Source organism: Lissotriton vulgaris, chromosome 1_1 (genome assembly GCF_964263255.1).
Source record: "Lissotriton vulgaris chromosome 1_1, aLisVul1.2, whole genome shotgun sequence".
Classification (NCBI taxonomy): Eukaryota; Metazoa; Chordata; class Amphibia; order Caudata; family Salamandridae; genus Lissotriton; species Lissotriton vulgaris.
The window spans coordinates 1,860,671,525-1,860,959,882 of record NC_141685.1 but is presented as its reverse complement, the minus strand read 5'-3'; positions in this window follow the sequence as shown (position 1 = coordinate 1,860,959,882).

Sequence of the window (288,358 nt, the reverse complement as noted above, 5' to 3'; positions counted from 1 at the left end):
GTTATCAGGCACGTATAATGGATTTTTATGAAACGTATGAGGGGGATGAATGGAAGGGTTACGACATGAAATTCCGTAAAGCAAAAGAATATGATTCCTCTCTGACATGGGATTGCCTCGACTCAATTTCTTGGCATAAGCAGCTCCTGCCTGGGACGGCAAAGACTTCCTCGCCAGGTGGGAATGGGTCGGGGGTTTCCCGCCAGAAGCCCGCGGTGCCCTTTCGAGCAGGCACCGGTGGCGATCACCAGCCGAAAACCGGCAGGAATGGTGGAAAGCGGGGGGTCTGTTGGGGCTTCAATAGTGGCAACTGTAACAGACCACAAGGTGCATGTAGGTTCAAGCATGTGTGTGCGGGTTGTGGGAATTCCTCTCACACGGAGAGTGCATGCAGATCGAAAAATAGCGGGTCGGGAGGTAAAGGGGGGTCCAAGCAAGACTGAGGTGGATTGTTGTGTACAATTGCCTACTCCCGTTGATCTCATGGCTATGACTCCTTGGTTAAACAAATACCCTGATTATGTCTCTGCTGGGGTGTTGAGGAAGGGATTCTTATATGGCTTCCACATCCCGGTGGGGGATTTTCGTGGGAAACCTTTTTGTAAAAACCAGCTTTCGGCACAGCATAATCCAGGTGTGGTGGAGAGAAAAATCGCTAAAGAGGTGAGCCTAGGCCGAGTGGCTGGGCCTTTTCAGTGCCCGCCAGAGGTGAATTTCATCTGTTCCCCATTAGGGGTGGTCCCTAAAAAGGACCCGGGGGAGTTTAGGCTGATCCATAATCTGTCTGCTCCAAGGGGTTTCTCAGTAAACGATGCTATTGACCCAGAAGTCTGTTCGGTGCGGTATGCATCGTTCGATGATGCCGTCACCATGTTAAATCGCCTGGGCGCTGATGGCGAAATCAGATATCGAATCGGCGTTCCGGTTGCTCCCGGTACACCCACAGGATCAGCGTCTGCTAGGTTTTGCGTTCCAAGGACGTTATTACATGGATAAATGCATGCCGATGGGTTGCTCCATTTCTTGTGCCTATTTTGAAAAATTCCGCTGTTTTTTAGAGTGGGCATTCACCGAAGCCACGGGGCATAGGCATGTTATGCATTACCTAGATGACTTTCTGTTCTTGGGAGCAGCCGGCGACACGAAATGTGCGCAGGCGCTACAGGACTTTTGCATCCTCATGAGGGAGTTTGGAGTGCCATTGGCACCAGGTAAGTCGGTTGGACCATCTACTTCACTGGAGTTTCTGGGAATTGAGCTCGATTCTGTGGAAGGATGTTTCCGTTTGCCAGTGGGAAAGGTATCTAAATTTAGGGCTTCCCTGGAACTTTGCCTTGGTGAGGCGAAAGTGACCCTGCACCAGTTACAGCAAGCAGTGGGTCAGCTTAACTTTGCCTTGAGAGTGATACCAATGGCTCGCCCCTTTTCACGCTCTATTGCACAAGCTATGGTTGGTCTCAAAGAAGGACACCACCGCATGAGACTGTCTGCAGAGGTTCGCCAGGACATGCACATTTGGTTGGCATTCCTGGCGGACTTCAACGGTCGAGTAGTGTGGAACAAGCGGCCAGCGTCTTTGGACGAGCTGGGTTTGTGGACCGACTCGGCGGGGAGCGTGGGTTTTGGCGCCATCTTTGGTAATCGTTGGTCGGCGCAAACATGGCCGACGTGGTGGCACACCAGCGGTCTCACAGGTAACATAGGATTCCTTGAGCTATTCCCTATTTTTGTTGCTCTGATGGCATGGCCGAACGAGTTCAGAGACCGCTCAGTGGTATTTTGGTCTGATAATATGACTGTTGTAGAATGCATTCACAATCAGGCGGCACGCTGCAAATGGATCTTGAGATTGTTGAAGGAAATTGTGCTGCTTTGCATGAGACTGAATGTACAGTTCAGGGCGAAACATGTGCCAGGTGTACTGAATCATGCGGCTGATGCACTCTCTCGTTCACATATGCAGGCGTTCAGGGGTTATCTACCTACAGCGGAGCTAGTGGCGGCACCATTCCCCGAAGCACTCTGGCTAATCGGTGCACCGGATTACAAGACCTCGTGGCAGCAAGCTTAGCCCCCAGGACGAGGAAGGCATACGAAGGAGCGTTTAGTTCCTATTGTGCATTTTTGGGTCCGACAGGGAGTCAGAACTGGGGTCAGGAGGATTCCTTCCTTGGGTTCCTGGTAGCACTGCACAGAGAAGGCCGATCAGCGGCAACGGCCAATAGACACAGGGCGGCCATCTCGTTCATGGCGCAGGTGCATGGCATCAAAGACCCAACAGGTTCCTTTTTGGCGAAAAAAGCCCTTCGCGGCTGGCAGCGCCTCGAGGGTCGCAAGCAAGACGAGAGGCGCCCGATTGGCTTAGAAAGGTTGTCCCTACTCATGGCAAAACTAGTCACGACATGCTCCTCCCAATTCGAAGCAGTTCTGTTCCGGGCAGCTTTCGCATTAGCGTTCCATGGGGCTATGCGGGTGAGCGAACTGGTCGCAAGGAATAAGAAAGATGTGGAGGGAGGCTTGTGCAGGGATCACATCCTGATTAGGGGTGATTTAATGGTAGTCACGATAGCTAGGTCCAAGACTGACCAGGGAGCTATGGGAAACAGTGTTGTTGTCCAGCGCATGCGAGGGTCCCCACGTGCCCGATAATGTGTATAGAGGAATACTTGGCACTGAGGGCGGATACATGGGGGGGGAGTTTGCTGAGGCACATCGATGCCACCCCACTGACGAGGTTTCAGTTCCAGAGGGTGCTAGCACTGACAATCGCTGCGGCGGGCATGGACCCGTGCGATTTCGGGACCCACTCCTTTAGGATAGGGGCTGCTACTGAGGCTACAGCCAGGGGTCAGAGTGCAGAAGAAGTGAAACAGTTAGGACGATGGTCCTCGAATTGTTTTAAAAGGTATGTGCGATTGCACATGTTGTGAAGTCAAGTTACATGCACTCATGCTTCTTGTCTTCTGTTTGATTTACAGTTTCGCGAGCATGTCATGCGGGGCGGAATTTGCAGTTGACCCAGTACCAGGGGACCAGCGGTCATGGATCGCCGTCTGAGGAGAGAGTGGTTTGGGTCGTGGGCCACTCATACGTGAGGCGGGCCGGGGATGTATTCAAGGCAGGTGACGCGACTCGCGCAGCTGGGGAATACGGGTACAGAGTGGCCTTCCATGGAAGGGGAGGTCTCTGTATTGACCAATTCGAATCTTTTGAGGGTCTCTTAGGGCGGCAGAGGTCACCGCCATCTGTAGTCATAGTACACCTGGGGGGCAATGACTTGGTGACACTGGGTAGACGAGTATTACTCGAGCGAGTTTTGTCGGCCGTTAGCTGGTTGGCAAGAAGAATCCCGGGGTGCACAATTGCCTGGTCCCACATGATTCCCAGGAAGGTGTGGCGGGGGGGCCTTTCAGTGTCAGCACTGAACCATTTGGTGAAGAAGGTTAACAACAAAATTGGTAGATTGTTTCGCTCGGCGCAGTTGCATAGCATTCCTCATGGGTGTATTCGGGGTGATCACATGTATCTGAATGATGGGGTTCACCTGTCCCGGGAGGGGAATGTTTTACTCATAGGAGACTTCATAGCATGGCTAAGGGGTTTGAGGAAGCATGACCTTTAGGAGGAGTTTGGGGGGGCCGGATAGCCGGTCAACTATCCGGCCTGTGGCGGTAAGGTCATGATCGGTGAGCAGTAATTTCAAGGTCCCTAGAGGGGGGGCACCACCCACTATGGATGGGAGCGCCCGGGGGGAGGCGGCCACTGGCCCCTCCCACTGGGAGGGAGCACCCACTAAGGATGGGTCGCCTAAGGGGAGACGGCCATAGGCCCCCCCTTCCAGGGGAGGAGGCGGCTATATGCCCCTCCTACGAATTTCCCGGGGCCCGGATATCCGCGACGGCGGATGTGATAGAGAGTGTGGGGGTGGGGGGGAGTCCACGCTGTCCTTCCTACAGATACCTCACACGGGTGCTCGGACGACCTTTAAGATGGCGTCGAGCGGAAAGTTGGACCCCCGACAAGACAATGGAAATTACAGTTGGCAATGAGGGTACAGTCCTTTGCGCGGCCGCCACTCACACCGTGAGGGCGAGAGTTTTTGGTAGTAGGGATCTGACACCGGTTAAGACCTTGCCGTTGGCCCTTAATGCTAGGATGTACAATTTTAATTTAGAAAGTATGCATTTTCAGGATGTTAGACTCGGCTAGGAAACCTTTGTATTAGAGATTTGTTAAGGTTAGCCAAAGAACATGTCTTCATCGAAATGTAATAAATGAAAATTGTACATGATTATGAAACTTTTTATTTAATGTTTTAATTTTGTTTCATATTTTAATAAATACGGCCGGGAGGGTGACTACCTCCCGCCTTCCAAAAGTTCAGAACTGCGTCCATCTTCCCATCCATGGATTGTGTTGGGAGGGGGTGACGGGCATCCCGGCCATATGGAAAGGGGCGACCACTCGGTCCCCCCGAACGTATGGTCGGGTGCCCCGATCATCCTGGGAAACCATTTTGGGCGGGAGGCGTGTCCCGGCTGGTATGCCCGAAGCGGCGTAGCCGGGGCGCGCCTTTTCCCGCCCAAGAGGGGTTGTCCTAGACACCTACACCGATGGCCACGCCCAGTAGGCGTACCGGGGGAGGGTACACGCCCTCCCGAAGAAGAATAAAGAGAGCGGGAATCCGAAGAAGCGTCCTCTTGTTCCTGTGCTTGGAAGGCTGCACCCACTCGTTGCTCGTGAGCCCTCGATGGAACAAGGAGCAATTTTGACCCACCCACCAGCCCCTCATGGCAATGTTGATTTTGCAATAAAGTTTTGCTCTGATAACATCTTTTTTCCCTCCGTATAGAAGGAGAATGAATGCTAGATTGATGATGTGACTTCTGTCAGTAAGATACTGTTTTTTCTTCTAGGAGTAAACAGTTTGATACAATTAGGTAGGCTGATATTTTCTTCTTTAGTAGGCGAACAAATGTCATATTTATTTTTTGGTCGGGCGGTAAGGTCATGATCGGTGAGCAGTAATTTCAAGGTCCCTAAAGGGGGGGCGCCACCCACTATGGATGGGAGCGCCCGGGGGGAGGCGGCCATTGGCCCCTCCCACTGGGAGGCGGCACCCACTAAGGATGGGTCGCCTAAGGGGAGACAGCCATAGGCCCCTCCCAGGGGAGGAGGCGGCTATATGCCCCTCCTACAAATTTCCCGGGGCCCGGATATCCGCGACGGCGGATGTGATGGAGAGTGTGGGGGTGGGGGGGAGTCCACGCTGTCCTTCCTACAGATACCTCACACGGGTGCTCGGACGACCTTTAAGATGGCGTCGAGCGGAAAGGGGGGCCCCCGACAAGACAAGGGAAATTACAGTTGGCAATGAGGGTACAGTCCTCTGCGCGGCCGCCACTCACACCGTGGGGCGAGAGTTTTTGGTATTAGGGATCTGACACCGGTTAAGACTTTGCCGTTGGCCCTTAATGCTAGGATGTTCAATTTTAATTTAGAAAGTATGCATTTGCAGGATGTTAGACTCGGCTAGGAAACCTTTGTATTAGAGATTTGTTAAGGTTAGCCAAAGAACATGTCTTCATCGAAATGTAAATAAATGAAAATTGTACATGATTATGAAACTTTTTATTTAATGTTTTAATTTTGTTTCATATTTTAATAAATACGGCCGGGAGGGTGACTCCCTCCCGCCTTCCAAAAGTTCAGAACTGCGTCCGTCTTCCCATCCTTGGGGATTGTGTTGGGAGGGGGTGACGGGCATCCCGGCCATATGGACAACTGATGCTGAAAAGGATAAATTCAAAAACAAACAAGGTTCATACATGGAAAAAGGTAAAAGAAAACATACTAGAGATGAATTTGAGGCAAAAATAAGTGAAGGAGGAAGAGTGGAAAAGAGAGTGTATAATAATATAGGTAAATGCAGTATTTTGAAGTTGAAGCAAAACCAAAAGTAAAGGAGAAAAATCAGGGTGACATTGACAGGAAAGGGGAAGATGGTCCTAGTCTGGATGAACGAATGGGCAACAAGAAAGAAGATCACTATGACTGGTTACATAGTAAGGAGCAAGAAAGTGAGGGTGAGGAGACACACAAACACCTACATTGTCCACACCATGAAGTGAACTCTGGAGATGACTGTTTGCATATTGAGTTTGTCGGAGAACACAAGTTCAGCGGATCAGAGGACTCTGCCCAATCCTCCTGTGAAGTGCATTCGTCCACGTTGGAGGATGGGCAGGACTTAGAGTGGGCTAGTACGGTATACAGACCTTGTTGACTGCAATTCTACCGGTTATTCTGGAATTAAGAGCAACTAAAGATCCGTGGTTGGACCATGCACAGATGAGGTCAACGGGGAAGAAACCTGTTACCATTGTCGACATTCCGCCGTGTGTACGGACCCATAGAGTGCTAAGAAGTCTTGTTTGACTTACAGTTTTATCTTCCTTTCTTTTCTCTTCTCTCCCTTTCTTCCCTTCGGAAGGAGATGTGTTACGTTGGCACTTTTCTGTTTGCGTCTGTTCCCTGCAAGCCCCCGTCCCTGCCGCGCGAATCCTCGTATTTGCATGCGCTACGTCAGAAGGCATGCGCTACGTCAGTTATGTTTACAGTTGAACTGCCATTGAGTGTGAGCTGGTGACCGGAGCGCTACCTTTCCGGTGTGTCGTGATATGAGAATAAAGATCTCACTTCAATTTAACCAAGTGTCATTCTTTACAGTTTATTACAAAATTCTTGATGTGGAAGAAACTGTTCAAAATTAGAGAAAGAGGTGACAATTTTGAAAACTTCTCCAATGGAAGTTTTAGCCAGACCAATTTTCTCAGTAAAATGTTTGTTTTTTGCTAAAATAATTACAGCTTTGTACTCCTCAATAGCTAGTTTATATTTATTGTGCTCTTTTATTCTACAGTTTTTCCTCCATCTCTGTTATTGCATCCTGCATTTTAAAAAACAATTCTTAGTTCAGAAGAATACCAAGGGAATGATGGATTTTTACTATAGCTTATTCTTGTTTTCGGGGCTAGCTGTGTAAACGCAGTTAATTCAATTTGAAAAATTGGAGGAAGCAGTATCAGTATCTGTGTGTATTCTGGACTGGGGATCTGCAGAGCAAGATCAAGCTATAGTTTATTAATTTTCCACCAGTGATGTGTTTTAGTGGAATTTCTCGAATTTCCTGAACAGGAGTTTTCCACTGGGACAGCTATCTTAAAAAATACTGCCCTATGATCAGTCCTCATTAAAGGTTGGACTTTATTGAAGCAAATTTCTTAACTGAAATGAAATTTCAACACCTCAAACTTTGAATTGATTGGACATCGGAATGTCGTAAATACCCATGAATGTGAAATGAGAGAAAATGCATGTGAATCACTTAATGTCAGAACACACAAAACTAGAGTGAATGGGCAAAGAAGAGGAAATTGGCCAGACCCTGCCCACAGGTCCAGCTCCCACAATCAGCAAAAAATATACCCCTTGGTTAAATGCCCAGGTGCACAAACTCTGAACTTTGAACTCATTCCATCTGCCAATGAGACTGTTTCTAGATAAAGTAATATGGCTCATTTTTTTTGTGGTCCATGTGTAAGAGGACACATCAGCGAGCAGGGGATTCAAGCGAGAGCATATGTGCTTTAGCATGCGTTCAGCGGGAAGCCTCAATTGTCCCTACATCAATGTTGTGTATTCGTGTTCCAGATTAGTTCAGGAGCATAATTAGGATTGCAACTTTTTTCTAAACCTGCGGCCTTTCTAGGAGAACATATTCATCCTGATTCCTTTTTTATATTTTCCAGTGACTCGGGTTTAATAATCAGTAAATTGTGCATGGCAATGTAATTGTCCTGCATTACACGAATTCCCCTTTATCTGTCCGGTTTATTAAGTACATATCGTAAATTATTGAGTGACTTCATGCAGAGGAATTGTTCCTCATATGTAAACACTATTTAGTAGGCAGTGGTATTGAAAAGGATCAAAACGATGTCTCTACATAATTAGTTTGCATTAAATTCCTTCTTGTATAGAAATCAACTGCAACAATACTGGCCAAGTTTCCCCATTAGTTGAATATATTTGAGATTATTTGCATACATAAATGCAGCTGTGCAGCCACTGACAAATTCGCTGCCATTTTACACAAAAATATAATTTCATTCCTATTCTTAGTAAACAAAGAGGGGACACTCTTTGGCATGTACGATATTTACATTAATGAACTCTCTGCTGGGATTAATGTGTGAACCATTATAGGGTATATTTCAGGATGCACTGAAATCTGATCATCTGGCTATGAAGGCAAGTGGACAATCAAAAAGGATGGCACGTTACAATCTTAGTGCTAGTCTTTATTTCTAGCATACAAATGACTTGATGCTACTACGTGTCAGTAATCACATATTGCATTTTTGATGGCACAGATCAGGCATATGATGAAGCAAGAATACCACAAGGTGATAATTGTTGAGGGAAGCAGAGATTGGGGCATGGACTTAAAAGATAAACGACTCACGTTGTTTTTGCGTGTTCGCACTTACTATCCAGAGCTGACATCATAAGGTCACAATAACTCTAGTCAGAATGCAAATTTAGCACCTCAAACAATGATCTGCAGCAAGCAAGCAATTTTTCTTCGTGAGTCTGCATTCACTGAACCAGTGTTACGCTTTTAAAGAAATATATTGCACTACACATGTTAAACATATATAAGGAGGGTAATGCATTGAATAGAGATTTCAATTGAACAAACATTCAGGATCTAAATTGTAGGGCGCGGTTGGTGTCTCATCCCACCAAATCAGTGAGCTCCACTCATGAAAAATTACCTGTCAGATTTAGAGATTCTTGCTTGTCGTGCAGGGATATCTAAGGTTTTAGAGCAACTGCGCAGCAGCAGTTCTTCTGAAGGCCGAAATGTTTGCCGAGCAGTACCATATTTCTTGCACCCGGTTCGAAAACTTTTTTTTTTAAGGAATAAACTCCCAAAGCTGTAGTTTGTTCTTGAAAGACAATGTATCGGAGGCCCTAACTGTGCCCACAATCCTCTTCTTGAGGATCCCATGCAGCAATATGTGATGGTCACCCCTCTAAAAAGAACAGGACGAGTGCCACGGTGACCTGGCAGCCCAGTGTTGACAATTTGCCAGGTCATGGGTTCATGCCAAGAAGAGATGGCTGAGAGTCCCTCAATGGAAACTCACTGGTTGTCCACCTCTAAAAGGGTTTTGGGAAGCCCAAGTTTGGCAGGATGATGAATCAGCAGTTTAATGCAGTTCATCCACTCTTTCCACATTCTAAATAGCCCCTAGATGTGTCCGACCAATAATATTTTGTAAAAGTCAATTATCCAACTCTAACATGTCGAGAAAGGTTTTTGAGGGAGACAAAGGGCTAGGCGAAACAATTAAACCTGAAACTATGATCATAGGTGTGAAAACCATGAAAGGGGCTTGTCAGGTCTGATAATGGTATTTGCAGGGATTGGATCTAGAAAGACTGACTGTCGCAAGAAAACAGATACTTGGAAGCTTCTTGAAATGTCTCCCAAAGACTATTTCCAAACAAAAGGAGCCATGGGTGTAGCTGACTTTCAAACTTATTCCTGGATAACAGAAGCTTGTATTGTTTTTGTGATAAATTTTGTAAATCTGATTCTACTACACTGGCAACATATTTTTCCTTTTTTTTTTTACTTTACAGCACATATGAATGGTGTTCTCTACTTCTGTACCCAGTAAGTAGTTTAATGGGTTCAGTGTCTGCTGCAGGAAGTTGTGTAACATGCAGTTGATATGTTTAAATCCCTCATAGATATGCACAGCTTTTCCAGGTTTACTAATAATAGGAACTCTAGATAAAACCCCGCACCATATCATCCCCAGTCAAAGTGATTGTCTCCACACAACGGATTCCTCATCCATTCAGAGTTTATTTGTTTCTGTTGTACACTCAGAATGCTTGAACGTTTATACTGTACCATCTCAAGATTCAGATTCTTTCCACGCATATCAATCCTTCCGAAGCAACCTTTTTGTGTAGCATGAACTTGTTCTGCTTGGTTCCTGGTGCTAATGATTATATTACTGCCATGTTAGAAAGGAGTTACATTATAGAAAAGGTAGACAACCTAACTTGGATTGGAGAAAATGGAATTGGTTTAAGTGGACTTCATCGGGTGGAACCAGTTTAGATCTTCCTTCTGTAATCAATGAGCCCAACTCTACATTATTGATGCCGAAAAACCGAAGCTCACTCTGGACGTTTTCAATCATAAATTCAACAATATACGGATGCACATTTCATCCAACAAGAAAATGAATCTTAAGAACATTGGGCCTGATTCACAAAAATAAACTTGGACCAAAAGTCTAAGTTTAGATCTGAAGTCTAAGTTTAGACCTAAAGTCTAACTTTACTACAACTAAAGTTAGACTTTTAGTCTTAGGTTAGACCAAACGTCTAACTTAGAACAAAAGTCTAACTTTAGTAGTACTAAAGTTAGACTTCAGCTCTAAAATTAGCCTTTTGGTCTAAGTTTACTTTTATAAATCTGGCTGTACATATCTAACCACCAAAATTAAATAGTTTGAGGTGCGTCTATTTACAATACGTAAAGTTACCAACCATTAATTTACTACGTGCTTTTTGAAGGGATCACACATTGTGACAAACTTGAGGGTGTGACTTTCTATAACAAAGAAGAACAAATGACTCTCGACTTAAGAATGTATTTAACAAAGGGGGGCAGACCACTACGAAGACTAGGAGATTATCAACAGGATTGGGAATCAGTGCAGGGAACAATGAGCTAGAGGAGTATTCAGTGGAAAAAGTAGCCATCAGTAATGGTTGGACAGTTCAGTGATTCACCTGAGAGTAGAGGAAAACTTACAGAGAGCTAGACAGTCCCAGGATGGATGATAATGGCTGCCGTGCTGGCAAATGGGCATAGAACCTTTACTTAAAAGAAAGACGGGGCAATGAATATCCTAAAACAAGGTGGCGGGGATAAGGAAGTAGGACGTTTTGAAATTACTCATTCCGCAGCAAATGACACAGTTGTGTCAAACAGTGCGATAAATCTAAGTAAGGAATAAGTAGTAACTGGTAGATCGTTGACAAAAACACATGGGAAGAAAAAGAAAAATCCCACTGGTGATCAAAGCAATCCATGATCATAATTCGATGACTAGAGCAGACATTTTTAAGTAAGGATAGGTTGAGCAAAAAGATTAGTATTTAAATCTGCAACAAGAGGACATTTGTTGAAAGTCAGAGATTCTTCCTTACCACTGTGAAGTGGACAAGGTGGGGTTAGGTTATACTTAAAGTTCCATGAGTCAAAGTTTTGACAGTGTTCATTTGAATGGGCCCAAGTGTCTTTGCAAAAATAAGGTACATTATTGCCTCTAAACCCCACTCACATTGACATCTGTGTGTGGGCATGGGGGAGGCAATTGACTTATATTATCAGACAGCATACCATTTTCCTTTAATCCATATACTTAAATCAATCTAGCAAATACAGCTCATCACATTGTTACACATAAACCATGAATACACAGCTGGATATACACGCATTGTCAAAATGTAAAGATACTAAATGCAACCAAATTCAGAAGTACCAAAGCTACCATTATTCATTTCATTGTATTAGCTGTATATTATATCTACATGTCTTTGTTGAGATGTGTATGTATTTCTATACACTGTAAGATAGTTGTATGTTATCTATTCATTATGGTTAATGCAGTTTTTTAGAAAACATAGTATTTAATTTCATAATTCTTTTCTGCCTCGTATATATTAACAGATACAACTTATTTTCTCCACTCTTTCTCTTTCCTTTCTTCCTCTTTCCTTCTTCTATCTTTAAGATTTTGAACTTCTCAAATGTCCGCATGTGTTTATACATTGTTAATAATATTTCTCTCTAATGTGTTATGATTTATCATTATGATATATTTTTATATATTTTAAAAAACACTTTTCTTTTAATGTAGTTATGTACAGTCGTCTTCTTTTAACATGAGAATGCAATTTTTCTTAAAGTTAAAATATATATATATAAGTATGCTAAATTAATATTATCATACCTTCAACTATATATTATACCACCATATATGACTGCAAAGTGTATACCATAAAACATATTCAAAATATTTTTAAGTACATAGCTAGAAGGAAATTCATTATTGGTGACTGACCAAAATATTGCTTCACAAATACTTCAGAGCTGAGCTATGTTAAAAATATTGATGGTAAGAATTTTTTTTTGAAAATAGGTTTCTATATAGTATTGTTTATTTTAATGTTGTTGTAATAAATATAATTGTTAATTACTTTAATATATTAATTATACTATTTTTAAGAATTAGTAATATTATTGTTTTGCATTTGGTATAGTTTTCAAAATGTGATGTGTAAATAAATGTGTAGTAGGCTCCTAGGTCTGTAGGGAACACATTTGGAAAAGGTTTATAAATCACAGTTTTTTATTTTAAACTAATATTTACTAAATGAATATTTAAATGGTAATTCACTGTTGGAATTACTCAACTGGTTCATTTTATTTTAATTATTGTAGTGTATTTTTTGATTTCCAATGTGCTATTTAAGTTATTTACAGTGTAGGACCTTATTATGACTTTGGGTTTCTTCCTGTTGTACCGCCGTCATGAAGGTCTGAGGAAGACTACCAAGCCAGCGACATCTCTCCTGCCCAATTACAATGTTGTAGCTGGGCTGGTGGGGCCACGTCTGTGGTCCCACAGCAGCGCATGCTTAGGCTGGGGATTACAGCCAGCAGTGATGCCACTGTGTGGTGTGCACCATGTTGTGTAGCATGACAGTGCAATTCTAGGGTGGCCCCCTGCATGCACCCCTATAGGCAGCTTCACACAGGAACCCTGTTTAGACACCCTGCCCTTGCCATTCTGCCATCCTTCTCATTGCAGGGTCCTTGCCATGAAATGGGCGCTGAAAGGCAGATCATAATCATTTATGCAGTGCCGGCATCGGCACCACCACCATTTACAGTCACTCTCACCACCACTGCCACTGCAAGATCCTGGATCCTGGTGGAGACGGCGGTCTTGTGGAGGTTCCACCACCATCACTGTAATTGGTGGAAACCCTGAAGCAATGGCAGCAGTCAGACTGCCGTCCACAAGTACAGTGGCCCCAGGACAACATACATGCAAGGCATAGCTTTAATTATTCTAGCAGGTGCACTGGCATCTAGATGTATAAGGTGCACTCTGAATCATAATTTATAGCTGTTTTTTTTACGGAACGGAGGCCTTTTCCTTTTTGCCATTAGGGTCCATGTCACCTTTGCTGTCCAACTGCAAGCATAGTTTGGCAATGAAAAAAGTTAAAGGAAGTTGGGAAACCTGAACGAAAAAAGAGACCACCAAATAAGGCAAATGAGAGCGTCATGTTTGAAAGAAGGCACATAATTGCACAAGACATAATATCTACCTCCTCGTTTTAGCAAAAGTTACATTTTCTCTTTGGTGTGGGTTTTTTCAATTCTATAATGAGAAACAAGGAGCGTATCACATTGCACATTGAAGGCCTTGCAAAACACAAGGAAAGGAGAGTTCTTGATGGACTTGAAATATAAGCTCTTTACTGTGGAGACATAGGCTCAGTCAGCCATCTATTTGTAGCTATTACTAGGGCTTTAGTGGCCAGTGCATCCCAAGTTAAGTGTGATGCAATTTTTGATCAGTCAGTTTCAGCATATGCCATGACCCAGCAAAGAAAATGAATGAGAGTAAGGGCCAACTCAATTGAATGAGGTTCTCTGAAAAAGATAAGGGGTCAACATTTTGAGAAGGAATGAAATATCCTTGAAGCAATCACCTTTGATAGTTAAGAAAGTAGGGTACAAGACAGAGAAGCATTTTGTCTTGGTTCTCTACATAATAAGGTTGAGAAGAATTGGTTCTAACATATTGTAGTGTAGTTCCTATATTCCCAATAGGCTCTGCGCATTGGAATAATATATCCTATAGATTTGACGTAGGACTTATGTCTGCTAGGTCTCTATTGAATATACTAAACTTAATTGTGAGTGCCAGCTAGCTCAGAGAACACTAGAAACGTTCTCGAATTCACAAGAAGGGATTCGTTTCTGACAACCGCATAAACATGACAACTTTGGTTCCCAAGAATAAGAAATATATCTCTAGTGTCATGGAAACAATAGATAAGTATTTCACTCAGTCAATCGTGTATGCTTCGTTTCAACAGAGGTGCAGAGAAATAGAGAGACAGATGTTTTCAATAAAAAGGGTTTATTGAACAGTCTTCTTTCTCATGCAAGTAAAATGAACTGCTACAATCGTAATGCAGGCTGCAAAGTATAATGTGTACCACGAGAATAGAATTATAAAATAATACTGTAAAAGCATTGTAGGGGTTTTAAACGATATAAAAGTACATACATAAATAACAGTGGCTAAAAGTACTCAACTGGTGCTTCTAAAATACGCCTGCCCCAATGTACCTAACCTAAGTCTAGTACGCTGGAGGGAGTAAGTATTTGCGTAGCATAGGTTTTGGTTTTCTTTGACAAGAATCTATCCAAGATTTCTCTTTGGGTCAAATCAGCTCCATACCTTAGTTTAGAATGAAAGAGGTCTGGTATCTCTGTATCGGGACTCGATTTCCCAACACTCCGCGAGGGGAGCTTGGAAACACTTGAGCTGGATTCTCAGCAAGAGAAAGGACAGCTTCTCGATCAGTGTGTCAGTTGGAGGGTCGGCTTCCTTCGGCACTTGCTGTAGCGAGCTGCGTCGGGCAAGTAGATAGTCGAACTGCTGCGAACCACTGTGTCTTGCTAGAGCAAGTGAAGGCATATTTATACCTTGAAGGTGCCTAGTTTGACGTAAAGTCGGGCATAATAATGTCAGATAAGAAACCCAAGAGAATAGTAGTTCTTTGTAAATTCCATGAGTTCTTGGACAAATCAATATTCAAGCAAGAGGAGGTCCCTGACTGCTTAAGCCGATTTTCCAAGAAATCGTTGTGATGTTTTGGTACGGGTGGAAGTAGCCATGACTGTATTTGGACTTCATGGGCTATGTCTAAATAAGGGTATGATTTCTATGCCAATATTAGGGCAATGTGAATTGGACCTATATAAGGGCATGAATCAGGAAAGTTCGTTCGGATCCTAAAATGCCATACAACAATATTAATTTGCATGATATTTTGGATATGGGGATTAGCAATATAGCCAGCAAGGTAAAGAGTAACACCCCATTTCCTGTACCTTCTCAGCCAGTCTGACCATGCTGCTTTATGTGCAATTGTTGTAGTAAGTGCTCAGGACTGAAGGGCATGTCCAGAATATTCTCATAAAATGGTTGGGAGTTTATCTTGATCATTGAAACAAGCCAGGCTAGTAACAGAAGAGGACCTTGCAAAAATAAGATGTTGGGATTCCATTGAGGATCTTGCAGTATGGTTGTCTAAGTGGGCAATGGGTAGTAACTGTTCATTTCAGAAGGTGAATGTCCACTTCTGGAGGGCTGGGTATAAAGTTGAAGGGCACAAGGGAGTCACCAGGTCCATGTGAGTCACACAAACAATATATAACATGAGAGGTTCAATAAAGGAGGGAAGACATAGTGCCTGAATTAGATCTTGGTGAACGGGTTACTCTGTCACAATGGTAATAGATATCCCATTCACCAAAATATAAATCCCATTATATCCTATGGGATGTATATTTCCGCAGACTTAATATTCGTCTCTGTTGTGATGAAGTAACCCATCCGTCAACAACTAAATCAGGCCTATAATCTCTGAACATGGTCAAGTCTGGGCTAAACCGCTTTGATTTTGCTTGTTACCCACTCAGAGAGGATCTGGTATGGTCATTTGGGTAGGACTGCCCCTACTGGAGCAGAACCAGGACTGATTTGCATATGGCTGCTTGCTGGTGGAATGGTTGACACACATGATGGACTAGATTGTACCCCAGAATAATTATCAGTGACTGAAATGAATTCAAACAGTACTCCCATTTTTTTTTTGTTTTACACTGTGCCATGCACTATGTGTAACAGGTATAGCCTGGTATAGTACACAGTTTCACTATACCATAAGACACAAGATGCTCTATACTGAAGATGCCACTATATATATTAGATGAAACCAGTCTGATGTTGCTTGTGTTGCTACTTGAAAGGGTACTTGGCCTTACTGTTTCAAATGGAGCAAGACTAAGGGTGCATATGTGTGTTTTTTTGTGTAAGGTAGTATGATAGAAAAACAAATGATGGACCTGAATGCAAACCAGACCAGAGATGCATTCAAGATATTTACCAATCACTTTTTTGTTTTTCTCCATTGTAGGAGAAAGGCACTGGTAACCCTGTATTACAGGTCCAGACCTAACATCAAAAAATGATACAGCTGAGAAGGGAAGCAAGAAGATCTATTTCTAAATAGCCCTATAGGTGGATAACCACCTGTAAGTTTTGGATATACTCTTCCAGTCACTGGAGGTTTGTTCCTCACTTTTTTTAAGTACCCATAAGCAACAGAATTTGAGAGACCTGATATAATATTAATAATAATAATGCAACATTTATAGAGCGCCTGGCTACACATAGAACAGTGTGTCCCCGCGCTAATCACTGATAAATTCAACAGAGGACCTGAGAGAACGGGATTATGAAATGGGGAAGAGGAATGTTTTTAATTTCCTGCGGAATCCTATTTCGGATGGCTCCATCCTCAAATTCAGTGGTAGAGCATTCCAGTATTTGGGGGCTAAGTTCCTAAATGAGCGACCGCCCATTCTGGCCCTACGAATACGAGGTGTTTTAAACAACATCGCACCAGAAGATCTTAAATTGCGAGTAGGGCGATGTATGGTCAGGAGATTCTTGAGGTAATCCGGACCTTTGTTCTGGGCTATGCGATGTGCGTAGCAGAGGGCTTTAAATTTAATACGCTCCCTGACGGGGAGCCAGTGGAGTTTAGCCAATGCAGACTTTCCTGATGCTCTGCGCGGGAGGCCAAGCACTAGACGTGCAGCAGCATTTTGCACGCATTGAAGTTGATGAAGTGCTTTTTGGCTTAGCCCTAACAGCATGGCGTTGCCGTAATCAAGGTGTGGAGTCACTAAGGTGTGAACAATGGTTTTTCTGGCTACTGCAGGTAGGAGGTCTAAGACCTTACGGAGAACCTTGAGTAGGCCAAAACATCTCCCTGTGACTTTATTTACATGGATCTTGTACGAGAGGTCGGTGTCTAACATAACACCAAGGTTACGTACCGACTCCCTCGGAATGGGGGGGTCCCCAAGTTCACTGGGCCACCATAGCCTTGACCATGAAGATGTTGCTCTCCCGACCACCAACAACTCTGTCTTTTCGCCATTAAGGCGTAGGCAGTTGTCATTCATCCATACTGCCACTGCTGACATACAGTTCGAGAAGTTGATGGCATCTTGACTACGGTCGGGTGTGAGTTTAAACACCAACTGGGTGTCGTCAGCGTAGCTAACAATGTCCACCCCAAACGCCTCCACCACGCGAGCCAGGGGTTCTATGATATCAATGTTAACTGAACACTGAGGCATCTCGCTGGACAGTAGTACTAAATATCATTGGCTTGAGAATGAGATCTATATTTTGCTGTTTAGCATAAGTTCAAGCTGGGTCAAATTCTGTATCATATGTGTAGGGATGGCTTGAGATGTGTTTAGAAATAAATGAGCATAGAAGCAATTCAGTTAAAACAAGTGAGTTGTGAACAAAAAGTACCTTTAGCTAAGACATGGTAAAATGATGGAAGAAAAATTGAATAAAATATTAAAATAGTTCTTATGATTTTTCATAAATGTTAGAGGCAGTCCCAGGTAATATGGAAGTCTGTAATAGTCAATTATTGTATATGACGTACAATACAATTGTAAATAATGACTCAAACCTTAGGAGAGCCTTCAGTGAAGCTGAAGAAACATGTTTTCTCCACTGTAGTGAATTGGATGGATAATCTCACCAGAGGGAGTAGGCTACAGGCACTGGATGAATGTAATTCCACATACTCAGACAATGTTAAGGGAATCCCTAGTAAGGCAAACTTAAGAGTAATAAATACTTCCACATGAAAATAAAAATCTATCTTCCCTCTTTTACCAGAGAGATAGAAGTGGCTCCGTTTTTTGCGTACCGCAACTAGGGGCATAGGCAGATCTGCAGGCAGTTATTTAAATACAAGCAAAGTTCTACAATGCTCCATTGCCTTCATGGAAACCTGTGGGCAATGGGCAGTGGGGTAGAAAAACTAAGATAGAAGCGAGGAGTTTCATGCCGTTCTTGGGCTTATAGTAAAATGTATTCATGTTCCTTTGCAGGGTGTAAGACCTAATTTGCAGGCCACAAGACAGACACGGGTATGCACTGAGCTGTGGTGGTTGAAGCCATTTGCAACTGGTATCCTAGAGTCCAACTATGGGTCTGCAAGCTTTCTGCATTTTAATTTCAAGGTTGCGAGGGCAAGCAGTCAAAGTCTTCTCAGGGAGGTTAAATTGGGGAGGGGGGCAAAAGATCAGAAATTAACGATTAACAACAGGCAAAAAAATATAATTTCCAGTCAGTGCATATATCTTCTGAGTAAAAGAAAGTACTTTCAAGTACATGTGGCAAAGCAAAATATTTCACACTCCGAAAGCAGTTTCACTTACAGGTTTGTAATAGCCCTACTAATCCTAGTGAAATGTTGATACCCTCTATGGTGCCTGTTTCCCCCTTTTCTCTTTACGGAAAGTTTCCCACTCCAGTAAAAACTTTGGTAAAGATACTGGAATAGGTGTAAACTAGGCACAGCCTCAAATCTATAGCAAGTATTCCAAATGTTAACTCTCAGGTCAATTCAATAGTTTGTAGGCCAACAATTTCCTTCTGGGAAAGGCTTTCATTCTAGCTGCCAAAGTTCCTTCATTTGATTTGATTTGTACTCTTGCCCGAGGGTGTCTTGGCACTACAGAATCAATTATAATAGCAGAGCTGACAGGAGTTCTTGCCGATGCACCAATGACTCCGAGTCCTGGGAGAAGAGCCAGGTCTTCATGGCCTTTCTGAAAGCAAGTAAAGAGGGGGCAGCTTTTAGTATCAGTGGTAGGCAGTTCCAGAGGATAGCTGTAGTCCTGAAAAAGGTCTTCGCTCCCAAGGTGGTCCTCTTTAAAGGGGGCATTCATTGTCAGGTTCATAGCAGAGCCTGAGCAATGCGCCCTCCCTGGGATGTTCCATGTGAGCTTCTCCTTGAAACTGACTGGCCCCAGTCCATGCAATGCTTTTTATGCCAGGCAAAGAGCTTTAAACCTGACACGTTGTCTTACTGGTAGTCAGTGGAGTTTCCGGATGGCTCTCTTGGCTGAATCATATTGAGGGATTTTAAAAAAAAGGCATGCAGCTGCATTCTGCAGCCTCTGAAGCCTTTTAAGGGGACCTATGGCAACATTGAGATGAAAGATATGACAGTAGTCGATCCTAGAATATACTAGTGCAATGGCTACTGTTTTCAGAAGCTCAAGTGTCAGGAATTTTCAATCTTTTTTTACAAGCCTCAGGAGCAGAATGAGGTGATGGGATTTTTTTCACTTGGTATTTCAGCATTTTCTCTTTGTCTAACAGGAAAGCAAGAATTTTTACTTTGTTAGTTGGTTAAGGAAGTAGGCATAGCTCTGGTGGCCACCACTTCGGTGTCCAGAAGGGAGGATCATTCACATAAATAATGATCTCCGTTTTAATGGCATTTATTTTAAGACAGTTGTTGTTCATCCAATTGCTTGCATTGCTCATGCAGGTTCTGAAAACAGAGTTATTGTCAGAATTTGATAATGACACCACAATTAGAGTGTCATCTGCATAAGAAGTTAAGGAGAAGCCAAATTGCTTGATAAGAGTTGCCAACAGTATAACATAAAGGTTGAACAGTGTTGGGCTTATGGCTGAGCCCTGAGGGACTCCACAGGGCACAAAGAAAGGCCTAGAAGTAAAATTGCTCTCCGCCACACTTTGTTGCCAATTGGCTAAAAAGGATTGAAGTAGAACTAGTGAGGTATCATCTATCACCAGGCTCCGCAGATGGTCATATAGAATCTCATGGTTGACTGCGTCAAACGCCACGGAACGATTAGGCAAAATTAAAGCTGCCGTCCCTCCCTTGTCTAGTGTTTCACAGATATCTTCAGTGGCTAACACCAGGACAGGTTCAGTACTCTGTTTTTTTCTGAACCCGTGTTGTATCTCATCCAGCAGATAGTTTTCTTCAATATATTCTGCTAGTTGTCATTCATTACCTTCTCCACTAGCTTTGCGGTGAAAGGAAGTCTAGAAATGGGGCGAAAGTTGTTTTTGTCCATTGCATTTAGATTGTCCTTTTTCAACAAAGGCAGAACGGAAGCAGACTTTCATAGCATAGAGAAAACTCCCCACGTAAACCTAATATTGAAGATTTTCCCCAATTGTTGTGCCATTTGTGCTGGGATCATGTGCATTATTTTTGGGGGGAAAGGGTCTTCTGGAGCACTAGATTTAATGACAGGAATTAGTTTCATGAGTTGTTCTTCCAAGGGAACCCTGAAGGTAGAGAATTTGGCTGATGTGGGATTTATAGATTGTCCATCCAATTGAATGGCTGTCCTGCCCTCAGTGAATTTATTGATGTTGGCTACTTTTTCTTGAAAGAAGTCTGCCAGAGCATCACTAAATTTCTGATTTGTTATGGCAGGGTTGGGGCTGGTTGGTGTCACCAGCTTTGGTATGACTTGGAATAGAGTTTTGTTAGCGTTGGAAGCTAACTTTATTTGCTCTGAATAGTAGTAACTTTTAGCAGCTAAGCTTTTTGTGTTCTGATAACTCATTTTTACAGATAGTTTTTCCTTTGACCTTTCTCCATTTCTGTTCTTGCCTGTGGCACTCCTGCCTAGATGTCCTAGGGGTTTCGTTGTACCATGGCTCGGAAACTTTCTTAGCTGGAGTTTTAAGTCTGACCGGGGCTAGAATGTCTACATTCTGTGCATCAATTTTTCTTTTTGCATTTGTCACCCCGAGTAGGATGGGTATGCCCAGACGTGGATCCCCTGCTCTCAATGCCACGGGAGTCAAGCTATGCTAGCTGATGAGGGCTGTAGGCCCGAAACCGGTCTTAGGATGCTTGTTTTCAGTCCAGGGAGGACCTTATTTACTTATCTTAACTTATCTTAACATGTATTTATAAAGCGCACGGTCACCCCAGAGTTTCATGGCGCTACTCCTGCTTAAATTATTACATCAGACCCTACTAGTAGGCTAGTCCAAACAGCCACGTCTTGAGTGCCTTACGAAAGCCCAAAAGGTTGTCGGAGCTTCTCATTGTTATGGGAAGAGAGTTCCTAAAGGTGGGTGCCAGGTAAGAAAATCGGCAACCTCCGGCCCGTTTGAGCGTTATAGTTGGGACGGAAGGAAGATGCAAATAAGATGAGTGCAGATTTCGAGGAGAGACATGTTTATTTATCATGGCCTTGATAAATTTTGGGCTGTTGCCATGCAGTGTCTTAAAAGCAAGGCACCCGGTCTTAAATGCCGCCCGTTGCTCCACGGGAAGCCAGTGCAGCTTGAGCAACAGTGACCTAGCAAAATGCCATTTTGGCTGTTTATATATTAATCTGGCTGCCTGGTTCTGCACCATTTGCAACCATTTCATTAAATACTGAGGCACGCCAATATAGAGGGAATTTGCAAAGTCAAGGCAAGAAAGAACCAGTGCAATCGTCACCTGGATCAACTCCGAGTGAGTCAACAGATGAGCAATCTTCCTGATTTTACGGAGCTGATAAAGTCTGGAAGAGACCACTGCACCCACCTGTCCTTTTAGCGAGAGGTCTGCATTGATTATTACCCCACTGGAGTCAAGCTATCCTGGCTGATGAGGGCTGAAAGCCTGAATCCGGTCTTAGGATGCTTGTTTTCAGTCCAGGGAGGTCCTGGCCTGGCAGTTCAGGCTGACTGTTTCCATTGGGTGAAGGGGCAAGACTGATTTGGATCTGGCTGGGTCCAAACGGGAATGGCATAGTGTGCAAAAAAACTATGGATTTAGGCCCAGACCCCTGTATCGGGGTGAATGTATGACATTGTTCTACATTCTGTCCATCAATTTATCTTTTTGCATTTGTTACCCCAAGTGGGACGGGTATGCCCAGACATGGGTACCGTGCTCTACATGCCACTGGAGTCAACCTATCCTGGCTAATGAGGGCTGAATGCCTGAAACCAGTCTTAGGACGCTTGTTTCTAGTCCAGGGTGGACCTGGCTTGGCAGTTCGGGCTGGACGGTTCCCAATGGGCGCAGGGTCAAGACTGATTTTCATAATGCTAGGCCCAAACTGGAATGACATGGTGAGAAAAAAACCAATGCATTTAGGCCCAAATCTCTGTACTGGGGTGAATGTATGACATTGTTCTACATTCTGTCCATCAATTGTTCTTTTTGCATTTGTCACCCCGAGTGGGACAGGTATGCCCAGATGTGGGTCCTGTGCTCTCAATGCCACTGAGTCAAGCTATCCTGGCTGATGAGGACTGAAAGCCCAAAACCAGTCTTAGGATTCTTGTTTCCAGTCCAGGGAGGACCTGGCCTGGCAGTTCGGGCTGCACTGTTCCCATTGGGCGCAGGGTCAAAACTGATTTGCTTATGGCTGGGTCCAAACTGGAATGACATGGCATGGTGAGCAAAAAAACAATGCATTTAGGCCCAGATCTCTGTACTGGGGTGAATGTATGACATTGTTCTACATTCCGTCCATCAATTGTTCTTTTTGCATTTGTCACCCCGAGTGGGACAGGTATGCCCAGATGTGGGTCCTGTGCTCTCAATGCCACTGAGTCAAGCTATCCTGGCTGATGAGGACTGAAAGCCCAAAACCAGTCTTAGGATTCTTGTTTCCAGTCCAGGGAGGACCTGGCCTGGCAGTTCGGGCTGCACTGTTCCCATTGGGCGCAGGGTCAAAACTGATTTGCTTATGGCTGGGTCCAAACTGGAATGACATGGTGAGGAAAAAAACAATAAATTTAGGTCCAGATCTCTGTACTTGGGTGAATGTATGACATTGTTCTTCATTCTGTCCATCAATTGTTCTTTTTTGCATTGAGCAGAGTTTAGGCAGAGTGAGAAGTTTTCAACGCTGCTCCAGATTGTCAAGTGGTTGCCAGGGTAAAGTCATGTCTCTCAGTTTAGTCGGCCATACTTTATGCCAGGCTCAATTAATGCAATCATTTTCCATTTAGTAGGCACAGTCTCACAGTTTAAGTGAGCACCACCCTGCATCACCTGCTCAAAAGCTGTAGGAGTCTATAATGCAGCTGGGTGTAGTCAGCAACTCACAACCTTGTGTCTCAGCACCGGTGTTAGCAAGTGAATGGCAGATGATCACCTCCTTGGGACCACGGATATACAAAGTGGTTGTAGCTAGCTCATCAGATGTCACAGCCTCTGGGCTGATGCAGGTGGGGTTAGTCTTTTTCAGATGAAGCCTTTTGGGGGCATGATGCAGACAAACACTCATCTTTGACAGTTGCAGCTCTGGGTGCTAATGTAGGGGGCTGCCCATGTCAATACTGCAGCTACTCATAGGTTGGCACCTGTGATGGCAGCAACAAAAATTGGCCTTTGGGGCTGTCGGGGCAATCCCAGCAGCCCCACGCGAAATGCCTTGGATAATGCATAGCAGTAGCTGCAGTGGGAAACAGGGGGACCCTTCACACGTTGCATAAGCACAGCCTTTACTTCCTTTCAGTAATCAGTTGCCTCTCAGTGTTCCACATGCAGGAATATGCTGGGTATTTCCTTCCGGGTAGATTCTCCTCATGGAGGGCTAGGTGCTTTCCTTCCCTCAATGAGAAGGCAGGCAGAGTTCAACACACTTAAGACTATTTTCAGCTTATCCAGCAAGTTGATTAACTCAGGTGAATTCAAGTGATGGTCACTCACCTGTGGGAAGCTGTTTATCATACAGACACCTGCCCTGATCACAAAGCAGTCTTTTAAGGACTATATAGGGTGATACTTTCCTTGATCAAGAATAAATACAATTTGGAAAAAAGAGGGACAGTCTAGATCACACAATTATGCACATTTTCCTGACTGAGGATATGGACCACTACCTACTTCTCATAACCAGCTTGGGTTACTTCTCTTTCTATTAAAATGTTTTGGTTGATCCTCAGACACAGCTTTAATGCAAGGTAACGGCTCTCACTGTAGGTGGAAATGATGCTGGCTTCAATCGGTGTATTCAAAATAAGAGCACAATAGATTGTAAGATCTTTGCATCTGGCTCCCATCAGCATTTCTGAATCAGTAATAGAGAAAAAATAAAGATTGGGTTCTGCCTAGAGGTTTCCTCGCCTTGAAAAACAGAATCGGTGTTCCTTTTGCTAACTTCATTCTCATGAACTGTTTGAAGACAGACCCATCTCCACCCTCTTTCACTTTGGCGCTTGTGTTTACATCCTCTGGCCCCAGAAGTGTAGGTAATTCACTTCTACTGTCTGGAGAAGCTACATTCATCATCCATCTGGGCTAAAACTGTCTTAGATAGGCTAAACCTAGGGCTATCAAAAATGGATCCTGCTATTCCTGGTACACAGACTCTCACCACACTCAGAGCCTTACTATGAAACACATGTCATACACTCACTGCAAATATACACACTTAACTTGCCCATAGAATGTCAGTGCAAGGATCTGGGATTCACAAACTTACACAAACTTAAAAAAGAGGGGTAACTAGACTGTACTCTCGCTTACCACAAAGAAAAAGGGCAAGTCATCTTAAAAATTAACATAACTCGGAACTCTGCTTTCACCGCTCTGTGATTCACCCAGAGCATGGACAGTAGACAGTGGACAGTGGTCTTATGACCACTATGAGGGCATACTTTGTGCTTTCCTCCATGTCACAGAAAAGGTTCTGGACCCTCCATTTCCAGTGAGATTTGTAGAGTTATGCACACATGCTAGTTTAGGGCGATGCCAGAGCCAAACAAAAAGTTAGGATGCCAGGTTCCAATGCAGGCTGGCACTGAGGGCAAGGGCACATGCCACATTAGATTCTTCTTTAGGCTTTAACATTTTTTTTATGTATAGGTGTAGGTTTCTGCAATACAGAAATGCATGAGGAGTACTGGCCTTTATCACAAATCTGACAATATAAATATATGTATTCATTAGGATACTTTTTATTTTGAGAGGTTCCTTCAACATTTTTATTTATGCATATGACTACAATATTCATGATTCACTTTGTAGTGTTTTATTTAAGGTGAGTCCCTGGGATTTTTAATGAAAGTATGCTGCTCAGAAGGTCCAAAATGTACTGATGGCAAATATAGAATGTCATGACCTGGGAAACCAGATTTTTCAGCTGACATGATTCAACTACTTTTGAAATAAGGTTTTAGATATGACTAAAACATGGTCTTACAAGACGATTCTGTAAAAAGCACACAAAATAAAAACATTGTATTCTTTTTGATAAGGGTAGTACCTAGAATGATACAGTGGGAGTAACATGGAGGAATGAAGAGGAACCAAAGAACCAGATCTCACTCTAATGACGGAATACGTGGAGGGAAGAGAGCAAGAGCATTGACAGTAGTTTAAAGTGAGACCTGCTAAAGAGAGAACAGCAGTGGTGTAACAAACACCCCAGCAGCCCCCGCGCTGCAGGGGGGGGGGGGGCAGTGTCCAGTACATAAAGGGGGTCCCTTCAGCTCATCTGCAGAGAGCTGTGAGAGAGACAGGCTCTAAAGCAGCAGCTGCAGTGCCAGCCTGCTCCGACCTCCTTGCACTGACCCATGCCTGAAGAGAAACAATGTTTTTCCTCAGTCAGAGAGTGCCAGGCCTGGAAAAAGGATGGGGGTGGGGTTCCCAAAGTGAGCATACTCCATAAGTAAAGGTCATATGAGAAGGGACGAGGCAGCAAAATGGTGCCCTCAGGTAAGCACTCTTGTTAGAAGGCACATTACTTTTTTGTCTGTCCTCTGGCATGTTTAATAATTGATCTCAGTGTGCCAAGTTGTGTTTGTGTTGCTCTGCTTGCAGATGAGAGGCAGAGACATTGTAGTGTGAATTGCGAAGGTTGCTGACTTTTCTGGATGCCTGGGGTCTGGGCTCTTCAATCCGGTTCAGTACGGTTCCTATTTTATTTCGACGTGTAATTATAGTGCTGAGACACTGCCTTTCCACCCCTTCAGGGCACAGGTCGGGGGGAACACTGCAATCCTGCAAGTGGGTATTGGGGTTGTATTTTTCAGTGTACTCCCATTTAAATCTCACGCTCTATAACTGACCCGAGTAAAAACATTAGTAAGTAGCCAGATGGATTTCCCATCAGGGATTTTCCATCTGAGAATACATAGATATTTGTGACGTATTGTATTGTGCTTACGAATTTAAAATGTTTCCAGACGACAGAGTGCTTTCAAAAAGTTATTTATATAAGAACAATGCTGCCTTCTGAGTCACTGTTACTCAACATTGGTTTTGATAGTTATATTTATAAAGGGTTTTATAAAAAGTGAGTGTTCAAAAATGAATTACATGCCTGAATGACATATATATATTCAAATATCTATTATCTCATTTAGCAAGCAATGATTTATGTCAAGGTGAGTGAGGTCCTAAAATTATCATATTTACGCAACTACTGTTGTTCCTCTAAACATTATAATTAACCAGAACAAGGGTGCAACATAATGGCCTGTGTACCTTGCTGGTAATGTACCCATGGCCCCCCAGATTAGCGAGAAAGAGATTGGAGAGAGAGAGCTGTGTGGAGAAACAGAAAGTGGAGAGAGACAGTGGAGAGAGAGAGAGTGGAGAGAGAGAGTGGACAGAGAGAGAGTGGAGGGAGACAGTGGAGAGAGTGGAGAGAGAGAGTAGAGAGAGAATGGAGAAATTGGAATGAGAGAGTGGAGACAGTGGAGAGAGAGAGTGGAGGGAGATAGTGGAGAGAGAGAGAGAGGAGAGAGTGTGGAGAGAGAGTGACAAGAGAGTGGAGATAGAGTGGGGATAGAGAGTGGAGAGAGAGTGAAGAGAGAAAGTGGAGAGAGAGAGAGATCAGAGGCAGAGCGGAGAGAGAGTAGAGAGCGAGAGTGGAGGGAGACAGTAGAGAGAGAGAGTGGAGAGATAGTGGAGAGACAGTGGAGAGAGAGAGAGTGAAGAGAGAGAAGAGAGAGAGTTGAGAGAGAGTAGAGAGAGAGTGGATGGAGAAAGTGGAGAGAGTGAGGCGAGAAAATGGATAGAGAGTGGAGACATTGGAGAGAGAGTGGAGACAGTGGAGAGACAGTAGTGAGAGAGAGTGAAGGGACACAGTGGAGAGAGAGAGTGGAGAGACAGTGGAGAGACAGCGGAGCGGGAGTGGAGAGAGTGGAGAGAGAGTGGAGATAGAGTAGAGAGAGAGATATTGGAGAGAGAGTAGAGAAAGACAGTGGCGTGAGAGTGGAGAGACAGTGGAACGAGAGAGAATGGAGAGAGACAGTGGAGAGTGGGGAGAGAGTAGAGAAAGAGAGAGGGAGGGAGACAGTGGAGAGAGAGAGTGGAGAGAGAGTGGAGAGAGAGAGTGGACAGAGTGGAGAGATAAAGAGAGAGAGAGAGAGAGAGAGTAAAGAGCGGAAAGAGAGTGAGAGAGTGGAGAGAGAGAGAGTGGAGAGGGAGTGGAGAGAGAGTGGAGGGAGAGATAGAATAGAGAAAGACCGGAGAGAGAGAGTGTGGAGAGAGAGAGAGAGAGTGGAGAGACAGTAGAGAGACAGTGGAAAGAGAGACAGTTGAGAGAGAGTGGAGAGAGAGTAGAGAGAGAGAGTGGAGAGAGAGAGAGTGGAGTGAGAGTGGAGAGACAGAAAGTGGAGAGAGACACTAAAGAGAGAGACAGTGGAGAGAGAGCGGAGAGAAAGTGGAGAGAGTGGAGAGAGATTGGAGAGAGAGAGCGTGGAGAGTGACAGTGGAGAGAGAAATGAAATGAAATTAAATTAAATTAAAAGAAAATTTGTAAAGCGCGATGGCTACCCAGGGGCGTCCCAGCGCTACAGAGGTTTAGGCTAAGCGGAGCTAGACTTAGGAGGTTTTCCAGAAGATTTATTAAACGGATGATTTATTAAAAAGCCAAGTTTTAAGGAGCTTTCGGAAGGTAAGTAGTTTGGGCTCTGATCTGATTGAGAGGGGGAGAGTGTTCCAGATTTTGACTAGGTTGTAGGAGAGCGACCGGCCTCCACACCTGGCTCTTCTGATTCGTGGCACTGTGGTGAGACAGGAGGTCCCAGATCTGAGGAGACGATTGGGATGATAGGCATTTACCAGGGGGTGGTTGATAGCAGGACCTGTTCCCCAGTAAGAGCGGTGAGCAATTAAGCATGGGCGAATTTTGCGAATCTCGCGTTCGCGAATTTTGCGGATTTGCGAACTCGCAATCCGCAAAATCCGTGCATTCTCGCGAATTTGCGGATTTTTTTTTTTTGTGTTCGCGCGGGTTTCTGCCAGTTCGCGAGGGTTTTGTACAATTTCGCAAAAGCGAAGTTACCTGTCGGGTCGCAAGTTTCGCGAACTTGTTGTTTCTACGTGTCCAGCCTGTTTGGGACACTCTTCTTCATCACTGCCACTCTCTGTCACCACTGCCACTCTCTGACTACTCATGCCACCCTCTGGCCCACCCATGCCACCCTCTGTTTCATCACAGCACCCTCTGGTTGTCCAGTCAGTGTACATTATTGTGGCAAAGCAAAGCACACCTTCCCTGCCTCAAGTGACCTGAATTAATTTGGGGCTGATTAATGTGTCACAGAATATTTTTTTAGCTGGCACCTGCTTCCTTAGTGCTTCCTGATTAGTGATCTTTTGCACTTGCTAAGTGCTTTCATTGTTGCAAAATTAGTTACAACACCTGCCCTGCCCCAACTGACAATAATGAATTAGGGGCTGATTAATGGATTTGAACTTCCAGCCTGGCTCCTGCTTGTCTCCCTTAGCTGTAATTCAGGACCTTTGTGGCATATGTGTAACTATTCTGAGGTTCAGAGCAGGGTCACATAATAGTTGCAACTGGCAACTGAACTCTGGAGGGGCCCCTCAGGAAGCAGTACAGGAAATGGCTACTAATGATGAGCCTGAACTTTTGAACCTGGTAAGTAGTTTCAGTTTTGCTAAGATCGTATTTCTGCAATTTAGCGCTTATTCGCGGGGCGCGAAGTTGTACTGGGAAGCCGCGAACTCACGCGAACAGTGCGAGCAAGCCATAAAATCCGCTGCTCGGGGATTTGCGGATTTTGCGGGAGATTCGCGAATCTCGCGGATTGCGAATTTACCGAAAATCCGCAAAATCCGCGAGCGAAACGGATTTTCCGCCCATGTTTATGAGCAATACACATGGCCTTGAATTTGATCCTCAATTTCACAGGGAGCCAATGGAGATCCTTCAGTCTGGCTTTGACTGAGACTCGACGTGCGATATCGAGGAGGGTCCTGGCGGCACAGTTTTGGATGATTTGGAGTCTATTGAGCGTGGACTGTGGGGCCTCAAGGTATAGGGCGTTTCCACAGTCAAGGCGGGATAGAATCAGTCCTTGGACCATGATCCGTCTTGAGTGAAACGGGAGAAGATGGAGGATTTTGCGAAGTAGCCTTAGGAGCCCAAAGCATGTGGCAGCAAGCTTGGTTGCTTGGTAGTTAATAGTGAGAGTTCGGTCCAGCCAGATGCCGAGACTCTTGATTTGTTCCTTGGGTTGCGGGGGACTGACTAGGCAGAGGGGCCAGATGGAGTCAATGGATTTGGTGATGTTGTTTCCCAAGAGCATGTTCTCTGTTTTATCCCCGTTTAGTTTTAAGCAGGAGCCCGACATCCAAGCGGCGATTGCTTCCAAACATTTATATAAGCTGTGGTTGGAATTGAGAGGTGGATCTAACGCTACCACCAGCTGTGTGTCGTCCACATAGGTAACAATTTTCACTCCAAAAGGGGCGGACGACATCAGCCAGAGGGCTGGGGTAAACGTTAAAAAGAGTGGGGCTCAGGGAGGAGCCCCGAGGCACTCCGCAGTTCAGGGGTTTGCTGGAGGAGGTGAAGTCTTTCTCAAATACCTGAAAAGATCTATCTGTAAGAAAGGATCTCAGCCAGGTGAGTGCCGTTCCTGAGATCCCTATCCTGCTGAGGCGGTGGAGTAGAATATTGTGGTTTACAGTGTCGAAGGCGGCCCCAAGGTCGAGTAGGACGATGGCTGCTGACCCACCGCTGTCTAGGATCCTTCCTGCTTCCTCCGTCACTGCGACCAAGGCTGTTTCGGTTCCATGAAGGGGCCGAAAACCCGTCTGTGTGGAATCAAGTATGTTGTTTGATTCCAAGAAGTGTGTCAGGACAGAGTTGACATACTTCTCAAGAAGTTTACTGAGCCAGGGTAGTAGGGAGATAGGTCTGTAGTTGGAGGGATTGTTTTGATCGAGGCTGGGTTTCTTTAATAACGCCTTGACCATTGCTCTCTTTCATAGAGGCGGGACGATGCTGGCATGGAGAGAGGAGTTAAGCAGGTCGCGAATGGTGGGTGAGATCTGACTGGTGATCGGGGTGAGAACCCGTGGAGGAGCCGGATCAGTAGGTGATCCAGATTTGACCTGTTGCATGATACTTTCTAGATTGGTGAGATCTAGGGGCGGATACTTTTGAGAGAATTTGGTAGTGCTGCCACAGATCCTGTGTCTGCAATGCCGCTGGGCGAAGTGATGTTTTGAGAAAAGGAGGAGTTGATGACTTCTTTTTTGCGGTAAAAGAAGTCCGCTAGCTCATCACAGTAGACCTGGGTGTTGCTGTGCTCCTTTGGAGCCAGGGGTAGTTGTGAGAGGGATTTAGCTAACCGATAGATGTCCTTGTGTTTAGATGCTGCCTTGTCAATCCTTTCTTCGAAGTATTTTTCCTGAGCTAGTTTAATGCTAGATTAATAGCTTTTGATAGCAGCTTTGTAGGCTGTTTTGTCCGCTGGTAGGTAATCGAGACTCCATTTTCTCTCGATTCGTTTGCAAGCGCGTTTGGCCTCTCGGAGATCAGTAGTGTACCATGGGGCTGTCGGGTTTCCCCGCTTAGGGTGGGTACGTTTAAGTGGAAGTACCAGATCTAAGGAGCTGGTGATCCATCTGTTGTAGTTCTTGTTGCCCTGGGTAGGATTGGGAGTTTTGGCAGGTATGGTAAGCTCAAGGTTGTCCCGCCATTCCAGCTGGGGGATTTTGGACCAGTTGCGTGACTGTTGAACAGTTGAGGGTTTAGGAGGGGGGTGGTTGGGGAGGGTCCATGTGAAAGGGATGAGGAAGTGATCAGTCCAGGGAAAGGGGGAAGGGTTTCCAACGTGTAGGTTAGGGCAGTTGCTGAATATGGGGTCCAGAAGATGGCCCTTCTGGTGAGTGGGCCCGAGGACTAGTTGCTGTAATGACGAGAGAAATGGCAGCGAAGATCACTGTGCCATGGCAGCAAAAAAATCGGCTGCGCGGCGATTTCAGCGATAGATGAGGGTGAGAGAATGCACTAGGTAAGTGCAGTGCAAGTTAAAAACAAAGTATTTTGTGACAGTTTTCAATTTTTAAAATCAAGCGTGTTCCCGGCTTCCGCCTCAGGAGGGTTGTGCCTCTGAATGCAAGCTTTTTAGTTAGCGTGCTTTAAGTAGGATCACTGAAATATTATCGACGGTCACATTATCGACTTACCAAGATATCGTTGACAAATTATCGATGACAAAAATATCGACTTTCTATACTTATTACACAAATTACAAAAATATCGAGTAAAAATTATCGAGTACTTACTATATCGAGTACATGAATATCGCTTCTATAAATATCGACTACAAATATATCGTTGGAAATGAAATTAGCCCTAACACTACAAAAATATCGACTACAAAAATATAGACTACCAAAATATCGATAAAAAAAAAATATCGAGTTCATGTTTGTACACTTTCATTTCTAAAATACCATCTTAATCATCAATAAAAGTCATTGCTCTATACAAAATACATTTCACATATAATACCTGTTACTTACATAAAATTACTATTAATCAACATTTGCTATACATTCTATTACATGCATTTTATCATTTTCTAAATATTCTTTGCATTAAACAAACTTTTTCATTACTTATTTTCACAAAAAAATCTATTTCATTTAAAAACGAACCTGCTTTAATGCGGGAATCACCACATACCACCATTCTCACATCAACAAACACTCCAATTAACTAAAAAAAAATCAAACTAGCCTATACAATGCTTCCTTACTTCCTACAACCAATCAAATCAAAGCACACATAATACATATACTATAAAAGGGATACATGCATTCTACCATTTGTTGCTGCTACCTCTCTAGAAAGTAGATGCCAACACTAATTAATCAAGTAAGTAACACTGCATTTTTTACAAATCTAAATTAGAAGTGCACAATTTCCGTACATCTCCTAACTCTTACACTTATTTTATTTTCATCTCTTCCTACATTTTTGATAGAAACTACTCCAACACAATTCCTATTACATGGTCATATTTCTTCACGTGCAAAATCAGATAGTAAGTATATAATAATGCTCTGTTATACACCAACTGCTGTTTTTAAACACTAATTTACAAGAGTATTTAATTTTTAAAAACATTATATTTACAGATATACTGAGATTGTCCTATTTCTACACCAAAAAGGATAAAACTACACTAATTACACATGTAAGTATAGATGTGTTTGTTATGAAACAGCCAATTTCATTATTGCACATTTCTAAGCAACATATCTTGCTTTTTACATCTTCCCTATAGATCATTTGAAAGATCCAACATCAACTATACCAAAAGACAAGAGTACCCTTCAGAAAAATGTAAGTATAATTGTAATTTGTCTAAAACTGGCCAAAAAAACGCAAACTATATTCTTAACACCATGTTATATATTTTGAATTGCCTCTACAGATATTCTGAAAACATCATACATCTATTCTACATATCCTATGAAAACATCCAACACAAACTATACCAATATACAAGAATACCCTTGTAAAAAATGTAAGTATACTTGTCATTTCTCTAAAACTGCCAAAAATAACACACACTATGTTCCTAACAACATGTTATCTATTTTATATTTGCTCTACAGATATTCAGAATACATCATACAGCTATTCTGCCTACAACAAAGAAAACAACTTTTTTAGAAGTTAGTATACTTTTAAATATTTCCCATTTCCAAATGGTTCAATATAAAAATTATAATAATTTTCATTTATTTCTTCTATCTACTCTACAGATCAGACCTGTACTAACTTGATGTACTCCACCAATTACTACAACTCTACTATTTAAACAAGTAAGTATATGTAATGTTTACATCAAATGTACAAGTAAGCAAAAATGACAACTGCTTTTTAGTAGGAAATACGTTTGTTATGTGTAAACATTAACGTGGCTTTTCTATCTTTTCATACCAACAGTAAATAAAGACATACATACAAGAAAATCCTTCAAAAGACATTTCTGCTTTTGTGACTACTACTTTGATTAACTGTAAGTATAAATACATCATTAATGATGTTAGCACCACAAAATGAAAAATATGTGTTTTGATTTTGTTTCTTTCTACTCTTTCCTAGAACAAGTAAATCAAAATGACTGAAGGTGCAGAATTTGTCATGTCTCAGAAAAATAAATTACTATTATGCTACATGGGTTATGTGTATAATCAGGAAAGACAAAGTGGTAGAAAAGTTTTTTGGAAGTGTACCAAATATTACTCCAACAAATGTTATGGGAGGGCTACTACTGAGGAAACTAATGTGCTATTTACTAGGGAACACAATCATCCCCCAAATGTCACAGAAATTGAAATTAGAGATGCTTTAGAAAGTATTAAAAGTGCTAGCACACAAAGTGATAAACCAACAACACAAATCCTTAAAGAAGAACTGGTAAAAGTCCCAGCCCATGCTTCAGGTCAACTACCCTTTATTGACTCCCTGAAACGCACAATTGCACGCACTAAAGGACTCACTAGCACAACCCAACCCAACCCAACAACTTTTGAGGAAATTATTATTTCACCTGAAATGGCCATCACACACAATAAAGACAAATGTATCCTTTTTGATAATGAAAGCAGTACAAACAGAATAATTATGTTTGCAACTGCAAGTAATTTACGAAAAATCCAACAGTGTCCCCAATGGATGATGGATGGAACATTTAAACCATGCCCAAAACCTTTTTATCAACTGTATTCCATCCACGGTTTATACCATAATTCTAACATACCTTTCATTTACTGTTTTCTACCCAACAAACAGCAAAACACTTACACAGAAATATTAAATGTTCTCAAAACGGAAATCAATAATTATTTTCCTGAAAAAATAAATATTGATTTCGAATTAGCTATGATTAATAGCATTTTGAGAACATTTCCCCACACAGCAATCCAGGGTTGCTATTATCATTTTAATCAGAGCATATGGAGGCATCTCCAAAAATCTACTTTCAGTATACTATACTCTACAGATAGCACCTTTGCCTATCAAGTTAAAAAATTAATAGCCCTGGCCTACGTCCCTGTTACAGATGTAGCGGAACATTACAATTTATTAATTGACAGCACATATTACAAGAGGAATGAGGATAAACTAACCCCATTACTGGACTATTTCGAAGACACTTGGGTGGGAAGATTGCACAGATCTGGACATCGACGCCAGCCCAAATTCCAAATCCCTTGGTGGAATGTCTATCTTAGTACTTTAAACCAAGAGGCTAAAACAAACAACAGTGTAGAAGGGTGGCATAATGCTTTCCAAGCAACTACAAACAGAGGCAAACCCACATTCCATAACCTTCTAGAAGCTTTGAAAAAAGAACAAAGCTATCAGGAACTAAGAATGGAACAATCAGTGTCACAAATAGGTCCAAAACTCACTAAACAAACTAAACAAATGTTCCGACTACTTCAAAGTCAAGTCACACTATACCCTACAACTAGAGGATTAGAATACCTGTCAATAATAGCTAAAAGTCTACTATAAAAATGTCAACTAAATATACTAATGTCTTCTTACAATAATAGTAAAATTTACATTTCATAAAAATATATAATCAATTATAAATAATACATATTTGTTTGACAAACTTATTAAAAATATGAAAAATATTTTGTAACAAATATGCAATGTTTATAATTTCATCAAACATACACATAACATTAAAATTCGACATTTCCCACCCAATGAAAATTGTAAATTAAATACTTACAATTTTTGGAGATGAGAAAGACGCAATCAAGCAAAAAGCAATCCATACAATCCAATCCAATATCTTACAATTCCAATATGGGAAACCCTCAAAAACCCGAAAATAAAGTGTAAAACTTTAAAAAACGCTCCAGGAAATCCCGAAAACAGTAGTGTGGACACTTTAGTATTTAAAGTGATATACACACAACTTTTAAAAAACGGTCACGCATATCAATGTATTCATCCGATTCGAAACCCTCCAAAAAACCTGAAAAAGGCTGAAAAAGTGTTAAAACCGCTCCTGGCAAACACGAAAAAAAGGAGATAAAAATCAAAATATAAGCATAATAAGTCAAACATTTGTTTCTCCGTAAAAAAACACGCTTCCTTCCATGTAGTTTTCATGCCAGGAACCGGAACCTGTAAAATAACATACAAAACGAAACCCACCCACAAATACCCCCTTCACATTTGTAAATATACTAACAATTAACATTACCCATGTAAGAAGACATTTCCGAACACTTAAAATAACACTTGAAGTAAAAAAATCACGACACATCTATAACGGAGACTTTTCACCAAAACGCTACTTAAACAATTAATACATACACCAAAAAACACTACAAAGTTCGATTATACCCTCAAACATGACCACTTACTTATAATTTGTAGGTAAAAATAACCTTAATTCTCTCCACGCGAAGCAACTCCCAACCGCGAGCTTCTCCAGTCCAGAATGGAGCGCAATAACCTTACGCAGTAAAAAAGTAGTCCCCTTAACCCATTTGTGTAAAAGTATAATAGACAATACAATGTTATCGTAAAAAAATATAATACATACACATGTATAATTTTACAAAATAATACACTATACTCATTACAATTTTCCTTATTTAAGAAAAATAAATATATTTAATATAAATTAATATATAATAATTATTATATATTAATAATATTAAATAAATATGTAAGACTTTGAATAAAAGATGTAAATATTTTGTTATTGTGTACATTTATATGAATAAGTTTGTGTTTAATTTTAAGTAAACATTATAAAAGTTGATGGTAATAATTAATAATAATAAATAATATAACTTATTTATTGTTATTAATATAACAATTTGAACCATTTACTATATAAACAATGGCCAGAAAAAAAGTATTTATTTTATCTGTGAATGTATGTTTTTTTCAAATTAATAAAGGAATATTTATGTTTATTAATTAATAATAATAATAATGAATAAAATAGTTATTATTTTTATTAATTATTACAAAATGTTTTATAATAATTTCTAACTCTAACAAAAGTATATAATAGCTTAAATAATATTTTGGCAATACCAGATATTATAATTAAACATATTGTTTCCCTATACAATTATAAAGTTTACAACCGAATACATTTCTATGTTTAATTTTAAAACAACATTTTCTGAAATATATACCAACAAATATTTTATTTTGTATTTCAATTTCTTCTAACAAATGTAATAATAGTCATGTTACTTGATAAAATAAAAAATGTTTTATATATATTTAATGATATTAATATTTAATTTTAACATTATTAAATATTAATGTAAACAATGTATTAAAAAACATTTTTTTATGTATTTCAATATAAATACTTGTAACTGTAAGTGAATGATGGGAATATGTTAAATGTACAGAAATAATGTTGTAAACAATTTTATTTTTATTATTGACAACATGTATATAAATGTAAATGTGTTATTCTGTGAATACTAAAACTCAAAATAATGTGATGTTATTTTTGTTTGTGATTGTATTGTAGTACACAATAAAAATTTAAAAAATTGGTTAATAAAGTTTTTGTAAAACATCCATGTTGCATTATTTTTTAATATTAAAAGACAGTAATGAACAAATGTATGCAAATGTGCTGCACACTGACCAATTTAATATGTCCTATTGCTACTCCAGTCAAGCTAATATCATAGAAGCTGCAGGACACTAGCTAAAAGATTATTTACTATTCCTACTCCAGTCAAACTAATATCATAAAATGTGGTGGACACTGACCAATGTTTATTTAGTAATTCAACTCCAGTGTAGGTAATATCAGTGATGGTGCTGGACACTAACCAATTAATAATTAGAATTCCAACTCCACTCTAGCTGCTGTCTGGAAAGATGCTAATACATATATTTTTTAGATAAAATGTTTTTTACACTATACACCAGCACTCCAAAATACCCAAAACTGTCCCTGAACACTAAAAATACCCCTTCACCCCAAAGCCCAAAACTGACCCGGAACCCTACAAATACCCCTTTATCCACAAACTTAAAACTGACCCTGAACCCTACAAATACCCCTTTACCCACAAACTGAAAACTGACCCTCAACCCTAAAAATACCCCTTTACCCAAGAACTGAAAACTGACCCAGAACCCCAAAAATACCCCTTTACCCACAAACTGAAAACTGACCCTGATCCCAAAAAATACACTTTTCCCCCAGAACTGAAAACTGACCCTGAACCTTTAAAAAACTCCTTTACCCACAAACTGAAAACTGACCCTGAACCCTACAAATACCCCTTTACCCACAAACTGAAAACTGACCCTCAACCCAAAAAATACACCTTTACCCAAGAACTGAAAACTGACCCAGAACCTTTAAAAAACTCCTTTACCCACAAACTGAAAACTGACCCAGAACCCTACAAATACACCTTTACCCGAAAACTGACCCTCAACACAAAAAATACCCCTTTACCCAACACCTGAAAACTGACCCTGAACCCTATCAATACCCCTTTACCCACAAACTGAAAACTGACCCTGAACTCTATAAATACCCCTTTACCCACAAACTAAAAACTGACCCTGACCCCAAAAAATACACCTTTACCCCTGAACAGAAAACTGACCCTTATTCTTAAAAAACACCCCTTAACCCACAAACGGAAAACTGACCCTCAACCCAAACAATACCCCTTCACCCAAGAACAGAAAACTGACCCTGAATCTTTAAATAAGCCCTTGACCCACAAACTGAAAACTGACCCAGATCCTTTAAAAACCCCTTAACCCACAAACTGAAAACTGATCCTCAACCCAAAAAATACCCCTTCACCCAAGAACAGATATCTGACCCTGAACACTCTAAATACCCCTTTACCCACAAACTGAAACATGACCCTTAACCCTTTAAAAAACCATTTACCCACAACCTGAAAAATGTCCCAAATCCCACTAAATACACCTTTACTCACGAACAGAAAAATGACCCAGAACCCTAAAAAATTACCCTATACCAAAATATTATTTAACTGACCCTGAACACTATAAATAATAATGTACACAACATTAAACATTAATATTTAATTAACAAAAAAATAATAATTAACAAAAACAAAAAGTAAATATATTAGCACATTAGCTATAATAATAAATTTGATGAATTAATATTGTTTAATTCCAATTAATTAATTAACATGAACATACATTTATACATTAAATTTAAATGCATCCAATTAATGTAATTAAGTCAGTATTATTAATTAATTACCAATTAATGAAATAAAATAATATGCAAAATATTAATAAGATAATTAAATCATTATAAATAATTTTTACCAATTTATAAATGTCAACAATATGCTAATTAATAATTAAAGAAATAACTAATTATTATTAATTAATAACCAATTTATCAATTAAAATAATATACAAATCAATAATAAAAACATTCACTAATTATTATTAATTAATTACCATTTAATAAATTAAATAATATGCTAAATACTTAATAAAACAATTAACTAATTAATATTAATTAATTACCAATTAAAATATAATTAAAACAATTAACAAACATATATTAATTAATTAATTATTATTAAATTACTTCCCACCCTATTCCCCTATAAACCCACAACCCGCTTCTAAACATTAACTACTATTTTTTTATATTTTATTTATTTAATTTTTTTTTTTGCATTTACTTCAACATATTCTCGATATTTTTTACTTTCACTATTTTTCGATATTTTGTCTAGTCGATATTTTTGAGTCGATATATTTGTATTCGATATTTTTTGGTCACTTTTTCAGTCGATATTTTGTCCAACGATATTCCTATAGTCGATATTTAGTTAATGTTGATATATTTCCGTCGATATTTTGTCCATTCGATAATATGTAGTCGATATTATGTCCAGTTACCCTTTAGGTAGCTTGTATGAGGGGGCGTGGCCTCAGGGCCATGGGCGTGGCCTGTGGGCTAAGGATGAGAAATGGCGGCGAAGATCACTGTGCCATGGCAGCGTTAAAATCGGCTGCGCAGCGATTTCAGTGATAGATGAGGGTGAGAGAATGCACTAGGTAAGTGCAGTGCAAGTTAAAAACAAAGTATTTTGTGACAGTTTTCAATTTTTAAAATCGAGCGTGCTCCCGGCTTCCGCCTCAGGAGAGAGAGAGTAGAGAGACAGTGGAGAGAAAAACAGTTGAGATAGGGTTGAGAGAGTAGAGAGAGAACCACTTGTCTGGAGAGAGAGAGAGACAGTGGAGAGAGAGTGGATAGAGAGTAGATAGAGTGGAGAGAGAGAGAGAATGAGAGTGAGAGTGGAGAGACAGAAAGTGTGGAGAGGTTGGAGAGAGAGAGTGGAGAAAGAGTGGAGAGAGAGAGAAAGTGGAGAGAGTGGAGAGGTTGGAGAGAGAGAGTGGAGAGAAGGGAGAGGTTGGACAGAGAGAGTAGAGAGAGAGTGAGAGGGGGAAGACAGAAAGTGGAGAGAGACAGTGGAGAGGGAGTAGAGAAAGAGAGAGTGGAGAGCGGAGAGAGAGAGTGGAGAGAGAGAGTGGAGAGGTTGGAGAGCTTGGAGAGGTTGGTGAGAGTGAGCGGAAAGAGAGAGACAGTGGAGAGAGAGTGGAGAGAGTAGAGAGACAGTAGAGAGAGAGTAGAGAGACAGTGGAAAGAGAAACAGTGGAGAGAGTGTTGAGAGAGTAGAGAGAGAAATCCTTGTCTGGAGAGAGAGAGACAGTGGACAGAGAGTGGAGAGAGAATAGATAGAGTGGAGAAAGAGAGAGAGTGAGAGTGGAGAGACAGAAAGTGGTGAGAGATTGGAGAGAGAGAGTTGAGAGAGAGAGAGAGGGAAGAGAGAAAGTCGAGGGAGACAGTGGAGAGGTAGTAGAGAGAGAGCGGAGAGAGGTTGGTGAGAGAGAGCGGAAAGAGAGAGACAGTGGAGAGAGAGTAGAGAGACAGTAGAGAGAGAATAGAGAGACAGTGGAGAGACAGTGGAGAGAGAAACAGTGGAGAGAGTGTTGAGAGAGTAGAGAGAGAAATCCTTGTCTGGAGAGAGAGAGACAGTGGAGAGAGAGAGTGGAGAGAGAGTAGATAGATTGGAGAGAGGGCCCTCCTCTGCACGGCCTCTCCACTCTTTCCCAGGTGGATGCCATAGATAAATGGCTTTCCTCCGGCCGCGACTCTGTCCCCCCGCTCAAACGCATCACCTCCAAACGGGAGAAGGACGCCAACCGTTGGTTTACCATCGAGCTTAAGACCATCAAGCTAAAGGTACGTCGCGCTGAACGGGCTTGGAGAAAAAACTATTGCCCCATTCTCAAACTGGAGTATACCAACACTCTCGCCCAATACAAAAAAGCCATCCTGGAGGCCAAAACATCATACTTCTCCTCCAAAATTCTAGCCGCGGAAAACCAGTCCAAGGAAATATTCACAATCGTTCACAGCCTAGCGTTCTCAGACAGAACAACCCTCAAGCCCGCCCCGTCTGAAGAACTCTGCCTTTCTCTAAACAATTATTTTATTAACAAAATCACCACCATCAAGGCCAACATTCCCCCCCCTCCCTTTCCTTTGTGGATCCTCAATGTCCCCCTCCCCAGGGCGAACTCACCACCCTCCCACCCATCACTAGAGAAAGTCTGCTCGCTCTACTGCCTGTGGTCAAGTCTGGCTCTCCTCTGGACCCTTGCCCGGCCCACATCCTCCGTCATATCTTTGCTACCTGCCCCGATCCCCCCCTTCACCTCCTCAACAGTTCCCTCGCCCAAGGCGTAGTTCCCAACTCCTTGAAATCGGCGGTCATTGTGCCCATTTTAAAAAAACCTGGGGCTGATCCCTCTGTCCCTGCCAATTTCCGCCCCATCTCCCTCTTACCATTCCTGGCTAAGGTGCTCGAGCGTCACATCACCCGCGCTCTGAGCTCCTTTGTGGAGACGCATGGAGCCCTTGCCCCCCGCCAGGCCGGCTTCCGCTCCGCTCACTCTACGGAGTCCGTCGTCATCTCGGTCCTGGACAACCGCAGGGAGGGTATGGACACCAATCAGCACCAGGCCCTTGTGCTCCTCGATCTCTCAGCCGCCTTTGACACGGTAGACCATACCATCTTGCTGTCCCGTGTCGAGGCGGCGGGGATCCGGGGGACTGCCCTGGTCTGGTTGTCCTCCTTCCTGAGTGACCGCACCCAGGCTGTTCGTCTGGGTGATTTTACGGCGGACGTCCGGAGAGTTCGGTGCGGGGTTCCCCAGGGCTCTTCCCTTTCCACCCTCTTGTTCAATCTTTATCTTGCCCCTCTTATCTTTTCCCTTCAACAGATGGAGGTCGCCGTATTTAACTATGCGGATGACCTCCAGCTTGTTTTCAATCTATCCTCTTCCTCCTCTTCTATGCTAAACTTTCAATCTGTCATGCTCCATATCTGGACTGGATGAACCACAACCATCTTAAACTCAACCCTGATAAGACCGAGTTGGTGTTGACGGGTGGTTCATCCAGCCCCTGGTCCTCTCTCTTTTGGCCTCCCTCTCTTGGCTCCTCCCCTGCTCCCTCCTCCTCTGTTAAGACCCTAGGTATAAAGATCAACTCACAACTCACCCTTCACTCCCAGGTTAGCTCTGTGGTATCTTCCTCCTTTCTCTCCTTGCGCACTATTCGCAGAGTGTCTCGCTTCTTCACCTTTCCTGCCCTCAAGCTTATAATCCTGGCCATGGTGGTGTCCCGCCTGGATTACGGCAATGCTTTATATGCCGGCATTCCCGCTTACAGCTTGCGGCGTCTACAACAGATTCAGAACCAGGCGGCCCGCCTGGCCTTTAAACTTCCTAAACTCCACCATTCTACCCCCCTCTTGAAATCTTTACACTGGCTCCCGGTGGGTGCCAGGGTCCAATTCAAGCTTGCAACTATGACCTTTCTGGCCCGACTTGGCTTGGCTCCGGCCTTTATCTCGTCCGAGATTACCCCATACGTTCCCACTCGGGCACTCCGCTCGTCTTCTCAATCCCTCCTCACTGTTCCGCGTTTCCGGAGAAAGAAGCGGGGAGGATCTAAATTCGCCACCCTTGCCCCGACCCTTTGGAATTCCCTTCCCCTTGAACTCCGTTCCATTACACAGTACCCTCAATTCCGTAGGCACCTAAAGACTTACCTGTTCAAGAAGTCTTTTGATTAATTTCCCCCCCCCCCCCCTCCCCGCCTATTAGCTTTGGATCCAGTTAGAGTTAGCGCCAAGAAACCGCTGGTATACGTGCGCTCTAGAAATAATTTTAAATCAAATCAAATCAAATCGAGAGAGAGTGAGAGTGGAGAGACAGAAAGTGGAGAGAGATTGGAGAGAGAGAGAGAGAGAGAGGGAAGAGAGAAAGTCGAGGGAGACAGTGGAGAGGGAGTAGAGAGAGAGCGGAGAGAGGCTGGTGAGAGAGAGCGGAAAGAGAGAGACAGTGGAGAGAGAGTAGAGAGACAGTAGAGAGAGAATAGAGAGACAGTGGAGAGAAAAACAGTGTAGAGAGTGTTGAGAGAGTAGAGAGAGAAATCCTTGTCTGGAGAGAGAGAGACAGTGGAGAGAGAGTGGAGAGGGTAGATAGATTGGAGAGAGAGAGAGAGAGAGAGAGTGAGAGTGGAGAGACAGAAAGTGGAGAGAGATTGGAGAGAGAGAGTGGAGAGAGAGTGGAGAGAGAGAGTGGAGAGGTTGGAGAGAGAGAGTGGAGAGAATGGAGAGGTTAGACAGAGAGAGAGGAGAGACAGTAAGTGGAGAGAGACAGTGGAGAGGGAGTGGAGAGACAGAGCGGAGAGAGAGAGAGTGGAGAGGTGGAGACAGTGAAGAGGTTGGCAGGAGAGAGACAGTGGAGAGAGAGTAGAGAGAGAGAGTAGAGAGACAGTAGATAGAGAGTGGAGAGACAGTGGAGAGAGAATGGAGAGACAGGGGAGAGAGAGTGGAGAGAGAGACAGTGGAGAGAGAGTAGAGTGACTGACTGTCTGACTCAGAGACTGAATACTGACTGACTGAGCGACTGACTGGCTGAGAGACTGACTGAGATAGAGAGAGACTGGCTGACTGAGAGAGAGTGAGGCTGACTGACAGAGAGAGAGACTGACTACAGAGACTCCCTGACTGACTGAGGTAGAGAGATACTGACTGACAGAGAGAGAGAGAGAGAATGACAGAGAGAGAGACTGACAGAGAGAGAGAGCCTGACCGACAGAGAGAGAGAGACTGACTGACTGAGAGAGACTGATAGAGAGAGAGAGAGAGATTGACTGACTGAGGGAGAGAGACTGACAGACAGAGAGAGACTGACTGAGAGAGAGACTGACTGAGAGAGAGAGAGAGACTGAGAGAGATAGAGAGAGACTGACAGAGAGTGTAGAGAGAGTAGAAAGAGAGAGTGGAGAAAGAGAGAGTGGAGAGAGAGAGTGAAGAGACAGTGGAGAGACAGTGGAGAGAGAGTAGAGAGAGGGAGTGGCGAGAGAGAGTGGTGACAAGAGAGAGAGAGAAGAGAGAGACAGTGGAGAGAGAGTGGAGAGAGACAGTGGAGAGAGAGAGAGTGGAGAGAGAGACAGTTGAGAGAGAGTGGAGAGACAGTGGAGAGTAGTGAGGGAGAGTAGAGAGAGAGTGGCGAGAGAGAGTGGAGATAGAGTCGAGAGAGACAGTGGAGAGAGAGTGTGGAGAGACAGTGGATAGAGCGTGAAAAGAGAGTGGAAAGAGAGAGAGTGGAGAGAGAGACAGTGAGAGGAGAGTGGAGGGAGAGTGGAGAGAGAAGAGAGAGTAGAGAGAGAGTAGAGAGAGAGTGGAAAGAGAGAGTGGAGTGAGACAGTGGAGCTAGAGTGGACAGAGTAGAGAGAGCAAGAGAGAAAGTGGTGAGAGAGTGGTGAGAGAGAGGAGAGAGAGAGAGACCGTGGGAAAAGAGTGGAGGGAGACAGTATAGAGAGAGAGAGTGGAGAGAGAGTGTGGAGAGAGAGTGGAGAAAGCGAGTGGAGAGAGAGTGGAGAGAGGAGAGAGGGTAGAGAGAGAGTGGAAAGAGAGAGTGGAGTGGGACAGTGGAGATAGAGTGGACAGAGTAGAGAGAGAAAGAGAGAAAGTGTAGAGAGATTGGTGAGAGAGTAGAGGGAGAGAGTGGAGAGAGAGTACAGAGGGACTGACTGACTGCCTCAGAGACTGAATACTGACTGACTGAGAGACTAACTGGCTAAGAGACTGACTGTTGGAGAGAGAGACTGGCTGAATTAGAGAAAGAGACTGACTGACTGACAGAGAAAGAGAGACTGATTGAGAGAGTGTGACTGACTGAAAGAGACTGACTGACTGAGATAGAGAGATAGTGACTGACTGAGAGAGAGAGAGAGACTGACAGAGAGAGGCAGACACTGACTGACTTAGAGAGGGAGACTGATTGGCTGCGAGAGAGACTGACTGACAGAGAGACTGACTGAGAGAGAGACTGACAGAGAGAGAGAGAGACTGACTGACTGAGAGAGATTGACTGACTGACAGAGACCTACTTACAGAGAGGGAGAGCCTTTCTGAGGTAGAGAGAATGACTGACTGAGAGAGAGAGAGAGAGAGAGAGACTGACTGACTGGCTGGGAGAGAGAGACTGGCTGACTGAGAGAGAGAGAGACTAAGTGACTGACTAACTGAGAGAGAAACTGTCAGAGAGAGAAAGATTGACAGCGAGACTGACAGAGAGAGAGTGAGAGAGAGCGACGTACAGAGAAAGAGAGAGATTGAGAGACTGACAGAGAGTGAGAGATTGACTGACTGAGTGAGACTGACTGACAGAGAGACTGATTGAGAGAGAGAGAGACTAAGAGAGAGACTGGCAGAGAGAGACTACCAGAGAGAGACTGAGACACTGACAGAGAGAGAGACTGACTGACAGAGACAGAGAGACTGACTGAAAGAGAGACTAACTGAAAGAGAGAGAGACTGACAGAGAGAGTCACTAACTGAGAGAGAGAGAGACTGGCTGAGTGAAACTGACTGACAGAGAGAGAGACTGACTGAGAGAGACACTGACTTAGAGAGAGAGCCTGACTGACAGAGAGAGACTGATTGATCGAGAGAGAGTGACAGAGAGAGAGAGATTGACTGGCTGAGAGAGACTGACTGACTGAGAGAGAGAGACTCGCTGAGAGAGAGGGACTGAGACACTGACAGAGAGAAAGAAACTGACCGACAGAGATAGACTTACTCAGAGAGAGAGAGACTAAGAGAGAGACTGACAGAGAGAGAGAGACTGAGACACTGACAGAGAGAGAGAGAGACTGACCGACAGAGAGAGAGGCTGACTGGCAGAGAGAGAGAATAAGAGAAAGAGAGAGACTGACAGAAACTGGCTGACAGAGAGAGAGAGAGACTGACAGATAGAGAGAGACTGACTGACAGAGAGGGAGAGACTGACAGAGAGAGTGACTGGCTGACAGAGAGAGAGAGACTGACTGAGAGAAAGCGACTGGCTGACAGAGAGAGACTGACTGACTGAGAGAGACTGGCAGAGACTGACTGACAGAAAGAGAGAAAGACTGACTGACAGAGAGAGAGAGTCATATAGAGAGAGAGACTGACTGACAGAGAGAGAGAGACTGACTGAGAGAAAGCGACTGGCTGACAGAGAGAGACTGACTGACTGAGAGAGACTGACAGAGAGAGATACTGGCTGAGAGACTGACTGACGGAAAGGGAGAGACTGACTGACAGAAAGGGAGAGACTGACTTACTGGAAGAGAGAGGTTGACTGACTGGGAGAGAGGGAGACTAAGAGACTGACTGACTGAGAGAGAAACTGACAGAGAGAGAGACTGACAGAGAGAGAGAGAGACTGACTGACTGAGAGAGATTGACTGACTGACAGAGACTGACTTACAGAGAGGGAGAGACTGACTGAGGTAGAGAGAATGACTGACTGAGAGAGAGAGAGAGAGAGACTGACTGACTGACTGGGAGAGAGAGACTGGCTGACTGAGAGAGAGAGAGACTAAGAGACTGACTAACTGAGAGAGAAACTGACAGAGGGAGAGAGATTGACAGCGAGAGAGAGACTGACTGACAAAGAGACTGACAGAGAGAGAGTGAGAGAGAGAGATGTACAGAGAAAGAGAGAGATTGAGAGACTGACAGAGAAAGAGAGACTGACTGACAGAGAGAGACTGACTGACAGAGAGAGAGAGACTGACAGAGAGTGAGAGATTGACTGACTGAGAGAGACTGGCTGACAGAGAGACTGATTGAGAAAGAGAGAGAGACTAAGAGAGAGACTGGCAGAGAGAGACTACCAGAGAGAGACTAAGACACTGACAGAGAGAGAGACTGACTGACAGAGACAGAGAGACTGACTGAAAGAGAGACTAACTGAAAGAGAGAGAGACTGAGAGAGAGAGTCACTGACTGAGAGAGAGAAACTGACTGAGTGAAACTGACTGACAGAGAGAGAGACTGACTGAGAGAGACACTGACTGAGAGAGAAAGCCTGACTGACAGAGAGAGACTGACTGATAGCGAGAGAGTGACAGAGAGAGAGAGATTGACTGGCTGAGAGAGACTGACTGACTGAGAGAGAGAGACTGTGACACTGACAGAGAGAGAGAGAGACTGACCGACAGAGAGAGAGACTTACTCACAGAGAGAGAGACTAAGAGAGAGACTGACAGAGAGTGAGAGACTGAGACACTGACAGAGAGAGAGAGAATGACCGACAGAGAGAGAGACTGACTGGGAGAGAGAGAGAATAAGAGAAAGAGAGAGACTGACAGAAACTGGCTGACAGAGAGAGAGAGAGACTGACAGATAGAGAGAGACTGACTGACAGAGAGAGAGAGACTGACTGAGAGAGAGTGACTGGCTGACAGAGAGAGACTGACTGACAGAGAGAGAGAAAGACTGACTGGCAGAGGGACTCATAGAGAGAGAGAGAGAGACTGACTGACAGAGAGAGAGAGACTGACTGAGATAGAATGATTGGGTGACAGAGAGAGACTGACTGACTGAGAGAGACTGACAGAGAGAGATACTGTCTGAGAGACTGACTGACGGAAAGGGAGAGACTGACTGACAGAAAGAGAGAGACTGACTTACTTGGAGAGAGAGGTTGACTGACTGGGAGAGAAAGAGACTAAGAGACTGACTGACTGAGAGAGAAACCGACAGAGAGAGAGAGAGACTGACAGCGAGAGACTGACTGAGATATACTGACTGACAGAGAGACTGAAAGAGCGAGATAGAGACTGACAGAGAAAGAGAGAGTTTGAGAGACTGACAGAGAAAGACAGACTGGCCAACAGGGAGAGAGACTGACTGACAGAGAGAGACTGATTCAGAGAGAGAGACTGACAGAGAGACACTGACTGACAGAGAGAAAGAATGACAAAAAGAGAGAGATTGACTGACTGAGAGAGAGACTGACTTAGAGAGAGACTGACTGAGAGAGAGAGACTGAGATACTGACAGAGAGAGAGAGACTGACCGACAGAAAGAGAGAGACTGACAGAGAGAGTCACTGACTGTGAGCGAGAGAGACTGACTGACAGAGAGAGAGGCTGACTGAGAGAGAGACTGACTGGGAGAGAGCCTGACCGACAGAGAGAGAGATTGACTGATTGAGAGAGAGTGACAGAGAGAGAGATTGACTGACTGAGAGAGACTGACTGACTTTGAGAGAGACTCACTGAGAGAGAGACTCAGGCAATGACAGAGAGAGAGAGGGATACTAAGAGAGAGACTGACAGAGAGAGACTACTAGAGAGAGACTGAGACACTGACAGAGAGAAAGAGAGACTGACTGACAGAAAGAGAGAGACTGACAGAGAGAGTCACTGACTGAGAGCGAGAGAGACTGACTGACAGAGAGAGAGACTGACTGACTGAGAGAGAGCCTGACCAATAGAGAGAGAGAGCCTGACCGACAGAGAGAGAGTGACTGACTGACTGACTGACTAAGAGAGTCTGACTGACTTAGAGAGAGACTCACTGAGAGAGAGAGACTGAGGCACTGACAGAGAGAGAGAGACTGACCAACAGAGAGAGAGAGACTGACTGAGAGAGAGAGACTAAGAGAAAGACTGACAGAGAGAGAGAGACTTAGAGAAAGACTGACTGATAGAGAGAGAGACTTAGGGAAAGGGAGAGACTGACAGAGACTGACTGACAGAGAGAGAGAGACTGGCTGACAGAGAGAGAGACTGACAGAGAGAGAGAGCCTAACTGACAGAGAGAGAGACTGACTGAGATAGAGAGACTGGCTGACAGACTAACTGACAGAAAAGGAGAGACTTACTGACAGAAAGAGAGAGACTGACTGACTGGGAGAGAGAGAATGACTGAGAGAGAGAGAGACTAAGAGACTGACTGACTGAGAGAAAAACTGACAGAGAGAGAGAGAGATACTGACAGCGAGAGGGAGACTGACAGAGAGAGACTGACTGACAGAGAGATTGACTGACTGAGAGACTGAGAGACTGACAGAGAGAGAGAGACTGAGAGACTGACAGAGAGAGAGAGAGAGAGAAAGAGATTGAGAGACTGACAGGGAAAGAGAGAGATTGAGCGACTGACAGAGAAAGAGAGACTGGCCGACAGAGAGAGAGAGACTGACTGAGAGAGAGAGACTAAGAGAAAGACTGACAGAGAGAGAGAGACTGAGAGAAAGACTGACTGATAGAGAGAGAGAGACTTAGGGAAAGGGAGAGACCGACAGAGACTGACTGACAGAGAGAGAGAGACTGGCTGACAGAGAGAGAGACTGACAGAGAGAGAGAGCCTAACTGACAGAGAGAGAGACTGACTGAGATAGAGAGACTGGCTGACAGACTAACTGACAGAAAAGGAGAGACTTACTGACAGAAAGAGAAAGACTGACTGACTGGGAGAGAGAGAATGACTGAGAGAGAGAGAGAGAGAGAGAGAGACTAAGAGACTGACTGACTGAGAGAAAAACTGACAGAGAGAGAGAGAGATACTGACAGCGAGAGGGAGACTGACAGAGAGAGATTGACTGACAGAGAGATTGACTGACTGAGAGACTGACAGACTGACAGAGAGAGAGAGACTGAGAGACTGACAGAGAGAGAGAGAGAGAAAGAGATTGAGAGACTGACAGGGAAAGAGAGAGATTGAGCGACTGACAGAGAAAGAGAGACTGGCCGACAGAGAGATAGACTGACTTAAAGAGAGAGACTGACTTAGAGAGAGAGAGACTGACAGAGAGAGACTTACTGACAGAGAGAGACTGACTAAGAGAGAAAGAGACTGACAGAGAGAGACTGACTGACAGAGAGAGAGACTGACAAAGAGAGAGATATTGACTGACTGAGAGAGACTGACTGACAGAGAGACTGACTGAGAGAGAGATTCACTGAGAGAGAGAGACTGAGACACTGACAGAGAGAGAGAGAGAGAGAGAGACTGACAGACAGAGAGAGAGACTGACTGGGAGAGATAGAGAGAGAGAGAGAGAGAGAGAGAGAGAGAGAGAGAGAGAGAGAGACTGAGACACTGACAGAGAGAGAGAGAGAGAGAGAGAGAGTAACTGACTGAGAGAGAGAGAGAGAGAGAGAGAGAGAGAGAGAGACTGACTGAAAGAGACTGACAGAGAGAGAGACTGACTGAGAGAGAGAGCCTGACTGACAGAGAGAGAGAAAGACTGATTGAGAGAGAGTGACAGAGAGAGGGAGATTGGCTGACTGAGGGAGACTGACTGACTGAGAGAGACACTCACTGAGAGAGAGACACTGACAGAGAGAGAGAGACTGATCGACTGAGAGAGAGACTGACTGATAGAGAGAGAGACTGAGAGAGAGACTGACAGAGAGAGAGAGAGACTGAGACACTGACAGAGAGAGAGAGACTGATCGACAGGGAAAGAGACTGACTGAGAGAGAGAGAGACTGACAGAGAGTGAGAGACTGACTGACAGAGAGAGAGAGAGAGAGAGACTGACTGAGAGAGAGACTGGCTGACAGAGAGAGACTGACTGACTAAGAGAGACTGACAGAGAGAGAGACTGGCTGAGAGACTGACTGACAGAAAGGGATAGACTGACTGACAGAAAGAGAGAGACTGACTGACAGAGAGACTGACTGACCGAGAGAGAGGGAGACTGAAAAACTGAAAGACTGACTAAGAGAGCTACTGACTGACTAACAGAGATAGAATGACTGTCTGACAGAAAGAGAGAGAGAGATAGAGACTGACAGAGAGAGACTGACTGACTGACAGACTGACTGACTGAGAGAGACTACCTGACTGAGAGAGACTGAATGACAGATAGAGATAGACTACCTGACTGACTGACAGAGAGAGAGTGAGAGAGACTGACTGACTGAGGTTTCTTTAACACTGAGAATGAAACCCATGATTGTGCTTTCGTACCACCTTGGCCTAGGCTACTTTTTGCTGTTGTGTGGGAACCTGAAATTATTAGCATGTTTCCATTGCTGTTGTTATTGAAACTGGGTGTGGTGGTTCTCTGCTGCACTGACAAGCTGCTACAAAGTGTGAAGTGCTAGGGCGAGACAAGTGTCACCAACAAGTCACTGATTCTGGTTATGACATAAAGCTTGACTCCTCAAATTGTGATTATAAGGTTCTTATGGATATGATATAATTATTGTGCAATGTTATTGTTGTGTCGTGGCAATTGGATTATAAGAGGTTTCAAAATAAAAACAGCTATATACTGACTATTTGTTCTTCCAACAGGTTCATTCTGTGTTACTATTTGGTGCCATGTAAGTATATTTCAGTATCACACCTGGCCCTAACACACATTATCTTGTTGATTAATTTTCCGAATGCCTGTGAAAATTAATTGCCCCAGTTAACATTGGATGCTCAGTGCAAATCATCAAGTAATCAACCAATCAGGATCTATAAGATGCAGCTAATCACCCGATAGGATATAAAAGTGCTTGCAGGTCCTAAAGGTTTATTTGAACAACTAGGTTTTGAGGGCCATTCGGAATTCCAGAAGTGAGGTGATGGTCAGGAGGTGAATGAGGATGCTGTTCCAGGTCTTATCTGCAATTTGGGGGAGAGAGCATCCTCCACTTCTGCTTCAATAGAATTAGGGAGCACGGGCAAGTGCAAAGGAGGTGGAGTGTAGTCTTCTCAATGATGGAGAAAGTTCAGGTGGTGGTTAATGTAGCTGGGTCCTTGGTTGAGTAGCCCCTTGTGTGCGTGAGTCAGCAGCTTGAATTGTCATCTCTTCTTCTTGGTGCCACCAAGAAGTTGCAGGGGGCAAACAGAAAGATCGCCAACACCTTTTCCAAGATCAGAGTGAGGGTAAAAGTGGTTGAAGATCGGACTGAGGCATTGGAAACCAATGAGGGGGTAATTCAAACCCAGACAGGGGCACAGGGCGCTCAGGTTAAGGCAGAGGTGCAATAACTTGCGAGTTCTTGGCATTCAAGAAGTCAAGAAGGTAACAATGCCAGGACTTTTATGGGCAGCCTGTTAAAGGGTGCTTTTCCCTTAGTTGCACGCTTGGAACTGGGAGATGGAGATGGAAATTCAGAGGGTGCACCAATTACTACTGGTTTTGTGAAAGCTAAGATCCTCACAGGTCGAAAGTTCCAGCAAACTGATGGCTATTATTGTTTAATTTGTGATTATTTTGCTCTACAAGCCATTTTTGAAAAAGCCTGACCCAATGCTAAGCGCACTTTTAAAGTACACTCTTTTTTCACCAAAACTAACCTTTGTTGTGTGATAGTGGAGAGGCAGTGGAGGCTGAGACAGCTAATTCAGGCAAGCCAGGCATTTGGAGCTTAAGAATATTTAATGAATACCCCCCGCCTCAATACTGTCTTTAACCGTAAGACTCAAGTGTTTGCTTCTGAAATAAAGCTACTGACAAAAGATGCTGGTGATGGACCATTAATGGGGTTTGAAAGATTTTTCCCTTTTTGAGGGGGACAATCTTTGCGATGTTTTTTTTGGTGGGGACGATTTTCACTGGAGGGGGTACTGCATGCTTTTTTGTTCTTTAGTTTTGCTTATGGGTATGGTGTGGGCTGGTGGCTTTGAGCTAGGGAGGTGGGGTGCACAACAGTCATCATTCAGGCCAGCAGTGGTCTGTTTGTCTCGTGGTATTGGTTGGAGGTGCAGGGGTCAGGGGATAGGGAGCTGTTGGAAGCGTTGGAAGACAGAGTGATGGGGCCATGATGGAGGAGGGGAGCACACTGTGAGAGGATATACAACACATTTTGGCACGTAGAAGATAGGGTAGTGATGACAGTAGTTGGGCTGATGTTGAAGAGAGACCTGAGTAGGTGATATGGGGGCATGGACAGTGTTAGGATGGCTGATAGGATGCAACTATGCTTTGCAACTGTGAATATTTGTCGCTTAAATGTTAATACCAAAAGATTGAAAGTAGCTGTGAATTTAAATATCCTGTGGGCCAATGTGCTCTGTCTGAAAAAGGTTGTTAGAGTTTCTTGGTTTTACCTTTATAATATCCTCTAGGCAAGGTACTACAACTCGGCGTGGCTGTTTTGGGGTGCAAAAATGTCTGTAGTGTTAGGAAATGCTCGCCCGATAAATATGGCACGTTGGCAATTAATGAATGTTACTATGTTATTGCGTTATAGTCGCAGAAGAAATAGGCATTGCATTCCTCACAGAATCCTTGCTCAATGACCATTCTAGACCTTCTCACCCCTCCAGGCTACAACATCATCGGACATGACAGACGGATCAACAGTTGGAGGCCTAGCTATCATTCACAAAGAAGGAATACAGCTTACCACATTAAAATCTACAGAATACCTGACTCTTGAGTACCTAGGTGTTGAACTTACAGTCAAAGGAAACACACCCATCAAATGTCACACCATCTAACGTTCTCCTGGTGAACGTACCCTCTTCGCTGAAGAACTATCCAACCTAATAACTTGTTTCTCCCTTACAGACACAGAAGACATTTACCTGGGTGACTTCAATATGCACTGGAACAACCCAGAAGACACTACAACAAAGACCATATCCAACCTGCTTGAAATTACCAACCTCAAACAACTCTGCAATGAACCAACACACATCAAAGAAGCAAAACTGGATACGATCATCACCAAAAATGAGCTGGTCTCTCTGAGATTGATGTCTCCCTTTGATTTGGTCTGATCACCACCTCATACTGTTTAATATTAACTCACATGGCAGAAACCAAACAATATGATCTGACAAACATAAGCACTGGACCAGGAACATCAAAGGAGTCCCCATAACCAAACTGGAACCCAGAATTAATGCCCTTCTACAACATCAGCCTTCTGCTATGACGGCCGATGACCTCACAGCCCACTTTAATTCCACAATGACAAAGGTGTTAGATCAAGTAGCATCATCAAACCCAAACATTTGAGATCTATCAAATCTAAATCTTGGTTCAATGTGGATCTTAATAATGAAAGACGATAACTCAGACAATCGGAAAGGACTTGGAGACTAAACCCTTCGACCCTGCACCTAGCGCAACTTACATCAACCCGGTTGGCATATGAAAAACAATTTTTATAGAAAATGCCACTTTCTAGACCAGGCAAAGAAGAGACCCAGAGAACTCTTCAACATTGTTAAAAGTCAAACAAACAGCACACCCCCACAAATCAAAGCCACCAAGGATCGAAACAAAGAAATGGCCATCTTCTTCACAGATAAAGTCACAAAAATTGAGCATCCTTCATCCAAACCTCAAATCCCCTTTAACCACCCCTGACCAAACAGATCAAAATCATACCTCAGACAACCAGGCCAGCTTCCAACTGAAAAATTATGCTAATTGGTCGAACTTCCAACTCATGTCGGAAATCAAAGTCTTCAATATAATTGCAAGCTTAAAGCTTACTTCCCACAGTATGGACCCCCTTTCATCCACAATAGAAAAGAACTCAACCACATCATTGCCCTTTTCTGGACAAAAATCATCAACTCCTCTCTCACATCAGGTTGTGTCACAGACTCCCTTTAGCTAGGACAAATCACACCTATACTCAAGAAACCAGGGGCCGACCCCAACTAGCTGAACAACCTCAGACCTACCTCCAACCTTCCGTTCCTAGCTAAAACTTTGGAGAACTGAACAAGATGAAGAGATTATATATAATTATCTTGATGCCAATCCGATAGATAAGATTTCACCCAACGATCATGAATTTTTAATGCTTCCTTTACTAGAGAAATAATGTATGTAACCTGTTAGAGATGTGATCTCTGGTTGGCTGAGGCTTGCGCCAAAGCCAGGCAGAGACCACTGAGGAAATAGAAAATTTATGTGGCCAATGTGTCCCCTGCTTGTACCCCACGTTTAGTGTATGTACATATCATCCATGCATTTTTCCTCTCATGTCCGTAATAATGATGCTTCTGCATTTCCGTCTCACATTAGAATGTTAGTTACCAAGCCTTCCATGAGAGAGAGAGACTGACAGAGAGAGACTTACTGACAGAGAGAGACTGACTAAGAGAGAAAGAGACTGACAGAGAGAGACTGACTGACAGAGAGAGAGACTGACAAAGAGAGAGATATTGACTGACTGAGAGAGACTGACTGACAGAGAGACTGACTGAGAGAGAGATTCACTGAGAGAGAGAGACTGAGACACTGACAGAAAGAGAGAGAGAGAGAGAGAGAGAGAGACTGACAGACAGAGAGAGAGACTGACTGGGAGAGATAGAGAGAGAGAGAGAGAGAGAGACTGAGACACTGACAGAGAGAGAGAGAGAGAGAGAGAGAGAGAGAGAGAGAGAGAGAGAGAGAGAGAGAGAGAGTCTGACGGACAGAGAGAGAGAGAAACTGACTGAGTGAGGTACTAACTGACAGAGAGAGAGAGAGACTGACAGAGAGAGTAACTGACTGGGAGAGAGAGAGAGAGAGAGAGAGAGAGAGAGAGAGAGAGAGACTGACTGAAAGAGACTGACAGAGAGAGAGACTGACTGAGAGAGAGAGCCTGACTGACAGAGAGAGAGAAAGACTGATTGAGAGAGAGTGACAGAGAGAGGGAGATTGGCTGACTGAGGGAGACTGACTGACTGAGAGAGACACTCACTGAGAGAGAGACACTGAGACACTGACAGAGAGAGAGAGACTGATCGACTGAGAGAGAGACTGACTGATAGAGAGAGAGAGACTAAGAGAGAGACTGACAGAGAGAGAGAGAGAGACTGAGACACTGACAGAGAGAGAGAGACTGATCGACAGGGAAAGAGACTGACTGAGAGAGAGAGAGAGACTGACAGAGAGTGAGAGACTGACTGACAGAGAGAGAGAGAGAGAGAGACTGACTGAGAGAGAGACTGGCTGACAGAGAGAGACTGACTGACTAAGAGAGACTGACAGAGAGAGAGACTGGCTGAGAGACTGACTGACAGAAAGGGATAGACTGACTGACAGAAAGAGAGAGACTGACTGACAGAGAGACTGACTGACCGAGAGAGAGGGAGACTAAAAAACAGAAAGACTGACTAAGAGAGCTACTGACTGACTAACAGAGATAGACTGACTGTCTGACAGAAAGAGAGAGAGAGATAGAGACTGACAGAGAGAGACTGACTGACTGACAGACTGACTGACTGAGAGAGACTACCTGACTGAGAGAGACTGAATGACAGATAGAGATAGACTACCTGACTGACTGACAGAGAGAGAGTGAGAGAGACTGACTGACTGAGGTTTCTTTAACACTGAGAATGAAACCCATGATTGTGCTTTCGTACCACCTTCGCCTAGGCTACTTTTTGCTGTTGTGTGGGAACCTGAAATTATTAGCATGTTTCCATTGCTGCTGTTATTGAAACTGGGTGTGGTGGTTCTCTGCTGCACTGACAAGCTGCTACAAAGTGTGAAGTGCTAGGGCGAGAAAAGTGTCACCAACAAGTCACTGATTTTGGTTATGACATAAAGCTTGACTCCTCAAATTGTGATTATAAGGTTCTTATGGATATGATATAATTATTGTGCAATGTTATTTTTGTGTCGTGGCAATTGGATTATAAGAGGTTTCATAATAAAAACAGCTATATACTGACTATTTGTTCTTCCAACAGGTTCATTCTGTGTTACTATTTGGTGCCATGTAAGTATATTTCAGTATCACACCTGGCCCTAACACGCATTATCTTGTTGATTAATTTTCCGAATGCCTGTGAAAATTAATTGCCCCAGTTAACATTGGATGCTCAGTGCAAATCATCAAGTAATCAACCAATCAGGATCTATAAGATGCAGCTAATCACCCGATAGGATATCAAAGTGCTTGCAGGTCCTAAAGGTTTATTTGAACAACTAGGTTTTGAGGGCCATTCGGAATTCCAGAAGTGAGGTGATGGTCAGGAGGTGAATGAGGATGCTGTTCCAGGTCTTATCTGCAATTTGGGGGAGAGAGCATCCTCCACTTCTGCTTCAATAGAATTAGGGAGCATGGGCAAGTGCAAAGGAGGTGGAGTGTAGTCTTCTCAATGATGGAGAGAGTTCAGGTGGTGGTTAATGTAGCTGGGTCCTTGGGTTGAGTAGCCCCTTGTGTGCGTGAGTCAGCAGCTTGAATTGTCATCTCTTCTTCTTGGTGCCACCAAGAAGTTGCAGGGGGCAAACAGAAAGATCGCCAACACCTTTTCCAAGATCAGAGTGAGGGTAAAAGTGGTTGAAGATCGGACTGAGGCATTGGAAACCAATGAGGGGGTAATTCAAACCCAGACAGGGGCACAGGGCGCTCAGGTTAAGGCAGAGGTGCAATAACTTGCGAGTTCTTGGCATTCAAGAAGTCAAGAAGGTAACAATGCCAGGACTTTTATGGGCAGCCTGTTAAAGGGTGCTTTTCCCTTAGTTGCACGCTTGGAACTGGGAGATGGAGATGGAAATTCAGAGGGTGCACCAATTACTACTGGTTTTGTGAAAGCTAAGATCCTCACAGGTCGAAAGTTCCAGCAAACTGATGGCTAATATTGTTTAATTTGCAATTATTTTGCTCTACAAGCCATTTTTGAAAAAGCCTGACCCAATGCTAAGCGCACTTTTAAAGTACACTCTTTTTTCACCAAAACTAACCTTTGTTGTGTGATAGTGGAGAGGCAGTGGAGGCTGAGACAGCTAATTCAGGCAAGCCAGGCATTTGGAGCTGAAGAATATTTAATGAATACCCCCCGCCTCAATACTGTCTTTAACCGTAAGACTCAAGTGTTTGCTTCTGAAATAAAGCTACTGACAAAAGATGCTGGTGATGGACCATTAATGGGGTTTGAAAGATTTTTCCCTTTTTGAGGGGGACAATCTTTGCGATGTTTTTTTTGGTGGGGACGATTTTCACTGGAGGGGGTACTGCATGCTTTTTTGTTCTTTAGTTTTGCTTATGGGTATGGTGTGGGCTGGTGGCTTTGAGCTAGGGAGGTGGGGAGCACAATAGTCATCATTCAGGCCAGCAGTGGTCTGTTTGTCTCGTGGTATTGGTTGGAGGTGCAGGGGTCAGGGGATAGGGAGCTGTTGGAAGCGTTGGAAGACAGAGTGATGGGGCCATGATGGAGGAGGGGAGCACACTGTGAGAGGATATACAACACATTTTGGCACGTAGAAGATAGGGTAGTGATGACAGTAGTTGGGCTGATGTTGAAGAGAGACCTGAGTAGGTGATATGGGGGCATAGACAGTGTTAGGATGGCTGATACGATGCAACTATGCTTTGCAACTGTGAATATTTGTCGCTTCAATGTTAATACCAAAAGATTGAAAGTAGCTGTGAATTTAAATATCCTGTGGGCCAATGTGCTCTGTCTGAAAAAGGTTGTTAGAGTTTCTTGGTTTTACCTTTATAATATCCTCTAGGCAAGGTACTACAACTCGGCGTGGCTGTTTTGGGGTGCAAAAATGTCTGTAGTGTAAGGAAATGCTCGCCCGATAAATATGGCACGTTGGCAATTAATGAATGTTACTATGTTATTGCGTTATAGTCGCAGAAGAAATAGGCATTGCATTCCTCACAGAATCCTGGCTCAATGACCATTCTAGACCTTCTCACCCCTCCAGGCTACAACATCATCGGACATGACAGACGGATCAACAGTTGGAGGCCTAGCTATCATTCACAAAGAAGGAATACAGCTTACCAGATTAAAATCTACAGAATACCTGACTCTTGAGTACCTAGGTGTTGAACTTACAGTCAAAGGCAACACACCCATCAAATGTCACACCATCTAACGTTCTCCTGGTGAACGTACCCTCTTCGCTGAAGAACTATCCAACCTAATAACTTTTTTCTCCCTTACAGACACAGAAGACATTTACCTGGGTGACTTCAATATGCACTGGAACAACCCAGAAGACACTACAACAAAGACCATATCCAACCTGCTTGAAATTACCAACCTCAAACAACTCTGCAATGAACCAACACACATCAAAGAAGCAAAACTGGATACGATCATCACCAAAAATGAGCTGGTCTCTCTGAGATTGATGTCTCCCTTTGATTTGGTCTGATCACCACCTCATACTGTTTAATATTAACTCACATGGCAGAAACCAAACAATATGATCTGACAAAACATAAGCACTGGACCAGGAACATCAAAGGAGTCCCCATAACCAAACTGGAACCCGGAATTAATGCCCATCTACAACATCAGCCTTCTGCTATGACGGCCGATGACCTCACAGCCCACTTTAATTCCACAATGACAAAGGTGTTAGATCAAGTAGCATCCTCAAACCCAAACATTTGAGATCTATCAAATCTAAATCTTGGTTCAACGTGGATCTTAATAATGAAAGACGATAACTCAGACAATCGGAAAGGACTTGGAGACTAAACCCTTCGACCCTGCACCTAGCGCAACTTACATCAACCCGGTCGGCATATGAAAAACAATTTTTATAGAAAATGCCACTTTCTAGACCAGGCAAAGAAGAGACCCAGAGAACTCTTCAACATTGTTAAAAGTCAAACAAACAGCACACCCCCACAAATCAAAGCCACCAAGGATCGAAACAAAGAAATGGCCATCTTCTTCACAGATAAAGTCACAAAAATTGAGCATCCTTCATCCAAACCTCAAATCCCCTTTAACCACCCCTGACCAAACAGATCAAAATCATACCTCAGACAACCAGGCCAGCTTCCAACTGAAAAATTATGCTAATTGGTCGAACTTCCAACTCATGTCGGAAATCAAAGTCTTCAATATAATTGCAAGCTTAAAGCCTACTTCCCACACTATGGACCCCCTTTCATCCACAATAGAAAATAACTCAACCACATCATTGCCCTTTTCTGGACAAAAATCATCAACTCCTCTCTCACATCAGGTTGTGTCACAGACTCCCTTTAGCTAGGACAAATCACACCTATACTCAAGAAACCAGGGGCCGACCCCAACTAGCTGAACAACCTCAGACCTACCTCCAACCTTCCGTTCCTAGCTAAAACTTTGGAGAAGTGCATTCTTCAACATCTTAACAAGCATATTTATGACTTCAACACCCTCAACACCTTTCAATCGGGTTTCAGGAAAGGTTGCAGCACCGAAACAGGGATGCTCAATATTGCAGACGATATCCACAGTGCTTTAGATGAAGGTGAAGCCTGTCTCCTCAGCCTTATTGACTCATCAGCGGCATTCGACACAATAAACCACCTAGATTTACTTGAGACTCTGAAGAGACGCTTAAGCATTAATGGCACAGTACTAGAATGATTCACTTCCTTCCTTCAGCTCCGTTAGCAACAAATTAAAATCAAATCCTGTCTCTCTGTACCAACACAAGTCAAACTTGGAGTCCCGCAAGGATCGATCCTCTCACCATCCCTCTTCAACCTCTTCATGGAAGCCCTTGCAGTGATTCTGAAACAAGCAGATGTTCAATACCACCTACAGCCAGATGACACACAAATATACTACAAAATCAAATCACCCAGTGATGTCGGACACCTCAAGTTCTCGCTAACCAAGACCCAAACCTGGTTTAACGCAAACCACTTAAAGTTGAACCCGTACAAAAAGGAATTAATACTGTTCTCTATGAAAAGTAACCACCGACCCTTTCAAGACTGGCTCAAGGAGCTTGATGCTCAAAACTGCTCCCTCATCCTATCCGACTCGGTAGAGTCATTAGGCCTTACACTGGATAAGACCTTGTCAATGAAGGACCACATCAAGAACTCTGCAAAAGGTGCGCTTTACTCTCTAAAACACCTCAAGAAAATTAAACCTTTCATTCCCCAGGATGATCTCAAGGCAATAGTACAATCCCTAGTCCTTTCTAAACTGGACTATGGGAACGCCATCCTAACAAGGTCACCAAAAGCTCACCTAGACCCACTAAGGTAAGTCCTTAACATGGCAGCTCGACTCATAACTGGTGTAAAAAGATTTTAACACATCACACCAACCCTCAACGCACTCAACTGGCTTCTCATGGAAGGTAGATATATTTACACACTGGCCTGCATCAAACACAAAGCCCTTGACGCCCAATCCTCCAACTACCTAAACAGTAAACTGGTAAAAGCAAGAAAATCCAGAACTCTGAAAAGCACCAACTCACTTCTTCTCATTCCTCCAAAACTAAAGAAGAAAACAACCCAGTGCTGGTCCTTCTCTGGTAATGTACTCAGGATGTGGAACGCACTCCATATTGACCTCAGATGCAACCCCTCCCTCTCTTCATTCAAAAAGGACCTGAAAGTCCTTCTCCTCAACCAATACTTTACCGACCAATAACCTAATGGACTCCCCCTCACTATGACCTTCAAGGATGGTGGTTATCTGACTGTTTTAACCACCTACGTTTTTCTACCCTCACTGTATACATAAGTATTATGACTTTGGTTATATCTTTATGCATCCTCATGTTCTGCAATGTAATGCCATTTTTCTTTTCTTTTGTGTATGTAAAGTGCTCTGATACCCATGGGTTTAGCTGGCGCTAAATAAAACTTTATAAATAAAAAACATTTATAAATTATGGGTGTTTGTACATTAAGCACAGTTTACAGGTCTACATTGGATGATCCCTCGAAATTTGATTTCCTGAATGTCGAAATGGCTATTTGGCCTACCCCCATCGCGATAAGTGGGGACTTGAATATCAATGGACTTGGTGGAACACAGGCACAGATAAGTATGCCAGCTGCAAACCCAGAGTTTTCAATGCACTGTCTCATCTGAAGGAGGACTATGGGATAGGTGATGTGTGGCACAAGATAAATACACCAACCTGGTGATTACACTCCCCTCAGTCCCTCATAGGTCACACACCCAGTTGGATGATGTGTTTGCATCCCAAAGCTTGTTGTTGAAGTTCAAAATCAAAAAATGTCACCGGGCTATGTCAAACCACAACCCACTGGTCCTTGATAAATATTTCCATGGGGTGGGTAGAACAGTACAAGGATGGTCATTTGAAAGAGGTCTGTTGGTGGACCAATATTATATCTCACATGAGTAAGTGGATCCCCAAATTCCTGGAGTGCAATAGAGGCTACTCCTTTATGGGAGCAGTGTGGGATATCTTCAAAGTTGGTGTAGGGGAGAAACACTAATGTTCAGTCAGAATAGGCAGAAAAGACAACATCAGCTCTTGAGAGAGCTATATGGAGAACTTGTGGATATTGAGGAGCAACTTATGGTTGCTGTTTCAGTTGGTGCAGATACTGAAAAAATACAACATAAAGTTAGATTAGCTAGGGCCGCTATCTTACATGGAGGTGGGAATGTCACAAGTACAGGGAGAAGCTGGGGCATTTACTGGCGGTTAGTTCAAGACAGAACACGGACCAAGGAGAGATTCTGGAAATTAGAAACAGTAAATAGGATCTTGTTACTGTTTCAGCTGGGGTTTGCAAGGAGTTTTGATTATTTTATGGGAGGCTCTATCATGCTGAGGGGGAACAAGATGAAGAGATTATATATAATTATCTTCATGCCAATCCGATAGATAAGATTTCACCCAACGATCATGAATTTTTAATGCTTCCTTTACTAGAGAAATAATGTATGTAACCTGTTAGAGATGGGATCTCTGGTTGGCTGAGGCTTGCGCCAAAGCCAGGCAGTGACCACTGAGGAAATAGAAATTTTATGTGGCCAATGTGTCCCCTGCTTGTACCCCACGTTTAGTGTATGTACATATCATCCATGCATTTTTCCTCTCATGTCCGTAATAATGATGCTTCTGCATTTCCGTCTCACATTAGAATGTTAGTTACCAAGCCTTCCATGAAAGAAACGTTAATTCTGCATTGAGGCCTATGTTGCCAATGTATTTGCATGGTGCACGTTTAAAAGTCGAGATGAACCCGTTTTGTGGCTCAGCCTGAGCCAGTTCCCGAATTAAGGATTTTCATGACTCCAGACACTCTGAAAGCTGCAGCTCAGCTACGTATCCCTGACCTCTCGCATACTTCTGGCTCAGCCGAGAGGGGCCCAGCCCGGGGTGCCAAGACAGTATTTTACACAAAGTTATCTGCTTGCTCCACAGAAACACATTCCTGCTTAGTGAAGAAGGTAAACAGAACCCGTCTACAGAGATAGAGCCTAGTCTTCCTGTCTCCGTTTAAGCGATTTACCATCGCATCCATAGAAAGCCCATGGCCCCCACGCAATGCACGAAGAAATATAGGCACACACTGGCTCTTAGTGATGAGCAACCTCTGCTCAAGCGACCTTTACTTCAGATAATACATCCCCGGATCCACGATATCAGACAATACCAGACGAGCAGGTCGTCCCGACACTGAAGGCCTCTCTACTAGATCGAAAGTCAGCTCCCCCCAGCTTCCCCCCAGTTACACGTTAGTTGCACGTCATGACCAAAGATGCGCACACAAGTAGGGTAAAGGTTCCAGCTGGCCATGCAGACCCCCTCCATGTATCCACCCACCTATGACTCACCTCTGACTCCTCAAGTGAACGCCTTCTCACACGCCCTCTTGCACGCCCATATGCTCTTATCTCTCTTTCTCTTGCTCTGCCTGGAGCGCTTCTCCTTCTCTATGCAAGTTAATGTATATCCCATGTATAAATATTGTACTCTGTGAATAAAGTTTAGAAGACCCTTCCTGAACCTTAGTGGTGATGGAACCCGATTCTCCCTTAACTCGAGTTACTGAAATAAAGCCCTTTTGAATCGGACACCACGGACTCTGCCTCTCATTATATGCATGACCTTTTGTTTAAGTATAGAAATTCCGACAGGGTAATATTTTATTTACCACATAATTATGGCGCCCGAATAGGGACAAGTCCCCCTCCCCACGCGCCGGTGATGTAGGTCCAGCCCTTGCCCCCTTCTGCAGCCGTGACGGACTTCAAAGTGTACACGCCAGCGGGATTTCCTGCTTACTCCCACAGGTCCACGGAGGAGACGGACTGCGACCAGGCATCCACACGAGGCGGTGAGGATCGCGGATCATCCCAACCAGAGCCCAAGCCGTGAGAGAGCAAGGTCCGAGGTTTCCAGAGGCCCACCTGTTCCAAGACGCATGCGTAGCAGCCGCAGTATCGAGCAGCAGCAGTATCGAGTTTCCGAGGCCTTCAAGTTCTGCTTCCCGGTGAGTACCGTTATTGGGAATGCATAAAGATTAAAGACGGGTTCATTCATATGAATTCGGTAAAGACGTGTCCGTTCACACGGGCGCGGTAAAGACGTGTCTCTTTACGAGACCGGTAAAGACGGGTCCATTTCGGTGGACACGGTAAAGACGGGCCCACGGTAAACGTGGGCACGGTAAAGACGTGTCTCTTTACGAGACCAGTATGGCTGTACTGTATTCCAGTGCATAAAGTTAACTGTTTTCAAGTACATGTATCTAGTCAAACTGTATCTGTTGTAATGTTCTAGTGTTGTAGTGTGAATGATTGTTTCAGTCAGAGTATTCTTGTGTATATTGTGTTTTCGTTAAGTTAGTTTCAACATGCCACTGTTTTCGAAATTACGTCAGATAGGGACCAGGAAAGGGATACTTGAAGAGTCAGTTCCCGTCCCGCCTAGAGACACACCTGGTCATTTTATGTACAATAAACATGGGCTAGATGCCATATTGTTTTTAGACTTATGGGTAGATTACACGAAGGATTTAGAGGAGAAGTACAGATGGCCTGCCTCAGGAACATGGGATTCTGAATGCATTATGAAAGTAGAGGAAGCGCTATGGAAGAGGAAAGTAAGACCGTCTCAGAAAGATGCCATTGAGTTATGGCGTAAAGAAGCGCATAGGAGAGCCGAGAAAGAATTCCACCAAGCAGAGAGAAGTAAACAAGCAGCGGAAAAAGCCAAAGACAAAGAACTGCGGGAAGAGGGGGAACGGGTCAAGGCAGAACAGGCAGATAGAGAAAGAAATGCCCTCGTTGCTGGTATTTATCCCGTCCTCTCAGAAGAACTAGCTAGAGTGACCCCTCTGAAGTACCCCGTAGGTCGCATACGCCACCACCAGTACCCTTTAGAGTACGTAGAACAAAGCCGACAGCATCAGAAGCTTTTATTTCCTCCTATCTAGAAGAGCCTTCACTGGATTATGTAAACGCAGAATTCCCTCCGCCCCCATCAGAGGCTCAGCTCCAACAGCTCCAGCACATCGTGAAAGACGACGTAGGTCCCGGGGCAGTGGGAAGGGGCCACCGACTACGCCACGTACCCCGCCAACGACACGAACACCACTAGCGCTAGGACCACGAACGCCACAAATGACATCAACACCATTTAAGCATGTAGGTGTAACAATCCCACGTTGTATATACGATCCAGTACCAGGAGAGGGTGCAATGCTCGTGTATTCACTAAGGTTAAGACATGCCACCGACTATTTGATCACATTACCAGACATGAAGGAACACCTAGATAAAATATATCGTTTCATTAGAACGGGGGAGGGACCCGAGTGTATAGAAAAGGCCATGGAACACATAAAGGTGGAGGTTAAGAATGTCATTCTACATTTTATGATTAACTGTCTGATCAGGGAACAAGACCAACCAGACAAAGATGTAAAGAAAGGTCTGACGGATTGGAGTGACAACATAGCTGCCGGTCGGCATGATAGACTAGGACAGACAGAAAGTATGTACAAGAAAATATGAAAGGAAATATTAGAAATACACCGTGAAGAATCTGACGGGAAGTATGAGTCATCAACGGAAGAGGTAGAAGAGGAACAGGACAAAATGAATTACGTAGGCAAAGCACGACAGTTTGACAGGCCCAAGTGCCTCGACTACTGTAAACAGGGACATGCTATAAAAGAAAGATATTCCCTTGAAAATGTATTCCAAGCTACTGAAAAAGCCTTGAAACGACGGGTAGAGAGCGAGAGACCCCACACCCCACACAAACAGAAATTGGTCCGGTCAGCCATTCAATGGGTGTCCAATTCTAACATTTATAGCAATGACATAGTGGCCCAGACTTTTTTGAGCCTTCCACCGAACGAACAGCGTTTGGCTGGTATTTACATGGTTCAACATTTGATAACGTTGTATGAGAGTCAATATTCTGATCCTGGTCACTTGTATAAATTACTGGACGATATACTTCTAGAGAGATGGACAGGCCTAGGTACCGATTTAATTAATGTCATTCTGGACCAACGACATAAGTACTTAACTTCTCTGACCACATGCATGCTTCCCGCCCCACACAACGACAGAAAGAACTTATACATGGACAGACAGAATCCCCTACGAGAGGTACATCCCGTAAAAAATGAAGCGGGTCAGCTTCAACGAGTGTATGTTTACACACCCTTGACGAAATTAGAAATACTGGAAATGAAAAAGATGCTGCCCTGTCATGACAAAGACCCGGGGGGGTTTCACCGAGAATTAAAAGACATTCTCCGCATAGGAGATTACACGTACGCTGACATTATAAAATTATTGAAAGTACTGTTACCTGCTGGTATTTATGAAAAGCTTAAGGAAAAAGACTGGGAGGTGGGAGAGAAAAAGATAAGTTGGACAGAATTGGAAACAGAGGATAAAGGCCGGCACCCTGGTGTTGGTCTTGGGGACAAAGCTAAAGCACTACCTGGACTCCTGATACAAGTTTTTCCGAGATTATTGATTACTAAAAAGGAAGATTGGGATGCTATTTCAGCCTGTAAACAGAAACAAGACGAGGACACAAGTGATTTCTATTCTAGATTAAAAAAATGTTTTTCTATTAATAGTGGCCTTAAGCCTAGTAGCGAGTCATATCCACATCTTTTCGTGAGCAAATTAGTAGAGAATTCCTTACCCCAGATCAAGAATAGAGTACTGAAGGTTGAGAGTACTTGGCAAGCAAACAGCCCTTCACAAATGTTGCAAATGTTACAATATCACCAGAACAGAATTAGAGATGAGCAGGACCATGAAAAGAGACGCATGAAAGAGACGAAAATGAAAGTGCTGGTTGCCCAGTCGGTGCCAGCAAACGCGAACAAAAATGGCAAAAATACCACGACACCTGTCAAAGGGAACTGTAATTATTGCAAGCAACCAGGTCACTATGTAAATGAATGTGCTGTCCTGAAACACAATATAGCTACAGGCAAGACAAAAGAACGACCGCATCCTCCCAGACAGAATAGCACCGCACAGAACACGCAACAGACAGTAGCAAATTTTCCACCTCCACCGCCACCTGTTAATGCCCCGACACAAATGTATCAGTACACACAGTCAGACTATCCAGAATACCAACAGTACTCATGAAACAGCCTAGAGAGGGAAGTTGGCTTGCCCCTTATTGAGGTTCCTGTAGATCAAGAGGGTCCTTATGTGCATAGTCATGAATTGGGACAGAAAAGAAAATTTCTGATTGACACAGGGGCGAGCAGAACTACCATCAGCCATGACGAGGTTTCAGGGGAACCCCTTTCAGGATCACAGAATGTTTCCCTGGGATTTTCAGGAAAGCCTATTGTTAACGAAGTATCAAAACCAGTTCTCCTAGGAGTTGGTCCATTGTCACGTACCACAGACTTGCTACTTACAAAGTCATGTCCAGAAAACTTACTTGGCATAAAGACATTGAAAGAACTAGGAGCAGTTATATGTTGTTCTCCGGAAGGAGTACGACTATTCTTACGTGATTTTAAGGGACATTATGTGTTGAAGGATTTTGACCACAGACTCCAGAAAGTGCCACAGCACCTATGGGCACAAGGTCCGACTGACGTAGGTTACATGCACATTACACCACACCGTGTCACTCTGAAAACAGGAGTAGTACTACCACGTATCCGACAATACAAGTTACCACCTGATGCCGTAGTAGCCTTACTGAAAATTATTGATGAGCTCATTGCACAAGGGGTGGTAGTGGAGACTGACTCGAATGTATGTAATTCACCAGTTATCCCTATTCTTAAACGAACAGACCCTAATGCACCACCAGTTTACAGACTAGTTGTGGACCTTCGGGAATTGAACAAATGTGTAGTCCCTTAATACCCAGTGGTCCCAGACATTTCTTCATTACTGACTGCTATTGATTCTGAGGTAACGTTCTTTACTGTTATTGATTTGAAAAATGCCTTTTTCAGTGTCCCAATTCATCCAGATAGTCAGTACCTTTTCGGATTCAGTTTAAATGGACGTAGCTTTAAATTTACGAGAGCTCCCCAAGGTTTTACAGAGAGCCCTAGCATTTACAGCCAAGCATTAAAGAGACAGTTAGACAGTATTCATATGCCTGCCAACACTGCACTGCTCCAGTATGTAGACGACATCCTAATAACAGCACGATCAGAACCAGACTGCGAAAATGCATCACTGACAGTTTTACACTTTCTGGCAGACAAGGGGCACAAAGTGTCCCCTTCGAAGTTGCAATTCTGTGCACAGCAAGTGGTATACCTTGGACACTTGCTGTCCAAGAGGGGTAGACAGCTGACACAAGAGCGTATTCAGTTAATTGCTAACCTTTCACAGCCGAAGACACAAAAGGAAGTACGGGCCTTCATTGGCCTCACTTCATACTGCAGACAATGGATTCCCCAGTATGCATATCTAGCCAAACCACTCATACAGTTGACAACACAGGAGGCAGCGTCTTCGACTGTCCTCCCATGGACACAAGAACATACCTTGGCATTTGGAGAATTAAAAAGAGCCTTATGTCAAGCGCCAGTTTTAGCGACTCCTTGTTACAGCAAACCTTTTATGCTTTTTGTCACTGAACGAGATGGAACAGCATTATCTGTCCTTACACAAGATCAAGCAGGAAAACACAAGCCCTGTGCTTATTTTTCTAGTACATTGGATCCAGTGGCCCAGGCTCTGCCTGCGTGCCTGAAATCAGTTGCAGCAACAGCCCTAGCCATAAGACAGAGTGACTCCATTGTACTGGGACATCCCCTGACAGTACAAGTACCACATGCAGTGGAAGTTCTCTTGAACAGGACACAGACACAGCACTTGACTGTAGCGAGACTGACAGGATATGAACTGACGTTATTCCAGCCACACATAGAAATCAGACGATGCAATATTCTTAACCCTGCTACACTTTTGCCCTCAAGTACAGTAGACACTGCACCACATGACTGTGTGGAAATAATGAATACAGTAACGAAACCAAGACAAGACCTGACAGATATTGCACTGCCAGACCCTGACCTGACACTTTATGTAGATGGTTCATGCATGAGAACAAGTACAGGAGAGTTAGTGGCCGCATATGCCGTGACCACTGATACTGATGTCGTAGAGACACAAAGAATAGACACACTGTCAGCACAAGCAGCAGAGCTCATCGCTCTGACACAAGCCTGCGTAAGAGCTAAGCACTTGAAAGTGAACATTTATACAGACTCACAGTATGCATTCGTTGTTGTTCATGATTTCGGAGTGTTATGGAGAGAGAGAGGTTTCCTGACCTCTCATGGGGCTAAAATTCAGCACGGTCCGCTTATTCAGGCTTTGTTAGAAGCAATACTTTTGCCTACAGCCATAGCTATCATGAAATGCAAAGCACACACCAAAGTTATAGACACCATTTCCCAGGGTAATGACCTGGCAGACCGAACAGCTAAACTTACAGTCCAGACACCAACAGACACGACAAAGACAGAGGTACCTTTTCTGACAACAAGCATGACAGTCAGGGATCCTTCACAAGATGTATTCGACATACAGACATATGCCACTTCAGACGAAATAAAGAAATGGACTGAACAAGGAGGGGTCCAGACTGACCATGGTTGGATGACAAAAGGCAAAGCTACATGGTTTCTCCCAGACTCTATGGTACAAGTCATCATAAACACAGCACATAGTCCAGCACACTTAGGAGAAAAGGCAATGCTAGACAGCTTACAGAATATCTGGTTTAACGAGCACCTACGTGCAGCAGCGAAACAGAAAGTACGTACCTGCATGATCTGTTGCCAGTTCAATCCAGGCAAAAGCATTCCGGTGGAACAAGGTGGATTTCATCCTCCTGACCATCCTTTTGAAGTCCTCCAGATGGATTATATCCAAATGGACAGATGTAGAGGTTACAAGTATGTCCTGGTAGTTGTGTGTGCACTATCCAGATGGACAGAAGCGTACCCAGTCCCAGATTATACTGCTGTGACCACCGCCAGGCAATTGGTGCGTGAGTTTTTCCCACGGTATGTATTGCCCCGTGTCGTGTACTCAGACAACGGTCAGCCATTTTCTTCTGAATTAATGAAACAAGTGTCCCTTCTGTTAGGATATCAATGGAAGTTTCATTGCGTACGACACCCTGAAGCAGCAGGACTCGTAGAGCGCCATAATCAGACACTTAAGACGAAATTAGCAAAAGTATGTGCAGAAAAAGCTGTGGATTGGATGGTAGCCTTGCCGGTTGCCCTCTTTTACATGCGCATGGTAGCTCATTCCAGAACAGGCCTATCTCCGTATGAAGTGGTTTTTGGTAGACCACCGAATATGTGGGGTACGCCTATGCCTAAGAAAATAACTGATGTTGACAGTAACATGCTGACAGATTACCTGGCTTCCTTGATGTCTGCACTACTCTCTTGTCGTTCACAGGTTGCCGCCGCCTTCCCTGACAACATCCAAGTCAAGGAGCATACCATCGTCCCTGGTGACCACGTATACGTTCGTAACTTTGATCGATCAAGCCCCCTTGAGCTACGCTGGAAAACGCCGAAATTAGTTTTGCTCACCACGAGGACTGCCGTCAAGGTCGAGGGACACAAAGGCTGGCTTCACGCTCAACACTGCAAGAAATTCTTTGGAGATTCTGGAACTTTGATAAAGACTAAAGACATTACAGATTCTAAGCCCCCTTTGCTAGAAAAGACTCCGCAACAAGAATATAGGTCCAAATTACGGTCTAGTAAGTCAGACAGCGTTTAATTGTTTAAGTCCACTAGGTGGTGAATCGGTTAGACAGGTTCCTGACATGTATAAGATCGTAGACCAGAATAGCAAAAAGAGCAAGATGATAGAGAAATACTGCAAGATATTACGCAGTAGATGTATAGTAACTCTGATTTTTATGTCTCTTCTGTGCATCACTATAATATGTATCAGCTTGACACTACATGTTTTCTTTCCTCCTATTTCTTCACAAATACATTCCTTCTTTAATGACACTGTAGAGCATACATTCAGTGATCTGCCTCCCCATGAACTGTCATATCGACTAGCCCTGTGCAACAATACTTTTATTCGGATGTTGCACCGTTCTCATCAGACCAGCAATGCAACAGATTGCTGGGTATGTGGCCAACTTCTACCTTTTCAAAAGACGAAGGGAGTACTGCCCTTCTTCCCTTTTCCGTTCTCGCACAATGGTTCGTGCGGAGCATGGTTTGCCTTAATGACATCACTAGACAAAAAGTCCACAGTTTCCCAGGACGACTGGATATGGGGAGATTTGAATAAAGTAATGAATGAGGCATGTTTTCCAGACGATGACGGTCTTCCACAAAGGAAGGGGACCGATCTAGAAAATGAAGAGTACGAGGAAGGAAATGCTTCCCTTAGCTTTATGATTTTGAATGTTCAGCCCAAGCAAAATACAAGTCCACCGATTATATCAGTCCTACCAGTAAAAGGTGATCTGTGCGTTAGAAAGAAAGGATCAGTACATTTGGGACACAGCGAGTGTAATGCTGTAGTCGAGTTTAATGATAAAGGAAAGTCTTCTTTCAAAGCATCACGCCATTCATATTTCATTTGCGGTCAGACAGCCTATGCACATCTGCCCTTAGACTGGGGTGGGACATGTTATATAGCGTTCCTGTTGCCCCCTGTCTTTCTAGCCCCATCCCATTATCATCGAGACTCACGACTAGAACATGTTAGACATCGGAGAGAGACCGATTCCTCCGTGATTGATCAGACTGAGACAGCTTGGGAGCAATATACAGATTTCAATAGAGGATTCTTCTTTTTCATAGGTCCCGTCCAAAACAGTAAACTTATACGCAGGCTAACAAGAACTCTAGAAGCAGTAGTGAACGAGACTGCATCTGCTCTGGCTAACTTGACCCAGGAGCAGTCTGCCATGAGACTTATTGTTCTTCAGAATCGTCTTGTTCTTGACGTCATCCTGGCAGATAGGGGCGGGGCTTGTAGAGTGATCGGCTACAGTTGTTGCATGTTTATTCCTAATAACGCGCCATCCGTGTATGCAGCAATAACAAGACTCCACAAGATAGCTCACGAGATACATCAAGACCCAGGCACATGGACTTGGTCCGGTTGGCTCTGGAGTGTAATATCAGCATGGGGATGGAAAGTATTGTCGTTCCTAGGAATGATACTGCTAATGATATTCAGCTGCTGTCTCTGTCTGCAATGTGGCCCGGCGATTTGCGGCTTGTGTGCCACTGCCTGTATTCCCCATCCATGTATACAAAACGAAAAAAGACGAACAAATGATGCTGTATGATCAGATATACGGTCTCATGAATATAGATGTGTCCTGAAGGGCACAGTAGGGGACAAGGAGGGAATGAGGAAATAGAAATTTTATGTGGCCAATGTGTCCCCTGCTTGTACCCCACGTTTAGTGTATGTACATATCATCCATGCATTTTTCCTCTCATGTCCGTAATAATGATGCTTCTGCATTTCCGTCTCACATTAGAATGTCAGTTACCAAGCCTTCCATGAAAGAAACGTTAATTTTGCATTGAGGCCTATGTTGCCAATGTATTTGCATGGTGCACGTTTAAAAGTCGAGATGAACCCGTTTTGTGGCTCAGCCTGAGCCAGTTCCCGAATTAAGGATTTTCATGACTCCAGACACTCTGAAAGCTGCAGCTCAGCTACGTATCCCTGACCTCTCGCATACTTCTGGCTCAGCCGAGAGGGGCCCAGCCCGGGGTGCCAAGACAGTATTTTGCACACAGTTATCTGCTTGCTCCACAGAAACACATTCCTGCTTAGTGAAGAAGGTAAACAGAACCCGTCTACAGAGATAGAGCCTAGTCTTCCTGTCTCCGTTTAAGCGATTTACCATCGCATCCATAGAAAGCCCATGGCCCCCACGCAATGCACGAAGAAATATAGGCACACACTGGCTCTTAGTGATGAGCAACCTCTGCTCAAGCGACCTTTACTTCAGATAATACATCCCCGGATCCACGATATCAGATAATACCAGACGAGCAGGTCGTCCCGACACTGAAGGCCTCTCTACTAGATCGGAAGTCAGCTCCCCCCAGCTTCCCCCCTGTTACACGTTAGTTGCACGTCATGACCAAAGATGCGCACACAAGTAGGGTAAAGGTTCCAGCTGGCCATGCAGACCCCCTCCATGTATCCACCCACCTATGACTCACCTCTGACTCCTCAAGTGAACGCCTTCTTACACGCCCTCTTGCACGCCCATATGCTCGTATCTCTCTTTCTCTTGCTCTGCCTGGAGCGCTCCTCCTTCTCTATGCAAGTTAATGTATATCCCATGTATAAATATTGTACTCTGTGAATAAAGTTTAGAAGACCCTTCCTGAACCTTAGTGGTGATGGAACCCGATTCTCCCTTAACTCGAGTTACTGAAATAAAGCCCTTTTGAATCAGACACCATGGACTCTGCCTCTCATTATATGCATGACCTTTTGTTTAAGTGTAGAAATTCCGACAGGGTAATATTTTATTTACCACACCACCACTCTAGTCAGGGCAAGGGAGTTACATGCCAAGAATAACCCCTTCTCACCCCCTTAGCAATGTGACACAAGCAGTAAGGCTTATCCCAGAGGCAATGTGTAAAGCATTTGCGCACGCACCCACCAGCAACAACATCCCAGGCTCCCCACAAAAGGAACTCCACACAAGGTTATATCAAAAATAGCCTTTGTATTCTCAAAACACATCAAATAGGAAACACATTATGGCACAAGGCAATATTTACAAGGGATTATGTACACCTGACACGGCCACCTGGACCACTGTCAGAATCATCACAGAGTGAACTTGGTAAAGAAATAGTGACAGAATATAAATGAACTTAGAACACAGCCAGTGATCACTGGCAGACACTCTACTCAGTGTCAACCTGTAATATAAACCATAACAGGTACAGTATCCCACAAGTCTAAATACATTAGACCCTAACCACCTAAGTAAGAATTACACTAGGGGTGTAAAACACACAGGGAAGTATAATCTCCCTAACACAAACCTAAACAGATAAAACAACCTCCTATGCATAAGCCATATTTAGAGGTATCACAATAGGGTGTGCAAAACATACTATACACCATACATTTCATAGCACCCAAAAGCAGCACATAATCACATTAGGTCCTGGCGCCCTATAACAGTAAACATCCCCCTTGCCAACTGGCCATCTAAAAATGGGGCTCAATATCCCTATGTCCATAAAGTCAGGGCTGCTGCCTAAGCAGCAAAGTTAAAGGTTGTGCCACTGCGCAAAGCCTAAAGGTTGCAGCTGCCCCCTACTTGCTGGGCAACTGAGAGGAATGAACTGGGGCCTAAATGCTGCAGCTGGCACTAAGTGCTGCACGGCTGTGGATGCCAAGGTGGGGAGAAAGGAGTGCATCTCACTCCTGGGTTTAAAAAGACCATGTCTCCTGAAAGAAATGCCTAAAGGGTGCAGCTTCCCACGAATTGCTGGGCAGCTTTAAGAGGAAAACTGTGGAATGGGCTCTCACTGGCCCATAGGACAAAACTGCCACACGGTGGAGCCCTGTAGGCTCTGAAATCAACTATCCCCTGGGAACATACTGGCTTCTTAAATGATGGGGTCTCTCGAGGGGAAGAACTGGTCCCTGAATCATAACAAAACCTGGGCCCCTTGGGCCCGGGAACACAGGGGTGGCAACTTGGGGGAGCCATCTGACTCTAGAATGAATGAGGCCGACGTTGGAGCTCGCTGGGTCTGGGGATCACTTAGGCCATGTTCGGAGCCATCGGGCTCTTGAAATGAAATCAAAATGCCAGCACTGTGGGAGCCACTCGGGGCTCTTGAAGAAAACATGCCCCACTGTTGGAGCGGCCCACTGAGCACACGGGCCGCCTTGACTCGGTGCCCTACTGGCACCACAACCATCGCCTCCCCCGGAGCTCTACTCACGGGCTCTGTTGGGTTCTTTCTCCACAAAAAAGTAGCGGGGTAGACACCAGCAATGTACCTCGTGCCCCCTCTGCAGGCAATAGGCGGTGGCGCTCTCTCTCCTCATGAGAGCCCCGCCTTCACAAGGCGCCTGGCTTTACCCGGTCCCCCAACGCGGGACCGGGACTTGGGAGGTAGAGCCGTCAAGGCTCCGGGCTCCTCCTCTTCTGGGGCTCCCCCCAGCGGATGGGAGCCCTGCAACACTCGCGCTGCTTCCTCTTCCGCCGGCCTTGCCACAGGCCCCACCCACGTCGCAGGCAGCCTGCCTGACTTCCGGGCAGCTGTGGCTGGACAGCAGTAGCAGTAATCTCGGGCGGCAATGAGGGGTAGGCTCCCTCGGCGCTCGAGCACTAAAATAAAGGCAGGATGTGGGGTGGGCACCCGCTAGGGCTCTCCTAAGCGGGGTGGGCACCAGTAAATTTTAAATCCACAACTAAAATGCAGGGTGTGCATCTGCGCAAAATAAACACCCAATAAGCGGGGTGGGCACCCGTAAGGCATGAAAGGAGGGGGGAATCCCTACGAGGGGGATTCCCATCGGGAATAGCTGCAGAGCCATGCTGCTCAGCCCCCAGGCTCTCCCTTTCCTAGGGAAGTTAAATCTAAGCAGATTAAAGTGCTCAGTCTGCAAATAGAGCGCAAGTAGGCTGTAACAAAGCCTTGGCAACATCAAAAAAGGAGGCAAAAGGTCCTAGAAGTCCTGGGCAGCAAAGATGGGGCAACACAGCTCCCCAACAAGGAAATTCCTCCAGGATTCCAGGGGCTAGGCAAGGCCCAGGGAGACAAGCCTTCCCCGGGCCCCAGCAGCAGCACACCCCTGGTAGATTCAAGTACAGGACAAGAACATTTTCATGGGGCCACAGCCCCTTCTTTCATACACAAAACCCTTTGTCTCCAAAGGTGCAGGCAGGGGGCGAACCAGATGCAGCTGGTTCTGGAGCACTTTGTTTTGCTCAGCCCCTCTCCCTATTCACAGGACAGGCCAGGGACATCAGACACACCACAGGGGGTGGAACCAGCATTGTGGAGGGAAGACCCAGCCCTATTCAGGTCCCAGGTGCAACTTCTCCGTGTCATCAACATGCAGATCACCCCATTCACCACCGGGCAGACCCATACTGACTCCTGGAGCCAGGCACACCAGCCAGCCCCAGCCAATCACAAGCCAGACAGTCAATTCACATTCACTACACAGACATGCAACTTCTAAAAGTGGCACTTCTCCCCTAGACACAATAAATCTGCGCACACCGCCGGCAGCATTTAATCTCACGATTTCGCATATATCAAACTTGCCCCTGCACTCCCCACACATCAGAAACTACCATGGACACACACATCCCCCATGCATTCCTATGGGAGGGAAGACCAATCTCACCACACTCACTCAGAGAGCGCACGCACTTTACTCCGGGCCACAGTGCTAAAGTGCACAGAAGCCAAAATCAACTAACATCATGTCACAGTTCAAGGCAAAAAGTTCAGGGGTGAATCTGCCCAAAGGGCCAAGTCCAACATAACCCATAAGACCATCCCATCACGTGAAGCATTGCGAAATAATAGGATTCCGCTTGAATTCTGTAAAGTGTTCTTTGCTCTCCACAGTCTGGACCTCATTGATAGACTATGCAAAGTGAATAAGGGGCAACAGGCACCACAGTCACGGTCCACTGCCAAAATAATAGTTTTTCTAAAAAAAGGAAAGCCCACGACAGACCCCGGATCCTATAGACCAATTATGCTTATTTACTAGTGACACCAAACTATTTTCTAAGGTTCTAGACTTATGGTTAAGCCAGGTTATAGGGGGGATGATTTCTCCCAGGCAGCACAGCTTCATTCCAGAAAAGAGGTGCACTAATCATATTAGGAGAGTTGTTAAATTGTTTGACGATGCCAATATCTCTGGAGACCTTATGGCACTATTCCACCAGCACACAGAGAAAGTGTTTGATAAGGTCTCCTGGTGTTATCTATGGGCTGCTTTGAAATGGTTTAGAGTTAAGAAGGACTTCATGAAGGTAGTATGGGCAATCTCCAAACACTCCTATGGCTAGGCTCTAGTTGATGGGGGAGCAGTCGGATCATATACGGAATGGAAGAGGTGCAAGGCAAGGGTGTCTCTGCCCCCCTTTGTTATTCACCTGTAATATTGACCCCCTGATTTAAAAAATGGAGGCCAGTAATAAAATTAAGCCTATGCATTTTCCGGGATACAATGTGAAATTTTTGGTTATGCTGACGACCTAGCAGTTGGAACCCCTGAACCAAGCCAGGCTTTAGTTGAGATTGAAAAGGAAGCCCTGGCATTTGTGAACACCTCTGACTATTCTTTAAATCAACACAATACACAAATAGTGATCAACAGACAATTTCAGTTAGCTGACACAAACGTAGGGGGCTCAGCTGTATGTTTGGGAGTGAATATTGTAGCAGAGGTGGATGAAATTCTAGAAAACAATCTGACCCCAGTTATTCAGAAAGTGGCAACAGGATTTCGGTAAGATGAATAAAGAGCATTTAAATATTGCTGTCAGCTGTAAAATAGTGAAAGTATTTTTTTTTTGCCTAAAGTTATATACTTTTATAGGGCAATTTTGATGGAGTTTGAGAAGCGCTGGTTTAAAGCAATGGATGACATGATCTGTAGGTTTATCTGGTCATATGGTAAGACAAGAAGAGCATTGAAATTTATGATGCTTCCCAGGGATTGAGGAGGGGTGGTCTGTAATACATTTGAAACTTTATCAATGGGCTGCAGCGCTTCAATATATGTGTTTCCTCAGGGACACTCAGTTGATTGAGTGGATGGTGGTGGCATACCTGCCATTTATGAGCTCTTACTCAGGGAAGAAGCCAAAAAACTGCTTTCTAAGGCATATTGAACCAAGTTACTATAAGAAGGTTTGTTATAAGAGTCTTTGGGTGGCACACGGGATGTGCTCCTATTTGAGGTAAAAGATCAGATAGGGAGGCTTGACTACTGTACACCACTGCAGAGGAATCCAGAGCTTCCTGGAATATTTCATGATTCTTACAATCACATTGAGAGGATTTAAGATTAATAAAGCTGGGGGAACGCTATGAAGGGGAGACTATAGTTTTATTTTAGGATCTACCAGAGAATTACAGGATTAACTGGAAGGAATTTATCAAGTATTTACCGATACATGATTTACTCTATAGGAAAGTCAGGGGTGTTCAATCAGTCAGATACATGGGGACTTGAATTGGGTGTTGCAAGATGATCTTGAGAAATATAGCGATAGATGGAAGTTGAAACTTGGTATAACCAATAGTGGCATCTATGAATCTCTTGAGCTAAGGCCTACTCTCTTGTGCTTGGCTGGGCTGCAGTCACAGGATCATAACATATTTGTGATCTTTACTATGCGCTGACACAAATAGCTAAGTGAGTGGGAATGGTCAGTGTCTGATGTCATCATTTCAAAGCCTAGAGGTGGACATAATTCATTTGTTTTGTACTTTCCCAGTTTTAGATACTATCAAGAGGGATATTACAATGTTCATAGAAACATCGCTGAATATTAAAGCTATGTTGGCCCAAAAGCTATTGTTACGGGGTGTATATGGGCGGCAACTACGAGAGGTGATCAGCACTTTTTTGTTACTGGCCATGGCAGTGGCTCGAATTTGTATTTTATCAGTCTGCCTTGACCCAATTGCCACCTCATTTCAATAATGGCTTGCTCAGCTACTGTCAATATTTAATCATGAAAATACAATTCTTGTGCATAGAGGACGGAGAGCTGGGAAAATGGGAAAAAGTATCTGTGCACCAATTCAGTGGTGCTCACTCGGACTGACAGTGTCAGTTTATTAAGTGTGACACCTCAGCGGTAACTATCAATTGTGGTTAGTAGTGTGTGGTATGATCGTGCGAGGCATAATATGCTGTGGGCATCATCCCGTTTTTGACACATATCTTTATGTTTAAAAATGTATATAGTGCTTTCCAATGTACTAATGTAATGAGAATCAAAAGGAGGGTAGGGGCCACAACTACTGCATCTCTAATGGCTGCCCAAATCAACGGCAGCTGGTAAGACAGAGGAATCCTCCTCTATGGAGAAGGGGTGGGTATAGGGGGGGAGTGCTGAGGGGTGGTGGGAGGGAAGAGGGGCAAAAAAATGGGGGGAAAAATAAAGGCAGAACAATAGGGAATCACAATCTTAATTGTTGGGAGGTATACAATGAAATAATTGTTTGTGGATTAGCAATGTTAGGATTTTCTTTTTCTTTTTCTTTTTATGGAGCAATTTAAGTTTAATTGTTTGCCATGGAATGTGGTGGGATTTAACAGCAAGATTAAGCGGCAATTAGTGGCAGAGGAACTAAAGATGTACTAGCCTCAAGTTGTTATGTTAACAGAGACCCACCTCTCATATAAAGATTGTGGATTACTGAAGCAGTTGGGGTATGAGGTGGTAGTATGCACTACCCAAAGTGTCTCTATAAGAGGGGTCGCTATTTTGAAACATAAGAGGCGGAGGGGGAAATAGGTAATACGAAGGCAGATAAGAGTGGTAGGTGGGCAATGGCTCAGATGAGGATAAAAGGAAAGAACTATATATTTTGTGTACAATATGGCCCAAATATTGATGAACCTGCTATTTTTGATCAAATAAATAGTGAGATGTTAAACTGGGTAGGGGAGAGAGTTGTGATGGGGGATTTTAATTGTATTATGGATTATAATATTGATACAACGCAACGAGGGGCCTTTCTGAGAATAAGAAAAAGGAGAGCTGCAATAAAAGATTTAGGGCGGCTGCAGGGGCTCAGGGATGTTTGGAGAACATTATATCCTACCACGCCAGGGCACACATATTACTCAATCCCACATATGCTATATTCCCATATTGATATGGCCTGGGCTTCTGTTACTATTATATGGTCCAGTGATATGGAAATTTTCCCAAAAGTGACCTCTGATCATAATCTCATACTTCTTATAATTAAAATGACAGATATAAATAGGGCCATTAGGTCATTTTCATTCCCTAGATACGTGCTTACAGATCAGGAGTACATGGCCACGGTCAGGGGCCAACTGGAGAATTTTGTTTGGGAAAATGTAGGATCTGCTGGCCCAGGACAGTGTGGGATACCTGTAAGGCAGTTATTAGAGGATTTACCTAGCAATATATATTGCAACAAAATAAAAATAGGGCAAATATACTGAGTACAACAACACTAGAAGTTTGTAAACTGGAGGCTCAGCACGGTGAAGCTCTCAAAAAGGGATATGGGGAATTGAACAACTAGATTTTAAACTAATAGAACTACGATCTGTCTTGAAGAAGGCATGGAGAGAAAAAAGTGTTGCTAGGTACAACAAGGATAAGGTAACGCAATACTTGTTTGGGGAAAGTATAGGTAAAATACTTGCATACAAGGTTGCAGATGATCTGGAAAAGGGATATATTAAAGAAATAAGGGGCGTAGATGGCAAAAAAAGTATGAGCAACCCCTGCAGATTTTAGATCAATTTGCTCTCTACTATAGTACACTTTACACTCCTATGATACAGCCTAAACAAGATGTAGCTATATAAAAGATAACCCTGAGGGTGGGTGTTAGACTCGGGGGTCTCTGGTTGGCACAGGTATGCACTTGTGACAAACAGGGACCCTCTCCTCTAGTCAGGGTAAGAGAACTACTCCTTTAGAAATAACCCTTGCACACCCTCTAGGTAGTGTGGCGCGAGCAGACAAGGCTAATCTTCAGGGCGATAGTTAGCTAAGCATTTATGATCATGAAAAGGAAACCCACTGACTCACCACAAACGGACACAAGTCGTAAGATTGTATCAAAAATACGTAAACTTTATGTAAAATATATGCAGGTTTATCACAAGACCATATAACGTTTTAGCGAATGAAGGCCACCAGATTTAAATAGGCAATCATTCGTAAGTGTTCTTGATTAGTAAGGTACGATGACTGGGAAAACAAACGTTGTGGACCCTGGATCCGATGCCAATTCGGGATAGAGTTCCAATGTACCTTGTGAGGAATGTCCGAGACGTTTCAGGCGCGGTTACTGGTGAGGGCAGACCCTGGACGAGGCCAGTGGTTCTCCTAAGGATCTATCTGGCTCGGAGCCCCCTCGAGGTGCGAGTAGGGTGAGTGGGACGGTGTGGAGGGTTGTGGCAATCCGGGATCTGATGCAGCTCACAGGGTGAGGCACCGTTCAGGTCTGCGGGGCGTACTACTTTTTAGCACACCAGCTCGTACCTGTGGATCTGTGTGGGGCCTCGTGTTCTCGGGCAGGCGGGTGCAGCACCGGGCCTTCGGTACCGCAGTACGGAAGTCCTTCTTGAGGTGCGGCACGGCCTTGGTATGCAAGAGGGCAAAGCGAGACAGTCAGGTATGTTACAACGTACGGACCGTCCAAGGCTATCAGATGCGCTCCGTGCAGATTCCGGCGAGAGAAGATGAGAGGCGCACAGCGGCTCCGTAGCAGGTGAGGTGATAGGAGAGCGGGCGGCCCAGCACTGAAGCGAAGAGCGACTTAAGCTTGAGCGGGGCTCACTGCAGCGGGGTGACCAGTCTCCGAGCTGTCACGACCTTGGAGGGCGAAGGCACCCGAGTCACAACTCTGGCGAGGTATTTAGAACTAAAGGCCCAACAGCAAACGGGCACAGGCAGAATATAACCCAATGGTCCTGGGGTCCCGATTAGGGGGCAAGCTCGTGATCAAGCCCTTGGAGATAGTATGAGGCACAAGTCTTCAAAGTCCTTTCTGGTCTTTTCCTCTCCGTTCTCAGCAAGGCACCACTGCAGGATTCCTTCTCCTCAGCTTCTCTTGGTCCTTCTAGTCGGGCAGAGGTTCGTCGTGGTCAAAACTGTATCTGATTTCTTAGGAGCAGGGCTCCTACCTTTATACTCGATTTCTTTTGTCTTGGCAGGCCAGGGGGGCCTGAGACTGGTTCAGCCCTGTTTTGGAGTACTCTGTTTACAGGACGCTGCCGTCTTCTTTTCAGGGTGCAGGGTAGGGACATTAGACGCTCCACAGGAGGTGGAGCCAGCATTGTGGTGGTGGAGCACAACCCTATTCAGAGTCAAGGACTACTTCGCCCACCCATCCTGGTGTAAGCACTCTATTCACCACCTGGTCATCCCGACTGTCCCCGGGAATTCCCCAGCCCTGTCACTCACACAAACCCAGACAGCAGATACACATCCTGGCAGAGGCGGGCTGAAATAGTCAGGCGAGCAAATGCTAACTTTCTAAAAGTAGCAGTTGCAAACACAGGATATTAAAATAAACCTTGCTAAAGGAAGTATTTCATTATTCTGAGTTCAGGCATACCAAACTCGACATGCCACCATGTTCCCTGAGCGGGTTGAGACTATAGGGTGTAATAGTTCCAGCCGCTCACCTTGGCCTAGGAGAACAGGCAGCCCTTCAATAGTGAAGAATGAAAAAGGCGGTATTTCACTACTAGGACATGCCACACATATCAGGCTTGTCCTATATTATGCTTACAATGCACCCGGACCGTGGGCCTACCATAGGGGTGACTGATATGAAGGTTAGGGAAGGTTCAGGGACGGGCAAGTGTGGGCACTTGCACAGTCAGCGTGACAGTACCAGACTGTACGCAGGGTCTGCAATGGCTGACACGAGACACCTTTTAATAGGCCGCTTCTGTGGGTGGCGCAACCAGCGCTGCAGGCCCCCTCGCGGCATTTGTATCTACAAGCCCCGGCACTCCTGGTGCACGTTACTGGGGACTGACAGTAAACCAATTAAGCCAATCATGGAAATCAATTACGGATACACTTTGCATAGGGAGCACTTGCACTGCGGCACGGGTTGGCCATGGCGCAGTGCCCTGAACATCGAACACCAGCAAAAAGATCTGAGGCACAACAGCAAAAAGTGGGAGGGAGACTCACGCCAAGGTTCCAGGTCTAACACGTGTCCCCTCCAGCTGAAAGGTGAGGAGAACTACCCTACCCCAGGGAGTTCCTCATCACTGAGGCAGAAAAACCTGGACAGACCGTCAGCATTGGCGTGATCTGTGCCAGGGTGGTGTTCCACCGTAAAGTCCATACCCTGTAGGGAGATGGACCACCTCAACAGTTTCGGGTTCTCACCCCTAATTTGCATCAACCATCTGAGGGGCCTGTGGTCTCTCTGAATGCAGAAGTGAGACCCAAACAGTAGGGTCTTAGCTTCTTCAAGGCCCAGACCACAGCAAAAGCTTCTGTCTCAATCGCACTCCACCTACGCTCCCGTGGAAGTAACCTCCGACTGATGAAGGCTACAGGGTGGTCCCAGCCCTCCCCAGTCATTTGTGAAAGAACAGCCCCTACCCCATGCTCTAAAGCGTCTGTCTGTACTAGGAACTCTTTGGAGAAAATAGGGGCCAGGAGCACGGGCGCCGTGCACATTGCCGTTTTCAGGGTGTCGAACGCTTCCTAACAGGCGTCAGTCCAGATCACTTTCCGGGGCTGCTTCTTCGAAGTCAGCTCTGTCAAGGGGGCAACGATGGTGCCATACCCCTTGAGAAAACCTCCTGTAGTACCCGGTGAGTCTGAGGAAGGCCCTCACCTCCGTTTGGGTCTTGGGGGTGTTGCCAATTCAGGATGGTCTCAATCTTGGGCTAAAGAGGTGCCACCTGGCCGCACCCAACTTGGTGTCCCAAGTACACCACAGAACCCTGTCCAATCTGACATTTGCTTGCCTTGATCGTGAGGCCTGCCTGCCGCAGTGCTGACAACACTTCCCCGAGGTGTCGAAAGTGTTCTTCCCATGTGCCCCTGAACCATGCGATGTCGTCCAGGTAGGCGGCACTGAACGCGTCCAGTCCAACCAACACCCGGTTGACCAACCTCTGGAAGGTGGCAGGGGCGTTCTTCATCCCAAACGGCATAACCCAGAACTAGAAAATGCCCATCTGGGGTTGAGAACGCGGACCTCTCTTTGGCCCTGTCAGTCAAGGCGATCTGCCAGTACCCAGACGTTAAGTCAAACGTGCTGAGATACCGAGCAGCCCCCAACCAATCGATGAGCTCATCAGCTCTGGGGATGGGGTGCGCGTCGGTCTTCGTGACCGAATTGAGTCCTCGATAGTCCACACAGAACCGGAGTTCAGGTGTGGCTCCCGACGTTGCAGCCTTCGGGACCAAGACCACTGGGCTGGCCCACGGAGTGCTGGAGGACTCAATCACCCAGAGAGCAAACATCTTTGAGACTTCCTCCTTGATGCAGTCTCTTACCTTGTCAGTCACGCGGTAAGCCTTGTGTTTCACCGGCAAACTCTCTTCCGTGTCCACGTCATGGGCGCACCAATCTGTGACACCGGGAACCAAGGAGAACTGATCAGGAAACTGCCCCAGCAGCTGGTGGCAGTCACTCTGTTGTTCAGGAGTCAGGGAGGGTGAGAGGTTAACTCCGTCCACTGACCCATCCTTCTCAGAGGCTACCAAGAGGTCCGGAAGAGGTTCGGTCTCCTCCTCCATTCCGTCATCGGTTGCCAAGAGCATGCCCACTTCGGACCTCTCCAAGTGGGGCTTAAGGCGGTTAACATGTAGGACCCTCAAAGGGTTCCTAAGAGTTTGCAAGTTCCCCAGGTAGGTGACAGGACTCTTGCGCTCCACAACCTCAAATGGACCTGTCCACTTATCCTGAAGTGCACACGGCTCCACTGGGGCCTAGACCCACACCTTTTGTCCAGGTTGAAGCTCTAACATAGTGGCATTCTGGTCGTACCACCGCTTCATCTCTTCCTGGCTGGCTTCCAGATTTGCCTCAGCAAGTTGCCTGAATCGCCGGATCTCGTTTCGGAAGGCCAGCATGTAACTGTATACATTCTGGGGAGGTTTCCTGGGAGATTGCTCCCAGCCTTCCTTTACCAGACTCAGAGGTCCGCGTACCGGGTGACTGTACAAAAGTTCGAAGGGACTGAACTCGAGCGACTTTTGCGGCACCTCTCGATAAGCAAAGAGTAGGCATGGCAAAAGGACGTCCAACTTACGCCTCATTGGTCCTTCTAGGCCCATGATCATGCCTTTCAGGGTTCGGTTGAATCTCTCAACTAACCCGTTTCCTTGGGGGTGGTAAGGGGTGGTGAACTTGTAGGTTACACCACACTCTTGCCAAAGGGACTTCATCTCTTTTGATATAAAATTGGTGCCCCGGTCAAACACCACCTCTAAAGGGAATCCCACTTGTGAGAAAATTCCCATCAGCGCTCGTCCCACCACGGGCGCCGTTACTGTCCTCAGAGGGATGGCTTCCGGGTACCGGGTGGCATGGTCCACCAAGACCAGGATGAACCTTTTGCCTATGGCTGTCTTGGGGTCCAGAGGCCCCACAGTGTCAATACCCACTCGCTGGAATGGGGTACTGATGACGGGGAATGGCTGGAGGAGAGCCTTGTTCTTCCCTCCACACTTACCACTTGCCTGGCAAGTTTGGCAAGTCCTACAGTGCGCATCTGAACTTCTGTGGCCCTGGGCACCGCACCCAAACCGACGAACCACGCACGCAACCTGGGCTTCATCCTGGACTCCTCCCTCTCCATGACCAGACAAGTCAACGCCGTCTCCTCGGCATGTTTTAACATCCTGCGCATGCTACGGAAGATCTTCTGGTGGATCCCCACAGAAACCAGGAAGACCGTCACCCAGGCCCTCGTCACCAGCCGACTGGACTACGGCAACGCCCTCTACATCGGAACCACCGCCAAGCTCCAGAAGAGACTACAGCGGATCCAGAACACCTGAGCCAGACTCATCCTCGACATCCCACGAAACAGCCACATCACCGGACACCTGAGAGACCTGCACTGGCTCCCCGTCAACAAAAGAATCACCTTCCGTCTCCTCACCCACGCACACAAAGCCCTACACGACCAAGGCCCGAGCTACCTCAACAACCGAATCAACTTCTACGCTCCCAAACGCCACCTCCGTTCAGCCAGCCACGCCCTCGCCACCGTCCCACGCATCCGCAGAGCAACAACTGGAGGAAGGTCCTTCTCCTACCTGGCCGCCAAGACCTGGAACTCCCTCCCGACCGACCTGCGTCTGACCCAAGACCACCTCTCCTTCAGGAAGAAACTCAAGACCTGGCTGTTCGAGCAGTAACGGCACCCCCCCCCCCCCCCTTAGCGCCTTGAGACCCTACGGGTAAGTAGTGCGCTCTATAAATGTCTTGATTGATTGATTGATTGATTGTGCATTTGGGGCCAATAGAAGTGGGTGACAAGCCTGTCATAGGTCTTGTCCATCCCCAAAGGCCCTGCTAACGGTACATCGTGAGCCAGCCCCAGTAGGAAGGCTCTGAACTTCTGGGTTACCACCAGCACACGGACTGACCCAGGTTCAGCAGCCTTAGGCTCTGAATACAGGAGATCGTTCTCCTAGTATATCCAGTGTTTTCCGGACTGAGCACGATTGGCCTGGTCTGCAGCCTGTTGCCGCATACCCACGAGAGAAGGGCACTCCCTCTGCTCCTTGCAGAATTCCTCCCTGGAGGGACCTCCTTCTTGCTGCCAATGGGTCAGCTCAGGCAGGTCTCCCAGTTTGGAAATTTGTTCCCCGGTAGGCTCCAGGGCATTCCCCTTGAGGTCTGCTTCCTCCTGGGCCGTGGGAACAGTGGGGGCCGGCTGTCCGCGCCCCCTGCGCCTTCTCTCTAAGGCCGGTTCCTGGGCCTCTCCCTCAGGCTCCAAGACTTCTTCAACACCCCTACTGGCTGCCATGGACCTGGTCGTCACGCATGCCCAGTCGGGTAGACCCACCATCCGCAGATGAGTTGTTTTCTCCACCTTTCTCCAAGGGGGTTCTCCAAATCGTTCCCTAGCAGACAATCTACAGGCATGGAGGTCCTCACAACGACTTGCAGAGTACCAGAGACACTCCCCACTCAAAGGGAACCTGAGCTATCAGACACTGGCTCTCAGACTTTTCAGCGTTGACAACCCTACAGCCGGGCGGGATTGTAACTTCTCCTCCAAAATTAATGCTAGCTATTTGCCGGGGGGAGCACCAGTGGGTGCCTGTTTTCCATACAAGCAACACTTAGGATCAGTGGCAATGTGACCCTGGTCGCCACACCTATAACAGGCGATGGGCCCTCTTTGAACAGGTTTACCTGTCGGGGCCCCGTTCTGCTTCGGGGGTGGAGGAGGTTGAGAACCTTTCCCTTGGTTCCCTTGGGAATTACTTTGGGGGCCTTTTTGGAACCCTTTCTGTTTTCCCTTGTCCCCCCCACTCTTCTGCTGGGGACCCTGCCCACCTCTGGCTGAGTCTCCCACTGGAACCTTGTGGACCCTGGTGCTGAGCCAGCGGTCGGCTTCCTGTGCAAGCTTCCTCGGGTTGGACAGCTTGCTGTCGATCAGGTGCTGGCGTAGCTCAGGAAAACAATTAGTGGACAAGTGCTCCCATGCTACTAAATCAAGCAGCCCTTGAAAATCATCAAATTTGCTACCCTTCACACAACCATCCAGTGCTCTGCAGAAAAAGGTCACATACTCTACATACGTACTCCCAGGAATCTTAGCACAACCCCTAAACCTCTGTCGGTACATCTCCGGGGTGAACCCAAACCCGGTCATTAAGGCATCTTCATGTGGGATTAGGAGTTATATACTTTGGTAGGGAGATCTAGCAGGGTGTCCCGCCCCTCGGTCAGGAACCGTCCCCACAACCCCGCTCCCCAATCCTTCTCACAGATCCGGTGGGAGGACATGGCTACCTCATAGGCCCGAAACCACTGCCCTATGTCATCCCCTTAAAGTATTCCCTCACCACATCTTTCGGTACGTAGACCCTTGACTCTACCTGCACAGGAATCGTGCTGCCACCAGGAGCTGTGTCCAAACTTTTTGCTTTCAGCTCCAATTCTTTGAGACGTATCTCATCCTCTAGCTGGAGTCTCTTCTCCATTGCCAACTGTCCGGTTAACCTTGCCAACTCGACTTCTTGCGCTCTGGTCGCGGCCCTCTCCGCCAGCTCTTCTGGTGACAGGCCTCCGTGCACCTCGATAAGGCTATCTGGTGGATCCTCCAACAGCTGATTCTCTGGATCTTTCGACTCTTTCCAGGGGCTCAGTGCCTTGATGAGTTGGGCTTTGTTTTTGCACCCGGTTTGGGCGACTCTGAATTTCTGGCAGAAATTCTTCAGCTGCTCTACTTTGTAATTTTCAAGCCATTCCCAGTCGACGTCATCTAGTCCAGAGATGACAGAGGCTGCTCTCACGGGGAGTGAACCAGGCATGGTTTGAAGTTGCGGGATCTCTCGGCAAGATAATAAATCTGTGGCTTCGTTATAGGTCTGCTCTCACTACGTGGTGATCAGTAATTTACTGTACATAAATCATAAATGCAAATTCAGAAATCCTCACCGCTTCCTCCAATGTTAGACTCGGGGGTCCCTTATTTGGCACAGGTATGCACTTGTGACAAACAGGGACCCTCTCCTCTAGTCAGGGTAAGAGAACTATTCCTTTAGAAATAACCCTTGCTCACCCTCTGGGTAGTGTGGCGCGAGCAGACAAGGCTAATCTTCAGGGCGATAGTTAGTTAAGCATTTATGATCACATACAGGAAACCCACTCACCCACCACAAACGGACACCAGTCATAAGATTGTATCAAAAATATGTAGACTTTATGTAAAATTATATGCAGGTTTATCACAAGACCATATAACGTTTAGCGAATGAAGGCCACCAGATTTAAATAGGCAATTGTTTGTAAGTGTTCTTGATTAGTAAGGTACGATGAAAGGGAAAACAAACGTTGCGGACCCTGGATCCTGGATCCGATTCAAACTCGGGATAGAGTTCCAATGTACCTTGTGAGGAATGTCCGAGGCGTTTCGGGCGCGGCTACTGGTGAGGTTGGACCCTGGACGAGGCCAACGGTTCTCCTAAGGATCTATCCGTCTCGGAGCCCCCTCGAGGTGCGAGGCGGGTGAGCGGGACGGTGTGGAGGGTTGTGGCGATCCGGGATCTGATGCAGCTCACGGGGCGAGGCGTCGTTCAGGCCTGCAGGGCGTACTACTTCTTAGCACACCAGCTCGTACCTGTGGATCTGTGTGGGGCGTCGCATTCTCGGGCAGGCGGGTGCAGCACCGGGCCTTCGATACCGCAGTACAGAAGACCTTCTTGAGTTGCGGCACGGCCTTGGTATGCAGGTGGGCAAAGCGAGACAGTCAGGTACGTTACGACGTACGGACCGTCCGGGGCTATCAGATGCACTCCGTGCAGATTCCGGCGAGAGAAGATGAGAGGCGCACAGCGTGCTCCGTAGCAGGCGAGGTGACAGGAGAGCAGGCGGCCCGGCACTGAAGCAAAGAGCTACTCAAGCTTGAGAGGGGCTCTCTGTGGCGGGCGACCAGGCTCCGAGCTGTCACGACCTTGGAGGGCGAAGGCACCCAAGTACAACTCTGGCGAGGGAATAAGAATTAAAGCCCAACAGCAAACGGGCACAGGCAGAATAGAACCCAAAGGTCCTGGGGTCCCGTTCAGGGGGCAAGCTCGTGATCAAGCCCTTGGAGATAGTTTCTGGCACAAGTCTTCAAAGTCCTTTCTGGTCTTTTCCTCTCCGGTCTCAGCAAGGCCCCACTGCAGGATTCCTTCTCCTCAGCTTCTCTTGGTCCTTCTAGTCGGGCAGAGATTCATCGTGGTCAAAACTGTATTTGATTTCTTAGGAGCAGGGCTCCTACCTTTATACTCGATTTCTTTTGTCTTGGCAGGCCAGGGGGGCCTGAGCCTGGTTCAACCCGGTTTTGGAGTACTCTGTTTACAGGATGCTGCCATCTTCTTTCAGGGTGTAGGGCAGGGACATCAGACGCTCCACAGGAGGTGGAGCCAGCATTGTGGTGGTGGAGCACAACCCTACTCAGAGTCAAGGACTACTCCGCCCACCCATCCTGGTGTAAGCACACTATTCACCGCCTGGTATCCCCGACTGTCCCCAGGAATTCCCCAGTCGTGCCACTCACACAAACCCAGACAGCAGATTCACATCCTGGCAGAGGGGGGCTGAAATAGTCAGGTGAGCAAATGCTAAGTTTCTAAAAGTGATTCAGAAAAAGGGGTGGTGATGAACAGAGTGTCTGAATTGAGCAGACCACTCTTACCCAGTCCAAAGATCAGGGCTTGATCCATCACCGTTATTTATCTCACTGCCCCATCCCAGCTCAGAACCTGGCTATATGCAAATCAGTCTGTCCCTGGCCCAGTGCACCATGGGAACAGGGCAGACTAAACTACCAAGCCAATTCTTCACCAGAAAGGAGACAAGCTACCCGGGACCGGTTTCTGGCATTTCAGCCGTCTTCGGCCCGGCTTGCTTGAATCCTGATGGAGAAGTGAGAAAGGTACTCATGTCTGAGAATACCCTGCCACACCTATAGTGGCCAAAAACGATTCAGAAAAAGGGGTGATGATGAACAGAGTGTCTGAATTGAGCAGACCACTCTTACCCAGTCCAAAGATCAGGGCTTGATCCATCACCGTTATTTATCTCACTGCCCCATCCCAGCTCAGAACCTGGCTATATGCAAATCAGTCTGTCCCTGGCCCAGTGCATCATGGGAACAGGGCAGACTAAACTACCAAGCCAATTCTTCACCAGAAAGGAGACAAGCTACCGGGGATTCAAGCAAGCCGGGCCGAAGACGGCTGAAATGCCAGAAACCGGTCCCCGGTAGCTTGTTTCCTTCCCAGTGTAAGAATTGGCTTTTGTAGTTTGGTTTGCCCTGTTCCCATCATGCACTGGGACAGGAACAGACTAATTTGCATACAGCCAGGTTCTGAAACTGGGATGGTGCAGTGAGCTAAAAAAACGGTGTTGGATCTAGCCCTGATCTCTTGACTGGGTGAGAGTATTCTGTTTAATTCAGGGACTATGTCCCTCACCACCCCTTGTTGTAAATATTTTTGTCCACCCTAAGCATGGAAGGGTATACTCCGATGTGAGTCCCTTGCTCATTGCACCATCAGGATTCAAGCAAGCCGGGCCGAAGACGGCTGAAATGCCAGAAACCGGTCCCCGGTAGCTTGTTTCTTTCCACGTGTAAGAATTGGCTTTTGTAGTTTGGTTTGCCCTGTTCCCATCATGCACTGGGACAGGAACAGACTAATTTGCATACAGCCAGGTTCTAAAACTGGGATGGTGCAGTGAGCTAAAAAAACGGTGTTGGATCTAGCCCGGATCTCTTGACTGGGTGAGAGTATTCTGTTTAATTCAGAGACTCTGTCCCTCACCACCCCTTGTTGTAAATATTTTTGTCCACCCTAAGCGTGGAAGGGTATACTCAGATGTGAGTCCCTTGCTCATTGCACCATCAGGATTCAAGCAAGCCGGGCCGAAGACGGCTGAAATGCCAGAAACCGGTCCCCGGTAGCTTGTTTCCTTCCCAGTGTAAGAATTGGCTTTTGTAGTTTGGTTTGCCCTGTTCCCATCATGCACTGGGACAGGAACAGACTAATTTGCATACAGCCAGGTTCTGAAACTGGGATGGTGCAGTGAGCTAAAAAAACGGTGTTGGATCTAGCCCTGATCTCTTGACTGGGTGAGAGTATTCTGTTTAATTCAGAGACTCTGTCCCTCACCACCCCTTGTTGTAAATATTTTTGTCCACCCTAAGCGTGGAAGGGTATACTCAGATGTGAGTCCCTTGCTCATTGCACCATCAGGATTCAAGCAAGCCGGGCCGAAGACGGCTGAAATGCCAGAAACCGGTCCCCGGTAGCTTGTTTCCTTCCCAGTGTAAGAATTGGCTTTTGTAGTTTCGTTTGCCCTGTTCCCATCATGCACTGGGACAGGAACAGACTAATTTGCATACAGCCAGGTTCTGAAACTGGGATGGTGCAGTGAGCTAAAACAACGGTGTTGGATCTAGCCCTGATCTCTTGACTGGGTGAGAGTATTCTGTTAAATTCAGAGACTCTGTCCCTCACCACCCCTTGTTGTAAATATTTTTGTCCACCCTAAGCGTGGAAGGGTATACTCAGATGTGAGTCCCTTGCTCATTGCACCATCAGGATTCAAGCAAGCCGGGCCGAAGACGGCTGAAATGCCAGAAACCGGTCCCCGGTAGCTTGTTTCCTTCCCAGTGTAAGAATTGGCTTTTGTAGTTTGGTTTGCCCTGTTCCCATCATGCACTGGGACAGGAACAGACTAATTTGAATACAGCCAGGTTCTGAAACTGGGATGGTGCAGTGAGCTAAAAAAACGGTGTTGGATCTAGCCCTGATCTCTTGACTGGGTGAGAGTATTCTGTTTAATTCAGAGACTCTGTCCCTCACCACCCCTTGTTGTAAATATTTTTGTCCACCCTAAGCGTGGAAGGGTATACTCAGATGTGAGTCCCTTGCTCATTGCACCATCAGGATTCAAGCAAGCCGGGCCGAAGACGGCTGAAATGCCAGAAACCGGTCCCCGGTAGCTTGTTTCCTTCCCAGTGTAAGAATTGGCTTTTGTAGTTTGGTTTGCCCTGTTCCCATCATGCACTGGGACAGGAACAGACTAATTTGCATACAGCCAGGTTCTGAAACTGGGATGGTGCAGTGAGCTAAAAAAACGTTGTTGGATCTAGCCCTGATCTCTTGACTCGGTGAGAGTATTCTGTTTAATTCAGAGACTCTGTCCCTCACCACCCCTTGTTGTAAATATTTTTGTCCACCCTAAGCGTGGAAGGGTATACTCAGATGTGAGTCCCTTGCTCATTGCACCATCAGGATTCAAGCAAGCCGGGCCGAAGACGGCTGAAATGCCAGAAACCGGTCCCCGGTAGCTTGTTTCCTTCCCAGATTAAGAATTGGCTTTTGTAGTTTGGTTTGCCCTGTTCCCATCATGCACTGGGACAGGAACAGACTAATTTGCATACAGCCAGGTTCTGAAACTGGGATGGTGCAGTGAGCTAAAAAAACGGTGTTGGATCTAGCCCTGATCTCTTGACTGGGTGAGAGTATTCTGTTTAATTCAGAGACTCTGTCCCTCACCACCCCTTGTTGTAAATAAGTTTCTAAAAGTAGCAGTTGCAAACACAGGATATCAAAATAAACCTTGCTAAAGGAAGTATTTTATTATTCTGAGTTCAGGCATACCAAACTCGGCATGCCACCTCGTTCCCTGAGCCGGTTGAGACTATAGGGTGTAATAGTTCCAGCTGCTCACCTTGGCCTAAGAGAATAGGCTTCAATTTCTTCAAATTCAATAACGTACAATACCTTCAAACTATGGGGACGGCCATGGGATGTCCCTTCGCGCCGGAAATGGCTATAATGTACATGGCTCTATACGAAGCCACTTGGATTTACAATAACAATCCATTTGAAGGACATATAAAAGTTTGGCGACGTTATATAGACGATGTCTTTATGCTGTGGCGAGGCGAAGAATTAACATTGAAAGAATTCGCTGTCTGGCTCAATGACCGAAACCCCAACATCCAATTCACTCTGTCATATAACAAAACACAAATAAACTTCTTGGATTTAATGGTCAAACATGAAGAGGGCAACATGTATACCACACTATACACCAAAGAGACCGACCGTAACACTTTTCTACACTTCTCCAGTTTTCACCAACGCAATCTCCGTGAAAACCTACCATTCAGCCAATTCATGAGACTGCGCAGGAACTGCACAAAGAAAACTGACTACTTCCATCATGCCCAAGAGCTGTTACATAAGCTAATTGAAAGAGGATATCCCAAGAAATTACTAAAGAGAAGCATGAAGAGAGCTTGCTATATCCCGAGAGACACCCTTTTGACTCCAAAAGATAAGAACAAGGAAGACACCCCAAATGTCTGTGTGACAACCTTCTCCGGAGCAACCGCAGAAATCAAGAAAATAGTCGCCAAAAATTGGAACACAGTACGGAGCCTGAAACCATTTGAAGGTCCACCTATCTTCGCACTCAAAAAGAATGAGAGTGTGAGAAACAAATTGGTGCGAGCTGACACAACACTACCAAGGCAAGATAGTTCAATTCAGTCACTCCTGAATCTTCCGCCAGTCAAAGGACATCATAAATGCGGCAACTGCATTTCCTGTAGTAGCACCATAGAAGGAACAAGTTTTTTACTATGGCCTGAAACAAATCAAACATGAGGTATTTACAAACTGCAATACCTGCAACGTTATCTACTGTACCATATGCCCTTGCGGACTTGCGTACGTTGGCAAAACAAGCCAACCTATAAAAACAAGAATATCACAACATCGCTCCAGAATTAGATGCAAAAAAGAAAATGCACCCATGGTCTCCCACTGTATCGAAAAACAACACGGACCAGATGACCTGAAATGGACTGTGGTTAAACAAGTGAAAGGTAAAAATGTGGCCGATAACTTGTCCAAGCAAGAAGCCAAGACTATCATGTATCTAGATACTGTCAATCACGGACTTAATGAACTAGCGGAAATTTCCAGTTTCATGTGTTAAACACAACACAAATCCCAGCGCGATGTCCGAAGCTTCCACCGAAGAAAAAAAGCGTCCTGATCTCCTAGCAACAAGCACATGTGCACATGACGCGACAACGTCGCCCTATCAGGAGCGCTGAGACACTAAAGCCGGGAACACGCCAATCACAGACCCGTTTTCATCCCCGACCAGGACGTAAGATCCCACGCCTGCCGAGTGCCGTGTAAACTTACTGCAGCGGGACTCGAGAGAGAAGCGACACGCTCTAGAGAGGAGATGCCGGGAATGTGATGCACCCCTGCTGCTCTACCTCGCGGAGAATCTGCCACGCAATGATGACGCCGAGACGCTATTAAAGAGATCTCAAGACTTCCCCAGGTACGAGACGCCCTGGCACACCATAGACACAGCAGGGCTAAACCACTACCCTGTAATTAACAACAGAGCGCATATGCCTTACGCTAGCTCTACAACACATGAGACTGGCAACGCCGCTTTCTCGTACGCATTATGAAACAGGCGCAAAACTCAGAATTCAGAGAAGCTCATAGGACCTATTTGATCAACACGAAGGTCTGATCCCATTTCCCTGCTTCTCTTCACAGTAATAAAAGACTGCGGACACACAGCCTCATCACACCGGCGTGTGAGAAATCTCGCCTCCTGCTACTCAACTGCACACATCGAATGCAGTACCGACTCCCTCCCACTTGGGTACGTGATCTTCAAATGAAATAACCAACATTTGTAAATATTACTTTTAAGCACTGTAACTGGTCCCATATTCCATACCCTACCACTAAAATGTGCCCCTTAAAACTTTCCCGTAGGTGTAACATGATGTTCCTCACCACCTACTGCGAGCCCTGATGAAGACCTGCCCAAATTCTTCACCCTGTCAAGATTTTTATCAAGGTAGAAACGCGTAGGCTCAACTCCAGTGCCAGGAGAGACATATGCCATATGATCTAACTAAATAATTGGGACATATAGTGAGAGACGCATCTCAAAATTAGGCATCAAATACTTTTGAATACATGACTTTCCATGGCAAGATACAGAACAACTAATTTTTCCCTTTGAGGGACAAACTGATAACATTCCCCTGGGATGCCAATATAATCTCCCTTAGATTCATAGTAGGACCCTGAAATATTAATTGCAAATAAGGTTTTGTTGACACGAACTCACCCTTTCTTTTATTGTGGATTGTTGATAATTGAACTCATTAATTTTTTTCACTGTAATTTTGTCACTGTGTTTTCTTCACGTTGATTTACCTAGTAGCTAGCAAGTTATTCGTTGTAAATATTGAATGTACTTTATGATATAAGGAGATATTCAAAGCTGAGCTGTTCACACCCAATGTGTACCCATTTGAATTCTAAAATAATGTGCTAAAAAACATGACCGTTCATTGTCAATAAATAGGACTTGAACATAAAATAACTTGTGTGATCCATGGTGTCAGAGGCTTTGTATACTTAACAATATCTAAGAGAATAGGCAGCCCTTCAATAGTGAAGAACGAAAAAGGCGGTAATTCACTACTAGGACGTGCCACACATATCAGGCTTCTCCTAACTTACGCTTACAATGCACCCGGCCCCTGGGCCTACCACAGGGGTGACTGATATGAAAGTTAGGGAAGGTTCAGGGACGGGCAAGTGTGGGCACTTGCACAGTCAGCGTGACAGTACCAGACTGTACGCAGGGTCTGCAATGGTGGACCTGAGACACCTTTTACTAGGCCGCTTCTATGGGTGGCGCAACCAGCGCTGCAAGCCCACTCGCGGCATTTGTATCTACAAGCCCCGGCACTCCTGGTGCACGTTACTGGGGACTGACAGTAAACCAAATAAGCCAATCATGGACATCAAATACGGATACACTTTACATAGGGAGCACTTGCACTGCAGCACGGGTTGGCCGTGGCGCAGGGCCCTGAACATCGAACACCAGCAAAAATATCTGAGGCACAACAGCAAAAAGGGGGAGGGAGACTCACGCCAAGGTGCCAGGTCTAAAAGCTTGTTGTTATGGCTCACCTCCGCGCCGGCACACTCTTGAGTATCCGTGCGCGATATAAATGTTTAATAACATAACATAACATAACAGTGGGAGAGGAATCTGACCGCTTAGAAGAAAGTATTTCAGAAAACGAGATAGAAATAGCAATGGGGGGGTTACCTTCAGGTAGGGCTTTGGGAGAAGATGCCATACCACTAGAATTCTATAAAGTTTTCAAGGATATTATGTTGGAGCCGTTTAGACAGGTTATAAAGGAAATTGGAAGTAACGGAAAACACCTGACTCATGGCATATGACCAAAATAATATTCTTTTTAAAAAAGGCCAAACCAGCAGATCAATGTGGGTCATTTAGACCAATTTCATTGATAAACACAGATACGAAGATTTACACTAAAATCCTGGCTAACCGCTTAGCCCCCATAATGCCCAATTTAGGCTCCCCCCATCAACCTGGGTTTATTCAAGGGAGAGATACTACCTCGCATATAATTACTGCAAGAAGTGCATTTGATTTTGCTAATATCAATCCCAAATGTTTATGGGCTATGTTGACAGAGTTTGGATTTCAAAGACAATTTTTGCTACAGATACAAGCATTATATAAGAAACCTTGCGCTAAACTGGCTTATTTAGATCTCCAATGATCTAAATTCTCCGTGTTATGTGGCACTCTACACAGATGCCCCTTTTCACCCCTATTATTTGCTCTATATATAGAGCCGTTTATTGTTAAGTTACAAAATGATTTGAGAATAAGAGATCTTAAATCAGGGGCAAGCTCCGTGAGGGTTGTCGCCTATACAGATGATGTCGCCGTCTTTTCAACAGAATCATGGGAAGCATTACATATAATAACTGAAGCAGGAGTACAGTTTGGATCAGTGTCTTGGTATAAGCTAAATGTCAAGAAGACACAAGTTCTTCGTAACTATAAACCAGAGCGACCTATATGTTGTACAGTGCTTTGCTTCTTCCTTGGGCCAGCACTCTAGATCTCTCCTTGTGTTCTGGGTTCTGGAGTTCTCCTTCGCCCTGTTGGCAGTTGGAGCTCTGGTTGGACGGGGGGCTGACCTACCTATACCTGTGCTGCATTAAAGCCATTACTTCACTTACCTGCTTGTGGAGTCATCTTCTCATTTACAACACTATACTAGGTGCTTGCCCGATTGCTACATATCTGGGGGTTAAAATAACAGCAAAGATTGATCAAATAATATCATTAAACTATGACGAACTACTAAAAAAGACGAGCCAGTCTTTAAAAAAATGGCATTCACTACCGATTGGGATAATTGGTAGAATAAATATTATCAAAATGAAAATCTTGCCAACATTTTTATATCTTTTTCGAGCCATACCACTCCAGGTTCCAAACATATTTTTTTTAAATTAGAAGGGCGTATCAAGTAGTTTTATATGGGGGTATAGGAAGGCATGGCGAGCGATTGATCATCTAAAATTTCTGTATTGCCAGGGTGGTCTACAGTTTCCTGATTTTAATATATATTTTTCATCAGCTAGTTTCACATGACCACGCAGTCTTATCAACCCAGCTAACACAATGTTTGGTCATAAGCTTATTTTGGGGATAGAGAGCCACATGTTTTGTACAGACTTAATGATCCTAACTACTTTAAAAGGGTCAAATTTAAGACTCTACGAGATAAGGTTTTTACTTGGCGCTCAATTGTGCTAAGTAAAAATATCTCATGCTATCACAAGGAGCTACCTCTTTGGCAGAACCCAGGGTTACACAAGATATTTCATCATTTGGCAGGAATTTTTTTTTTTCACAGCGGGGTCACTTGTATGGGACATTTCTATGATTATAATCGATTTGCTTCATTCGAAAGTTTACAGGAAAAATATAAGTTACCGGGGTCTATGCTTTTTATGTATTATCAGATTAGAGATTTTTTTGTGAAACAACTAAAAATGGAGAATACAAAGGACTCAGAGATATGGGGCCTTTTTTATACTGTGGGATTAAAATCTATGATAAGTAGAGCATACAAGTGGTTTAGGACTGGGAGATCGGATGACTGCGATAGACTAGCAGAAAAACGGAGTAGGATTCTGGGGACAACAGTGACGACTGGTACAATTTCTCAGGCCCTCAATACCATAGATAAGGCTGTACATGCGACTAACTTGAGACTGCAGCAACATCGCATGATCTGTTTGTTATACTACACTCCGGATAGGTTTGTTAAATGGTCATCAGGTAACAACGTTAATAGTGAGAGGACAAAATGTCCAAAATGTGGGTTACATGCGGCAGATATTAAGGATATGTTTCTGCTGTGTCCAGAATTGACAACTTTTTGGGAGAAAGTAGAAGATATTTTACTCCAAAAACTAGGGATAGGAGTACCTCTACAGATGTCTGAGGTTTTGCTAGGATATAGCCATTGAAATATTAACTGTAAAAGCTTGGTCACTATTTTTTTAGTAGCAGCTAGACAGACAATAGCTAGGGTGTGGACATCTCTGAAACCTCCAACTGTGACGGATTGGTGGCTCTTAGTGAGGCATATATATGATATGGAATTCTCACTGGCCGGGACTAGAGGGATGCGATCAATGACCAAATGCATGGCAATATGGGAAATATTTTTTAATGATAATACATATTGTTTTAATCTGCAATCCAGAAAAAATGCAAAAATCCTCCATTATTTATGTATTTCTACTGGTTTTTTTTTCCTTTTTTTTGTTTTGGAAAGGAGCATTTCAAATGTTTATGTGTTCATATATATTTTGTTGATTCATATTGCGATGCCTTTATCAATAAAGAAAAAAAAAAGGAATATGAGTAGGTGTATATGTAACTCCTCAAACTGTAGTTTGCTCATCCCTATTTTCAAGAGTAGTGTTGAGTGACAAGAAACATTGCATTTAAACACCCTCATAGAATTCACTGTGAATGATTTTACTTGAAAAGCACTTCCATTTTGTTGTACTTAGGCGCCTGTATTTACAGTAGGCAATGTAATTGTATTTGATTTGTTTTAAAATCATAACTATTACCAAAGATTTCAAAGTTTATATGTTTTGAGTGAAATAATATTATATTGAGAACCGAAAATGTTACATTAAAAATTCTGAATACACTTAGTTCAAGTTTTTGTTATTATTTCCAAAAACACAGCTACAAGAGCATGCATCATAAAATGTATCATATGTAAGAGTTAGTGATAACATGCATTTATATTATTTTTTTCTTAAAGAAAAGGCTCAGTTTTGAAAAGAAGAGTAATTAAAACAAAATTAATTAAACCATTTAAAAATGCACATTGGCTAATTAAATCCAAGTAACATAATTATATTACAGAACAAAGACAAAATGGTAATAGAAAACATTTATTTTCTAAATGGCTGATCATAGAGGCCAAAGAAAAACATACCTGGTATTAGAGTGAGCACAGATTTCTGTACTAAAAATGAGAGGTAAGAATGTATTCTATTGTACTGAATTGCATTTACATTTACATAATACTTCATGACCTTGATGCAACATTGAAGCATATTTGCGGAGTAGTAGCAAGATAATGCATAGGAGTGCTTCAGTGGGAAAGAAGGTATGTTTCATGTGATCTAAGTCAGTAGTGCTCTCATATTGTGTGAGAGTAACCCATGATTTTATCTCTGTCAATAAAGGAAAAGGAGCCATAGGGCACAGATCTCTATTTTGAGCCCATTGTTATTGCTGTGTTAAAAATTGCATCAGAAAAACATTAATATACCATGGTTGGGTATTTATTGAATGCGCTAAAACACTGTTATTATGAATTTACAAGGCAAAATATGCGGAAATAGGTGCTTACCACACAAAAATCTGCATGTCCTGTATGTGTTGGGCAGTTTTTACCCAGTATGGTTTGGCGCGGTGGAACAGCCGAAGTTTATTGGATGAAAATTGAGACTTTCAATTTTAACAAATTTGTAACTTTGAAATGCCAAGTAATAGAATTTCACGAGACACTAGCTCTCAGCCTTAGGCTTATTATGAATTGCTAGTGTACAAATGGATTGAAATAAATGAATGGAGAATGGCCTGTTTGGAAACAGTTTTGTTATGAGTGTATATAATACTTATCCACAAATTGAGCAAAGTAAAGTGAGGGATACTAAAGCATGTGGCTATGCCTACCAATCTAACAGCCTAATTCATGAAGCCTAAATCGGCTCGCAAAGGGCCAGATTCTGAGAATCTGGCCCTTTGCGAGTGCGATGTTTGCATTTGGGATTCAACATCCCAAATGCAAAAATCGCTATTTGCTAATTCGCATATTTGCGAGGATTTACATTTAAGGAATCTCTATTTGAGATTCCTTAAATGTAATTCATCATCCATTTTACAATTGCAAAATCGCAAGTTCGGGCCGCAATTTACCGCGAGGTCAAACCTCGTGGTAAATTACGAAAACTCAGAAAAATGCATTAAATGCATTTTTCTGAGTTGCACGTTACACACACACATGTCTTTTGGACATGTGTGTGTGCAACACCTGTGTTAATTTCCATTGAAGGGGTGCTACAGGGTGTCCTTTGGACACCCCTGGCACCCTTGTACTCGCAATCTCATTTGCGATTAGCTAATTGCTAATCGCAATTGAGGAATGACTCCCCATGCATTCCTATGGGCCTTTTGGCCCATAGGAATGCATGGGGAGTTATTCCTTATTTGCGATTAGCAATTAGCTAATCGCAAATAAGGAATCAGTGGGAATCGCAATTAATATTGCGATTCCTACATGAATACCATTTTGCGAGTCTCAAATAGCGATTCCTTATGATTCGCTATTTGAGCCTCGCAAAACGGCCCGTTCATGAATCAGGCTGTTAGTGTTTACATTTGGAACTCACATCATACTGACTTCTGTGTTGTCGATCACCTCCTGATATTGGGATTTTGATCAGTCTACTCATTTTGAGATTATTTTAGTCTTGCTGAATTCAAGATGGTCCTCAATGATTCTTGACTTTGGTTTACTTTTTTATAGTGGTGAAATCTGGATTACTGACTTCCATAAGGATCCAATGAGGTACCTTGCTAGGCATTTGGCATTGGAGATTTGAGTTAAGTAATGTATTTGATTTTTTTTTTACTGATGGAGGATTGGTAGACCCAACCAAGTTATCAGGCACGTTCCTGTATTTCTTTCATTGTTGATGAAGTGCAGTCATTTTGAATTTCAACTTGTTTATCTCTTCTCTGATCCATGTCTTATGCCAACATTCTGTGGTGTGGATGTTTTTAGATCCGATTATATAGCTGTGTATCTTCTTTTATTTGGCTGAGCGATGAGAGTCGAGTGCAAAGTGGTTGAGTTTTTTCTACTTACTGTAGGTAGATGAGGCCACAGTTGTTGTAGTGTTTGCTATTTTGTGAAGCTTAATGGCAAATAGGATGAGAGAGTGGCTTTGACAGGCCTAGTGATCATCTGAGACAAACTGAGAGCTACCAGGTTGGTCTTACTGGTTATTGGCTGTTGGATCAAAGGTAGGTTGTAGCAAATGTTCCTGTCAACCAGAATACAAAGGTTAGAATGGATTAAAAAGATGTTCAACATGTTGACTATGTCATCTGCAAAAGATCTGCTGTTTGGAGCAGTCCTGTACATAAGAAAAAACATGCATGAGAAGGTAGCTGTAAAGAAGCAGTGGACCAACAGTGAATTATAAGTTATTATACAACATCTTGAATTGTGGCAGTTTTCAATGATTATTTAAGATGAATGCTAATCCTCTGAAGACATTTCACTAACGGTTTTGTGTAAGAATTTGAAATCTGAAATGATTGGCTCATGCTCTACAGGTGAAGTGTCATATCCAGACTATCTTTTAGTAATGAAGAACAGGTCTCATTTTGAATCTGAGATCAGATCAAACATGTTTAATTAAGTCTTATTAATCAAACAATCATTGATCAAATGAGCAATCATTCATCAATTTTAGTTCAAATAAAAGTATATGAGTAGGGAATGAGAAAAGCGAGTTGAAGATCTTTTACTTGATAATTGGAAGGTAGATGCAGAGAAGAGTAAGGGCAGGAAGAGGATGGGTATAGAATTTAAAGGGTACAGCTGAAAGTAGAGATAGACATGTAACTTAAAGCAGGTGGAATTTTGTCAATTTTTCTGCTTCAGACGTTCAAGTAAGGATTTATATAAATCTATCACTGTAATGGCTCCGTGCACAACCTTGTTAGTTTACGATTTGTTGATGAAGCTTGAAATATGTATTCCTTTTTGGGGTGCTCCTGGGGTGACATTACCATCCTGTGTTACGTCAGTATATCATTGTGCTCTATGTGCTCCCAACTTAGTGGGGAGCACAGAGCGCACAAGTAAGGATTTACCCATGTTAGGGACGAGCAAGGTTTGGGGTAAAGTTCGTTAGGGCAATTGGAAGAAGTACCTCATGTTCTACAGCTGATGCCAGGATTTAGTTGTCAGTTCATCCACTCACCTTTATATACACCTGAGCACTACATGATTTTTAGATCCTTATGTAGGTTCTAGGGAAGGTGGCATTCAGGGCAGAAGGGAAAAAGAAGAGAAAAACCTTCTATCGAGGAGCATTAGTACACCACAAACACTTTTCAATCGGTTGGACTTCTCAAGTGAAATAGAGTCTTCAGAATGAATCTCTGGCCAAATTACAGCAGAACACACACTGCTTATGTAATTACATAAAACATCTACATTTTTACATCTGCAAATGTTTGTAACATTCTCTTGCAGTTTAGCTCGTGATGAAGCAGACATTTCACTTAATGGTAGGAGTGCATCATAATCATGTGTAGAACGCATCCACATTTAATCATGCAACTATTGATTGCAGGTGGTGTTAGAATTGTGAAACACACTAACGCAATTATGTGACACGCTTTAGTTTATGTATAAATGTCATGGATCATTAACATAGGAAATAGTTGCAACTAGTGGGAAATGTTAACATGTGAAACTTGTGCTGTGACTGACATTATTCTCTTGTTAAATGTGTTCGACAATCAATGTTTCCAATGAGTAGGTAAATGTATTAATTGAAATGCTAATAATGGTAATGCAAATTGCACAGTTGAAAGAGAGATGCAACTTATGTTAGCTGAAGTCCTAGCACTAAAATGCATTTCTCTAGAAACTCTTTCTTTAGAATTAATAGTTGAATTTCATGTGCATTGCATATTATGTTCCTTCTCACATTTCCATTGCAGGTGGAGATTACATTCTTTAGGGAAAGTAATGTCTTTGTTTCAGTAAGTTAGGCAAGAAAAGAAGAAGTTACAATTATGTGTCTTGGATCAATAAAGGAAGGTTGCAGTGCGTAACACAGCAGAAGGCATGAGAACGAAGGACAAGTTGTAGCAAGGAAGGTACAACATCGATATTGTGGAAAAATACCTCCCACACTGTACCCAGGATGGACGGCATCACCTGAACTGCACCATGGGAATGTTACCTGTGAATAACTGGTTTCTGGAATTAGGGACAGTGTGCCACTCCTTTCTTTCTTTTATAGAGAAAGCATTTGAGAACAAGCTCTGTCTTCTGGCCCTTTATGCTATTTGACACTTCAATCATGTAGAGACTTCTTAGAGAGGCTCCATGTGCTGACACCTTTTATCCTCCTTTCTGAAAATGCTTATTTAGGGATGTCACTTTAGTGTAAGAGTAGGAATACATTTATGCTTTTCACTCGCCAACCCTCAATGCAGGGAAATGTGGACTCATGCTTCCTGATTTTCTGTATTCTATTTCTTGAATTAATGGTGGGGTTCATGCTGCATCGTCCGAATTGAATGCGCATTTTTGGCTTCATGCTAATTCCTATGTATTTCTATACCCTTGTCTTGGGGTGACTCTATGTTCAGTTATTCTCAGCTTTATTATAAAACAACTCTACATTAAGAAATTTTCTGTGGGTTATTATGTATTCCTAATAATTATTTGTTAATTGTTTCTCGAATGGCTCTTTTCCTTTCATCACTTTCATGCTGCTAAAAAGAACCATCGGAGTATGACTCTAGAATGGTCTGTAGAACTTATGGACTAGCCTTTTTTAATGGCTTTTGTTGTACTTTCTCAGCCAAACAATGTACCCTCTAAGTGGTTTACAGAAGTGTGATACTAAACATCTGAGTAAAGAAAAAATAACATGCTGATCTTTAATCTTCTCTCTCTTTCTCCCTCCCTTACTGATTATCTATTACATAATAGCTGAACCCCAATAATTGATTATGTTAGTATCACATATTCTTTAGATAAGTGATCAATACTTTATTCTTATTCACAAATTCAAATAAAATAACTTCTGATTGTTTGTTACCTCACAAATGCTTGGTGCTTCTTGACTTGCACTGCCTCATTTAAATGTTGAACTTCAGAGTTCTGATCACAAGTAGAGTTGAATAAATATTCTCAAATACACAGCCATTTTTTTTTACAAAGATATAGTTACCAGCTCCAGAACTCTTGTCAACTTCTCTTAGTTTTCGAAATTCTCCGAGTTCGGGACAATGATGCTCCACACATGCAATTCCAGAGACACCAGAGTTAAAAAAAAATAATCCATGGGCTAGGACAGAGTTGTGGTGTTTGGCACAAACATAAGTGAAGAGGTCTGGTCCCTACAACTGCGAAATCATTACTCAACAAGGCTAGAATATCAATTTGCAATGACAGCCGAAGGAACTCAACAAGGCTGCAGTAGCCTCCTGATTCAGGTCCGACCAGAAAGGACAGCTTAACTTGAAGAACTTCCATGGCGACGGGACTAAGTGAGAAGGGTCACCAGGTCAGAAAACAGGACCACCATTGCAAAACCTGGAATTGGAAAGTCAAATATTGAACAAGACCTAGTCAAAATAAAATTTTTCTTAAAACAAATGGAAACTATAATAAGGAGGAATCAAATTAATGGTGCCCCAGGGCTGAATGCACTCCCTTACATCCTGTATAAAAATAATGCTTAAATATGGGCAAAAAACTTCTGCCTTCTCTTTATTGGTGTGAAACCCCATCAGACAGTTTCAGATTTTAGGCATGGATCTGTAACAACATACAAAGATGATGGACGGAATGCAAAACATTGTCAATCATTCAATTCCAGCCACAGATGTGGGTTAAATCTATAATTTTCTTGCTCACCATGCCTGCCCAGTTTGGACCAAAAAACAAGCAGTTCATGTTTGACTGTTCTCTTGGGGAGTAGGGTCAAGATTGATTTGCATATGGCTGGGTCCAAACTGGAATGGCACGGTGAGAAAAAAACAATGTTTTTGTGTAATTATAGTCACCTCAAGTGAGAGGGGTATAACCAGCCATGGGTCCTGTGCTCACTGTGCCATTGGATTCAAGCTAAACTGGCTAATGAGGGATGATACCCTTAAACTGGTCCCAGGATGCTTGTTTCTGGTCCAGGGAGGACCTGGCTTGAGAGTTTGGGCAGGACTGGTCCCATGGGGAGCAAGGTCAAGACTGAATTGCATAAGACTGGGACAAACTGGAATGGCACGGTGAGCAAAAATACAATGGATTTAGAGCCAGTTGTCTGTACTGAGGGTGAATTTTTGACAATGGAGTCTCGGCAATGACGCTCAACATCCTCTGAATCTGGGCAAATCACCTAATCTCCTAGTGCCTAAAAAATGAATGTGTCCTTGTGTAACGCAACTGGTGGTCATGTAAAGTGCTCTGATACCTGATACCTTCGGGTCAAGTTTGAGCTACATAAAACTAACCCCCCCCCCAAAAACATTCAGCATTCCGTCCATCACATTTTATGTTGTTATGGTCTGCAATCTACATAATCTTCAAAAGGGGAGACAGAGTCGACCCAGCAAACTATTGTCTAATGTAATGTAATGTAATCTAAATTAGTTTTTTTATCGCGCAACTATCACTCCAAGGAGCATCTTGGCGCCTACACAGACCAGAGTGGATCTAGAATCTGGTCCGGCTGCAATCAATTTTGTGACCAGAGTCCTCATACTAGTGCACGTGCGCGGGTGTCTAGGAGACTAAAAATACAGGTTTTTAATGCCTTGCTGAATTCCGATTCCTGATTCATAGCACGGAGATGTGGGGGAGTTTGTTCCATGCCCTGGACCCCAGGACTGGCAGAGATTTGCCACCCCTTGAGCTGAGTTTAAAGGTCAGGATGACCAGCAGTTTGGCCTTGGATGACCTCAGGGTGCGCGATGGGTTGTATCGGGAAAACCTCTTTTGTATATACTTAGGTCCATGCGAGTGAAAGGCCCTAAAGGTGATTACCACAACTTTGAACAGCACTCGTTTGACCACTGGTAACCAATGCAGAGTGTTTAGTGCAGCCGATGCTGAAGATCTCTTGGGCCATTTTAGAACCAGCCTGGCAGCTGCATGCTGCACCATTTGCAACCTGTGAGTAACCATTTTGTTTGTTCCTGCATATAGAGAATTGCAATAGTCGAGTCTCGATGTTACGAGGGCGACCGCTACCATTTTCCTAGCTGATAGTGGGAGAAGATCAAAGAATTTTCTTAGACCTTTAATGACTTTAAAACAGGTACCAGCTACTGACAGCGCCTGTTGTTTAAACAACAGAGCGGCATCAACTTTGATGCCTAAGTTACGTGCCGTATTAGTCGTATTTGGTGGTACCTCCGCATTCTCGGGCCACCATAGCTTGGGGATAAAATCATTTTGTGGGCCCAATGGCAGGATTTCCATCTTTCCCAAGTTACACTTCAGATGATTCTTTCCTATCTAATCAAAAGTGGCCGACAAACAGTGTTTAAGATTTTCTTCCCAGTCCTTAGTGTCTTTATCCAGGACTAGGATAAGCTGCATATCATCCGCATAAGCGATAACATCCATCCTAAAGGACGATATCAGCTTGATCAGAGAGGTAGTGTAAACATTAAATAACGTCGGGCTCAATCTAGAGCCCTGAGGAACTCCTGATGTGAGTGTTTTTTCCCTTGAGCGGAAATCACCAAGGGTGACTACTTGCCGCCTGTCACTCAGAAAGTTCTTAATCCACTCCAACACAACTCCCGAAATGCCAGATGTTGCTAGCCGGTCAATCAAGATGTTATGTGAGACCGTGTTGTAGGCTGCCGACAGATCTAATAATATCAAAACAGCCTCCTTGCCCTGATCCAAAGCTGTTCGAATGGTATCAGTGGTAAACAGGAGTACAGATTCAGTGGAGTGTTGGGCTCTACAGCCCGATTGATTCGGGTGCCAGGCGTTGTTTTCCTCAAGGAACTTTGTGACTTGTTTGTTCACAAAGGATTCTGTTAGTTTACATAGCATGGGAAGCAACGAAATGGGTCGGAGATTTGACAGCGTGGTGGGATCTGCTAGTTGTTTTTTCTGCAAAGGTTTATCTGCCGCAAGTTTCCATTCTGAGGGAATAGTTTCAGTGGCCAATGATGCATTTACAATAATATTGATTACAGGGTTAACCCTGTCTACAAGCGCTTGTAGAAAAGTAGGGGGGCATGAATCAAACGGCGATCCTGACTTGATCGTCAGTATAGCCTGGCGAGTTTCCTCCAAATTAATTGGCCGAAAAGTTGCCATATTGTCCGAGTGCGAGCTTAAAACGCTCCCTTCTTCCTCTGATTTTATATTGGGGGCGACAAACTCTTTGGTGAGTACCTGTACTTTTTGTTGGAAAAAGTCCGCTATAGTATTGCAGAGTTTTTCAGATGGAGGGATTTCCTGCAGCAGAATTTTTGGGTTATTAAAACCTTTCACTATGTTAAAAATCGATTTTTGTTTGTTGGTTGCTGCTTCTATTGCTGCTGTATAGAAAGTAGTTTTAGCCTACTTAATCAGGGGCATGATATTGACTTCTTGCTATCTTGTATCTACCGCGATCCTCATCTTGATAGGCTTTTCGCCACCTGCGTTCAAGGGCTCGCACCTCTCTTTGTTTTTCTTTTAATATGTGATTAAACCAGGGGGCAGATAATCTTTTTTGGTTCAACCTGTTCTATCTTTAATGTGGCCAGCTTTATCTTTAAGAGCAAGGCATCCATTCCCTGAAGCGGTTATTATCAATTATCGGGTTTCCTGTCATTGAAGGCCTGCAATCACTGGCTATCGTAGTCAGCTCCTGACTCGCAATAATCGATTTCCAGCCCCCATTTCTAGCCTGTGCCCCTTTTCTTAAATGTTTGCCCTTAGCTCCCTCCTCTAGTGAGAAGTTAAAAGGGATCAGTGAGTGATCTGAAAATGTCTGGACCATAGGAGGGTTTACTTCGAGCGTAGCCAGGTTAGAGCAAATACAATCTAAGATATGTCCTGCCCTGTGCGTTGTGTTCAATGTAAGTACTGTTAGGCCTAATACATCTATTGTGTCTTTAAACAAAGTGGCTGCCAAATCTGTTGGAGAGTCAAGATGGAGATTAATGTCCCCAAGTAAAGTGAAGTTGGAAAATCTAAGGGCCAAGTTACTGAGTACCTCTCCAATACTTTCCAAAAATTCCTTACTCGGGCCTGGGGGGCCGTAGACCAATGCTCCAGCAAATGTAAAGGAGTCATTGACCTTAATGCAAAAACCTGCGCATTCTGCTCCTTTGATATCCTGGAGCTTATTTATAGAGCATTTTCAGGTATCACGGTGGATAATCGCAAGGCCTCCACCCCATTGTTCCTCTCTGTCCATCCTTTGTATGAGATAACCTGGAGGCAAAGCATGCACTATATCAGGATTACTCCATGCCTTCAGCCAAGTTTCTGTGATGACGAGACAATCTAGGTCACTTTCCGTTATCAGGTCGAAAATGTGCAAGGCGTGTTTAGACATTGACCTAGCGTTTATGAGTCCTCCACGCAGCCCTTTGATAGCGCCTGTGACTGATGGTATTTGGGTGTAAGAAAAAGATTTTTTACATTCCCTGCAACTGACCGGGCCTTCCCATAATGATAGCTCGAATAAGTGCTGGCATGCATGGGAAGTTGTTTGTAATGATAATAGTTGATCCTACTATATTGCATAGTTTTTTGTAACCAGACATTATCTCTGGCCCTAGGCCCGGCCGGTGCACGGATGGGCGCATACGGGCTTGCCTTAGGCGCGCCTTCGGCACGCTGTTGGCGCGCCCGCTGCGCGTCCGTCCTGACATTGCTTATAAGTGCCTGGGCGTCGGTCGACTAGACCACTACATGCCCGCCTCACCGGAAGTGCCCCAGCAGGAAGTCAGTCAACTCTAACCCGTCTACACCCTCCGTTCAATCGGCACTTGCCGTGACGGACAGGGGTGTTAGGGCAGAGCTAACAGGACTTGCGGGGGGGAGTGCAGAGTGCCAAGCATCAGGTGAGGTTAGCAGACAATGTATCCTATTTGCAGCAATATTTTAAAACTAGCGTTGCTGTACAAAGTAAAATAAAGTGCAATTTTTAAAGGGAGCGTCACCGTGTCAGGGTTGGTATATGGCGATAATCTACTGGAGCAGCGCGGTCTCTTAGTCAGACCTGCACTGCACTGCGAGTTCGTTCTGTGCTTAATTAAAAATGAGCAGCGAGGTCTCTTAGTCAGACCAGTCCTGCATTGGCCAATCCTTTTAAGCACCTGGGCGTCGGTCGACTAGACCGCTACACGCCCGCCTCACCGGAAGTGCCCCAGCAGGAAGTCAGTCAGCTCTAGCCCATCTACACCCTCCGTTCAATCGGCACTTGCCGTGACGGACTGAGGTGTTAGGGCAGAGCTAACAGGACTTGCGGGGGGAGTGCAGAGTGCCAAGCATTAGGTGAGGTTAGCAGACAGTGTATCCTGATTAGCAGCAATATTTTAAAAGTAGCGTTGCTGTACAAAGTAAAATAAAGTGCAATTTTTACAAGGAGCGTCACCGTGTCAGGGTAGGTATGCGGCATTAATCTCCTAGAGCAGCGCGGTCTCTTAGTCAGACCTGCACTGCACTGCGAGTTCGTTCTGTGCTTAATTAAAAATGAGCAGCTAGGTCTCTTAGCGGACCAATAGCCCAGATCAACCTTGATTCCAAGTACTGCACAAACTTAGTGCTGCAAGATCAGCAAAAATGGGTGGACACTTTGGTGCTGTGGAATCAAGCAGGATTCCGTACTGGCCAGGAAACGTTATCCACCCTTGCTGTGCTGGCAATCTGCATTGAGGATGCCTTCAACACAAAATCAACATGATATGCTTGCTTCATCGACTTTAAGGCAGCATTTGACAGGATTGGCCGAAATTTACTGTGGGCCAAACTTACAAGACTTGGGACACCACTGAAAATCATGCAAGCCATCCAACTTCTTGATACCGAAACTTGGCTGCGCATTAAGTTTGGGAACGGCACAGAGCTCTCTCAGACAATTTATACCACCACTGGATTGAAACAAGGGTGTGTGCTTGCCCCCTTACTTTTTATCATCTATATCTCAAGCTTGTCCACAGAACTGGACATAAACATACACTTGATAAATCTTGGGGCTGCCACCACCTTTATTTCATGTTATGTGCAGACGGTCTTCTCCTGATGAGCATGACCCCTGTAGGTCTTCTAGATGCCCTTTTGAAGTTTCACTAAGCGTCATTAACTACAAATTACCAACAAAAAATATTAAAGTGGTGAAATTTTTTAAGAAAATAAGCACACTTGGATATTTGTTGGTAGAAGGGCTCAGATTATCAGTCAAAGCAAAATATAAATGTCTTGGGCTGCTATTTGACTGTTGCAGGCACATTCATCACACACATGTATACTTTGAAATCCTAAATGGCCTCTCTAACTTTTGGCTTTCATACCGTTTTGAATTCTTTACAAGGCCCGATTTGTGTTCCTTTTCAGAAGGCCATGCGAAGTAATGATAGGAAAGAAGGTGACAAGGCTGCTGGAAGTGCTAATTGTAAAATCCTACTGAACCATACATAAACCCCCAAATTATAAATCGCAGGTCCAACTCCACCTCGAGCTGGGTTTAACAAAACACACAATTGCCACAAAGTGCTCTTTCTTAAAAGTGTGCCATAGATTTAGATTTACAGAGGAAAACACATAAGCAGCAGGCGTCTGGCTTGAAATAAATCTCCAAATTCAAAACCAACATTCAGATGCAGTTTTGGTGATGCCTTGCTATAGCTGCAAGTCTCAGACCAATGAAGTACCAGGATCTCACATGTCGAGTTAAAAAACACAACCTGCATAGATCTGCCAGACTTTTTTCCATGCAAGAAGACGAAGTGAACCTGGCAAAACATTCTCACGGCTGGAAAAATATGAATTCCTACGACTCTCCACAGCCACAAGGATATTTTGACCTGGGATTTACAATCCATCCATTTATGAGCCTTCACCTAGGTATTCAGCCAACCCTTAGTCTAAAACCTGCTAAGACAAACTGTAGATTCTGAGCAGCAGGAAAACAGCCCTTAATACACATCCTCTGCATCTGCCCTGCTATTCTATCGGATGTTATAAGGATTCTCTGGGGCGGGCACTTTCAGTCAAGCAGCTGTTCGAACTTGCAGGCAAGCTATTATTGCTGCAGTCAACCAATAATTCACACCGCTTAACATCAGGGTGGTAACGGTCATGGGAATTTTTGAAGATAAAACAAAGGCCACAGTGGAGAAACGGAGGCTCCACATAGTATTGGAAAATTGTCTAGACATCGGGAATCACAGAATCAAAAGCTCTTTACCAAATTAGCACAATAGGGGCCAGCCTAAACCCGCAATGGAGACAGATAGAGGTGGGGCAGTTGTTGAGGATGATGTGCATGACCTGAGAGACAAGTCCTGCAGTAACTGAACACTGTTAGCGAAACACACAGATATTCAGTGTCACATGGAGGGCTGAAGACTGTAAATGTAAATGTAATGTAAATGTAAATGTATAGGCATTTATATAGCGCACTACTTACCCGTTGGGTCCCAAGGCGCTTCGACCGCTGCGAAACCCTTCCTGGCTTCCCTGAGAGATGGTCCCTTAATGGGTATCTCCAGGGTGAGACCAGGCATCCCCGGCGGTCTGGTGGGGCCGTTAGTGAAGATGAGGCAAGCTAATGCCCAGAGTTGCCGAGTGTGATCGCTGATCAGAGTGGGCACCGAGGCGAGAGAATTATCGAGTCTGCTGACCCTGGTCCAGAAACCTGCCGCGCCAGGAATCGAACCCTGATCCCGGGCCGTCCTCTGCTCTCGGGTCTGCCGCCTCTAACCAGTGAGCCACGCTACCTGTCATGCCTACTGCCCTGTGCCTTCTGCCCAAAAAGGTAGATCTTCATTTTTTTACCTGTTGAAGGAGAGGCCACCAATAGAATGATGGCCTGATTCACGAAGGTAAATGTATACTTTTGTATGAATTAATGTTTTTGTTATTTACAAACTATGAGTTAATAATATGTTTATGACTATGGATATGTCTGCAATTGGGGTGGAGAACTTTGCACATAAAAAGCCTACACCTCTTAGGGATCAGGACTTGCTCCAGCAGCAGTCAGCTGCAGGGCTCAGACAGGTCCAAGCAGGTCCTATTAATGCTAGTCAGCTGGGCAGGTGTAGGAAGGCCTCTGGAAGCTTGTTGTGTAACTTCAATTCGGACAGTAGGTCAGCCAACTCACCCTTGACGTCACTTCTAGTGAGCCTAGGTTCAAGGCAAGCAGGTCCATTCTTCCTTCTTCCGATGAAGGAACATTCCTTCTTCTGAATCTCCCACAGGTCCAGGAATGTTCTGATTAGAGACTGTGATGGTAACACTGTTATCACCAGCGCAATCCTGTGGGTGGGGGTTGCCCCATTTGAGTAACCTTCCCTCTTTCCTGGGTTTGGCTAAAAAATGCCTAGGAGGATAAAGGGCAGGCAGGTCTAGGTGTGAGCTACATTTGTCAGTGGCATGGCAGGTAGCCTTTAGAAGACATGAAGGGGTGGGCATAGCCCAGAAGCTACCATTCAAAGTTTAGGAAGGCTGAGTACAACTTGCAGAGCTTCCTGCTCAGGAGAGGAACACACTGCCCACCACCAAGATCCCTTTGTTCCTGTGTGTGACAGGAATACACAAAACACCTCTGGAGAGTCTTTCACTGTCATGTGACGCTGGACACTGGAAAAAAGCACATTTGATTTATGCAGGAAGATGCCAACTTATTAAACCAATGCAGACCTACAGGGGTCATGCTCATCAGGAGCAGATTGTCTGCATATAACATGAGAGAACTGTGACAGTCCCCCGGGTGCGGTGAGCATGCGTTCATGGCGTTCAGTTCTTTTTGCTTTTCACACCCTAAGTGGGAAATGTATGCCCATATGCTTGTCCCATGCTCACTGTACCACTGGATTCAAGCTAGCCTTGCTGATGTGGGGTGATACCCCAAAACTATTCCCAGGAGGCTTGTTTCCTGTTCAGGGAGTACCTGGCTTGCAGTTCGAACTAGACTGTTCCCATGAGGAGAAGGGTAATGATTGATTTTTATATGTCTGGGTCCAAACTGGGGTGGCATGGTGAGCAAAATAACGATGGAATAATCCCAGATACATGTGAACAGGGGGAATGTTTACATTGTTCAGCATTCCATCCATTGTTTGTTTTTTTTGCTTTTGCTGCCCTTAGTTTGAAGTCAAAAGTAACTGGAATACATACAAGAAAAATTATAACACCATTGTTTTTAATCACAACGTGTCTCGTAAAAAATCATTCATAAAATAGATAGACAGTAAATCACTTATAATGCCCCGAAAGGGTAGGACAGGGAAGGGTAGTGATAGGATAGTAAGCTTATCGGAATTATAACACTGGTCAATTAGACCTGAGTACACCATAAATAATAATAGGTTAACACAATGGAAAAAGCAATTCATCAATTAATTCAACAATCATGCCCCCCCAAAAAAAAAAAAAAAAATCACAAATGATAAGTCAGGGAAGAGGCTGAACACAGGAGGAAGTGTCGATGTTTCGACCCAAGCAGATGCAGGCGTAGTGTAAACCTTGCTAGAGGGTCTTCATCAGGACAAAGGGACGTGGAGGGTGGGGCAAATGAATCTAATTGGCATATGTCGTTGTATTCTAGACAGTGTGTATAGGCGGTGGTTCATAAACCGTGTAGAAAAACCGGAATGCCGTGTCTTAGAGCGATTCTGTATACGATGTTACGGTGAGAGCGCCGTGTGTGTCATTAGACTCTCTGAAATCACGAAAAATTCAGCCTTGAAACGGGGGTCCGGTGTAATTATTCTTGCTCCAAAACAATTATTGCCAAAACTTCTTCAGTGCACAGACCACTGAAAAGCCTTCCCTTTCTGTAGGACTCAACCTCCGCTCCCTGCAAAGTATCCTCCTGGTAATGAAGCGTAAAGGTTAGTCCAATACCTCATCGTTTAGCTGTTGAGAACAGCTCAATGTCATGCTCTGGAGCATCTGTTTGCACTACTAATTCCTTGGAGAAGTTGGTTGCCTTGAGCACTTGTGCTGTGCACATGGTTTTCTTCAGGGTATCAAATACTTTCTAGCATGCCGCTATCCAGATTACTTTCTTTGACTGCATCCTAGAAGTCAGCTTGTTCAAGGGGGCAACAATAGAGCCATATTTCTTAACAAATCTCCTTAAATAAACAGTCAGGCTTAAGCTGCCTCTCATCTCCATCTGGGTCTTAGGAGGTTCCCATGCCAGGAAGATTTGAATATTGGGTTGGAGGGTTGCACTTGGCCCCCACTGACTTGGTGACCCAAGTATACTATACAACAAATCCTGTCCCAATCTGGAACTTACTAGCCTTGATAGTCATGCCTGCCCTCTGCATGGCCTGAAGAACTTTCCAGAAGTGTTGCAGAGGGTCATCCCAGCTTGAATTAATGACCACAATGTTGTCTGAGTAGGGGTCACTAAAATCCTCTAACCAAGCAAGGACCCAGTTGACCAACCCCTGGAATGTGAGGGGCAATATTTAACCCAAAGGGCATCACTCAAAACTAGAAGTGGACTTCTATGGTGGAAAATGCAGACTTCTCCTTGACCCCCCTTATTAGGGCAATCTGCTAGTACCCTGTTGTCTAATCTTCTGAACTTAGAAAGCTCCCAACTGGTCAATGAGCTTGTCAGCTCAGGCTATAAGGTGTACATTAGTCATGGTGACTCTGTTGAGCCCTCAATAATCCACACAGAACAGGAGTACTGATGAGGGGCCCAGTGGGCCGCAAAATGTACTGTAATTACCTGACTGGACCAAGAGCCTTTGAAGTTCTCAGTCACCCCTAAATCCTACATTTTGGACACCTCATCCTTAATACTGGCTCTTCTCTTGTCAGACAACTTATACATTTTGTTTTTGACTGTCATGTTGTTCCCTGAGTCAATATTATGGGTACAGCAGGTGGTGAGCCCTGGTGTCATTGAGAAAATGAGGCTAGTGGCCCCAGAATGGGTGATAGTCCCTCAGTTGCCCTGAGCTCAGGGTAGAGGAGTGCTCAACTCTTACCACTAACCCATCCTTCTCTGTGGAAGATAGGAGTTTGGAAATGGGATTGGTTTCCTTTCCTCCTCCATACCATCAACCGTCACTAAGAGCATGATTCCTTCGGACCTTTCAAAGTAGAGTTTGAAGCAGTTTGTATTTTGGACCATTGAGGGGTTCCTAGATTTCCTGAGGTCCACCAGGTAGGGCATCTCTCCCTTCTGTTCTTTGACCTCATAAGGCCAATTCCACAAGTTGGATAGTGCCCAGGCCTCCACAGGCTCCGTTGCTCACACTTTCTGGCCAGGTTTGTACTCTAACAGAGGGCCTTCTGGTCCTACTATTGCTCCATAACTTCCTAAAAAAGACACAAAACGGAGTGCTGCAAGAGTCCAACAATTGTATTATAGAACGTGCTCTCTTTTTTTCTTTTCTCCGTTCACAATAATCACTAACATCCTAATTACGATATTGGTCAGAGTTGCCTCCAACTGACACTGTTTCAGGAAAGAAACCGCATGACCATAGGTCAGCTTTTCCGACAACACCATTAGGATGCGACCGCACATGGTGTGGTTGCAAACTTCCATTTTTCAATGGGAGCTTGTGCGTCAGGCGAAAACCGCCCGCAGCACAAGCTTCCATTGAAAAATGGAGTTTTTCAAAAATGCCTGCACTGTGTGGCAAGTACCACACGGTGCAGGGATGTTTAGCAGGCCCAAATGTGGAGGACCGGGGGGAAGGCTGCCCTGCAAGGGGCCCCCAAAGTCAGTTTCCGAAAGTCAATCAATGTCAGAAAGGCTAACAAGGATTGGCAGTTAGAAATTGACATCATAATCCCGATGGCTGAAAGGCAGTCATTGAGGGATTATGAGCAATTTCCTACTGGTGGACGGACTCAAGGAGCGCATCAAAACCATGGCGGATTCCCCCGCAGGTTTAAAATCTGACCACCATCATCATAATATGGCGGTCGGACTTTAAACCTGCCATGTTGGTTGGAAAGCCTTCAACAATAATTAGCCAAAATGAAGCACAAAGATACTGAACCCCTCTCCTTTGTGTGTACTTCCCCATGGCAAGAGCAAGTTCCACTATTGCTTCATGGGTTCTGGTTGGGCTATACTCATGGCCTTCAGGTTCTTGTTGAACCTTTCAACAAGCCATTTGGAATGGGGGTGTTATCGTGTTGAGAATTTATAGGTTACCCCACACTCATCCCACATGGACGTCATTTAACAGACATAAAGTTTGTGCTCCGGTCAGACAATACCTTCTTGAGGAAACCCACTTGGGCTAATAACCCCATCAGTGCCCTGACCACAAAGATCAGGATAAACCTGTGACCTATGGTAGGTACCCACCCTCCCCACTATTGGAAGTTGAAGCAGAGACACTTGTTGTTCACCTGACTTCCCACTGGTCTGAAAGTTTACATTCAGAATGTTTCTTATTGCATCATCATGCGGGGCTGATAAAAGTGGGTAACAACCCTTGCAAAGGTTTTGACCTGCCCCATATGTCTTGCCAGGGGAATGTCATGATGGAACTGTTTGAAGGCCTTGTAGCACTAATGAACCACCAACCCATGTTGCTTCAGGCTCTGGCGCCTTATACTCACTATACAGGAGACAATTCTCCCAGTAGACCAAATTGTCACCAGAGGTATTGCCAGGTGCCTGGGTGTTGCCCAACAGGTGGTTGTCTTTCAGTGTAGGCACTTCCTCTGAGCTTTGCAGAACTTTTGCCTAGTATGTCCTCCTCTTAAGTTCGCCATATGGCCAACTCAGTGTTGGACTTGGCCCTTTTTGCAGGGTCATCCCTAAACTTTTTGCCTTCTTCCTGTTTTTTTTCTGACCTGTTGTAGGCTGTTTTATGACTCTGGGCACTTTACCACTGCTGATCAGTTATAAAGTGCATATGCTCTCCCTATGGTAAATTGATGAATGGATTAGTGATTCCATGATTGGTTGGTTTGGTTTACTTGTCAGACCCTAGTACAGTGCTCTGAGTGAGCCCAGGGCTTGTAAACAAAATGCTGGTGGTGGGCTTTCAGCACTGGTTGTGCCACCCACAGAAGCAGCCTGTAAAATTATGTCTCAGGTCTGCCATCGCAGAGCCTGTGTGCAGTCTGGTACTGCCATTTTGACTGGGCAAGTGCACCGACTTGCAAGTCCCTAAACCTTCCCTTTTCTGCATATTAGTCACCCCTATGGTAGGCACAAGGGCAGGGTGCATTGTAGGTAAGAGGTAGGACATGCCCTGGTGTGTGTGGCATATCCTAATAGTGAATTACAGCCATTTTCGTTCTTCACAAAGCAAGACTACCTGTTCCCCATAGGCCAGAAAGGGCAGTTTCATTATAACATCTTATAATCCTAACTGACTCAGGGAACCAGGTAGAAATTCGAGTTTAGTATGCCTGAACTCAGAATAACTCAAAATGATAAAATACATCTTTTGGTGAAGGTGATTTTAACACTCAGTGTTTGGAAATACCACTCTTAGAAAGTAGGTATTTTCTTGCCTAACTGTCCAAGCCTGCCTCTGCTAGGTTGTGTATTCTTTGTCTGGAGTTTGAGGGACTGTGGCTGGGAGATTCCAGGAGACAGGGTGAGTCAGCACAGGTCTAAATAGATCTATCTGCATGTAGATGGGTCGGAGGAGTTCACCTGGGACCTGAATAGGGTTGTGCCTGCCTTTCACAATGCTGGCTCCATCTCTTGTGGTGAGTCTGATGTCCCTGGCCCACCCACAGGATAGAAGGAGTCTTGTCAACAAAGTGCTTCAGGACTGCGCAGAACTGGTATGGACTGGGATCAGGACCCTCTGCCTTCAGAGGAAATATTATTTGCTAGTGTAAATATTGGGACCCAGACTCAAGAACTTTAGATTACTGTTTGGGAAACAAGAAGAACCTTTGATGAGGAGAGGAACAAGAGAAACGGAGGAGGAGACTATCCCTAAACTGAGAGCTTAGGAGAAGAGTGTTGCCATCACAGCAGACGCCGTCGCTTCACCGGAGAAGCGTGCGGCCGCTACCGCCATCGTATCACCTCAAGCGCCTCGCATCACCGGAGAAGAGTGTCGCAGCAGACGCCGTTGCATCACCGGAGAAGTATGTCGCAGTGCCTTTCCTGGCTCAGAAGAATGGCTGAGTCGCCGCACAGTCGTCGGGCGTGCAGGCATCATTATCGCATCAAGAAGAAGACGCCATTTTGTTTCATTGCACCGGATCATCATCGCATCATGGCGCTGCTGGTCGCATCGCCACGGAAGCGCAGTAAGAAACTGACTCATCACCTCCCCACGCAGAGAAGAACCGACACATCCCCTACGCAGCAGTAGGGACCCGACGCATCACCGTTCTTGCATGTCAGGAACCAACAAATCACCTTCCCTGCAACACTTTCGTAGTATAGCGTTACGCATCCAAAGGTACATTGAACTCAAAGTGTCTCATCTAAAGAGAACTAAGCTATTTCTACCATTTTGAAGTACAGTATTGTGGATTTTTGCCGGTTGTGGTCTTTTGTGAAGTCTATATAAAAATACTTATTTTTATACTACAACTTGTGTGGTGTCCGTCTGTAGTGTTGTCACTGGGTTACCTTATGTGTTCACAAATGCTTTACACACTGCCTCTGAGATAAGCCCGTCTGCTCGTGCCAAGCTTTCAAGAGGGTGAGCAGGGGTTATTTTAGGAATGTACCCCCTTACCCTGACTAGACACAAAGGTCCCTATTATGGTCAAAGGTAGCTACCTCTGCCAAATAGAGACCCCCAAATCTCACACTCAGGTAGGCCCACCTGGTGTCACCCTCAGGGTGAGCCTCCTCCCAAACCATTTGAATCTCAGGGATGGGTTTCCCAAGCCCCCTGCAGGTCTTTTTTTGGAAGGTACCTGTACCTTTTTTCTAGGCTCCAGGTTCTCAGGTCTCACTTGATATGCTGCCATGGACTATGTGGTCAGGCACTGCCAATCTGGCAATCCCAAAATCTCAGGTGAGACCGGAGAGCCAGCTCTTTCCAGGTGGTGTGCTCTGAGTAATTTCCTAACACCTCTTTATTACCTAGGAATATTTGGGTTATCTCTGTACTGTCTCCACCACTACTAACCGTGGCAACTTCCTCCCAGGGTAGACCCACCAGTGGGGGTGTTGCTTCCATTTCCAGCAGATGAGATCCCAGTTCAAGTGCACTTAGCAATAGCTCTCATATCACTTGGATGTAAAGATGCCTGAGGGATTCCTCCCATGGAATCCTCCTTCCCTTTGTTCCGATGGAAACGGGAATTCTTCCCCTGGAGACTTTTTTGGGGGCTGTTGGAAAACTCTTTGGTTTGATCCTTGCCCCTCTGCACCTTTCCTCTGGTGGGGACCCTGTCCACCTTCCAGCGATCCCCCCCTTAAATGCCTTCTTGTGAACCTTGATCCTGAGCCAGCAGTCCTCCTGTCTTGCCTGGTGTTGTTACAACTCTGGAAAAAAATTACTAAACATATGTTCTTTTGTAACACAACTGTGCAGCTCTTTGTAATTACTCACCTTTCTGGCATTCAACCAACCATCCAGTGGCTTACAAAACAAATCCCAAAAAAATCCACCCTTATTTGGTGAGACAACTTTAGACTATCTCTAAACTTTAGACTGTAGTTCTCTGGGATAAGACCATATTTCAAAACCAGGGCCTTTTTTACCAGTGTGCACTTTATCCTCCACCCTTTCCTAGCAACAGTAGGGTATACCTCCCTGAACCGGAAAGGTTTAGAGAGGATACACTTCTCCGTCAGGGGTATTAACTCCTGAGGGCATGTTTTCCTCCTCCTCTTGCTGCAGAGCTGGGCCTGAGGCCATGGCATTTCCTTTCTCATCTGTTACAGCCACCTGCTCATCCTCAAGATCATTTCCCTCCTTCTCCATTTCAGCTTGCATCCTACTCAAAGGCTCTGAGGGTTTTTTAAATATCCACATTTGCCAGTCTGGAGTCCAACGTAATGAAGTGGAAATAAGTGACCAGAACCAGTTTTGGGTTATACAAAGGGGTACCTCATACCCAGTGGCTAGTACTGGGCATACAAATAGCATACCCAGAGCATCAAAAAGAGAAGGACTTTGGGCCTGAACTGTGACAGCAGCAACAACATGAGTAGCTGGAAGGACAAGCCCTCCAATGCCTTGATAGACTAGGGAACTCTGTCTGACACTGATCTCATGAATCCTATGAACCCCAGTACCAGTGATGGGTCTCCACTTGCATCACCTGAGGACCAGCTAAGGGAAGACCTAGACTTCTATGCCCAAGTAGGAAGAGAGGAGTATCAGGAGCTAGTCAAAGGAGACAGCTGGCTCAGGGAGTAGGTGAAAGTAGCTTCCAGAAAAGTGAGTCCTTTTGGTGGCCTTGAAGCCTGCTAAGATGGCTCTAGGTGGCTTGGAATTGTCACCAGGAGCAAAATGAGCCCAAGAGCTTTAAAATCAGCCCACCGACGCAGGGTTATATCCATTTAAAAGGTTTGACCTTTTCCACCCGTCTTCCACTGTCCTTTAAAGATTTCCCTCCAGAGTGGGCCAATGCTTAGTTTTGACTAGTTAATTTGCCCAGGGAGGGAGTGTGCATTGGGCCTCTATCCCCAAACTCACCCCTTGTGCTGTGGATTCAGAGAATAAGGTACCTCTTAATGTTTAATTTTGTGGTCTGGAAGAAAAAGGGGAAAACAAAAACACAAATTAGCATGTACCTCTCACTTGACCAACTCTAACTATCCATTGGCTATGTTAAGCTCTATTGGGCTTTTCCCATGCTTAGAAGATAGGGATATCCCAATAGTGCTTAACATAGCCAATGGATAGTTAGAGTTGGTCGAGTGGGAGGTACATGCTAATTTATGACCTCATCTGTGGAGCCTGCCACAGTCAGGACGCCTCTGGAAACCCCATCTCCCTGATACGGACAGAGACCTGGGCACCCTATAAAAATAATACAGAAAGAATGCGACAATGTGCTGAGGCCACAAAAAGGATCAATACAAAACAGAAAAGCTGCTCCAGGCTTGCAGTCCCCCATTATGCCCTAGAAGGGCTTTTTCTATGTTTATTTTCAGCTTTGTGATACCTGATGGATGGATGTTATGCGGCCTGCAGAAGGCACAGGAACTCCCCAGTAGTAACTTATTCAATTATCCCTATATCTCCCAAGTCAAAGGTTGTACAACCTGAAAAGTATTTTTCTTTATTTTTGAAAGCACTCCAAAGTTTGAGCTTTTTCTTTATAGCTTGGAGTGGAGGGACTTCCAGTGCTTGCATTCTTTGTGGCCTAAAGTGGTACATGAAAAACTCAGACACATGGTATGTGGATTTTATTTGCTTTATAGCCAGTGTATTGCTCACAGTAGTTTTTGAGAAACAATATGATGTTTTAATGACAATAATGGTTGCATTTAAACATTGATACTGATTTCAATGATAAAATGGCGATTTTAAACACGTGGTAATTGGGCTTTTAATGTTATTATCACTTGGCAAAACCAATATGCTTGCCTTGTATTATTGTTGTGATGGCCTCTTTACAAAACCAATAGACTTGCGTCATATACTGATGTAGTGACCTTTGACAAAGCCAATAGACGTGCCTTATATGTAATTGGTTCGACCCCCTTGCCAAGTCAAGAAGCCTGCTATATTTAATGTTATACCTCCAATATTGTGAAGTTCTATCTGCTATGAAGGGGTGTACTGTCATTTTGGAGGTCCTGACCGAATCAGGAACAAATATGATTTCTGAATGTCATCAAAGGAATTCATATCTGCCTGATGTATATAATTGTAAATTGATGCATAATATTTAGTGATGTGTGTCCCAAAGAAAATTTATAAAATGCTACAGCCAAATTCGCCTAATGGAACTACACCAAATTTGGCAGAGATCTACATCTTTACCCAGAAATGTTATGTTATGTTAAAATGTATATCTTGAGGGTACGTTAACCAGACGGCTTCTTGGTGCTAACAGTAGGAGCGGGCACCGTTACTCAGCAGAAAGTGAGTGTCAGTTATAAGCGTTGGAAAAGAGCCAGGTTTTAAGTGATTTCCTGAATTGAATGTGGGAGTCCGATGTGCGCAGGTAGAGGGGGGGGGGGGTGTTCCAGAATTGAGGGGCCAGTGTCGTGTATCTGAGACCGCCGTGTTTTTTCCATTTAAAGGAGTGGGACACCAACAGATTCTAGTTGGAGGAGCGCAGATCACGGGGGGTGGGGGGGAGATACCGCTGAGTGTTAAGAGCAATAAAAGCAGGTCTGTGACCAGACAAGGCTTTGTAAATGGTAAAGCCCAGCTTAAACCAGCAGCGTTGGGAAATAGGTAGCCAATGCATACTTACCAACAGTGGTTTCACATGAGAGTTTTTTGACTGTCCAAGGATGAGTCTGACTGCCTGATTCTGAACCCGTTGCAAGCGATGTACTTGATATACAGGGATACACACATAGAGGGAATTAGCGTAGTCAATACGCGAGATGACCAAGGCAAGAACCACTTGGGTCAGGGCTTCGATGGAGAGGAATCTACTGATTTTCCAGATTCTGCGCAGCTGAAAGAAGAATGCTGACACCACCGAGCTAACCTGAGCCTTCATAGAGAGATCACTACTGATCACGATTCCCGGGCTTTTTACTGACAGGACTGGGACAGGATGGCTCCCTAGTGCGGGAGGCCAAAAGATGGAATTCACAGGTTAGCAACGCCACCAGTAAGAATCAACTCTGTTTTGTCTGGATTAAATTTGAGTTGATTAGCATTCATCCAGCCACTGAAAAAGTTCATTGTAGACTGAAAGTTAGTGATAGATGAGGTTGAAGGATCGATATTAAAGATGAATTGAAGGTCATCAGCATAATTGAACACCACAACCATTCTCTTGCGCAAGGCCAGAATCAGGAGGAGGATGTACAAATTAAAAAGTAGAGGTGATAGAGAGGAGCCTTATGGGACCCCGCAGGTCAATATTGTTTGTTCTGCCCTAAAACTGGTGAGACTAACAGATTGATAGCGATTGCTTAGAAAGGAAGTTATCCATTTCACTGCTAGACCCCGGAGCCCGGTGCAGTTGACGCGGTCAACCAAAATCTGGTGGTCAACCGTGTCAAAAGCAGCTGATAAATCAAGGAGCACCAAGGTCTGGGTGCAGCCCTGATCCGCCCCCTTTCGTAATTCGTCCAAAACCGCCAGAACAACAGTTTTGGTAGAATGTTCAGGTCTAAACTCTGCTTGATGAGGGTCCAGATAGAGGGTCTGTTCTGCAAACAGGCTAAGGCTGTTGGCAACATGGGCTTCCATAACCTTGCTCAGATAGGGTGTTAGAGATATGGGGCGATAATTGCCCGGGAGCTGCGGGTCTAAGCTAGGTTTCTTAAGGAGAGGGACAACCTCAGCCATCTTAAATGAGTCTGGACCAATCCCTTGAGCAAGGCAGTTGTTAATGAGCGATAAGGGAGGGTCTGGACAGCGTAAGAAAACTTCCTGTAGAATGTGAGAAGGGCAACTATCCAAAGGAGAGCCGGAACCAATTTTCTTGATAAGGCCAGAGAAAGATTCTTTGATGATGATAGGAAAATGGTCCAGAGTGACAGTGTTTGAGACACAACATAGATAAGGCAAAGGATCTGAAAATTTAGGTATGCTAGCCTTAATGGTCACAATTTTTTCAATAAAGAAATGATTAAGTGAATCGCACAGGAGTTGAGAAGGAGTGGGTTTCGCGATGACTCTATCTAACTTGGGGAGTTCACCCACTATCGAAAAGATTTCCTTAGCTTTATTTGCTGAGTTTAATATTTTAGACGAGAAATACTCAGCATTGGACTGAAGAATCAGTGCTTTGTAATCTTTAAATAAAGATAAAAAATAGCTTTAAGATTAGGGCAATAGTTGCATCGCCATTTGCGTTCCGCTTCCCTAAGTGTTCATTTCTTAGCCTTCAACTCTGCAGAAAACCAGCGTTGGGCATCATGGGGACTCTTTGTCTTAATTTTCCTCAAAAGTGCTAAATTGTCTCTGACCCCCTCCAACCAGGTGTTAATATTAGCTGCTTGAATGTGAAGTGACTCCTCTACAGCACTAGAGGCCGAAACAGTTAGTATGGAGCAAAATTCTTCCATGTCCACTTTCCTCCAATTTCTAGCTAGGAAATTACCTAAGGGGGAAGTGGTGTCAGGATGGACAGAAGGAATAGAAAAGGTGACCAGATGGTGATCCGACCATGAGCACGGAGCCACTTGTAGTTGAGAGATGTCCAGGTTAACAGTCCAGACCTGGTCAAGTGTATGCCCTTTGATGTGGGTGGCTACTTTTATGTGTTGGGTACAATTCATTCCCATTTAAAGTTTAGTGAATTCATGATAACATGGGCTTTCATGTACATCATTGGGCCAGTAGTTGGTATCTCCAACAAATAATACACAGGAATTATTTACCACAAACTCAGCCATCCAATCAGCCACCAACTGAGGAAATGTAGGCATATGAGGGGGGTCTATAAAGTACTACACAGACGAAGGAGAGATCCTGAGACTCAAATTTTAGTGACAGGCTATCAACTGGGGGGATGTCTAAGGGAGGCAGGATGGTAAGTTTGTATTGCTGATTGATAATGACAGCCACCCCTCCTCCCGTCTTCCCTGCGTGACGGTCAGCCCGAAAAATATGATAGTTATCGGGGAGTGCCACAAGAATATCAGGGCCTGATTCATCTGTTAACCATGTTTTAGAAAGAAGAATGATGTCTGGCTTGACAGAATCCAGCAGATGGAATATCAAAATGTATGGATATCTAGCAAAATGATACTAGCAAGGGAGTACCAAGGTACTAAATGGCAAATAAGGCATACTTATTTGCTAGATCCGTGGTTCAAAGACCAGTCCTGAGGGGGGGCGAGGGCTGTGATTGGTTGGCCACATAATGAAGAGAAATGTTGTTGCATCAATTGACTTGGGCACTCAGTCCTAATGTCCTATAAATAAAAGTTAAAAAAAGATATAGACAGACAGGGTTTTTGTACTCAGATCCCCTGGCCCTTGTAGGGGGGGGGTCCCTGAAGGATACACAATTATGATCAAAGTGAAAAAAATGTCTGTCTCCACATGCAGCAAACCCCTTTGCTGGGAACAGCAGAAATTCATGCACAACTGTATATAGTCAGAGACCTGGCCTCTGGCCAGCCCCTGTGCCCAACCATCCGAAGGCAGCCAAGCCACCAGCAGAAGAGCACTGCTGCAGGTCACCAGGCCTTATGCATGCTTTGAACCCAACCCGCCACTGCCTGCAGACCCCTCTACTTTGATATAAAGAGTTGGCATTGGGTCCTTGCCTGATGTATCAACCCCTCCACATGCAGTCAGCATCTCTGTTTTGCAGAGACTCGGGTTATACACAGCAAAAGGTGAGCCTAACCCTCTACACCTAACCCTCCACAGGAGGGTCACACAGTGGAGGGCTGGCCAACAGCCTAGCCTCTAGGCAGGGCGTGCTCCCACCCCTCACCATTAGGCTAACCACTGTGCTTCAAACAGCCTGTGATGGTTTACCGCAGGCCTTGGCCATTGATCCAAGTTCTATCTTGTATTAGCCACCTAACTAGTCACGTAACCTATACCTTGCCTAAACCCTAGCCTGAAGTCAATCTTGCCTAATACTCACTCACTCTCTTACCCAGGAACAATATTTTCTGTGCTTATAATGTGTTAGGGATAAGGAGTGGTGTGGTTTGAGAGTCAGGTAGGAGAACAAGAGGGCCACTCCTATAATCACTGTAAGAAAATATATTGTCAGTTGTTAGGACATGAGTCCTTCTCAAGTAATCAGTTCAATATCTCTCAACACACAATTAACAAAATAAACACCTATCTTCCACTGATAGCAAGAAACAAAGCAGACAGGCTTACCTCAAAAATTGGGCCATGTAGTCAAAACACAATAACAATTTTACTACCAATTTGTAAACATCAAGGTAAAGTGAATAACAAATAATAAAAATGGCACACACAAGATTAAAATTCTTTGAGGGAACCAGAGATATGGATTTGTTTTTAATTTTAGGACAAAAAGAACCAAAGTAAATTGTCAATCAAAATCACTACTTGTGGTTTAAATGGACCTAGACACAATTTTCACCAACCATTATGGAACTCATTCTCAGACACTCTCTACAGCCTTTTTCCAGTGGAGGATTCTGAGCTCTGAAAAAGAGAATATGTCCGAACAGAAACATTCTTAATTGGTCTAAGGCACAAAAAGCTTCTGCCAGACAAGAGGATTTTAATGGACACAACATGTGAAATTTTAACGTTCACAGGTTTTTCAAACTAAACCAATGGCTTCCAAGGGACGTAGGCCTACATTCAATCTGGCTTCAGGAGGACTTCTTTGGTCACAGCCTAAAACCTTGGTCTGCCCGAGGGGTCGATTTATATTTTGGCAGATGACCCATGGTTCTGGCAAGGGGATGGAGTAGATCCCTTCATCCCCCTGGTGGAAGGACCGCCCACCTAATTTGTAAATGAACGTCAAGCTGATGGTAATTTATAAAGCAATGGTAGGAACTGCCATCACAGCAGTTCCTGTTAATAAACAGCACTGTTTGGTGCAGTGTTGTGTCAGCATGATGCAACCCTGCACAAAATAGTTTTATTTTTTTATTTACAAAAAGAAAATCCCGTTTGAGAAAATAAGGGAAACAGCATTTACAATGCTGCCATTTCATTGCGTTCCTTTAACAATGCGCTCATACCAACAACTGCGTTGTTAGACTGCGATACCTTTACATTGCAAGTCATTAGATCGACTTGCTGTAAGGGACGCTCTAACCTAAGGAATAGTTCAATCTACTATTCCAACACCTTCCCGACTGTTGCCTACGCTGGATTTGGAATAGTAAATTATATTATTCCTAAGTCCAGCGCACCCCCTACAGCAAGTCGATATAATGACTTGCGATGTAAAGGTATAGTGTTCTACCAACGCAATTGTTGTTACAACAGCGTTGTTAAAGGAATGTGATGAAATGGCAGCGTTGTAAACGCTGTTTCCCTTATTTTCGCAAACAGGATTTTCTTTTTTAAATAAAACTATTTTGTGCAGGATTCATGTAATAGAACGCGTTGTTATAGCATGCGATGTAACATGCTATATTCGGAAAATAATGTTCCCCTCAACATGGGAGTCATCTCCCATGGCAGGGGGAGAATTTTTAAAATGTTACTTGCCCTCTCCACCAAGGTTTGGCTGATGGTGACGGACAACTAAACAAATGGCTACATGTTTGCCCTTCTAAATTGGGTGGGTGGATATATAGCCATTTGTACAACAGCCCTCACTGCCATGGCCAAACCTATGGTCTGTCCTCCATTAAATCAGGTAGGCGGACCATTATATTGGCATCACAGTAGTAACGAAGTATACACACTGCTAACATAAATATCGCACCCAAAGTTACAATATTTGACTGGGGTGAGCTTGCTTTGTGTATCAGATCCTTTCTCCATCACTGTTGACTTCAAGTGGCACCTAGGTCATGGTCGCCTGATAAACAATGACCACTGATTGGTGGTTAACTTTTTACCTTCAAACTTTGAAAAAATTAAATCTCCAGTTACCTGTATAGGATTTTTGTTATTTCAGTTTTATATTATTTATTATATTTTACCCTATTTGTGTAAATTAGACTGTGGTTTTTATTGTGTTTTTTTTTCTATTAAATTTTTTCATATTTCTGCTATATTAAGCCTGTGTGCTGTGTGGCATACATACCAGAGGTTGAGCTTCAATTACAGAAACCTTTGCTTGGAACTAACAGGCTTATAACCTCATTACTTGGGGTTGATTACAATTCACCCCAACAAAAAATTCACTTTCTTCCACTTACCTTGAGGTAATGAATCCCTATGTAGTGGACCGCAATGTAACAACCTATATTCATTTAAACAATAAATGTTTTTATCAACTATGCAGGTGAATTAATTATTTATTAAATTGGAAGTAGTGTAATTAGTAATTGCTTCTAGGATATTCTAGGGGCCCATAATCAAATATTTTTAGTGGCCCTAGAGAACTTGAAAGGTTGGGAGACTGAGTTACTATTCAACCATGTGCCTATAGTGGCTACCATCCATGTCTTTTTTCTTCTTTTTTCAGACGAGCCTGCTGCTCCCACCTGATGACAGGGAAAGGCCTAGTGGGAGTTAATAGTTTTGTCTATGTCAGGAAAATATTTTGACAGCTTTCCATCAGCTGGGGGGACCTGGAGGAAGTGTCAGTAACTTCATCAACTTCCCAGATTGTGCAGAACACCACGGCTGCTTTGGGTTATTGAACTGCACCTCCACTGTTGCTCCCTATGTGTCAGTGACACCTCTCCCCACACCTACGGAGTTCCACCTTCAACAGGTCTTTGAGCAGCTAGAGAGCCATAGTCAGAGACTTGAGGAAATTAGGGACAATAAGGCTTAATAGGTTTATATACTTTGAAGGGCTATTTTTTATTAGGGGCTGGATTTGGGTTTTGGGATTGATGCAGTTGATGTGTGTGGGGTGTGTTGTGGAAATGGTAAGTTGGTTTAGTGCTAGGTTTATGTCAATAATGAGGGGACTGGGTCTGTTGATAGTGGTGTAGGGCAAATGAGATGGAGAAGTAATAGGTTAGTTTTGTGTTTTTCAGGGCATTAGGGAAGGGTGGGTCTGTTGTGTATGTTTTGTTCTGACTGGGTTGATTTTGGCTTTTTTACATAAGTACTACTTTTTTATACAAGACAATGTCTTCCTTTGTTAGTTTATTGATTTACTACACTCTCTGTTAATTAGTAATATACCATGTAAATAATTGATGGATATGGGGAATTTAGAAAAAGAAGAGAGAAATAGACAAATATGACATTGCACATTCCTATGAGAGTTGCACATCGAAAATAGAAGGGTGATGACACTTAGGGGCCGAACATGTGGTCGGTCGGAGTTGCCTCTGACCAACATCATCGTGGAATCAGGACCGGCCAACCTCTGGTCTGCAGTTCTGACCACCTAGTTACGATATGCCTACACATGGTGCGGTCGCATACTTACATTTCTCCATGGGAGCTTGTGTTACTACGTAAACTGGTGGTAACACAAGGTCCCATAGGGAATGGGAGGTTGTGTTCATCCCTGCACCGCGTGGCAGGCACCGCAGGGTGCCTAGCGGTGCCTGCCACGTTGTGCAGGTATCATCCAGTCGACATCATAGGGGCTCCCTTGGCCCCCAATTGGAGGCTGCAGAGAGAAGGGGCCCTTCTATTGGCTCCCAAACTCGCTTTCTGACAGGCTTTCCATGTCGGAAAGCCTGGCATGAAAAGCCGGTTGAAAACCAAGCATCGTTATCAGAACAGCGGGAACATTGGGATTACGAACCAGTCGGAATACAACTGGAAGTACCAGACGGTTTCAATTCCGACTGCTTGGATTGTAATAAGTGGTCAGAATAGAAACCGACAAACTCGGTTGGAAAGCCTCCGACCTCAGGTTGGAGGCTTTCTGACTACGGACATAATAGGCCCCCTAATGTCAGAACAATTCAGTCTTTAGTAATTAAGTATTGACCCCCAAATTAGTTATCTAAGCAAGGGCAGTTTAAAATATTTATAAGAATTAAAAATTATTCTGTATAAATATTTTCCACTTGCATTCTGACATTGTCGTAGAAGCAGGGCTGACCGACAAAGCAAAAACAGTCTGGAGGTACAGTGTTTGAGTGCTTAATTGAAGAGGGTGTATGAGATCCCCAAGTGAGGGGGATACCCTGTAGTAAGTACCATTAACTAAAGGCGAGTCCAATAACCCTCCCAGTCAAATAGATGTACGTGTCATAAACGTTTTGCACCCAATATTTAAAAGATCAAGTTTAAATTTCTCTGTAATATCCGTCTCATTAATCACTGCCACTTGATCTGCAGTCAGCATTATTCTAGCACTAGCAGCTGGCATGTACGGAGGGTTGTGGGGTGGATGGGACAACATTAAAAATAAATAAGTAAAAAATGATTACACTTACCTTCCTGGCACGACATCCTTGCTCAGGTCTTCTCCATTCAGGCAGGCTCCACCACAGGACCGAGGAAACTGCAATAACCAAACCAGGAGGTGCTTTCATGCATCATGAAAGAAGCACCAGGATTGAAGGGAGCTGCCTTCTTTGGTGCTCCCAAGGACACTGAAGTCCTAAGCTGTCTCTAACGCCGCTGTCTTAGACAGCTGTGTTAGAGATGTTTAAAATGTGCATGTTTGACTTGCCGTCATAAGACGGCCGGCCAAAGAGACATGCACACTTTAAACTTAAAGTGCCATGCCCATCACTGCTTTCTACTGCTCCCTGACTGGCAACAGCAGAAAGCCGTTCCCCCCTCCCCTGTCCTAATGCTCAGCTTCAGATTGCAGTTTAAAAAAATAAAAAGATGATAAATTTACTTTTTTACCATTATATTTATTCCATATCTGGAGGGAATTTATTTAATGGGGCGATGCTCCTCTGCCTTAACAGAAAGTATAAATCAGCTTTTTCCTGCCTATTGGTCTATGTCTCTTTTGGTTTTGTTCTGTAGAAGTAGATAGAGATGGTTTCTTCTGGATATTGTTGAGGAGACATGTAAAATGTAATTTCTTCCTTAAGAGAAGACCTGTTCAACATGAAAAGGAAAAGAAGTTGAGTCTGAAGTGCCAAGGTAAACTGAGAGGTGTCTAAAAATCATGAAAAGCTAGTACGGCCAACCAACTTGCTCTCTCTGCGACTCCCAGAATTATCACTGTTAGAAATGGGTGTCTGGTTGGCTAACGTATGCACCTAAGCCAGGCAGAATCCACCACTCTAGTCAGCGTAAGGGAGTTACATTTCGAAGATAGCCCCTGCTCACCCCCTTGGTAGCTTGGCAGAGCAGTCAGGCTCATCCCAGAGGCAATGTGTAAATCATTTGCGCAACACATTCGCACAGCTTCAACACACTAGGCACATCACAAAAGAAACTCCACACAAGGTTATGTAAACATAGTCTTTGTATTATTCATAAAAACACATTAGATCACAGTCACATATTTTACTATGTCACTAGACACTTGTCATGACTTCACATGGATCACAAAAATCATTTGGCCAATTATGCCACGGTCATAAACATCACAGTTAGAGTTATTTGTAGCATGAAAACACTAGAGATAACCAACATCAGCAGTGCACTAAAGTACACACTTATAGAGTGCACACATTACAAAAATAGTACAGAAGCTGGGTGCCTAGTCACCATCATTGAACATAATCAACAGTGTACCATAGTAAACAACTATAGTGTGCACATCTTAGTGACCTCAACAGTGCACCAGAAAACACTAGCCAATTGTGTACAGTAAGGAGATATTGTGCCCACGTCAAGCAACTGCCTTACTCATAGGCACATAAACTGTAACCGGATCCCCCCTCTCTCCCCTGCCCCTGTGAGAGCACCTGACATGTACCCCAATACTAGGGCACCAATGTAGCCAGTCGATGCTGAGGTCAAACATGTACCTCCCTTGCGGCTGTTAAAGAACGTACCCAGCGCCACAAGCAAGGGAGTGGGGTGCAGCTCACCCTAACTTCTTCCCTGTAGAATGTCCCCTGTGCTGCCATCAGGCTCAGTTGGGCCAGGATCTCCGTCCGGTCACCCTCGAAGTCAACAATGTTCCCCTAAAGTAGGGGATGAAATACCATTGCCCAAGGCAAATACCCACGGTCCACGGACAGCTGCCGACTAAAGGCAACGGAGGTGAGGGGCTCCGCTCTCACCCACTCGCATCAATCTGCACAAAAGGAAATGGCAACCAGCCACACATGGAGCGAGGTCTCCGTAGATTGTGCCCTCTTCAGCACTGCTCACAACAGGCCCGGTCAGGCGGCCCGTCCTGTCTGCAGCTGTCTCTTTGCTGTGATGCACAGTCCTTTGGTTGGCGCATGAACTTCAGCTGACATGAAGGTTACCCTAGTAACCCAGGGGCGGGGCCAACTCCTATGCGGCTCCCTCTTCAGTGTGGCGACCTGCTGGGGCTGTACTGCCACTTATCCCTGCATTCTTGCGGCCAGCACAGCGGCGGGTGGGAGCCGCACCGCCACTTATTCAAACCCTCTTACAGCCAGTACAGCCACGGGTGGACTTCAGCCCAGAATCCCACAGAGGACGGCACTCCTCCCATTTCAGTTCAAGCAGTTCCAAGCAAGCTGAACAGACATGGGGTCACGGCCACAGTACTTATAGCACAAAAAGTCTTTGTTATGCCCTGACACAGGGCCTTGAGCCCAGTTTTAACCACTTCTTGGGGCACTCTAAAAATATAATTTCAGTGCACAGCACTCCCCATTCAAAGTGTAGGCTGTTGCTCCAGACACACCACAGGGGGGCGGAACCATCATTGTGGAAGGCAGGCACAGCCCTATTCGGGTGCAGGTGCTACTCCTCCCACCACTCCAAATGCAGACCAGGCCTATTCAGCCTAGGGTTGAGTCATCCCGGCATGGTAGGACACACTTCAACCCCCACAGGGACTAGCTGAAGGGGATGCACATTCCTTCTCCCAGGTCAGTCAGAACCAGACGGTAAATACACATCAGGTAGGCACAAAGACACAAAGCACACAGAAATGCCTACTTCTAAAAGTGGCAATTTTTTAATAGAAATATTAAATCAGGCTAACACCAATAAGCAGCATTTATCACCACTGTTCCAAAAATATCAAACTTGATCACGCTTCCCCTCTCATATCAGGAATTACCACTGAAGCACACATCAGGGAATCTCCATTGCCTTCCTATAAGAGGGCAGCCTCACAGCAGTGAGAACCCAGATAGGCTATTTGTCACTTCCAGGACATGCTACACAGTTAAGGCACATATACTACCTATTACCTACACCGCACCCTGCCCATAGGGGTAGCGAAGGCCTTTCTTATGGGTGCTGATATGTAGTAATAAGACATGGCAACCACTTTATGTGCCACGTCACAGCGGCAGTAAACTGTGCATGCAGGCCCTGCACCGGCAGAGTCCTGAGACAGGTTTGAAATGCTACTTTGTTGGATGACGCAAGCAGTGCTGCAAGTCCACCAGTAGCATTTAATTTAATGGGCCTGGTCATGTGGGATGCCACTTTACAAGGAACTGATAGGTAAATTAAATATACCAAACAGGTGTAGACCAATCTTGCCAAGTTTACCGTAGAGAGCACATGCACTTTACTTATGAACAGCAAGGATAAAGTGCCCAGAGCCATAAAACCACCAACAATAGGTCAGGAAAAATACAGGAGGAAGGCAAAAAGTTCTGGAATGACCCTGCAAAAACGGCCAAGTCCAACAATATCACAAATATTAAAAATAACAAGTTTACCTAAGCCTCTCTTAACCGTCATATGAATCATTTGGTATTCATTATTTAAGCTAAGCAATATGGTTTCTCATAATGGAAGACTACATGGTTTGGCAACGCAGAAGACATAGAGAACAGAGACAAAATGACACCCTGCTATTCACACTCCAGTTTCACAAAACTGTGGAGGAACGCTTGTACTGGTAAGACAGCAGGTATGTAGAAAAATGAGAAAATGGCCTCCTATGAGGCCATCCTTTTTCAGATATTATTTTATCTTTCCTCATTCTGAATGTATTGATTATACTTGCACCATCTTGCTAAAACACATTACAGATTTTCTTCCCAGACACTGTTCTTTTAAAAAAAACTAAACGTATTTCAACAGAATCTATCCTTTTTATTTACATTTAAGCAAATCCGTGCTTTACAATCTTCAAGTTAATAAGCGTGGATTCTACACGAGAAGCCTTCCATTGTATTGCTGAACCTTCTGATTTTGGGAATGTTGCATTGCTCCATTTAAGAGTGCCTTCCAAGACCATTTTGAACATTACATTGAGAGCGATAACTGCAGTCTGCTCATAGCAAAGACGCATTAATGTAAATCCTTTAATCCACTTCAGCATGATAGAAAGACAAATTATTTCCAAGGAGAAGGCAAAGTGTGCGCTGTGCAGAAACATCGACTCCCTCGCCAGCCATAATGTTTCAACAAAGCTAACAACCCAATCACCTATAGCCTACTGCAACCTTTTCGTATTGTTCCTATCAGCACCATCGCCACTGTCGTCTGCAGTGCGTGAGCAAGGCTTGTTGCCACCGCCTCCGCTATCAGTGCCAATGAACTTGTCACTATTATTGGCAGTGTGCTAAGTCTAGCTAGCAGCCCTCTCCTCACACCTTTGAGCTGCTCCCTCTCTTCACCACACAAAACATTCCAGCTGACAGTTTTCGTCGCAGCGGGGAAAGCATTTGATGTCTTCAGCATTTCAGGTCCTTGTTTCATATCGCCTGCTCGCACCTATCGATCGCACAGAAGGCGCTTTCCTTTCAATGACGTCTTATTTAATGTAACCGATAATGACATTACGCGACGTTCTACATTCATGCGCTCTTTCGGCTTATAAATACCGACTTTAATTATATGAGCGGGAACACTCTTTCTCCAGAGGAGAGACGTCTAAATGCAGGTTGGGTCTACGAATACGTTTAATTAAGGCTCCTTCGAAAATAGTTTTCTCTTTTAGGGAGAGGAAGACAGTGATAAATATGAAATAAGCTTTCATGGAAAACAATTTTCTAAGTCACAAAACCAGATAACTTTCTTGTTATGTCATTACACGCACCGACGATCTTTTCATTTTCTCATTCTGCTTGCAGTCAACATGAGAAATAATTTGAAATATGAATAAAAGGATGGGCAAGATATTGGTGTATTGACTACAGTGCACGCCAGCTAGTATTTCCTTCGACAGCTGATTTGCTTCAGTAGGAACTGTATCTATTAATACCTCCTAATTTACCCTCAACTATTGTTCCGCTCCTTACTATTATTTAAAAAAAAAACATCCCTGTAATTATTGCTCACATTTTAGTTTTAGCTTATTTTTCAATTGGCAAATGCTTCTTCCGTTTATTTTGATTTGTTTTTCCTTTCCCTGGTAGTCGCAACAGTACCTGGGCTCCTCTTGGTACCTCTGTTACTGATACAATTATGAAAGATGTATGAAGTTTAAAGAAGTTTATTCCAGTCTCCCCTCTCCACCACCGAAGCTTTTCTGCCAGAAATAACTGACGTTGCCAACATTCTAAAGCAGACTTTGTGGAACAATAAGGAGAAACCAAGAGGGGGTAAGAGGAAGGGTGGGGTGGGTCTGAGAAGTGGAGGGAAGTACAAGCCTGCACAGCCCAAAAGGGTAACATGTATTAGTTTAAATATATGTAGATTATAACAGTTACCCTCCTAATTTCTTCTATATGTTCTACCTTCACAAATTTACCACATTATATTGGTAGTAGCTCCGCCCCATGTACCGCAGATTAGCTCATGGTTGTTTGTAAGACATCGGCCAGCGTGGCCTCCTTACATTTTACTGAGACTCGGCCCCAGAAAATATTAACAGTACGCCGTAATTTTACTTTGCTTTTCCTCTCGTGTATGTTTGGCAGGATGGTCCCTTTGTGGTTCTTATTTTATATTCTTATTTTAATTCATGATAACTAGTTCAATTTTATTTTGGCTTGTGAGTTGTTTCTTTTAAATATATCTAATTTAATTTAATGTGATGATCCTTCTGTTTACCCTTCTGTATCTGTCTGAAAGACACTTTCCATAACCTTCAAACTTGCTAGGATTACCTGAGAGAACACACAACTGCTTTCTTGGCAAAAATAATACTTTGCAAAGGTAATTAGCAATCTCAGCATCTACTTGACCCTTCAGCCTTCTTCCAGCTAACTAGTTTTGAAAATCTGCGGGCCTAACTCTTGCCGCTCCTACCAAATGTTTGTTGCTTCATGTAGAAATCTTTTTTTAACGTAAATCTGCTATCAGAGATCTTATTTTGAATTACACAATTGAGTGCCCTTTTAAAGAGTTTGGAGGACTCGATACTTCATGACCATCGTGATGAACATCCTATCTGCCTTTATTACAAGTACATTATAGCCTATTTCACCTGTAATAAGGTGAAAAGGATATTTGCCACATGTTGACGTGTATCCCATGTGCAAAACTTTAACCCCTTCGGTGCTGAGGCCGTAATGGCTACGTCCTCGGCAATGGTGGAGCTGTGCCTAGGACGTAACCATTACATCCTGGCACTGGCCGGTGGGGGAAGCGATGGCGCTCCCCCTGTGGGCCGCCCCCTACACACCCCTACTGGAAAAGGCAGCGGAAGCGCTTCTGCTACCTCCCCCACTCCCTTCCTCGGCAATCCAACATCATCATAGATTGCTGGGGACGCGTTGGAAGCCATTTGTTTCCAGTGCATCTAGAGAGAGGACCCTTAAAGGTAAGTCCTTCTCTCTGGGGTGTTTTGTGGGGAAAACGGACACCAAAACCGGGGGAGGAGGTGGTCCCAGATTGGCAGGCCACCAAATAGAGGACCAAACAGGATGAAGATTCCCAAAAATCAATACCTCTATTTTGTCAGAGTTTAACTTTAGGCAATTGTTGGCCATCCAAGTACTGATGGCCAGCATTCCGTCTTGGAAGCTGGCCGCAATTGCTCCTTCGTCATTGTGGATTGCTAGCACCAATTGTGTGTCATCGGCGTAGGATGTGAAACCCATCCCGTGGGCTTTGATGACCCTAGCCAGGTCCGACACATAGATATTATACAGGGTCGGACTCAAGGATGAGTGTTGTGGCACATCGCAGATGAGGGTGAAAGGGAAGGACTTGTAGTTGCCGAGACTCACTAATTGTTTGCGGTTGGAAAGAAAGGAAGCCAGTAGTTCTTTGGCCCTCAGTTTGATGCCTAAGTTTGAGACACAGTTGATCAATGTAGCGTGATCGACCATTTCAAAGACTGATGATAAGTCTAGCAGAACTAGCACTGCAGCACCTCCTTGGTCTAAGACTGTTCTGATTTTGTCTGCTGCTATAATGAGGGTGGTTTCTGTACCATGGCCTTTTGTAGAGCCGAATTGCATCTCATCCAGAAGGTTATTGTCTTCAATGTAATGGGCCAGTTGCGAGTTCCTTATTTTCTCAAATATTTTGCTGGGACAGGAAGGCTTGTAATAGGTCTATAATTTTTGGTTTCTAAAGGATCACAGTGCTCCTTCTTCAGCAGCGGCTTGATAATAGCCTTTTTCCATGTAGAAGGGTAAATACCTGTGTTAAACATGGCATTGCAGATGTTTGTTAAGTTTGGGGCTAATAGATCAGGAATCAGTTTTAAAACAGCAGAAGGGCAGGGGTCGGTGGGGGAGCCTGACTTGATGGTTAAAATAAGGTCCTTGATATGTTTTAGTGAGACTTGACTAAATTCGAAACGGAAGGGGTATTTTCTCCATTGTCAGGAGTGGCCGTCTGATAGTCAGCTTTAGGTTGGGCGGCAAAGTTGACATATAGGTTGCTGACTTTATCTTGAAAGGAGCTGGCTAGTGCATTGCAAAGATCTTGGGTGGGAACAATTGGAGGGTGTATCACAGACCCTGATAGTTTAGTAACTCCCTGAAAAAGCTGCTTGGTGGAATCTTGGGCCGATTCTATCTGACTGAGGTAGTATTTGCTTTTCTCCAAGATAATAAGATGCTTATACTTGGAGATTGCTTCCTTATAGAGGGTTATGTCAGTGATATTATAGTTTCTGTGCCAGCGTCTGTCGAGGTTCCTGCATCATTGTTTTTCAAGTCTGAGTGACTCAGAGAACCAAGGGTCCGAAGAGGCAGTTCTGTTTTTTGAGTGGTACTAAGAAGTTGAAGGCCTTATGAAGCCATTCGGAATAGTTGGATGAGGCAAGTACAGGGTCTGGTGTAGAGTCGTAGTTAGTAGATGATAGATATGTTATAAGGAGCTGCTGATCCAAGCTACTCCAGGCTTTAAATTGTGTGGGTGGTGTAGGGATAATGCGTGGAAGACTGTTTTTTTAATCTGAATATCGAACAGGACTGCCCAATGGTCAGTTCATGCAAGGGGTGGTGTAGATCGAGTAGATCAGAGATTGGAACCTTACACTGCTGTTCGTAAGGTGTATGTTTGGTATAAGAAGTTGGCTATCCATTTATTCCATTTAGCTAACTACAATTCCTTTGTTGTATTTAAGGATTGCTCTCTAGAGTCAAAGATGACATTTGTTCAGTTTCAGCAGTCTTTTATAGGCAGCCTTGTTTTAGTAGAACAGGCAGGATTTCCTAGAGAAGCAGTGGTGGAGGATGTGGCTAGAATGAAAAATCGCCACTTTCCTGATCACCTTCCTCCCACGGCTAAACAAGACTTTCCCACTAAAAAATGTAGAGTGTGTGCACGAAAAAGTGTGTGGAAGGAGAGTCGTATGTAATGCCCCTATTGCCCTTCTAATCCTGGGCTGTGTGTGCCCACATGTTTTAAATTGTACCACACACAACAGAGTTTTTCGTTACAACCATGAGCATAAAAGTAAAGTGACAGGTCTGTATTGTTTTTTTTTTGTTCAGATTTCATGGTTGGAAAAAGTGTGATGTATTCAGTTAGAGCTGTTGTGCTTGTATTTAAAGGTTTGTATCTATTGCCAATTGGTTTATGTTTTTTTCGTTGCATAAAATATGTCTGTGTTTTGGGCCCTTGCCTGTCACGGGTACTTGGGTCTCCCACACGAGTGAGCCATCATTTTTATTGGCAGACCTGGGGGAACACTGGGTGGTAGAAAATTTGTGTCAGCCTGTTGATACCACAACTTTCCCAAACAAAAATGTGTGTAAAAAGGGTTTTTTTCCAGCTAAAATGGAGGTTTGCAAGGGATTCTGGGTAAGAAAACATTGGGTGATCCACGCAAGTCATACCTCCATGGAATTCCCCAGGTGTTTCATTTTTAGAAATGTGTGGGTTTTACAGGTTTCCCTAGATGGCCGCCGAGCACGGGGCCAAACATCCAGGTGACCCCCCCTTGCAAAACCAGGTCGTTTTGTGATAGGCATTTTTGATGCCACCTCAATACGTTTTGGGCCCTTGCCTGAAGCGGGTGCTTGGGCCTCCCACACGAGTGAGGCACCATTTTTATCGGGAGACCTGGGGTAACGCGGTGTGCTAGGAAATTTGTGTCAGCCCATTGATGCCACAACTTTACCACACACAAATTTGAAGAAAAAGTGATTGTTTCACCTAAAATTGAGGTTTGCACAGGATTCTGGGTAAGAAAACGTTGGGGGATCAATGCAAGCCATACCTCCCTGGAATTCCCCGGGTGTCTATTTTTCAGAAATGTGTAAGTTTGCTAGGTTTCCCTAGATGGCCGCCGAGCATGGAGCCAAAAATCCAGGTGACCTTCCTTGCAAAACCAGGTCATTTTGTGATAGGCAATTTTGATGTCGCTTCAATAAGTTTTTGGCTCTTGCCTGTCGCAGGTAATTAGGCCTCCCACGCGAGAGAGGCACCATTTTTATCGGGAGACGTGGGGGAACGCTGGGTGGTAGGAAATTTGTGTCAGCTCATTGGTGCCACAACTTTACCACACAAAAATGTGTGGAAAAAGTGATTTTTTTTAGCTAAAATTTAGGTTTGCAGGGGATTCTGGGTATGAAAACGTTGGGGGATCCATGCAAGCCATACCTCCCTAGATTTTCCCGGGTGTCTATTTTTCAGAAATGTGTTGGATTGGTAGGTTTCCCTGGCAAACCGCCGAGCACGGGGCCAAAAACCCAGGTTACCCCCTTGCAAAACAAGGTAATTTTGTGATAGGCAATTTTGATGCCGCCTCAATAAGTTTTCGGCCCCTGCCTGTCGTGGGTTCTTGGGCCTCCTACACAAGTGAGGTACCATTTTTATAGGGAGGCCCCGGGGAACACTGGGTGGTAGGAAATTTGTGTCAGCCCAGTGATGCCACAAGTTTCCCATACAAAAATGTGTGGAAAAAAAAATTCAGCTACATTTGAGGTTTGCAGGGGATTCAGTGTAAGATAACGTTGGGATCCACCAAAGCCATACATCTCTGGCATCCTCTGGGAGTCTAGTTTTTAAGAAAATATAGGTTTGCTAGGTTTCCCTAGGTGCCGGCAAAGCTAGGGTTCAAAAACTAAAGCTAGGCACTTTGCAAAAAAAAAAGGGTAGTTTTTAACTTTAAAAATGTGGTGTGTCCACCTTGTGTTTTGGGCTGTTTCTTGTCACGGGCACTAGGCCTACCCACACAAGTGAGGTACCATTTTACTCAGAAGACTTTGGGGAATGCGGGTGGGTGAATCCACGCAGATTCCAGAACTTTCCACAGCAGAAAAGTGAGGAATATGTGTTTTTGTTGAATTTTATTTAGGATTGCAAGGGATTCTGGGTAACGGAACCTGGTGAGTGTGAGAGGTTGGCCTGATATATGATGTTCACTAGTTCTAGTGACCACCTTGTATCATGCCAAGCAACCCTTATGATGATTGGTTGTAAGTCAACCTAATAGACCAGTTATCCTAGTGGTAACGTGGACAAAGCAGTCTTAGGCTAAACTCTGAAAGGCATGTGAAGCCAGCTGTATTACCATACACAACCCCCTTGAATACCAAATGAAAGGACACCACACAGATATATATTGAAAATATATATATATATTTATTAACTACAAATATCCCCTGAACTCTTTATGAGCACAGAAGCACAAGCGTTAAACACAAGACAGTTTCAAATACACAAAAGTTGCACAAAATGGATGAGCCCTAGGGGCCACCTAAACCATATACTAAGAAAGTGGTATAAGAGATACCAATCGGAAAGGAAACAGGCCTAGGGCCTTGGGAATCACTGGAGCTGATCGGGACTAGCAGTGGCTAAGTCGGGAAAGGCCCGCGGGACTCGGGTGCAATGTTTAAAGTGCACGCACTCACCAATGCAAAGTCTATGGTGCGTAAAAAGTACAAAGTTAGTTAGTTAGGAACCCTCCGGGTGACCTAGAAAGCTGAAACTTAAGACACAGGCCCTAGGAGTGTGTACCAGTGTGAGAACACCGGCGTTGTTGAGTTACCTCACCCACAGGACGCGGGTGCACAGGGTCGAAGTAGTGTCGGGTTTCGTCACGCTGGTCGATGGTGCTTGGAGCTGAAGATGCTGCAGGCGGCTCGACGTGAAGAGTTCCGGTAGATCCAAGGGTGGATCTGAAGATGTGAAGACCTGAAAGCAGAGGGGACAATGTTCAAAGTCACTAGCCATTGACTACCGTGGAACCAGATTGGAACCAGGCGAGGTTGGGTGCAAACAGGCGTTGAGGTGTAGCTTCTCTCTGCAGCCACGTGGACACCGGGGGTCAAGGACGTCCAGGAGTTGGTCACGAGCTGTCCTACATAGCCTTCTCACTGTTGGCGGTGTCGGCAACTAGATCAGAGCAAACAGGCCTTGGCTAATGCAAGCCACACAGGAGTTGAAAAAGGCTTCTTAATCGGACCAGCAAGGTCAGAGCGGGTGCTCCTTTTTACAGGAGCGAGGGAAAGTCTGGAGCAACCATACCCGCAGTGTAGTTCTTCGGTTTCGTCGCCAAGATGGCCGCTGACCACGTGGCTAGTGGCCGGGATGGCGCGTCGAGTGGCACAATGCAAAAAGGCCCCACGCAGATCGTGGAGATGCTGGGGGGCTGATCTTCGGTGCAAGGGCTGCTCGGTGGTGGGGGTTCTCAGTCCCCAAAGCACAACGTCGAGGATCCCTCTGATACTGCGCAGTTAGCTCTTCGGGTGTCTTCCAAGATGTCCGGTGTCACGTCTCTCTGTGCCTCCACGGGTCCCTTCCTTGCAGGGACTGTGGATCGGGCTGTGAGAAGTTTGGGAGTCTGGGTCTTGTCAGGCTCTGGGCTCGGGCTCCGGCGGGAGGCAGCGGCAAAGCAGACGTTGAGTCGCTGGTTGGTACCTGCTTTCACAGGGTGGCCACTCCTAGGCCACAAGGGAGATTCTCTTCAGTCTTCTGTGCAGCAGAATGTCGAAGTCCAGTCTTCTTCTTTGTTTAAAGTTGATTTCAGGATGATATGCCGTGCACTGGCACTGCTCCCACTCTTATTCCCAATCTGAGGGGTGGATCACCTACTAGGTCCCTCCTCTGGGTGGAACCAGGAAGGGGGGCGGTTACACCCCCTTTCCTCCTCGCCAGGCCTGGGTCTGGAAAGTCCCAGGACCGGTTTGGACTGGCTTATGCACGGGGACACCTTGTATGCCCCGGGCATGTCTCAATCTATTCAGCCCTGTCCTACCCAATACACAAAACCCTGTCTGGGGTGGTGCTCGCACCTCCCAAGGCAGGAAACCCTTTGTCCAAGCCTCCCTCGCTGGAAGGACTCCCAGCAGCAGGAGGTCAGACTTGTATCTGTGGTGGCAGCATCCATTTTGTGATGCTGAGGCTCTGGTTAACTTTAACCGGGGTTAAGGCTACACACATGTCGTGTCCCTCTAGAAGGGTGGAATGCTATCCCCGTCAACAGAACTGTCGAGGGGATAGTATTCCAAATTGTATGACACCTTACTCGACATGTTTTGATAAAGCCAAACCAAAGTTAGCATATAACCGCGAGGATTATAATGCACTTAAGAGTATATGGTATGGCAATATCCCGGAACAGCTAAGGGAGTGGTTCCCGACAGCTGCAGACAGGCTCAGCTCATGCTAGAGCACCATCTCACATATTTCCAAGCACTCTGTCTCCAGGATTGTAGAGGCCTTCCATAGGAGTGGCTGATAGGAACATATGTGTCCAGTTTAAGGTTAGATATAGGGATACTATATCTAAGTAAGAGGTGATTACACCAACTTACCCCAGCTGAGTGATCAGCCAGTTGTGTCAAAATATGGAGGCCGGGCCAGGGGTGGCACAATATATGCTGCAGCCCCTGGTAGGCCTTGGCTACACCCATGCCCTGGGTACCTAAGGTACACTGTTACAGTGGCCAACAAGGTGAACCAGTTCCAATTCGTCATGCACCTAAAGTGCATTGGCAGTAATTTAGAGAGAGAACAGTAGGCTGTGGGTCTGATTAGCAGGCCCACAGCCACATTAAGTCATAAACCAGTGAAGCAAAAAGCAAAAATTTGGGGTGACCATAGGATAGCAGACCCTACTCTCCTACAGTGAGAACCAGTCAAGTCACCCCATCCTGGATTCCCCTGGGTGTCTAGTTTTCAACAATGTATAGGTTTGATAGTGTTCCCTAGGAGCCGGCAGAGCTAGGGTTAAACAACTACAGCTAGACACTTTGCAAAAAATAAATTCATTTTTCACTGTGAAAATGTGGTGTGTTCACCTTGTTTTTTGGGCCGTTTCATGTCGCTGGCACAAGACCTACCCACACAAGTGAGGTACCATTTTTCTTAGATGACTTTGAGGAACGTGGGGTGGGTCCGATTTGGTGGATCCACACAGATTCCAGAACTTTCCACCACAGAAAAGTGAGGAAAATGTGTTTTTGTGGATAATTTTGTAGGTTTGCAAGAGATTCTGGGTAAAAGAACCTGGTGAAAGCCAGTCGAGTCATCCCATCCTGGATTCCCCAGGGTGTCTACTTTTCAAAAATGTATAGGTTTGCTAGGTTTCCCTAGGTGCCAGCAGAGCTTGGGCTCAAAAGCTACAGCTAGGCACTTTGAAAAAAAAGGGTAATTTTTCACTCTGAAAATGTGGTGTGTCCACCTTGTGTTTTGAGCCATTTCCTGTCACGGGCACTGGGCCTACCCACACAAGTGATGTACCATTTTTCTTGGAATACTTTGGGGAACGTGGGGTGGGTAGATTTTTGTGGATCCACGCAGATTCCATAAATTTCCACCACAGAAATGTGAGGAAAATGTGTTTTTTTGCCAATTTTATAGGTTTGCCAGGGCTGCTCCTCATCCATTCGGTGACGGCCTTCATTCCCTCGTGGAGGTTGGTCTTGGCGGAGTGCAGGTCCTTGGTGCGGGAGAGGATGAGCTGGGTGTCATTGGCATAGGAGATGATGTTCAGGTCATGCTGGCAGAATACTTGTGCGAGGGGGGCCATGTAGACGTTGAACAGGGTCGGGCTGAGGGATGAGCCCTCGGGTACGCCGCATCTGATGTCGGTGGCTTTGGATCGGAAAGGTGGGAGGCGGACTCTCTGGGTTCTGCCGATGAGAAAGGACGTGGTCCAGTCCAGGGCCTTCTCCTGGATTCTGGCTTCTTGGAGGCGTGTCTTTAGTGTGCGGTGGCAGACGGTGTCGAAGGAGGCTGATAGGTCCAAGAGGATGAGGGCTGATGTTTAGCCGTTGTCTAGTTGGCATCGGATGTCATCTGTGGCGGCGATGAGGGCTGTCTCGGTGCTGTGGTGACATCTGAATACGGACTGGGAGGGGTCTAAGATGTTGTTGTCCTTGAGGTGGCGGGTCAGTTGCATGTTGACGGTTTTCTCGATGACCTTCGCCAGGAAAGGGAGCAGAGAGATGGGGCAGACGTTCTTGGTCTGGCCACGGTTCCTTCTGTTAGGAAAGCAAGGGTGGGGGGCGTTCTTTTAAACACCTGGCTCCCAAGCTCTGGAATGCCCTCCATTTGTCGCTTCGCGGTACCTCGAACCTGCTGGCCTTTAGAAAAGGCCTGAAGACGTGGCTCTATGGACAGTGATCTGCTGTTTCTTTTGTGTTCTTCCCTCTGCCTTCTGTTAGTCTGCTGTGGGTTTGAAAGCGCCGGGACACTCCTCGGAGTAGCTGAGCGCTATATAAGACACCCATAACATTAACATTAACATTAACATTAACATTGAGGTCCTTGTGGTCCGCCTTGTGGTTTTTGAGGAGGGCATTGATTTTGGCATGATTCCAGCTTTCCGGGAATGTCACAGTCTTGAAGGAGATGTTGATGACCTTCCGTAGTTGGGGTGCGATTGATGTGTCAGCTTTGTTTAATACGCGGTGTGGGCAGGGGTCTGATGGGGATTCTGAGTAAATGGCGTTCATGACCTTGCGTGTCTCGTCGTCGTTGATGTAGAACAAGGAGGTCAGGCGGTTGGTGCAGGTGGTGTTTGCGGGGGTGGAGTCTGCCGTAGTCGGGCCGGTCGTGGTGTTGAAGCTGTAGTGGATGTCAGCGATCTTGCAGTGGAAGAAGGTGGCCAGTGAGATGCACAGATCTTGTGAGGGCGGGATGTCGTTGGTGATGGCTCTGGTGTTGGAGAGTTCCTTCACTATGTTGAAAAGTTCTTTGCTGTCGTGTGCGTTGTTGTCCAAGTGGGCTTTGAAGGAAGATCTCTTGGCTGCTCTGATGAGTTGGTGATGTCTGCGGGTGGCGTCCTTGTGGGCTGCATGGCTGTCCGGTGTACGATCGTGGAGCCATTTCTTCTCCAGTTTCCGGCATGTATGTTTGGAGGTCTTTAGCTCTTCAGTGAACCAGGTGGCTTTCTTGCTGGTGTGGCTATTAGTGGGTTTCTTGAGAGGCGCAAAGGTGTTGGCGAAGTTGTCGATCCACTGTCTGAGGTTGTGGGCGACGGCGTCTGGGTTGGTGGGGTCGGAGGGGGGGTTCTGGGCGAGGGTGGAGGTCAGTTCATCTTCGGTGACTTTGCTTAGCAGCGGCGAGGCAGATGTTGGGTGCGGTGGTGCGTGGTTGGTTTCTTGAAGGTGAAATGGATGCAGCGGTGGTTGGTCCAGTGGAGTTTGGTTGTGCGGTTGAAGGCGACGTGGGTGCTAGTGGTGAAGACGGGGTCGAGCGTGTGGCCGGCAGCGAGGGTTGGTTCGTTGATGAGCTGTCTGAGGCCGAGGTTGGCGAGGTTGTCGATCAGGGTGGCGGAGTTGGAGTCGTTGTTGTTCTCGAGGTGGTAAATCAGGTCTCCAAGGAGGATGTAGTCCGTTGAGGCGAGTGCGTGGGTGCTGGCGAGGTTGGCGATGGAGTCGCTGAACTGGGCACGGGGTTCCGGGGGGGCTGTAGACCAGTGTTCCTCTGAGTGTGGTGTTGGGGTCGTTGTGTGGATCCGAAAGTGCAGGTTTTCAGCGGTGTTGAGGGTGTCGTCTGTGTGCGTGTAGACCTTGAGGGTGGACTTGTGGATGATGGCTAAACCTCCTCCGATACCGTTGTTGCGATCCCTGCGGGTGATCTTGTAGCTGTCCGGGATGGCTACAGCGATGTTGGGTGCTGAAGAGTTGTTCCACCAGGTCTCAGTCAGGAAGGCAACGTCTGGGTTGGAGGTGTCGTGCAGGTCTCAGAGCTCGATGGCTTGTTTGTGCCGGAGCGGGTGTTGAGGAGTATGCAGCGGAGGTGGTTGATTCCGGTCCTTGGCGATTCGGTGGATCTGTCGCAGGTGAAATTGCAGGTGCGGCAGGAAAAAGGTCTGTGTGTGCGTTTTGGAGCGGCCTGGAAGCAGCGGTGGTCTCGGCGTTGAGTGCGAGGAGCGTGTTGGCCTCGTATCGGAGTTTTGCATTGTGGAGTGAGCGGGGACCAGGGGTTCTGACGCTGGGCACGGTCCAGGCGCAAACGGGCTCAGATGGGCTTGCATTTGCCCGCTGCGCACGGCCTCCATAAGAGGGGGAGAGGGAGGGAGGAGCAGCTGGGAGGCAGGAGCGGGGTGGCCAATGGGAATGCAGGGAGGGCAGGGCCGCAGGGGCGCAGCAGTGGGAAGAGTAGGAAATGGCAGGAATACGGAAGGCAGCAGCCGGTGGGCACCGGTGGGCACCGGTGGGCACCAGCGGAAAAACCTGAGAAAAACAGAACAGTTAGACAGGGAGTTGGGTGCAGAGAAACCCACCCACTAAGGAAACAGACAGCAGAACCAGAAGTGATGAACACAAGTTAGCAAGGCACAGAACAAGCTGGCAGCCATGTGGTGGCGAGGAAAGCGACCTGCCTGCGAGCAGGGTCAGAGGTCGCTCCTTCACCACCGCGCGCCTCCATAAGATGGGAAGAGGGAGGGAGAAGCAGCTGGGAGGCGGGAGCGGGGTGGCCAATGGGAATGCAGGGGGGGTGGGGCCACAGGGACGCAGCGGAGGGAAGAGTAGGAAACGGCGGGAATACGGCAGGCAGCAGCCGGTGGGCACCAGCGGAAAACCTGAGGAAAAAAGAACAGTTAGACAGTTAGGGAGTTGGGTGCAGAGAAACCCACCCACTAAGGAAACAGGCAGCAGAACCAGAAGTGATGAACACAAGTTAGCAAGGCACGGAACAGCTGGCAGCCATGTGGTGGTGTGGGGAGTGACCTGTCTGCGAGCAGGGTCAGCGGTCTCAACTACTTTGGATCAAGTGGGGCCTCTAATTCAATTTTTGTCACAGCACTTCTGCCCTTCAGTCCATGTTTTACTTCTTAAGAAGTACTTCAAGAAAGTGGAGTATATTGGTCATAAAAATGTTCTGAATTAGCTAAAAGAACATGCACACTTTTGCTTAATACGTATAGGGCGTCATTGGGAAGGACCACTCCCAGCATTGCAAAAGCTTCATTCTGTTTTCTAGCAACATTATGACAATGTGTTTTTTTCAGATCATTATCACCCTAAGTATTGTGCCTGCAGTTACATGGCCATCATAGCCTGCTGATCTTTGAGAGTTATTTTCCAATAAAACAGAAATAATAGATTTTCATTTACCCATCGTCATCTCTCCTCAAGAAACTGGAATCCTCTTCTATTTCTCTCACCAGCCCCAATCTAGAATCCACTGCATTTACTACATACAAACTCTTTGCATCTAAATTAGCAGTTCTATAGCCCCTATCCTCACTGACCATTACTACTTGTCAATAGCATCTGTCTTTGTTCACTCATCATTAAAGCAGGCTGTCCCCCTCTTAAATAAACCTAATGCAGATGTGCATATTCCTTTCAGTAACTGTCCTATCATGTTGCTCCCTCTTTCACCTAAGAATATCAGAAAGCCAATGCCATGAATATACAGCATTCCCAGCTTCTGAAGGAAACTTTCTTGATTCTTCACAAGATATTTTCCGTCCTGACCATGGAATATTATTAGAGCTACACACAGCACTGGATGGCTTGTTTATGATATAAATGTCACAGGAATAACCATCTATATCTTACTTAATTTCTTTGGGGCCTGTTAGACCTGTCAGCCTTAGCCTGAACTTCTCCAAATTATTTTGCCTCTCCTCATCCATTTTGCTGAACTTATTTTTGTTGGCCTTAGTTCTTTGTGTACTTTACCACTGCTAACAAGTATTAAAGTACTGCTGCTGACTCACCTAAAAACATTATTAGACTGGTTTATACCCAATTTACACATTTCATTTTTTAGAAGTCCCTTATAGAATAGTATACCATATACAGAGGGCCCAAAAATTAAATACTACAACAGGGCCTGCAGCACTTATTGTGCCCCAACTTATGTAGCAACTTAACATTGCCATTAAATCCTAAATGCAATTTAAAACTGCCACGTCGACTTGCCACTAAAAACCCCTTGCAAAGCTTTAAACTCCCCGTTTATTATATATCAGTTACCCCCCAGGTAGCCCAGAAGCAGCATGTGGCAGGGTGCTGTGTAATTAAACGGTTGGACACATACTTTAAAGTTTCACATGTGCTGGTAGTGAAAAACTCGTAAAATAATTTCACACTACTCCTCCCCTTCCCATAGGATAACATTGGGGATTCCTTAATACATTTAATAAGCTGTAGTTTCAAGTTGGAAGCAGGGAGCTATTTCATGTTTGGTGTTTTTGGAATTTTAATGGAAAATCCTATTTAATGGTAAAGTCGACTTTTTGATTACAATTTTGCAAATGCCACTTTTAGAAAGTTAATTACAAGTGATGGGCATGCACTGCTTTGTTTGAATTCCAATTTTTTGAGATTCTCTGTGCTTCCTAGGAATCACTCCCCACTCCGGAGTGTATACTAAATAGTCAAAGGTTGCGGTCCAAAAAACGTTTGAACTGTCTCCCGGGGCACTAGGTAGTTTGCTGTGTATCCAGCTTAATTTCAACCATGTATTTCAAATATGTTGTATAAATGAATGGGTTTTTTTTTTTTTTTTTTTTTTGTATGTTCTTATATAGCGCTCGACTACCCGGAGGCATCTCGGCGCTTGCCTTGGGAACCCGTCCTGGCTTTTCCCTGTGAGATAGCCCCTAACGGGCATCCCCAAGGTGAAAGCCAGGCATCCCGCCGCAGGGGGCCGTTGTGGAGATTAAGCAAGCTTAATGCCCAGAGTTGCAGAGTGTGAACCCATGATTAGGTCAGGCACCGAAGCGAGAATTATCGAGTCCGTGGACATTTGAGCTCAAGACCCTGCCGCGTCGGGAATTGAACCCTGGTCCCGGGTCTGACCTCTGCTTCAGGGTCTGCCTGCTCTAACCAGTGAGCCACACTTTCTCCTTCGTTTGAGATTCCAAATATGGCTTTATTGTTCTTCACCAATGTTTAATTTCACATTAGTTAATTTTCTTTCAAAAATGCCATGTATACATTTTTTTCAATTGCATTCTTCCCTTACATCCATTTCATTCCCATTTCATTCCCAATGCATTTCGGCATCTGTATGCCTTCATCTGAGGAAATTCTGTAAAGTAAATGGCATTTGTTCAGATATAATTATAGAATTGCCTCCACCCTCCCATTAAGCGCCCCAGCGCTTACATGTGCTGAGCTTTATTGCATTGACTATGTGTATCCGTACGAGTCCGTATGTGTTGTTTAACTTCCTCGTTGTTGTGATGCTGCTGATACCTTAGATATGCGTCCCTATCGGTGTTTACCCCCTAGGTTGCTTTTTGAATAAACCGAGATCACGATCACGATGCTCTGCCGGTTTAACTGATTTACGCGCGTGTGTTTACTAAAGGCGTGTCACAGATGAAAAGTCTAATGTTTAGTCCAGTGGCATCAGGCTAATCTTATTTGCCGTATCGGATGTGGTTGTTGATCTTACCGTGTAATCGGCATATGGCTGGCGTGTAGTACGCTCGACCTTCGCAGTTCACGCGCTGTGTTCAAGCGTCGGTACGCGTATGACGTTGCTGGCTTTTTATTTATAAAGATAAACACTCTTCCTGTGTTCTGGTGTTCGTTCAATAAAGATAAAGTATATAAAAAAATTGCTGTGCCGGCGTTGAAGACTCTGCTATGTTATATTGATAAAGAGTCATGTGCGCACATACGACGATGTATTAACTAATGGTAATACTTATAACGGTCGTTTGAATATGTTAAAAGCAAATGTTCGCGTAACGTGAACTAAATAAAAACACTTGTGTGCTGATTAAAGTGGTAAACACTAGTTTCACAGGGCGGTTTCCCATCCAGAAGCTGGCTGGAGTCGACTCTGCTTAGCTTGAGGGATGCTGTGGTTCTATTACGTGTGGATACGTTAGCCCTGTGTTAGGTCGACCTGTCTGGTCTGTTATAAATATATAGTACCCGCCCTATGCTCTCATGGACAGTAAATGTAATGTGTCACAGTTAACATTATATCATGATGATTATAAATAACATAAAAATTCAACTCTATCATTGAGTCCGTTTGGTTTTATTGTATTTAGATGATAAATCCAGTAGTTCTCTATTTTCAACAGCAATCTTCTTATTGTCTGTGCCTTCTTTTTTTTCCACTATTTCAATGATGCACGCTCTTAATTGACTAATTTGATGTTTAGCTTCCAAAAAGTGGTTAGCTATGGTGGATTTCATCATTTTAGTCCTTATATTGCTTTTGTGCTCATTCAATTGGGTTTTCAGTTTTCTGTTTGACCTACGTAGGCCTTTCCACATGGGCATTTTAACATATACACCATTGTAAGTAACATTATATGAAATTATTTGGTACATATGGTGCTCATTGGTCGATGACGTTTCGATGCCACAACTCAAATAAAAGGCATCATCATCAGGACAAAAATGTTAATCATGTTTATCTTGAGAACAGTTTCAACATTGGCCTATATGACATTTACATAAAACAATTAATGAAAGAATAGTGGGAGAAAAAAGCGGGAGGGGGGGAAAAAGGAAAACATATTCAGATTCCGTTAAAATGCTAGGCATGAAGTAAGTACAGTTTTTTCTACAACATGCGAAAACTATCACTCTTTATCTAAACAGGGTGAAAAGAAGAGCTCTATTAAGCCGAGGTGTCTTAACTGAGATTTGTGCAATTTATAGTTGCCACATTAGTGTGCTAGGCCTGGTAGCGGTAGCGGATGTGCATCAAAAAAGTGTTAACTGATCGATAAACAACGCATTTAGAGTTGATACAAAGTGCGGTCCTTAAATATCTGTTGCGGCGCAGTGATAAGTATAAGTGCATGGCCGTGATTTCTGTAGTGACGATGCAAAGTTGAAGAAATTACAGGTGTATGTGACAAGGAGATCAAAACTTTTCAGCGCAGTGATGAGAGATTTGAGTGCATGGCCAAGTGGTGGTGGGTGGGGTGGAGGGCGGTTGGAGGGTTTGCTATGTAAGGGCAAATCAGGTATGGCCGGGTATCTACCTGCGTTTGAAGCACACGTTCTCCGGAGCGGAGATGTGATATAACGGTCTTCGTTCTGCTCACGGGGCAGAATTGTACATTTCTATGTGGGTGGGCGAGATAATGGTTGGGAATTACGGTTCGATGGTCGACTGCTTGGGTGTACATTTTAAATAGAGAAACGGGTACTTACTTATCCGGCCTTTCGCGGGGATGGACGGCACGGCGGGGCACTCATGGGGATCGCTGTTGGAAAAGAGGGAGGGAGTTGATGCGGTGGAGATCACGGGCACAGGCAGGGGATCATGCGGTGAGCATACAGACTGTCAGTACTTACTTGGCAATGTGAATATTCAAGGGAAATTGCGGCAGCAATTGGCTCTGGCCGGTAGTGAATATAAAGTCTCTGTGAGATACAAAAAGGGAGCATGGGGGGTCAGCACGGGGAGTCTAGGTGGAAACGCGCATGGAGGTTAGGTGCTTCTGTACAGCGGTACTTACTCGGTAGTATCTTGCTCGATGGCAGAGTGGGTGGGGTACTGGTGGCGATTGCTGCCTAAGTGCTAGCGGGACATTGTTTTATGGGTTCCAGCATGGGTGAAAGTAAAGGAAGGACTCGGAGGGCTAGTAAGGTCGTCATGATTGAACCGGATAGGGAGGGTGGTGCGGCAGCCATATTGGAGTGGGGCTGGTGAACCAGTGATTTGTGAAATGTGACACTGTGACAAATTGGAGTGCATAAAGTGACTTACATATATTCATAAGCAACAAAAATAATAATGCAGAAGTTACATTTCGGTCTGGATACAAGGACAAAATTGTTTTTTGAAAGTCTCTTTTGCGAGTGGGGTCACTCGATCTGTTTGCAGCAGTGAGGTCCAGTCTTCCACTCGGTTCAGGCCTTTCCGTATACTGTCCGTCTTCAGGATCCTGTGCAATTCCTCTTTATTCAGGAGTTGGGAAATGTCTGCTCCCCGATGGGGGGCTTTTATCTGTGTGATCACTGTCCATGTGAATTCATTTTCAGTATGGCCTTTGTCCAAGAAATGTTCAACAAGGGGCGCATTGGCTGTTTGACAGCGGATCCTGCTTCGGTGTTGTCCCATCCAAAGTTTGATCTTCTGACTTGTTTGTCCTACATATATTAGCATGCATGGACAGAAAATTGCGTAAACTACATTTGTTGAATTGCAGTTGGTGAAGTAGTGTCTCTCATATTTAATTGTACCGAAAGAGAAGGTCTTGCCTTCAACAGTTGTACCAAATAATGTCAAATAATGTTACTTACAATGGTGTGTTAAAACAGAATCAAGTCTGTCAAACTGAATACTAGTACTGACCGCCTTGTGCGCCCTTGCATAAACCCTCTTTTCTTGTTTTGTCTTGTCTTCTGTGGGTCTCGGGTCGTGCCCACTTGTTAATATATGTTGATTATATGAGCTATTTCAAGGTGCATCCATAGATAGCCCTCCGGCCTCATGAGGAGATTAAGAGGTTGCATAATGACCCACAAAATGACATGGACTTAAATGAGGATGTGAAGCAGGACCCAAAGTGGAACCTGGAGCTGGCAGGAGAGTTCAGCTGCCCCACAGAGAGAATTCAGGATACCCAAGATGGGGCTGGGAGCAGTGTATCCTCAAGGGGCCTGTCACAAGTGGAGTTCGAAGGCAGGAGGGCGGAGAGGAAGCTCAAACTGAAGTTGTCCAAATTAAGACTGTAGGCTGGGAAAGAGAAGGTTTAGGCTGAGAGGACATTCACCATAAAGTAATGACTGTTGCAGCATGTGAAAACCTATGAGGGAGCTGGAGCTAAAGGCAAGGCAACCTTCAGGAATCAACGGTGATGGTGACAGCATAGCTTCATCAGCTGACACGTGTTTCACCCATCACAGTCATTTGGACCTGGGCTTTCTCAAGGCTGAAAGATATGGTAATTGTGCAATATCAGTCGTTGTTATTGCCAGGGCTGCTTATGATCAAACCTCCCAGTGAACAGATATATTGTTCACATGGCAACGTTGGGAAAAACTTCTGAAAGAATTCATTTACACCCTTACCCCAAACAAATGGGGCATTGACATTACCTACTCTACCTCTAAGAAAGACATTGACTTTTTAGATTTAACAATCTATATAGAACAGAACACACTACAAACAAAAATACACAGAAAAAGCACAGTGGCGTATTCCATCTTGCATGCCTCCAGCAGTCACCTTCACCACACTATCAACACTATCCCATCAGGAGAATACCGCAGGGCTCGTATCAATCAAAGCTCAACTAAGGAATTTGATATGAAATCCATAGAGTTAACCGAAAGACTCAAACAACGAGGCTATGACCATTGAGACCTCAATGAAACAGAACAACGCTTCGCCTGTGCTGATCGAAACAAGCTACTACATACTACAAGATCTGAAACCCACCAACCATTGATTTGGTTCTGAACCCAATATAGCAATGGACATTACCACATACGCAAAACCCTTAACAAACACTGGAACCTCCTCAAACAAAATCCGACAATTTCAAATGCCATAAAAGATACCTCTCAACTCAGTTTCAAACGAAGTAAAAATCTACGTGACACCTTGTGCCCTGCTTTTTCCAAAGGAAACAGGACTCCTCAACCTTTTTACAAAAAACAAACAGCTTTTTCACCTGTTCTGACTGCTCAGTCTGCAAACTAGGGATGTCAAAAACCAAAAAAATAAGTGTGAATGGGCAGCAATTTCAAATCAGAGACTTTATAAACTGCGAGAGTCCATATGTCATTTACATATTAACCTGCCCCTGTGGAAAACACTACATAGGGAGCACCACCAGTCCACTCAAAATCTGGATAAAAGAGGACTACCGAAACATCCATAAAACAGACTTTGGACAACCCCTTGTCAAACACTTCGAGACAAATCACCCTCATAACCAACATTTCCAATTCTGTGGTCTAAATAAGCTAAAAAAACCTGCAAGAGGTGGTAATCTTGAACTTAGATTTCACCAACAGCAGAGTACTCTGATCATTTGCTTTGGCACTGTGGAGAATGGTCTGAACAAAGACAAGGAGTGGCACTACTGGCTCTGAATAAACTTTACTTTGAAATGGACCTAACTGTTGAGCCGCAAAGTCACTCTCTGTGGACATCACTGTGCCAGAGAACGACCCAGACACTAAGATGTCATTGTATTAATTGCCATTGTAAATACTGTCTGTCTTTTTCCTAGATAAATAAATGCACCTGGTCTAAATGACTTAACCTACATTATTATCATATTAACATAAGAACATGTGCTCCCTTATTTCACCTTTTACTTCTTTGTTTCTTCTCCTCCTTTTCCTTGTTTCAGCCCTGTAACCCTTTTGGACTAATTCCCTAGTTGTTGTATACACTGTGATTTTTTCACACTATGGCCTCTGGTAGTTATGCCTTTCGAGGCCCATCATAATTCAAACACGATCTCAGTAAGAATAGAGTTTTTATTTATTTTGGGACCTACTTCCTAAACTGGTACAGAAGAATCATGATCTGAAAAGAACATCATGTATTCGCTGAGCACTGACATGGCATCAATCTATGCAAAATACTAGGGCTTGAGGCTCATCAAAAATTTCAACCATGCACCCCAACCACTCCACCAAAGCGAAATCTCGATCACTATCTGAATAGCCTTGAAGGCTCAAAACTGTGCACACAAACTGCATGTTGTGCAAGATGACAATTGTGAGGCATTCCACTGTCTGAACTATAGCACATGAAAGAGACTCTTTCATTGTAGTGAAGACTGTCGCTAACCTGGTCACAGATCACTGTGAAAGATGGTATATACAGACATTGGCAACACAGTGCTCCAAAAGTCGCCACTTGAAAGTAAACTAAACAAAAAGGATTGCATTCTGTCACATTCTGTCAATTCAATATCCAACACAATGAGGCAGGCTCCACAAACAGTCATTCAGACTTCCCCATCAGAACCTCCAGTTCTGCTCTCATACATCTTACTGCACACATCTGTTAGGCCAAAAGGAAGACGTGGCAGATGCCTGCAAATTATCTGCCAGGAGGTCCCATCAGCACTGTAACACTAGAGTATCGACCGGGTGGGCGCCATCTTAGGGGGTGTGGTCATTAGCAAACCAACTCCAAATGGGTCAAATAATTTTTTTTAAGTCTCAAAAAATGCTCAAATAGTGCCATCTAGATCTCTATGGCATGTTAGCCAAGAGAACCAGACAGTAAAATATAATACCAGACAGGGGAGGGGGGCACATAGGAATATAATGTACTAGCCTACCCTTGCATCCCTAGTGTGGACAATATATTACTGCTTACCAGGGTGTCCCTGCATAAAAATAGCCTAAAAACTGGGTAAGGTGTATACGTATATGCCACAGGTTATCTTAAGGAAATCCACCACAATCGCATGCTCCATGTAAATATTCAGCAATCATCCTTGTAGTATGGCGGCCAATGTGAAACAAAGGACACGTGTGACTTCCGCACAAGAAGCATTATCACATAAGGCTAGTGGTGCACATGTCAAAATTGGACCAGTGATAGTCTATCTTATTATTGACATCATTTGTGCTTTTCAATAACATGTATGATGAAGGGTGATTCTCCAAAACCATTCTCAGGATTCTCGTTTCCAGTCCAGGGAGGATCTGGCCTGGCAGTTCAGCTTGCATGGTTCCCATGGGGAGCAAGGAAAAGACTGATTCGCATATGGCTGGGGCCAAACTGAGGTGTCATGGTGGGCACAGGCAGTCACACAATAGACTGAGGACGTGTGCAGGGTGGGTCAGAAGCTGGCAGGATGAGGGAGTGGAATTGAGCATAACCCCACTTGCAGCTGAGGAGGGAGCCCTTTGAGTTCCCACAAAGAACAAAGAACCTATCCCCTCCCTATTTTTACTGCAGCCAGCTTGGAACGAGGGCAGAGAAGTTAGGAAATGAAATGCACTGCAAGGAGGGCACCATTGCATGACAATAGGGCCTCATTCACAAACTATTTAGTAGACTTCTGGATCTGTTGCTACTCTGCCAGGAAGAAGGACTGCTGACCAGTTGCTGCCTTGCTTACAGGGAATATATACCACTAGAAATATCCAATACCCTAGTGAGTGGATGTCTAACTGTTACTACAGTTAGGAACTATATGTGCGGTTTGGCCACACACGTACGCTGGACTGGGGTGAAACATGGGCCATAGAACACCATCTATTAGCTGTCTACTAAACCCTGAAGACAATAGTTACATGTGTACACATATGGTGTTAGTAAGTGGCCCGCAAACAAGATACATAGCACATGTAACAGCTAGATATGGTGCATTGAAGTACGGTTAATACATAACATGGGCCACACACCTGGAAACGATTACATGGCATGGGAGATCTTTGAGGCCTTTACGGGGGCATTGTGATCATATGCCCACAATAATGAGCATGACACAGTGGTAAGACTGTTTTTCTAATAACCGTAGATATATAGATGCCCTCAGATCTTAAATAAAAATGATGCAGGCATTCCTTACTTCTATTAAATATAAGTCTCCTCTAAGGTAGGCCCTAGGTAGTCCTTAGGGCAGGGTGCTGTGTAATTAAATGGTTGGACTTGCACTATAAATGTTTTCTTGTACTGGTAGTGAAAAACTCCTGAGTACGTTTTTCACTACTGTGAGGTCTACCCCTTTAGGATTACATTCTTTATTATATTTAATAAGCTGTAATTTCCAATTGGCAACAGTTGGTATGTCATGTTTGGTATCTTAGGAATTGTATTGGAAATGTATTTTGATTACAGTTTTGAAAATGCCACTTTTAGCTCCTTCACTGCAGTGTAATTCCCCCGCTGTGCTGGGGGGGAGGGGGGCGCGCACAGCGCCTGCATGCTCATGACGAGCTGAGCTCGTCATGAGATACGGCGCTCCTGTGCTCATGACGAGCTCAGCTCGTCACAGGTGCATTGGCTCCCGTGGAACGCTCAGCACAGCAGGGGAATTCTCCCCGCACCTGAGCGTTCCACGGCCCATGACGGATTGGTGTCACTACAACGCAGGCTTTTACAACGCCTGCCGTTACAACGCGGTTTTTACATCGCATACCACTACAACGCATAGTGCTTTTAAGCGCTGGATAGTGATTTATTTAATTTACTATTCCAACTCCAGTCCCCGTGGATAGTAGGGAAGGTGTTGGATAGTAAATTAAATATATTCCCTATCCTAGAGCGCCCCCCAGCGCAATGCGTTGTAATGGTTTGCGTTGTAACGGTTGCGTTGTAATGGTAGTGCGTTGTAATAAATGCGTTGTTCCCCCCCCCATGACGAGCTGAGCTCGTCATGAGCACCGGAGCACCGTGCCTCATGACGAGCTCAGCTCGTCATGAGCATGCAAAAGGTTAGTATATTGGTATAGTTCTGCCCCTCGCTCTTTTGTGCCTGTAGCCTGTCTTGGGTCACATGCCTGGGTGTAACTGACAGTTAGACTTTGTGAATTCCTCACAGCCAGACACACACTAGATGGAGGACGTGTTTAGGGTGTGTCACCTTTGGGCCTGAATGAGGGAGTTGAATTGAACATAGCCCCACTTCCAGCTGAGTAGGGAGTGCTTTGAATTCACACAAAGAACCTATTACCTCCATATTTTCACTGCAGCCAGCTTGGGGATTGGGCAGGGAAGTCAAGAAATTAAATGTACTGCAAGGAGGGCACCATTGTATGACAATAGGGCCTCAGACACACACTCTTCAGTATACTTCTGGATAGGTTGATACTGCTGCCTTGCTGAATTACTGACTCTCTGCTTTGCTGCCCTCTTACCTGGGGAAGCAGGACTGGACTTGAAACTAGAACCCAGGACCAGCAGAGGGACTCTAAAAGGCTAGTTTGTTGGCCTCTGAATCTAAGCCTCAGTGACACAAAGGCTCCCTTCACCTTGGACCCACACCTGAACCCAGCCTGAGTGAGACCTTATCCTCCAAGTGGTGCTCTACTAGTGCAGGAGCCTTGGAAATAGTGCTGAAAGTTACCAGATAGCAAAAATATAAAAGTGGTGTAGAAAACTGCTCTGAGAACCAGGAGGAGACTGGGACCAAGCTGCTCGCCATGAGGTGCATCGCAGGTCGGATTGACTTTTCAGTGTCTCCCGCTACTTTTTTCTCCGCTGCAGCAAATAGATTTCAGAAGTTTTTTGTCAAAGGTGTATCTGGCATCTTGGAAACATCTTTGGGTACAGCCCTCTGCCTCATCCCACTGGAGATTTTCAGCTTCCATTTTAGGGACTAAGTCCAAATGTAGAAATCTTGAACACAGCGTAGTCCCAAGGCTATCCAATGACAATGCTCCCTCCTTCGACTCCTCCTGCAGCCTTGCCCCACCGATCTTTACATTCTCAGAATGTTTTTCTCAGAAACTTCCTAGTTCAAAGGTAAGCGCTGACCAGGCCCAATCCACTTTGTGTGCCCAAACTACTTTACATTGCAGTCAGCTGTATTGTTTGACTTTGACCCGGGCTCACACGACTAGATATCTGCAGTTGGTGCTTTGATCTTTTAAGTGCTAGCTTTTACAAAAATTGACTTTGTTGTTTTGATGCCAAATAATTTATTAAAATGTATTCTATTTTCTAAATTGGCGTGGGATATTTCTTGCATTGTGTTTTCACATTATTACTGTCTATGTGCTGCATAAACACTTTACACATTGTCTCTAATTTAAGCCTGTTGGCGTTTTGTGTCAAGATACCCGGGGTTAAGCACAAGTTAATTTAGTGACTTTTTGTGGTTCACCGTACAAGAGATTGTGGCTGTTGCTTGAACAGGTTCGACACCCCAGGCAACCGAAAACCTAATTTCTCACAGGGCCGTTGACACAGATTCCCACCCTATTTTTCTGCAGCTATCTATGGAAGTTGATGCAAAGACATTGTCCTATCCTTGCTTAATTTAACAGCACTACTCTCAGTTCATCTCAATTAACTCATTCTTTTCTTGTTTTAAACCTTCAAAAGTGGGTAGCCTCAGGGCTCTGGACGTGAATTTATATATATTCCGCTATTTTAATTCATTCATTTGAGCTTAACTTCTCTAGCTACACTGGTGCCTCCCTGTATCTGGTTATAATGGACCCAGTTTTTTTATTTTTCGTGGTGCTTCTTATCCTGGGACACACCACTGAATGCCATCCTCCATATGGTCCCTTTTTACACATGCCAAAACGTTTTGCAATCTTGTCATAATGTTTTCTGCTGACCTCACCAGCAAGCTTTAGATTTTCAAGTTAGATCCTGCCTGCTTTCCCTGCCTTACAGCCTTAAGGAAGTTCTTCATTGTCCTTATAACCATTAACTACAAATCAATCTCACAGGTGTTGATATCTTTCCACCTTGTATTAAGGTATACGTACCAACTCCGCAACTGCTGTTTGCTTGCCTACGATCTGTTCTGGGCTCTGTCCTCATTTACCATTTCCCTATTGTTCTGTGGATAAACAATTTTTTAATATTTATTAATCACCATTTTAATGTAACTACATTAACTACATTTATCTTGTGAAACACTTTACCCAGAAGCCGGTCACTGTTTACCCTTAAACCATTCACTTTCCCTCCTAACTCTTTCACATTGTCCCCAAAACTCTTCACTCCTACATTCCTTGCCCTTCATACCTAAATCCTTCCTCATTCATCCCAAACCACTTAACCCTTCCTCCTTAAAACCTTGGTTCTTCATCCTTGTACAAATCACTCATCACCATTCACCCCATGACCCTTCCTTCTCACACTTTTCACCCTTCATCTTCTAACCCTTTACTTCTAAACCCTTCAACCCTAAACCTTTAACCCATAAAAGTTTCACTTCTAAACTCTTCACTTCTAATCCCATCAAGCTTTGTTAAAACTTTAACTCTTCATTCTTTAAGCTTAAAGCCTTCACCCCAAATCTTTTCAACCTTAAACTCATCAGTCTTAATCTCACTCCCGCTACCCATAAACCCTTCATCAATCACCCTTAAGGGCTTTACCCTTTACCCAGAAAACATTGTCACTTAATCTTTATCATTTGCCCCTAAACCCTTCTCCTCAAAACCTTCCACCCTAACTCCTTACCATAAATATATTTAAAAATATATTATCCATATGTTGTAAATTTTAAATGATGAGATACAATTAAATTGTTTTCCAGCAGGAACTGTCTTTGCAACCAATTGGATACAAACAAATGAAATGCTACCAATTATAGGATTATCCAAATATGTTGAAGTCTGCTTGCCAGTCATTCTGAATGCTACAGCTAGGCTTACTCAGGGTCTCCAGTAGAGAGATACAGTTTCTAACATCCTTTCTATACTTCACTGGAAGCCAAAACTATAAGAAGTACATTCAAGCACATCTGTATCCGTCTTTTGGAGCCACTCCATTAAAAAGAAACCAGTGGAAGCTGATTCTGTTACTGTACATACACCCATAGCCTTTTGAGGAAGCAAATGAAGGCAGTATGGGAATACAGAGGCCTTTGTGACTGCTTGAGGTTCACATGACTGATAGAGAACAGTTGTGTTGATATGTAACGCAACTTGGAAAGTGAGCCTTGCCCTGAGGGCGAGGTTTTTCTAAAAAATAGTTGCTTAAAATTAGCCTTACAATTTGAAATAATGAATATTTAGTTGTTTTTTGTAGTTATATACAGTATAGAGAGGACGTATTGAGTGTCAAAACACTTTGTATGAGAACAGATTCAAATAAATAAGAACCTCAGTTTTGATACATTAGTGTTTCCTGAGAAACACATTTTAAGTTGTAAATAATCAACAAAAGACAAGAATTACTTTGAGGTAGTTAATTTTAAGGTTGATGATTCTACAACAAACAGTAGGATGAGGGTGTCAGGCGACATGGGGCCTCCACTAGTCATTCCTCAAGATCATCTGCCAAGTGTTGTCATCTGACTCACTAGCCCTTCCTCGCGGTCTTCTGCCCATGTTGTCAATAGTGAGGTGATTCAGGGAATAGGCCTAGTAGAGTCACATCTCATGTCTCCCCAGATTGTAACTTTTTAAATATATAATGGTAGTTAACAGACAGAAAACTGTGATAACTACCTTCTGTCCATGATTTTGTATGTGTGTTGCTGGGATTTGGTGTCAGTGTTGAATGATGCTCAGTTTACATCTGCACCTATTAGTCAATTTATGGCTGTGGAGGCTGGGGCAGATTATTCTACGGCAATTGGTGACAGGGGAATGTTTCTGACATTGGGTGTCACACTGGTGCGCCCCTTCTGTAATACTGAAAGCTTCGCACACATTCAGCGACATTGCTTTCTCAATAGGGTGCTCCCTCATTTACACAGAGGTGTGATGCCATGCAAATAAGGGGATCCCTTTGCCTCAGCACCACATCTGCAGAAAGCAACTTCCACAATGGGATGAAGGCAGTCTCCACCTGAATGAAGGACAGCTGCCTCAAACTTTACTCAAACAAGACCAAAGTCCTCATCCTGGGTCCCTCGCCCTCCACCAGGGATGGTTCTTGGTGGCCCACAGCACTCAGAATCACCCCACACCAATGGACCATGCACGGAACCTCAGCATCATCCTGGACTCCTCACTCTCTAAGAACTGCCAAATCAATACTGTTTCATCCTGCTTCCACATGCTTCGCCTCCTTTGTGTGACTTTCAAGTGGATCTCCATTGAGTCCAGGAAAATGGTCACCCATGCGCTCATCAGCAGCAGACTTGACTACGGCAATGCACTCTATGCTGGCATCACCCAGAAACTCTTTTAAAAAAGCAGATCATTTAGAAAGCCTCTGCCAGACTCATCCTGAACATCCCACGCCACAACCACCTCACCTGCCACCTGAAAGTCCTACATAGGTTTCCTGTCAACAAGAGAATTGCCTTCAAACTTCTCACACATGTCTACAAAGGCCGCCATAATACTGAACCTACATACCTCAAACACGTCTCTCTTTGTACACTCCCACCAGATATCTCTACTCTGTCCAACTGGCCCAGGCGCCAGCTGACAGATCTGTAAGACTAGGGCTGGAGGAAGGTCCTTCTCCTACCTCGATGTGAAGACCTGGAACTACCTGCCTCTCCACAATTCAGGAAGGACCTCAAGACCTAGCTCTTTGACTGAACCTCAGACCCACATCCCCCCACCCAGTGTCTTGAGACCCTCACAGTTGAGTAGTCACGCTTTATGAGAACAGTGATTGATTAATTGAATGAAGGCTTGTGCGCAGGCCCTGGGGGAAGGTCTGATGAATACACTGCCAATGTGGGCAAACAGGAGACCTTTGGAGACCAGTTCCAGTCCCTGAATGTCAGCGGGATTCAGTAGTTCTACTTCAAGCAGAAGTCAGTAGTCACCTTCTAGCGGAAACCTCTTCTTTAAATAGAGACTAATCTAGGAATGTTCTAAGGAGGTGGTGGTCGTGGTGGCAGACTTATCCTGTTGACTAACCAGTTACTAGAGAAATTTTGCCAACCAGTTGTACGTATTTTCTCACAGTTACCCACCTTATACTGCAACACTTCCTCTTTGATTTTTTTTTTTAAATGATGCAAAAACCGCCATTTCAAGAAAGCAGAACTCACCAGCTACTAGAAGACTTGTATTCAGCTCCTTAGCATTCAACTATTTCGAGTTATTTTCTTCACATTCTCCCCTCTTTTTGCAGCACTTCCTCTTTGACTAACTGTAACATTACCCAAGAGCCACTCTTTCAACATGACAGAACTCATAAACCACTAGGCAAGTTTGTTTTCAGCTCCTTAGCCACTCCCCCACATGACCGTGTAAAGACAGTTTTTTTCTCTTTTTACTGAGTGGAGGCTGGCCGTATAGAAGGGTCCAGGGAATAAATACTATAGACTCTCCTTGGTATCTTTAAATCCAATGAGGTCATGCTATAGCATTCATTTTTCTGCCAGCTGTCCATGTCCACCCGACAGCTAATCCCTGATAAGTGGCTAGGAGTTGATACCTCTCAGTCCTTATAAATTCAGACACAGGCCATAGTCTTCGAGCCATAGTATAACTCTCCCAACCTAAGATGTGCATTCCAAATCTGTAGGTGTGATAAGAGCCAGAACTGATTTTAGGCCACCTTTAGCTCAGACAATACAAAGTGCATTTTTGCAAGGCAGATATTCCTTTTAAATTATTTCAAAACTGATCTCACCATTGAATCAAATTTTGAAAATAAATATGAAATAACGTTGAAGCAATCTTTCAGCGTTTTCCTGATGGGAGGTAGGAAAAAAGAATTTGAAATGCAAAAGGACATCTAATGGAATTGGTGCACCTTGCTGCTGCATTGTATGTCACACAGGTCAACAGTATTGCTCCTCATGGATTCCTGTGTTAGCCATTGGTTTTTTTTCATGCTTGGCATTAGCCCTAATTCTTTTCTGTTCAAGGTGCTTCATGTAATTCTCAGCATTAGGTAAGTGATTTTTAAATAATGTTTTATTAAATATCAGTTGATAATAGAGATAGCATTGTGCTTTAAGAGAAAGAAAGGGAAATAGAAAGAAAGGAAATAGTGGGATGAGGGGGTTCAGTGTCGGAAATGGTAAGAAACTGAGAATGAGTGAGAGCGCTAGAGTTAGATTAAAAGAAATAAAGGAATAGAGGAGTGCATAGGAAAAGAGATTAGAGTAGGAAAGGGGAGGTAAAATGAGGAGAGCTAGATAGAGAGAAGAGAGCAAGAATGTTGAATGAAAGGGAGAATAGAGATAATTTATTGAGAGGGTAGGATATGACTGAAACAAAATGAGAAAAGAAAGATGGAATGAGAGGATTAGAAGAGGGAGCAATACAAAAAATAGCAAGAATAGAGTGGACACAATTTGCAATAGCGAGAAATGTTTGAGAGTAAAGGAAGAGTAGGGGGATATGGGGAAAAAATTCAACTATCAAAAGATCAGGGAGAGAGAAGATTAGGTAGAAAGAGAATAAAAGAGGTAGAGATAGAGGGAGAGAGAGTGAGCGAGAGAGACAGAGAAACAGCGTAATCTGAAAAACATTAGAGAGAGACACACAAGAGATATTTAAAGGTTGAATTGAGAGAGGGTTGATAAAGAGAGAAATGTGAGGGAGAGAATGCGAAAGACTTAAAAATATAGACAGAAGGTGTGGGAGATAGGATTTATAGAGAGAGAGAAAGGGAGAATCAGTTAACAATAAATAGAGGTTCCAACCCTGAAAATTGTTGTCCTCAATAAAGTAGGCAATATGCCAAAACATCACGGTAATAAAAATACTCTTCGAACTTGTAGATATTTACCTTTGTGTAATATACATCCTATTGGTCAAATCACCATACTACAAAGATTCTTTCCACACCATATAATTACATAGTTTTATCTAATTAGGGAAGATCCAAACTTGGGAAATCCCAAACATAGGAACAGACTGCAGACCCTATTATGGAGATGAATACCTAGATAATTCTATTCATATATTATACAATATAAAGAAAAAAACAACCACAACATTGAAACAAACAGTTGTGTGAAATATGTTCATGGGTGGCTTCTAATCCTTAATGGTGAGAACAAAGATGATTTACTGGGAAAATATATATATACAGCTCATTCTAGGCATTACTCTGGAAGACAATGCAATCAATGACATTCCAAGCACATTTATCCTGATGATTGAAATCAGCGAAGATTAACATCTACCATTCCATATTTAAGCCATTTTATAACTTGACAAACTATTGGTAGAAACACATTTCTCCAACCTCTACTAAGGAAAGAGAATAAGTCACACTAGATCAAATAGACCAGACACTTTGAAAATTACAACCAAAGACAAACATCACTGACTATGTTAATGCAAGCAACAGAATGGTAGGGACAGCACATAACATCAATAATATTTGTCAAAAAAGTCTATAACCTCTTTATCAAACTAAAATGAGTAATGCTTCACTCTGAACACCCTGTGTCACTATGTTCACTATGAGCATAGTAAACAGACTACGCTCTTCAGCTCCATCTGCACTGCAACAGTAGGTATTGTAGTTCCTTGTGAGGTTTATGACAAAACCCCTTTAACTCCTAACAGACTTTGTAGATTTGTGATGTAGGTGTCAGAGTGGAATGCAATGAAAGCTTGTTTAAGAATGTTGAGCTTGCAGTTATGCTAAGGCGATCAAAGACGTGTATTATTAAGCTTCATGCGTGGTGTAGTCATTGTTGGATTCCCAGTCTTGGAAGGATACTACAACTGGCTACAAGATAGGGGATAAATAACCCAAAGAACAACAGTGCTCTCCCAGAGAGTTTGCAGTGGTCCAAGCACACTGTCAGTGTGTGCCACGTGTGTCACTGTTGACGTACTGAATAGATGCTTCATGTATGTGGAGCCAAAGCACAGCTTCCGCCTCTGTAAAGCAGGTGAAGAAAACTAAAGTTTTGCAAAGAATCTACATGTTGATGGCCAAGAACCTGCAGATCAGGACATACATAAAGGTACTGTGCAGCCACACAAGCCACAATTGTACATTTTATGGAGCAATATTGCAAAAGGCGGTAACTTATTGATATCGGAAAAAGTGTAAAAAAAACTACAGCACTCAAATACTAACAAAATACATAGAAGCGCTGGCTGACAGAATAAGTTAGAGAGAAGTATATTATCATTGTGTTTACCTGAGCCTCAATAGGCTGTGCTTTATGACCTTAGTACCGGGCGAAAAGACCCAAGAAGAAGCACAAGGGTTGTTCTTACTGAGCTGTCCAACACCTGTAGTGGCACACCACCAAAACTGCAAGGTGATTTCTCAAAACATCCATAGAGGTCTCCAATAAGTGACGGAGACCAAGGAGGAGGTCCCAGTTTCCCAGATGCCCATGACGACTCTGATGTTAGTCCATTACAAGGACTCACAAACAAAACAAATGACGCCGGCTAAAATGGAGCGAGAACCGTAGCAGAAAGAGTTCCACCCTCAATGCCAGCCACCCCATAACTAGTTACCATGCTGCTGCCTTCCTGAAACCACCACTACCTTTCAATAATGCCACAAAGAAAAATATTGATGATAGATGGACAGCTTGTATAGAGCCATTTGTTGATTTCATTGATGCACTTGAAGACACTAATAACAAGTATCTCAAAAATCTTGCAGGTAATGGTGTGAAAGAAATCAATAAAAATTGCCATGAACTGATGAAGAAATTATTTGAAACTCCTTAGCACACGTTTAGTAAATTATATTCAATCTTATACATGTGTTTTCACCATACAGTTCACATAAAATTAGATTCTCAATCCTTTTGTTCAGGTTTGTAGCTTTATTTTCAGGAGACGTCACAGCCAACACGTGTTTCGTCGGTTTGGGGAATGTAACCCCCGACTTTCTCAAGGCTATTCTCCACTCTTTCCGTAGATATATTTTGAGGTGATAATTCCAACCCTCAGTGGGGTTCTTGTGAAGATGAGGAAAATAAAACTGAATTTTCTTCCCAGCGTTGACCAAGATGTTGGTTCAATCTCGGTGAGCTTATTGCCGTGTTCTTGATCGGGAGATAATAAGTCCCGTCTGCTCCGTATACGTTGCAGTACTGAAGAAAATTCAGTTTTATTTTCCTCATCTTCACAAGAACCCCACTGAGGGTTGGAATTATCACCTCAAAATATATCTACGGAAAGAGTGGAGAATAGCCTTGAGAAAGTCGGGGGTTACATTCTCCAAACCGACGAAACACGTGTTGGCTGTGACGTCTCCTGAAAATAAAGCTACAAACCTGAACAAAAGGATTGAGAATCTAATTTTATGTGAACTGTATGGTGAAAACACATGTATAAGATTGAATATAATTTACTAAACGTGTGCTAAGGAGTTTCAAACAATTTTGTGGCTTTGCCTAAACCAGAAGAGGGTAGTGGTTCTCTTCTCCTTGTAGCACCGTATAACCATTACAATTGAGTATCCAAATCTTGGACAGGTGCACATCCCCTAGTGGCGCCAATACCTAGTAAACTACCACTATTCCAGTGATGAAGAAATTACATACTGTCAGATTAAATAAACATTGAATCTTAAGTTCAATCCATTAACAAATGATTACGAAAGAGACATTTTCAGTGGAGAAAACGAAAAGGTTGGTGAATCCAATAATGAATTGTGGAGGAACTCAATACACTCGTCAAAAACTGTAAGTTTAATTAATTTAATTATGAAGAAGCTTTGTGTCTAAAAGTTATTGATGGATGCTTGTCAGATTTATGCAGAGAGAAACCTTGGTCTGGACCGAGTGTTTATGGCTGCCAGAGGTGAGGAGGGTGCTAAAGGACACGCTGCATACATCAAGGTCAGAGGTACCCAGAGTGAACCAGTCATGAGTATAAAAAGTCATACAAAACAAAAGACTGAAGGACACAAACTGATGTCTAAACATAAAAAGAAGTTATGTTTTAGATGCAGATTTTCATTTCACCACAAAGGTAAATGTCCTGCCATTGGACAGATATGTAAAGTCTGTGGGAAAAAGAACCATTTTGTGATAGATTGCAAAGCGAAGGAAAAAGTAAGTGCATAATGCCCCAAAGACAAAATGGCCGCCAGAGCATTCCAGGAGTAACAAGCGGCGCACACCTACAAGACCAAGCAGTGACCTCAATTGAGGCAAATTGACACTGAATGAAGTCGATCGTAATCTAAATCAGCATCAACTAGTTCTTCCACCTCAATATCAAGTAAAAGTGAGGAAAATGGTTGTGTCATGTCGTACTAGCTGCATGTGAGGAAAAATGTCAATCGAAGAAAAGTCGACATGTCAAAGCACCTAAAGTCATACAAACATTGTCAAAAGATTACATTGAAAATAAATGGTTGCTCAATACCTTTCATCATTGACAGTAGTGCATTGATAAACATGATTGAAAACTAAAGAATGTACATGGGATGCATCAATGCACATAAAAAGTCAAGGATCATTTGTAGCTACAATGAAACACAAGAATACGAAGGTGCAAGCACCCATCTATGTGCTTCAAGGTACAGCCTCAAGTGCCTGTCTTCTCAGTTTTTGTACAGCTTCTGATATGGGACTGATTTCTGTGAATTATAATTTGAATGTTCATCACAAAATAGTAAGTCAGTTCCCTTCATTGTTTCATAGTTTAGGAAAACTTAAGACTACACAGGTAAAGTTGCATATTAATGAAGGTGTCTGTCCTGTTACTCAGAGACATAGACAAATCACTTTTCATTTACAAGAAGCTGTTGAAAAAGAACTTGAATCATTACTTAAGCATGACAATATTGAGCTTTAAACTGATCCAACACCATGGGTTTCTCCCATAGTGGTAGTGTTCAAAAAGGACAGGGAATGCAGGCAAGTGTGAGTTCCACAAAGCGAAGTTAAAGTTCTTTGGCCACATCTTTTCAGATGGGATATTACACCTGATCCTGCAAATGTACAAGCACTGTCAAATGCTGATCCCCCACAAGATTTTTCAATGATACATTCATTTCTTGGCATGGCCAGTGACTGTTCAAGATACAAGAATTTGCTAGTATAAGTGCTCCATTACGAGACTTAACAAAGGAAAATGTTTAATTTGAGTGGTCACAAGAATGTGAGAGAAGTTTCACCAAAATCAAACAATCCATTGAAATTGCTGCTGAAATGTCCCTCTTCTTAAAGAGCTTGTTGTTGGCGCTTGCCAAGTAGGTTTAGGCGCTTTCCTTGCACAGTAGAGTGGACACCCAAATGCTCAATTGCATATTGTGTCCTATGCCAGTAGAAGTTTGTCCCAGGTAGAACGTGTTCACTCACAACCTTAGGAAGAAAGTTTAGCTGTGGTATGGGCTTGTGAACATTTCCATGTATTTCTATACAAAAACCTTTTATGATGGTAACTGATAATCATGCTTTATTGACTATCTATAGCAATCCAATAGCCAAGATTCCTCCTCGCCTTGAACAGTGGGGTCTGCAATTACAGGAGTATAATTATACCATTGTGCATCATGCAAGGAAGGAGCAAAATCCTGCTGACTACTTTTCCAGAGCGCATACACAAGGTCAGGGTACTCCATCCATGGTGGCTGAAGCCTTCCTTAATTCAATAGTAAAATCAAATACGCCGGCTGCTATAATGTTAGCCCTGATCATCAGATGCCCGCTACACCCAGATGAAGAACATGTCGTAATGCCCGATCAAGAACGCTTAAGCCAAAAGATCAGAAGACGAGAGGCATAAAGCAAATTCATCTAGCCTATATAAATCGACTGCAACATTAACAGCTTGACGAGAAGGAACATACTTGGAGCTGACTCTCGCATACAGAAGTATTACCGAGAGGACGTTCAAAAGTTAATAATCGAAAGGTAATCAGCCCCGAACTCCAGTAGAAAATACCTTGGGCAGCCACGCTAAAAATCAGGGAGCTAGAAATTGGCTTTTAATTACGCTCGTGCGACATATCACTTGTCCAGACCGATGACATCCAAGTCTGGAAAGTTAAGCTACTGTTGATTTAAAAAAGAAAAATGCAGAATTCCTGAGGAAGGCGAACGGCCGAAACGCGTTGAAAGGAATATTCTCTGCGTGTTGTTGAATATTTTAAGGATTATCTAATGTGTAATGATTACAATGTATTATATGTAAAAAGTGTTTGTACAAAAAAACAAAGAGGTGTGGATATATGTATAATCAATAGAAATGAAATAAGAGAAAAAAGGAAAAAACAACAAAAAGATAAAATATAAATAAACATACTTAACAGAGGCTATCTGGTAGAATATTGATTTATCCATAAACAACGTCTAGTTTACTCAAAAAGTATAAATGTATATAACCTGACCAACTCTTTACAAAAAAAGCCCTGATCATCATTGCCATGAGCCATGATGGTGACATGCTGACTTTGAAAAATATAATTACACATCAATCATGTAACTGACATCTCAACTGTGATGGTGAATCCCATTTTCTATGCCCTGGCTTCTAGCTGGCTGCATGAGCAATGTAGGTGTGACAAGTCCTTTGTATGAAGGCAGAGCAGAGTCTATTCAGTTGCCAGTGGGACTGTTACCAGCTCCTCCTGGCTATCCTGCCAATTGATGGCCCATCCAGGCACCCCTAATCCCTCTATTGTGTGGCTATTTGGGAGAAATGAACGAAGTCCAACTGCCAACTACTCTGTGTCATTTGAACCAGAAACAGGCTGCAGGCACCAAACAGTTATGTTAGATGATTCCTTGAGAAACACTGAAGGTTCAGGTTGAGGCATGAAGCTAAATTTCAGTGGGTATTCCCAACTTTCCCTTGTATTTTTCGAGAGCATTGTTTTTGATCATTATAATAATGTTGTATTTTGAAATATGGTGAGAACTTGTATTCAGAGGGGTTACCAATATAAATATAGGGGGCTTGCTGAATTTAGCTTTGACGTTATAATCCAGAACAGATACACAAATGTTTGACCTAGCATAGAAATTGTAGTTTCCATGTTCATGTTCTTCATATATTTTTTTCGTGCAAACCTCCAGTGGATCCCTTTATTTGTGGATTGCCACAGAGACCACTGGTTTTGTATAAACTAAAATCTTTCCACCTTTTTTACATGAGCTCATTATTATGCAGGTGCTTTGATAATATATCCTGAAGAAGGCAGCCACACCTCTTTTGAGGGTAACTGGCTGAAACATGTCAACCTACGATTAATGTATCACTTCTTGACCCAGGAGTAAGTTGATTCCCCTCCCGCTTCCTCCTTCCTTGTTTTCTAATCCTGGCCCAGAGACGTGCCAATAAAGATATTTGTGTAGCCGGGAGTTAGTTTTAGCTAATATGTCTTTTTTTATTTGCTCTGCAGCCCTCATCACAACTAGCTCCTCTTATGTATTAATTATCACTCTCTTCCAGACATCCCTGAGCTCCTCCTTCTCAGTGAGGGAATTATAGCTCACTATATTTTCATGGTGTGAGGAGGTTACCCTATGATAAAGAAATGAACCTATGGTGGGTGATGGAAACCTTCATTTAACAGGGATTCTCTACAGCTGCTAGGTCTTCTTCATTCTGATCCTATTGTATCCTTTGTTATTTGTATACACTGGAGTTTCTTGTGGTGATTAATACAATTCTATTAGGGAAGTGAACCCCTACAGGTCTCTAAATCTCCCCTGGTCGTTTGTTGTGATTTGTGCAAGCATACATTTACCATCTGCTCAAAGCAGGTGGTATATTCATACACTACCCCAATGAAATTGTGTATTGCCTGTGGGTTTAGGACTGGTAAATCCTGTCTCAGAAAGTAATACCACCATTCCATAAGGTTTAACTCATACGTAGATAGTACTGGTGCAGTGTTACCAAACAGTAACACTATTTGGATTTACATGATACCTCCACTACTACAATACAACTCGTAATCAGCCTTTAATCTGGGTTCTCACAGGGTGTTTGTACTTACCGAAGTTGACTTCGAGTCTGAGGATCAGTGTGGAATGGTTCAATGGGAATGAACGTTTAGATAGTAATAAGGCTTAAAGCTCACAGAGTTTCAGATTTTAATTTCTGTCAATATGTTTTAAAAATATTCTAAGTTAGCATTGCCAAAAATCAAACACCTGTGCCCCATCCTCTGTTTCTGATCTGCGAATCGTCTTTTAGGGTGTGCCCAGACAGCACTTAGAGCCCTGGATGGAAGTGCAGAATTTTAAAAGACAGTTCACAAAATGGTGCTGAAGTCATGATGTCAGTCCTGTTTGCTATTTTTCGAACAAGTCTTCATCGAACATCCGTTGATCAGACCTCCTGAAAGGCAACGTGCTCTCTGTTTCTATTTTGTGAAAGAGAATCTCTTCGCTTTTTGTCCATCCTTTTTTTTTAACTTTATTTTCCAGTTTTATACATTCTTAATCAAAGTACAAAGCGTATTGTGACACTTAGTATTGGCACCTACAGAAACAAATGCAATGTGATTTGAGCGGTTATGAAACAAAGCATGACATAAATGGACCGTGGAACGTGGTGGCTAATCGAAGGTACAACATCAGATATTCCACAGGGCACTCGCAATACTAGGAATGGTCTACCTCCCTCAGGATTCCCCGATATAAACAAAGATGAAGTGAGAGTGACATCCAGTAGAGAAATTCCGTGCCATGGGTACTCACTGTTGTCCCATTTTTTTAGCCAACCCCCTCAGGAACAATACCATTAACTATCTGAGCGTCAGATTCAGTGCACTTTTAGCGATGTATGTTTTTTATGGTCCTCAAATGTCCACAGGCTGTGAGGAACTAGGAACAAATGTGGCATATTCCTCGCAATTCACAAAACGCTAAACTTGGAAGCCATGACTGCAGTAAGGGGACCCTCTTGCTACTCCATAATAACGCCACCACTGGCTTGTCCAACAGAAAACAAAGTGCAGCTAATTTCCTAACTTTCTTAGGAAAGTTTACCATATACCCCAAAATTACGATCTCAGGAGTTGGGATCAATGTTATGGAGAGTTTGTCCCCCAGTGCGGTGTGCACCTGAACCCAGTATCGCTGCACTTTAGGACACGTCCAGGAGAGATGGGCAAAATCAGCAAATGGAGCTGAGCATTTCTGGCAGCGGTGGGGTCTAGTGAGGTCTATCCTGTGGGACCATGCGGGGGTGTGGGACATTCTGCGGAGAAACTTAAAATGAAGCAGTTTATCCCTGCTGTTCAGGGACACATACCTAGTTGCCCTGCAGCACTGTTCCCACTGGTCATCAGTGATAGGCCTGCCTAAATTAGTCTCCCAAGCCGTGTGTGTTTTATCATCAGAGAACGGTCGGGACATCACACATTGTTTGTACAATTTGTAGATCAAGTTGGCGCTTGTGGGACATTCTATATTTATGGTCAGTGGTGGGGTCGGCTTAGGAGCAGCCGGAATTGAAGGGAACGTGGCCCAAAACATGGAATACATACATTTCATTACAAAGGTGTTCATAAAGGAGCGGTCACTGAACCGAGCCTCTTCCGATACCGGGAAAATATGGTCATCTGGAAACAGGTCACCCATCGTGCAAATCTGAAACTTCATAAGCATGCGCTGGATCAAGACTTCACCAGTATTGGGGAGCAATGAAGGATTTGGTAGAGGCAACGCCGGAGAATACAATTGGGTTAGGCCCAACAGCCTGCGCAACCTGTTTCAAGCCCAGCAAGTGGTGGATACAGTGTGAATCTCCCAAGGGCCTCTGGGGACACCCGTGGGTAAAACGGCGGATAGTTTCTTTGGGAGTACTAGGTCAGCTTCGGGTTTCAAATAGGTAACACATGCGTCTGGGTGGTACTAGGCGTAGGCATAGCTACACTGTGCGGTCAGGTAATACAAATACATGTCTGGAACCCCAAAGCCTCCTCTCTCATACGGCAGGGTCAAGATCTGCCATGTCACACGCGGCCTCTTGTCCACCCAAACGAGTCGCAGGAGGAGTGTATGCAGCTGATGAAAAAAGGTCAGAGTGAGAGGAATGGGGATATTGTTAAAAAATACAAAAACGGAGGGAGGACCACCATTTTAAGGGAAACACCCGTTACAACGCAACTTTTACAACGCACTACCAATCCATCGCAACTTTTACAACGCAGGATCCATTACAATGCATGCCTTTACAACGCATGTCATTACATTACAACGTAAGTATAGGTAAGTATATAATTTTATTTTATATTTTATTTTACATTATTTTATTAATTTAATTAATATTAAAAATAAATAAATATAATAATTTATGTATTTTTATAAAATAAATTAAATATATTAATTTTAGTAATTTTTCAAAAATAAGTATGAGTATAGGAGTATGGTTGTTTGGGTATTTTTAGGGTTCAGGGCTAGGTTTGGGTTATGGGGTACAGGGGTATTTTTAGGGTTCAGTGCTAGGTTTGGTTTTTGGGGTACAGGGGTATTTTTAGGTTTTAGGGCTGGGTTTGGTTTTTGGGGTACAGGGGTATTTTTAGGTTTTAGGGCTGGGTTTGGTTTTTGGGGTACAGGGGTATTTTTAGGTTTTAGGGCTAGGTTTGGTTTTTGGGGTACAGGGGTATTTTTAGGTTTTAGGGCTGGGTTTGGTTTTTGGGGTACAGGGGTATTTTTAGGTTTTAGGGCTGGGTTTGGTTTTGGGGGTACAGGGGTATTTTTAGGTTTTAGGGCTGGGTTTGGTTTTTGGGGTACAGGGGTATTTTTAGGTTATAGGGCTAGGTTTGGTTTTTGGGGTACAGGGGTATTTTTAGGTTTTAGGGTTGGGTTTGGTTTTTGGGGTACAGGGGTATTTTTAGGTTTTAGGGCTGGGTTTGGTTTTTGGGGTACAGGGGTATTTTTAGGTTTTATGGCTGGGTTTGGTTTTTGGGGTACAGGGGTATTTTTAGGTTTTAGGGCTAGGTTTGGTTTTTGGGGTACAGGGGTATTTTTAGGTTTTAGGGCTGGGTTTGGTTTTTGGGGTACAGGGGTATTTTTAGGTTTTAGGCCTGGGTTTGTGTTTTGGGGTATAGGGGTATTTTTAGGGTTCACTTTTTTAAAAAACACGACTTTAAATAAATTAGATTAATTAAATTAATTAAATTAAATGAAATTAAATTAATTATATTATTTACAATTAATAAATTAATTAAATTACTTTTCTTAAATTACATTAAATTAATTACATTTTTAAGATTAATTAAATTAATAAAGTCAAATTATATAATTTACAATTTTTAAATTAATTAAATTACATTAATTAAATTAAATTTTATTATTTATTATTTTAAAATTATTTAAATTAAATTTATTATAATAAATTAAATTATATTATTTACAATGTATAAATTAATTAATTTCCATTAATTAAATTAAATTAAATAAATTAAATTAATAAAGTCAAATTATATAATTTACAATTTTAATATTAATTAAATTACAATAATTAATTTAAATTAAATTAATTACTTTTTAAAAATTAATAATATTACATTAATTAAATTAAATTAATTAAATTAACTTAATTACATTTTTTTAATAAGATATACTTACCTATACTTACGTTGTAATGGCATGCGTTGTAATAGTATTGCTATGTAATGACATGCGTTGTAAAGGCATGCATTGTAATGGATCCTGCGTTGTAAAAATTCCGATGTAACGGTCTGCGTTGTAAAATAACGCGTTGTAACGTCATAGATCCCCATTTTAAAGATAGCCACTCTACCAGCCAGTGACAAAGGTGGCCGTAGCCATTTCTCAATCTGCGATTCCAGGAGGCTAATTGCCCAACCATAGTTTAGCCTGATAATAGTGGCGGATATAAACTCCGGGATTCTTGACAGCATCATGGCACCACTCCAGTGGAAATTCGCATTCTCAGGCGGTAGTGCTAGCAGTCAATGGGAAAATAACAGATTTGTGCCAATTGACACTGAGGCCTGAAAAACGGCGGAATCGGATAATTTACCGAATAAGAGGTTCGAGGTTAAGATTGGGCAGTCTGACATATAAAATGGTGTCATCAGCATACATGGACACTAAAAGAGGTCCCATGCGAAATTGTAAGCCGAGATGTAAATGTTTTTCCTGAAAATGTCTAACTAAGGGGCCCATTGCTAAAATGAAAAGTATTGGGGACAGGGGGCATCCATGACTCGTGCCACGAGATAAGTGAAAAGGTTCGGAAATAGTACCATTCAGGCGTAATTGAGCTGTAGGTTTGGTATATAAGAGAGCAACTGTGGAGACAAAACACTCGGGCATTCCCATACGACACATGACAGACAGAAAAAAGGGCCACTCCAGGGAGTCAAAAGCCTTCTAAGCATTGAGGAGCACTGCAGCGGCAGGCGTGTTAGGATCAAATCCATGCAGCACCGTAAACAGAGTCCACACATTGAGAGATGTGGATCTGCAAGTAACAAACCCTTGGGCCGGAGAAATGATGGATTCCATTAATAAAGATAACCGGATTGCGATCACCTTCGCAAGTATTTTATAGTCAAGGTTTAGGGATAAAGGCCTATAGGCGCCACAGAGTTTGAGGTCTTTACCCGGTTTGGGGAGGAGGATGATGACCGCTTCCTTGAACATTTGAGAGAGAACACCATTTTCTAGCACTTCAGCATACACTTCCACTAATCTTGGAACTAATATATCCTTATATGCTTTATAAAAATCCGCAGGGAATCCGTCGAGACCGGGAGCTGATGAGCCCTGCAACGCCTCTATAGCCTCAAAAATGCTCTTCTGGGATACGGGAATGGACAGAAAATCCTGCATATGGCATTCTAGGTACACCAGAGTGATTTCCTCAAGGTATTACCCTTGGTCTTGAAGGTCTCCGGTGACTCTGGAAGTGTATAATGTTTTATAATAAGAAAGGAACGTGACGCATATGTCCGGTGTGGAGTGCAACAACGTGTTGCAGTAACAATCAGGATAAAATTGCACACATAGTAGAAACACAGCAGAACACAAATGATAGGTGCAATAACTGATAAACCAGTTCCGGGATTAGAAAAGAGCTCAATGCTGGTCTCCCACCCACTTTTAGAAGGGGAGGCGGATCTTGGGGTGGTTTTCGCTCCATTGTGTTTTTTCTTATAGGCCTGACAAAAGTCTTGCGCCTCTGTCGGTGATTCAAAGATGCGGGATCTTCCGTCCACATCTACTTTCACCCTCGCCGAGTAAAGCATGCCGTACCTAATACCCAGGTTTTTCAGGGTGGGTTTAACTCCATTGAATTTACGTCTTGCCTCTTGAACCATGATAGTGAAGTCCAGGAAGAAGGATAACTTGCGCCGCTGCCATTGGACCAACCCTCGGTCCCGAGCAGCGCGGAGGGCCACGTCTCTGTCCCTGAAGTTCATGAGTCTGGCAATGATGGGTCTCGGAGGCTGACCTGGTTTAGGGCGAGGGGCCCAGCAACCGGTGAGCACGCTCCACCACAAAACCCTGCGTTAAGGCCTCCCTACTAAACAATTCCGTTAATAGTTGCTCCACGAAGATGTCTATGTGACCGGTGGTGGCAGTCTCTAGCACGCCAATTATGCGGGTGTTGCTCCATCGGCTGCGGGCCTCCAAATCCTCATTCTTAATCGCCACTTCCTTAAGAAGCCTTTCCACCTTCTCCAGACGTTTCTGCGAAGTCGCCGCTCTGTCCTCAATATCTGAGACTCTCGCCTCCACCACATCCAACCGCCGGTCGTGCGCCTGAACCTTTGCGCCCAGGTTGGACAATTTCTTATCTAGCGCATCGAACCTACGGTCCAGCGCCGTGAAACCAGCTCTCACCTCTCTGAGCATAGCCGCAGTCAGGTAGGCAGGGTCGTCCGTATCATCCGAGCCATGCGCCCCCTCTGCCATGTCGGAAGGATCATCCGAGCTGGAGCCAGGGGCCTTTTCAAATTGCACTGTGCGCTTTTTAGGATCTTTTCTTCCCATACTGCAGGGAGGGCAGGTTTACCCCCAGATTCAAACGGAGCCAAGCTGAGGCCGCAAAGCAGAAAGGCCAGGTGAGTGCAGAGACGTCATTTGAGAACACACCAATATAAGACCCTCACAAGACAGCTTCAAAATGCACGCCAGACTAACAGATTGCACATGGTAAAAATGGCCAAGTGGTAGAATGAAGGCGATGCCCCCAGAGGCGAGAGTCCAGTAGATCAGGCCATGCTGCCAACTCAGAAAAGAGTGCGAGGGAGAGTGTATGCTGTTCTGTACGCATGTGAAGATATAGTGGCAACTATAGAGTGAGCGCAGAGTCCCCAGTAGGCAGCCGGGTTAACGCGCAAAGTGTAGGCACCCCCTCAGTGCGGCAGTAGCAGCGACACCGCTCCAGAGAAGACCATATCTTGTATAGCCGCTAGAGGATCAGGGAAGACCAATCAGGCATTTACCAATTTGACCCAGAAATGATGCAGGCCCCGGGAAAACAGCAGCGGTCCACCTGGATAGGCAGCCTCCACCACCTCCAAGCTCATGCACAGGCGAGGGAAGGGAGCCGGCTCATCTGATGGGGCCCAGTGCCAACGCGGCCCGATTCGGAAAACAAGGCCCCCTCACTAGCCCACCTCACCCTCCGCCAGAGCACTCATGCCGAGGCTCGGTGCAGCTGTGCCCACGAGGCCACGGGAGCCCCGTGACCGCCACACACACAGTGGCACCAAGCGCATAGCCTCAGGAGGGGGGTCTGGGGGTGGATGACCAGGAAAGCCGGGTATGGGGAAGCCGAATCAGGCGCCCGGCGCCCACCAAGGCCTTGCTCACCGCATATGCCCAGGGCCGCTCACCGCTCAGTGATTCCGCAGTCTGGAGGGCCGCCGGGCCCGCGCCCGAGCTCAGCGCGGGCTCTGGGGAAAGTGCACGGCTCCCTGCAGCGAGCCGATCCGGGTATCAAAACGCTCCGCTGGGCATCCCGGACAGAATGCAAAGGTGACTGCTGGTCAAAATGGCACCCACATCGGGGAACACAGGCTTAATCAGCGCCCAGCCGGCAAAGCTTCAAGCGCGGACGGCCATCTTGGTCGCCTGCGTGGCCACGCCCTCCGCTTTTTGTCCATCCTTAATAAAACAACGCTCATATTAGAAAATCATGGCCAATGTTGTTAAAAACTGCTCTTGAATCAGAAGAGGGTAACTCATTCTTGTTTACTGTAACTTTTGTAAAGCCTCATGGAGTACTGAACATAAACATTTTACGATTAAAACGGATGTGTAAATACCGTAATGGGGACATAAAGTAGTCCATTTTAAGATTGCATTGCTCTTTCGTCTGCTCAGCTCCCATTACCAAGCGGTTATTATTATGGCATAACTCACCTTCACAGTGCTGTGGACTGTGGGCATTCATTTACTACGCTGTCAGTTGCGGTGCTTCACAGCACGACGTCAATGATATCCGCGTCAATCAGCCTGAAGAATGCAGCAGTGAAGTTGTTCAATAAACGAGCAACATAATATGTGCCATCTGCTGTACACTGCATCTCAGTGAGCCAATAATGCATCTGAAGCAACAAAGGCATTTTAGCAAAACATGAATGAACATATGTTGTCTTCAAGCCTGCAGGCAGACATCGATAAAACAGAAACACTGGCACTTCACACAGGCAAATATTGTCCCACTAGAGAGCGTGCCAGAACCAATAAGGCTCAGTCAAGTGACTATCATCTAGTGTACTGGAATCTGTCCTTATTCTTATGGTTAGCGCTTTATTCCCAAATCTTTTAGCCACCATCCGGACGATGCCTTGCAAAACATGTTCTATTGTTTCCTAGTTGTTTCAAAGCTACTGCTAAAGCTTCTTGGACACATAATATTATATCAGTATCATCATACATTATTTCAAAGAACGGAAATTGAATCTAGAGTGGTATTCACGCACCACACTATTCACAAGAGCAAGCTGTTCATGAAATGTCAGAAAAAGCCCATTTGCACCAGCGTTTGGTTTTTTCTATTGTAATTCTACCGAATCGTGGCATTTATATGAATGACAATGTAATGTTGCATTGAAATCAAGGTGGTGCTGACATGAAATAATCCAGTAAAAAATCATTGTATGGTTGAGAGAAGTTGATTTTATCGTTGATGCTGAAGTCCAAAATTGATGTTGCCATAAATTGAAATACTTTTGAGTTATTATCCAAGCTGAAACACTCCAGTAACCGTTACATCTCTCATGAAAAGACAGACCCTCGAATGCGTTTCAGACCTAGTCTAAATAAATTGCAAACATCAACAACAAAGTACTGTATCTGCGTGCTTGGTGTCAGAACAGATGATGAATGACGTTCCAATAGGATTCTGCCATTGGAGACTGCACTACCGGAAGAAAACGAGGGAAGATGATAAATAACGACTCCGTATCTATTTTCCCCACAGAAAGGACATGCACAGGCCAAGAAAAAAAAGGTGAGAATGCAAAACTTTCAAAAAGAATGCTAAGGGTTGCAGAAATGCCAACAGCCCTAGTTATTATCAAATGAATCCTAGTGTAGAATGTAACAAAAAAAAGTGCCAACTTACAAAACATACACAAGTAAAATAATTGGCTGTCACTTCTTTTCCTCCTGTGGTCTCTTTTGTGAATAGCTGAAATATAGATGTCCGGTGCATCGAGAAAAAAATGAGAAGCAGTCATTCTATGATTTGAAGTGAAGCAAAATAATTCAGCTCGCAACAAAATAGACACACGAACAGCCATTAGCATGCAAATACTGAACAAAAAAGACGTCCTTATGTTGCTGACTCGGCTACTGTGAATGGAACAACGAAAGTGATGCACTGATCTTGTCCGACATGTTCTTCTTGTTAAATCCATCACAAAGGGAGCGACTGCACTAAATAATATTAATAGCAGCCTGTCAAATTACTGTGAACAACAAAATATGAACTGCATATAAAATAACCTTTGTGTAAATAGTAGTTTGCGTTTACGAATAAATCGTGATAGTTGTTTGAGATTAAGTATTTACAATCGTATACATTATGGTGCTTCCTATGACAAATCAAATATACGCAGAATTCAGCTAAATCTCGCTGCAAAATATCGATGGGAAATGTTTGCCATCCCCCTGCCAGAATTGTATCTAAAGCGGCAGCAAGCTGGACGCTGGACACAATCTGCAAATCTCAATAGCATGCATGTGTGACTCTTAAATGCAAGGGCTGGGCATTGGAAGAGGCAAAGCCTGCAGCGGCGCAAATTCCAAGTCAACGACCCGGAACCTCCACCTAATTTTTGGACCGAAAATGCTATCATTCACAAACTGTCAAACACCAGGGGCCACATTATAAAAAAGGGCTCACTGTCCCTATTTGCACTGTGGCTTGTCTTAAGTCCACCCTACTACAGATAATGTGCTGCCCCCAGGGAAGTGACAAATTCGTGGATGCCTTGGGGGCCACAAAATAGTAACAGGAGGAGTGGCTGTTTGAAGCAGTGACTCCATCTTCACAGGGCAAGTGGCATATGGCCTGCTTTGCAAGAGAGGTGGGGGGCGAGTTGAGATTGACCTCCAGGCTGGTACTGCAACGCTTACAGAGAAATGTCTGAGGGGTCTATCAGACCTCCCAATTCCCTTTATTAGGTGGCACCATCAGGGTGGCACACTTACTGTGCACCACCTCTTTGTGTCACATAAACAGTGCGCCTCCAGAGAGTCTCCTTACCTGTGTGCCTGCATCCATAATACACTATGAGTGCAAAGGCAAAGTGTTTCCCTCATTTGCTTGGGGCCATGTCATATGAAGATGAGGGCACACCCATTTAGGATAGTACAGGCGGGACATGTGCACTGGCACTGTCTGTATTACAGAAGGGGCCCCTTGTATTACCAAAGTCCCCCTGGGATGACGAAAGGGAAAGCATATATCAGAGGCATTTTATGGAGTGCACCACCTGAAAGAGAATAAATGTCTTCATGTTAATATTAATACAACATTTTCTTTACACAGTCGTAAAGATTCTCCTCGTAAAATACCTTTTTGTATGGAAAAATATTGTAAACTTACACAAAAGCGTAACTTTACCTTTGTGAATCAGGCTCATTGACTGTATCTGTGTCTCTCTTGACCCTGTACATTGCTCAGCAATACATTTTTCTAGGTTTGCACTATGCAAGTACAACACACATTCACACATACATATTATTGGAAAATGGCTCTCTCTGTAGGGTCACCCCAAAACGATTTGCCTACCTCCTCCTCTTTTTGCTAAATTCTTTTTTCTGGGCTTTAGGACTCTGAGCACTTTACCACTGCTGACAAGTGGTAAAGTGCATGCGCTCTCTGTAAAACATATTAACATTGGCTCACACCCAACTGCTATATTTAATTTACTTATAAGTCCCTAGTAATGTGCACTATATGTGCTCAGGGCCTGTAAATTAAATGTTACTAGTGGGCCTGCAGAACTAGTTGTGCCATCTATGTAGGTAGCTCTCTAACCATGTCGCGGGCCTGCCATTGCAGAGCCTTTGTGTGCAGTTTACACTGAAATTTCGCCCTCACAAAACAAACCTATTGTCAGGACCAAACCTTTCCTTTTTATAAATATGTCACCCTAAGGTAGGCCCTAAACAACCCATAAGACAGGGTGCAATGTATTAAAAAGGCAGGACAAGTACTTTTCATTTTACATATCCTGGTAATGAAAAACTCTCAAAATCGTTTTTCACTACTTCAGAGCTTATTTCTCCTGTGGGCTAACATTGAGGTTACCTTATTACATGTGATTCCCAATCTGGAAGAGATAAACATTTTGAATTTGGTGTCTCTGGAATCACAATTTAAAATCACAACTTATGATAAAGACGGATTTTAAATTGTAATTCTGAAAATTTGTTACAGCAAACAAATGATGGACGGAATGCTGACAATGCAAACATTCTCCCCCAGTCAAAAGATCAGGATAAAATCCATTGTTCTTTTTCCCACTAAGCCACCCCAGTTTGGACCCAGCCATATGCAAATCAATCTTGACCCTGTGCCCCATGCGAACAGTTCAGACTGAGCTAAAGAATGATGATGGATTAAACCTAGATCAGTTGACAGGGGGTGAGTGCTTGCATTGTTCAACACTCCTTCCATCATCCCCCCTTTGGTTTTGCTTTGTTCGCCCTAAGTTGGCAGGGTATGCCAGACGTGGGTCCCTTGATCACTTTGCCCCTGGATTCAAGCTAGCCTGGCTGATGACGGCTGATTAGCCAGAAACCGGTCCCAGGATGCTTGTTTCCGGGCCAGGGAAGTCATGGCTTGGCAGTTCGTGCTAGACTGTTCCCATGAGGCACAGGGTCAGACTGATATGCATATGGCCATGTCTGAACCCGGGTGGCAGAGTGAACTAAAGAATGATGATGGATTAAACCCAGATCGGTTACCTGGGGGTGAGTGATTGTATTGTTCAACACTCCGTCCATCATCCCCTTTGGTTTTGATTTGTTCGCCCTAAGTTTGCAAGGTATGCCCAGATGTGGGTCCCTTGCTCACTTTGCCACTGGATTAAAGCTAGCCTGGCTGATGAAGGCTGATTAGCCAGAAACTGGTCCTAGGATCCTTCTTTCCGATCCAGGGAAGACATGGCATGGCAGTTCAGGCTGGACTGTTCCCATGAGGCACAGGGTCAGACTGATTTGCCTATGGCCATGTCTGACTTGGGATGGCGGAGTGACCTAAAGAATGATGATGGATTAAACCAAGATCAGTTGACTGGGGGTGAGTGCTTGCATTGTTCAACACTCCATCCATCATCCCCTTTGGCTTTGCTTCACTTTTATGAATACGGCATTTATTTTACTTTAGCAATTTGGTGCCTGCTGCCTGTCTCTAATACACATTTTGGGTGGATGACAGCTGAGCTTTCTGTATTACCCTAGACACAATGGGAGCTTAGGGGTAACTTGATGGGTACTCCTGGCAGGATTGGAGGGGGTGCTTGACCCAACCTCACTTACACCTGAATAGGCTGTGTCCTGTCCCAACACAAAGGGCTGCATTCCCCCAGTAGTGCGTCTGAAGCCAGGGCAGATAGGGAGGACCTCAGTGCACTTCAAAGACCTGTCTTTGAAGTCTTCCTCACTTCAAAGGCCCAGCTGTTTCTAAGTACTGCACCTCTGACACCTGCTAGGAAGAAGGACTGCTATGCTTCTGATGGACTGCCACTTGGCTGGACTGCTGCTTTTCTGGACTTCTGCCATGTCAGCTGCCCTGCTGTCTGCTATTCCCCTGACTGGGTGAGAAGGAATAAACCTGCATCACTTGACTCCAAGGGCTAGCTGGCTGGCCTCCTGATCTGAAGTCTCTGAAACATAAAATAATTCCAACCTACCTGCTTCTGCGGCTAGAGTCTGCCATCTGTGAGTCTGCCCTGCCAGGTGGTGCCACCTCAGTCCTGAACCCTTGGAGCAGAGGCCAAAGGTACCCTCTTTAGCAAAACTCATGCATTCTCTGTTGAACCGGTGCATCAGTGCCATTGTGTGAAACAGATTCAGCACATTACCCCTGTTGCATGGATCAGAACCGGCACATTGCTCCTGTTGTATGGCTCGGAACCAGTGCATTGCTCTTGTTGTGTGACCAGAACTGATACATCTCCTCTGCCTAGTGAATCATCTTTGACACATCACATTTGGAACCACCACTGCACAGGGCCTTCGAATCTCCGTCCACAGCATTCTCGACAATGACGAATCTGCGCATCAAGGCTTTTGCTCTTCGTAGCCAACACATCATTGCTGTTTTGTAGATCAGGACCTGTATGTCGCCCCCATAGTGTGGATCACACTGATGCATTCCTTTGGCTGTGGCCTGAATCTTCCACATCGACGCAGCCAGGATCAATGTACTTTTGTTCAGCTGGCCTCACTGGGTGCCTGTATCCGGCTAACGCTCCATCACGGTCAGCCTGAACGTTTGATTTTGCTTTTGATCTCAAGTTCTACTTATTGGTTTTTTGTTGTTTTGGTATTGTGTTAATTTTTTATAATTAAGTTCTATTTTTCTAACCAGGTGTGGAATCTTTTTGTGTGATGTTTTCACTATTTTACTGTTTGAAGCATTGCATAAGTACTGTACACAGTTCCTCTAAATTAAGCCTGACTTCTCAGTGGCATGCTTCCAGACGATGGGAATTAGTTAATTTAGAGTTTGCCTGCTTCTTAGCCTGGCTAGGACTGTGGTAGCTGCTTGACTTGGGCTCATACCCCAGTCAACCTACGACCCAGTTTCGAAGACATATATGCATTTATACAATTTAATGTCCCTGCAAATAGTCCATGAGGAATATAATATTTTAAAAGCTCAGAACCTCTCATGAGCTGGTGGAAACACATAGAGAGTAAGATATAATTCATAGGCTGCACACCTGGAGTAAAGATGGTACAAAAGAAAATACTCCAAAACATAGGAGTCCATTGGGATGGCCGGCGGATCGACCCCGCCAGGCCAGGCCGGCGATCCACCCGCCATCCTTGTAGGAATGACCCCCCGCCATAATATTATGGCTGGGGGGTCCGGGGCAGACAGAAAGACCGGCTGCCTCATTTCCGGAAAAGGCTGCAATATGGTGGTGGTGTCTGTGCTGGGGAATGCCTTTATATGGCGGCAGGATGCGGGGAGCCGGCTGGGACAGTGGGGGGATTGGGGACAACTCACAGTTCACAACAGAGTGGGCCAGTCCCGGGGGATGGGGTCCCCGGGACTATTAGTGGCCCGGGAGGGGGGGCCTCTTGGCCCCCCTCCCCAAATTAAAAATAAATAAATAAATAAACATGGCCGGCCCGGGGGTGGGGTCCCCAGGACCAAAAGTGTATGGTCTATAAGGCCTTGGCCAAAAGCAGCCCCACAGGGATTAGAGCCATCTTGACCTATTACAACCCTGGCAGGAGCCTCCGCTCCTCCAATCACTCTTTCCTCCACATCCCCCGCATTCGGAAAGCCAGATGGGGTGGTAAGGCTTTTTCCCTCTTGGCCCCTAAATGGTGGAACGATCTTCCATTAGAACTTAGGTCCCTCCCCTCCCTCCAAACCTTCAGAGCTGCCCTTAAAACACGCCTCTTTGTTCAAGCGTACATGTAAGTGCATGACTGCCCGCTTTCTGATCTTTTTGTTAGGCGCCTTGACACCTTCGGGTTTTAGTTTGCGCGGTACAAGATGCAAAATAAATAAATAAATAAATACAGGTGGGGGGCAAGACAGCCCCCTCCTAATATATATATATTTTTTAAAAAGGCCAATGCCCCGGGGGATGGGTTCCCCGGGTCAGACTCTGGCCGCAGGGGGGTGGGGTAGAGGGCCCCCTTCCAAATTAAAAAGAAAAAAATTGGGGGTAGGCCCTGGGGGATGGACTTTCCAGGGCCAAAAACTTATTAAAAGAAGGGGGGCTACACAGCCCCCTACTTAAAAAAAAGGGATCGCGGCCGGAGGCCACGCCCTCTTATTGCACCAGGGGTCACGTTTGCAGAGGGGGAACAAATTCCTCTTGAATACTGGGGGTCCCTGGGGGCCAACTAGCCCACCAGTTACCTCCAGTATGTGCCAGGGGGCTGCTTTGCAGAGAGGTGTTCTGAGGCCAAGCCCCTTTTTACACCTCTCTGCAACCCAGCTCTGTGGCGCTTACTGGAGGTAGCTGGTGGGCCAGTTGCACCTCAGGGACCCTCAAGATTCAAGGGGAGTGAATCCCCCAACTTAAAACGCACTGCGGGGCGCGTTTGCACAGTGGCACCTACTAGAGGAACCTGGTGGTCTAGTTGGCCCCCAGGGGACCTCAGGATTCAAGGGCACTTAATCCTGCAACTTAAACTGCGCCACAGGGCGTGCATGTCACCTCAGGCCCCGCCCCCTTCATTCATCATTTATTTATTTATTTATTAGGGGCATTTGTAGAGCGCCTGGTGTATGCCTGCAGGCGTGTCCCCGCGCTATAATAGTGGGGTAAGCAGTAGGATAGCTAGCGCAGCCAACTACCGTCCGAAAAGGTAGGTCTTAAGTTTAGATCTAAACAGAGGTTCTGATGCCTCCTGGCGTATCTCAGACGGAAGGTCATTCCATTGCTTCGGTGCCAAAAATCTGAACGACCTTCCCCCCATACGCGCTTTTCTGATTTTAGGAATTTTCAAGAGGCCTGTACAGGAGGAGCGCAGAGTTCTAGTGGGCTCATACCTGGTCACCAGGCTCTGTAGCGGGGCAGGGGCTTTGCCACCCAGAATTCGGTGACACGTAGCGAGGGCTTTGAATTCCACCCTGCTCCTCACAGGCAGCCAGTGCAGAGCCTGAAGTGCTGCCCTGGAGGAAGATCTTCTAGGAAGCCTTAAAATAAGGCGAGCGGCGGCATTTTGCAGCACCTGTAGGCGGTTGAGAGCCTTTCCCGTGGCCCCCAGATACAGCACATTGCCATAATCTAGGCGTGAGGTGACTAAGGCATGCACCAGCGTCCGACGAGCGGAAGTGGGCAGGAAGTCCAAGACCTTTCTCAGAGTTCTTAGGACTCCAAAGCATGTCCCCACCACACGACCAATCTGGGACTCGAAGTCAAGCTTAGTGTCCAACCACATCCCAAGATTCATTGTACAAATATTCCTGTAAAATCAGCCAAACTACGAATTCTGATTTACTCACTTGTTATCAGGAGAGGGCCCAGTGCGGCATCTTTTAGCCCAGCACTGACCATGAAAAGTAATTCTAAGCATGCTTACATTAACTTGTATTTCCTTCCATAGGTATCCATTGTGTGGTTTTCAGCAGAAAAGTTTCTAAATGTTGATTTTTGAAAGAACAAATATTCCTCCAAAATCAGCTGAACTACGAATTCTGATTTAGTCACCTGTTATCAGGAGAGAACCCAGTGCGGCATCTTTTAGCCCAGCACTGACCCTGAAAAGTAATTCTAAGTGTACTTACCAGTAACTTGTATTTCCTTCCATAGGAATCCATTGTGTAGTTTTCAGCAGAAAAGTTTCTTAGTGTTGATTTTAGAAGCGTACAAATATTCCTCTAAAATCAGCTGAACTACGAAGTCCGATGTACTCACCTGTTATCAGGAGAGACGTCAGTGCTGCATCTTTAAGCCCAGTACTGATCATGAAAAGTAATTCTAACTGTACTCGCCAGTTACTTGATTTTCCTTCCATAGGCGAACATTGACTGGTTTCACTTGGAAATTCTTCTAAGTGTGGAGTTTTTGAACTTTAAAAAATTCCTATAAAATCAGCAGAACTATGAACTCCTATTTACTCACCTGTTATCAGGAGGGACCTCAGTGCTGCTTCTTTGATCCCATTACTGTTCCTGAAAATTAATTATAACCATACATACCGGTAACTTGTATTTCCTTCCATAGGAATCCATTGTCTTGTTTTCACCAGAAAAGTTTCTAAGTGTCTATTTTCACAAACTAAATATATTCCTTAAAAATTGCCTGTATGACTTAAACGCATTCTTTCAACTGTTTACAGGAGATGCCCCCGTGCTGGCACCAGGATCCACCACTGAGTAAGAAAAATTAACGTTAACACTACTTACCTGATAAGTGAATTTCCTCCCTTAGGATAACATTGGTGAATCTATGTGAAAAAGTTTCAAAGTGTCAACTTTTAAAATACAATAAAATTCCTTAAAAATCACTACTGTAACCAAAACGCTTTTACTCAACTGTTTACAGGTGATGTTTCAGGACTGAATTTAGGATCCAGTCCTGTGGTTAGAAAAGTAATCCAAAAAGTAATTAATTACATTTAACTAGAAATTCACATTGACCTCAATGTTGCATTGTGTTTGAAATTAAGGCGCCCATTGCAACAACTGTAACTACTGTACTTAAAAGTCTATTGCCTATTTGCAAAGTATGTAAACTAAAGTAATTCATTCTGAGAAAGTATATTTTGTAATGTAATGTATTATGTAATTATAATGTAATTAAAAATATAAAATATCTAAAAATGTAGAAAGTCAGCATAAAAAAATAAAATTAACAATAAATACATTTAAAAATTGTCATTTACAAAACCTTTGAAATTCACCAAAAAAAACATAGGTTTCAGGCATGTTATAGTTAGGTATTAGAATTTAAAAAAACCTTTGAAATTCACTGAAAAAACCATAGGTTTGAGGCCTGTTATAATTAGGAATTAGCATTTAAAAAACCTTAGAAATTCACTGAAACAACCATAGGTTTCAGACATGTTATAGTTAGGAATTAGCATTTAAAAAACATTAGAAATTCACTGAAAAAAACATAGGTTTTAGGGGTGTTATAGTTAGTTGGACATATCACTTGTACAAAACCATTGAAATACCCACGTTATAGTTAGTTACAGTGATGTCATTTGAGATGTCATCAGTGATGTCATCAGTGATGTCACTGACCATGTCATGAATGATGTAATATGTGACATCATCAGCACTGGATTGCGGGCGCACAAGTTATTGTTAGTACAACTAACTATAACGTGGGAATTTCAATGGTTTTGTTCGAGTGAAATGTCCAACTAACTATAACACCCCTAAAACCTATGGTTTTTTCTGTGATTTTGTAAGGTTTTTTAAATGCTAATTCCTAACTTTGTTTTTTTGATACCTACAATGTTTCCAATGCCCGATAATTCTACAATATACAAATACGTTTTATCTGCACTAGATGATATTATATGGTGCTTATTCCACATTGCTAGCATCTGTTTTGTTATATAATGTCAGGAATATTTATGCTCTTGATGTATATGTTCGCTTTATATAACTTTATTGAGACGGACCAATAGACAATTCCCTGCGTGGAAGTATGTTGTCCATGTCTTTGAGCACGTGACTATACACCTTATTAGTTTGTATCCTAACACAGTCTTTTGCCCGTGAAGAAGGAGTGACTGGAACTCTGAAACGCATAGGACATTGTGTCTAAATAAATTTGCACTAAATACATGTGGCCGCAGCTCCAGTGTTTTGACTCGCCTTGGATCTAAGGGGTGTAACATCGGTGACAGTGTGTGTGGATATATATACCTGTGAATTTCGTGGTCCGTCTCCTTCTCTGCCTGCCTCGCCGTTCTTGTGTAGTTCTGGAAGTGGCGTTTGTGGAGCTTCTACATATATATATATATATGCACAAAGTGAAGCTCTTTCTTGTAATTATCGCAGCCGCCGCCACAGCAATGTCGGAAAGAAGCCACGCCACTCCAACGTTCGTCATGGGCCAAAAAAACAATTTATTAGCGCTCAAGCCACCAGATCCTACGCGTTTCGGGCGTCCGCCCTTGTTCACAGATCGTTAGTCAGTACAATCACAATGGCTTAAATACAAATAGTTTTCCCGGGCATTTTTTTCTTTCAACCACGTGGTAGTAAATAATAAAGACACACTACATATCTTAGGCTTAAGCAGTCTTTTTTCTCGCTAAATCAGTGCCATGAGTGATTGTTACATGAATGTTATAGCAGCATAAATGCATGATTATGTTAGAATCACAATGATAATACAGTTTATTTTATAATTAAAAAAATAAATATGTTTTGATTTATAAAAATATTATATACATTTTTATAAAAAACATGTAACCGAGACAATGTGCAAATGTCGCAACCAGTGGTTTTTGTGCAAAAGATGCAGCAATAGTGCAGAAAATAATGCATTAAAGTGTCATCGTCAGAAAGTGCAATATTGTTTAAATAGTCAATGACTAAAAATAAGTAAACAAAACACTCTGTGCACAAAAGATTATTTATGCATGTTCCTTGGCTAGAACCTGGTGTATATATATGACAATGCACTGTCTCTAGTTTATTAGATAAGAAACTTATCTGATATCAGCATGAATGCTTTCTATATTTATCGTGATTATATATTTTATTCATGTGTGGCCACTGAAATGAATCGTGCAATACGAAAGAGTTTAGCAACTGCTTATCATCATGCCCCCTTTGTCTGTGTCAGAATTAAAGTGCTATATAGAACCCAAAATTATATGTACCCCCAGAGGGAAAAAATGGAAAAAATCCAAAATGATTTTCTTCCAATATGAATGGTGAGTGAGAGAGAAACTCTTACCCAATACCAAACATATGTGCCAAAATGTAAAAAATAAAGTTATATGTGTATTTCATAAAGAGACTTTGAGAGGAGGAGGGGAGGCGGGTAATGGCAGGAAAGCTTTAAACTAGGTACATTATGGTCAACAAATGGTCATTACAGGAATACATGAAGGTCTTCAGTTGTATTAAGACCGTTAGGAAAACGACTGTCCAATTCTAGGATGAACTGAGATTCCAATCTCCTAAGCATGAGATCCCTGTCCCCTCCCCTGGTGGGTTTGTGTATGGAAGCTATAACGAAATACGTTAGGCACTCAAGGTTGTTCTGATGGATAGCTTTAAAATGTCGTATATATTAGGGGTGGGCGGCCAGCTACGCTCCGTGCACGGAGTGTGCGTAGTGCCACCTACTCCGCATTTTGCGGAGCGGGTGTAGCCAGGCGGCACTACGCACGCTCCGCAGATGGAGCGTAGCTGGCCGCCACCCGCCTCCCTCCCGCCCTCCCTAAATACTTTAAATTTAAGGAATCAATTAATTTAAAACACACTTACCTTGCCCGCCGCTGCCCGCCGCGTCCCCGGGGCTCGCTATCTTCCGTCTTCCGTCTTCTTTACTAATGCGCATGCGCGGGCGGCCGCGCATGCGCATTTTCTCGTGAGAAATGCGCATGCGCGGCCGCCCGCGCATGCGCATTAGTAAAGAAGACGGAAGACGGAAGATAGCGAGCCCCGGGGACGCGGCGGGCAAGGTAAGTGCGTTTTAAATTAATTGATTCCTTTAATTTAAAGTATTTAGGGAGGGCGGGAGGGAGGCGGGTGGCGGGGCTGGCGGCCAGTGGTGTTTGCGGAGTGGGGCTATGCGGAGTGTGGAGGTGGGCGTAGTTTCTCGCCCACTTCGCATAGCTCAGCGAAGCCCCACTCCGCCAACTCCGCCCAGGGTTAATATATATATATATATAAAAACAAAGCGCCCTGCTGCTTGGGAGCGCACACGACCTCGCTCTGCCTTAGGCTCTGTAGATGCAGCCTGCCTTCGTGTGTCACTTAATCTCTTCCTGCTGCCAACGCGTTTCAAGGTTTTACAACCCCTTGTTCCTGGGCTCAAAAACGGCATATGAAGGCGCAGCTGCATAGTTACCATCCTTTATTTCAATTATGACGGCACCCAGTGGGCGTGTGCAAAGTGTCAATTCATTGCATGATGGGACATGGAGTCTTCAATGTGCAGCAACACTGGGTCTAGGTCTCCCAGCTTCCAATGGTGCATTGAAATAATATAGGAAGAAGGGGTTGTAAAACCTTGAAACGCGTTGGCAGCAGGAAGAGATTAAGTGACACACGAAGGCAGGCTGAATCTACAGAGCCTAAGGCAGAGCGAGGTCGTGTGCACTCCCAAGCAGCAGGGCGTTTTGTTTTCATTAAATTTCACGCGGTGGTCCGACCGTGGGGAGCTGCACCATTGGAAGCTGGGAGACCTAGACCCAGTTACAAGGCTGCCGTTTTGAACATTCATTACTGGATCAGCACGTCGCTCTACATGCGAATTAAAGCCTGCCAGAGTGAGTCAGACCTACTAAGGTTGCATTGAAATAATATAATTGCAAAAACGAACATTTGAAAAGTGTTGCTGCACATTGAAGACTCCATGTCCCATCATGCAATGAATTGACACTTTGCACACGCCCACTGGGTGCCGTCATAATTGAAATAAAGGATGGTAATTAAGCAGCTGCGCCTTCATATGCCGTTTTTGAGCCCAGGAAGATGGGGTTGTAAAACCTTGAAACGCGTTGGCAGCAGGAAGAGATTAAGTGACACATGAAGGCAGGCTGCATCTACAGAGCCTAAGGCAGAGCGAGGGCGTGTGCGCTCCCAAGCAGCAGGGCGCTTTGTTTTCAATATATATATATATATATATATATATTCACTGAAAAAACCATAGGTTATAAACCATATATAGTTAGGGAATAGCATTTTCAAAACCTTATTTTACTCGCATAAAACCATTGAAATTCCATATATAGTTAGATGCGCTAACTATATATCCCGCACCCGCAATCCACTGCTGATGATGTCACATATTACATCATTCATGACATGGTCAGTGACATCACTGATGACATCATCCAGTGACTGTATGTTTCTGTAAAGTTAAAATATGTCTTACATATTGAAGAATGAGTGGATGTATAAGTGTCTGGATGAAGGATTTAGTAGGTGCATGACTGACTGTATGAGAGAGTGATTAAATGTGTCTCACTGAGAGCATGGGTTAGTGACTAAACTGTCCTAATTTGTGCATCATTATGTCTGTTGTTCTGTAAACTGCTGCATGTGTTGATCAGTAGCTATATGAGTAACTATATGGATTATTGATTGGTTGCCCAAGTATTTGTATGGGAGACTGAGTATGTGTGTGAGTGGCTAGGAGGTGTGTGACTCTGTGCATAGATGTGTGAACAGCTGATTCACTAGATGTATGGTTTCAAAACTGCATGTGGAAACAGCTGTATGGGTGGTTGACTGTGTGCATGAGTGTATTGGTGAGTGATTGGATATCTCAATACTACATGTCAAAGTAAGTACATATGTAAAACACAGTACATGCGAGAGTTGATATATATAAATTACTGTGTTTAAGAGCCAGTGAATGTGTGAGTGGCTGCATGGATCATTGAAAACTTGTATCAGTGATTGTATAAGAGAGTAAATATGTGTTAGAATATGTTTCAATAAGTAAGGTGTGTATAACTGTACAGTTGAGGAATTGGAGGTGTGATTGATTCTTTGCATGACTGTCTAGGTGTATGAGTAACTCCATGGATGAGTGACAATCTGTGAGTGTCTGTTTTCACTGAGTGTATCTAAGGATATATCAGAGTCTGTAGAGGTTCATCGTATTAACACATAAATGATGTCATCTGTGATGTTGTCAGTGATGTCATTTGAGTTGTCATCAGTGATGTCATCACTGATGTCATTTGAGATGTCATCAGTGATGTCATTTGAGTTGTTATCAGTGATGCCATCAGTGATGTCACTGACCATGTCATGAATGATGTAATATGTGACATCATCAGCAGTGGATTGCGGGTGCGCGATATATAGTTAGCGCATCTAACTATATATGGAATTTCAATGGTTTTATGCGAGTAAAATAAGGTTTTGAAAATGCTATTCCCTAACTATATATGGTTTATAACCTATGGTTTTTTCAGTGAATTTTTAAGGTTTTGTAAATGCTAATTCCTAACTATATATTATCTATAACCTATGTTTTTTTCATTGAATTTCAATGGTTTTTTGAAAGCTAATATCTGTAGCTGTAAAATGTATTCTTTTTTAAATCTTAAAATATATTTTACATGTTTTTAATACATTTTTAAAAAAAATATTTTTTTGTTCCGCTCCCAGTTCGCGAACCGGTCAGCTTTCCGTTAGCTCATTTTAAAGCCGCTCCTAGTCCGCGAACCGGTAAACGTTCTTTTAGCGTAACTGTTACGTTAGAATGACGTTTTGCGTTGTCGCGTAATACGTCATCGGACGCGCCAAGTTAGCGGACCCGGAAGCGGACCGGAAAGCGCCGCAAAGCGCGAAACGTAAACACAGCAGGTCATGTGACTCGGTAATAACACTTTTCATTGGTTCATTTCACTTTTGGTTTCCTAATGATGTAATACTAGGTCATGTGATCTAAAATTAACACTTTTCATTGGTTTAGAACTTTGGCTTTTCCCAAATGATGAAAACCCCTCCTTCTTTCCTCACTCTGACTTTCATCTTGGTGAGAGAAAGACCTTTTTACATTCCAGAGAAATGGCTTCTGTTGTTGCTTCTGGTAGTGTTCCCCCACCACCACCTCCACCTCCTCATGGAAAGAAAAGACCACCTACTCAACCAATCTTTCAAGAAGAGGAAGATCAGGAAGAGGAGGAAGAGCCTGAATATTTGCCAGAGGAGCCCAGGAGGTACAACAGGAAGGAAAATTTCATCTGGCAATTTTTTTAATTTCCACCAGGGCAAAAGAAAGTGAACGCCAGATATGTCTTTTGCCGTATCTGTGATGATCGTCTTTCAAGAGGGATGGACAAAAAATATAGTTATGGGAATTTTACTATGCACAGGCACATGAGCAGGTGGCACCCAAATAATTATAGTGCTGCTCAGCTTCGGGACGAACAACAGAATTCCCAAGCAATAGCCAGAAGATCGGTCGTGCCAGAAGTTTCGGGACCAGAAGCAAGGGAGTTGATCCCGAATATTCAAATGGACATGGGGGAAGTGAAACAAGTTTGTGTGAGGTGCAATCAAATATTATGCTACCGCGAAAGTAGCATAACTCTTATAATAAGAGCAATCAAAAATCATGTATGTCCAAAACGCCCCCAAAAATAAATTCTTCTTTTTTTTGTTGCTCCTGTTGAGCCCTCTTCGATGAATCATTTTTGTTTCCCCCCTCCCCCCAAAAAATAAAAAAAAATACAAAATGTTCAGAAAAAAACAAAAAAATATAAAAAATGTTCAGAAAACTAATAAAAACAATTTAAAACAACAAAAACAAAAAAAAAAGTTCTTTTCAGAACTACCTCCCCATTATAAAAAAAAATTGGTAGAATTCTTTGAACTCTGCCAAGCTCTATTTCTTTTAGTTCGCTCCCAGTTCGCACTCCGGTACGCGAACTATGAGTGAACCAAAAAAATGTTTTTAAAAAAGAACAGTAAGTATAAGGAAAGGAAACAGACAGTTATGTTACAAAAAAGACAGCTATAGGGAGTAAAGAAAAGATACTGTTACCCGCAATTCACTTCTGATCATGTCATATATTACATAATTTTTGACATGGTCAGTGACATCATCAGCAGTGGATTGCGAGTAACAGTATCTTTTGTTTACTTCCTATAGCTGTCTTTCTTGTAACATAAATGTCTTTTCCTATCCTTATACTTACTGTTCTTGTTTTAAAAATTTTTGGAGATCATTCAGAAACAGTAACATTAATAGAGACTGAATTAGTGAATAATAATGAAGAAGTATGAGAAGAGAGGGAGTGAGAAAAATACTGGAAGGAGTAGAATAATTAAGTAATAGAGAAAGTTATGAGAGAAGTAGCAAACACAGGAAAGTAAAGATTAAAGAAATGAAGCAGTAGAACTAATAGATGTTAAATGTGATAGATTAAATGATTGATTGAGGGTGACGATAAGGTGTGTCCTCTCTAAAAGTTTGTTTAAGGTGAACCGTACTCTGGGTTGCATATCAAATTTATGCTTGTTGAAGAATACAGAGGAGATAATAGATGTCAAGACCTACCATTGTAGTAAAACATGCCCACTTATTACATCATTCATAACATACTCAGTGACATCATCAGCAGTGGAATGCGGGTTAAAAAAGTAGAAAACATTTACCTTATAATTCTTGTTAACTTTTAAAGAAAATTTTTCAAACATTCAATCTGTAAAAGAGAGAACAAACATTTCCAAAAATATTAAAACATGTATTTAAAAATTAGAAAAAAGAAGGGAAAAGGTTCAAGAAGAAACAGTTTTTAAACAACTTTGACACTTACAGAAGCCTCTACTTCTCTACGACCCGTACACAATCCTAAAGATATTTATTTTAAACAAACAGTATCTTCATGCTGATGAAAGGAGGCCTATTTTGAAACATGATGCTTCTTTTGCATTGCTTATGTCTCACAATAGTGATGCAATAGCAGCGCAAAATAGATGTAAAGCCATCATAAAATTGTGTCTAACATTTTAAATGATTGTTTCAGGATGCAAATAAGATGTGTGCTTTCAATATAACTCCCATAATCAAAATCTAAATTTGCCAAGCGCAAAATGGTGGACTCCCGTTACGCTCCTAGTTCGCGGACCGGACCGCTTTCCGGGAAGCGGTCCAAAAAAAAGGTGGGAAAGTAATTTACAGAAAAACGACTAGAGACACTCTCACCAAATATAAATTAGCTCATACTACATAACAATCCCTTTCATTCTCACAAATTTGATTGAAATTTCATTTAGCCATTTAGCCTGTAGACCTCTCCAAGTACCGTGAGGTAAATTACTTCACAAAACACATTTGAAGTGTTGGAATTGACAACCAATGAAAATGTTACTTTCATTTTCTACTTTTATTACCTGACATTTGATTGGTTATATACTTGAATATATATAAAGGTAGAGAAGAAAACACAGCCATTTTGACTACTACTTCTTGTTGTACATCACATTTCAATAGCTTCCAAAAACTTCAACTTCTTTGTGAAGGTAAGTTATAATTTTTAAAAATGAAATATATTGTGCACTATAACTTAATATAGTAGACTTTTTCTGCTAGATATACACTATCCCTCTGTAGTAGTAATGTATTTAGATAGACTTCTCTGTTATAGTTATGAATGGAGTTAGGCTTGTCTTGGTTAAATCACATACACTTTTTTATAGTCCTATTTCCACTCTGATACTATACACTGCCAAAAGATAAATTCACTGATAAAAACTGCCTATCTAAAATTAATCCCAACAGTGCCCTATCTCTACTAATATATATTTTTTTAATCCAAATTTCAGGCAAAATGGAAGGCGAAAACCAAGTTTCTTTTGAAATGGACCTGCAAGAGAGCAGCCAAGAATTGATTGAACAAATTGACATGGAATTTATGGATGAAAGCTTGGATAATGAACTGCTGCAATGTGTCCAAGCAGTAGATGCCCTCCTTGAAAATGAGGACATTTTACAACCTCACAGATTGCAAACAATATTTCAAGAAAATAATGACATTTCAGACACTGAAATGTTAGAAAGTTTAATAAATTATGAAAAACAATCAAAATAAAAAAAAACTTTAAAAATAAAGAAAACAAAAAAAAACAACAAAAACAACAAACAATTAACATACAGTCTTTGAAAAGTGTATCATTCTATTATCCTTATAGTACGCTGCCCAGAACGCTTTCCGGTTCGCGTACTAGGCGCTCATCGCGCAAAAAAAAAAAAAAAAAAAATGTTTTGACCCTGCTGGGCCCTTTTAAAACCTCCACATAAAACCTAGGGGGTCAACGAGGATCTACTATGCCCCCTTATGGTAATTTCCCCCTTTGTTTTGGCCTCCTCTTGTCTCTCGATCCTACCGAGAGACAAGATGGCGGCCGCTCCGGACTGTTTAGAATGTTGACAGACACAGGAGAACCAATCAGCTTCGCATCGCAAAGTTCCGATACGCGATAAGTACGCGAACCCGATCGCTGCCCGGAGCGCTGTTACAGATATATATCTTACTTTGAACGTTAATTTCTCAAAATCCACTGAAGCACATATATTGAGACCTAGCAAAGGCACATCGGGCTAACAGTCCCTACAATTTTGCCAAGTTTCGTGTAAATCCATTCAGCCGTTCGAGCTAAAAGTGAGTCCCACTGCCCTATGGAAATTAACATGGGAAAAACGTGTTTTGGGATCCGCCAGTAGGTAATATATATATATATATATATATATATATATATATATATATATATATATATATATTACCTACTGGCGTGTCGCCAGTAGGTATATATAGTTAGGATTTTTTCCCTATGGGATTTTTGAAAACTCTATGTCTAATAACTTTGGCGTTTGTGGACGGAATCGGCTGAAATTTTCAGGAAAATGGCACATTTCGTTTCTGAGCAGCCCCTGAAAATTTGGGGGGGTTTCCTCAAGGGGGGCAGAGAAAAAAGGGGGGTCCCAAAACGCGTTTTCCCCATGTTAATTTCCATAGGGCGGTTGGCCTCACTTTTAGCTCGAACGGCTGAATGGATTTGCACGAAACTTGGCAAAATTGTAGGGACTGTTAGCCCGATGTGCCTTTGCTAGGTCTCAATATATGTGATCCAGTGGATTTTGATAAATTAACGTTCAAATCAAGAAATATATCTGTAACAGCGCTCCGGGCTGCGCTCCGGTCCGCTTACTTTTCGCGAAACGGAACTTTGCGATGCGAAGCTGATTGGCTCCCCGGTGTCTGTCAACATTCTAAACAGTCCGGAGCGGCCGCCATCTTGTCTCTCGGTAGGATCGAGAGAGAAGAAGAGGTGAAAAACGAAGGGGGAATTTAATGAAAGGGGGCAAGGTATACTCCTCTTGACCTCTAGGAATGTTGTTGGGGTTATTAAAGGGTCCCGTGGGGAAAATAAAAAAATATATATTTTTCACGGTAGAAGCGCTTCCCAGGCCGCGAACTGGGCCGCAAACTGGTAGCGAAACGGGAATTCGCCATTTTGTGCTTCGTTTTAATTAAATTACTAGGTATAAGGGGGTGCGGGAGACGTATCCTAATCCCTTATGTTTTCTGAGGGTGGCTGAGGAGGCTCATATATGTTGATATATGTCTTCCAGCGGCTGTGCGTGCGCCATCTTGTCTCTCGGTAGGATCGAGAGAGAAGAAGAGGTGAAAAACGAAGGGGGAATTTAATGAAAGGAGGCAAGGTATTCCCCTCTTGACCCCCTAGGAATGATGTTGGGGTTATTAAAGGGTCCCGTGGGGAAAAAAAATTTGATTTTTCACGGTAGAAACGCTTCCCGGGCCGCAAACTGGTAGCGAAACGGGAATTCGCCATTTTGTGTTTTGTTTTAATTAAATTACTAGGTATAAGGGGGTGCGGGAGACGTATCCTGATCCCTTATGTTTTCTGAGGGTGGCTGAGGAGGCTCATATATGTTGATACATGTCTTCCAGCGGCTGTGCGTGAGCTTTTTTTTTTTTTGCTGCGTGACGTCTGTTAACGTTCGATTCGATGGAAATCAGGAAGTGTTGACCGCCAATTTGTCAGTGCGATAAAATATTTTGTTATAAATGAATCCTTATTGATAAACATTGTCTGCGCCATCTTGTCTTTTTTCCAATGCCACAATTTTGTCGTGCACGGCAGCCATTTTAGATGCCAGGCCGGTCCCAGGCTATCACCTAGCTCTGCGGATGTAGTTTATGGCCCCAGCTGTAGAGAATCCAGACATGCCAACCCTCCCGATTCAGGCGTGAGACTACTGATTTCAGTGCTAGTCTCCCGCCTCCCGATTTCTGCAAGCAAAAACCCGGGGGCATATTACCAACAACTAGCGATAATTTTTGTCTCTAACTTGTTTAGAGACAAAAATTATCGCCGCACATCGGCGATTTTTACCGCAGATAAACCTTGCTATTAGCAAGGTTTATCGCAAATGCGATAAAAAACGGCCGCAATGCATGAATATCGCTGAAAAGTCAGCGATATTCATGCATTATCGAGCAAATGCTCTTAGCCATGTTATCCACCTCCCATTGGATAACATGGCTAAGAACTGCTCAGGGCAGGTGTTAGCTTTTGGAGATATTCGCGCTTAGCGCGAATATCTTCAAAAGTTGGTAATAGGAGATAGCGATGTTAGGGACTGTTTCCAGTCGCTAACATCTTGGCACGCCCACTTTGCATATCATTAGTGATAAATATCACTGACATGCAAAGCGGGGCCCAAGATGGTCGGTATCTCCTTTTAGCTGTCACTAACTGGTGTTAGCGACAGCTTGGTAATAGGGAGATAATTTTATCTCCGCCTTCTTGGCTTTTAAAGCCAAAAAAGCGGAGATAAACCCCCTTGATAATATGCCCCACGATTCCTCGGGGGTTTCAGGTGACAGGGCTTGGTATTGTGTTACGTGGTAATTCTTCCAGGAAACGTCAGAGGGTCCATGCAGGGGTTCTAGAAGGGGTGATAAACCATGTAAGCCTCATGAACAAGCGCATGGTCTTTTAAAGATCTGTGAAGTACTCGGGGCGGCGGTGTGTGTGTGTCCTCTTTCAGGAGTGGGCGGGGGGGGGGGCACTGCCAGCAACTTGCCAGGCCAGGCAGTGTTCAACACTTGCATCACCCTTTCTCTGCCTGCTATTGCGCTCCATGCTTCGGAAAGGTAAGAAAAAGAACGTGCATTTGAGTTTGAAATGTCCGATCCTGTAGCAGTACACTTGCAAAGCCCACACATGACAATAACCCGATTCAAGGCCCCATTCACCCGATTTTTTAAAAATATATAGCACTCCAACAAAGTAGGATTATAAAACTTTATTAACTTTTAAATATAACGAACGCAACAAAAACTGTAAATACATTTAAACATTTTTTGACAAAAAAAGCAACAATGGTCAGAAGCTGTCTTTTGTGCGAATAGTCCCAAGGCAGCACAACGTGCTGAGTTCTGGACGGCACCCAGGTGATGTCACCTGGGTGCCGCACTGGTTTTTGGTTTCCTACAATGCAGCTCAGAAAAACAGCGTGGGGCGTCCCGGGTGGTGCGGGGGGAGGCCTCGTCAGTATCGGTCTGTTGTGCGAATAGTCCCAAGGCAGCAGAACGCGCTGAGATGTGGATGGCACCCAGGTGATGTCCAGTAAACTGCCGCACTGGTTTTGGTATCCTACAATGCTGCTCCGAAAATTGGCGTGGTGCGGCCCGGGGGGGGCGTGGGGGAGGCGGCGTGAACGGGCCTCCCCAGGTGGCGGCCTTCCAGCTGAGTTGCGCCCGCTCTTGCGGCTACAGCGTCTCGCTCACCATGTAGTTGACTTCCGCCCACTCTTGCAGTGCAGCGATAGGCGGCTGCCACAGGACTCTTAAAATGGCGGACGGCTCTTCGGTTTTGGGCCTGGTCCACTAAAATGGCCCTGGGACACCTTGGAACTCGGACGCTTGCCTGCTAGGGCTTGGGCTCCATTCTCGAAAGCGTCCCCTCAGCCGTGAAGATTCTACAAAAGTCTTGGGGGCCCTCGACTCCGGCAGGCTTCCGGTGGGGAGCGGCTGCCATGATTGCTTGCGGAATGACCACGACGGAGCCACGAGATGGTGGTGCTCTCATGCTGACGCCAGCTTCAGTCTGAATCATCCAGAAACAAGGTGGGGCTTTCATCGTTTGGGAAAAAAAATGTTCTAAACCAATGAAAAGTGTTATTTTTAGGTCATATGACCAAGCCTTCCATCTTTAGGAAACCAAAAGTAAAATGAACCAATGAAAAGTTTTATAAACAAGTCACATGACCTGTTATGCGGCATAGGGCTACAAAAAGCGTAGAAAATCCGTTGGCACGTGAGGCGGCGTCAGTAGCGGACTGATGTGCGAATAGGCCGAAGGCAGCACAACGCGCCGAGATCCGGATGGCACCGAGTTAGTGTCCAGCAAGTTGCTGCACTGGTGTGGCTATCCTACAATGCTGCGCCGAAAGTCGGCGTGGGGCGCCCCATTGGGCTGTGAGGTCGCGTCAGTCAGTGGGGGCTGTGCGTCTCCCCCAAGATGGAGGCTCCTCGGCTGCAGTGGAGCGCCCCTTAGCGTTTCACTCGCCGTCCAACTGAGTTGCGTCCGCACTTGCGGCTACAGTAGGCCGAAGGCAGCACAACGCGCCGAGATCCGGATGGCACCGAGGTGGTGTCCAGCAAATTGCCGCACTGGTGTGGCCATCCTACAATGCTGCGCCAAAAGATGGCGTGTCCAGCTGAGTTGCGGTCACTGTTGCGGTACAGTGACTCGAACGCGCAGAGATCCGGATGGCACCGAGGTGGTGTCCAGCAAATTGCCGCACTGGTGTGGCCATCCTACAATGCTGCGCCGAAAGACGGCGTGTCCAGCTGAGTTTCTCCCGCTCTTGCGGTACAGTGACTCGAACGCGCCGAGATCCGGATGGCACCGAGGTGGTGTCCAGCAAGTTGCCGCACTGGTGTGGCCATCCTACAATGCTGCGCCGAAAGTCGGCGTGGGGTGCCCCGTTGGCTTATGAGGTGATGTCAGTAGTGGACCGATGTGTGAATAGGTCGGAACCAGCACAAGGCGCCAAGATCCGAATGGCAAGTCCTGGATGTTGAGTGCCATAGTTGAGAGTTCTGAGCAGTGCTTGTAAGACTGTCTGAAGCTTATTTGCACCTGCTGCAGCTTCACTATTGCCCTGGTGTGGCCAAAGATCGCCCATCACATAGGCGGCCGGCTCCCGAGGTCCGGCGGAACTTTTTTCCTTTTCCTTTCTGCTTCTTGTCCCACAATCCGTTTCACCTGAAGACACGACCAGGTCCCTGAATGTGTGCAGGGGGACGCTATTGATTGAATCAAAATGGCGGCTTCACACAAAGCTGACTCAAGCGTTGCTGTTGATGCTATACAGACAAAAATTGGTTTTCAGTTTGTACATTCTTCAGGATTTTTTTTTCCATCCAAGGCTGATTGAGAGTTTGTAGAAAAATGGCTTCAGATTTTCCACATACTACTCTTCAACATTCTTCCTAAATGTAACAATGTGAGACTCACTAGGAGAACGGCTGTTTATCTTTCCTTTCAAAATGCTGCCAACAATATTTTCTGAATGGAAGACACCATCTTGTAGCATAAAGGGCCGAAATGGGTTCTGGTCTGGCCGATGGTTGGTGGAGACATTTTGACTATATCTTGCACCTGCCCGGCCTCGCCCAAAATGGCGCCGGTATAAATGGGACTCGTAACTCCTTGTTGTGTACTGGTTGAACAACTTTGATATCACGAGATATGAATGCAGTTTTGATGCTCATGGCGGGCGGGGACGAGAATTGATTGAATATTTTGACATCCCTATTGATATTAAGTTCTGATGTGTTATTGATTACTGTAGTATTGAAATTTCGAATTAACGTCACCCATGGTACTTGCCCGCAAATGTATATCTAGATGATTTTTTTGTAAGTGGCCCTGTCGTAATTTAATTACAAAATGTACGTCCACCGATTCCGCAACTGTTAGACACCTTAGTTCTTGCAACCTAATGGCCCGCTCGTTACGTTCCTCTATAATGTAAATGTCTCCTCATCATATACGATTTCAGTTTGCTCCGTGGCCAGCCCACGTGGTTATAGGCCCGTATTTGTATACTGACATTTTCACAATAAAGGTTTTTAAAACAAAACATGGTAGTAGTATTTACATTGGTAAAGTTTTTACTTTTAGTCACTGTTTTCGAATCAGTAAAAGGCAAGTGAAATAAAGCAGTCCAATTACATGACGGATAAAAGGTATAATACGTAGGAACGCAGTAAAGATAAATGGTCAAGGGCAGTTGTGTTTTCCACTCCTGCAACATAAAGTGATCGATAAGAATCTGATAATCAGGCGTATCGGCGACTAAGACAGCAGGCCGAGTCTCTTTTACTCAACGGCTCCGTCATGGAACGAAGAAACGCCCTTTTTCTCGAAAAAGGAATATATTTTACTTGCAGGACAGTTGTAAATTTTCCGGGAAAGTACATTAGCCTGGAATATTATAACATATATGTTTAAAAAAAAAAAGTTCGAAATCAATAAAAAGCGTATTTTTTAGGTCATATGACCAAGCTTTTCATTATTAAAATAACAAAAGTAAAATGAACCAATAAAAAGTTTTATTAACAAATCACATGACCTGTTATGCTTACGTTACGCGCTGCGCGCCGCGCCCCGGATCACTTCCGGGTGCGCTAACGCGGCGTGTCATATAACGCATTACGCGACAACGTAGGTCAAGAATATAGTCAAAATGTCTCCACCAACCAGCGTTCGGAACACAACCCCTTTCAGCAGTCCAAAAAGTTCTGTTAAATGACAACAGAGGGGACAGGCAACAAGAACCATCAGTCAAAGAGGGGAGGGCAAGTTCTTCTCTACCGGGTCATGTTGGGGCTATACCGGAACTGATCAAATTGGTAGTCTACAGTGTTTCTGGATGTTTCAGACTAAAGCTGGCGTCAGCATGAGAGCACTACCATCTCGTAGGTCAGTCGTGGCCATTCCACGAGCAAACATGGCAGCCGCTCCCCACCAGAAGCCAGCGGGAGTCGGGGGCCCCCAAGACTTTTGTAGAATCTTCACGGCTGAGGGGACGCTTTCGAGAATGGGACCCAAGCCCTATCAGGGAAGCGTTCGAGTTCCAAGGTGTCCCAGGGCCATTTTAGTGGACCACGCCCAAATCTGAAGAGCCGGCCGCCATTTTGAGAGTCCTGTGGCAGTCGCTTATCGTTGCATCGCAAGAGCGGGAGCAACTCAACTACATGGTGAGCGAGACGCTGTAGTCGCAAGAGCGGGCGGTAAACAGCTGAATGGCGGAAGAGGCACAGTGTAGCAAAAGCGGGCGGAATGGCAACTAAAACGGTAAAGGGGCGCCCCACTACAGCGTGTCTTCAGGTCAAACGGATTGTGGGACAAGGTCCAGAATAGAAGAGTCATCAAAAGGCAAAAAGTTCCGCCGGACCCCGGGAGCCGGCCGCCTATGTCGGGGGCGATCTCAGGCTAAACCGGTGCTATAAGACTTGGGGAGGGGGTCGGAGCCAAGCGTCTTATCCGAGTCCGTGCCATCACACCGCCCCTCGGTGCAGTCAGGTCCACAAACGACCCTCACTTACTTTGAGAATAGTGAAGCTGCAGTAGGTGGAAATAAGCTTCAGACAGTGTTACAAGCGCTGCTCAGAACTCTGAACTATGGCACCCAACATCCAGAACTTATGCCATTTGAGAATGGCAGTGACATCGAAGCAACTCAGGGACCAAAACCATTAACGTACTTTCATGTATGAAAATCTTACTTGGGGAGGGGGCAGGAGCGAACCGCCCCCTCCCAGTCCGCGCCACCACACCGTATGTTGAAAATCTGAAGCCATCGTTCTACAAACTCAACCAACCTTGGATGGAAAAATCTAGAAAAATGTACAAACTGAAAACCAGTTTTGGTCTGCATAGCATCAGTAGCAACGCTTGCTATCAGAGTGCATGAGTTTCATGCTCGATCGATTGAGCTAGCCGGATCGGGCAATTAAAAGTATAAAATAGTTATGTAAATAGTTATTTAATAAAATGTTTTACCCTGTTACTTTGCTGGTGTGTTGTCTATATTTTTAATATTTGCATAGGGTTTGTCGTTATTTTGGGCGGGGTGGGTGACGGAGCCGAGCTGTCTTGCAGCCCTCATGGTGTGGAGCTCAGTTCATCTCACTATTTTCGTATTTCTCATGAAGGGTTGTTCCTAATATTTCTATTTTAGCGAGGTCAAAAAGAGATCCAATTAGTGGCCTACTGATTTTGCTCGATTACTTTTATTTTTTTACATGATTTTTCACGATTTTTCACTATCTGCGAAGACTAAACAGAGTATTGCGACTTTGTGCTTGTTTGTAAATAGAGAATGAACCAAAGAGAATCAATTGTAAAACAGTAAATGCTTGGATAACAATCAATCAAATGGAGAGACAAGCAGGCACGACGGATTACAATGGGGGTAAAGGCCTGCGTTAACTACTCTTCACTATCTGCAAAGAGAGAGTACTACTAAGAGAAAAGAGTGGGGGGGGCACCGTTCAAAGCACATCAGCGTGCATAAACACGAAAAAGTTTTTACCTATCACGTACTTGACATTTGACAGCTTTTGATATTTGCTATTAAAAAACCATTGAAATTCACAGAAAAAAACATAGGTTTTAGGCCATATATAGTTAGGAATTTGCATTTACAAAACCTTGAAAATTCACTGAAAAAACCATTGGTTATAGACCATATATAGTTAGGGATTAGCCTTTTCAAAACCTTATTTTACTCACACAAAACCATTGAAATTTCATATATAGTTAGTTGCACTAACTATATATCGGTCTTCCTTAATTTGTGCTTCCTGGCTTGATGGAATTTTTGGGGCTTGCACGCCTGACAAGGAAGACTCACCGCGATCAGGCGGGTCTGACACGGCTTCGTCGGAAGCCATGAACTATCAGAGACAGCGACGCACAATGCAATTCAGGACTGCATTGTGCGCGGAGTTTGTCATCGAGCACTGCAAAGCGGGGTGGTCTTGGCCCCAGATACAGAGCATCATTCCACTCGGAAAAGTACATTTTTTGTGGAAAGGAAAGAGGTTACATCGCCCCCACTTGGGGTTATAAGACTACAAGCACCAGAAGGCAGTGGGAGTGCCACGCCCATTTGGGCAGGTGTATCAAATGAACGTACTTTGTAAAGCGATGCTTTCACCTTCTACTAACTGCCACTGATGACGGAATGCTGAATCCCAGAAACGCGTCTGGCTGATGAAATTAACAAAGATGCCTGCTTTGAGGATTCAAAGACTGCTGGCAAGTGTTCGATTTTATTGAATAAAACTCGTGTCAAGCTGACTGCGGTCTTCCTTAATTTGTGCTTCCTGGCTTGATGGAATTTTTGGGGCTTGCACGCCTGACAAGGAAGACTCACCGCGATCAGGCGGGTCTGACACGGCTTCGTCGGAAGCCATGAACTATCAGAGACAGCGACGCACAATGCAATTCAGGACTGCATTGTGTGCGGAGTTTGTCAACGAGCACTGCAAAGCGGGGTGGTCTTGGCCCCAGATACAGAGCATCATTCCACTCGGAAAAGTACATTTTTTGTGGAAAGGAAAGAGGTTACATCGCCCCCACTTGGGGTTATAAGACTACAAGCACCAGAAGGCAGTGGGAGTGCCACGCCCATTTGGGCAGGTGTATCAAATGAACGTACTTTGTAAAGCGATGCTTTCACCTTCTACTAACTGCCACTGATGACGGAATGCTGAATTCCAGAAACGCGTCTGGCTGATGAAATTAACAAAGATGCCTGCTTTGAGGATTCAAAGACTGCTGGCAAGTGTTCGATTTTATTGAATAAAACTCGTGTCAAGCTGACTGCGGTCTTCCTTAATTTGTGCTTCCTGGCTTGATGGAATTTTTGGGGCTTGCACGCCTGACAAGGAAGACTCACCGCGATCAGGCGGGTCTGACACGGCTTCGTCGGACGCCATGAACTATCAGAGACAGCGACGCACAATGCAATTCAGGACTGCATTGTGCGCGGAGTTTGTCATCGAGCACTGCAAAGCGGGGTGGTCTTGGCCCCAGATACAGAGCATCATTCCACTCGGAAAAGTACATTTTTTGTGGAAAGGAAAGAGGTTACATCGCCCCCACTTGGGGTTATAAGACTACAAGCACCAGAAGGCAGTGGGAGTGCCACGCCCATTTGGGCAGGTGTATCAAATGAACGTACTTTGTAAAGCGATGCTTTCACCTTCTACTAACTGCCACTGATGACGGAATGTTGAATTCCAGAAACGCGTCTGGCTGATGAAATTAACAAAGATGCCTGCTTTGAGGATTCAAAGACTGCTGGCAAGTGTTCGATTTTATTGAATAAAACTCGTGTCAAGCTGACTGCGGTCTTCCTTAATTTGTGCTTCCTGGCTTGATGGAATATATATATATATATATATATATATATATATATATATATATATATATATATATATATATATATATATATATATATATATATATATATATATAAACATATATATATATATATATATTACCTACTGGCTATCGCCAGTAGGTATATATAGTTAGGATTAATTCCCTATGGGATTTCTGAAAATTCTATGTCTAATAACTTTGGCGTTTGTGGACGGAATCGGCTGAAATTTTCAGGAAAATGGCACATTTTGTTTCTGAGCAGCCCCTGAAAATTTGGTGGGGTTTCGTCAAGGTGGGGGCTGAGAAAAAAGGGGGGTCCCAAAACGCGTTTTTTACATTGAGTTTTCCATAGGGCGGTTGGCCTCACTTTTAGCTCGAACGGCTGAATGGATTTGCACGAAACTTGGCAAAATTGTAGGGACTGGTAGCCCGATGTGCCTTTGCTAGGTCTCAATATATGTGCTTCAGTGGATTTTGAGAAATTAACGTTTAAATCAAGATATATATCTGTAACAGCGCTCCGGGCAGCGATCCGGTCCGCTTACTTTTCGCGTTTCGGAACTTTGCGCGCAGAAAGCTGATTGGCTCTCCGGTGTCTGTCAACATTCTAAACAGTCCGGAGCGGCCGCCATCTTGTCTCTCGGTAGGATCGAGAGAGAAGAAGAGGCGAAAAACGAAAGGGGAATTTAATGAAAGGGGGCAAGGTATCCCCCTCTTGACCCCCTAGGAATGTTGTTGGGGTTATTAAAGGGTCCCGTGGGGAAAAGGAAAAAAAAATGATTTTTCATGGTAGAAGCGCTTCACGGGCCGCGAACTGGGCCGCAAACTGGTAGCGAAACGGGAATTCGCCATTTTGTGCTTCGTTAATTAAATTACTAGGTATAAGGGGGTGCGGGAGACGTATCCTAATCCCCTATGTTTCCTGAGGGTGGCTGAGGAGGCTGATATATGTTGATACATCTCTTCCAGCGGCTGTGCGTGAGCTTTTTTTTATTTTGCTGCGTGACAGTCCGGAGCGGCCGCCATCTTGTCTCTCGGTAGGATCGAGAGAGAAGAAGAGGTGAAAAACTAAGGGGGAATTTAATGAAAGGGGGCAAGGTATCCCCCTCTTGACCCCCTAGGAATGTTGTTGGGGTTATTAAAGGGTCCTGTGGGGAAAAGAAAAAAAAATGATTTTTCACGGTAGAAGCGCTTCACGGGCCGCGAACTGGGCCGCAAACTGGTAGCGAAACGGGAATTCGCCATTTTGTGCTTCGTTAATTAAATTACTAGGTATAAGGGGGTGCGGGAGACGTATCATAATCCCCTATGTTTCCTGAGGGTGGCTGAGGAGGCTCATATATGTTGATACATCTCTTCCAGCGGCTGCGCCATCTTGCCTTTTTTCCAATGCCACAATTTTGTCGTGCACGGCAGCCATTTTAGATGCCAGGCTGGTCCCAGGCTATCACCTACCCCTGCGGATGTAGTTTATGGCCCCAGCTGTAGAGAATTCAGACACGCCAACCCTCCTGATTCAGGCGTGTGCTACTGATTTCAGTGCTAGTCTCCCGCCTCCCGATTTCTGCAAGCAAAAACCCGGGGGCATATTACGAACAACTAGCGATAATTTTTGTCTCTAACTTGTTTAGAGACAAAAATTATCGCCGCACATCGGCGATTTTTATCGCAGATAAACCTTGCTATTATCGCAGAAAAGTCAGCGATATTCATGTATTATCGAGCAAATGCTCTTAGCCATGTTATCCACCTCCCTTTGGATAACATGGCTAAGAACTGCTCAGGGCAGGTGTTAGATTTTGGAGATATTCGCGCTTAGCGCGAATATCTCCAAAAGTTGGTAATAGAAGATAGCGATGTTAGGGACTGTTTCCAGTCGCTAACATCTTGGTACGCCACTTTGCATCTCATTAGTGATAAGTATCACTGACATGCAAAGCGGGGCCCAAGATGGTCGCTATCTCCTTTTAGCTGTCACTAACTGGTGTTAGCGACAGCTTGGTAATAGGGAGATAATTTTATCTCCGCTTTCATGGCTTTTAAAGCCAAAAAAGCGGAGATAAACCCCCTTGATAATATGCCCCACGATTCCTTGGGGGTTTCAGCTGACAGGGCTTGGTATTGTGTTACATGGTAATTTTTCCAGGAAACGTCAGAGGGTCGATGCAGGGGTTCTAGAAGAGGTGATAAACCATTTAAGCCTCATGAACAAGCGCATGGTCTTTTAAAGATTTGTGAAGTACTCGGGGCAGCGGTGTGTGTGTGCCCTCTTTTAGGAGCGGGCGGGGGGGCACTGCCAGCAACTTGCCAGGTCAGGTAGTGTTCAACACGTGCATCACCCTTTCTCTGCCTGCTATTGCGCTCCATGCTTCGGAAAGGTAAGAAAAAGAACGTGCATTTGAGTTTGAAATGTCCGATCCTGCAGCAGCACACTTCCAAAGCCCTCACATGACAATAACCCGATTCAAGGCCCCATTCACCCGTTTTTAAAAAAATAGATAACACTCCAACAAAGTAAGATTATAAAACTTTATTAACTATTAACTATAACGAACGGAACAAAAACTAAAAACATTTAAACATTTTTCAACACAAAAAGCAACAATGGTTAGAAGCTGTCTTTTGTGCGAATAGTCCCAAGGCAGCACAACGTGCAGAGTTCTGGACGGCACCCAGGTGATGTCGCCTGGGTGCCGCACTGGTTTTGGGATCCTACAATGCAGCACAGAAAAACAGCGTGGGGCGTCCCGGGTGGTGCGGGGGGAGGCCTCGTCAGTAGCGGTCTGTTGTGCGAATAGTCCCAAGGCAGCAGAACGCGTTGAGATGTTGATGGGACTGTGTCCAGTGTCACATGGCTGACACAACATGTACGACAGGCACCCAGGTGATGTCCAGTAAACTGCCGCACTGGTTTTGGTATCCTACAATGCTGCTCCGAAAATTGGCGTGCGGCGGCCCGGGGGTGGAGGAGGCGGCGTGAACGGGCCTCCCCAGGTGGCGGCCATCTAGCTGAGTTGCGCCCGCTCTTGCGGCTACAGCGTCTCGCTCACCATGTTGTTGAGTTGCTCCCACTCTTGCAGTGCAGCGATAGGCGGCTGCCACATGGCTCTTAAAATGGCGGACGGCTCCTCGGTTTTGGGCCTGGTCCACTGAAATGGCCCTGGGACACCTTGGAACTCGGACGCTTGCCTGCTAGGGCTTGGGCTCCATTCTCGAAAAGCGTCCCCTCAGCCGTGAAGATTCTACAAAAGTCTTGGGGGCCCCCGACTCCCGCAGGCTTCCGGTGGGGAGCGGCTGCCATGATTGCTCGCGGAATGACCACGACGGAGCCACGAGATGGTGGTGCTCTCATGCTGACGCCAGCTTCAGTCTGAATGATCCAGAAACAAGGTGGGGCTTTCATCGTTTGGGAAAAAAAAATGTTCTAAACCAATGAAAAGTGTTATTTTTAGGTCATATGACCAAGCCTTCCATGTTTAGGAAACCAAAAGTAAAATGAACCAATGAAAAGTTTTATAAACAAGTCACATGACCTGTTATGCGGCATAGGGCTACAAAAAGTGTAGAAAATCCGTTGGCACGTGAGGCGGCGTCAGTAGCGGACCGATGTGCGAATAGGCCGAAGGCAGCACAACGCGCCGAGATTCGGATGGCACCGAGGTGGTGTCCAGCAAATTGCCGCACTGGTGTGGCCATCCTACAATGCTGCGCCGAAAGACGGCGTGTCCAGCTGAGTTGCGGTCACTGTTGCGGTACAGTGACTCGAACGCGCCGAGATTCGGATGGCACCGAGGTGGTGTCCAGCAAATTGCCGCACTGGTGTGGCCATCCTACAATGCTGCGCCGAAAGACGGCGTGTCCAGCTGAGTTGCGGTCACTGTTGCGGTACAGTGACTCGAACGCGCCGAGTTCCGGATGGCACCGAGGTGGTGTCCAGCAAATTGCCGCACTGGTGTGGCCATCCTACAATGCTGCGCCGAAAGTCGGCGTGGGGTGCCCCGTTGGCTTATGAGGTGATGTCAGTAGTGGACTGATGTGTGAATAGGTCGGAACCAGCACAAGGCGCCAAGATCCGAATGGCAAGTCCTGGATGTTGAGTGCCTCAGTTGAGAGTTCTGAGCAGTGCTTGTAAGACTGTCTGAAGCTTATTTGCACCTGCTGCAGCTTCACTATTGCCCTGGTGTGGCCAAAGGTGGCACATGACATAGGCGGCCGGCTCCCGAGGTCCGGCGGAACTTTTTTCCTTTTCCTTTCTGCTTCTTTTCCTACAATCCGTTTCATCTGAAGACACGACCAGGTCCCTGAATGTGTGCAGCGGGACGCTATTGATTGAATGAAAATGGCGGCTTGACACAAAGCTGACTCAAGCGTTACTGTTGATGCTATACAGACAAAAATTGGTTTTCAGTTTGTACATTCTTCAGGTTTTTTTTTTCCATCCAAGTCTGATTGAGAGTTTGTAGAAAAATGGCTTCAGATTTTCCACATACTATTCTTCAACATTCTTCCTAAATGTAACAATGTGAAACTCACTAGGAGAATGGCTGTTTCTGTTTCCTTTCAAAATGCTGCCAACAATATTTTCTGAATGGAAGACACCATCTTGTAGCATAAAGGGACGAAAGGGGTTCTGGTCTGGCCGATGGTTGGTGGAGACATTTTGACTATATCTTGGACCTGCCCGGCCTCGCCCAAAATGGCGCCGGTATAAATGGGACTCGTAACTCCTTGCCCGCAAATGTATATCTAGAAAATGTTATTGTAAGTGGCCGTGTCGTATTTTAATTACAAAATGTACGTCCACCGATTCCGCAACTGTTAGACACCTTTGTTCTTGCAACCTAATGGCCCGCTCGTTACGTTCTTCTACAGTGTAAATGTCTCCTCATCATATACGATTTCAGTTTGCTCCGTGGCCGGCCCACGTGGTTATAGGCCCGTATTTGTATACTGACATTTTCACAATAAAGGTTTTTAAAACAAAACACGGTAGTAGTATTTACATTGGTAAAGTTTTTACTTTTAGTCACTGTTTTCGAATCAGTAAAGGCAAGTGAAATAAAGCAGTCCAATTACATGACGGATAAAAGGTATAATATGTAGGAACGCAGTAAAGATAAATGCTTAATAGCAGTTGTGTTTTTCATGTCTGCAATATAAAGTGATCGATAAGAATCTGATAATCAGGCGTATCGGCGACTAAGATAGCAGGCCGAATCTCTTTTACTCAACGGCTCCGTCATGGAAGGAAGAAACGCCCTTTTTCGAGAAAAAGGAATATATTTTACTTACAAGACAGTTGTAAATTTTCCGGGAAAGTACATTAGCCTGGAATATTATAACATATGTTTGAAAAAAAAATATTGTTCGAAAACAATAAAAAGCGTAATTATAAGGTCATATGACCAAGCTTTTCATCATTAAATTAACAAAAGTAAAATGAATCAATGAAAAGTTTTATTAACAAGTCACATGTCCTGTTATGCTTACGTTACGCGCTGCGCGCCGCGCCTCGGATCACATCCGGGTGCGGTAACGCGGCGTGTCATATAACGCATTACGCGACAACGTAGGTCAAGAATATAGTCAAAATGTCTCCACCAACCAGCGTTCGGAACACAACTCCTTTCAGCAGTCCAAAAAGTTCTGTTAAATGACAACAGAGGGGACAGGCTACAAGAACCATCAGTCAAAGAGGGGAGGGCAAGTTCTTCTCTTCCGGGTCATGTTGGGGCGCTACCGGAACTGATCGAATTGGTAGTCTACAGTGTTTCTGGATGTTTCAGACTAAAGCTGGCGTCAGCATGAGACCACTACCATCTCGTAGCTCCGTCGTGGCCATTCCACGAGCAATCATGGCAGCCGCTCCCCACCAGAAGCCTGCGGGAGTCGGAGGCCCCCAAGACTTTTGTAGAATCTTCACGGCTGAGGGGACGCTTTTCGAGAATGGGACCCAAGCCCTATCAGGGAAGCGTCCGAGTTCAAAGGTGTCCCAGGGCCATTTTAGTGGACCAGGCCCAAAACCGAAGAGCCGGCCGCCATTTTGAGAGTCCTGTGGCAGCCGCCTATCGCTGCACCGCAAGAGTGGGCGCAATTCAGCTGGATGGTGGGCAAGACGCTGTAGCCGCAAGAGTGGGCGCAACTCAGCTAGATGGGACAAGGTTCAGAATTGAAGAGTCATCAAAAGGCAAAAAGTTCCGCCGGATCCCGGGAGCCGGCCGCCTATGTCGGGGGCAATCTCAGGCTACACCAGTGCTATAAGACTTGGGGAGGGTGTCGGAGCCAAGCGTCTTCTCCGAGTCCATGGCCATCACACCGCCCCTCAGGGGCCTCCGTCAAGCTGTTTAGGAAGGTAACATATCACATTGTTTTCTAATGCAGTCAGGTCCACAAACGACACTCACTTACTTTGAGAATAGTGAAGCTGCAGTAGGTGGAAATAAGCTTCAGACAGTGTTACAAGCGCTGCTCAGAACTCTTAACTATGGCACCCAACATCCAGAACTTATGCTATTTGAGAATGGCAGTGACATCGAAGCATCTCAACGACCAAAACCATTAACGTACTTTCACGTATGAAAATCTTACTTGGGGAGGGGGCAGGAGCGAAGCGCCCCCTCCCAGTCAGCGCCACCACACCGTATGTTGAAAATTTGAAGCCATCGTTCTACAAAGTCAACCAAACTTGGATTAAAAATCTAGAAAAATGTACAAACTGAAAACCAGTTTTGGTCTGCATAGCATCAGTAGCAACGCTTGAGTCAGCTTTGTGTCAAGCCGCAAATTTGATTCAACAAAGCACAGACATTGAAAAAGGCTCAAATTCAGAACTCTAAACTATGGCACCCAACATCCAGGAGCTTGCCATCCGGATCTTGGAGCCTTGTGCTGCTTTCGATCTATTCACACATCGGTCCACTACTGACATCATCTTATAAACCAACGTTATGTAAATAGTTTTTTAATAAAATGTTTTACCGTGTTTCTTTGCTGGTGTGTTGTCTATATTTTTAATATTTGCATAGGGTTTGTCGTTATTTTGTGCGGGATGGGTGATGGAGCCGAGCTGTCTTGCAGCCCTCATGGTGTGGAGCTCAGTTCATCTCACTATTTTCGTATTTCTCATGAAGGGTTGTTCCTAATATTTCTATTTTAGCGAGGTCAAAAAGAGATCCAATTAGTGGCCTACTGATTTTGCTCGATTACTTTTATTTTTTTTACACGATTTTTCACTATCTGCAAAGACTAAACAGAGTATTGCGACTTTGTGCTTGTTTGTAAATAGAGAATGATCCAAAGAGAACCAATTCTAAAACAGTAAATGCTTGGACAACAATCAATCAAATGGAGAGACAAGCAGCCACGACGGATTACAACGGGGGTAAAGGCCTGCGTTAACTACCCTTCAGTATCTGCAAAGAGAGAGTACTACTAAGACAAAAGAGGGGAGGGGGGGGGTGCAGCGTTCAAAGCACATCAGAGTGCATAAATACGAAAATGTTTTTATTTATCACGTACTTGACATTTTTAAGCTTTTCATATTTGCTATTAAAAAACCAATGAAATTCACAGAAAAAACCATAGGTTATAATGGATATATAGTTAGGAATTTGCATTTACAAAACCTTGAAAATTCAATGAAAAAACCATTGGTTTTAGGCCATATATAGTTAGGGATTTGCATTTACAAAACCTTATTTTACTCGCATAAAACCATTGAAATTCCATATATAGTTATAAGCGCTAACTATATATCGCGCACCCGCAATCCACTGCTGATGATGTCACATATTACATCATTCATGACATGGTTAGTGACATCACTGATGACATCACTGATGACATCTCAAATGACATCACTGATGACATCACTGAAAACATCTCATTTGACATGACTGATAACATCACTGATGATATCATTCATGTGATAATACGATGAACCTCTTCAGACTCTAATATAACCTTAGATACAATCAGTGTAAACAGACACTCACAGACTGTCACTCATCCATGGAGTTACTCACACACCTAGTCAGTCATGCAAAGAATCAATCACACCTCCATTTCCTCAAATATACAGTTATACAAACTTTACTTATTCAAACATATACTAACACATATTTACTCTCTTATACAATCCCTGATACAAGTTCACAATGATCCATACAGCCACTCACACATTCACTGGCTCTTATGCACAGTTATTTATATATGTCAACTCTCACATGTACTGTGTTTTACATATGTACTTACTTTGACATGTAGCACTGAGATATCCATTCACTCACCAATACACTCATGCACACAGTCCACCGCCCATACAGCTGTTTCCACATGCACTTTTGAAACCATACAACTAGTGAATCAACTGCTCACACATCTATGCACAGAGTCACACACCTCCCAGCTACCCACACACACACTCAGTATCCCATACAAATACTTGGGCAACCAATCAATAACCCATATAGTTACTCATATAGCTACTTATCAACACATGGAACAGTTTACAGAACAACAGACATAATGATGCACAAATTAAGACAGTTTAGTCATTAACCCATGCACTCAGTGAGACACATTTAATCACTCACTCATACAGTCAGTCATGCACCTACTAAATCCTTCATCCAGACACTTATATATCCACTCATTCTTCAATATGTAAGAGATATTTTAACTTTACAGAAACATACAGTCACTGGATGATGTCATCAGTGATGTCATCAGTGATGTCATTTGAGATGTCATCAGTGATGTCATCAGTGATGTCACTAACCATGTCATGAATGATGTAATATGTGACATCATCAGCAGTGGATTGCGGGTGCGCGATATATAGTTAGCGCTTATAACTATATATGGAATTTCAATGGTTTTATGCGAGTAAAATAAGGTTTTGTAAATGCAAATCCCTAACTATATATGGCCTAAAACCAATGGTTTTTTCATTGAATATATATATATATATATAATTTGATATTTTGTAAAACAATATTTTTCACATCAATTTTATTTTCTCAATATTTTTGTACTTACATGATTAAGTATAGGGAGTCGATATTTTTGCCGTGATATTTTTTACTTCTATATTTTTAACATCAATATTTTGTCAGTGAACCATTAACATGTAGTGAATTCAGGAGTTTGTGAACCAATTTTCTGTTTTGTTTAAATATTCTTTTATTCATTTAGAGAAGGTTTTTTTTCCCTAAAAGTCTGATTGTGTGAGTTACATATTATATATTACAAGACTGCGTTTGGAATGTTTCATACCATGCAATATGTGCATTTACGGACTGTTCATACTTTAATAATTATATATGAATGCTAAATCTAACTAGTGTGTGCAAGTTGATTTGAAGAAACTTACAGTAACTGTGTGTGATCTCCTAATGTTGTCTTATTGTTGAAGGAGCTTACTTTTCTTTTTGATCCCATTCAAAACCCTGCTTTTATCCTAGTATATTAGATTTTTCTAATTCTCACAAATTTGCAAACTTAATTTTGCTATATGCATTCTTTATTCATTTAACTGAATTGCTACCAAGGCTTCTTGATCCTTGCAACCACTAGTTCATTCCTCGGAGTTCGTATTAGATCGACTATGCTTCCGACGGACTAGATAGGAACATTATAAGATGCTCCTTCAAGCACCCTTGTGAGATCCTCTGTGAAGGCTAGTGCTTCTTAGCTCAGTAGTTTGTGACTTACAAATCTCCCACAGCCTTCTAGGAGATTGTTTTACAACAACTACCCCATAGTATAAATTTGCAAAAAAATATTGACTTGTCATAGCTAGTGTAGAGGAATTCTTGGGTAGACCTGAGTCACACCTGATCCCCGCAAATCCAGACTCTGCCAGTCCGCTATGGAAAGACTGGGTGACGCCAGCAATGTAATCTGGTGGGCGGTGCCTGCTATGCACTGCCACCATTTCCCCGGTCCTATCTGCTCCACTAGGCAATCATAACGATTCAATCAATCAATCAGTCATTTGTATCAAGGCACTGATGGGGGGGCAGCTACTGGTCAAACATCCAGGTCTTGAGACGTCTCCTGAAGGTCAGCAGGTCCTGGGTCTGACAAAGGTGGATAGGGAGGATGTTCCAAGTCTTGGCGGCGAGGTGGGAGAATGATCTTCCGCCGGTAGTGGTTTGGCGGATGGGTGGGATTGTCGCGAGTATGAAGTCAGCGGAGCGAAGCTTGCGGTTCGGGGTGTAGAAGGACAGTTGTTTGTTGAGATACGCTGGTCGGGCGTTGTGGAGTGCTTTGTGCGCGTGGGTGAGAGTTTGAAAGTGACCCTCTTGTTGACCGTGAGCCAGTGCAGATCTCTCAGGTGGGTGGGGATGTGGCTGTGGCAAGCGAGTCCAAAGATGAGGCGTGCGGAGGCGTTTTGTATGCGTTGGAGTCTCTTCTGGCGTGTGGCCATGGTTCCTGCATAGAGGGCGTTGCGATAGTCCTGCCTGTGGCGATTGCCTGTGGCGGAAGCATGGCGGGCAATCTTGTTGCCCGCCACGCTTGCGGAATGATTTCGCCCCGCCATCCTAATGTTGCAGAGAAAAATATGCAATCAGATGGCGGAGGGCCCACAAACCCATACCTGGTGGTGGTGGGCCTTCCGCAAGCCTAATAAGCCCCTAAGATAGGACCTTCCACCACCATCCTTGGGTTTGAGATTTATATCCTTTCTAAGTTACTTTCTACAAACTTCCAATTATGAAATTACTAATATACATCTCAATTACTCTACTTTGTCTGAAAGAAAATTATGTAGTGGAACTTACCAGTTAGTTGTCAACATTCCCAATGAGTTAAAAGAGCTATTAGTTTGACAATAAGCAGCCACGTACGTATGCCTCTAAAACATTATAACCATAAAAGTCACCTTTAACCATGTAAATGTAATTTTCCACAACATCATATGAATTTTCAGTATTTGGGAAGAGAAGAAATTGCTAATATGGCAGGACTGGTCCAGAAAGAAGGGCCATCACTCATGAAGGATGATTCCACTTTGCACGTCAATGTGCACTAAGCCTCTTCCCTGCTGATTCAAACACAAACAAGCATTGGCAAACCAATTGGTCTCATGTTGCCTATCTGAGAGCTACTGGCTATTCCAATGTCTTTTAGCCATTTTATGAAGGTGAGAAAGGGAGCATGATGACAGCAGATGCAAAGCAGAATGCGTCATGACTGCGGAGGGTTCAACTGAAATGGATCAGACACTATACACAGCCCCTAGATACTTGCAAAATACCCAAAAGGAATAAAAAAAACCTGACTGGGAAGTACAAGGAGGCCTTTTTGCCAACATTTTTGAGAAGACAGGATGATGGAAGTGGGAGAGACGAGGTAAAAAACGCCAACAATACATGTTGTAAGGTAAGGTGTTAAAAGAATGTACATATAGCACAGAACAGGAGAGTTTTTGTTTAGTCACAGGATTAAGGCACTGTTATTGCTGCAATGGATTTAGTGACCACAATGCACTTTCAAATGACAATGAGGTAGAGTAGTGACGGGAGCATGCACAATGGATTATGTTTAAAGCCTCCGAAAAGGCGAGATCATATTTTGTAATTGCAATTTGTGGTAACTGTAGGAGAAATAAAACTGACATGCTAAAGGACTCGTTGTCAAGAAATCGATCCGTGGTTTGACTGTGGACTTGGCTCTAGTCCCCCTTAAGCACACATTCAAAGTCAGGTTTTAATTGATGCAGGAGTGAGCCCTGTGACCAGGCACAGCCCAGCCAAACTGAATTGAGATCTCAGCATAGGAGCTATGATCTTTAGTGAGTACCGCTTACTTTGCCCCCGTCAGTCACTAAAGAGGCAGGTGGAAGAAAGGTGAGTAACCATCATGAGCGCACAAACTCCAATGTGAAGGCAGGGCTGAGGCATCCAGCGAAGTATTAAAACTTTCTAAGATGGCTTCCACACACATGTGAAATGGGTTGTACATATTTTGTGTTTACTTTATAAACCGTGAACTGGTCTGCTTTCAGTGCCATGTTGGCCTGTGCTTTATGAGCAACTAGAATTTGGAGTCCACCAACATGAAGATTCAGTGGCAGAAACATGGCAAGAAGATTTTGTCCTTCAAACAAGCATAAATTTGGGCTGAGGGAGTCTTTCCAAGTGTTATTGGATGGGACCTTCTGCCAGGCAGCCCTGCATGGCCAGATCCAGATCCAGATCAAATAATAGTTTCCTCAATACCTACTGGTCAAGGTTACCCTCTGTCCCCCCGGGTGAGTGGCTGAACTTATGAGAGGAAGGTGGGATATAATTGGTGAAAGGGTATGCAAGCGTGACTGGGATGCATGAAAGCTCTCTATAGTGGAGTGGTGTGGCTAACCAGTTAGAGGCAGCAGACCCGGGAGCAGAGGATGGCCCGGGACCAGGGTTCAATTCCCGACACTGCAGGGTCGTGTACCAGGGTCAGTGGACTCGATAATTCTCACCTTGGTGCCTACTCTAACCAGGGATCACACTCGGCAACTCTGGGCATCAGGGCCGTTTCTAGGTGTTTTGCCACCCTAGGCGAGAATTGAAAAATGCCGCCCGCTCCCCTGTCCAGATTTGTTTGCTTTTAAAGTTACAGCAAAAGCACAGAACAGTATTGCGACAAGTCTGGGATAAGTCGCAGGATTTGCCTCCCTGGGGCCATCCTATTTCTGCTGTTTTTGCGCTCTGCTGGGATCAAGGATTCGTGTACAAAACAGCTGCAATTTAAACCCAAACCTGTGTTTACCAAGTGGAGCCCAGGGCTAAGAAACACTACATGGTGTTGGAGGGGGCTGTGAGAGAAGGGGGTGAAGTTGACCTAAATGTGTACCAAATGCTCAGAAGCACTTGTTAAAAACAAAGGACAATCAAATATAAACTTTATGCAACTGACATTAACTCCAAAAAGGTACATCCAAAAGTCCTAGCTGGGGAACGCCATCTGATTAGGCATGCCTGCTTCCTCAGGATTGGGCAGGTGCATTTTGTAGATCTTTCCACTTCAGCTGGCCCCCACTCCAAAATAGCGCGTGTGAGGATTACAGCTTTGAGCTGCCTGTGCCAGGGTGGGAGTGAGCCCTACTGTAATTTTCTGAACACCTTCGGAGTCACGTGGAAGGGCCTAAAGCGAGGCCAGTTTTGTACCCAATGCACGTTTATGTTTTGCAGTTTTATTTAGGCGAACTCGAAGGTAATGGAGTGCTTTACATGAGTGCCACTTATGTTACACAAGGACACGTTCCTTTTTGGTAGGCACAGGAAGGTTAAGTGATTTACCCAGAATCACAGGATGTTCAGCCAACGCGGAGGCACAAACCTGGTTCCCCAGCTCCTATGTTGGCATCTCTGGCCCTTAACCCACATCCTCTCCCCTTGGCATCAGGAGTAGGGTTAAAAAGGGGGAGACGTTGATCCAAAAATAAAACCACTGATCAGAAGCACATTTTCAACACAATGCCTTTAACAGCATGCGCGCTAGTGGGTTTTCCCGCTGCGCGCTGAAATTTGAAAATCGCGGGTTACGTGACAAAGCCAGCTCGTCATGCGCGCAGCGCAAGTAACGCCCATGACGAGCTGGCTTTGTCATCCGCATCGAAGGGGTCAAAAATAAAAAAATTTGGTTGAAATAAACTTCATATTGTGTACCACAGAAGCCCTAGGCAGCGCTAAGAAATTAAGCCTATCTCTAGTGCTTTGCCAGGACCAGGCACATCCATCTTCTGCAGCGTTGCACTGTTACTACTTACTAGAAGGGGCCTGCGGGGAAGACAGCGTCAAGCTGGCGGTGGCCGTGGGAGGATGTCTAGTTCTGGCGTGGACAGACATCCCTTCTTCCTAAGACAATATACTCAAGCCTCTGTGGGAAGAGGCCCGTGAGGATGCCTTTCCTGAGTGTCGGCTGGCTGCAATCAAAGGCAAAGATCCTTTCTTAATGGGAGATTGACCCAATCCAGCTCTGTGGAATGGATGAAATGCGGAGCTAATGAAAGGCTCTGTGGACCTGGCCAGGGCTTCCTGGGCCTGCCTGCCTCACGTCTGCATCCACGTACCGTGTGGGAGTGGCAGGTGTTACTGAAGGAAGAATCGAGCTTCCTAGTAACACTCTCACTCCTTCTCTGATCTGCCCTGCTAATGATTGGCATGAAAGGGCTGGCTTAACTCCACATAGTGTGTGTTATAAACACAGGCAGTGCAAACCTTCATTAACAGTCCGAAAAATGGGAAAGTGTTTATGTAAGTATTTTATGTTTAAAACGAAACCAACATGGCAAAAATTGGATTAGGCACTTCAAAGTTCGGAGTAACATCTTCAACTGCAGTTGGGCATTGACGTTAATACAAATATTTGTGCATTGCCCACAGCTGGCGACCTGAGGCTGTCCAAGTGCTTAGAGGCAGCACTGAAAGGGAGGCCCTGCTAAAGGCTGGGGCCACGGTCGGGCAGGTCTCGGCACCTTCTAATTAGCGTCCTTCCGAGCAGAGCCATGGACCCTGCTTGATGATGTGCCCCCCTCCCGCCCATCTAGCTCCTCTGCTGCTCCTCGGGGACTCAAGGCCCCCTTCCCTGTGTTCAAGACGAGGGCACAGTGCTGTGCATGCAGCGTCATTGGACAGGACTCTACCAAAGCGCGCTGGGCCATCCAAGGGACCCTGACCTTCAGGCACACATGTTTTTTGCCGCCCTCCCCCTTTTGCCGCCCTAGGCGGCCGCCTAGTCCTGCCTAATGGTAGAAACGGCCCTGCTGGGCATTAGCTTGTCTCATCTCCACAACGGCCCCCCACATACGCCGGGGATGCCTGGTTTCACCTTGGAGATACCCAGTAGGGACCATCTCACAGGGAAAGCCAGGACGGGTTCCCCAGCAGTCTACTGCACAGAGATACTCCTTCTGGAGTCGATTGTAGCGCATTAGAAACCCGCAATTAATTAATTATATACTGCCTAGTAGTGAGTCCAAAACCAAGGACATGTCAGCTTTCACTGATATAGGTATTTATTTATTTGAAAGTTTTATAGAGCCGAACAAGATCCTTGCGGATATCAGAGCGCTGTACAATAGATGAGGAAAAGTATATGTTACAAGAAAGACGGTAGAACAAATACATAACAACTTGAGCGATATAAAGCAAAGCAATAAGGTTCAAAAACATTTGAGTCCGGGAGCGTTGCGCCACTGTCAAATACCATGATTGGGTTGACAAATTGGACCCTTGTAAGAATCAGGCATAAAGGAGCGGGTACGATTGATCACAAAGTATCCTTAGACTGAGTTCAGGTGAATTTAGTCATAAGAATGGCTTTTACCTCCTTTTTGAAGGATGCAGTGGAAGGGTTGTTTCTGGGGGTAGTGCATTCCAATCCTAGGCGCCATTCCTGAGAAGGATCGTATATACGTTTTCTGCTTGTTGAATCTTTGTGGCTTCAGTATTAGGTTATCTGAACTGCGAGTGGATCTCATGCCACCAGATATTGTCAGTTTCTGTGTCAGATAGCTGGGTGTATTGTGATGTACGGCCTTATGCGTCGTGCATGCTATTTTCAGAAGAATTCTGGCTACAAATGGTAGCCAGTTCAAGGACTTAAGGTCTGTGGAGATGTGGGACCTTCTTTTCGAGCCAGTGATGAGTCTCGCTGCAGCATTAATAGAAGTTCTTATGGGGGGTGTAGTAGCTTTGGGGAGGCCGCAAAGAGAGACACTTCCATAATTAACCCACGTGATAACTAGGGCTTGAACTGCCATCTTGAAGTTATTGATGGGCAGGAAGGGTTTGAGCTTCCTCAGAGTATTTATCTGGAAGTTGGCTCCCTTAGTGGCGATGCTAATTTGTTTCTGCATATTTAGGTTGCAGTCAAGTGTTATACTCAATGATTTTGCTGAGTCGAAAATGGTTGGTTGAACATCGAGCGCAGTAAGATGTTTGTCCGATTCATTTATTATGGGGGCTTAGGCCGGTGGAGCAATTAGGAGGATTTCATTTTTTAGAGCGCTCAGTTTGAGATGGTTCTCTGACAGCCATGTCTGGGTGTTCTTAAGCGTTGAGTTGAGCAATTGAATGCCTTCAAGGGTGTGGATCTTTAGGTATAGTTGGGTATCGTCTGCGCACATGTGGAACTGCACGTTAGATGCTTGTAGCAAATCAGTGAGTGGTTCCATGAATAGGTTAAATAAAGTTGGGGATAGCAAAGACCCTTGCGGGACTCCCAGCGTAACTGGAACGGGTTTGGACAGGGTATTGTTGATCTTGAATTTTTGAGTCCGGTTTTGCAGAAAAGAGGTAAACCCGTTAAGTACTGACCCTGATATACCCATTCTGTTGTTCAGCAGATCTATCAGGTTCTCGTGTTTGACCGTATCAAAGGCTGGGGAGAGATCTAGCAGGATGAGAAGGCATGAGCCGTTCTGATCAAGTATTTGTAGTGCATCATCAATTATGTGGGTTATGGCTGAATCCGTGCTGTGGCCTGCACAGAAGCCTGATTGGTGTTTGTTAAGAAGGTTGAAGTGGTCAATATGTTTTGTGAGTTGGTGGTGAACACATTTTTCTAGAAGTTTAGCCAAGGTAGGAATATTGGAGATGGGGCGGCAGTTGTTTAGGTCTGTGGGGTCTGCTGTGGTTTCTTTAGGATGGGTGATACCTGACCCACCTTGAGGGTGTTGGGGATGCAGCCTTGTAGAAGTGAACTGTTAATGATTTTGGTCCAGAGAGGCAGGAGCCATGGGATGAAGTCTTTAACCGCGTTTGCGAGGAGAGGGTCGGTGAGGTGATTGTCAGGCTTCAGGACCCTGAGAATCCTGCCAATCGCTTCTTCGGAAAAGGTATCAAAGGACGACCATGCTGTGTCGTTTTTTAAAGCAAACTTTGAGGGGATGTGTTGTGACGCAGTTGGGGGTAGTGGTAAGCATATGTTGTGAGGACTAGAGTGTGAGATTAGGTCATTGAGGAGATCTTTCTTGATGTTGTCAGTCTTTAGATTAAAGAAGGTAGAGAATTCTTCACAAGTGGGTTGGGGAATAGCTAGGTCTTGTGGTTGTTGAGGTGCGTCTTTAGATTGGGTTTTGATTAGTTCTAACAGTTTTTTTGACAGTTTCTTGCTTGGTCTAGTTGATGGCTGAAGAAGTCTCCTTTAGTTTTTCTATAGGATGCATTTCTCTTTTTTCTTAGAACTTGAGGTGTTTAGTGGAAGGGGCCGATCTCCAGATGCGTTCCGAGGTTCTGAGAGAAAATCTATCCTCGTTAAGAAGATCATTGAACAAGGGTTTAGAGTCTTTCGTAGAAACTCTCTTTAGTTGAAGGGGAGCGATCTCGTTAATTATCGAGGTCATTGAGTTACGGTAGTGGTTGGTGAGATCATGTACGTTGGCAGCACCAGCAGGGGCCAGAAGTCGATTGTTGCAGAAAGAGGGTAACGTGTTGGTGCTGAGTTTTTTCAAGTCTCTTTTCCATACCTTTAGTTTTGTGGATTGGAAACATTATAAACTCCACAGATTTAAGCCAAGATACTCAATTGATAAGTTTGAGAGAGATGATCAAGTCAAGGCAAGTCAAGTCAGAGAATATTGCATAGTGCACATATCACCGGTAGGTCTCATGGCGCTTGCGGAAATTCCAGAGACTGGGAGTTGCACCAACAAATGTTCTTTCTGGTCAAAGAACCACATTTTCATTTCTGTGCGGAAACGTTGGTTATCCGCAATAGAGGTAAGATGGAACTGCAGCTTGTTCCAGAGATGGGCGGGGCCAAGAAAAGAAAAGGATCGACCCCCATTGCATTTGGTGCGGACTCGCGATGAGAAGAGATTTTGAGCTGGATCTTAAAGTTTTTTCTGGTTGATATCTTTTACGTTTTATTGCTAAATAGCCGGGCCCGGTGCCATGGATACTTTTATGAGTTAGGCACAGGATTTTAAAATGACCTCTCTTTCGGACTGGAAGCCAGTGGAGGGATCTCAGACTTGGGACTGAGGGGTATATTGAAGGTACATTTACGATCAGTCTAGCTGCAGTATTCTGCAGAATTTGTAGCTTTAAAAGAGGTCTTCATTTAGGGCGGCTAGAAGAGCATTTCATTAGTCTATGCCACTTACAATTAAACCCTGAACCAGAGTCTTCCTGGATTCGATGGGTAGCCATTTAAAAATTTTACGTAACTTCCGCAGAATCCCATAACACGTGCCTAGCACACGAATGACATGACTTTTCATGGATAGCTTGTTGTCAATTGTTATTCCAAGGTTGCAGACTACTTGTTTAGGGGACGGACATGGGTCCAATGACTGAGGCCACCAGCTGCTAGACCAATACTCCTTGGCCCGGCAAAACAGAATGATCTCAGTTTTACTACCGCTGAGCTGTAATTTGCTTTTGCCCATCCAGTTGTTGATGTCGATCAGACGGTTATTAAACCGGATGTTTGCATCTGTAGTGTCAGGGCCAAGAGTAATCAGCAGCTGGGTGTCATCAGCATATGACATGACCTCAAACCCGTAGGATCTGATTATCCTGGCCAAAGTGATACATAAAGATTGAAGAGCATAGGTTCATTATAATAATCACATTTAGGAGGTTAGAATACTTGTCCAGAATCAACCAGGCAATCATATTTTTCATACCATCTATGAGTACATCACCTTAAATTGAATGTTTTTTATGTTACCTTCCTAGATTGCCCATCACATTTTTGATCTAATGGATAGACACCTGTGGAACAAGCTAGCAGATATGGACTTTGGGGAGGACATCCTGCTCATAATAAAAAAGGATATGTATGGAGGTACCATGCAAGTAAAAATTAATCAAGAGGGGATTTAAGTGATGCTCTCAGAAAATGACAGAACATCATCTGGGTTAATTGCTATTGTACTCCATCTACACTATATAAATTAATTGTTTACTTTTTAGCAACTTTTACACAGGCTGTATCTGTGTAACAAATTGGAGTATTAGTTGAAGCGGGTGAGAACTCACTTCAACTAATAATCAAAGTCCCTGTCAGGGTGAACCTAAAAATTAACTAAATAAACCTGTGCTCAACCCTCTGGTATCTGTGGAACAAGATAGTCAGGCTTACCTTTAGAGGCAATGCGTAAAGTATTTATGTAGTACTCAAATAGTAATAAAGTGAAAACACAATGCAAGAACAATCTCCAACCAATTTAGAAAAAATAGATAATATTTAATCAACAAAAAGACTGAAATTCCCATAAGTAGAACAAGAGATAAGAGTTTGTAAGGCTTAATTCAAGAGTAGCACCAAAAATTGCTAAGCGCCAACCATTGGTAAACTGGTCTCATAAGATTTTGTCAAAGTTAAGACTGACCATGATGAATTACTAGACGTATACAGAGCCAGGTTCATCCTGGTGAAAGTTAATCCTCTGACTTGTTAAGTTTTCTGGAACAACAAGCTGTCAGAGGGGCAAGCTTCAGGCTCGATCCGAATTGAGGTTTGACAACAGCCAGGGGCTTAAGAACAGTGTCCCTGTGTGGTCATCAAAGATGGGGAAAGATCTGAGTGGCCAGTGTCCATGACTATGACGGCCTCGACAACAGACAGATATGGCTCAGCATTGTTCTTGGTGAAGCCCTATTCATTCAGACTTAGAAACTTTGCTGAAAGTCAGATCTCCTTCAGCAGGGCAAGCTAGCAAGTTGATCTGACGGGCAATTCAAAATAATTGTCTTTGGCTCACCATGGCCCACGTCTTCTACCAGATCTCTGGAGAAAATTTAGCAAAATGTTTTTTACACGTTGTACAGGAGGATCACAACACCAGCCAAGGGTCCAAGACCTGGAGGACACTACATGGGAGTCAGCAATCACTCCAACAGAGGTCAGCAGTAGAGTCCATGCCCGGTACATTTGAAACTGCTCACCTGGCCAGTTAGGACAAAAAGGCCTCTGGAAGCTTGTTGTATATTTGTAGCTCACAAAGGAGGCCAGCCAATTGACCTTTAGAGTTCCTTCTGGGGTCCTGAGTTCAAGGCAAGCAGATCACATCTTCTTTCATGATTTAGGCATGAGGCCAGTACTTCTAATTAGTCATCATAGGCCCAGCAGAATTTTGAAGACAAGTCTGGGAGATTGACTTTATTGCCATGGCCAGCCTGTTGGTGGAGAGCAACACTTTTTCTCTATACCAGTTTTGGGTAGCTCATCCACTCCCATCAGGTTTGTAGGAAACCTTACAAAGAAGAAAAAAGGGAGGCAGGTCCATATGTCAACTACATCTACTATCAATAGGGTAGGCATTCTTTGAAGCTCAGGAAGCTCAGGTTAACACCCAAACCATCCTGCCCAAGAACAAAAAACTCCTCTCCACATCCAAAGCCCTCATCCACTGTCTGTGAGCAATCCACACATCATACCAGGAGAGCCATCAGCAATGATGTGATAATGTACACTGGCAGACATGTCTTTTGGTTTTAGGCATGACATAGATAACTTTCTAAAACTGTATTTTCTAAATTGTAATATCAAATCCAACCTTATCAAGAAAATGAGCTCTTGAATACATGTTCTAGTTGCTCCCAAACTGAAATTAGGCCAGCCTTGCCACAGTAAAAAATGTACTTTGGAAGTTTTTCACTGCCATGACATTTAAAGCATTCATTTCTAAATTTCCTACTTTTAAATACAATACATCCTGTTTTAAAGGGCAATACGTTCTAATTTAGCAGTGACTTATAGTAGTAAGCTGGCTCTCTATATAGTCCCAAACTGGTATGAAGAAGTAAAAGTAGATAATACTAATGTCGTATTTGTGGTTGTGTGGGCGAGCGGTTTGGCTTATAAGAGGGTAGTGCTAGGCATTTGTTGTACTCACAAAGTCAATAAACAAAACACACACTTAAGAATAAATCTGAGATCAGTTTGAAAAAATAACAAGTATCTGTATGTATGATTTCAACACCAAAATCAGTATGATTAGGCAAGTGCATTTGGAAAATGCAGTAGAAAACATTTGCAGAGGAAAAGGCTTCAACACCGTCGAGTATTTACCATGATAGTCATTGTAGAATGCACAACAATAATCAGTGTCACTATCAAACAATGTAGTATTGCAGGCAATGGGTGAAATCGGGTGACTGGTATGACAGTCACTCAAAGACCATTGCAGTCGGAGGTAAAAGCACAAAAGGCTTTTGCAAGTCTTTTGCCGAAGGGCACTTGGGATACGATTTGGTTTCTACTCTTTCAGAGCAGAAGTCTTTGGGAACCCAGGACCTGAGTGGAACAGGCAGTTTTCAATTACCTTGCCCGGGGACTCTGGATGCAGAGACACATGGAAATGTCCTTCACCGGGGGCAGGTGTACCCAATATGCGCCTCGTTTGGTCCATAAAAGAAGAGCACTCATGCCAAGATGGTTTCTGCCACACAGTCAAATGAAAAATCACAGGAGTGGGGTCTTTTCTGAGGTCATGTTGTTGAGTGCCCTCTTGCTTGAGTGAAGACTGAAGGGGTCAGTAGCCCGGCTGGCTACCATCAAACCTTGGCTGTGGCAAATTAAGTTGAAAGGGACATCACAGGCTGGAGGTCGTTAGGAGTGAGGTAGAGGCTCAAAACATCGGTGAGAGCCAGCTGCCACCCTAGGGGTGCTCTTGCCACCTCACTGTGGATTGCCCCCTTGACAAACCCAGCAGTGAGCACTTTTTTGCTACTTCGGACATGGCCTGTGATGTGCAGGAGGCTGGTTCCACCAATCCAAGGGAGTTCCTGGTTCTTTGTTGAAGGCCGTCTCACCTCCCAGGACTCTGGAGTACCGCTGCAGGATGAGTCAGGTGTGTTGCAGGAGTCAGAGACAAAAGGCAGGCTGGTAGGGTTGCCACCAGGTCAGTCATAAATCCTCTTCTCTTTGCTCTTTGTGGCTCTTCAGTGCCCTTCTTCTTCGTAGGTCGGCAGGATCTGAAGTTTAGGGCCAAGGGGTGCCACATAAATACTAAATTTAGGGGCATCAAAAGGGAGTGACATGTAGCAGCTAATATGCTGCCTACCTTAAGGGTGGCTACACGCTCATATGACCACTTCTGTTGGGAAGTGGGCATAACCCTGACCCCGGTTAGCTAATTCTCTCCATCCCAAGATGGAGGAAGTGGAAAAGTGGGGTCCACATTACAAGCCCCACCTAAGGGGTGGTGCTGCCAAAATTGAAGCAGGTCAGTGGGGTTTTCATCCTCCACTAACTGGAGACATCTGGGTTGCATCATATTTGAAGCTTCCTGCCCTGGAATGTCATTCCGGCCTGAAGGAGGTGTGAACCAACTACGCCCAAAGAAAGAGCATTGCTCCCTTCCCAGTCACTGAGAGAGAATATTCTCACCCCATGAGGTCAGAAACATGTCCGGTAGTAGCAAGCTGGCTGAGACTAGTCAGAGATCACACCAGTAGTTGGTACGTTTTCAGGGGGCACCCCTAAGGGGCCCTCTGTGTGCATTTATTAATAAATCCAACACTGGCATCAGCGTGGGTTTATTAAGATGAGATATTCGGTACCAAACATCTCTGGGGACAGTGAAGCAATCATGGTGCTGGGGAACTCATAATGATGGTTGTACATCCCATGTACTCACTATGGCTTCCCTGTACACTTACGATCTCCAAGAATGGACTGAGATATTGCAGGGTCATAACTGCTCAGGCAATTATGACAACACATGCGATCTAGTGCACCCTGTCTTAGGGTTGAAAGGCCTGCAGTATGGGCGACTTACATATATCTCATGCAGTGTCTGCGGGCATGGCAAATGGAGTTGTGTGCCATGTCAATGCTTCACTTTTGTATGCACTAAGACACACAGCTCACACAGAAAATGCCTCACTATCAGTCATTCTCCAATCAGACCTGTCTCCAACCAATATCTTGCAAGACATTCTTATATGACGTATACCCTCAGGTGAAACTTTATGCAAGATACTGATAAACCACGTTTCACACTAACACTGTAACTGTGCATATTTTACTGACACAAATACTCAATTTCATCTGCCCCTTTAAAATCACCAACTAAAATCCTAAAAATGCAGTCTATAAAAACTATTTGCTTTGCTTACTGATCATATCAGGTTGAAGATTATAGTTTTTCAACATCTGTGAGCTCAGCATCTATGATGTTGGCCCTCTCTGCAAGGTCAACCCCTGCTGTTTTGCCTTCACCCCTCCTATCTTTGCTGAATTCATTTTCTTGGCTTAAGGACTCTGTGCATTTTACCACTTTAAACCAGTGCTAAGGTGCTTGCTTTTACTCCTTAAACATGGTAAAATTGGATTACTCAAGTTGACCTTTATTTTCAATAGTTTACCACTTTACTTTGAAAAGAAAATGATAGCAAAGATGCAGAGTGATATCACCTCATTTATATGGAGGAACAAGATAGCAAGAATTTCTTGGAATAAATTAAGGCGTCGCAGGGAGAAGGGAGGTTTGGCCGGCCCTGATATTCAAATTTATGCCTGGGCATTTCAGATGACACATGCCTGAATCTTATTTAAAACACCTGACCAGGGTATCGGCCTTATGTTTTCAACACTACTAAAATTTGAAGGTTTAAATCAGGTGGGATTCTTGTTCAAGTTTGGAGATCCAAAAATTTTTAAGAAGATTAGGTTGAAGATACTACAGGGCCTAGCGAGAACTTGGTATAATCTTAGAACAACTACCCAAATAGGGTACTATTCAAACGGTTCTCCTATATGGGACCTACCGGACCCACCAGAGTGGACTAAAGATGCATTGATAAGCCCGCTAAAAGAAGCTGGGATCATAATTTGGGGAGATCTCTTTTTTGAAGGGGAAATGTTTTCCTGGGAACATCTAGCGAGAAAGGTAGGCCCCAATCTATCAAGACTTAAATTTCTCCAGATTTCTAGTTGGGTGATTGCACAAAATTCTGACACCACTCGTCGCCCAAAAGGATTACTGGGAGGCAGCACTCAACTAGAATCTTCTCTACTTGACAATACCCTAAAAACTAAAGAGGTTTCCCATTTCTACAATTTAATCCTAGAGGAAATAGACCACCTTCCAGATCATCTCTGGGGTTCTCTTCTGCCGACACTAAATCTAAATGAACTATGGGAGATATTGTTCACTGTGTTATGGGATATTGTCAAACCAGCTTGGCTGCGTAGAAACCACTTTTTTACCCTTCACAGGGCTTACTATTCTCCTCAAAGGTTGTCCAAATTTTCATCCGGTACACCAGTAGCTTGCCCACGGTGTGGTCTAGTTGCTGCGTCTGACGCACATATGTTTTATGATTGCTCACATCGAACGTCTTATTGGCAATCAATAAGCAACAAACTAACATCTTCTACAGGCATCACTGTAAATATAGATCTAGGCCTGGCAATTTTTGGAGTACAGGATAAAAAACGCACTGCAAAAATTAATCTTTTGTTCTATTCAATTTTGGTAGCTCGACGTGAGATTTGTAGGCTTTGGAAAGAGGCCTCCCACCCGACACTACAAGATTGGAGCTCCTCTATGTTCTCTATATCGAAACTTGATCTTTCCAGAGGAGGAAAATCAGAAAAAAGAGCTTTCTGGTTGAAACTCGATTGGTCTCAATAATCAATAATCAAGGTCAATCTGTGGTATAAGCAGTGGTGTAATTTGGCTAATGGCAAGCTCCGTCTTAAGAGTACTTAAGGGTCTGTGACTAAGGGTGAAACTGACTTGGCTGTAGGATCCTGGCACTCCTCCATAACCATTGACCCCTACCAGTCCTGTACTGAGACAGCAAGTCTTTTTTCTCCAGGTCACACTTTTTTCGAGCCCACTGTACTGATGGGCCAGCCATGGTTGAGATGAGGAACAAAAAAAGAAATTGGATTACATCTGATTGGTATATTTGATATACACATAAGTCCCTAGTAAAGTGACATAACATATACCCAGGAACTGTACATTAAATGCTACTAGTGGGCCTGCAGCACTTATTGCTCCACCCACATAGATAGCACCTTAAAACATGTCCCAGGCCAGCCATTGCAACCTGTATGCAGTTTTAAACTGCCAATTCGACTTGACAATATACCCCACTTTCCCACTTTCTAGGCTATAAACTCCTCTTGTATTGCATATGTCACCCCTGAGGTAGGCCCTAGGTAGCCCATAGAGCTGGATGCTTTGTAGTTCTTTTAAGTTTTACATTTCCTTGTAAAGAAACACTTACAAGTTTGTGTTTTACTACTATGTGGCCTACCCCTCCCAAAGGATAACATTGAGTTGCCTCATTCAATTTACTAAGTGCTAACTTTTGATTGAGAACAGGTAAACATATCATAGTTGGACTTTGAAACATTGTAATGAAAAATCTTCCTTAATGGCAAAGTCAGGTTTTTAAATTGCTACGTTAATAATGCCACTTTTTGAAAAGTAGGCATTTTGCTGCTCAGGTCCATTTGGTGCCGGCAGCTTGTCCTAGGTCACATGACTGATTATAGTTGACAGTTAGACTTTGTGAATTCCTCCCAGACAGACTTGCAATAGAGGGATTAGGTGTACGTTAATGGGCCATCTGCTGGTAGGATGGAGGGGGCAGAGCTGGGGAAAGTCAAACTTGCAAATTAGTAGGCTGTGCTATGTCTTCACATAAAGGGCTTGTCACCACTGCATTGTCCCTGCAGCCAGTTTTGAGCCAGGACAGGGGAGTCAGAAAATTCCAAGCACTTCAAAGAGAAACCTCTAGAAACATCTTCTACATCAAAGAAGGCACCAAGTATGATCATTGGGCCCTCAGAGGCACACTTTAGTTTATTCTCTGGACCTACACAAGGGCTCTAAGAGTACTGACTGCTGCTGTGGACCCCTGTGCACTCCACAAGACTACTTTGCTGCACCTGGAAGGACAGCTTAGCTGCCTGGAGCCTGCCTTGAACTCTCAGAGGCCTGCCCTGCTGATTGAACCCTGCTTCATCACCTGTACCCAGGATTACCAGAGTCACTCAATGGGCTAGTTTGCTTGTTTCCTATTCAGAGCCTCAGAAACAGAAATGGCTTCTACCACCATGAGCCCGAACCTGGACCCAGCCTGAGTGAGTCCTAATGCTCTCAAGTGGTGCCCATCCAGTCCTGTACTCTTGGTGGTGGATAATACCTGCTCTGAGAACCGAAAAGAGACAAGGACCAACCTTCTCATCTATCAACCCAAGGCTGACCTGACTTCATGGCATGTTCTTCTCCTCAGCGGCAATCCTGTTTAGGGGTCCATCACCACGGGGTATCCGACATTGTAGAACTCTCATCAGCTACAGCCTCTAGCCTTGTCCCACTGGATATTATTGACTTCCAAAAAAGAGACAATTTCAAACAAAGAAATCTTCACCACAACTTTGTTCAGAGGCTTTGCCTTGCCCTGCTGAACATTAGCTTCACAGAACATTTTTCTTTAACATTTCTTCTAAGTTCGAAGGTAAGCGCCAAGCGGCACAATTTTGTTTTTGTATCCTACTCTCACTCCACTGCAGTGGGCCATATTGTTTTACTTTGATCTGGTCTTGCCTAGAAGTTTTTCATTGGCGCATTGATGCTGTTTCTTACCTTACAGATTAAAAAAATCTGAACTCCGGTTGAACTGATTGGATCTTGTCATTTTGGTGTCAAATAGTGTATTCAAATATTCTCAACTTTTCTAACTTGGTGTGGTATTTTTCCTGTGTTGTGTTTTCACTTTATTACTTTTTTGTGCTGCATAACATTTTTACAAATTGTCTCTAAATTAAGCCTTACTGCTTTGTGCCAAGCTACCAAAGGGTTCAGCACAGATTGATTTAGTTTGAGCAGGGATAACACCCCAGTCAACCAACAACCCAATTTGACGCAGTGGCTGTAATGACCTGAAGTAACCCCAGGTTCATGGAATGTAAGAAGTCCATCCATGCTGCATGATGCTGGAAGGAGCATGCTAGATAACAGTGTCAGAGAATCAAATGTCTTAGATCAGATCTGTCCTTAATACTGTGTAACTGATAATGCTTTGTGTCAGTGATAAGGATGCCATGTTTTCTCACAAAAATGGGTGAATAGATTTTGAGTTGACTGTTAGAACGTGTCAACAGAATTGACTTGTTTAGCATCTGAATGTTAGAATTAGCTCTCCGCGAAATGTACTAATTTTATTTTTTTAAGTGGCTCAAAAATCGCATATTTTACAATATAAATGCACAGGTATAAAGTAACAAAAGCGGTTGCACAAGATTTTACATGTTTCCTGTTTGGGCACTGATGATATTTGAAAGCCTTTTCATTATAAATTAGCAGCAAATCTTATGTTGTAACTGATATCAAGCAATGATGCTAAAAATATACTTAAAGCTGCAGCAAATCTAAAATCATAACTGCAGGTAATTTGTAATTACTACCAGCATGGGTAATTATCCATGTTTACCTCCTCTTGAAATGTGTTTTTCTTAATATATCTAATTTGTAATTTGTAATTGGTGGCAGTTTGGGTAATTACCCATGTTTACCTTCTTCTGAACAGTGAAATTTCAAATGTATCTAATTGTTAATTTGTAACTGGTACTATTAGTAGTAATTATCCATGTCTACCACCTTCTGAGAAATACATGACTGCAGAGTTAAAGGCTGGCAATGAGCTGCTGTAGGCAGAGGGTTGAACAAGCACACAAAGGTCATACAAAACAGCACACATGAATATGGGTGCACACGTTCACACATATAAAGCTCTGATCAAAAGAGATTTTCAAATGATATTGTATTGCAAACGGATTCCACAATTCATCTAGATTTTCGTGTAGATTCCTCTTGGTCGCGCTACAGTGGATTCATTAAGAGCAGTCACACTGCAATATGTGCAGCCACAACTATGCGTCCCATTCTGTTGTATAAGGTGTTTATATGTTGAGGTGATGATGCAACAGACAGTAACAATATGATTAAGCAATTATATCTTACAAATGGCCAATATTACCCAATAAATGTAAAGGTACAATAATGAACACATTTGTTTAAACGTCAATGCATGCCAAGAAACATCGTTGCAAGAGAGAAGGACACGTCCCTATTAGGGAGCAGGTAAATTATCCGATAATAAACATTTCTTTATACAGTTAAAGAGAGGGTGGACCTCAGACAAAGATTGAAGATCACTTTCTCATATAGTCAGGCAATATCTCACTGCTAATTGTTTAATTAGATGTGTAAAATTCTACAGGTGGGGCAGAAATGTACACTTGAAATTTGGTTGTTTTACAAGAAACATGCGAGCTTCATTAGTTTGAAGAAAACGTTTTCACTTTGAGAACGTTATGCCCAATTCTCAGAGGTTGGCGGGTGAAAAAAATCTCAGTGGGATAAAACGCTGCAGAAAAGGATATGCTTCGGAAAAAAAATAGATGCATTTTTTCTTCAGAAACAGCACTTCTCAAATCTTTGTTTCGGCGAGTAGTGTCTACTTTGTGCCTTACTACGGCAACTTACGGTGCAATTGAAGAACGTAGTTAGAATGTAGGAAAGGAGTGGGCAAGGCACGGAGGAGAAGTCATTTTTTACAAGGAGGATTCTTTTGTTCTGGAATTATTTGGTATTAGTACAACAACTAATGATACCTTAATTCAGGCTTCTTGAATAATGAAGCACTCAATTGTTCTCCTAGCAATATTTAAGGGAACATTAACAAAAAGACAGTCTCAGAAAGAAGCACACTATTGAGGAATGCGAGTGGGATTGTTAACTTGTTGAAAAGGAAAGAAATAGAGATTATGCACTCATCACCAGTCCCCTTGTTTAATGCAATTGTTGCCTTCTTCAGTTGGAAATAAAAACAGCAAGAGGAGGCTAAGATAGAAAGAGAAAGTGCCATGTCTCCCTGTCCCCTTTGCTCATTGTTTATATTCTACTCACTTAATAATGGGCAGAGTAATTTCCTAAATAATATATAGGGTGACCATATTGAAATTCAGAAAACCCAAGAGATGTTGCTGCTTGAATACAAAATTCAGGTTTTAAGATATGAAGAACCTCAAACGGCAAACGTTAATGGGAATTGCTCGTAAACACAATTAGAATGGAGGTACAATTATTTGTCTGGTTCTAGGAGATTGCACTATGGAATATCACAATTGTTCAAAGTACATGATTTGCTGCCTTGTATCTATTGACATGGTCGCTTAGACAATAGGCATTCTGGCCGCCCAGCAATGCATTTTTGTGCTTTTCGGCTGCATGCACGACAAGTAGCTAACTTATGAAGGGGAAATCAAGGCATGCCTTTTAGTTTTGGACTAGAGTAATGACAAAGGCACATAGGCAAAATTGGCTATGATGACTATTGCAATGGTTCTTCATATGTTCTTTTTCCCAAAATTGCTTGTCTGCACATTAGGACATAATGACATTTTGAGGCCATATATTTATTTAAGCATATGTTATGATAAAAATGTTATTGTTTATGTTCTATTATGAATGATAGCAATCTGAACACATCGACATAAATAATCAAATATGTCCTAGAGCAAAGAAAATACTTTGTGGAAAAGGCACACTTTTAAAGACTCCCTTAAAAGTAAAACGTATATCAACTTCTAGGTTATAGCCCCTACTCTCTTTTCTAAAATGCCTTCTGCATATCTGCACATTTGCTGACAAATATAGTTTAGAAATAGCCATTGTAATTACTGCTCATAACCTAAACCTGGTATTTCTAATTGACAACTGACTGAATGACGCATCTTAGCAATCCTCAGACATGTTGGTCCACCAAGTCTAATCTATCATCTGACAAGACATTAATAAAAAATGGTGGCTGAGTGCCATTTATTCATAAGGTCTCCAAAAATTGCAGAAGCACATTAATTGATCGATTCCCCAGCTTCGAGGTTGACTACTCTATCTCAAGCCTGCACCCTCTCCCTTACAATAACTCTTACCAACAATAATTCTGACCTATCAGGTTTGACAAAATTTAAGGAAAGCAATGAACATTTCTTCTTTTCCACAAAGGTTGCCATATATCCACTTAGGGCCAACAACACACAGAGTGCAATATTTCCGTAACAACACAAACACTCAGCACTCAGAATGACTTAAAACAAAGCCCCCAGCTTCACTTAATGGCACTAATTATTCCCCTGGTAGACTTAGTGCTACAAAATTGTCTCCCATCATCAGATATTTGTGGGAGATTACCCCAACGTTAGGTGCCCCCAAGAACAAAGAGGAATAATGAGAATGCTCTCCTGGCACAGACCAGGAGAGGTTTCTTTTTTCATAGTTGTATTTTTTTAAAATACCCACATCGCCAGAGAACACGTGATAAAGACCAGTTGTCCTTCCTGACACTGTGTGCTAGCTGATGGGGCGGCTCCTTCTTTTCCTCAAATCTGTGTTCACAACCCGGCATGTCTTGGTTGTTGGTCACAGGAGGCACTGAACCCACAGATCCCCATGCTGCAGGGCCATGGGGATGAGGGCATAGGGTGCCTCTGGGTGTGGAGAGGAGATTCCTGTTTTCCTCCTGGTTACAAGAAAGACCTCACAGGTTCCCCAATTCCATCTACAGGTAGTTATTGCATAGTTTGCAAGGTACTCTGTGGGGGGACTCAAATCTGCATGGTCCTCTGTGGGATTATTTGCTGGCCTCACTTAGGATTTTGCCTTCCTTCCTTCCCCTGCTGCTTTCTCCTCCTTAGCAGAAAAATGACTGGTGGTAGCTGTACCTGCCTAGCTGCCTAATTCTGGTGGTCTCCTGAACTGGGAATTTTCTAGTAGCATAACCCAGGTTTCTCCTTGGTACATCACATTCTTTGCTGGCAATTCCTTTTCTGGTATCCTATAAAAAGTGTCTGTAATGCCCACACCTGGCACACCCATAACAGGAAATAAACAACAGAAGAGTGAAGCCAAATATAAGACGAGCTAGCATGAGGAGTCACTCTTGCTTTTAAAAGAACCCTCCCTCACCAACCTGGTTGGTGACATGCTTCATCATTGGGTACCCGCCAGAGAGGCTGAGTGCCTACCTGGTGTCCTGCGACACCTGATTACGGCAGAGCATTCATTTTTTATTTTTGTGGAGGTACAAAACGTCATGGTGCAAATGTAAAATTGCCTTTACCAATTCAAAATATTTATTGGTGGAGCAGTAAGGCAAAGTTTTAAAACAATTTTGGTGAGGTGGATGTAACACTGGTAGATTGGCCGGTCATATCCCAATGTGGTGATCATGTGTGGTCTACATGTTTCAGCCTCATAATGCCCATAGCGAAGCTTTCTTCAGGACCAAATGCCACGTTGGTATGCACATGCTAAGGTGCGCCCGAACCTGTGGCATAAAAAAAATGTGTAACGTATGGTTGCTGTGGCGCCTTCAGAACTCCTAAAAGCAGTGTGACTCTGCAAGACAAAACACATACCTCACCAAAATTGTTTTAAAACGTTGCCTTACTGCTCCACGAATAATATTTTGGATTGGTAAAGGCAATTTTAACATTTTCACCATCATTTTTTGCACCTCCACAAAAATCTAAAAAACCCTCTCCGCTGCAATCAGGCGTTGCAGCACACCAGGGAGGCACTCGTCCTCTCTGGTGGGAACCCAATGATGAAGCATGTCACCAGATACAAAAGAGAGGGGGGAGTTAGAGGGAGGTTGCTAGGTTCACCCTCCTAATCTAGTGTATGAGAAACAAAAATCCGAAATACCGGATAGAGAACCTAGCTGGTAGAGCAGATTACTATCAGTGATAGATGTAATCTTGAAAGGAAAAAATATCCTTTTACTTGAGTACCCTCATTTACCGGAGTTTCCTCACAGTGACATGCTTCATCATTGGGGCCATCCCAACCCGCTGCTGGTTGAGGCGTGCTGCGACTTGCGAAATATGTAGGAGCACTTAAAGTGAGGAACTGTGTGTGGTGCGGTGATAAGTGTGGGTGGAGTGGTGTGAATTAAAAATACCTAACTAGTGGGCGGAATTACTTTATTCTTGCTCCTAGTTGATATATTACTAACGGAGTGGGTCTCTAGGTTTTCCTGTTTATTCAATGAGTCAGGAACCCTAGTAGAGTGCCATCATGTTTCGAGCTGTACCCCTAAGCTCTTCTTCAGGACACCACAGGGACCAGCCCCGTGAGTACCACTCCAAAGTGTAGTGCGAAAAAATGCCTATCAATGAGCATTTAAATTAAATTAGACCATATACGTACAACATAACAGTATTCAGTCATTATCTGTAAGTGAAAAAAGAAGAACAAAGTTAGGAGGTGGTGCCCTGCCTTCTACAGGATCTTCAGTTTCCCTCGTTTTACCTAAACAGAGAGACTTTTTCGGCGCTCTTATTATAAAAAATGGCATGAATAATATATCTGGTTTCAAGATGCTGACATGCTGTTTTGTCTGTATTTGGAAAAATAACATGATGATTCCGGATGATTCCGTCTCAGTGCCGGGAGCCGCTAGTTAAAGGAAGTGTTCCCACCTAGTCATGTGTGCAAGACTAGAGCGGGTCTTCACAAAATGGCCGCCGGCAAACGGGCCAAAGGTGTATCCATGTTGGGTTTCTCGCTATGAATACTACAGACAAAAGAATACACACAGTGGGGCAAACATGAAGTGGTTAAACCGTTTATGTTCTAAGGTGGTGTTGATTATAAAAGAAAGATAGATTATCGAGTCGGTCGATTGTCTGTTGAGGCTATCAGAATTTATCGTAATGCCTCAAGTATTTTCTCTAAGGAATGCTGAAAAGGGAAAACAGCATCAATCATTTGGCTAATTAAATGAGAAAATAGATATGGAAATGTGTTGTTTCCTCTCAGTTACTTGGTGCATGTAACTAGGAAAGGTCGCCCAGGATGGCATTGAAAAGGTTGGCATTAGAAAAGGTTTTCTAATCGGTGATCAAAAATAATCAAGTAGCCATAAAATCAGGTTGTACATAGTCTGGAAGTTGATGGTTTACATTTGGACTCCCAGGTACACATGGTCCCCATGGAATGGCATCATTTAGGCCTTTGCTGTCTGTCTGTAGTTTGTACACCCATCGTTGCTCCTTCTCTAAAAAGCGTTGTTCAATGTTATCATTGTTTGCAGGATGCTCAAGAATCACCCATTTCATATCATTGGGTGTGTCGTATTTTTCAATGAAGTGGGATGTCATTTTAGTGGAGTTACTTTTACACCTGATGTTCCTTGGTGCTCCACTAACAGATGCAGGTGATCATGTATACAACGCCAGAAGTGTTACAATTGGTGAAATTGCGGATTTCCCATGTCATTTTGTTATTACATTGTACCTTCTTAGTTGCAGTTGTCAAGTGGCAGACACTGCAGGTGCGGTATGGGTAGTGTCCAGTGGGCAAGATTGTGAGGGGTTGTTACTTCCCTTGTTTTCAGATTTTGGACATGTATGGACTAAGTAGTCTCTTGGTTTTATTTTCTTTTTTATGAACATTGGCTTGAGGATTTTAGTTACCTTATTCGAAGCGATATTGTAGGTAGTGATGCAGATGGGTCTCTTATCACCCGTCGCCTCTTGTCTGATTTTTGGTTCCAGGAGTGCCTCTCTGTTGTTATTTGCAGCTCTTTTCTTTGCTTTCGCGACTAGATGTTTAGGATAATATTGGTTGATGAGTTTCTCAGAGAGGTCTTTTGCTTGTTTGTTGAAATCCTTTTTCTCAGTACAATAGCGCCTCAATCTTAAAAATTGTCTGAAAGGCAGATTCTCTTTCAACTGTCTGGGGTGGAAGCTATCGTAGACCATGCATGTCAACAACCAGGTTAGTGAGTGAGGATTCTTCTAAAAACAAGAGTGATTCCTCTCGCTAGCTCTTCATATACGTGGCTTCACTCTTCTGTTGTTTATTTGCTATTTAACTAGGGGGACCAAGAGTGACTCCATTGTTTTCCCTCTCTCTCTCTTTGTTTAAAGACACCCATAACTGGACCAGTCTACAGAGTTCCAGGACTCCCCTCCTTCAGAGTCTGCAGCAAGTACACCATCTACTGTACAGAGAGGGAGTAAGGGGGCTAACACAAGATCCAGCAGAACTCATATCATGTCTCTCTCCTCAAGCTCTGCCCACTCACAGCTAGTTTCTTTCCACTCAAATTTCAAAACAGCTCTCTGTCATCACTGATGCTCGAGGTCTTGCTATTCTCTTTTTACTCAGTGTGGAAACATCCTTCTAGCCATCTTATATGGATGTGCTTCTAAGAGCTATAACGATTCCTTGGGATGGGACCATTATGTGCATAGGCAATTGATCTGCCTGCTGGGGCAGCAGAGCAATTAACTCTTTTTGCAGGACAGTATAAAGCATGAATGTCACTAAGCAAAAGCAAGTACAATATAAACTGGCAACTCATTCGGCTCACCGGTTCTCAGAGACACTCAAATTGCTAAAACTGAATGCAGCAGTCCAGAGCATAATTGGAGGAAAGCCTATGACCCTATAAAAAGAGATTCATACAGTTAAATGATTTGTGACTACAAACAATGAATTGTAGAAGAAAAAACTGATTCCTTCTGTGTAAAATTGATCCCCTGCCATGTCCACCCCCCCATAATTCAGTCCCCATTGCTTCTAACTCAGGAGTAAGCTCTCAGCGCCAGGATACCTGCCAGGTGACAGCTGCGCTTTATAAGTGTTTTAAATAAATAAATAAATAAACAACAAAAGTCCAACTAAAGAGTTCTCTCAGCTGATCAATTCATCTTATATCGATCTCTTGCAGGCTATTTTCAGACAAAGAGTAGTGCTATTCATCAATAATTTCCTCAGTCAGGCACCCCTTTCTTGAATCATCATCCTACGGTAGTTAATAAGCCAGAAATCATACAGGTGTTAGAAAGATTTTCACATCTCATGGTACAACAAGTCACTAATTCCATTCTCACTGTGAAACTTGTTTGCCGACAGACACCTGCCCTCTTTACATGGTGCAGTTATTTCTTGCTATAATTGCAACACAATTTTCGGGGATATGTAACCTGATTATTGACTCCGGAATCGTTTTGCAAGATTTCATGGCACAGAATCAACCCTGGTAGCAGCAGCTGATAATAATAGAGGCATAGTCTATAATGGATGTTCTGTTGTTCTTATTTTATTAGATTCTCAGTGGCTTTTGATACTATTAACCACTCTATGCTAGTGCTCTCAGGGGTTAAGAACAAGGCACTTCAGCTGCTATACTGCTTTAAATTAGGCAGGTCACAGACTGTCATCTGTAATCAATTTACCTCTAAACCATTTACTTTGCCAAATGTGGGTTTCACAAGGTTCTTTGCGAAGCCCCACTCTTTTCAAGTTGTATCTCTTCGCTAGCAGATTTAATCAGATCAATTGGATGTTCTGACTTTTCAACTGCAGATTATATTCAGATAAACATCTCTATAACCAGCAATTCTCAATTCCCTTTGGTCAGCTTCCATTATTGTTTGCAGAAAGTTGGCAACTGGATGGGAAACATCTATCAGAAGTTCAAAATGGAGCAGACAGAAGTTCTTTTCTTCAAGTATCAATCATCCATTGTTAGACCTGTCAATCATAGGGGGTTATTTCACAAACACATTGCTTTCATACCTCCATATATGACGCTGACATTTCTTTTTGTTGGCCTTAGGACTCTGTGCTGTTTAGGACTACTGACCAGTGCTAAAGTGTGTGTGCTTACTCCCCTAAACATTGTTTAATTGGTTTACACAAGATTAGCATATTTAATTTTCTTGCAGGTACCTTGTAGAGTGGTATACCATAAGCGCATGTCCTGTTCATTTATTGCTACTAGTGGGCCTGAAGCTCTTATTGAGCCACCCACTTAAGTAGCACCTAAAATCTTGTCCCAGTCTTGCCAATACAGCCTGAAAGCAGTCTTAAATGCATTTTCGACCTGGCAACATCAAATCCTTGCCAAGGTTTAAACTCCACTTTTATTGCAAATGTCACCTCTAAGGTAGGACCATGGTCGTCAATAGGGCTGGATGCATTGCAATAAAAAGGTTGTACATTCACATTTGTTTTGCATCTCCTGGTACTGAAAAAATCCTAACTTAGTTTTCACTACTTTGAGGCCTACCTGTACCATAGGATAACAAATGGTTGCCTTATTGCATTGAATGAGTACTAACTTTTGATTGGGACCAGGTTAACACATCATTTTTAGTTTCTACGAAATTGAATTGAAAAGTCCTCTTTAACAGTAAAGTTGGATTTTGCATCATAGTTTTGAAAATGGCACTTTTAAAAAGTGAAAAATGAATATGGTGGTGTGCACACCGCGTTTAATCTTTTTAATCATTATTAATCTTTAAGCATTTTAGTCAGTTCGCGTGCAGAACTAGGTAGTGCCATGCCCTGAATGCACCATTTTAAAGTACAATCCTGCGGGGAGCGCCTGGTTGACGCTCCACTCCCAGACGCACTGCGCATTTCTGGATTCCAAATCCAACCATTATTTATCCATTCTAACATTCTCCATATTCGTCATATTTTTGCGATAGTTTTACCATGTTTTCATTTTCATCGTTAGCTATTCCACGGTTCAATCAAGTTGTATTTAAAAAACTTCACATATTCACACGTGCCAATCCAGGCCTCCTTGTAAATAGGGTCCAATACAACCAGTGGCTTCAAGCAGCATCTCTTTATTTCAACCCAATGCATTTCGGGCTTTTTGCAAGCCCTTCGTCAGGGGTAAATTAATCTGTTTTCAATGTGGTGCTAGACGGACCCATGTACTGTCAATCAAAATGCAGCACTTCACTCATGGTGTCTCCGGGTCGTTTCTTTTCTTTTTCCTAGGATTGGTAACCACCTGTTGGTTCCTCTGTTGGCTTCCTGGCTACGAGTAGCATGGCGAACAATTCCCGCGTGTCCAAAATTGGCACTATTTTTAATAACGTCAATGGACAAAAGATCGTTCCATGCCTCATGTTTAATCTAATTTTTACGTGTGTTTATTGCCAAATTATACATTTTCCTTATACTTGCAATGGCCCCCTTGTCTTGAGGTTTAGATTTTAGGGCCTTTGGGCAACTTTCGGTGGGCAGCTGCACAATTACAATCAAGCCACCTCTCCCCTTTATTTGGGTGTTCCTTACAAGGCTGTTTAAGATCAGAGGCCACCTGGGTACACATTTTCGTATATGCCACAAGGACCTCTTTATCCCTTAAATTGTCAGTAAGCAACAAGTTGGCCTGAAAATCCTCCGGGACTACCGCACATTATTTAAGTCTGCCGGCCTGGTCTTTAAGATGTATATTAGAGGTACAAACCGATCTATTTGATTTCCGGGATTTCTTAAGACCTTCTTCCAGTGTCAAACTTACAGGGTTATGGTCACTATATTGGGACCATATAGTTATGTAACCTATCACCCAAGAGGTCAGAACTACACTAATAAAAATATAATCAATGGTGGAGTGCATACCCCTGCCATCATGTATTATATTAGGATAAAATAGAACGTGGTCTGCCAATATACTCTCCATAAAGCCTCCCTGCAATGAATGCTCAAAATACATCTATGAATGATTTGCAGGGCCTAAACTGTCCTAGATGTAACAAATCAGGTTGCAGGAATGTACATTAAAATCACCTAAAATAATAACCGAATGAGAAGTAGTTTGTTTTCCACTATAGAGTTCAAGGAAACAATTCAAGCAGACCAAATGTTCATTTGTAGTAATTCTATCAAATGAGTTATAAAAATTAACAATCAGCAAGGTTGGTGCATTAATAAAAGTGATCTGTAGTGCCAAACAATTCGGTGAGCCAGACTCCAGTTTGCAATGTTTGCCTGCAACTTTCAAAGAAATCAAGGTCAATAGAAAACCCTTTGCCCTCCCAGTTACTGATGCTTTAGCTGGTTCCGAATTGGTGGTATAACCATCTATCCAGAAATTATTCTCGGTGTCCCAGGTTTCCAGTAACCCAATGATTTCAAACTCACATAGGAAATCTTTCCACCTACCGTCGCATGACTTATTTTTAAATCCTGCTCTATTCCAGCTTAATATCTTAGAACACTGTCTGCGATTAATCTTTACCCCCTGGGTAGGTTTACTTGGACAAGCCCTACTGTTACTCCAACTCCATTCTGCCGTTCACAACAGGGGTCTAGTCAGTCATTATTTTCCAGCTGACTTAGTGCAGCAAATCTATTATGTGTCACAAACCTGCTCTCTCTAGTTCTGCCATCCCCACTGATGGTTCCTTTTTGGTGTCCTCGGGTTTGGGCAACAATGTTTACCCTGGGGGGCTCAACAGCATTGTACGAAACTTGAGCAAAGGATCTCAACAACCCTTTTCCTACCCTATATCTATATGGCCCCATGCTGTCTATGCCCCTAGCGTCTAGGTCTGGGGGGGGTAAAAGAAGCCCAAGGGTAAAGCTGTAATCCCCCCCGGCCCCAGTTTGAACTCCCGTGAAGGAGCCAACCAGTTACATCCATCCAATCAAAATTAATTACTTCTGTTTTGGGGCAGCTTCCCACCCAGCCTACCTGCCTAGCCATTAGAACATGTTTAGATGCTCTTAAATCCCCCTCAGAAGCCCTACTGCAACAGAACATGACTTTGCGAATGAGCTCCTTGGTTGTCTCAGTACAATTACCTTTAAGAGGAGGGACCCCTACTAAGACCGCCACTAGAGGAGTAACATTAGGTGGCAGATTCAGCCCTACTAGTTTGGCAGGTGCTCCTGAAGATATAAGGTTTGGCCCTGTCAAGGATTGTATTTTAGCCTTCCGCTGGGTAGTACTCAAAACTCCATTAGCAATACCACATGTTGGGCCATCACATAACTCATTAATATTAAAAGGGCCCAAGGGAATCGGAGTCGGTAACCTGTTATGTTCAGGGATCGAGATACGAGATGTTTGTGAACTCCTACTCATCTCAGCTTCACCTGGTCTATTACCCGTGATTTTAGCTTTGTGAACCAGACTCGCTCCCATGTTGAGGTCGCACAGTTTGGTCAGCCTATCCATCACACGATCTAGACCAGATTTGACATACTTAAATAAATCCTCCTTTAACAAGTCAATAAGCATGTCAATATGTGAGAGAACTGGATCCATGTTCACATTAGTAAAATTAGAAGATGTCAATTCCTCTGTGGGCCTTTGACCAGCACACCCCTTCCGTGTTAATGGCTTCTTTATAGCGGGCCTGTGTTTAGGCATTTTTTCCTCCCTTTTTTGGTAGATGCTACAGCCCCATCTCTTGGTAGTCCCGTACTCCGCTTTTCCTCTGATTGACCCTTGCGGCAAGGCGTAGAAGCAATGTTAGTATCACTAGTAATAATGTTTGCCGCCACGTCTGTTATTTGACTGGGGACGGAGTCCGGACATGGAGCATCCTTGGTGGCAATAACAACCGTTTCATCGGCCTCCAGACACAACCCCAGCTGACCCTCCACATCCTGAATCTCATTGGTTATGGCCCTCACAGCTGTGGTCAAATATGAGATAATTGAGGCACAATTATGTGGTACTTTTGCCTTGAATATGGTTGAGACTGCGAAGCAAAGATCTTTTCGCTTACCCATAATGGTGTCTCGATGAAAGAGAGTAGGACCGGTCCGGTCTCAATCAGTCACTGATGGTCTCGGACAGTCCCGGCCTTGGTCCGGGTTTCGCCTGGGCCACGCCGGGGCAGGCCCGCGTGCGTCCCGTGCTGCGGGGGAGCCTTGCTGTTTTTTAAAGGCCTCTGGCACCCTATGATGATGGTCATCTCAGACGCCGTCCACTGCCCCCTGGGATATAGAGTCCAGGCAGTGCAAGAGCAAACTGACGAGCCGTTCCCCTTACTGTGGTGCTGCAAGAAGAATCAGGAGAGGAGGTATGCAGGGAATTTAACAAGCCGTTGATGTTCCGTGCGTCCCTTAGGTCACATGAATGGGTGACACTGACAGTTAGACTTTCTAATTCATCCAGACAGTCTCCCAATAGAGGGATTTGTTGTACCTGAATGGTCCATCTGTTGACAGGATAAGGGGCAGAGCTGGTGATAGCCCTACTTGCAGCTGAATAGGCTCAGCTATGCCTCCAAACAAAGGGCTTATCACCTCCACATTGTCACTACAGCCAGCTTGGAACCAGGGCAGGAAAGTCAGGAAATTCCATGCACTTCAAAGAAGAAACCTGTAGAAACTTCACCCATCTTCAGAGGAGGCACTGGGTATAAAAATAGGATCCTCAGACCCACTTCTCTGTTTATGTCATTACCCACCGTAGGGTGTCCAAGGCTTCTTTGCCTACCTCCTTCTGGGTCTTTTCTGGGTATCCTCAGTGTGCATTTGGAGGAACGACAGGGTAGAATATAGTGCATGGGGAATACGTGCAACTAAGTAACAAGATACTTACTAGGAGGTAGATTGCAGTTTAGTAAAGACATGACATAACACACACGTTAGAGATCATCCATCTGCTCAACACCTTGAAAGCTTTGGAAGACCTCAAACTTTCTATTTAGGTCACCTGAGATCTGTAAATCTCTGCAGTAATTTGTTTTCCACATAACAAAAACCCATGTTCGCGTCCCACCTTGCTCAGTAACCGAACAGCCACAGATGATAGAGCATATTCTGGAAAGGACACACAATTACCTCAGTTACTGAAATCTAAAGAGGGCCCAAGTCCAATCCTCCTGCACTGCTTCGTTGTCACATTACTTGGGCTCCTCCTATGAACTTAAAGAAAAGATGAAAAAGAAAAGAAAGATTTCCATTTGGCACATTTTCCAAGTAGACCAAGCACAGCACGCACAAAAAATACAAGGGTGAGGACTTTCATTAACAAAAAGGGAAAGTTTTGCTTATGCTACAGATATTACCAAAGAGTGCAAGGTGCAGATTCAGAGACTTAGCACACCTTACATAGAGGAAATACAATAGGGGTGTGCCACACATGGAACAAAGAAACTCCCAGTCCATGTTAAAGGTAGTAAAGTATTAAGAGACTATTGTTCATCAATACAAATCCCTGCCGAATGACTGCACAAAAGTATTGATAAAAAAGAGATTAAAGTACCTTTAGGGAAGGAACCAAGGGCTAACTCTGACAAAGTTGCAAAGCCAGAATTCTGCGAACAGAGAGATTGGGCGTGTGAACTAGACCTCCAATTCATGGGTTTAGGCTTCACATCAAAATACTAGGAAAACAATAGAAGTTAGGTAAGTGATCATAGTGAAGGTCTAGCTGCTATATAATACTCTGTTAGTTTCATGTGCTCACTCCTCACTTTTGTTCACTACACAGTTGTGGTGCATCCATAAGCCAGAGGGGAGAGATACATCTTCCAAGACAAGCCAGATAATTAAGCAGAGGCTGTCAAAAGTCTTGCAACACCAAAAATCAGCTTTCTATCACTCATATCCCTTTTTCCCCTTTACCCTTGGTGTTATTGTCATAGAGCTATAATCACTCTTACTCCAGTGTGCAGTTGGGCATTAGTGGAGTACTCATCAGCCTGCTGTTCAGAGCCTCATGGACATAAAAGGGTCCCACTATCTTAATTCTGCACCTGGACCCTTGGGTGGGGTGCTAAATGACCCCCAAAAAACAAAATCCACAACTGATGACATACATTTTTTTTATCAAAAACATTCCCTGCAAACTGAGAGGAGATTGGGACCCACCGGCTTGCCTAGCTACCCAAAGTGAATCTCTGGTCCGCCTGATTTCACTGCTGCAGCAAATCCAGTTCAGTGGCCCTTTTTCAAAGGGTTATCCAGGCCCCTGGAATTTTTTTCAGCAACAGCCTCCTGCCTCTTCCCTGGCGATGTTCAACTTCCATGAAAGAGGATAAGTCCAGAAGTACAAAGCTTCACTGCTGCTTCTACTCAAGGCCTCCTGACAACAGAGATACATCCTCAGACACCGCCTGTAGCCTTGACCCACTGAACTTTACATTCTTAGAAAATTTTTCTTAAATATTCTTTTATGGCTGAAGGTAAGCATAGGCTGGTTGCAATCCAATTTTTGTATCTGACCCTCGCTTCATTGTGGTCTGCCATATTTTTTTTACTTTGTTCAGTCTCACGCGACCAGATGTCCACTGTTTTGATCTTTTAGGCTCTAGTTTTTACTAAAATCGTTGAAAAATTAATTACTCGGTTCTCCTGATTGGATTGTTGTCTATTTGGTATCATATAATTTCAAAAAAATGTACTCTATTTGTCTAAATTGGTGTAGGATTTATTTTTTGCATTATGTTTTCACTTTATTACTGTTTGTGTATGGCATATATACTTTACACATTTCCTCTATATTAAGCCTGTTTCTTTTTGTGCCAAGCTACCCATGGATAAGTGTATGTTAATGTGGTGACTTTCTGTGGTTCACCCTGTCAGGGATTGTGTATTTTGCTGACCAGCACTCATACCGAGTCAACCAACAACCCAAATTCTCACATCCATCTTGCAAAACTCTTAGAGGCCTAAGGAATTTGGTACCTTGCCTACCCCAATCAATTCTGCAAAAAACCTAGATATAGTTTATTATTCAACCTTATTCTTCACTCGACTAGTGAGCCTAGGGGTAGGCGTGGCCAGCCAGCTAACATGGCGGACGCGAGCCCGTAGAGCTCCGGCCGATATCCCCTTATTATCTGCAAAATTATCCTCAAGCCCTGCTTTCCGGGACAGATGAGGCATTAAGAGGCGGCACCTGCCAAATCTAAATAAGTGCCAGTTGATTCACAAAGCTCACAGCTGCGGCGCCCACAATGATTTGCACCTATCATGCACATTTGCAACAGTAAGAAAGTGCTAAGCGGCGAAGCCCTTGCTGGGACCCGGGACTTGTGCATCCGGAGATTGGGAAGCGAGCATCGCCCGGAGGAAGCCGCAAACCCTCTGCGGACTGCGATAAGGAGTGTGAGCCGCTGAGACCGTGATCCGGAGGAGGTGGTCTGGACCTGAGCTGGGGCTGGAAGTCCGCGGAGGGTCTTCTAGTTTGAGGAGGAGAGCAGGAGCCCCCTGGCTGGAGGAACATATCTAGGAGGAAACTGTGGACTGGAAGCCACGAAGATGCCTCCAGGCATAAATAGAGGTGAGAGGCTCCGAAACTTTGCAACACCTTTGAGGCCCAAAGGTGTAGCGTGCTGTTGGCTACAGGCGAAGCCTAGTGGTTGCGGTGGGGAGTGGGTGCCTGACCGTAACGGACATCCCCAGCGGGCGCCATTTTATATTCTGCACCAAGTTGTGTATCTAAACTGTGGAATGAGACTGGTGCAGAGATCTGAGGAGCAACAGAAGGAGCGAGGAGCTGTGGCCGGTGATAGGTGGAGCACCGCGGTGCCTGTAGAAAAGAACGGACTACCTGGGGCCGGTCCCTGCCAGAAGCGAGTCTGTGATGAGGCCAAGGAGGTGAGAGGAGTGGGCAGCCACAGGGGTTCGCTGCTGAGGTGAAGGCTTCCGGATGGCAGCACTGTCTGGCCGAGCTGTAGAGGGGCCTGGAGAGGCGATGGGTGGCAGATATGTGGGTTTCTGACCGCCGCGAGCAGGCTAAATCAGAGGTGAGCCAGATTCCGATTTAAGGGTTCCAGAGAGGTTTCCTGCTGAGGCGGCAGACACCTAACACCAGACATCCTGGCAGATTGAAATCAGGGACCCAGGCCAGAGACCCCGGAAGGGGGTGGAGCACTGTGACACAGCTGGCCCTCCTCAACCCGTACGCCGACTGTTGGGGACCTACCGTGCCGCCACTGCGAAGACAAGAGAATCCTGGTCCTGTGGTGGCAGTGAACCCTGGCAGGGGGGCCACGATTGCTGATGTACCTACGCTGTGGGGGGAGAGACGCAGAACTGTGACCACTTCATAAAGGGTGGGGCGGACACCAGTGGCTGGTGAACCTCTTGGGTGCACAGCGGAGGTGTGAGACCTTGACAAAGTTTTTTCCAGGCGGCCCACGTGGTCGCAAAACACTCTCAGGGTGACACCACTGCTGGCACGAAACACCGCCAGCAACCACCCACGAATGCCCATGTCGCAACAACTTGTGATGGGCCGGATGCGTGTCAAGATACAGCAGGGACCCCTACGCACAGACAACTTGGACCCAGGGAGCATGTCTGCCTGAATCGAGACAGAGACAACAACCACAGATCTGGCCGTCAAAATGGACACAGTCCTTGCAGCAGTGGAGAGAATTGGTGCTGCGCTAGACCTCACCAGGACCTCTCTGGAAACATGGATAGACAAAGTCACCTTGGACTTCACATTACTCCATGCAGACCATCATAAATTAGCTGAAAAAGTCGTCGCACATTGCCAAACACTGAAGGAGCTCCAACCTGTCTTGCTTAACCACACAGCTGCACTGCAAGATTAGATAGACCGCGTTCATGTCCTGGAGGATAGAGCAGAAGATGCGGAAGGCCACCCCCGCCGCAACAATTTTCACGTGTTGGGTCTGCCAAAGAGCGAAGAAGAGCGGAATCCCGAGCAATACACGGATTGCTGGCTACGCGATCTCATCCCCCAAGGTACACTGTTAATGCAGTTTGCGATAGAAAGAACCCATTGAGTGCTGGCACATAAACCCCAGCCGGGAGCCAGACCACGGCCGTTCATATTTAAAGTGCTCAACTACAGGGACAGGGACATGGTACTCCGTGAAATGAGGACGATGGAAGGCCTTAAGGTAAGCGGCAGCCAAGTCATGCCCTTCCCAGACTATACTACGCTAATGCAGTGACATAGGAGCAATTATGTAACTGGAAAGCGCCAACTTAGAACCCTGGAACTGCCATACTCACTGCTGTTCCCAGCTCAGCTGCGAGTGGTCACGAAAGAAGGAACCCGCTTCTTCGACTCTTACGAGGAAGCATGGGACTGGCTGGAAGAATCTGGGTTATGGGCAGGTGTGTGGCCTTTGGGCCTGGATGGCGACAACCAGGTGAACAGGCGGAACAGACGACGAGGAAGGCGAGGACCTATGAGCAACGCAAAGCTGAGGACAACTGCACCGAGCCCGGATAAACTCAGGAAGGAACGACAAGACGCCCTGGAAGCAGTGACAACCCTCGGATCCCCACACCCCAAGGAAAGCTCAAAATGCTACACAAGAGACGCATCGATGTACAGCGGCTCATCGCCTCCATCAACGAACATCTCTGAAGACCCCGGTCTTCCGGAGGTAACTCCACAAACTGCTGACGTTATCATATGATAATGAACCAGTGCAATGGACCCTGACACGGACAGCCCAAACAAGTAGAACATTGTCTGTTACCATCTATGTTCTCGTACGATGTTGAATAAAAGGGTGAGCCCACAAGGTTACTTTTCACATGCAGCTCACACAGGGAGGGGATGGGAGCAATGGGTATGCCATTGTCCACATTCCGCACACTATCACAAGAGCCACACACGCCTGCGATAGCACTCAGCAATGCGCCCTGTTGGTTCCTCCTGTTAACGCGGGTGATAACACAGTTGGCGCACTACGCACACAGGAACTGGGGGAACGACCGCAGCATAATATAACTAGTGCACGCACCCCAGTAGGCTACACACTGACCTAGTTTATAGTATTTAGTTGTTACAAAGGTTTGGACAGGCATCGCTGAATGCCGGCCCCAGATGTTACAATGATTTTAGTTCTTCCATTGTTTTTGTTGCAGCGCTCTGACTCATTAATACCTGTCCTGGGCTGCCCTACCATATGGCATGCCCCGGCCCTAAAACCCCTATTGATTACTCTCATAAGAAATGACGCGAGCTGACATAGTTGCATGGAATCTAAACAGCATGTATATGCCCATGCAACGCTATTCCATATTTACATACCTACGGAGGCCTTTTGGTTGGTATTGCCCTTCTACAGGAAACGCACATGACTCAGCCAGAACTAGACAGATTGCGCAGGAAGTGAAGAGGACAAGTACACGGCACAACATACTCAGCGCATGCGAGGGGCACTTTAATCTGGGTGAGAGCTGGCACCCCGTTCATTTGTGCAGACGTAGTGACAGACCAGGAGGGCAGGTAGACCTTCATGAAGGGGACGCTTAATGGCCAACAAATACTACTAGGCTCAATATACGCCCCAAATACAGATCAGCCCTGGTTCTTTACACAACTGTCCAATGTGTTGACCCCCTATGTAGGTCTCCCCTGGTTGCAGGGCGGGGATTTCAATTCAAAACTTGATGTACATATAGACAGGTCCTTCCTGCCCCTCCAGACGATGACAGCGGTGTCGAATGCGCAGACCCTTGCAGAATGGCTCTCACACTGGGTATTATCAGACATATGGCACGTACTACAACCTACTGACTGTATCTACTCCTATTACTCTTCGGTCCACGATTTACATGTACGCCTGGATAGGGTGGTGGGCTCCCAGTCCTTTCTCCCACTTATTGATGTGTCAGAATACTTAGGGCGGACCCACTCTGACCATAACCCGGTGAGACTCCGGCTGAACTGGGAACCTGACCGCCCTCCCATACCCACTTGGCGCCTCCAACCTGCTTCATTGGAGGACCAAGAATTCCCTACATCACTAGAGACGGCGGTCCTGGAGTATTTTGAGCTCAATGGGGACTCAACGGGTACAGCGTTGGTGGAATAGGATGCTCACAAGGTTGCGGTTAGGTGCCACTGCCTAGGAGCCACATGGAACATCCGTAAACAATTGACATTGTCGCTCACTCGACTGGAATCACAATTACTTCCGGTCCAGAGAGAAGGGGAGGGTGGAGGCGAACACTCAGGCCAGCTGGAGAACCTTAGAGCGCAACATGCAGAGCTTATGGAGCGGCTACGGTGCCACAACTATGCGGCCCATACAGCTTGCACCCATGCTCGAGCAAACAGAGTGGGACGCTGTAATGGCAGAGTTTTTGGCTTTATTTAGCAGTGATATAGATCATTAATCTTGCTCACATCTAGTATAGGTATTCTTAGCCTGTGTTGGCCCTTTTAAGCCCTTTTTTCCAGACCTAGAAGAGGATAGCTGCTTAATATGCCTTTATTCTTGACTTTAACCTGTCTATTGCCTATTGGCCTTGACATATTAGACACATTGGTATGGTTTATGTAGGTATTCTGCATCCCTTTCAGGCCTACAGGCCTAGAGCTAGAGGGACTCCATCTTGATGAAGCTGAGAGGCTTTTCAGGGCAAAGGCAAAGTTTATAGTTATAACTGTTGTTCGCCCTAAGCGGACCGGAGAGAACCGGCCAGAGCTGAATCTAATCAGGAATTGTTCCCGGGCTCAGGTCTCTAGACGAAACAAGCAGACTGGTCACTGTGGGAGCGTCTAGGGCAAGGAGCCTGGTGCATGGGATTGGTGGGAGAAAGCTGCTGGCTGGAACTTTCCATGAGGAAACAGCATTCTATATCAGTGAAGTGCAGAGGCGGAGTCAGGGAGTCGAGTAGAGTTGCAGTCGAGTGAAGGTGGCGGTGCCAGAGAGTCGTGTTAAGGTGGAGGAGTGGAAAGCAGTGGAGTGGAGTTGGCAGAGAGAGAGGGTTCAAGCTGGAGAAGAGCTGAGTTGAATAGTGAGCTGGAACTGAAGGAAGCAGTCAGAAGCAGTTACTTATCAGGAGGAGGTGTGAATAGCTGGAGTCTGAAGTAATGCCTTTTAGAAGAGACGGAGGAGAGATCGTGGACTAACCTATGGGAGCAGATGGAGTTAATTGGACATTGGCGCAGAGACAGAGTGAATAAGCTAGTGGAATGAACGGTGATCAGAGCGGCAGGAACCATTAAGATTGAAGCTGGAAGGTGGAGACAGTTCGTGGGGGAGAGGAGTCCAGTGCAAAGTGATCAGCGCAGAGGTGTACCCAAGAGTGCAGGAGAGAGAGGGAGTCTGAGATGAGCCAAGGCACAGACGAGAGAGGAACCCAGATGACAGCTAGAACAAGACTACCCACTAATAAGGTGAAATCCATCCTTAATCTTGTCCTTATTCCCTAAGCCATTGTATGTTTAAATCTTTTCTCTTTCAGCGGAGTGTTCCTGTTATGTTTAATCTTTTCTCTTTCAGCGGTGTGTTCTACCGATAGTCTTTGTCAGTTCTGTGTAAAGGTTTATATTGTACTAATAAAATAACCCCCAGTTTGTAGTCAACTGAGCTGTGCCTTGTATTCTTGTTCAATCCAGGTAAATGTATCTCCTAGTTATTTACTAGGTGCATGAATGGATGAGTAATCCCAATCAGGTAAGTGGTGATCACATAAATAGGGAGTGAGTGGACCTGTGATGCCAAGAATAGGGGACACATTATATTAATTGGCTAACTCCTAATAATGTAGTAGCAGACCCTTAGTGAAGAGACTTCCCAATATATATATATATATATATATATATATAGGTGTTCATAGGAATGTGGTCGTCGTTGATATGCGGCGTTAGTGAGAACGCTGGGGAGGATTACCAGCGTGGAGGGCTACCGGATTGCGGCCCGTGTGTAAGTGAGAGCGCCAGGAAGGAGACTGGCGTGTAGTTTTGCAGGATTGCAAACAGTTTGGAAAAGGGAGCATTGGGTTCTGCAGGCCCATGTGTAGACGCACCGGATTGTGTGTCATATCTGCCCTAGGGTAGACCGGTCTGGGTCTGAGTGGCCGCGAGACCAACTGATGTGAATATAAGTGTGGTGTAGGGTATGGATATCCCTAGTAATCAGTGAGTATTCTTAGTATCCCTATAGATTTAGTGGTGTTTTTAATAATATGAGCTTGTATATTGGGAGTTCCCCATCTTCAGGTGGGTGCCCAGGTGCCTGGATAGTTGGTCCTGAGGAGGGAAGTGATTACGTTCTGGCTGGGTTGGAGGGGCCCCTAGGGGCTGATCCCACCTACTCAGAAAATCCAGCCATTACATTTGGCGTAGTCGGCATCTTACGAATCCTGTGTGTCCTTGCCATGTGCTTAGATTGTTTCCCATGTGTTCTGAGGGAGTGCCCTGAGCGCCGGTTCCATCTGGCGTAATGTTGCAGTTTGTGTAGCATGTGTGTCCTATGGGCTTGAACAGTTGCAGCGTGAGGAGATTGCATTACATCATGGCATTTGGTTTATTCAGGGTGGAATGAATGGTTTTCATCTTGGTGTTTAAACTGTCAGGGTTGAAGGATGGCATTACATGAGGAAGCCAGTTACATCTTTGTGATGGCCCAATTGTATAAATGTGTGTAAAAAATGCTTTTAAATTGCCCATTAAATTGCTTGCTGCATATGCTTATGCTGTGCAATGTGAAATATGTTCATTGTTATATGATCTGTGGAGTTCTTTGAATATAGCTCCTTGTAAATATGACTTGTGAATAGCGCCATGTTAATGTGGCTTGTGAGGTGCAGGTTCCCATGTTGATCTACTGTGTTCCTTGTGCATTGCGCCTTGGATATATTGTTTGTGAAAAGCTTGTCTTGTAAATATGGCTTGTGAATAGCGCCATATTATTGTGGCTTGTGAGGTGCATGTTCTCATGTTGATCTGCTGTGTTCCTTGTGCATTGCGCCTTGGATATATTGTTTGTGAAGAGTTTGTCTTGTAAATATGGCTTGTGAATAGCGCCATGTGGTCATGGCTTGGACAGGGCATGTTATCATTACGTTAGGCAGGAGAGAGCTGGATCTCTCTCGGGTGCTTGGGGATAACGTTTTGAAAATATGTGTACGTGTTCTCTGTAAACGTGAAGAAATGTGCTCATGATTTTCCCATGTATCTGCAGTCGTTGGGGAATGATTGTGCTTGAGCTGCCAAAGGGTTAATATCTTGAGTTGAGATGGCAGTCTTTATTTTTAACATGCTGTCAACACGCATGGTTATCTGACCTGACTATAAAAGTCAGTGGATTATTTGATGGTTTGATTTTGACTTTTTTTGATTCCTTGGTCTGCCTATGTGCTTTGTCAGCTTCTTGACGGAAAGGTACCATCTTGTGCTTTGCGAAGGGTTCTGTTCATTTCACATTCTTTTTGGAATGCGTCTACGAATTTGTGTGGGTTTGCCTTGGAACTGTAAGTTATAAATCACCCAGTCGGATTGATAGGGTTTGCACGGAGAGAGAGCTGTGTTCTTTTAAAAAGAGCGAAATGTTAAAAAGATGGCCCTGTTAGAGTGCACGCTACGGAGCTGTTTTCATTAAATATTTCTTTGAGGGTTTTCCATCTAGAAAGGAATGTGCTGGTTGCAATGATCACAGGTTGAGAATAATCAATCTTGCCCGACAGTGCATGGTAACATGCGCTTTTAATTAGTGAAAGGCAACCGTGTGCCTTTGAAAAAATATAAAATGTAACATTATTATTTTCCCATATGTAAAATACAACCTTTTTTATAAATGTGTCAGCAAATCCTTCCTTGGTAAGTTCACCAACTCAGTTAGAAAATAATAGGATGTTTATTAATGTATGAATGTGGCCCTTTTATTAGGTTGGATTAAATAGCTTGCATGTTAAATTACACTGTAATGTAAAATGATATGTTGCCCCTGGTTGAATTAAACACAATGTTGAAATGTATCTGCATTTTATGTTGTTTTAAAATTATTTCTCTTTCAACAGCTGACAATGGTCCATGATAATTCGTTTTTTCAAATGCAGAATGTATAATTTTGTGTGCAAAACTGAGTTGCCCCTTTCTAAATAAGTGCCCATATTTTAAATGTCTTGCCTTTAGCTGAATTAGTTAGACAAAAGTCTTTTTAGAAACTGGAGCTTTTAAGTAGCAGTACACTGTAACAGAATTTTTTTTTTAAAATGCTAGCTTTCGTTGGTTAGTGGAATTAGGCCTGGGAATAAATTTACAAGGAATTTGTTTGTCAACCTTGGCAGACCAGCTGGTTTGTGCAGACGAGTTTTTTTTCTCTTCCCTCTGCAGGCTCCGATCACGTCCCTGTCTCGTTATGATTGGCTATAATCCAATTTTCTTCCGCGGACGGCTTGTTTATATAAGGGCGGGGGACCTGGCTCTTCCTGGCTGTTGACGCAGGCGGCTTCATTGCCTGCTGATAAGGGACTCTTGCAGACTCTTGCCCTTGGAGTTAGTTAGTTGCAGTGGGCCTGGGCGGGCTTCTCTGATCAGGGAAATGGGAGGCTTGCAGTGCCCTGCTCCTGCTGTGAGATCATCATTTGGCAGTGATTCAAATTACTTCACACTGTAGCCTGGCTCCCGCGTCTGAAGGGAGAAGGCTGGCTTAGAGAGGATTAGGGTATGTTAGGCCCCACTGAATGAACTTAAAAATTAAATTTTGAATGTTTTTAATTAATTAGGATATTTTCTTTTCAATAATGAAAGGCACCCGGGGTGCTTTTTAAATGGAAAATTTTGTCATGCAAGATTAATGATACTTGTTTTCTTGTCCCTAGGATTGCTGGGTTGTGGTTGTGCGTGGGCCCCCTTCCACTTCCTTTATTGTTTTAGTTTTTTACTTTCATGTTTTTATGTTAGTTTATTATTTTTGGATGATGGAACCAGACCAGACCAGACCGGAAGTGTGATGGATGGCCGCATCGGAGGAAGTGTCCGGATACCGAAGATGCAGGGTGGTGGCCTACACTGATCAACAACATTGACTTTGAACTTTTTTTTCCCTTGGCCTGCATTTTTTGTTGACATCACTACGAGCAGGCCCCACTTTTTAAAAAAAAAACACAAATATGTTTTATTTGTGACAGAATCACACAAGGATTTGGTTATGTAATCCCTTGGCCTGCATTATTCCCATGTTTTCAATCATTACAAGCAGGCCCCACTTTTAAAGCACAAACATGTCACCTATTATAGTTTTTCTGTTTTCTTCAAAACAGTTTTTGCCAATGAAGGACTTTTTTTTGAATGGTGATGCACACATGTGTTCCACAGTGTGATGTAAAATGACTGTTTTAGGCTTGGTGTTACACCAGCTATCTTGTAGAAATGGGGTTGTTTTTTACTGTTCTTACATTTTCACCTTGATTGATCAAAGGGTGGTTACCTTAGACTTTGGATTGTTCTGGGAGGTGTGTCTTTTAGTATGATTATGTATTGATGTTTGCCCAGACCTTGAAAACAGTTTGTCATGTTTACTTCTCAGATTTCACCAAAAAGTTTCTTTAAATTCACAAATGTCAGTAGGGCTCATTTAGGCCCATTGTTATTTTCATCCCACAAACAAGCCCCTACACCAATAGATTTTATGAGTCATCATTAGTTTAAGTTAACTATAGTAGGTAGGCCTCATTTAGGCCCATTGTTATTTTCATCCCACAAACAAGCCCCTACACCAATAGATTTCATGAGTCATCATTAGCTTAAGTTGCCTATAGTAGGTAGGGCTCATTTAGGCCCTTTGTTGTTTTCTCATTAGAAGTTGAAACACATTTAGTTCTTAAGTTGACTATAGTAGGTAGGCCTCATTTAGGCTTAAGTTGTCCGAAGTAGGTAGGCCCCTTGCTGTTTTCATTCAACACATAAGTCCCTACATCACTAGATTTCACCAGTTATTACTAGAAGTTGAGGCACATTTAGTTTGAGTATGCTTTGGTTAGTTTCTGTTGTTATCAGATCCAATCTTAGATATGTTTCAGCATTCAAGTCAAGGATGCTTTGATTTGTTTTCAGTTGGTTGTTAGGTTTGTATTCCCTACAATTGAGTTTCAGGTGGAATTTCCTTAAGTTGTCATTCTTTTTAGAGAGTTTTTTAGTTTTTGATTTGTGGATAGATTGTGTTGATGTTTGTTTATCTGGATGGTATTGTTTATAAGATGTTCGCAAGATAAGGATCTAAGGGTGGATGGCAGAGTGTTTGGGCTCTATTTAGCAGTGATATAGATCTTAGTCTTGCTCACATCTAGGATAGGTATTCCTAGCCTGTGTTGGATAGATTGTGTTGATGTTTGTTTATATGGATGTTGTTGTTTATTGATGCTCGCAAGATAAGGATCTAAGGGTGGAGTGTAATGGCAGAGTTTTTGGCTTTATTTAGCAGTGATATAGATCATTAATCTTGCTCACATCTAGTATAGGTATTCTTAGCCTGTGTTGGCCCTTTTAAGCCCTTTTTTCCAGACCTAGAAGAGGATAGCTGCTTAATATGCCTTTATTCTTGACTTTAACCTGTCTATTGCCTATTGGCTTTGACATATTAGACACATTGGTATGGTTTATGTAGGTATTCTGCATCCCTTTCAGGCCTACAGGCCTAGAGCTAGAGGGACTCCATCTTGATGAAGCTGAGAGGCTTTTCAGGGCAAAGGCAAAGTTTATAGTTATAACTGTTGTTCGCCCTAAGCGGACCGGAGAGAACCGGCCAGAGCTGAATCTAATCAGGAATTGTTCCCGGGCTCAGGTCTCTAGACAAAACAAGCAGACTGGTCACTGTGGGAGCGTCTAGCGCAAGGAGCCTGGTGCATGGGATTGGTGGGAGAAAGCTGCTGGCTGGAACTTTCCATGAGGAAACAGCATTCTATATCAGTGAAGTGCAGAGGCGGAGTCAGGGAGTCGAGTAGAGTTGCAGTCGAGTGAAGGTGGCGGTGCCAGAGAGTCGTGTTAAGGTGGAGGAGTGGAAAGCAGTGGAGTGGAGTTGGCAGAGAGAGAGGGTTCAAGCTGGAGAAGAGCTGAGTTGAATAGTGAGCTGGAACTGAAGGAAGCAGTCAGAAGCAGTTACTTATCAGGAGGAGGTGTGAATAGCTGGAGTCTGAAGTAATGCCTTTTAGAAGAGACGGAGGAGAGATCGTGGACTAACCTATGGGAGCAGATGGAGTTAATTGGACATTGGCGCAGAGACAGAGTGAATAAGCTAGTGGAATGAACGGTGATCAGAGCGGCAGGAACCATTAAGATTGAAGCTGGAAGGTGGAGACAGTTCGTGGGGGAGAGGAGTCCAGTGCAAAGTGATCAGCGCAGAGGTGTACCCAAGAGTGCAGGAGAGAGAGGGAGTCTGAGATGAGCCAAGGCACAGACGAGAGAGGAACCCAGATGACAGCTAGAACAAGACTACACACTAATAAGGTGAAATCCATCCTTAATCTTGTCCTTATTCCCTAAGCCATTGTATGTTTAAATCTTTTCTCTTTCAGCGGAGTGTTCCTGTTATGTTTAATCTTTTCTCTTTCAGCGGTGTGTTCTACCTATAGTCTTTGTCAGTTCTGTCTAAAGGTTTATATTGTACTAATAAAATAACCCCCAGTTTGTAGTCAACTGAGCTGTGCCTTGTATTCTTGTTCAATCCAGGTAAATGTATCTCCTAGTTATTTACTAGGTGCATGAATGGATGAGTAATCCCAATCAGGTAAGTGGTGATCACATAAATAGGGAGTGAGTGGACCTGTGATGCCAAGAATAGGGGACACATTATATTAATTGGCTAACTCCTAATAATGTAGTAGCAGACCCTTAGTGAAGAGACTTCCCAATATATATATATATATATATATATAGGTGTTCATAGGAATGTGGTCGTCGTTGATATGCGGCGTTAGTGAGAACGCTGGGGAGGATTACCAGCGTGGAGGGCTACCGGATTGCGGCCCGTGTGTAAGTGAGAGCGCCAGGAAGGAGACTGGCGTGTAGTTTTGCAGGATTGCAAACAGTTTGGAAAAGGGAGCATTGGGTTCTGCAGGCCCATGTGTAGACGCACCGGATTGTGTGTCATATCTGCCCTAGGGTAGACCGGTCTGGGTCTGAGTGGCCGCGAGACCAACTGATGTGAATATAAGTGTGGTGTAGGGTATGGATATCCCTAGTAATCAGTGAGTATTCTTAGTATCCCTATAGATTTAGTGGTATTTTTAATAATATGAGCTTGTATATTGCGAGTTCCCCATCTTCAGGTGGGTGCCCAGGTGCCTGGATAGTTGGTCCTGAGGAGGGATGTGATTACGTTCTGGCTGGGTTGGAGGGGCCCCTAGGGGCTGATCCCACCTACTCAGAAAATCCAGCCATTACAGACGCCTGCTGGCCTAGCTGCTGAAGCAGGAGAACAGTCATACACCAGTCGGTGCCATACGCACACCAGAGGGAACTCTGGTATACACCCAACGTGAGATACACAAGGTGATGACGCATCACTACACACAACTGTATCAATCTAAGGGAGGCTGCTACGGCCCTGACCGAGAGAGATTTCTAGAACCTACCCAGCTGCCTGCAGTTTTGGCAACACACCGGGAGGCCCTAAAATTCCCTTCACACTAGTGAAAATTGGGGAGGCGATTGGGTCAATGTCATCTGGAAAAACGCCGGGACCGGACGGCTTACTGGCCGAGGACTACGAGGTTAATCGGGAGTCCCTAGTGCAACACCTACATAAGCTTTACACAACAGCCCCTAGAAGAGCACGCACTGCCTCAGTCGATGCACGAGGCCTACCTGGTGTCCCTGCTCAAGCCAGTAAGGAACCCTGAAAGCCTGGGCTTATACAGACCTCTGGCACTCCTCAATGTGGACTATAAAATATTTGCAAAAGTATTGGAAGAAAGTTTGGCGCCAGTGGTCCCCGAATTGGTGCAAAGCGACCAAAATGGTTTTGTGCCAAAATGCAGCACCTCTCTGAACTTGCGGAGATTCTCTAAGGTTGCGTCGGAAGGCGTAAATGATGGACCAGAGCAGGATGCCTTGTGTTGGATCTTGAGAAGGCCTTCGACTCTCTAGAGTGGAGCTACTTGGTGGCAGTGTTGACGCGACATGACCTGGGCTTGGGATTTCTACAAATGATTGACTTACTATACAAAAACCCTACAGTCAGGGTGCGTCTGGGACCATACATCTCTGACGCCATACCAGTGTACAGAGGCACCTGGCAGGGATGCCCTCTCTCACCACTCCTGTTTGCGCTCGCAATTGAAGCCCTAGCAGCAGCACTACGGGTGATGTTGGGAGATGGAATACCTCTAGGAGACGCGACACATCAGGTGTCGCTATATGCAGATGACTTACTGGGCGTTGTAAGGGATGTTGAATATATACCATAACAACTGACTCACACTTTGCGTGCCTTCGCCGCTCTCTCGGGTCGCCGGGTAAATGCCAATAAGTCCTGCCTTTATGCATTCAGTGGGGGGACTCAGGACCCGGGTTACAATCTAAACGGGACACGGGTGCAATGGAAAGCTGTAACTTTCCACTACCTAGGAATCCAGATATATCGCCAGCCAGCAGACTTTTTGGATGGCAATTTGGGACGAGCTTTGACAGCCATCAAGTCACAAATACATGTCTGGAAAGCGCTCCCACTCACGGTCACTGGTAGGCTAGTCCTCTCCAAAATGGTGATCCTTTCCCATCTTCTGTACTATTTCGCTAACCAACCATTGCATGTCCCAGCATCCTTCTTCAAAATGCTCAATAAACTAAGAGATTTCCTCTGGGGAAACGCTCCCCATAGGATAGCTTTAGCAAAGTTGTAGCTGCCTACTGATCATGGGGGCCTTGCTGCTCCTTGTTCTGAGCATTACTATTTTGCTGCGCAGTTGCAATGGGTGGGCTGCTGGCTTGCAGATAGGGGCCGCGAGGACACAGCATCCACACTCCCCCCCTGGCTCTGAGCTGTATCATCAAGCTCTTCCACCCGGCCTCAAAAGCCCAGACGCCGACACCACACCTTCTAGCGGTGGCAGATAAGTGTTACCCTTGCAGCATGTACCTCACCAGATCGCTAGTCCCCTATGCACTAGCCATATCACTTGAAGGTTCCCCCAGCGGGACTGGGGTGCTTACACCACTTGAACTCATGGAGTGGTACAAAGCTGATGTACAGACCCTAGGGGATTTGTACTGGGATGGTACGCTCATTCCATATGAATCCCTAGCAGAGGAGGTAGGGTTGCTGCTGGGAGAATTCCTGAGACACCGCTCACTGATCATGACACTAACCTCCAGATGGGGGGACATGAGCATGGAACCGAGCCAACATCTCACTATACAGCACCTCCATGTTATGGGATGCGGTAGACATCTGATTAGTTGGTTTGCAGCATCCCTTCGCACACACGCAACGATAAACCTAGACCCGCTCTGCCGCAAACGGGCCGCGATATACCCTGCAAATGACCTGTTTACTTGCTGCATCACTTCCACAGAACTCCAACCACAAAAGTTGCATCTTGCTTCCTGGACGTCAGTCTAGTGGTGGCTAAGCGGCTTTAAACGCTGGAAGGCACAGGACCCACTGCACCTTAGGGCATGGAGGTAATCGCTCCTAGCATGGGCCAAAGCAGAGAGAACTGCCATCCGGTGGGAGGAAACCATGGGGCTGCGGAAAGACCCTATAGTGGCACATTGGGAGGAGCAGCTCCAGGTCTTAAAGCAAACAGAGGGAGGCAAACCAGAAGAACACCCTGAGATTACGGGAGGCATGCTTGCAGTACATGATGGATAGCCCGCCAGTAGCCAGATGTTATGTCATGAATGCACATCTACACCATCTAACAATGAGGATAGGCATCATCGTGGTCACTGGACGGGGTGGCGGCTTGGACAGTGCCATGAGATGGTTCATCAGGGAAACGTAGGGAGGGAGAGGCAGGGACAGGGTGAGGGATTTTAGGAAACTCTTTTTGTTCATCCATCAGGCCCCGCGTAAAACAGTGATCATGACATTCATTTCCTTCTGTCTTGATTATCTTGATCATTGCATTGCGCTTTATTTGTACATTAACCAACTAACCCTGAAAAGACTTCAGACAGTCCAAAACGTGGCATCCCACCAAACACTAGGCATGCCAAAACATCAGTCAATTTTTAAAGAACTGATCATGCTGCACTAGCTGCTGATAACGAAAAGGCAATGTTCAAGTTATTATGTCTAACTCATAGGCCTACCTTTATATAAGAAGGGTCCTAAATTCCTTAGGTCAAAATGTCATTGGTACTTCCCGCAAAGGCTTCATAGATCGGCGTCCAGGAGGACATGATTGTTCACAGAATCAAACGCAACTGATAAAGAGTGTGATCACTTACGCGTCTGACTGGGAATTGGTGGAATTTGCTGCCCTGTACTATTTAGTATCTAGATCAGCTCCTTTTTAAGAAAACATTGAAGACTTAGCTTTTCATTCTGTCACTTCTATGGGCAAGAGGTGTGTTTCTGCCTTTGTAGGGCAAGCACCAAGACAACTTTTGGTATTTGAGCACTTTATAAACTGCTTTTAATTTCATTTAATATCACTATTGCAGGGGAACATGACAAATTATTAAATAAGTAATCGAACAAAGACATATACAAAAACTAAATACTTGACTCTAAGCCTAAAATTGTGGGTCCAGGACAATAACTCTGACATCTTTACCAAAACATAATTAAAATTTAATGGAAATATATAGTGCACAGTGATAACACAGGGTACACTGTATCCAAAATGGGAGGTTCACCTCATATTCATCACAAATTAAATCATATAACTTTTAGTCTGAGCCCCATCTGAGAAGGTGCTACCTGTGTCTAGATGCCAGTCTTCCTTGCTCAGCTTACATTGGTGTGAAGATGCGGGTTCACACACGTTTATGGAGAATTTGCTCAGAGTCAAAAACCCAAGCTGCTCTGAAGCTGCCATCAATTTAAAAGTTGAACACTGGAGATTACAACTCAAAACTATTTGAACAAAAGCATACACTGGGTGAGACTCCATGAAAGGTCCCACACTAGAGGAGAAGTCTGAAACAGGAAGTCCAAAGGTATACAAATTGAGAGTTTCAAAGGGTAGAACTTGTTTCCTTACTGTAGTGCCTTTTTTAGTTCAATATATGCGATGTTGAGGTTATTAATGGTAATTATAGTTCTCTTTTATTCCTGTTGATTTGGTACTATCCCTTTACCTACCATTGTCATTTTTCTTTGGATATTTTAATCTTGATTATGCACAGAATGCAATTTCAGTGACAGTTGCATTTCTCAAATATGTATGCTTACATTTTAAATACATAGGGCCTGAATACAGGATATGGCCTGCCAAACCCATGGTGGCGGTCCAACCATTGGCACACATTACGGGACCGCCCGCAGTAGTACAACTGCTATGGTCCGAATGCCACAGGACCACTTCGATCTCCAGTGATCCAGGATCCGAATGCGTTGCCCCGGCAGTCAGAGGAAGAAATATGGTGGTGTTGTGCAGCAGCACCTCCGAGCATATTTTGAGCTGCCTCACCACCACCCCTTTTCATGACAGTGAGCTCGACATGAAAAGGATGGCACTTAGGCAAATATGGGGGCACTAGTAGGGCCCTGTTGCACCTTAAATCACAGGGTGTACACGTGGGAGGGTACATGTAGTGCCCACCTTGATTTGCACCCCCAGTTTGTGCACTGTGTGGCATGTATGCCACACTGTGCAGGAATGTGGAGGTGGCGCTCTGAGAGTGGTGGTCTGCCAGGTAGGCTCTTCTATAAGCCTACCAGACCGCCGCTGTCAGACCGCTGCAAGGCTACCCACCAGACCAGGAATAAACTCCTGATCTGCCCGGCGGTCACACCACAGGTTTGGCGGTCCTACAGCAGATGTTGTGCTGCATCGTCCGTTGTAGACGGGCAAACTCAAATTCAGGCCTTTAGATTTACTTTTTCAATTGAGTTAAGAGGTATAAGATTTATATGTACATCACCAATTTACGTCCTAAAGGCTATATATTGCTAACTGGTGATCAAAATAGTGAACACAAAATCAATTTCAGGTAGTGCAGTGATGAGTGATTCTGAGTGTAGTGAAGCAAAATCAAAGTAATCAAATCATTTTTTCATAGTCAAACAACAGTTTACAAATATGCATTTAAATCTAATTCTCATGACTGATCTCTCAGAGGGATATCATTAAGGTTTCAACCCCTACTGTCAGAAATGATATCGAATTATCATCAGGGGAGTAAGTGCTATACACAACTAATTACAATGCAATACAGTACAATAGTGTGGTGTGCCGAATTGAAGGCATCTGGCCATATGGATGGGAAATACACATATCCGATTGATGTAACCTGCATTCTACACAAGGGTACTGCGTCTACTGAGATAAAAATGTGTGTTGTCATGTAATCCTTACTGAGCACTTTACAGTACTGTGGATTTGGACGGAGTGGGATAGTCATGTGTGATGTAGTGTGTACTCCGCTTTTTTGTACAATGTTGTGATGAGATACTGTATTATGTGGTCTGGTGAGGAGTTTTGTATGCTGCTGAATTGTCTTATGTGTGATGTAATACAAGGTGAAAAGCTGAATTCTGACTGAGGTATTTTGTTTGTAAGGCCCAAAATAACAAAGCTAAATCATTGACATGTTGGACAAAATGTAAACATGTTTGTTCAAATGTCAGGCATATTGCTGCTCTCGGATCTGCTTCCCTATCCTTAGTGATCACATCTGTTTCCCAGAAAGCCAGTACTAGTGGCAACAGTTTTTCATATCGAGCAGCAAAGCATTGGAACATCCTCCCAGTTCACATTAAAAATACAGCATGCCCATTTCAGTTCACGAAAAAGATAAAACCTGGTTTATCTGGTAAATCGTACTTGGTTGGAGTGAATCACTAATTCGTAGCGCCCGTATGCCCTTGAGGGTGCGATATACAAGAGAATATAGCATAACATAGGTATTATTGAGTCTGTATCAAAAAAAGTCAGGCTTCAAATTCTTGCGTGACATTTCCGAAAACACTCTCCTGACTGCTCAATGGGCCATCATTCAACCAGAGCATCCCTACTGAAGGAAATTGCTTCAGGATTGATTGGAAGGCAAAAAGAGACGGAAAAGGCATAAATGTACAGGAAGTTATGGGCAATACTGTTACATCATGCTAAAGATCAATGATAGTCTCATCCTGTGTATCTGTGACATGGATTAAGACTATGGAGCATATTCACAAGGAGCTATCGCTAAATTTACTGCACTTTATCACAGCCATATACGTGATAAATTTACCCCACTATTCACAAGCTGGTGCTTACAGCCCACAGCACCAGTTTTCCCGCGATAGCAGCCACAAAAAACATCGCCACAGAGGACCCACGCAACTATCGATAATGAGATGCAGAGTAGGCCTTTCCATGCAAAAAGCAGTGACAACACCACACCTCAACATTCACAATGACAAGACAGATCGGTGATAAGAACACAAAACAAGTAATAAGGCGCATTAGCAGCAGCAAATTTACACCTGCTCTGACATGGTGTAAAGTCGGACAGCAGCCTGCACCACAATAGGGAGCCCAGCCCAGGGCGTCATCGGAAGAGCAACAGATGCCATGGAGCAACTGAACATACAGCCCGGACACCCCCTAAACTACCACAGAGGCAGCGCAGACAAAGACACTTGCCCCACAGGAAAAGCACCTGCCTCACAGGCCCAACATCTGACAATGTCACTGTCCACTACAGGCTGAAAGGGACAACCATCCTATGCATCCTGGCCATCATCACCCAACAGGCCAACAGCACCAACACAGGGAACAACCAACATCACACCCCACACCAAGCTGCTGGCTGTGCTGCACCTGTTGGTCACTGGCACACCCCAACCAACACCCACGAGAGTTGGCGGAGTCTCACAGCCAGCCACATCCAAGTCTGCCACACATGTCCTGGATATCACCATCACCCTGGCACCCCAGGCCGCATACATCCAACACAATGTGCAGGAAACGCTGGAGACCAAGCAAAGACCATACGCCATAGCCGGATGCACGCACATGTTGGGGGCAATCCACTGCACACATGTCACACCTGTGCCCACTGGTGACACAGCACACAACCAGCGCAACAGGAAGCACACTTCACACATCAATGTGCAGGCAACATCAGTACACCGTGGGGCCTACACCAATGTCGCCTCCAAATACACAGCCAGTGTACATGATCCCTTCAGCACTCGACATTCCATCTTCAACCATCCATCCCAGGATTGCACCAAGGGAATTGCACAACCCCTTAGAAAGTTTCAAATGAACACCCCACTCACCTCAACTCCACAACCATGCAATCCACAACTCTGGCAATGCACACGTCACAAGTTCAAAACCAACATGAACAACAACATGCCCACCCACCAGACACGATGGAACAACTTACAATGGTAACCTGGGCAAGCCGTTAACATGACCAATCAACGGCATGACACCTCAGCCACACAATATCCGAATGTGGGGAGAGGTCGCAACCAGGCATGTGTGAAGGATGCAGTAGACACATGATTGGGAAAGTACACAATGCCAAGAGTGGTAACGATGTGCTGGACAGACTGCAGTATGCAGAACACACCCATATCCACAGCAACATACACCGCTGGTACATGGAGTGTAGTGGACAGTGGATGCAACCATATCACCCCAGCCAGTGGGGGTCCTCATGGAAAGGTTGCCTGTTGCGCCACCCGTAAGCATGAGCTGAGTGGGATGGCCCGGCGTACGCCAGGCTAGCATAGGGGTGTGAATTAAAAGCACGTAGCCCTGGGAGTGGTCCTCTTCCGTAAAGCCCAATGTCTCTGCCAGGGCGGCACCTCCCACCCCATCACATGGCTGACGCCGTCCTTGTCAGCGGACTTGCCTGAGATCCTGTGTGCCTGCAGTACTGCCGCCCGCTGATCCACGAACCTGTCAGGCCCAACCCCACACAGCCAGACCACACTGATCAGCAGCGAACACTGGCATGTGTCAAGGAAGGCCCACCATGTGCCAGCGTAAGCTCCAAGTCCGAGGCCCGTGACCAGCCAGCCTTTCAGACCCTCACTGTCCCCCCAACGCTGGCCCACATTGCTCCTTCCTCGTTGACATATTTTACCAGTGTCCTCTGCGGCCCAGTGGGTCCCATATGTGAAACTGTGTCTTGGCTCCTGAATGGCAGTGACCCAAATCTGGGCCAGTGGCCACAGCACCTGACGCCCCTTGATCCGTGCGGCATAGTTCCATATGGGCATCTGGCAACCTGTGCTGCCACAAACCCTGTTCAACTCCAGCCGGCGACATGTTCTGCCACAAACCCTATTCAATGCCAGCTGGCGACACATGCTGCCACAAACCCTTTTGAATGCCAGCTGACGAAATGTGGATGAGGGTGCAGGACTACCCAGCAGACCAGGAGGTCTCACTTCCAGCACCTAGTTGCGATTCACGCATGGCAGAGTCCACACCGGATGAAAGCCAGGTCACGGTCATGGAGGTGACCGAACATGTGGTGCCACTGAACCTGAACTGCTCCGGCCGGTGGGGCCACCAACCTATGCCGGTGACAGTCAGTGAATGGCCCATGCTGACCGCTGCCTCCGGCCTACACTGCTTTTAGCCTAGGCTGTTCTTGAGTAGGTCACAGGTTCTGAACTGAACATCGAGTATGCAAAGGCAGAATACATATCATTGCACGCAAGGAGAGGCGTAAGAGGTTGACGCCTTCCATCTTGGCGGAGAGAAAAGGATCATCGATACGGAGGTGTTCGTATACTACTGATAACTGCCTGGTGTCACTAGCGCTGTTCATCACGAGCCGATGACACATGGCTGTGGGCCACTGCTGACCACTGCCTCTGGCCTACACTGTGGTCCAGTAGGTCACAGAGTCCTGATTCAGCAATGGCGGAGTTCTATCAGTGTACCCGCATCATCTCAGATAGCATCCCCACTCACCCCCGGTGCAACTAAGTCTGTCCCCAGACATTCATGGACACTCACTGGTCGAAATTGGGTAGTGTCTGAGTCTATGGAATAGGGGGCAGTTTTCATCCTCATGTAGCTGATACCGAATTGGTGGTGGCAACGAGGCTGTCGCATTCCACTCCTCCATTTGCTACTTCCGGATAAAATCAAACCTTACGGAGTCTTGCCCTGGAGGACACCTTACACTGTCCCCCAAAACCCTCTACAGCATACACCTCGCAGATTGATGGTGACACGCTCAGGTCGCATGGCCCATCTGACTGCACCGCAAGTCACCGTCCCGTGGCTGGGTGCCTGTGCCGGCCGCAATGCAACCGGGGCCACTAACTCTGTGCTGGTCAAGTCCGTAACCCCTTCTCTGGCGACATTGGATGGGCCCTGAAGCTTAGGCCTTGGGGTCATCAACGCAATTTCTCTATGGCCTTGCTCTATATGCAGACTCCGTGCCAGAATGCGTCCCACTAGGGCTCATACACCAAAGCGAGTCCAGACTGGCCTGCATCACTGCAGGAGACACACAACACCACTGCAAGGACAACCTCCAACCGCCATCTGTCAGAATTGAAACGGTGGTCCTGACAGACTTATGGAGTTGCTCAGGCCTGTCGTTGATGCCTTCATTGGCCTGATGCCCTGCTCAGCACTCCAGGTACAGGTGACTCAGTGCACCGCAGGCCATTGTCCGTTGCTGTTTGTGTTTTGTGCTGTGGCGCAGTTGCGCAGGTATGTCACCTCAAACAGTGTGGGGGCCCTGAGTCATTGATAGGGAAGGTGATGCAGGTCTAATACACCCCACTGCATTTGCATCAGGAATATATCGAAGGGACACAGTCCGAGACTTTTTCTTCACATGCGCGCGCTCATCTCTAGTGTCCAGAGCCCAGTGCACTGCAACTTACGGACACTTCTGTTTGCATGTTGGCTGTCCTCTGGACTTTCTCCGGCTTACTACACAGTGCCCAGCAGTTGACTCTGTATTGCATGTGTTTTTTGTTTCCGTTGCACTGGTGTCCAATGTTTAAGTGTTTGCCAGCACCAGACATTCCGTGCAGAATGGCTGACACTCACCCTACACACACCCAGCACAGGTGTCACTGTACATGGGGACCTGCCAATAAAGGGGTTGGGCGCATGTGACATTACATTGTGCTGTGTACATCGGATGCAGACATGTCACCGCAGGCAGTGGGTTGGAGCTTGGACATGTAGCTTTGTCGTCACCCACTCCTTTCGTAAAGGGAAGTGGCCAGGGCCGTCGTACGCAGAGCCAACATGAGTCAGTGACTGTTATTTGTGCACCCCTGGGCGTGGTTCTGTGCTGTAAATGTGCATCTGCATGTGTCTCTTTGGAAGTGTGGGTCTCCTTAGTAGGATGTGGGCGGGCCCTTACGGGTGACAGACCCTTACGTATGTGTCCTGGTTCGCATTCCATGGGTTCGGCCCCCACCCACCCCTGTTAGGCCACCTCCTTTTGGCATGAGGACACATGGCATTTGGGTGCCATTTGTGAGTGGGTGAAGTGTCGTGAGCCAGCTTTTCTTGCGTGTGCTTCCTGTTGTGTGGTCTTTTGCATGCTCGGTGTCCCCCCAGAGTAGCTTGACTGGCTGGTTCCGGGTGGGGGGTTGTGTGAGATATCCATGGGCTGTTGTAGGGTATCAGTGTCGACGGTGTGGGGGTCCTCTCTGGCATCACAGATGTGTTGTGTTCTGTGCTCTGCTAATGGAGTTGTGTGCCCCTCTGCAATGTGAAGGGGAGGTGCGTGTTGACTTTGTGTTGACATATATGTTGGCGCATTTTGCTGGTTTGCATGCAGGCTGTATGGAAATGTACCTTGTGACTGTTTGGGGATACTGGATTCTTCTGTGGGACAGTGTACACTTGGACTACATGACGCATGTGAGGTCGTACGTGTACATTTCCATTTCACTGTTTCCGGCTCTGTCAGATGTAGTGGGCATGTTTCTGTGCATGTGCAGAGCCAGTTGTGTCCTCTGTTCTGCAGTGTCGGCTATGCGCATTGTTCCACGTTGTCGTAAATGTGGGTGTGCTGTTCATGCTATGTGTGCATGCTGCAGTGTGCCAAGGCGATCTGGGACATGGTCCTGGGTGTTTGTGGATGTGCAGTGTGCTACGCCTCCTTGTGCATGTATGCACTGCAGTCGAGGTGGTCTGCTAGTGGGTCAATTGCTGGTAGTGTTTTGTCACCTCCGTGATGCTGGTCTTGTTTTCTTGCGGTCCGCACACCGTTTTCTTCTTCCTCTTCTCCTTGTCCTTCCCCAACGCCGTTGTTCCTTGCTGGTGGTCTGTGGGGTTGTGAGGTTCGAGTTGGCCTCTGCACTGGGTCAGGGTGCATCCATGTTGCTAAGTGCTATGGCTTGTGTCTGGTGTATTTTTTCTGCGGTTTTTCTGGAGCATTGTCCCGCCAGACGCGTGGGATTTGCAGGTCTGTGGCTGGTTTTTGCTACTTTTTGTATGACATTTGGCCTCATCGCATTTTTTTTGCGTTACCGTATTGCATTTTAGAGGTGTGGCGTTGATTTTCATTTGACGCATTATCTGGTGTCCATCGCATGCTACCGCCGCGTTCTGAATTCCACGTTGACACAGAGTTATTTTCCCACAATAGGCTGCGTTGTTCAAAGTTGCGTTATGCTTCTCTTGCGGTAATCATACCTTCTTGTGAATATACCCCTATGAGTTGCAGCATAAAAAATGCAATTTAACGCTGAAAATAACTTGTCCATGAAAATGTAAAGTCAGTGATCACAGCAACATGGACATACGATCGCACAATGCGAGAACATTTCTGGAAACTGACTCTGAATGTCGTCATTTTAGAATTGTTGGAACAATGCTTATTAAAACCTAACATATGCACGTTATCTTTCTCTGCCTATTAGAAATGTGATAAGCTCTCTCTTGAGATAATTTGTTTAATTTCTCCTAAAAATAAATGCCCTGGTGCTTCGATGTACCATATGTTCTAGATTGTTTCTGCTTTGTTATGCAAATGCAAGCATCATGAGCGTCTCATAATATGTGCTGCAGAGGCATTTTTCATTGTACGCTGAAGCATGGAAACACAGCCTCTGTTTTATTTCCCTGCCTGCGCATTGTGAAAGGAATAAATACCAGCTTTGTTACTAATGCTTTTATACAGAGAGGAACTAAGTGTTATCTCCCTGCAAACACTTTTTTCAGCTTTCAAGCAATCATATTTGATATGTGATGAAAACTAACTCCCTGTAAATGCACTGTGTCATGTTCAATCACTTATGTGTCATGGTGAAGTATGTTTCTGTTATTATCGAATTTAGCATAAACAGATTCGATGTATAGACGGCAACAGCTCGTCGCTGTGTGTGTAACGAATATCAATTCGAACTGAGGATAGTATCCCATATCTATTTAGAATGAGTGCTGTACGTAGTCTTTGACTTGTAAAAAAAAAGCTACATTGACCGCGGAGGCCTAAAACATAAACATATGTTAATTAAATTGAACATGACAGCACAATGTGAAATTGTATAACAGATGCCTAAGAATTCTTCAACATGATGGACAGAAGCTTTTCATACATTCCTACAAAGATTATTGAACACTTTCCTTTGAAATAATTCCATTTGTGAAAAAGCACTGCATTTTAAGAAAAATGACCAGACAGGCTAAAAGAGACTGGCATGAATGGAAAAACCCCATAGAGAATGCTGACAACAATGACAAATACAAAAATAACGGAAACTTGCAAAACGGCCTAAAAATGAAAATAGGCTGTCAAAATGATTGCTGCACTTAATGGACGTTTGAACAGCCATGTGTAATTAATCAAATTACCCTATGATTAACCCTTTGAGGATGGACAAGTCTAGTCCTTGGTGCAACTGTCCTAAATGGGAAAATTACCCACTTTATCACGATTCACCTCTTCAAAATGCCAGGCTTGTCACCTTTCAGTCAATTGCACAATGCTTTCTAACACACAGTTCACGAAACTTACATTTACTCTCATGTCGTTGTCTCGACTGTCCAAAGTGATCTTTTCAAAATCTATCTTGAAAGTGGACATCATTTCTGAAAATAATCGAAATAACACTTCCAGCGATGATTAAACCTTAACAATATAAAAAAACTTCCTTCTTTGTCAATAAGATATTATGAACATGTTATGTATAAAAAACCATACTTTAGCATATCTAGACAAGAGGCACTTTCTACTCTTAGAAGTGCCAATATTCCAGTGGTAATGGTGAAAATCATTGGTTTTTATGTTACAATTGCATCAATGTAAGTCACGAAATAATTTGGTTTAGTAGACCTGCATACACGCTGCAATTTGTTTTTATTAAGAAGCATTCAAAAGTATTATTTTAAGAATGCTTACCTGTACCTAGCAGGTTTTGACAGACTTATATAAACAGAAAAACACGGAATTATATAACAGAAAATAATTTCTCGATTCACCAAAACACATACGATGTTTTCTATCGCCCTTCTTTTAATAAAATTGGGATGATTCACGGGGACATCGGGACCATCGCAGAGAGCAGGCAGCAGTGCCCGTCGAAGCCGCAGCTTTCATTCACACAGTGGGAGCTGCCCCCCACAGAGGGTAACCACTTTGCAAATGAATGCCACTTAATTTCCTATGTGGTAATCATTCAATAATGTGATTCCCAATAAGGGTACACCTAACTTTGCAATGCCTAGTTGAGGGGATGCTCACATTACAAGTGTTATTGTAGACCGGTTTGCCTCAAAATCATTCGTCGCATTAGTAAAACTAGAAAAGTGAGAGAACTATCACATATGTGCCAATGGTATTGCACGGAATGGGCAAAGCATGATAAAATACGTTGACGGATGTGTGCCAACTGTGTGTTTTGTTATGTAATAATAAAAGATGAGTGGTCACATACACTGACTACCCCGCACGTATGTAACATACCTAGAGAGATGTGTGGTTTGGGGTTTGGTGTGCTAAAGGCTTTTGTACTAAAGGCTTTTGGACTAGTAAAGCTCGCAGTACTCAGAAATGCAAACAGCTGAAAGCTTTGTAAGTGCAAAACCTTACAACACATATACTAAAAGGGGCATTAACAATTGCAAATCAATTTATAACTCACAATAAGAACTGTAAGGAAAAGGGGTATGAAAGGGGAGCCCTTCTTCCTTGCAAATCACGAGGGTATTTATGCAATATCCACTCGCGACTTGGAGGCAAGAAACCAACAGCGGACCCCACCGACCTCAAGAATTACCGCCCCATCTCGCTCCTCCCGTTTCCAGCCAAAGTCATCGAGAAGACCGTCAACAAGCAGATGGCCGCTTTCCTCGAGACGAACGGATCCCTCGACCCCTCACAGTCCGGCTTCCGAGCCAACCACAGCACCGAGACCGCCCTCATCGCCGCCACCGACGACATCCGAGCCCTGATGGACAATGGAGAAACAGCGGCCCTCATCCTCCTAGACCTCTCCGCGGCATTCGACACGGTCTGCCACCGCACCCTAGTACGGCGCCTCAGCAACGTCGGAATCCAGGACAAGGCGCTGGAGTGGATCACCTCCTTCCTCGACGGGAGAACACAGAGAGTCCGCCTACCACCGTACAAGTCAGAGGCCACCGAAGTCATCTGCGGCGTCCCCCAAGGATCATCTCTGAGCCCCACCCTCTTCAACGTCTACATGAGCCCCCTCGCGGCCATCGTACGCAAACACAACCTCAGCATAATCTCCTACGCCGACGACACCCAGCTGATCCTCTCCCTGACCAACGACCCCACCGCCGCCAGAGCCAACCTGCACGAAGGGATGAAAGAGGTAGCCGAGTGGATGACGACCAGCCGCCTGAAACTGAACTCGGACAAGACGGAGGTCCTCATCCTGGGCTCCTCTCCCTCCGCCTGGGACGACTCCTGGTGGCCTCCCACCCTGGGCACCGCACCCAAACCGACAGACCATGCACGCAACCTGGGCTTCATCCTGGACTCCTCCCTCTCCATGACCAGGCAAGTCAACAACGTCTCCTCGGCATGCTTCAACATCCTACGCATGCTACGGAAGATCTTCTGGTGGATCCCCACCGAGACCAGGAAGACCGTCACCCAGGCCCTCGTCACCAGCCGACTGGACTACGGCAACGCCCTCTACGCCGGGACCACCGCCAAGCTCCAGAAGAGACTCCAGCGGATCCAGAACGCCTCAGCCAGACTCATCCTCGACATCCCACGAACCAGCCACATCTCCGGACATCTGCGAGACCTTCACTGGCTCCCCGTCAACAAAAGAATCACCTTCCGCCTCCTCACCCACGCACACAAAGCCCTACACGACCAAGGCCCGAGCTACCTCAACAGCCGAGTCAACTTCTACGCTCCCAAACGCCACCTCCGATCAGCCAACCACGCCCTCGCCGCCGTCCCCCGCATCCGAAGAGCGACTACAGGAGGAAGGTCCTTCTCCCACCTGGCCGCCAAGACCTGGAACTCCCTCCCGACCGACCTGCGCCTGACCCAAGACCACCTCTCCTTCAGGAAGAAGCTGAAGACCTGGCTGTTCGAGCAGTAGCGGCTCCCCCCCCCCCCAGCGCCTTGAGACCCCACGGGTATGTAGCGCGCTTTATAAGTGTCACTGATTGATTGATTGATTGAGGCAGACTTTAGGATACCTTGTACTTTGAAAAAGTGGGCCAGATGACTGAAGGACGCAGACCGCAGTGCGGGGGACTACACCAGGATTCTTCTGTTGTCCCTCACATCAATTATGTGAGTTGGGTTCATGGGGAGCACTCCGTTTCTTTTGTACTCAAATTCTATATAGTCTTCCAATGGTGCTGCGATAATACAGGATAGTCACTCCTGGGTGTGAACAAAGGTTATGGAGGGTCTTGCTGCCCGCCTAATCGCGCACTGTTCTCCTGGTGCTCCGCACCTTGTGTTTTTACGTATTTATCACCACACTTTAAACTTTATATTTTCCTTATTCTCACATTTATTTTTGATTATTCAGTGTTTTTTTCAACATTTTTCTTTATTATTCTCAGTGTTCATAACAATATACATTTATGTTTTCATTTTCACACAAAACGTACTTTCCTTTATACATTGAATTTTTTGACATGACATATTTTCATTCATTTACTGATGAGCCCAATGCATTTCGGCACCTCTATGGCGCCTTCATCAGGTGTGCGAACACAGCGGCGAGCATAGGGCTGCGGTTTTCCTTGACGGCTAAGATTTTCGGCATGACAGACCAAGATTAACAACGAAGATCAGAGTCCACACAGGAACAGAACAAGAACACTAAGTACCGAGGCGAACATGAGTACAGACACAACAACATAGAACAGTTGTTGATTTCAGAGTCGCCCCTGATGAAGGCATCATAGAGGTGCCGAAATGCATTGGGCTCATCAGTAAATGAATGAAAATATATGTCATGTCAAAAAAATCAATGTATAAAGGAAAGTACATTTTGTGTGAAAATGAAAACATAAATGTATATTGTTATGAACACTGAGAATAATAAGGAAAAATGTTGAAAAAAACACTGAATAATCAAAAATAAATGTGAGAATAAGGAAAATATCAAGTTTAAAGTGTGGTGATAAATACGTAAAAACACAAGGTGCGGAGCACCAGGTGAACAGTGCGCGATTAGGCGGGCACCAAGACCCTCCATAACCTTTGTCCCTCACATCAAGCCATTTCGTTTTTAGATGGCAGCTCTAACACTTTAAGGAAGGCCTAGTGTGAATGTGAACGCAGTGATGGGGTTTATTTTCCCTTGCAGCCCTCCATTACTACTTTCAGATGCGTTCAGTAGGAATCACCAAAAGGATGTCTGTGAAAGTGCCCACTTTTTTTACATTGACAAACACAAAAATAAAATTCACAATATCTACTATCAATATTTGGTTGAAGTAATGGTATTCAATACCTTTGGAGATGGAACAGTGCTTTGGTAATATCCATGAGGCTAGAGTCCTAAGAATTCCACCAGTTGGGCATTTTGCACAACGTTATCCTTGGGTCACTGTGAAATGCTGCATAGAAATTGCAGCTGAGCTTTTAATACTTTAATTGAAAAGTAAAAACCAGAAATATAACATATGCTAATACATGAAAGAGTTTTGTTGGTTTTTTGAAGATGTAGGGCCGTATTCTCATCTTAGCGGATGGGATTCTCTGTCACAAACATGACGGACATCTTGTCTGCCATCATACATGTTCCATAGGATAGAATAGAATTAACATTTGGGGGATGGAATATCCGTCACATTTGTGATGGAGTAACCCTGTTCACCAAGATCGTAATCAGGCCCATAGTTAGGATTGAACAATAAATCAATGATGAGAAGGAGAAAACAAATGAATCATGAAAAGGCAGTGAAGATCATAATTCAGTAATAGGAAAGAAGATACCAAGCACTAAGAAAAAGAAAGAAAAGACAGAATATAATAAAAAGAAAGGTTGAGGAAGTGGTAAGTAACAAGACAAGCATACTATATTAGTGATATTATCATGACATGCTGTATTATCTAATTGTAAAAAAACTCAAATTATGAAACTAGAAAAAGCACAATATTCAGGAGCTTCAGCGAGCCATGGCCATCTTGTGTGACAGCCAGCCATGCCCTCCCAAGACCAAAAACACTTACTGATTACTTGATTTGGATCAAAAATTTGGCAAATTTTAGAAAATATGTTTAATGAGCTAATTCAATCAACCAATCAATCAGCATTTGTAAAGCGCAACACTGTCAGCCCTAGGAGTATTAGTCGGCTGTATCTCCATCAAAGAGCCAGGTCGTGAGTCTCTTTCTGAGGTCTGCCAGCGACGGGTCATACAGAGCAGGAGGGGTAGGTCGTTCCCGTTCTTGGCTGCAGTGTACAAGAAGGAGCGGCCACAGCTGTAGGTATGACGGATGTGGGGGTTGTGTGTGAGTTAAGAGGAGAATGCGTGTCGGACAGGTTAATAGAAGTTCAGTCGATAGTCGAAGTAGGCTGGTCCTAGGTTATTTGTTTTTGTGGGTGGGAATATGGGAGATAGGACTGGGACAATATAAGACGCTGGCCTGGTATATGATGACTACTAATGTATGTAGGCAACTTGCTCCAGTCCAGACAACCCTTCTGGTGATTTAGAGGTCTCAGACAACCTTAGAAAGCTATCCATTTGGTAGCTGTGGAGAACAGTCTTCCGGCTTAGTCTTGAAGCAGTGTAAAGCAGCTTGTATTACCAGAGTGCATTCTTATAGTATAGGTTACATGAAAAGGAACCACACAATGTATGTATAAAAATATGTATCTATTATAGAACACTCTCTAGTACGTTACAGTATCTCCTACATGGAGATAGAAATTAAGCACCCAATACTTTAGCAAAGAAATCACAGTAAATAGCACTAATACACAGTGGGCCCTGGGGGGACCAAACTATATACTAAAAACGTGATGTAAGAACCACGACTCGTGTCATGACAATGTCGAGAGGATGAAGTATTGCTGGGGACCCACAGAAATATCCAATGTAAGTAGATAGGGACCCTATGAAGAGCGTGTGTACTGTGTGAACACAGCTGGGTGCTCCGTCCAAGTCCATGTGCTAGTCTCAGTTAGAATTTTAAATATTAGGGACCCTCCCCAGTGGGCTCTAAAGGAACCTCGTGAAAGACAGAAGGTTGGAGAGTCACCCCGACCCGTGGATACTGTGGTACCGAAGTTACCTCTCCGATGGAAGACGGGTGCATAGGTATGAAGTGGCGTCGGAAACCGTAGTCGAACCAATGGAGAACTTCTTAATGAGGACCAATGGAGAACTTCTTGATGAGGACTACATGAAAGCAGAGGGCACAGAGTTTATGTCACTCAGGGGTGACCAGTAGAGTTGAAATTCGAATGCCCTCCAATGTCGGGTGCTTTAGGAAGGATGATGATGACCTTGACTCTGCAACTATGAGAACCAGGTGATGCCGAGGACAACCAAGACTCGGACGAGAGCTGTCTCTCGAAGGATGGTGAGTTCTGAGGGGTTGGTGTCTGGCAGGGGGCACCAATAAGCATTGGCAAATGCAACCCACGCAGGAAGTCAAGAAGGTACACAGTTGGGACCAGCAAGGCCCTGGAGACTTACCACAAGCATGGGACTCAGGATAGGCCTGAGCACTCAGTGGAGACCAAGGACAACAAATATGACTCTCAAATGGACCAACCGGATAGAGACACATGAGTTGTGAGAGGACCTTGAGCAGGACAGCAACAGGAACAGTCCCAATGCCCACAAGGTGAAGTGGCTGAAGATCTTGGTGGAAGAAGTTGCCAGAGGTCAGGGCTAATTGGAGCCTAATGCACTTGTCGCAAAGTTGTGAACAAGCATATGCACTTGCAAAAGTACTAGGTGCACAGGGGTTCAGTTAATGCAACCCCTGTAAGAGATTCCGACCTCAGACTTGGCGAGAGTGCAGCTTGGGCTTGAGGAGACGTAAATAACCACCACCTGTGTTATTGAACCCTTTGGAGTCCGCAGGATATCAGGATCAGCAGACCCATCAGCAGTGCTGAGGTCCCTGCGAATACAGGGAAGTGACTCCTTCACTTCAAGGGAGATTATCTTCAAGTGTCTTGGATGCTCCACAGGTCCTGCATGGGTCCTGTGTGGTGCACAGGAACAGACGATGCAGCAGACTGAAAAAGAGACAAATTCAGACACAAACGAAGTACAGCAAAGTCTAGAGTGATCAGACAATTGAGGTGGAGTGGTTTCAGTTCTGAATCTTGTCCACGACAAATCTAGGTATCTACACCCAGGTAAACCCCTAAGTAATATAAGGAAGGGGTTAGGAAGATTTAGGGGACCCTCCCAGGGGAAGGGGAGGTTACTTTCATGTCCTTTGTCCAATTTCCCGCTAGAGCAAAACTTCCCTCCCTGTGACAGGATGCCTTTTGTTCTGCCTTCCCCTTCTCTAGCTTGGCTCAGCAGCAGGAGGGCAAAAATGTGTCTCTTGTCGGCAGCAGCCATTTTGTGCTGTCTGGGACTAGAAGGTTGGTAAAGTAACACTGATAGCCTAACACTGATAGCCTAACGGAGGGCTCTCCCAGTACTTTTAATCATACTTTTCACACCGTTTATGGAGTAGGGGTATGATTCCAACATGTTTGATACCAAACAAGATAGGATTTGTTGCAGCCGTTTTTGAGATGGTCTATATAGAGGGTTGCGATGCCCCTCTATATAGCATAGGAGTTCTTCACTAACAACCCGGGAGAATGGATTCCGTAGGTTGAAGAGGTGTCCTACTGATCATGCAGGGGCACCCACTGACTTTGAAACAAACACCCTGCCCTCAGGATTGTAAAGGCCAGCTAGAGGGGTGACTTATTGGTTTTAAGTGCAGTGATCCTTAGATATAGTAAACCTATATCTTTAGTAAGTGGTGCATGCACCAACTTACACAGGCTGCAATGGCAGGACTGCAGTTCCATTTTGAATGGTCTCTCATGGGTGGCATAATGCATATTTCAGCCCATGGGAGACCTCGTGGATATCTATGCCCTTAGTACATGGGTACCATATACTAGGGTCCGACAAGGGTACCCCAGTATCCAAACTAGGATATGCCTAGGTATTGAACACAACCATTTAGGGAGAAAGCTGATAGACTGGGTTTCTAATTATCAGGATCGTATTCAGACTAGTCAAAAACAGCATCACATCAAGCATAACGTGGGGGTAACCATAAGAAGCTGATCCTCCTTTCCTAAAGACAGTTTGGAGTGGAATTCTATGTTGGACAATGGACATTTTGGTCAGACAATGTTTGTGGATGGGGAGAGGGGTGGGACAGTTGTGGGTGGAAGGGGTGAGTTTTATTATATTGTTAGGGTAATAAATATGTATTTTTGTTATTTATGCCTCAAATCTTTTTGGGGGTGTTTTACTTTGCACTGCTGTCTTTTAGCGCAGCCTGTTTAAAAACCTGATGACAGTGTATAACAATTAGTTATATGGTACCTTTGTCCTACTACCCTCCTAGTCTCTGCAATCTGCAACTATATCGGCAATTAAGAGGGGGGGTTTGCCATTGCCTATATTACCTACAACTTAGTAGAACAGGGCTTCATAGTTCTCTTACTGAATAGATTAAGTGAGGATGCACGGTTCCCCAAGGTGTATGGGGGTGGTAGTAGAAGCAGGCTAGTGCACTAACAGTGAAGGAATCAGAAGCAAGGTCCCACTTTGACCTAGGTGAACTCCAACTGTAGGATTACTCAGAAGGATTTTTCATGGCAGGCAACTAAATTTTAAATGAAAACTGAGTTTCACTCAATCACTTTTTATGCGTGAGAGGGTAAATGAGGCAAGTGTGGCTATTGTTTCAGTACTAGAACTGAAGATCTTGCACTAAGTTGGTGTTGCTTTCACCACATCCGCCCCACCAAGTTTGTGATCAATTAATGGTGTAAATTATTGTCACCCCTCAATAAATCACATAGACTGGGTGAAGAGGCTTAGGGGTTTGATGAAAAGATGGGAAAAATGATTTGGGAAAGGTGTGACAAAGACAAACACTACACAAAGACAATATTCATCTGGGCGATGAGCAGCCAACCATCATCAATCTGTTGTGGGAGGAAACAAAGAAATAACTATGACACAGCTAACTTAAATTTTAGCTGTGCCAGAGAGACGCAAGTTACATTAAATTGTTATATATCTAAATGTTCTGTCACCTAGGTTTGGAAACTAGTAAATACAACGTATGTAGGAGTGAAGCACACAACACACACAGTTCTAAAAAATGATTATTACAAGAAAAATGATAATTTATTGACAAATTGGGTGGTGCATCATCATTCTTCTTGGATTGTCTGTCAATCTTGAGTGACTGCTTGGCTAAAGTGGTACGGTAAGGTAAGCATGAGTGTTATGGTGCTTTTGCCTTTTGAGCATGAGAAGAAAAGGCCTGCAGATTGAAAAACAGAAATGATATTGTAGAATCAAGGAGATATTCAGAAGGTAAGCTTCATGTGGAGTGTACCAAGAAGACTCAGAGGCAGAGCAAATATTCATTTTATGACTGATGTGCAGTCAATTTAAAAAGAGCAATTTCAACAACCATCAATCACATACAAGTGGCTGCATGTATCAGGCTGATCACACATGCAACTGTCAAAATCAGCAACATAACATTTAGCCTTACGTGCGCATAATGTGATGTTGTGACATCATCACATGTCTGTCTTCAGTTCCCTACAACAGGTCCCATCTAACCACATTGTTTCAAATTTGAGCCAGCCAGCACATACATTCAGCAGCATTGCATTTCCCAAATCAAGCAATCAATTCACCTCTCACCAGTTCACCGTTCACCGATTTGAGTAGGTCTCTCAAAGTGATCACCATGTTGATTTCTCTGAAGTTGATGATAACTTCCTTCTTCAATTGTTGAAGTAATCACACCCTAAGTCCTTCCATCATCTTCCTGACTCAGAGTAACAAATATGTCCAACTTCGTACCAACTGCTGACCAAAGTGAGAGAGATCGACCTTGTGTGTAAAGGTATTGATGGACATCATGAGAAATATTGAGTAATTTTTTATTAGGTAGATTAGATTTGTGGTTGTTAGCCAAAAGGACTGTTGGGTCTTTGAGGAATGTGAACCGTAAAACAAAGCAGTGTGGACAAAGCAAACAAATATCAATAAGTGTCAAAGCTAGAAGGAAAAAATCAGCTTCAGGAAATGAATGATCACCCATTAGGCCATCAGCATTGTAAATCATCACATACACAATCAAGCTTACAAATTATAGTTAAACACCCACCCTCACTCTCTTCCACGACATGAATCGTCTCAACAACACACACAAACAACAATCACTAATATATCACTCATTGGTCCATAACTACCTGTTCCAATTCAAGAACCTTAGTACACTGCTGATCCTCTTTGATTCACAAAACACACATTGGCCAGTCTTGTTAATAAAATATCCTGGGGCAGTCCTGCTAGGGGACAAAATAAAAGATAGGCATAGAATGGAGGCAGATATTGTCTCTCCAATGTCTTTGCAGGGAATGGTGGAGAGGCTCCTTCACTGCACAGTGATTCAGCTCCAATCGGCCATACATGTGTCTAAAGGGGGGGGGGTGCATTAGTCAGTCAGACATAAACAAACAAAAGGATTTAATGTTCCACTAGCTATAACCATTTTTTGGTTAAAGCAGTATGGCGATTGAAAGTTCTGTGTTGGCCCAGGCCTACTCAGTAGTTAGGGAATTAGAGTTTATCCTCAAAATCAGAAGTTGGTCAGCTAACAAACTACCATGACCTGAGTCTGAGTAAGCACCCTCATCCTCTTCCTGTCAAACTTCAGGTATGGTATAATTCATGGGTATGAAGTACTGATTAATTTTGATCATTGCTAATCTTTCCACGTTTTTGGGCAAGAGACTGGTCATTCTCACTGTGCAACTGCACCAGCTGACACTGTGGCTACTGGGCAAGCCACAAACTTTATTGACAGCCTGCTGAGTATTGGCCATTTACACCTCTCCCCATACCAATACATCAATGGGTTTTGATCCAGATAAACCTATGTTGGGTCATCTAGCTAGACCTGGTCCATCTTCCCAATAGTCACTGGTGATCCCCCTTGCTCAACCTCTTTTGCCTTCACCTCTGCACTGCACATAAGCCCTACCTTTCGAAACAAATGAAATGCAGATTTTGTGGGCAATGCTCCTGTTACTGTTGTTGTTGCTGGTGTTCTTGTTATTGGTTTTAGCTGCTGTGTGCCAACAGCACTGCCCTCAGGCTCTATAGAAGTTGAATGTTGCACCCCGGGACTTCTGCCCTGGAGTGTGCCTCTAATTCCCAGCTGCTCTTTTTCTAGGTTGCTGGCTTGACCAGCAATCCAGGTCTTGTACTTTGAAACATCTCCACCTGAAAAGGAATGACAGTGGGCAGTAATTGTTTGTACTGTGGATCAAGAATTGTGGCATAGATTTAATGTTTGGATGACACAATGTCTCTTTGCAGCTCTGCATTAACAGCCAAGCGAAGTATTAAGCTCTCCACCGAGTAATATGCATCTTTTATTCATCCACATCTACGTGAATATCAGACCCCTTCTTTAGCTGTTCCTATAGCATATGCAACAACAGGATAGCTTGGCCCATGGTAGAGTCCTCCTTGGTGACTTCCAGTGTGAAACCCTCAAAAGGAAGCACCATCTCGGTCAGGCATTTGGCTAGGCCCCATTGGTCCATCTGAATTGTCATGCCTTTCACAGCAGCTTCTCCACTTTGTATGACATATTCATTAATTATTCTGTACTGCTCAAACAGACTTAGGAACATGTAACAAGTTGGGTTCATACATGTTGGAACCTCATGCATAAGGGAAATAACTGGCATTCTATTACCACGCTGATTGAGCCTCAACTGTTTCCGGGCTTCATAAAACTGTCTAAAATGAGTGTAGATTGTTCTGCAGGTGGAAAGTAAGTTGCTGACTTGGTCTTCTTTTTTGAGAAAGTCCTGTACAATAATGTTGATGCAGTGCACCAAACACAGAACCCTGATTTTTTTTTCCATTTG